This window comes from Rhipicephalus microplus, chromosome 6 (genome assembly GCF_043290135.1).
Source record: "Rhipicephalus microplus isolate Deutch F79 chromosome 6, USDA_Rmic, whole genome shotgun sequence".
Lineage (NCBI taxonomy): Eukaryota > Metazoa > Arthropoda > Arachnida > Ixodida > Ixodidae > Rhipicephalus > Rhipicephalus microplus.
Window position 1 is genome coordinate 161,879,527 of NC_134705.1, and position 275,098 is coordinate 162,154,624.

The 275,098-nt window shown below is 46.9% G+C and overlaps 7 protein-coding genes across 9 annotated transcripts; 3 read left to right on the plus strand and 4 right to left on the minus strand.

Moving 5' to 3' along the window:
• Window positions 1-18,581: 18,581 nt before the first annotated feature.
• Actn (alpha actinin) lies at window positions 18,582-120,266 on the plus strand. Of its 2 annotated transcripts, none has more exons than XM_075866902.1 (16): window positions 18,582-19,033; window positions 95,700-96,021; window positions 96,957-97,044; window positions 97,332-97,410; window positions 97,725-97,806; window positions 98,653-98,738; window positions 101,641-101,733; window positions 102,476-102,783; window positions 103,343-103,556; window positions 104,211-104,468; window positions 106,445-106,603; window positions 107,014-107,098; window positions 108,576-108,679; window positions 109,334-109,711; window positions 118,614-118,772; window positions 119,682-120,266. In XM_075866902.1, the coding sequence occupies exons 1-16, from the start codon at window positions 18,932-18,934 to the stop codon at window positions 119,838-119,840; spliced, it is 2,676 nt and encodes an 891-aa protein (XP_075723017.1). In that variant the 5' UTR covers window positions 18,582-18,931; the 3' UTR covers window positions 119,841-120,266. The 2 variants fall into 2 exon arrangements, with proteins under 2 accessions (XP_075723017.1, XP_075723018.1); XM_075866903.1 differs by lacking the exon at window positions 98,653-98,738 and adding an exon at window positions 99,803-99,888.
• On the minus strand, window positions 113,460-116,345 carry LOC142765621 (uncharacterized). Its single transcript, XM_075866904.1, has 4 exons — window positions 115,951-116,345; window positions 114,001-114,174; window positions 113,853-113,945; window positions 113,460-113,781 (listed from the first exon to the last, which is right to left on the minus strand). The coding sequence occupies exons 1-4, from the start codon at window positions 116,232-116,234 to the stop codon at window positions 113,487-113,489; spliced, it is 846 nt and encodes a 281-aa protein (XP_075723019.1). The 5' UTR covers window positions 116,235-116,345; the 3' UTR covers window positions 113,460-113,486.
• A 25,576-nt stretch (window positions 120,267-145,842) lies between the features above and the next one.
• LOC119168374 (uncharacterized) lies at window positions 145,843-151,620 on the plus strand. Its single transcript, XM_037419777.2, has 4 exons — window positions 145,843-146,011; window positions 149,502-149,663; window positions 150,641-150,730; window positions 151,442-151,620. The coding sequence occupies exons 1-4, from the start codon at window positions 145,901-145,903 to the stop codon at window positions 151,514-151,516; spliced, it is 438 nt and encodes a 145-aa protein (XP_037275674.1). The 5' UTR covers window positions 145,843-145,900; the 3' UTR covers window positions 151,517-151,620.
• Window positions 151,621-154,175: 2,555 nt separating this feature from the next.
• LOC142765017 (uncharacterized) lies at window positions 154,176-166,569 on the minus strand. Its single transcript, XM_075865561.1, has 7 exons — window positions 166,369-166,569; window positions 165,485-165,582; window positions 159,990-160,203; window positions 157,849-158,025; window positions 156,845-156,942; window positions 155,844-156,072; window positions 154,176-154,336 (listed from the first exon to the last, which is right to left on the minus strand). The coding sequence occupies exons 1-7, from the start codon at window positions 166,465-166,467 to the stop codon at window positions 154,310-154,312; spliced, it is 942 nt and encodes a 313-aa protein (XP_075721676.1). The 5' UTR covers window positions 166,468-166,569; the 3' UTR covers window positions 154,176-154,309.
• A 13,086-nt stretch (window positions 166,570-179,655) lies between these two features.
• On the minus strand, window positions 179,656-185,271 carry LOC142766068 (uncharacterized). Its single transcript, XM_075867894.1, has 3 exons — window positions 185,126-185,271; window positions 182,891-183,052; window positions 179,656-179,730 (listed from the first exon to the last, which is right to left on the minus strand). Exons 1-3 carry the CDS (start codon window positions 185,234-185,236, stop codon window positions 179,656-179,658), a joined length of 348 nt encoding a protein of 115 aa, XP_075724009.1. The 5' UTR covers window positions 185,237-185,271.
• A 4,714-nt stretch (window positions 185,272-189,985) lies between these two features.
• Window positions 189,986-228,598, minus strand: LOC142765018 (uncharacterized). Its single transcript, XM_075865562.1, has 5 exons — window positions 228,483-228,598; window positions 225,901-226,068; window positions 221,066-221,155; window positions 193,686-193,775; window positions 189,986-190,335 (listed from the first exon to the last, which is right to left on the minus strand). The coding sequence occupies exons 1-5, from the start codon at window positions 228,483-228,485 to the stop codon at window positions 190,252-190,254; spliced, it is 435 nt and encodes a 144-aa protein (XP_075721677.1). The 5' UTR covers window positions 228,486-228,598; the 3' UTR covers window positions 189,986-190,251.
• Window positions 228,599-261,412: 32,814 nt separating this feature from the next.
• Window positions 261,413-270,491, plus strand: LOC119167216 (ergosterol biosynthetic protein 28 homolog). 2 transcript variants are annotated; one of them, XR_012884332.1, is made up of 5 exons: window positions 261,413-261,728; window positions 262,409-262,508; window positions 263,110-263,231; window positions 267,513-267,727; window positions 268,989-270,491. XR_012884332.1 is itself a non-coding variant. In XM_037418655.2 (4 exons), exons 1-4 carry the CDS (start codon window positions 261,590-261,592, stop codon window positions 267,668-267,670), a joined length of 519 nt encoding a protein of 172 aa, XP_037274552.2. In that variant the 5' UTR covers window positions 261,413-261,589; the 3' UTR covers window positions 267,671-270,491. The 2 variants fall into 2 exon arrangements, 1 of the variants encoding a protein (XP_037274552.2); XM_037418655.2 differs by having other exon boundaries at window positions 267,513-270,491.
• Window positions 270,492-275,098: the final 4,607 nt, after the last annotated feature.

The following is a 275,098-nucleotide window of genomic DNA, read 5'->3' on the forward strand; positions in this document are numbered from 1 at the left end:
AGATGCACAGTCATTTTTTTTATGTACCTGTGATCCAAAAGCTTTTGTCATCGCTTCATTTAAAAATGTGGTTTTCGTCATTTTGGGTAAATGAATTCCTTTATTTTATTTCTTCATTTCTGGCCCAGCCTTTTCTGTTTCGAAATGCAGTCGAACCGCTATATAAGAGGCACTAGTGTAAGAGAGAAATGGGTGTAAGAGGCACCAGTATGCGTGCACTGAATAACGAGTTGATTAGAAAACTTGTTAGTGGTACTGGATTATAAAAGATGGGAATCGCTTCCCTGTGCATGTCTCTTGTAAAGGTGTTCAACTGTGTTTTTGAAAGTGTCCCATCAACTTGTAGTTCCCGTGCTATCCCCGAAAGCGATCTCAGAGAAATATCGGGATAAGACTGCAGGGCACATGCGAGACTGCATTCATCATTGGCTCCACTGGCTTTTATATTAAGTGGAGATTGTCAAAGGTGGTTAAATGCGAGCCTGTGTAAGAGTTATAAGACCACTTCTTCACAGCTCCGCCCAGACGTAACAGTCTCAACATTAGTAATACTGCTGCTTTCCAACCACGCGTAGCCGCGTCTCTGTGTTTTAAAGAAAAGCCAGTGCAAGGATCAGTTGTGTAAGCAATCGCATTGTTACGGCTTGGTGAACAAGAACCCTTCTAGATTCTCTGCGGATTCTCTATCTGTGGTAACTGGTCTACGCAGACTTCCTTCCGTTGTAACACTACACTCGTTACCATCCGCAGCAAAATCAGAACCACCTTTCCCGTCTTGTGTAAGAAGTGGTGCAACAGAGTTTATCATTCTTATTTTATCATTTTTGGACGCATAATTCATTAGCAATGAGCCCGGTTTTTGCCCGCCAGTGCGTTGTCCCTGCCTTCCTGCAAGCACAAGTGAATGGGGCAGGACTGGCATTAGCCATACGTGGTGAATCATTTAAGCTATTCAATCCTTTTTTTTTAAATTTCAGAACGTTCTAGATCATGCAATGCACCAAGTGTACCTAAGTATGCCGTGTCCATTTCCTCAAGCCAATAAAGCATGGTCTGTACATATGTCTGTGGCCCATCCTGCGTGTACACGCGCATCGTAGGACCTCGCTTGAGAGTGAATGCGATGTGCTTAACTACTTGTCGACAATATGCCGGATAAAAGACTAGAGGACAGAGCGCTTTTTGTGCACTGTTCTTATTAAAGCACTCTGTCCCTCTGTGTGGGCTGGCTCAATCGTTTGTTCTTTTGCATTATACGCTGACCCAGTTAACAACGAGAAACCTTAACTCGCCTAATTTTCAACACTTTTGGGCGCTCTAACGCATTTCATTGCAGGCTAAATGCTGGACACCTGTGTACTTAGATTTAAGTGTGCAACGATGTGGTCAAATTTTTCCGAGCCCTCCACTATGGTGCCCATACTAACCTGATTGTGATTTTGAGATGTATAACCCAAACAAATATTTCTATACACAGTGTTCACATGATGTGAGAAACAGGTTCTCTGTGCTTGGTACGTCAACATGGCAGCCACTGTGATTTTTAATCTCATTAGAGTGTGCCAATGCACAAAAGTACAGCCATTCATTTGGTCCCCGCGTTCTGTTCGCCAGCTGCGCCCAGGGTGAACATGGGAACGCGAGGGGACACCGGCACTAATCTGATGCGATCGTTTCTTGTTCCTTGGGAGAGTTCATGCAGCATCTCGACCAGCTGGTACGCCATGATGGCGACCACGCTCACCTCAATGAGAACTAGTCTGTAAACATTTAATGTTAACACTCGCATTTGGGCGTTGGTCAGTCGTAGTGCATTCCTCGGGTTAATTTTGCGAGTTGTCTCGCTGCTGTGGCGTATCTCTGAGGCCGCGTGCCTGGTTGGGATCTGCTCCGCCAGGTGCCGCTGCGATGCCAGCTTCTCGCAAGAAAACCGTCTGCAACTCGATTTTTTATAATTATCCTGGCAGTTAAATTGCCCTTGTGGAGTCCCGTACCACCTTTCCGAGTTACATTCGAATAAACTCGGTGCGAGTTTACTGCCTCATTTTCATGAATGTAGGTGAGTGCAGGGTTCCCCTTCAGGGAGGAGTAGGGGTGATGGTTTATTGTAGCGCCCCACCCCTGACGTTGTGCCCCCCCCCCCCCCCTGTCATGAATCAATCGCCGCAAAAATTTTCCAAATCTGTCAAGAACAAGCCGAGTTACTAAGCTCCGTCGTGCGCTTCAAAGGCTCACTAAAGAGGAAAAAAACAAACTGATAGATTGATAAATCGCATTCTGAGAACCTGAATGGTGTTAGTTTCACCATCGTAGGTTACATAACGTATAAAATTAAGGTAAAAATTTCCTTGAATTTTGTGCCTGTCACCGCACCTGACATCTTGCATTTCATAGGGAATTTTTCGTATTTTTGGCGGGCGTTGGCTTTAACAAGTTACCTTGAACCTGTTATATCACGTATATGCCCGTCCCCCAAGGGACAACGTGTTTTATTTTTACTGGTTATTCAACTACGTAGCACGTATACGCACCGTAAAAATTCATGATGTCACTATGTTTGGTGTGGGAACCTCAGGGCGGCGTCGCCACCCGCATCCTCCTTTTGCGTGTTCTATCTTAAGTGTTTTTTCGCGGCAAGCAAAATATTTGTATATTGAAAGAGTAATGTACTAATGCAAAGAAGAAATTAGTACGTCGCCCAAGTACTTAGAATCCGCGCGGATGGTTAACCTGCGAAGCTGAAACATGCAGCTGCAGATGGTTGCAGAGATCGCAGCCAAAGTGCCGCTAGAGAAACTCGCCGAAAGAGGGCGTTGGCCCCGGTGAACGCGTTGATTTGATCATTTGCAACAGTATCGAGAAGTGTGAAGGGCAAGTAACATGGGAGGTAGGAAGGCTGCAGTCGACGATAGATTACGCACTGTTGTCACATAGGATGTATGATAAGCTCAGGGGAATGCACATAGATGAAGGTGGCTCCAAAAGTCTGGGTAGTGACCACAAACGTATCAAGCTAAGTTTTGGAAGAGCAGTGAAAGTGGAAAGGAGACAAGATGAGCAACTACAGGAAAATTTTTTATTCAGAAAGGCAAATAGAAATAGCTACTAAACAAATTGAAAAAGTAATCACTGAGGGTAATAAAACAGTGTGGACATACACGAATCTAGTTAGACTGTTTGAGCTAGAGCTTGCTAAGGCACGCGACAAGTCACCCCGAAAAAAAAGACACAAACCCAAGAGGTAGTGGGATGAGGAAGTTAAGAGAGCCATAGCAAAACGTCGGAAAGCCTCTAGGGAACACAGACATGCTAAGCAGTGGGCTGAACTGACAGATGATGTTGAAAGAAAATGGAAAATCTTTCTAAGCTGTGGAAGGGGTGCATCCCTTCTCATCAATAAAAAGATTAGAAGAAAGGAAGCTCAATAGATGGAAAGGCAGCTGCGAAATTTCGGAACCATCTAAACTCCCTAAGAAATGAGACGAGTCTAGAGCAGAGGTTTATAACTACAGCTCAAGGTGCTAGGCATGAAGGGGACGAAGCTATTGAATATATAAGAACAAGGGTGACAGAAAAATTTCAACAAAGAATTGCTTTATGCACCACAATAGATAAGGATGAATCAAGTGGCGCAGTGGCTCCATCTTCACAACGATAGTGGGAAATGGCAGAGAAGAGGGTTCCTAGTAGTACATCAACAGGCCCAGATGGCATTCCAATTATGCTGATTAAGACATTAGGTCCGATGTCTAAGCAGGCCTTGAGAGAGGCAGTAAGCAAAATAATAATCGATGGTGAAGTCCCCGATGGATGGAAACTCAGCAGGATGAGCATGATCTATAAAGGAAAGGGGGACAAAGCTGACATAAACAACTACCGTCATATAACAGTGATATCAGTGGTCTACAGGCTGGCGACGCAGATTATATAAAGGAAACACTGCAGGCATGGATAGAGGATGAGGAGGTGCTGGGGGAACTGCAGAATGGGTTTCAGAAACACAGGAGGTTGAAAGACAATGTGTTCTCACTGACGCAGTGCATCGAAATAGCAGAAAAAGAACACAGGCCCCTGTGGCTAGCATTTTTGGATATCAAAGGAGCGTGGTTCAAGAGGACTTGTGGGGAATACTAGACACACTAGGCGTGGAAGATGTAGTCACTAATCTTTTAAAGGATATTTATAAAGGTAACAAGATAGTTATAAAGTGGGAAAAACAGGTATCCAAGCCTCCAGAGGTAAAACGGGGGCTTAGTCAGCGGTGTCCCCTGTCACCCTTATTATTCATGATGTACCGACAAGGATTAGAAGCTAAATTAGAGGGAAGTGGACGGGGCTTCAACCTTTCTTTTGTCAAACAAGAGAGACTCATTGAACAGGCACTACCAGCATTGATGTATGCAGATGATATAGTGCTAATGACCGACAACAAGGAAGATTTGCAGAGATTGGTGGACATCTGCGGTAATGAGGGAGATAGGTGATATTTCAGATTCAGCAAGGACAAATCAGCAGTCATGATTGTTAATGACAATGAAGGTAGTGAGCTTAGAGTACAGGAGGTCATGATAGAGATAGCAGAAAATACAAATATCTGGGCGTATGGATAAGCAATGGGGCCGAGTATCTAAGGGAACACGAAAGATACGTGACGACTAAAGGTAACAGGAATGCAGCGGTAATGAAAAACAGGGCACTGTGGAATTACAATAGGTATGATGTTGCTAGAGGAATATGGAAAGCGGTCATGGTTTCTGGGCTGACGTTCGGCAATGCGGTCTTGTGCATGAGATCAGAAGTTCAAGCAAGATTAGAAATTAAGCAACGTGGAATAGGTAGGCTTGCCTTAGGAGCTCACGGGAATACACCAAATCAGCGAGTACAAGGTGATATGGGTTGGACATCATTTGAGGGCAGGGAAGCTAGCAGCAAGATAAAATTTGAGAAGCGATTGAGAGAAATGGGGGAGGAGCGTTAGGCTAGGAAGGTATTCAGCTACTTATACATGAAAAATTTCGATACAAAATGGAGGAAGCGAACCAGAAAATTGACTGGTAAATACTTAGAAAACAGCAGGGGGACAAACCAAAAAGAATTATTGGTTAAGAAGAAGATGAAGGAAGCTGAGACCGATATGTGGAGAATTGGCATCAATAAGAAGTCCGCACTAGAGATCTATCGGACTTTTGAGCACGAAATTGCCAAGGAAAGGATCTATGATAATACTCGGGGTAGTTATATACTGTTAGAGGCCAAAACGGGAGTATTGCGAACCAAGACATATCGGGCCAAATACGAAGGGGTAGACACGGTATGCAGTGCGTGTGAAGAGGAAGAAGAAACTGCTGAACACTTGATAATGTGCTGTAAAGCGCTTCATCCTATAGTTCAGGATGATGGCGCAGAGTTTTTCAAAGCACTGGGGTTTAGGGACAGGGAGGGTAAAATAGACATTAAGCGTGTAGAATTAACTAGAAGGAGGTTATCTGGTTGGTGGCTAAAGTCAAGGCACGAGTGAAAATTAAACCCTTCAATGCAAAGTACGAATCCTCAACCTCACTATTTAAAGGGAAAAAAATCTAGGTTTTGGTTCATTAAGTATTACGGCTTGGTGGCGCTAGCCACCGCCGGATCTAAAGGGTACAGCTATATCCATCCATCCATCCGGTAGACAAAGTATGCAGTGCGTATGGAGAGGAAGAGGAAACTGCCGAACACTTGATGATGTTCTGTAAAGGGCTTCACCCTATAGTTCAGGATGATGGCGCAGAGTTTTTCAAAGCACTAGGGTTTAGGGACAGGGAGGGTAAAATAGACATTAAGCGGGTAGAATTAACTAGAAGGAGGTTATCTTATTGGTGGCTAAAGTCGATGCACGAGTGAAAATGAAACCCTTCACTGCAACGTACGAGTCCTCAACCTCACTATTTAATGGAAAAAATAAATATAGTTTTTTGTTCACTAAGTACGGCTTGGAGGCGTGGGCCACCGCCCGATCTAAAGGGTACAGCCATATCAATACATCTATCCAGCGTTCCCGCCATTGCAACGTTGGCGCTGCTCTGCTCTCGACGCCGCTATCGCGGCTTGCCGTTGTCGCTTACATTCGGCTTGGAAGCCTGCTGGGTCTTCTGTGTTTGTCCTGTGCCACCCGGGCCCGTACTTGTGCTCGGACTGCTACATTGATCCGGCGAACATGAATTCTCACACGGATCATCTGTCGGCGCTGTTCTTGGAAAGTTGTCTGCTGTTCGGGCCTTCGCACGATCTGTTCCCTTCCCACGCGAAAGTTGTTGAGAATGTTGCGCGCAAGCACGGCTGCGAAGGGATGAACGACATCACTGATGGCGCACCCAGTAGCGCGCGCGCGCTTAGGTGCGATGCAGAGGAGAATGTAACTGACGGCGTAGCGAAAGGGTGGCGAAAGGGTATTCGTTTCGCTTAGCCATACACAGCGCTCGCTGCAAAAAAAAAAAAGATTTTTTTTCAGTGGCCCTTAGAGCGCTTTCTTCTCGTTCCGACGAGTGCACTGGGAGCTACGGTGAAACAATGACGCGGACTGTAAACAAATTACTGTAAACGGAAACGCGTTTCGCGTGTGCCTCACTATACACTAGTCATCGCCAATCCCGTCAGAAAACGAGATTTCAAATTGTCCAAGAAGGAGCCTTCTGGAAGTATATTTCTACATAGCACACACAAAAAAGCAGTGTTAAAGAAAATTGCATATCTCCCCCTACGGGCAACCGTGGTGGGATGCGAAAGCGTCGCAGTGTGCGCCTGTCTGCGCTCTTTTCCTTGTTGTCCGTTTTTTTTTTTTTTTTTTGCGCCAAATGTCATCCGCAATTAATGTGCAATGAGGGTGGCGATTTGGGCTTGTTGGTATGGTTGCATGATGATGGATGGTAGCGCAGACAACGAACACGGACAAGAGAAGGCACATAGACACAACACAGCGCTAACTTTCAACAACAGTTTATTACACGCAGATCTCCGTGGTGTATGCGATCCACCACGCCAACGTCGCACGTGCGTAGCTCTAAAAACCATCAAATATAACCAACGCGCGTGTTCCAATACTTTACAATTTTATATTTTTCAATCTTTTTCTACTTTTTCTTTCTTCCTTTTATCCCATGTTACCACAAACCCTATCGCGAATACATGTAATCAAGTTCCTTATCTGTCAACACCACTGATGGGCTGCTCACACACGTGTCACCTAGCTCTGCAATTCTGCCGGCCTCCAATACCAACCGCGTCATCTCGTGCCTACTTCTATTGATTATAACCGTTTCCTTGAATTTCGGTGTGCAATTACATCTCTGGCAATGAAGGGAAAGAAAACCATCAGGAACAACACTATTTACTTTGTTATTGTGCTCGCGCAAGCGATCGTTTATGCATCTACTGGTCTGACCGATATAACACTTTCCACAAGTAAGTGGAATGAGGTATACAACACACATGATGCACTCCACAAATAGGTTTCTATGTTTCTTTTGGCATACATTTGATTTTCCCTTGTCTGGTCTTGTGCTTCTGCAAAGACTCACCAACTTATTGGGTGCCGAGAAAACTACGTTAGTGCCACATTTTTCCGCAATCTTTTTTATCCTGTGAGAAACCTTATGCATGTATGGAATTACGGCAAAACTTTCCTTTCTTGAGCTCACCCTATCCATCCCTTCACATCTTTTCTCCAGCACTTTTCTGTGCAATCCTTCAGCAACCAGGATCATCAACGAAGGTGTGGACGCTTTAAAATTGTGTAGGCCTCCATGCCGCAGTTTGCCTCTCAAACGCGTGGAAACTTACTTGACACAGCATGCTCTGAGTGTACTTCCAGTCGATAAAGAAGGAGGGTTTGCGGTTTTCTCGCATGATGAATTTAAAGAAAAGGCTAAAAGTGCTATTACGGCAGTGTTCAGCGAAAAGAAAAGTATTTCGATTGAAAAAGTGAGGGGAAAAGCAATAGAACTTTGTAAGAGGATGAATCTAGAAGGTGTGCTTAGCGGTATCAGAAAAAGTAAAAATGACAGTCTGGATGTGTTCTTTAGTGCTAAAACGCATAAGGAAGGAGTACCGTTCAGAGTGATAGTGTCGGAGAAGGACACGTGGCAAAAAGCTGTAGCTGTGTATCTGCAAAGAACATTAAACTTGCTTGACATAAATGACCCCTTCCTGACAAAAAATTCGGAACAGGTGATAAGTTTCGTCAGGGAACGAAAAAACATAGGGTTAAAAGCGTTTTCGGCTGACATAAAAGATCTGTACTATTCTCTGCCACAATCAGCAGTATTAACAAGTGTTGGCGAATGCATCGATGAGTACGGTGCCGTTAGATTTAGCTCACAAGCAGGTACGTCCGTCGACAATTTCTTAGAATTACTTAGGTTTTACTTGTCGTCAACGTTTATTGAAAACAATGGTACCCTGTATCTGCAAAAACAAGGAGTATGCATTGGCTCGTGCTTAGCACCAGTTTTAAGTAATTTGTTTTTGGCTGAAATGGACAGGAGGCTATCAGGACGCCTAAATGAATACAATGTTGTGCACGTATTTAGGTACGTCGATGACTTTTTAGTGTTTATCAATGACAGAACTGCAGATTTTGCTACTCAATGTAGTAGCGTGTGTAGCGTTTTTCGTGAGGGGCTTAACCCACTTGAAGTGACTTTTGAAATGCCATGTGACGGAAGGCTCAGATTTCTTGACATTAACTTTCAATTCTCAGATGAAAAGACATGCTGGTGTTACGAGCCCAGAGCAAGTAAGCCTTTACTACAGTTTCACTCAGCGCATACTAAACTGGTAAAACGAGGCATTGCGAAGATGTGCTTGAGTGAGGCACTAAAGAAGTCCTGCCGGTGCCTCATGAATGAAAGCTTCAGACAACAGGTCTCGAGGCTAAGCAATGCCGGGTACCCCAAGAGCCTCGTCGTGTCCGTTGCTGAAGGATTGCACAGAAAAGTGCTGGAGAAAAGATGTGAAGGGATGGATAGGGTGAGCTCAAGAAAGGAAAGTTTTGCCGTAATTCCATACATGCATAAGGTTTCTCACAGGATAAAAAAGATTGCGGAAAAATGTGGCACTAACGTAGTTTTCTCGGCACCCAATAAGTTGGTGAGTCTTTGCAGAAGCACAAGACCAGACAAGGGAAAATCAAATGTATGCCAAAAGAAACATAGAAACCTATTTGTGGAGTGCATCATGTGTGTTGTATACCTCATTCCACTTACTTGTGGAAAGTGTTATATCGGTCAGACCAGTAGATGCATAAACGATCGCTTGCGCGAGCACAATAACAAAGTAAATAGTGTTGTTCCTGATGGTTTTCTTTCCCTTCATTGCCAGAGATGTAATTGCACACCGAAATTCAAGGAAACGGTTATAATCAATAGAAGTAGGCACGAGATGACGCGGTTGGTATTGGAGGCCGGCAGAATTGCAGAGCTAGGTGACACGTGTGTGAGCAGCCCATCAGTGGTGTTGACAGATAAGGAACTTGATTACATGTATTCGCGATAGGGTTTGTGGTAACATGGGATAAAAGGAAGAAAGAAAAAGTAGAAAAAGATTGAAAAATATAAAATTGTAAAGTATTGGAACACGCGCGTTGGTTATATTTGATGGTTTTTAGAGCTACGCACGTGCGACGTTGGCGTGGTGGATCGCATACACCACGGAGATCTGCGTGTAATAAACTGTTGTTGAAAGTTAGCGCTGTGTTGTGTCTATGTGCCTTCTCTTGTCCGTGTTCGTTGTCTGCGCTACCATCCATCATAATGTGCAATGATTTGCTGTGGCGGAGACGGGAGGAGGAGAGCGCGCATCTGTGTAGGAGAGGAGAACGAGGAGGTCGAATTGCGCAGTATGGGTGCGGACGCTGCAGAACGGACACTGTCCCGAGCTCTCGCATCTGAAACGCAGATCCACCACCGAGAAACATGCGGAAGTGCGTAGCACGGGCACCCGTCGATTCCCGTTCGTGGGGGACACAGTGTTCACGCAGCTAGTTATGACGTCATACTGTGGGAACGTACGCCCTTAATGCGATGCAGACGAACCTTTGTGAAGGCTTCAAAGCCGTATACTGTACAAAGCGTCCGACGAGGAAGTTTTCGCGATCTTGTCGAGGGGTCCTCCGATTGCTAGGAGTTACGTTGCATCATTTAGTTCAGTGAAATGCCGGACTCTTGACGCAAAATGTTATTCCTCAAATGCATCTTTCTTCCTCGGAGCGTATTGAAGTACGCTTTGGGCGCTGCCATAAGTTTTTTTTTTTCCTCAATGAAATCATTTATTAGCGGCCCAAAGGCCTTGACCTTATCTGTCGGGCAGGGGCTCCCTTCTTTATGAGGGGGGGGGGGGGGCAGAGCGTTTTTGGCGCTGGCCCGAGATAGTCTTTAAGAGCTTGGCTTAGGTTCTCAGCCATTGCCAACGAACTGCTGGCCACCATTGTTTGCAGGTATTTCGTAGGGAAATGTTTAGGCCCGGTCCTTTCCCTTTCAGCGTATTCGAATTCGGATTATGGGGCAGACAGCAGGAAGTTTGAGCTGGGGTTGCATTAAAAACAAAGTCATAGGATTACGAAAATTGCGGCATTTGTTTATTGCCTTCCTAACACTCCCGATATATATAATATATATATATATATATATATATATATATATATATATATATATATATATATATATATATATATATATATATATATATATATATATATATATATATATATATATATATATAGGAAAGAAGTGTATACCTAACGGCTCGTGTTTCCGTGTTTTAACACAATATTAATGAGATCTAACAGACAGTAATGCCAAGGAATGTACAGGAGAAGTTATTAGAACCAATGGAATGTAAATAAGAAGAAATATATATATATAGAATGAGAGAGCGAGAGAAATGTGGAGTGGAAGAGTAAGTCGAGTGCCCCGCCCCCTCCTGGAAATGAAAACTATCCGCCTATGGCAGACATATTATCATAGTTAGAGCCGGATTCAAATCCAGGCATCCCTTTTCTACCACTAAGCTACGCCAGTGCTTAAGGCTGCTTACGTGAAAAAAAAAAGGAAAAAGAAATTGACGCGTGTTCGCGGGTTTCGCTGCAAATGCCCTCGAAAGACGATGTAGTCCTCTGCCGCACTTCTTTCGTGCATAGCGTCGCATTTTCAGCGCAGCCTGAGAGGCACTTACAATTACATATGTATTTTCTAGTAAAGGAACACACCTACTAATCATTACGGATTCATGTTGCGCCTCAGAAATGCATAATATTTGCTTTTTGATCGACACACAGTGCCAACGCATCCACCAGTTCAAGATGGCTGGGCGTTCAGCTAGTGCGTAAACTTTGGCCGGCTGTCTGACCCCCGTATTCACACACGCTCCTTCACTCCAAGGCTATCCTCGACTTGAAAAAGTCGATGGGAGCGCCGTCTCTTGGCAGACCAAGTCATTGCATATTGGCAATATTCTGCAGCGATTTTTGAGAAGCGTAGTGTCGATTTCAGTCGAGCAGCGGCGCAGTGCTCAACTTTGTCAAGTGAAGGATGGAATTTGAGTCGAGGAGCGTTTCTGAATACGGGGGTTAGTCGTGTGACATACAGACAGACCGAAAGTTCTGCGACCAAGAAATCTTGAAAAATAAAAACACTATATAGGCAAGCGTCATATCGTGGCAACGTGAGGGGGGAGGTAGAAAAAGTGGTTAACGATTTGGAGTACTCGGTACTTTACCATGGGGGAGCATAAACCGTCCCGTGGCACTTACACTTGATGAGGCCGTGCTGGCAAAAATTACGCCAGGAAATTGATTGATGATTCATATGTGGTGTTTAACGTCCCAAAACCATCATATGATTATGAGAGACGCCGTAGTGTTGAGCTCCAAAGTAATGTTGGCCTCGTGTAATCTATCTATCTATCTATCTATCTATCTATCTATCTATCTATCTATCTATCTATCTATCTATCTATCTATCTATCTATCTATCTATCTATCATCTGTCTATCTATCTATCTATCTATCTATCTGTCTGTCTGCCTGTCTGTCTGTCTGTCTGTCTGTCTGTCTGTCTGTCTGTCTGTCTGTCTGTCCATCGTCAACAGCAAGGCGAGGGGAGTTGAACTCCTATTTTTTTCGAATTTTTTCTGTTTTGCATTTGAATGCATGCATGCACACACAGACACACACACATAAATGGCGTATTAATCCACCCTCCTCATAAAAAAAATCCTGGCTGAGCTTATCTGAGAAAAAATATCAGCGCGCGCCAGAGAGAGAACAGAAAGAGAATTTTCCAAGGTTTATGCACACTTGAAAGTGTTATAATACTTGAGTAGTATAACACCTCCTTCTCAACAACTGGTCAAGCAGCTCGCTGTAGTAATTTTTCTGTCTGTCCCCTCTACAACCTCTGTTTCCCCACTCCTGCGCAGGGTAGCAAATGTTTGCTTGTACCAGGTTAATTTCCCCGTGTTTCCACCTATTTCTCTCTACAGCAACGAGTGCCCATTTGGTATAGGCATTACTCGTTTGCTTCCTTCCTTGTAGGTATACTTCGTAATTATGCGGGACTTCATACGAACTCAACGTCACTGTAGCTGGCAGTCTTCGAATTTCTCGGAATTCTACACTGCTGCTTATTCTGGAACTTGATATTAATCTTTCTAAGCTGCTATTCGCAAGCGGTCATCTAAAGGAACAATAGAGGCAAATACTAACTTGACGTGTAGTGTTTATATGGCGCTCCAGAAACCTAGTAGTGCTACTTTGGCGCCAAGGAAAATGTTTAGTTCGAAAGAAAGTCCACATAACGTCAGCGCCGTTTGAATCACCCGCCTCGGAAAGGGCTTGTGACGTAGCGTTCGCCATACCGACCTTTACTTCCCCACAGCCTACTACAGCTGACACTGCAGGTATCTTCTCTCTATGAGAAATGAAACAGAGCTACAGAAGCCGCATTTTATTCCATCTTGCAATGCACCGCAATGGTGTTTTTTTTTTCTTCTAAATTGTGGCTTGCTTTAATACTAGTAATCAATCGTGCTAATTATGGCCAGTTTTAATACGTCACCAGGATAGTACCAGAACGTCTCGTTGGTGGCGCCAGCTGTCTTCTACATTTAACTCATTTTTTTTTTTCGGTTACTAAAGCACTATACTGTGCGTAGTGTTGATGTTTAGGTGTTCTCACGTACTGACCTTTCATTCTGAATTAAATTGTTAATTGCACTTAGTTTACTCATACGAAGCTTGATGAACACCTCCAAGAGAGAGATTGGTCTCTGGTGGGCACCGACAAAGGTGTTTCGTGGCTGTAGCTTTACAAAGAAACGTGAGATGCATAAGCATCTCATCGTTTTCACAAGGCGCCCGCATCAGCAGCCACCGAAGGAAGATACGTCGTTCCCGAGTCTGATTTCATGGGCTCCTCGAACGGCGGAAATGGTTGCCGTTCATTCCAACACTGCTCGTCGGACGTGAGAGCGCTAAACGACCATAAAAGTCCGGTGATTGTAGGAGTACAGTCGCGCATGACGCGGGAAGGCTGCTGTGAGGGTTGGCAGAACACTTTAGATTGAGAGAATTCAGGTAGCTACAAGGTACGTCAAAGCTTTCCACAAAACAACTCAAAGAAAGAAAAATGATGTGCCACAGTTGGTGAGTCACAGCAGAAAACGGGGTGTTACGTCTCTTTTTTCCTTTCCATTCGTTCTTTCAAAGCACAGTGCTGTATAGCTGCTTATTTTTACATACTTCACTAACATCTCATCGCATCTTATCAAATTGGGGAACCATTCTCTGTAGTGGGTATTTTAATTGTTTATTTTATTTATTCAAGTACCCAAAGAGCCCACTAGAGGCATTACATTGGGAGGGGGGTACATAAATACGATACAATTTTCGCAGATAATGAATAATTGTAGCTTAATACATTTCTACAGTGCAGAAATACATACGCATCAAAGCAAGCAATACAACAAGTGATACAACATCGTATAAAGCATAACTGTTAATGAAAATTACATGGTTCTAAATACGTGAGCGATTCTGAATTAAAGAAATGTGCGTAAAGGAAAGGAAGTTATCAAACGGTAATTTTTTTCATATATAAATAAGGAAATGATAAGATTGGAGACTTCGAAAGACCGAATATTTCAAATATTCGGTCTTTGGAAGGCTCCGCGTTAGCGCATTGTCACAGGGTTGTCTGTTCCTCTGGCGAGGAAATTTTAATCCATTTAGAGTATTTTGTTGCTAAACTGTCATTTAATTAATTTTAAATTAATACGAGAATTAATACGAGAACGTGTCGCAATAGCGACACAATCCACGTGTACAGCTTCTTCCGTTGACTTATTCGATTGATGGAGGACGTCATTTTTCATAATTTAACAACCAACCAACCAATCAACCATAAAAATGACTCCCACAGGCCTACTGTGGGGCCCTGGTTTATAGTTAAGTCTATCAAATAATTTTGTTCGCACTTCTTGTTCCGATTGGCAGCACACGTTTAACAATACTATATCTCATATATGATTCTGAATCGTTATGCAAGTGTACGCACACCTAATTGAAAAGTGGGGTGGACCCTCGCCGTTCTCGCTTCATTCTGTGCACGGAATTAGCAAGTTCTACGCAGCGAAATGTCCTATACTTAAGTTGTTCAGTATGCATTAACGCACGTCTCAGCACGATTAGAAGACTAAAGATAGAGAGTTCACCAGGGTAAACACATTTATTGCGAAGTTCGTCGCAGTCTGGGGTAAAAATATTCAAGGAAACGCCCTTTAGCTTGTGCACGGAACGAGCAAAACGCAATGTTTATATTTAGTTACGAGCTAAGAAAAGAAACAGCCACAGACAGAAAAATTGCTACACTGAGCTGCTTGACAAGCCTTCTTTAGAGGACAGTACCGTAGAGGATGAACGAATAAGCTGTTTTGATTTGAGCACGTGAACTTCATGTATGCATATACATGTAAGCCTACCACGCATCAAATAAGCGTATGCAGTAAACAGTCACATGATCCGTAATTGATTGATTGATCGATTTTTTTAACCTAGCGCTTGACGACTCGAAATTGAAAACCATCTTCATGTTCTTCGGAGTCGAATCATTCTTTTTCTTCTCACCCCACACCACCGGAAAGCTTTCTTCATCCAGAGTGGTCTTGTACTGCCCACGACCTACTGTATTTTACTGACCTGCCGAGCGAGCGAAGCGCCAGCACGCCCTTCTGGTACTGGCACCTGCCGCTATGCGCTCTATGGCGCTACAACTTACCCCATCCGCACCGGTTGCTGACGGCCAAAACATAGGCCGCCGCGCTTTTTTTGTTTTTTTTTTTTGTTTTTTGTCGTCTGCTCTCGCGACACTGGGAGAAAGCAGCAATGTTTACGCGTGCATACACTCTAGGCACTGCGCCGTGCTCCCGACCGGGTTGCAGAAATTAGGTGCCTTTTCTCATCTTCTAACCACTACCACCACCACCACCATACACTCTAGACTATTGAAAAAAAAAATGAATAGAAGCCTCTTTTTGAATAAACTTAAAAGTATAATGACGATCTTTTGCTACCGTCTCCTCGTGCCGAGCTGCGATAGAAGCGTGCAGGTAGGCGCAGTTTGTACACCAGTGAAGCGAGGTTTGTTGGTGCAAATGAACCATCACGATGGTGGTGTGCTGCGTACCTTTCTGCGAATCAAGGCCAGGGAAGACTTCTAATGTCACATTTCATGAGTTTCCAGTGACCGAGGTTGGTGAAAAATGGATCAAGGTGATTTCTAGAAAGGGTAAGTCTGCTCAATTAGGCGTTGTCTGGCATGCTGAAACTGTAATGGGTTGTAAATGACTACATGTCTTTAATGAGTGAGTTGCTGGGCTGGTTGATGGTGCATGACAGACTGAGACGCATATTAGCGCAAAAATAATAAATAAACCAACAACCTCAAGAAAGTAAATGATGATGTGCTATAGTCACAACTGTTTATTAGCAAAAAGAAAGAAAAGATGACGATCATTTTCTCCTAATGAAAATTTGTGAGCATTGTGTGTCCTCGCCTTCTTTCTTGTGGTCATCCGTTTTGTTTAGTGCTAATGTATCTCAGCCAGTTACGTGTGTCACATGGTTAACTAGGTGAAGTCATACGCTCATTTCATAACAGTGTTTTATTCACTTCACCACCATGGTATAAACTTCTAATTGCATGATATACTCCTTAGAAAAGAACAAGAAATTTTGTATTTTATTCACAATATTTCACTGAATGTTCATCTTCTTCCTTTCAAAGTGCTGGCAATGAAGCTTGGCTCCCAAATGACAGGTCGAAGGTGTGCAGTGTGCACTTTGCTCCCACCGACGATAAGCCGGGACTAAAGATAAAAAGACTGAAAGTGGATGCTGTGCCGTCAGTGTTTCCACACTACCCAAAGTACATGGTGCCGCCCATGGCAAAAGTCCGCCGCACCGTGAAACGTTCAAATGTTCAGGAACATGGCCCCTGCCCAAAGAAAAAAAGTGACTAACAATGTCTAATGCTTGAAGTCTCCCCACGGCTCTTGCATATAATTTGTACCAATGAAAACGAATTTCAAAGAAAGGCGTATCACAGAACGCAATTTCCTAATGCAGGAAGAAAACAGGTTCAGCCCCGGTGCAGCAGCGCTTGACATCGACCGAAATGTCATCAGTACCATCCGCAAACACAACTTCGGGACCTTCCTCAGACTTTATGCACCCTCTCACCGAATTTGAACGCACAGAACCACCTGAAACTGCACCGCTGGCGACAAAGTGAAAAAAAAAAAAATACCAACGCTCATTGACCACGCAAACAACTATAACCAGCCAGAAGATGTGCCGTGTGATGACTTCCGCAAAATCATCGCACCGGAAATGCCAAACCATGTTAAGGAATAATACTGAATTAAAAGCGCAAATAGCCAAGCTGAACCGTGAAGTTGCAGAGGTTAATCTGCTCTCCAAAAGAGCAAACGCTGCAGTCTTGCGGGTAAAGTTGTTTGCTGTTGGTGCTGTTTCGTTTAAAAACAGTTGCAGTGTTTTTTATTGATTATTCATGTACCTGCGATCTACATTTGCCATTTTAGACGAAGGTATTTATGCGCAAAATTGTCTGTATTGGGTTGTTTTCTCTGCGCGCTGGATGCCGCGGCCACTGTCGAATGTCATAGTCCTTGCCCGTTCTTGTCCAGTAAATTCAATCCAGCTGAGTGTGCGACAACAAGTCTACCATTGTATACACGTATAGACGGTATGATGAGTTAAATACACATTTGGTGGGCCAGCACTTTTTACAACCTGTCTTTGTCATCATTCTTGTTTTGCATGCTGATACATGTGTTCGTATCTGATTTGTGGTTCTATTTGAAAAATAATGCACTGAAATGTCAACTAAAATGCAAAAGAAGATTCTCAAAGCCACATGAAATAAAATGATTCAAGGTACCCGCCATATTTACTCAATGCGTGATGAAACTCTTCTCGAAACGGCGGTAACCCATGCATTTCCATGCATCCACCAGCGCTCAGCTGGGGTAACTCGAGCGCTCCCTAGGCGGTGAAGTTCGGCATCCGAGCCGGCGCAGGCAGCTCCGTAGACCGCCGCCAGCTGGGCAGGTCAGGAGTACAGTAGGTCGTGGTACTGCCTCTCAAGAGATCAGAAGCACGGGAAAGCATTTCGGCATCTCACGTGGTTTTGCAGTGCCTTCGAGGTCGGCCCGCCTTCGAGCAAGCCGCCATGTGTCACGTTATGACGTTATTACGTGACGTCACAAATTTTGCCGACATGTGACGTAACGATGATTCTATATGGTGACGTCATCATACAATGATATTTTGCATCACTTAAGTTGATGCCGGCGGGCGTGTTTCGCGTTTGATGTGATATCGAACGTTGTATCATTAATCTCGTTAAAAATCATGCATTGAACGGTTGTGTGTAACGTATTAATGGGGACCACCAAGTAAGAGGACACAATAGAGCGCGGGATTTAACGTAATATGAGAGGTTACAACTGCACAAGCGAGAGTGGACGAGAGCGTGCTGAAAGATGATCGCACTGCACGGAACACCCACAGGCACGGTGCACAAATCGCTGCTATCACTGCTCACTAAAGCCTCAATTTCCTTGAGATAAGGGTGCAGTCGCAACAATTCCCTCTTGACTCCGAGAGACGAAATCTCGCGCCGCGGACACACCAGCCAGAAGCGGCAGCTTCAGAAAAAGAACGGTATCGACGTCAACGGTGGCGAGAGCGCGACGAGCGTAAAAGATGAAGCCGCGCCGGCGGTGAGTCACGGTTGAGGCTGCTCTGCATCTCCTATTATGGTGACCCCTGTCACGTGACCCAAGAGCGGCGCGCCGCCGCTGTTTGACACGCGTTTGATGCAATGGATGGCGCCACCATCGCCGACACGTGATGGTTTCACCGCGCTCTCCCATTGGCTGGCGCGCCACCCGGAGAGATGCTTTTTCGTCAAAAGCCCTAAATAAACTTGGGCCTGTGGCCGCGGTTTGCTTCGGGAAGGTTATCCAACGGGCAAGACCGCCGAAGGAACCTCAAGCCGAGCGCCTGCACTCGACCGCTGGGCCGGAAAGGAAGGGGATAACAAACAAAAAAAGAAAGACGGTGCGCGACATTTCGAAGATAACTTGCTCCCCGGCGACGAAAAGAAGAGGCCGATCAAGTTCCGGCGAAGCTCGCCGCACGGTCTAAACGACGTCGCGCACGCTACCGACCGATTTGACACCCGAACTCCAGCGACTGTATAGTGTTTCGCGGAAATCGTCTCATCTGGTGCGTTTGTAGTAGGGCGGCCAGGTTTGTTCGTTCGTTTTCGTAGTCTACCGCCTCGCGGGAGAACCAGTGCTTTTGCCATTCAAGATGGGAGACGCAGGACCTTACTCCGACGGCTACATGGAACAGGAAGAGGAGTGGGAGCGTGAGGGACTACTCGATCCGGCATGGGAAAAACAGCAACGCAAGGTGAGTCCTCTTTGCCGTTCAATTCAAAGGTGACTAATGTCAATCGGCTACCTAGATGGACCAAGAAAATCGTCTGCCATCTCGGAGTGACGCGCGCAACCGGCGGTGGGGGGCTGAATTCCTCTGTGCTATCGCGAAGAAAAGCGGTGGTATCGCTGAAAAAACGTGCCGAACAGACGTGTGTTGTAAACCCCGAGAAACCAGGGTCGTTGTCACTCGTTCCACTGTACTATATCTCTTGCCGGCTGCTACCGCGCTATCGTTTTGTATGTTTGCTCGCTTTAGTTTGGCCACTTGCTCACACCGTAGCGTGGGCGAACGAGCCAGTTCCGAGCAAAAAGCCGCCGTCAAAACACGTCAACGCAGCCCCGGCGGGGCGGGCGATTAAAAGACCCCTCGCCACGGGAGCAGCACACACGCAGCCAAATGTGTCTCGCTTGCGAGCGCACAGGAGGCCTAACGGATCGCGTTGCCTCGCCTTTTCCCAAGGTGGCCCAGGACGATCTTGTTTTTCTATATTTTTGCGTGGCCTCTGGGATCACGACTTCTGTTTTCTTTCGCTGTAGCAGATGCGCATGGAGAAGAAGAAAGCATTTTTTGTGTCGCATTGTCGTCTGCTCGTCTTTTTCGTCTGTTGCTTGGCAGGCGTGACCACGCGTTATTACGTTACACTATTCGCTGATTAAAAGTAGTAAGCTTGTTGCTGTGTCGTCTGCTTATATGTTGCCGATTGGACAGATGCGTGGGATAAAGCACGAGGAACTTTTAGATGCATTGTCGTCTGCTGCTTTACCGGTGGGCCCACCTTTTATGTCCCAATGTCGTCTGCTCTTGTATAGCTGATTGTACAGAGGCGCTTGCAGCAGAATGCATTTTAATTTTGACATTATCGTCTGCTCGTCTTAAAAAAAAATTCTGTGTAGCTTAACAGGTGTGCCCATCCATTATTACGCTACTGTATTATTAAAAACATAAGGTAGTGTCGTATGCTCGTGTTCCCGAGTCGTCTGCTGCGAGTATAACCTCGTATGAACGTGATCACTGGCGAACTGAAACCACCGCAGCAGCAGAGTTTCGTGACGATTTTATTTTAAAATTTGTGACAGGAAGTGACCGCGACTCCTTCGATCTCTGGGGAGGTAAATTAGCGCGACAAGAATTCTGTGAACACATGCGAGAAAGACGAAGATCATTATGTATCCGTTTGTTGGTATATCCGCCAAAGTGAGCTAATAACGTTGGATTTCTGCTTCAGTTGGCTATGAACACGCGAGACGAATGTGATGTATGTTGGAGTGCCATCTCATCTATGTAATACTTGTAGCACATTCATTTTGTAAATAAGATTTCACTCGCTTGTGTTCGCTACATTTCAGGACAAACAGGCAATACTCGTGGAGTGTCTCTCCCATCTCTCCATCCCATCAGGTTTTCGTTAAGAAAGTAGCGTAGTACTGTGGATTGTATTGTTGCAGACGAACCGTAGGGCGTCGTCTGCTCCGATATGCGTGCAGTATAGCAACGTCGAGTCTTCGAAGTAAGCGCGTACCGGATGGAATTGTTGCATACGTGCCTTAGAGCGTGGTCTGCTCTGCCCTGAAAAGCATTCTATACAGAAACATCGAGTTTTCCGCGGTTTCGAATTAAGAGCGCACCGCGATCGGAGCAGTTGACGGTGATCGCTGCTTGTCGCCCGACATTGCATTCTCGTTAGCTGGAACACGATAGGTGTAGGTTATGTTTTGATCGAGAATGATTGTAATAAATGACATGATGTCAAATTGATGTCAATAACACTATATCATAGATTATGCAGGGTACTAGAGATAAATAGTGTGCAAGGTAACTCTCGGTGAAGGTGGCGTAGTATCATTACAATAGTATTACAAATACTGGCATCACTGAGAACAATACGATTTGTACATACGCAACAAAAAAAAAAACTCAATGCATGTAAAAAAAAAATTGTATTGGAAACACAGGGCCTGTACAAAAAAAGATGCACGAACATCGGGAACTGGATAAAATATAATGTTTTTACGAGATTTCTTTAGTTGATTCGTAACGGAATGATGCATGTTGGGGACGTGGGTGAAATTTAATAATAGCCTATTTCATAGTGGAAACATGGTTTATTCGTTACCGGACCGCACGAAAGAAAGAAAAATAATTGCACATATTTACCATAATTAGCAGAAAACTTACAGCCAGCGAACCTTCTGGTGCAGTTCACGTGGTACATTTGTCGGCATTTTCGTTTTTCCCCTGCCACTTTATGTTCCGCTTCTTTTTCTTTCTTCCTTGTGATTTCCCAAGACGCGAGAAAAAAAAAGTAGTAGCGACGCATTTCGATGTCTTTCCCCGTCGTCCGCTGACCCAGATTTGGGTTGAAGGAATCGCGAAAAAAAAAAAAAAACCAAAATCTTCCTCGCCGCTCCTTCGGTCGTACTACGTGGACTGGTGATATCAGAGGCAGGAGGCCGAAGCGAACCTTGTTACTTTCTATCTTTCTTTTCTTCCTTCCTTTTTGTGTTAGCAGTCGGGGACTCCCTGCTTGGTTTTATACTTCCCTTTGGCGCTGTCGCAGTTGTACCATCGGTAACGGGGAGAGGGGGAGGTGCGTTAGTAGTTGTCCGGTTCCGATAAGTAGGCTCGCTTTTTGATTTTATTTGTTATTGTAGTTGCAATCGGTGATAGCCTCCCTTGTTGGATTGGATACTTTCCTTTGCTGCTGTCAGAGTTGTGCTGTTGGTGAGGGGAGAAGGTTTTAAGGGGAGTGGGGGGGGGGGGGGGGGGTCGTTTGGAGTTGTCCGGTTTCCGATGGGTAGTGGGTAGGTGTGCTGGTAGGCACGCCGATGCTCTCACCGCTTCGCACGACGTGGAAGGTGCCTGCTTTCGTGTCGCTGTCGGCCTAGACTTGTCTCACCACCGCAGTTCAGGAAATGCTACGCGAGGATCGGAGGCGTAAGATGGAGAGGGCGCGGGGGAGTGCGTACTAGGGGAGAGTCGACGTGTTAACCCCGTTTTTTTCCGAGTGATCGGCCGGTGGTTTGGAGATCGACTACGAGATGAAAGGCGCGTTTTTATTTTTTTTGTTTTATTTGTCGAGGTTGAGCGAGGTAACAGTAGAAAACTTTGACGAACATAGGAGGAAAAAAACAAACAAACATGGAGGACGCTTGAGCAGATCGCGACAGCGTATTGGAGCAGTGCCTTACCCGCCATGCCGGTCTAATGCTTATGCTCGTCTGCTGACCCCGAAGGTCGCAGGATCGAATCCCGGCTGCGGCGGCTGCATTTCGATGGAAGCCATACGCTAGAGGTCCGTATACTGAGATTTTAAGTGCACGAAATTACTGCAGCTCTGGACCGCGGCGTCCTCCGTAAACACGTCGTGGGTTTTGGGACGTTAAATCCCGACGAGGATTATTATCTATTCTGTACGGTGCACGTGAGAAGCCCGCTAAAATAATAAAATTCCGCTGTTCTTGTGGTCGTGTCGCGAAAATAACGAAGCACTGCGACTCCGATGTACGACTGGGTGACACCTTCAATTGAAGTTAGCGGTACTTCTTCACGCTTCAATATCGCTCGCTGCGATAAATGTCCCAGTGGGGGGTTGCACGTGGCATGCGTCGGCCCTGTGACGTTGATAACTGGGTGCTGTTATCATTCTTATCCGATTTGACCGGGAACCACCCCTTATCGAGTGTTCCATTGACTGCTCTGGGAGGCGCAAGTGGGAGGTAAAGAAACAAAGACAAGCAAAAAAAGACGGACTTGGCTGTGTTACGTTCGAATGTGCGTTCGTTGCTCCTATAGGAAAATGAAGTTTTGTGAGACTTCGGTTATTTTTATTTTTCTGTCAACATGTGTGTCAATCACTCGGTAAGGTGTCTCTAATTTTATGTGTAGTCTGTTAATAAATCTCTAAGTTATATATTAATGTGTTCAAATGTGTCAATCAAGCAATCAATAAATGAATCAATAATTTGTCTTTCAATCTTTTTATATCTGTCAGTCAAACGATAATTCATTCATTACTCTATAATATTTCAATCAATAAACCAATAACTTGTCTTTCATTCTATTTGTAATCGGTCAGTCAATTAAAAAAAATCATCAATGTATCTGGTAATCAGCCTGCCTGTGATCAGTCTAGTCTGCCTTGGTGATACAGCGTTTAGAATGCATGGCTGCCGACCCCCCCCCCCCCTCCGATTTTCTCGAGTTCGATCCGAGTCGCAGCGGTCGCATATCAATATAGACTAAAGATTATAGAGGTCCGTGTCCACTGTGTGAGTGTATATTTAGGGAACACCAGATGGTCTCGAAAAATGTCTGGAACCCCTCCACTTCGGGCGTGCTTGATCGTCGGTGTCAACGTGAGGTTCGAAAAAAAGAAAATCATCACGAGATGACGTTATCGGAAGACGTCATTACAAAGTCATTTGATGTGGCGTTGCATGCCGGCGTCATCACATGATATCGTCGCTTTGACTTGGCTGGGCCCGTTCGCGGAAACAACAGTGTGGATCGAGGTGCGGTGCACAAAACTGGTAATGCCTGCGACCCTGGCAGCAGTGCAAAACCGTTACGTTAGCTGCAGAAAGCGTCAATACATTGCCGGAGAAGAAAAATGGGCCTTTAGTGTTCGAGTCGTTTTTTAATAATAATAATAATAATAATAATAATAACAGAATCTGCGCTTTCACATTCTAAAATTGTGATGTGATTATGAGAGCCGTCGTAGTAGAGGGTTCGGGAACTTTCGACCGTATAGAACATCGAAATGTGATCACCGCGGCCGCTACTCGTATTCGTGAGTAAGCTTTATTGTCTTTCGATTGATCAACCGTTCGACTGATTGACCGATGTAGTTTCCGATCTCAATCCATACGTGACTGCTAGCCGCGGCACCGTCTATAGTCTAAAACGGCGTGCCGACGGTCTCTTCTACTGCTACGATATCGAACTGTATTATAAAGACCGTACACGCGTCAGCCATGAGGGAATACGCCTACTCAATCTTGTAACGCAGCTCACGTTTTACACCTGCAGCCCGGTCGGTATCACGGCAGCGCGTTCACCTTATCGGCGAAACACTTCCCCCCACCAACTCTCGATCCGATTTGGCACTGCACTTCGCGCGACGGTCGAAGCGTGTCGCGTTTTGCTCCCGGAAAGGCGGCTTGCCTTTTAGAGGACCTTGGACGAGTATTCTGAGAGGTTGGTTATAGGTGCGACGTTTAGCTGTATCGATCTCTTTCCGAGAAACTTGGCACGATGCCCGAAGTGACTGTGGTGCGCGTTTCGATTTGCAACGATCGGCGTTCGATTGGTATCATTTTCTGTGAAGCCGATTGAAGATTTGAAAGCGCCGTGCAACTCAACAGTTGGTACTTGTTTTTATCTTTTTTCTTGTTCCGCGTTCTTCCTGGGATCCCTTCAAGGTCCTTCGAGGGGGGGGGGGGGATAGGCGGAAGCTTATGCGCTGAGTGTTTCTAATGCCGTGTTTACTGGAATGTAATGCGAACTTTTTTCTCTAGATTTTTGGCTACTCTGAGGTGACCCTCGCCTTAAAGTCGATTACTTCAATACTAAATTTTCTGTCTGGATGCAATAAAAACTCGCCCCTGGCGTTACGATCGTGGTCGCGGGACAGTCGAGGACGGACGGTATGTCTGCTCATTCGGGGGTGAGGGGTGGGGGAGGGGGGCTTCTTTACTTTCCGCCGCGTTTGAAATATCCCCTGCTACAGACGGAAGTGTTAAACTGACAAGTTTTCAAGTGTCACCAGTCTGTTCGAAAACGTCCGCACGTTAAAGAACCCTAGGTGGTCGAAATTTCCGGGGCCCTCCACTACGGCGTCTCTCATAATCATATGGTGGTTTTGGGACGTTAAACCCCACAAATCAATCAATTGTTCGAAAACGTCATCGTGCGTTTGCTTTACGGCGTGAACGACTCACGATGCAAAGTTACTGCGCGTAAATCAAGAAGTCTTGGCTTTAGGGTGTATATATAGCTTGCTTCCTTAATTTAATTCGATTTCATCGAAAAATTCAGTCGTGTTTTTTTTTTTGTTTTGAGTGCACACTTCTTTAGCTGTGCTATATTTATGTTTGAACGCATCGTATTTATTTGTGAAGCTCGTTTTGCTGCTCTCGCGTGTTTCTCGATTTTTTTTGTTTTAGTTGTTTTTAACTCTTCACTCATCTTACGCTTGCAGTTATTTCCTGCTTGGTGTGGTTGTCTAGTTGCTCTTGCACACCCGCAGTCGTTGCTTCTAGCAAGCTCGTACTCGCAGTGCATTCTTATCGCAACTGACTAGAGTATAAAGTTGGGCATGTTGGTAAGACATGGTTGATCGACGTATACCGCGTTTAGAAACATAGGACAAGGGAAGGGAAGAAACATAGGACAGAAGCGCTCCCTTGTGTCCCTTCCCTTGTCCTATGTTTCTAAACGCGCTACGTCGATCAACTAGGTCAATTATCGCAATGGCTTGAGTGACAGGGCATCGGAAGGAAGGCTGGTGAGAGGGGTGGTGGTGAAGTGGATGAAGTTAGTTACTGGATCTACAGCAACTACCAACCCGCCACCCCTGCCCTCGCAATGCTAAACCCTTCCCACGACACGAGCTTGCAATCATGCTCTCTCCTCTGTGTGTTTCGTTTGGTACACCGCTCGCTCGTTTTAGAAGAGGCTCTTACAAGAATAACGGACAGCGAGCGGTTTGTACTCCACACGTCTGTCTATCTGTGTGCGTCCGTGTCTGTCGGCGCCGCGGTTGTGGCAAACGGAAGCGACTCCTCGCGTCTACTTTTTTTTCTTCCTTCTGTATACCTCCCGCACACTGCCCCCTTTCTGCTTTGGGAAGCATCTCGCGTGGAACTCGGTAGTGCAGGAGCCCAGCAGCGTGGCTCCCTAGCGAACCCCCTTCTTCTTCGTCGTCCTCCTCTCTCGGCCAACTTCGTTTTGGCGTGCTGCTCCGTGCCCGATTTGGTCCTGGGGAGGAACTCTTGGGTGCCCCTCGCTCTCACTCGGAGCCTTCTGGGTTTCGGGCCCCCCGTCTCGGATGACACGGCGCGCTCTCTGCGCGCCCTCCATGATGGGTGCAGCCAGTGTTCAGGCCTAGTCTACCTGCTGGGTGTTTTCGTGCCGCCGTCCTTTCTTTTTTTTTTTTGTCTCTGTAGGCCTTTTTCTCGGCCCGTTGTGACGATTGTTTTGGTGGCGAAGCTCCTTAATAAGGCGTGGCTTGTGCGTCCCCCCCGTTGTCGTAGTGCGTAACCTGTGGCACATACCCGCATACCAGTGCCACGTACCCGCCCTCGGGCACATATCCTCGTGTCCACGTGTTACGCAAAACGTAGCACGGTGTCGTTATCACGTTTTCGGTGTTAACAAAGCACTGGCAGCAGAAATGTGGTACATACCCTGGTTTAGTCCTCGGACTGTCCGCTGGATGGTGGTACTTGTATATGATGAATATATGATAACAAGAAGCGAGGTGGCGGTATCTAAGTGTTCACTAGGTAGACAGACGGACGCAAGGACGGAGGGACGGACAGACAAGCAGACGGACAGACAGACACACGAACGGACGCACGGACGGACGCCCAGGCGGAAGCACAGACGGATTGACGGCGCTTCGCCCCACTCATCATCATCCATGCCGTGGATGTGCTGCGAATTTTTCAAAGGGCCCGTTATGCAGCATCGCGTACTTCTTTTCTGCGTTTAGTCATTCCTCGACTATATATAGGTGCTCTTAAGCCGTTCAAAGCCTCGTGCTATTCTCATTGGCCCTATGCTTCGCTGTGTGACATTTTGCCTCTGGGGAAAAGAACACACTCGAGGAATACGCGAACACAACGACATGGGTGATGCTTTCAAATGATTCATTTCGTGCATGAAACGTAATGTATGTGGCATGCGCATGAAAGCCAACAATACTGCCTAACCTAGCCAGCTCTCGATTAGCCTGGCCATCGTGAACGCCATATTTGTCGCCGTTCTTCGGCGGCTGCTTTCGAGTCGGAGATGCGTTTGGAAAAGCGTATAGCAGACGATCCAGACGGTGTGCCCAAATGAAGTAGCAGACGATGCCTCGTGCATTGGCGTACGGTAGCGATAGTAGTCTTAAGTGCCTAATTGGTGTTCGTCGCCATGTTGCTTTTATGGGACGTATAGTAGCAGACGTCCGAAAAAAGAAATAGTTGCTTATTTTTCGAATGCACGTGATGGCAAAGTCCGTGAATGTGGTGAAATCGGCTAATTTCAGTGAAGTTGGGCGAACCATGCGCGGTCTATAGCAATGCCGCTGCGGGCGCTTTACAAAAGCGCCGCAACTTCGCCCTTTCGACACGTCGCCGCAGGAAGCCGGTGCGTGAGACGGTTGTTTGAGGATACAGGGGAGCAATGTCTGACGTAGAACTCGGATGCGTGAATCACCTTACGCTTATTTTGGGGCCGTTTGTTCGGGACGCATATCGAGATGTCGGCGGAATTGCGTTCACCACGAGTGCACAGATAAACATTACGCCATCCGTACGAGTTGGTCGGTGACTTCTCCTTCCCTATAATGCTCAAATAATAACGGATGCAACGGGATCATGCGGATGCGACGGTATACATCACATGACCTATGGTTCCGTAAGACTATAGTACCGGCTTCGGAAACGTCATGCATTACGTCACTGATACCACTGACTATGCGGTACTATTTTCTGCCACATTATGCGTTTTTTCTACATGCTTTTGCCTGGGTGCAGTATACTCGCGGATTGAAGGAGGGCAATTTAGGATCAGTATCGCTTGTGCTTTTGTTTCCACCGTGTTGAGTTTGTGTCATATTTGCGTGACCCGAACGCGTAGATCAGAGCCAACATTATCTATAGAGATTAAAGTTGTCGCGACGCTGACGTGGCTATCTCGAATAATCACGCATATCCATCGTTGCACTAAAAATATTGATGCCGTGCTTGAATCTGCGAGTATACTGTATGCATCCGAATCTTGTAAATGTCGATCTGCTGGAAAAAGAAACACATTGCGTTTGATAAATATGGCGCATCGAGCGGATACGTTCGTAAGATACCGCTGCCTTCTCGTTTGATCGCAAGTTAGCCGTATTCACGAATGCTTTGCTTGTATGCTTTCTCAACATGTGGCGTTCACATTCTGTGTGCGCAGCAGGGGAAAACAGAGGAAAACATGGAGGGAAACAGACGGCAGACAACGCCAGCACTGCTGGTTTCGTCTGCTCGTTAAATCGTCTGCTGGTCGTATTTGTTTTCTGTCTGCTTTTGGCCGGCTTATATCCGTGCCATACAGCCCTGTGTCAGCGCTAACTGTATACAAGCCACTCGCAGTGTCCGTTAGCTATGAAAAGGGCTACTCAATGTCGTGTCACTAAGCACGAAAAAAAAAAAAAAGTCACGTGGTCTCTCATGCATTTGCCTACGACTACGACTGGAATGCGAGAACTATATTCTTTTTGATCTCAGTGTATTGAATTGATTCCTTCATTCAATGCGCAACAAGAACGAAGAAGAGACAAAAACAACGCGATGGTCAACTCTTAACTGGTTTGTTAGATATAAAGAACGACACTTGAATACATCGTCGCAAGCACACGTAGTTGTCACGGACGACGTGGTTGTATTGAGGCGTCGTGGTTCGCTATCAAATTTGCCTTTATGTGGTCAGCAAAAGGCAGTACCAGTGACACATGCTGCGCAATAAAGCGAATGCCTTGTCTGATAGCGAGACAAAGGTCCGTCTGCCACACTTATCAGCCATGTTTCTCATACGGAACGCTTAATTTTGTGTTAATTTGCTGCCTGTGTCGATTGACGAATTGAAAGCTCTATCCACACTTCACGAAGTTTTGAGCGGCTGAACTTTGACCTAAAGTGGCGTCATCGTGGGACGTCACGTTATCCGATGTCACGATGACGTTTAGAGTACGTTGTCATGACCTCAGAAATTAATGTGACTTGCGATGTCGTGATGACGTCATAGGGAAATGCGTCGCCACGATGACGTCACAAGTTCGGTAATGCGCGACGTCACGATGACCTCGTTAGGGAGGACGTCGTCACGTGCGGCGATCTTCTGCATCACCCGTGCCGACGTGGGCGGTCGCTTTTCTTGTTCGATGAAAAATCCGAGACCTTTTCGCCTTCGAAATGGAAATTCGGATCTGCAGATTCCTGTGGTATATCGTACGAAACCATCTGCGGCGGAGCATCGCTCGTAGAACGAAATCCGCAATGGTCTATGCGTACTTATTTGTGCCTGTACCGTGTCTTTTTTTTTTTTCATTTCTCGCTTATGCGCGACTCGCGGCGCAAATCGAAGCACAGCTGCGTCGCTTCCGGAGTCGGCGTACTTGCCCAGGATCGGTGGTGGTATGTGTGTTCGGTGCACACGCTGTGTAGAGGCTCCGCTTTACCTTAGTGACAGGTGCAGGCGCCATGATGTTTTTCTTGTGCGGCGCCGTTGGAAGATGCGTTGGACGGTGTCATAGGAGGAATTGCGCACGCTCGGTGGGGGTGAGGGGGGGGCTGTAATACGGCCCAGGTAGCGCCATCTATGTGAGCGCGACTTTTAAGTGGAAGTGTTTCGGTACGAAGTATTCGCAAGATATTGTACTTACTGCATGTGTAGAAGTTTGTGACTCCGAATCAATTCATGTTTGTTTTCTCTCTTGTCTTTCATACACATGCGCATACATACACACGCGCATTAGAGAGAGGGAGAGGGGGATGTTTGCATCAGATGTATTTGTGTGCTTCTTCTAATATATTGCAATCCTGCTTGGGTTGGAGGGAATTCTCGATTAAGTTTGCGTTGTGGAATGATGCATAGACTCTGAGTTACGAATAACGGTAAATATTTCTGAATGCTCGGAAAACAATTTTGTTGAAGCCAGTGGCGTAGTCAAAAATTTTATTCGATTGGGCTGGAGATAAGACCCCCCTCTTCCCCCCCTCTATTATGGCTACGTCGCTGCCGTATTCCCACTGTTACCGATAATGTGTCTTGAAACAAGTGAATAATTACATCGAAGATCGTTTCTTTGCATCGTGTGTCATATCGTCGTTATGGTACTCGGAGGGACAGGTGGTTGACCTCCCTCAATCCACCGTCATGCGAAGCGTTTTGTGACCGTCGTCTGCTAGAGCTTTCTATATCTGCTCAACCGCGCGCTTGAGGGAGTTGGAAGCCCTATAGCTATGTGCAGCCGCCATGTTTCATTGTTAATGACGCAGTCTGTTATGTGCACGTAGCACGTCCTCATACAAAGAAAAAGAGAGAGAGAGCGATACCGGAGATATGCGCCGGTATATAATTACAATACGATACCTATTGATAACAATAATGATAAGCGATAGAGAATATATGCACACCACGTGCGTCTCATATATATATATATATATATATATATATATATATATATATATATATATATATATATATATTAGTTCCATCACACATGCTTCCGGTGTTTTGCAGCCATCGCCGTACATGTACACCGTGTACATGTGCCGCCTGCTTTCCCCGGTGTACATTGTGCACATATGCGGAATGTGTTTTTGCGAGGAGGAACAATGCAGAACATCCGCAAAAATCAAACGCCGCACGGGTTCGTCGTACAAAGCAAAAGAAAAAAGAAGGAAGGGGTAGGGGCGATACGAATGAAATATGGCTCGACCGTCAATAGAGGAACAACAAAATGCGCCTATACATACATATACACGTACATGGATAGATATGTCGCATAGCTGACGGTGTCGGTTTGTGGTGCACAGATGCCTCACACTCCTCGCCCCCTTCTATCTATCTTCCTTCTCCGTCCTTTCCCAAACAGCTGCAATCCGGTCTTGTGCAGTGTGTAGCTGTGTTAAAGAGTGTGCCAAACGCGCTCAGCTTTTTTTTTTGTTTTTGTTTTTGCTCTTTCGCACTGGCGCCAACATGTGGAATTCGACCTTGACTTTGACCTCGCGGCTCATTCAGAGCGTGACGACAGTATAAACACACCTCCTTTCCCCCCGCCAGTTTGGCCCGCCAAGTTCGCGCGATTGTTTACGTCGATATTTGCGCGTGTTACGGCGATATTTCGATTGTGCAGAGCGTTAGTTTTTTTTTTTTTTTTTACTCGTCGTAAGCTCATCATACTCGTTTCGCCGCGTCGACGGCGTCGCTTTGTATAGCAGTGTCACTCACGTTCGTGGGATCGCGTGTGCACTTGGGCGTATTTGATAAACGATCCCTTGTTCTAACGGAGTGTACTATACGTACAGCGAGACCGATAACTCGCCTCAACGAGCCTTTATTCATCGGTGTCGGGTGGCCTGATTGAGGACGGCGCCCGCCAGGCTCTGCTGTCGGAGGCGTATTTCAGTTAGCCTTGCTGCGTGGCGTTTTGTCCGTCTGCTGTACCGAATATTGGTTCTTCTGTTTGCGCGAATACATTTTCGTGTTCTCGCGTTGTTCAGTGAGCTATATCGTGCGTATCGGCTCGTCTGCTTACGATCACTTTTTTTTTTAGTTCGTCTGCTATAGCGTTAGTTCGCCTGTTCACGAAGGTGCATTTCTTAGTTTGCTACAGAAGGTGCATTTTCGTCTGCTACACAGAGCATCGGTCCGTCTGCTACCAAAAGCGTTAGTTTGTTCATGAAGACATTCGTTAGTTTGCTACTGAAAGTGTTCGTCTGCTGCCGAAAGCACTAATTCCTCTGCTATACTGAAGGCGCATGCTACGTGTGATACGAAAGGCATTAGCTCGTGGTTTAATGTGAATACGTTAGTTCGCCTGCTGGTGAAGGTCTTTCACTTCGATTCGCTCGTCTGTAAACCTAAGTGTTATTTCGGTCGATACCAAAAGCGGTGATTCGTCTGCTTTTAATAAGCGTTCGTCTGCTTCGAAGCTTCGAGCATGCTGCGGAATTGGTTAGTCGCAATGATATTTTTTGTTGTTGTTAAGGTGGTATATCGAGCATTGATGGCGCGTAATTTTCTTCAGCCGTTTCGATTTGCTCTCGTGGATTGTGAATTTCGCGCGGGTAATACGTCTTTGTGGGTATACGCAGAAGAAACCATCGTGGCTTCCGATTTGCTGCGCAAAGATTGTCGCTGAACGCGTAATTGCTGCATTTTCTTTTTGTTCATCAAAGTTTCACACTCTTATCTTCTCGTTCTATATTACGTTGCCGTGTGATTACTAGGGGGCGTTTGTTATCGTTTTATAATTATCTCCGAGCTTAGCTCCGGTTTTCTTGTCGATATAGCTTTTGATGTATTGCTTGCGCAATGCCTTATCCGTGTGTGATTAAACTTTCAGCTGACATGATGCAGCCGTACGATTAGATTAAGATCCTACATCGTAGCGGGAGTTCCTTTGATTTCAAATTGCTTCCATTCAGATGCAGCTAAAAGGAATGCTTAATTAATTAGATGAGATAGTTGCTGAAGGCACTTCAGCAAAGTATATTGAATCCGATAACAGCATTCGAACGAAGTGTATGCAGACTGCAAAAAGTGGCAGATTTTGTGTGTGGGGCCTCAGAGTATACGAAACGTAGTTCGTAATCTATAGAAATGCCAGAGTAATAAATTTGCACAAAAGTATAAAGCACGAAATCCGCAAAAAAGAAATTACATTTGACGGCACCTGCTGAGGCATTTGACACGTAAAAACCATGGTCGATCAACTATAACTGAAGTTCGGGAGTAATGCTCGAAACAAAGTATGTGCCGACTGGTGCTTAACGTGTAAGCTTTGCTCGTTGTCACAAACGACTCCAATTTTCGGAGCATCCGCGGGCCCCATCTTCCAAGGAAGGGCGTTTTTGTGTTGGGAGACGACATCCGGCGACTATAACGACCCAGCGTGGCGCCGGCTCGTCTTCCCTGCCCCTGACCGGAAGGGGAACCGGCGGTCTCAACAAGGAAAATTACTCCCAGATGAGACGGGAGCACGTTGACGCCCCCGAGGAGGTTTGAACTGCATCGGAAGAGCAGTTGACGTGCAGACAGCAACAAGTGCGGTCGTCGGTGTCGCGAGTCTCGCGTAGGCGGCGAGCACGGAGTGACCCGCGCAACGTATTGAGACGGCTGCAATTCCGGGCACCCTCGTCGTCTACCAAGCCGGCGAGACCTTCAGCGGCACCCGTCAACTCCCCTACGTGCACCAAGAGCTGGTTTGGTCCGTATGGAACTTTTTATTGTGACTTTTTTGTTAAACCGTAAACTTGTTTTAACCAGCCTTTTTTTTAAATATTTGTAGTGTGCGCTGCGTCGCACGTTGAAATCCAAAAGCGCCATCATGATCCTTGTGTAATTATTTCCTTGTAACCCTCTTTTACGATTTCCATCTTGTCGTTATTTTATTAACATTCCGCATATTTGTCTTTAGCCTGTATCTGTTGTAGTGTTTTAAGCCCATTCTGTTATGTAGCTGTTGTTTCTATCGCGCGTATCAGTTTTTTCCTCCTTTGTTATTTTTCGTTAACTCCTGCTTTTGCCCTTGTTTCAATTAAATGCTTATTTATGTGTTATCAAACTCTGTGTCTGCTCTATGAGTGCGTCGGTCAGGCCCACACTTCACCACACGTGCAACCCCGCACGGGTCGGCCAACCCGCAAATAAATTCGAAATGTGCCACTTCGAGGCCTTTCAGGCGTCGCAGGCCGAAGCGTAAAGCGGAAGCCTGCGAGTCTGCCGCACGTCGATGTTGGATCGGCGGGGCCTCACCAGAAGTGCGTGACATTATATGTCACAAACGACTCCAATTTTCGGAGCATCCGCGGGCCCCATCTTCCAAGGAAGGGCGTTTTTGTGTTGGGAGACGACATCCGGCGACTATAACGACCCAGCGTGGCGCCGGCTCGTCTTCCCTGCCCCTGACCGGAAGGGGAACCGGCGGTCTCAACAAGGAAAATTACTCCCAGATGAGACGGGAGCACGTTGACGCCCCCGAGGAGGTTTGAACTGCATCGGAAGAGCAGTTGACGTGCAGACAGCAACAAGTGCGGTCGTCGGTGTCGCGAGTCTCGCGTAGGCGGCGAGCACGGAGTGACCCGCGCAACGTATTGAGACGGCTGCAATTCCGGGCACCCTCGTCGTCTACCAAGCCGGCGAGACCTTCAGCGGCACCCGTCAACTCCCCTACGTGCACCAAGAGCTGGTTTGGTCCGTATGGAACTTTTTATTGTGACTTTTTTGTTAAACCGTAAACTTGTTTTAACCAGCCTTTTTTTTAAATATTTGTAGTGTGCGCTGCGTCGCACGTTTAAATTCAAAAGCGCCACCATGATCATTGTGTAATTATTCCCTTGTATCGCTCTTTTCTGATTTCCATCTTGTTGTTATTTTATTAATGTTCCGCATATTTGTCTTTAGCCTGTATCTGTTGTAGTGTTTTTAGCACATTTTGTTATATAGCGGCTGTTTCTATCGCGCGTATCAGTTTTCCTCCTTTGTTATTTTTGTAATCTCCTGCCTTTGCCCCTGTTTTAATTAAATGTTTGTTTATGTGTAATCGAACTCCGTGTCTGCTCTATGAGTGCGTCGGTCAGGCCCACACATCACCACACGTGCAACCCCGCACGGGTCGACCAACCCGCAATTATATTCGAAATGTGCCACTTCGAGGCCTTTCAGGCGTCGCAGGCCGAAGCGTAAAGTGGAAGCCTGCGAGTCTGCCGCACGTCGATGTTGGATCGGCGGGGCCTCACTCGAAGTGTGTGACATTATCTGGCCTCCGAAAATTGGAGTCGTTTGTGACATAGCTCCCTTCTTAAGAATATTACTTCGTAATGTTCAAGAAAATCACAAACGCACAATGTTCGCGAGCTTTCAGTGTTCCGGTCGTCCACCAATGCGTTTTCTTTTTCGCGCACCATTTCACTGATGTGGACGACATCGCAGAGAACATCTGACACACTACGCTTCACGGTCATCATACGATGAATGTCAGAACTCGCGCACAACGTCATGGCACCACACATGAAACGACAATGACAAAAATACTGCACACTTCAGGAGTAAGACAGGTAAGCATTCCTTGATGCCACATATAAAAAAAACTACACGCTTTAAGCGGTATTGAAAAATCACTTACTTACACGCAGCTTCCGACAAGGATGGATGAAAAATTATTCGGCATGATCGCCTGCGCGCAGTTCCTGAACTTACTGTCCACTAAAGCGCTCTATTTTAAAATAATAATAAAAAGGAAAGTCTTCAATAACATAGCGTCATGTTTATCACACATGCGTGCCGTGATACACTTCGATTGTATGACCAACCAGTCTCTTAAATGAAAAGCCGAACTAATAAAATAACAAAATCCCTAAAACAAGGCTTCCCTAACAGAACGGCTAATAGGTTGAAACAAGAGAACATCGTCTACAAACACACAGACGCCACAAGAAAATCAATAAAAAAAAACTAAGCGATTACTCCGAACGTTTATCAAATGTTTCAAAATCGAATGACTGAAATGAACATTGTTTCGAAAAAGTATTCCATTAGCCTTGAAGGTTGGGTTTACGTTTCGATGTACATACACATAAGTTTTATCCGCGCTCGAGGTGGTCGCGCTCTTGGAGGAGCCGTTCGAAACAACGAGGGCAGACAAAAGCGTGTACGGCCGCTACACGGGCGCCTGTTTCCGGTTAGTCTATACCTCGGAGGCATGCCCTCGTCGTCACCGCGTTCTACGGAAACGGGTCTCCGACCCACGTCGTGTCGTTCGGCCGAAAGGCGCTGCCTCGCAAGGCGCCCCGCGCTTCGAGCAGGACAATGGAGCGAAGGGGGTGGGCTCTTCCGAGCTCCACGAACAAATGCCTGCCTCCCCCCTCTACCTATCGGGTGGTTTCGAGCATGGCAACCCACTCTACTGGCGAATGCCACCAAACGCAATCGAAGCTTTCGTTGCATTGATTGCCGTTGGACAATTCTCGATTTCATGGGTGAATTTACACCCTTCACTTCTCTCTTGTTCTTGCTTTTGCGGCGTCTTTTTCCTTTTGCACGTTGCTCAGTGCTCACTTTCGAGAAGTCCGCTTGCAACATTTGCAAAGCAGAACTTGTCTCGCTTGTCTCTTCGGCCATAATGCCTATACAGTCGGGAATTTCCATTAACTTGCGGACACCCTGACTTGCGGGAAGCTTGACTGACGGCTGAGCAATGCAAGCGTCTTCCTCGGGGCTGCGCCGCTCGCACCTGGAAGAACTACTTGCCCCAACATTGCCCAGCTCGCAGTATGCGTCAGCACCCGACTGTGCCCCGCTCTCTGTGCAGGGGTCCTCACCTACCGGGCCGGAGGTACTGCGAACTTCACATTTAGCTGCTATGGCGACGCACAAACAGGGTGGCTGTGCCAAGTCCATTACAGATGGAATTTCTGTATTAACAAGACTCTCCAGGCACAGCGCCTCGTCGCCATCACTGTGGCCTTCAGTGGCCTTTGTGGCCACAACGGGACTTTCAGCAGCTAACTGTTTAGGTTCACTCGCAAACCTGATGTCCGCCTCAACAGTACAAAATTTTTGCCCGGCTCTCGGCGGTTTGACACCTACGGGCTCTTTGCCCCTTTTGTGCCTTGCATCCCAGGTCTCAAACATGCGCCGTTCACTTTCGATTTTCTGGCGCAGTAGCTGAACATGATCCTGGTACGACTGCTTGTTCAGGCCACGGTAGGTCACGCTACTGGGCGTTCCAGCGGCTAAGCTGGGACCCAACTGTGTGGCACACAGTCCCAAGCGCTCTTTTTCTCTCTGAATTCTAAGTCTTGAATTTTCTCGCTCCTGTTCTATCGAATATTCCAGATATTGCCTGTACCTAATGCGTTCGGCATCGCGCTCCTCTTTAAGCCTATTTCGTTCTTTTTCAACGAAATTATATAACTCCTTGCCTACAAAGCCCAAGGCTTTGCCCTGTTCAATAAGCCTGTCAAACTGCGTGCTGTCCATTGTTACAAACAGTTGATCACCAACAAAACAATAAAAGGACGTTTACATGCTGCACGCTCAGAGTTACGTCAGTCTCCCTGACACCACCACGTGGTCGGCCAGTCCTGTCGCGGACGCCAGATAATGTCACGCACTTCTGGTGAGGCCCCGCCGATCCAACATCGACGTGCGGCAGACTCGCAGGCTTCCGCTTTACGCTTCGGCCTGCGACGCCTGAAAGGCCTCGAAGTGGCACATTTCGAATTTATTTGCGGGTTGGCCGACCCGTGCGGGGTTGCACGTGTGGTGAAGTGTGGGCCTGACCGACGCACTCATAGAGCAGACACAGAGTTTGATAACACATAAATAAGCATTTAATTGAAACAAGGGCAAAAGCAGGAGTTAACGAAAAATAACAAAGGAGGAAAAAACTGATACGCGCGATAGAAACAACAGCTACATAACAGAATGGGCTTAAAACACTACAACAGATACAGGCTAAAGACAAATATGCGGAATGTTAATAAAATGACGACAAGATGGAAATCGTAAAAGAGGGTTACAAGGAAATAATTACACAAGGATCATGATGGCGCTTTTGGATTTCAACGTGCGACGCAGCGCACACTACAAATATTTAAAAAAAAGGCTGGTTAAAACAAGTTTACGGTTTAACAAAAAAGTCACAATAAAAAGTTCCATACGGACCAAACCAGCTCTTGGTGCACGTAGGGGAGTTGACGGGTGCCGCTGAAGGTCTCGCCGGCTTGGTAGACGACGAGGGTGCCCGGAATTGCAGCCGTCTCAATACGTTGCGCGGGTCACTCCGTGCTCGCCGCCTACGCGAGACTCGCGACACCGACGACCGCACTTGTTGCTGTCTGCACGTCAACTGCTCTTCCGATGCAGTTCAAACCTCCTCGGGGGCGTCAACGTGCTCCCGTCTCATCTGGGAGTAATTTTCCTTGTTGAGACCGCCGGTTCCCCTTCCGGTCAGGGGCAGGGAAGACGAGCCGGCGCCACGCTGGGTCGTTATAGTCGCCGGATGTCGTCTCCCAACACAAAAACGCCCTTCCTTGGAAGATGGGGCCCGCGGATGCTCCGAAAATTGGAGTCGTTTGTGACACTCGTGAATACGTATACCGAACTTTGTTAAATCGAGTTCTGCAAATTCCGAGCAGAAATATTGCATCTGTTCAGGTGCAATCGTTCGAGCTGAAATACTGATTTTATACAAAAACAGTGCCGTGTTTTCTTTGACTTGGTATTTGTATTTACGTGTATAAGTTGTGCTTGCTTTCGTTTTTAATTTTTTTATTGTCGACTTTTTTTTTGCGTAGAGGGTTGAACTCCGGGGGGGGGGGGAAAGCTTCGACGTCGTATACTCGATTTGCGATATAGTGAAGCTTTTGTTTTTTGTTTACCGCTGCACTCACGTTTACGAAGTGACATGTCGACTTCGTCGAATCGCAGTTTATATTCTATATCGTTAACTATTTGTTGAATTTCTTCATTACTTATTGGGTGGTCCGCCAGGGTGGTGTAGCTGTTTACGGAGCTCGGCCACTAACCCGAGCGTCGTCGTTGTTTCGATGCCGGTCCTTGGCGGTCGCATTTCGATAGGCGAGCTGCGTAGATATTCGTGTATATACTGCACCATGTCAGTACACAAGATGGTCGAAATTTCCAGCGCCCTCCGTTCCGGCGTTCGTCATACCCATGTTGCGATTTTTGTGACGTAAAGCTCCACATATTTATTATTTGTTTACTGGTACTGTCAATGCAGCGATGCTGTAAGAGAGATATGAATATAGCACAAAGTTTAAAAAAAATATGGGGCTACAATTTTCACACTCCGCTAAACCAAATGAAGAAGTGCCCACTCGATGCAACTTTCAGCACTGCAGTACTGTGTTTAGGGAAAATTTGTTAACGATTCAGAGTACTTGGTACTTTACTATGGGATCGTATAAGGCCGCCCGTGGGCCTTACACTTCGTGAGGCCGTGTCGACAAAAATTGCGAACGAGTTCGCAAACAGGACCCTATAAGGTTAAAAGCGAAGCCGTGAACCTTCACTGTGTAGCGCAGGTGCCGCGTCACACAGCGCGACTGTCAGGGCCTGACAAGTACCGCTCAATGTGTCTGTGTCTGTCTGTGGTACATGGTTTTTTATTTAAGAAGCCGCCGACTATTAGGACGCTTTATCGGGCTCACCCATACTTACTTGGATGCAATGTTTTCGCGGGGAACGACGATCTCTTTCTCAAATGACCGATCAGTTACGTAAGCAACTTGATTTTGTTCGATCGAGTTTACATACGGTCAAACCCTCATGAATACAACGTACAAGAGTGTCAACTTCGCCCAGTGAACCGCCTGCAGCGTGCGCCTGACCCCTATAACCTCGGCACGAGATTCTAAAACGGGCTCTCGCTGATCTAGCCCCAAAACGCATCGTATGGCCTCCTGGCCATCAGGGCTTACGAGGTAATGAGGCCGCTGACGCGGCCGCCCGAGCGCTTACCCACCGGGCTCCTCACCTTGGCTCTTATGACTCGGAGGCCAATACACCGCTGCTGCGGTTCAAAGAAGTTCTGACCTATTATCGCGACACTCACCGTCTTTACCCGGCTCCTGCAAAGGGGCTGAGTAAGGCGGAAGAGCGAACTCTAAGGCGCCTGCAGACAGGTACTCTACTCTGTCCTGCAATCCTAAAGCATTTCGATGCGAACACAGATGGGCGGTGCCCACACTGTGGGGAGGCGTGTGATATCTTCCACATGGTATGGGCATGTACGAAAAATCCCCACCTACCCCCTTCCCCTACCCCTTCCCGAGAGGCATGGGAGACTGCCCTCCTCAACTGCTCATCACTAGAGTCTCAACGGGCTCTAGTGAGACGGGCGCGAGTAGGGGCCTCGTCATGCGGTGTCCCGGACTAAGGACGCCGACCATGTAGCAGGGTCATGCTTTGGCCCCGTACCTCTCCCTTTTATAATAAATGTTTTTCATTATCATCATCATCGGCACGAGAGTCGTATTGTCCGACGGTGTTTCGGCGAAGCGTATAGTTCTTTATATGCGTTAATGTGCGCTCTATAGGCGTGCTATCAAATAAAAGTTCGACGTTTACGTCTAAAATGTCGCGTTTGGCAGAGTGGCCGTCACATTCTCTCGCAAAACTGGGAAGAACGTTCAAGTTTCTTTTATATGAAACCGAGGGACACAAGTGCGTCCCGATGCAGGTTAGTTCGACTTTCTTGCATCGAGTCTATGCTGTTACATAGAACTGCCAAGATATCAGCTTTAGCGACTCTAGAGAAAGTTGTTGCATTTTATTGGTGAAGTCCCTCCGAAAAGTCGTTCTTCTCTTGCTTCCGCCGCTTGGGACGGCTTTAAGCTCTCCCATAGTAGAGTATGAAGTACTCTAAGTCGTTAGCAACTTTTTCTACACCCCGCCCCCTCCCCCTTTGTGAATTTTCGTCGCGACGGTCTCGCCAATCGTGAGGCCCACGGGATGGGTTTATGCTCTCCTTTAGAAGTTGTTTATGGTTTAGAGCACTTGGTACTTTACTATGTACTATGGGAGAGCGTAAACCCGCCCTCGTGGCCTCACATTTTTTGAGAGAGAAACTTTTTATTTCAAGCATAGAAAAATGTCGCCCGGGGCTCTCAGTCCAGAGCTCCAACAGCCGCTGCAGCGTCCCGCGCCCGCTGGCCACTTTCATCACTCAGCATGACCTCCCAGTCTTGTTAGGGTAAGAATAGGAGAGGAGTTGGCAGAGCGCCTGGCTGTGGCGGACGCTGGCATTCCAGCGTTACGTGAAATAACGTTGGTACCGCTCCACAGCCAGGGCATATGTCGGGGTAAGAAGTGGGATGGAGGATGTGGAGGAAATAGAGGTTCGAAAAAAACGTGTTCGCCTGCAGTTGTGACGCACCGCAGTTGCATGTTCTCGTGTGGTGTGGTGGAAGGGTTACCGAATGCGTTCTCGTCTTACGGTATAGCGCTAAACGCTATACCGTAAGAAATGGTTGCGGGCCGCGTGCTGTGCAAGGTCAGTGCACGTTAAACACCACGTGGTCGGAATTTCCGTTTAGGAAAAAAAGTTTATTTCCACTATGTACAGAGAACAAAGATTTGATAACATTTCATTAATAAGGGCACATACACTTAGGCCCACCTATGTAACAAGACAGACATCACTACGTTGCAATGAAGACATCATTGCCCTAATATACATGGCAATGTTGGCATGCATGTACTCAAGAACTCAATGTGATACAATGGACGGTATAACGATACAATAGATGCAACGAAACACAATTGGTTGTGGACGAAATCACGAATAACTACTCAACGGGAGTTCCTTAGCGCCACGTCGGTCAGAAAATGAGTTGTATACCCTTTCGTGTTCAACGCTGACGAAAGGGCACGACCAATGCCGCAGAAAACTCGTGTTCCCCGAGGCAGAAAAGCTCTTCAGAGAGGAAACGCGAGGATCTCTCGTCTCATTCGGTCCAGTATGCTTAGAAAAAAAAGTCTTTAACGATTTAGAGCACTTAGTACTCTACTGTGGGAGAGTACAAAGCCGTCCCGGCTAAAAAAAATAAAAAATGCGAAGCAAGTTTTGTTTAGAAAAAAATTATTGCCACAAACGTCGATAACACTTAACAGAACATTTCCTTCTTAGACATACTCTAACGATGATGACAAAACAGACGTCATTTTCATAAACAAGGATATGAGATGACGTCGAAAGAACGTGAACATTCGATGGATCACGCGACCGCAAAAAATACTTCAAGGTAAACACGAGACACAAATAAAACATAAATATGTACATTTTGCATATTTACATGTTGGCATGCACGTTTATAGCGGCGTGGCCTCGTTGCGCTTCGACGCCTGTATACGGCGTCCCTCGGAATCGCATCGTGGGTCGTAAAATCCCAGATATTATATTACTGAAACCTCCTTTAACTGACTGGTTGTGTTCCGTAAATTCTGTGTGCGGTATTACGTGCTCTCTGTAAAAGGAAAGCGACGGCACACGTGCCATAGACTGCTGTGCCCGTGTCGTCGATCGTTTATCGCTGCGATCGTCGTCTGCGTTGCCTCGTCTTTTCTGTGTGTGTGTGTGTATTAACATGCCCGTTCCGGTCACGGTCTACCGGCTGCTGCCGCTTCTGCCGATGTATAAACGGGAGGAAGGAAGGAGGTGTCGGTATGCCGCGTCCCGGCTTGCAGCCGATTCGGCGTATACGAACGCATTTGATGTCGAGCACTGGGACAAACTCGATCGTGCGTGGCGGTCCACTTTCGCTCCGATCGTCTCCCCTTCCCCCCCTTCGGCCGTCGTGTTCGTATAATACGGGTTTCTCTCTCCCTCTCGCTTTTTACTCTTCTTTCCTTTTTTTTCTTTGTCTCTTCGTTCCCGTTGAGCGTTACGTGCGCCACATCGCTCTGTGCTGTAGCTCCACGTGTGCGGCGTTAGCGTGTGTTCCTTGTTCTTTTTTTTTTTCGCCTTTTCGTTCGATTCGATCTCGTCGTTCGGCGTTTTTCGGAGCGTCGATCGAATAAACCGTGTCGGGGTCATTTGGAGGGGGGTGTACAAGCGAAACCGTTGCGTAACGGTTGTGGCGTAGAGAAGTCTGCTCCGTGACTTCCAATAACAATTTGGTTCTCTCTTTGTCTCTCTCAAGATTTTATTCCTGCGCGTTCGTGCGTATGTATGATGGTTGAGAAGAAACGGCAATTCCTAATTTGCTGTTTGATTTCTAAAGAAACCTAGAGTTAACTGTACGCACACACATACACACGCGCACGCGCCCTCCTCCTTTTCCCCTTGCCCACAGTCATAAGTGTGTCGGCTTTGACTAGTTATGTCACTGCGATTTTTCGAGTCACGGGCTCATGTGTGGACATGCAACCTTTCATACGTTTTCGAGTCTGCGGCCGACTTGGCACCGAAGCTCTCACGTTCGCTTGAGGAGTATTAGGCGTTCGTCCTTATAAATAATTGGTTAAGTCAAAACTGCGGACGCGTGACAGCGACTCTCCTTCGCGGCGTCGTGCTTTTGATTTTGCGTTGTTTGTTCGCTTGTTCGTTGTCCTTGGGGAGGGCGGGGTGGGTTAACGGTGATGTTAATGCCCTCTCTTCACATGAGATCAACGAAAAAAGAAAAAACAAAACGAAACAAGGGAAAAAATAAGCAACGCGATAAGCGGGAAATGCCTGGAATCGCTTTCGCGCCGAGCGGCGCGTTGCCCCGGTGACAGCGCTTGCTTGCCGTTCTCATTCTTTCTCGGTGCCTTTTTATACGACCTCCTCCCGCTTCCTGCGTTCTTGGCGTTCGAGCGCGCGACCTGTACCTCCTCTCCCTCCTTCGCTAACGTCGCTATCGCTTTCCTCGCTCTCGCGTATACAGAGGAGACCGACGCAGCGGACGGTTGCTAATCGCGACGCGGTCAGCGATTCGATTGGACGCGCATATCCGCGCCGTATACGATATGTGTGTACGCAGTTTATCGAAGGCAAGGTTGTCGCGTTGATAGGATCGAAGGACTGGGGTTCGATTGCCGGCCTCCACCACGTGTACGGTGCGGCCTCGTTTCGATGGGGGATGCAATAGTCGCGGGATCGTATTTATGCGCACGTTAAAGCATTGGCGTAGCCGGGGGCGACGGGAGGTGTCGTTGAAAAATTCTGCTCGCCCCCCTCTCCCCTAGAATATTTAAAAAAATGTACGCGTCTTACTGGCGCGAAACACGTTTACGTTATATATATATATATATATATATATATATATATATATATATATATATATATATATATATATATATATATATATATATATATATATATATATATATATATATATATAGTAATGACGAAAAACGGCGACGGAGATTTGGACATTCGCAGGCCTTCTGCAGTTAGACTTATGTGATTCTTAAAAGAGAAAAGAAGATAAAAGTCAGCCCCGTAACTGCCTGCATCCGAGTGCGACACCTCAACAGTAGCTCACGAGGGATGGGGGTAAGGAGGGATTAAAAGGATAGGACTAAAGGTATAGAGATAAAGAGGGGGAAGGAGAGAGCGTGGCGTAGGGACAGTGACACCCAAAAAGCAAGGAGAAGATGGGAAAGATGGACATGATCGCAGGAGTCCGAGGACGGGGCACCACTGAGCGAGGGCTCATGTCGGCGGCAGGAGATGGCGTAGGGCGAGCCCAGTCGGCCAGAGCTGCGCTGTCGTCGGGGGTCGCGGGGGCACAACCGGTGGTCGGCACCAAATCAAGAGAGCGACTGCAGCTGTATACTTCCTGTATACAAGGATATAACAGTGGCGTCTCAGCGCCACTTTTTTTTTCCTCTATTGGTAATTGTGGGAAACTCGGAATGTGTTTGCAAGCCTGCTGCTTCGTTGCCGTCTGCTTTTTTTTTTTTAGCTGTGGAATCGTCTGTTCAGTGTCGTCCGCTTCGCGACGTGCCGGCGGTCGTCTCTCCGAAACCGTCTGCTTCTCTACTCGTGGCAACCGTTGCGCATAAACAAACGAACAAACAAACAAACAAACAAAAAAACCCGTCAAATCGAGCAAGATAGGAAGGGAATTGCATCAAAGGCCCCTTTCTACGCGCACATAACTGGACGACTGCCTGGTTATGGTTCGCGAAGGCGACTCGCCTCACAGCGGCGGGTCTCGATTCCCGTTCGTTCGCACGCATGCATGCAGACGACGCGCCAGAGCACAAGCACACGCACGAACAGATTCGCACGCCCACACACCCGTTGCTTTGTTCACCTTGTCCCACTTCTGAGGCCGCCTTGATGGCCCGTCCCGCTTTGATGAAGGTGCACAAGGTTGCTTATTCTTTGTTTATGACCGCGAGGTGGCGCTTTAGAGCTCGTGAGGTGGTGTGGGGGGAGGGTTGCACTTGGCACTTATTTGTTGTTCCCGCTCTGTTTTCATCTCCACAACACGTGTTCGTCTGTTTACTTCACTATTTGGAGGAAGGGCCGTGTTTCGGTGTAGTCAGCTGGCGTGGTTGAAACAGCACACCGAGTACCCAGGACTTCTTGTATAGTTTCACGTATTACACGTAGTTTTATCTCTCTACTCTGTAAGTGCTGATATTTTGATTTCGTGTCTTCATAACGTTTCCTTCAATATTCATTCAGTAGAGGGCACTCTGGCGCTGCCATCGTGAAAATTAAACCCTTATCTGCAAAGTACGAGTCCTGAACCTCACTACTTAAAGGAAAAAGAAATAAACCCAGTTTTTGGTTCACTACGTATTACGGCTTGGTGGCGTTAACCACCGCCCGATCTTTAGTAAAGGGTACAGCCGTATCAATCCATCCGTTCATGATTCAGCCACCATGGTAACAATTGGTATATACAGTATATACACGGATTTGCCTATAGTCTTCGTGCTTGCTTTATCGAATCCACTTGAAGCCTATAATAATTGTTTATTGTTGTACTTGGCCTTTTGTTTTGGATAAAAAAATGGCTCGTTGCGAGTCTTGTATTTGAATTAGTGAGCATAGAGGGCCATGCCGCGGAAGTGTGACTGCCGAACCTAATAAATTACTGTCTTGCACACGGAGCCGAAGGACCGCAGCTTAGGCAAATCCATCCTGTCATTCTCAAGCTGGTTGGAGTGTGATGCCTTGCAGCTCCCATAGACGATAACGCCAGACTTTTCCTCTAGCAGCACGAGGCGCTGCCTCTAGCGTACTATCGTGGAACTTTAGGGCTGCAACTCTGCCGAAGAGTGTATCATCATCATCATCATCATCATCATCATCACCATCATCATGATCATAACCATTATCATCGTCGTCGTCGTCGTGACTGTAATGTAAAACCACCGCTTACTAGGTGCATTACGTGCATTAAGAACTGCCCAGAGAAAATTCTGGCGGAACACTGGCGGAACACGAGGTGCTTGCGTGAGTCGCTGTGATTGCGCGGGTGCTAAACCGCACATGCGGGCTGGTAACTGGGGTGAAAAGGTGCCACATCGTATAGCTGTCTGAAAGTGAGGAAGAAATGAAAGAGAGACGAGGCAGTAAAAAAGAAAAAAAAAGGGGGAAGCGTATAGCGGCGGCAAACAGACGCGTTGGAACGATTGGAATGTCTCTCTCATGTACGTGTATGCGCGGCGGTTTTCGCTCGTTTGCCGCCATATCTGTGCTGACGCACGCACGCGCGCGCACACACAATGCAGCTGGTCGGGGGAACCGTTGTTGCTTTGCTTGAACAGGGGGAAGAACACTTGGCCCCGACAACGCGTGCCACCGTGTTCTTTGTTTTGTTCCCCGGCGATGGGTGACGTCATTTTGAGGAGTCTGGCATGCGTGCGGAGGAGTCGGTGACCACATAGCGGTGCAATGAACGCATGTCGGGTTCGCAAAGAATTAAAAAAAAGAAAAAAAAATCGACTCAACACGTACGGCAAAAAGGTATCGTGAAAGATAAGACACGCACAAAAAATAGAGGGAGGGCAGGGTTTGTCGGTGACAATCGCGAACGCTTAAAGCGTTATTCACCTCTAGCTGCGTGGTATATTTAATGCGAAAAATCCTGGTGGTATGCTAATTTATAAAACGGAGGGTGAAATCTTTGTTGTAATCAGACCAGAAGGAATTCTTCGTCAGCACAGAAGTTCTCTCTTTTTTTTTTTTGTCACTTAAGTGAGTCCGTACTGATTTCCTGCAGCTTTGCACTATACAAAACGTAAACTAAACAACAAGCACTACAAAACGTGCACTGGAAGACATGCATTACGAAATATATCCGTCGCTAAAGTTTGCCCCCCCCCCCCCAAAAAAAAAAAAATGAGTCCAGATCTTGCCGAACTGAATCGGTGAATTTCGCTTAATCAGCTGCTACACGCACATATCAAATGGCAACTCTTGGGATTTCGGCGTTTTCCATAAATTAGTCTGAAAACGGTGGTATCAGATGTCGTAAGGGATTAAAGACAAAATATTGAAAAAAAAAAAAGAGCACAAGCGCACAGCGCCCTCGCGCGTCTTCTGCTAGCGGAATAAAACTGCGCACGCAGCAGACGACGCGCATCGGAGCAACTTTTGTGTTGCCGGCGTTCGCCATCTTGTATCGTCTGCTTGCGGACGCGTGCTCTATTTTTTTATTTATTTTTCGTCTGCTCTTTTGTACCGTTCCTCTTCTGCGCGTCTGCTGGTTGCCTCGCGTTTTCGTCTGCTCGCGACCTTGCCCCGTCGTCTGCCCGCTGCTGCTTCTTTTTTATTTGCCGAGGTAAAGCAGCAGGTCTGACCCGCCTTACGCGTTTCGCTGGGTACTACCGTTCTGTTCCTCGCAGCACGCGAAGAGACGAAAAAAAAGAGAAAAAAAAACAAGATGGCGGTGGCGAATGCGTTAGGCGACGAAACCAAGCGTAACGGCGATTGCGGAGGCAGTCAATCGTGGAGGACCGCATGCGGTTCCGCTTTTCAGCTGCTCCGTGTACTGCCGTTTTACGGCATGCTACCGGCCGTGTTGTTCAACTACACGCACGCACGCATGCGCACTCGAGTACATCCTTTTTTTTTTCTTTTTTTTCGAGTTCTTTTTTCCGTCTTCACTGCGACGTCCGACTTGCTACTGGTCACCTGTGAAGTTAGTTAGTGGGAGACCGCGGTCAATGTGTACTCGAGCGTATATAGCCGTCCTTCCTCGCTGTTGAAACGAAGGTAAAGAAAAATTTTATTTTCCTTGCTTTCCGGAGTCATGGCCTGGTCCTAAGACGGAAATCTCAAGGTTCAGGATGAGGAAGAAAGAGATGTACTGTATCATGCAGCTCCTATTTTCGTCTGCTTATGTATAAATCGTGAGCGAGCGTGTCGTCTGTTTTGTAAGTGTCGGCTGCTTCGGAGAAGCAGACGACGCGAAGTAGAAGACACTTGTAGAGAGAGAAAAAGAGAAAGTAAATTCCATTGAAAGGTCAGATGGCGGAAGACACTAATTATGCACCGCCGCTAAAGCGGACTGTGCACATAGACAGCTGGTTGGCTTGCGATGTTGTCACGGGTGTTTTTCTAGCATTATTTGCGAACTGAGTCGCCTTTTATATTGTTACCGCGACACCTGTTGACATACCCTTGAAGGTTTTCGACTGTACGTATCTCAAAAAAAAAAAGAAAACAAAAAAAGCTGCGGCCGCACGCTTACAGGCCTTGTTATTATTTTTCACGGCTTTCTTTTTTTGTTTGCATCTTCTTGAAGCTCTTCCGCGTACTTTCTGTGAACAAGCTCGATGACAAAGAGGTTCGTTGGTCGACGTTGTTTTCCGAGCGCATTAACATTCATCCTACCAGGTCTAGTGATGGCTGACTGTTGGCTATATATTGTTGGCTAAATGGCGAATAGTATTTCCCACTGGTATTCGTAACATTTTCTATCTGTCGGCTGATACATATGGTTCTTTGATAGGTAAAAAAGAAAAAGAAAACGACGATGGCTTTCGATGGTCTTTTTACGGTCTTTAGCGATGCGTATGCTACTGCGTGACTTAGTGTTACTGCAACTTCACCGATACCTTTAGAGGCCGTGTTGCGTTTCGTCATAGCCCGTCCCCTAGCGAGTAAGGTTATTAACAGTGTACGCCAATCCTCTAAGCCTGCGTATAGTATCGTGGAAGAGGAGGTTGCAAACCGGGTTTTCCTTTATAAGACCGCGCCTCGGGACGATGTATGCGGCTAAAAATAAGCAGCAGACCCCCGTGAGCCCGAAATAAAACGCAACGTTGTCTTGGTGAGTCGCGGCGGCGCTTAAAAATAACGGCTCCGCGTCTCTGTATATACGTGCTAGCGGCATCGGCCCAGTGGGTGGGGCGATTTGCGCGGAGCGAACAGGGGAGCGTATAGTGCGCTAATCGGGGGCGCTCTTATTCGCACTGTCTCTTTTTACACTGGCACTCGGCGAATTTGGAATTTTCGATACCCTGAATCTCGGAGTTACGCCCGAACACAAACTTTGCCGTGTACCCACTCCCTTCTGCTAGACATTGCCAGTGCAGCTTGCTTGTTGTATACTTTGTGGGACAAGTTGCACGGCGTTATTCGGTTTCTCGAAGCTCTCGAGTGACATTCTAGACTTCTTTTTCATTTTGTTTTTTTTTAATTGTGTGACGCGACGCTTGAACAATCTCCTCCCAAAATTAGCCTTCCGTAGTTCTTCTCGCTTGGTCTACATTGTATGACACGATCTACGATATGGTGGAATGTCGTTCTCCGGATTTTTCTGAGTGTTTTTGTTTTCTCTGCTTCGATCTAATTCTGAGCGTTATAGCGGAAGCGTAATTGGGTCTTTAGGAATTGAAAGACGCCTGTTCAACGTCTATTAATTGCTTCTCATTTCCAGAAGTGTCTGAACAACCTTTATCGTATGATTCATCATCACCAACAACAAAAATTGGGATTCAGCCTTGAAGGCAGCGCCTGCAGTCTATTCTTTAAGCAGTTAGAAACTTCTCGCGTCTAATTTTCGTGCACTCCAACCGCCCGCGATGTATATACGCTGAGCGTAACAAATCACGTGTAAGTATATACCCAATTAGTTCGCAAGACAGGTACGCGCAACTCGTCAGTTGACAAGAAGCGTCAAAGTTGGAGTGCGACCACTCGAAATCGGCAGAACTCCGACTGAAGGCAACAATGTCAAAATAGAGCGAGGCAGGAAGAAGCTACGAGAGAATAAACGCGTGAAAAGGAGGGTCATCCAGGACACTAAGCCGGCCGAAGCTCACAAGGTCAGAGGTTAGAAACCCCGCGGGTTTTTTTTTTAATGAAAAAAAAAAGGACTTTCAAAGAGTTTAGAAGGCCGGGTGAGCTACGAGTCAAATGAAGTTGAGAGCTGATAGGTGTTCAGGTGCATTTTTAAGAAAGTGCGACAGAACCCCTTACTTGGAGATAACGCAGCAGTCTATAGCATGCCATGACAAAATTCGGTTTGAATGCAGATGCCGAACCATTCCAAATCGTATGTTTACCTAAAGCGTGTGATGAAAGAATCGTTAAAGGAAATTGGCCCCAATATATCTGCATGTTAATCTGCAAATGTCGTCGAAAAAACGATAGTCTGCGTCTGTAGAGATTAAACAAAACGTTTATTTGATGTTCTAATCGGTGAATGGTATTCTGGAGGCGCTGCGTTAGAGTGCTTCGAGCGTGCAGCGGAGGCGAACGAGCGCATCAAGTCACGTCACACGTGAGACTTGAGCGCTATCTGGTAGTTATCTTGGAAAACGAGACGCGCGGCTCTGAGACGGGCGCAAAGAAGGGGTCTGGGGTGCGGCATCACTGGCGACCAGCTACCGGTAATGCACTCCCTCGCCAGAGCAGGATTGGCCACCCTGGTGCAGTACCTGGCCACAACTTCCCATGAATACAGCAATTAATTAGGGAATACGAGTCATCATATAATACGTAACCAAATACGAAATATATGCTGCAGTAACTATTCAATTGCCTTACAAAAAATATACTGTATACGCTATGCGCGATGTCTATACCGTACATGATTGCTCGCATAATATCGAAATAATTAATGCTGGCTAGTACTTCTTTACATTGGCTATCCGTTGGCTAAAGTTGGCTATCCGCTGTGCAACAGTGCAGTGGCATGAAACGCGACCTGCTTCTAGTTCGTCTCACGGTGACCATCTCTGGTTTAGTCATTTTGTTTGGTGACCATCATGAAGTGGTCACTGAACCAAGTCTCAAAGGGGTTAGGTGACGTTTTGGAACCCTTACGAGCTGATTGCCCACAGTGCAGCGCTGCTAAGGAGAAACCTTTAAATCACAATTATTACAAGTAACGCCCCCGTAATCTCACTGGCCTGATTGTCTGCTGATTTTTCGTTGAGCCTATAGTGTCTAGCAAAGAAAGAAAAAACGGGTCCTTAATATCGTTTTTTTTGTTCATGCATTGTGAACAAGCAACTTGTTCTGAAGTCTTGTTCACAAACCTCGTTCAGGTGGCTGTGTTCGACTTGGTCGGTTGACTCCCGATTTGGTGACGTAATAATAAGAAGTATAGTGAGTCGTCATTTATCACATTCTGTCTGACCAAATGGTGTTTCGTCGAAATTATCTGGATGGATATTGTCTATATAGGGGCACGTCATTATGACGTCATACTCTTTCGATCATTTGTCCACGTGGCGTCCAATCGGTTTTCCCACGCGTGTTAGTAGGTGAGGTAAGCTTATAAGACCCGGGCATGCGTCCGGCTTACTCCTCGCTTCCGCCTATTAGTATCGATCCGTTTGTGGACTGCGTCATAACCCCCCACCCCCTCTGGCAGCTGGGTGATCCGTATCGGGAGGTTGTTTAGCGCCACCTATAGATGGCGTACGCGAACTGGCGAGACTAAGGAGGCGAGACATGTTATACTTTTGCTTGGTGCAGTCGCTGCATTCTGCTTGGAGTTGGTTGGAACTGCAGTGTTTAGATGGCATCGTCTAATGACACTGTATGGCTATTTCATACATAATCCTGTTGGTTAGAAAAATAGATTTTCACGGAGGTTGGGAGGAGGTTTACGGCGTAACGATAGCGGATCTAAAGTTGACACGTCATGCGCCGGTCTGTATTCATGTAGACTTTCTTTGGCGTTCCCATTTGGCCTGCTGGTTTAGTAGTAATGGCCCTCTGCTGCTGGCCCGAAGGTCGCGGGGTTGGATCCCGGTTTGGGGGAACCACAAAGTTAATGGGGCGAAACGCCATAAGCTAGAAGCCCGTGTAACCTTAGATTTGTTTGCACGCACGTAGCTTATTGGATACCAGATTTCTGAAATTTTCGGAGTTTTTCAGTATAGCCTCCCTCAAAATCAAATTATTGGTACGGTACGTAAAACCTCTCAAGAAATTTTGTTTATGCTTTGGTGTTTCCAAATAAGGTGGGCAGTTCGCGCCCGTCCCGAGTGACAATCTTCTGTGTCCGCGTCTTTCTCCCGCTGCCCTTGTTCTAACGAGACTGAGCGTGTGCAGCCAGGCCTCTCCACCCACGCAACCTTCAGTTTTGCGCGGTCGAAGCAAAAAAGTCACATACCTGACGTCACAAAGGGGCTGTTTTCACTGGCTGGCTGACGCGTTGTGGGCGCCCGTTGTGTGCGAGCTGCAGCTATTGGGAGGGGCAGATTGATTAATGTGGCCGCTTTATCGGCACTGACTTCGCCGGACCCTGCCCATAGGGTAGCGTGCGGGAGCGGCAGGTCGCGCCACCTACCGTGAATGCAGTAACAAATGGGGAGAGTGTTATTTTGGTGTTTGTTTTTGTTTCATCGCATCTCTGCTTACTTCTGCTACCGGGTGTGCGCTTTGTTGTTCTTTTGTTTTGTTCGTTTTCGTTTTCCATCTGGGCAGACTTTTGGCGGTGAAACGCCAGCCCTCATTACGACCAGTGTGGGCAGGGGCACGTTAACGTGATTGACGTGGGCTTCGCCTACCAATGTGCGCGTACTTGCTCATGCCAGTGGGAATAGGTTGTCTATATGTATATTCTTTCTGTTTTAGTGGTTCGCGTTCAATATGTCGTTCAGGCCGTGTCTGAGTCGTCGTTCTCTTGGTCTGTCCTGTAAATTCGCGACCGAAGTCCGCCGTGTTTTTTGCTGTGAAGTGTGGTGACTTGGTCATGCTAGTATAATTCGTGCGCAAAATGAGTGCAGCGCGAGGGACTGGGACAAACCGTGTTTGTGCTTATCTCGTGCAGCTGTTGGCGTATAAGGCATTTGTGGGTGGTAGCGTATGGCAAAGTGTGTGTGTTGTCGTTTTGCAGACAGGCTATTTACATACCCCCCCCCCCCCCCCTATACACTCACGCGCGCACACAATTTTTGTTTGATTTGTGAACCGTGACCTGGTGGCTACCGATGGTGTTCTGGCTTAACGCATACACTCACTCGGGCCCTATAACTGCTTTATACTTTGTTACAGCCTTAAAAATAATAAACACTGCTTTCTATGGAATCAGGTATCTATGCATTTTCTAAACAAACAAACAAACTATCAAATACTTATTGATGTTTAGCCTCAAGTATGCGTGATATTTGCTTTTTGATCGACAATGGTCACAAGTATGAACGCAGCTGCCACATCAAGATGGGTGGGCGTTGAACACGGGCTTAAACTTTGAATTGAATTGAAGTTTATTTGTCCTGAAATTCTTATAGGATCGGGAGCAGAGTCTAAAGGCTATATAGCCTGACATGGGGCCTCTGCTCCTAAATACAGTTTGGCACGCAGGCCGCTCAATCTGTCGCATATGTTTCGCGAACTTACGCCAGGTGACTGAATCGTTGGGCACTCGACGGGAGACAGGTATACCAAAGTTTCTGCGTTGAAATGCTCCAAGAAATACTATCATCTTAAAAAAAAAATCTCGGCTCCACCCACAAAACCGCGACATGTCTGCTGAATCACATGTGAAAGACAGTCGTGTTAGCAGGCTTGAACCATAAGCACTTTTTCTCGGCTAATGTTAATATAGTTAAACGTGTACTAGGAATTGAGGTTCGTTGTTACTATATCTAGGACTTCGCGTTTGGCTGAGCCGGCAGCGGTGTAAGTATCCCTAAAGAAATTTACGATGACGTTCAAGTTTCCCCATTTGTTATCAGTTACACCAAGTCTGTCTTTATGGGAATTTAAACTATTTGAAACGCTACAAGAAGTCCTCGATGCCACAAAAATGAGCAATTGTCATTGGATGGAGTATCTATCCAAATTCTTTGCAGGAGGAACGGTGATTGTAGTGTTTGGTGCTGAAATGGTTATGCCTGGTACAAGTGCCCGGTCGTTATTTAGACGACAGTTGACACTTGACAAATATGCATAAAAACTTTCTCATGCAAGTTTACAAACGGAAAATGTCGGCTAATGTATTCGCTATTCGCAATTATAACAGACCCAGCTCCAATCACAGACACGTCCGATATTTCAGCGCTCATCGTTCGTTGACCGCCGTCGTTATGTGGAGAGGATGTAAGCGAGATACGGGCCGAATAAAGACCGCCAAAAGCACAAGCAGGGACATTTGTGTCGTGATGTGTGTCAAAGTGCTGCACACACACAGACAACACGAGTCGAGTCTGCTTGGACGATTTCGTTTTTTTCTTTCGGCTTTGTAAACAACGGGGAATCGTCGTATATTGGGGCAGTATGGCGAATCTTTCGCTTGATTTCTGCTTTCCGCGGAGCAGAAGTAATGCTTCGTCTGCACATCTGGTCTGGAAGGAGCGTGTGCCGCTAAGCCTTCTTTGTTTTGTTTTTTTTTATTGCCTTTGAGGGTGTCTGCTAAAGCCGCACGCGAGATGCGGGTGAGGGTGTGATCGTGGGGACATTGACTCCCGCCGTTCGGCGCGTGGTTTGTAAACATTCGTCGGGCGCGGCGTCGGCCATTGCTCGTCGGACCCTTTTCATTGCTTGCGGGTATCCGCGCACCATTCCCCCAGTGCAGGCGGTGGGGTGGGGGGCTATCGCCAACTGCTAGACTTGCAAACAAAGCGCCTTTCTATTCATAGCCCTCGCGGCGCGCGCGTGCCATAACGTTCCCCGCCATCGCCCGTGCGACTACATAGGAGGGCGCCGCTCCGTCACTTGGTCGGTGCGTGGAGCGCTTTTTCGACGAAGAGCCGTGCGGTGCGAGTGTGTTAGCTGGCGCCGCCCTCGGCAAATCAAAGCAATGAGAGCGCTGAAAAAAAGAAAGCGCACTTACACACTTCTTGCGGGTTGTGTCGTCTGCAACGCTTGGGATCGCATCGTCTGCTATCCGGAAAGAGAACAGACGTACGAATTGGCGTTTACGTTAATTGCTTCGAAACTGGGACGGCCGTTTTATTGAGCGAGCTTTGGTCTGTCCTGCGCGTGAAATTTATGGCTAACCTCGCCAATCATTCTGGTACGATAATTGGTGAGGCGGGACCCAATCGCTTGGGTCGTTGACTGACAGCCACAGCGAAACGAGTGCGACTGTCCAGAGTTGTATTACGCGACGTGTTCGTATGCACTGTGGAAAAGAGAGAGAGAGAGAGAAGGAAATGTTGCGGGTAAATGTGTCTAACGTTAATTAGTCGAATTCTTAGTTGCGTGAATGTGCGAGTCAGTTGTAAACTGCCAGTTTGAGGGATCTCCGTGCGAGGTTGTGAGACGCGTGCTACCCGCGAAACTCTTGGCTGTTTTCTATGGCGTGATCCAGTCACTGCCGTCATATAACTTTGCATTACCTTCACGCGCGGGTCACACAAATAACAACTTGTTTGCCATTGTAACGCACTTGTTCGCGCTAGGCCTTCCCAGAATCAGCGTCTCGTGAGTGTGCGGAGGCGTGCGCGAAAACGAAGCATGAAGAGCCCGAGCTTTTTAATACAAGGGTTGTTGGTTGGCAGTTGGCATTATGGTTGGCAGGCTGCTGCACACTTCGTCGTCTGCAACTAGGCATCGTGGTCGTCTGCTGCTTCTGGCGCACCAGGCGTCGTCGTTCTTCTTCGTCTGGCGTTTCCTACTGAGAGTGTGATGGGCTCTGGAATCTGTCGTCTGCAACTGCCGCGACACGAGTGCGCGCCTTTCCCCCTTTGGGTGCATGGATTTCCTCCGCCTCGCGCAGTTGCGTCTCTTTCCATGCTTTTTTTTTCTTTTTGTCTGTTTTTGTTCTATAGCACGCTCGTGCGCGTCATACCCCAGAGTGATTTCACATGATCCAGGTGCTGGAATGTGTCATATTGTTGTCCAATGTCGTTGCTTAACGGCGTAGTAGGCGCGCCCTTTGTGCCTTCGGCTTTTGTTCTGTTCCGCTGAAGTTTTCGTCTGCTGCCTGGAGGCAAAATGTTCGCTTTGCCGTCTGCTTTTGTTTTATCATTCTGCTATCGTTTTCGTCTGCTTTTTAAAGGCAAAGTACTGTATTTGCCTTCTGCTTTTTTTTGCATGTCTTCTGTTATATCGTCTGCTTTGCGGCTAAGTGCTCACTTTGATTTCCTCCTTTTTTTTTTCTCTTGAAGTCCCACATACATGCATTCGTGTCGTCTGCAGCAGGGTATCGTCTGCTGCTCCATCGCCCATAGCAGACGACGATCTGAAACGGCAGACGGTCTTTCGGAACCTCAAACTGCATGGGGTATCGCTTGCCTGTATCAGCTTACGTAATTAACCAAACGGACCGACCGTCTTCGGCGAACGGGTGTCTTGCGTTCCTCGCGCGTAGCATTATAAAGGGGGATCGAGTTTCTAAAAGCGGCCAGAGCTATTTACGAAAGCCGTCCCGTCCGTCGCAGAGTGAGTACTATAATAAACTGCGGCTCGCAAAGAAAGGTATTGTACCTCGTTGTGTGGTCGCGCTGGAGATACACGCCAGCGATAGCTGGGGTAGTAGTGTGTATGTTTGTGAAAACGAAGCCATTGTTCGAAGCCCGAAACACTGTCGCGGTTTTATTTGCCCGCCTGGCGTAGCAGGTTGTTTGGTCCAGACGGCAGTGTAGTGTAATGGTGTCAGAGATAACGATATTTTGGCTGACGCTATATGTGCTCGAAATTTGTGTCGAGGAAGTTGGCGACGTTGCCGAGGTTTCCGTGAGTCGCTTCGGGCCTTTTAAAACTAAGGCGTTGGTAGAACTGTTCGTCTAAAATATTAGTCAAAACATTATTTAAGTTTATAAGATTTGGAATATTTAACACACGTATTTTTCAATTGATCTTTTGAGCGCTGCGTAGTATGAATTAAGTTGCTTGTAATAAGTCTGGAACATTCATATTAATTACTGAATTGATTGATTGATTGATTGATTGATTGATTGATATGTGGTGTTAAATGTCCCAAAACCACCATATCAATATGAAAGACGCCGTAGTGGTGGGCTCCAGAAATTTTGACTACCTGGGGTTCCTTAACGTGCACCCAAATCTGAGCACGCGGGCCTGCAGCATTTTCGCCTCCATTGAAAATGCAGCCGTCGCAGCCGGGATTCGGTCCCGTGGCCTGCGGGTCAGCATCCGAGTACCTTAGCCACTATAGACCACCGCGACGGGGCAATTTCTGAACTCAGACGTCTAATCTGGTTGGCTTATAGTGATAAGTGTTGTTATTATATTTTGTGGGTGCATTGAAGCAAGTATCACAAAATTCCAAAAGAAAAGGCATTTACTGGCGCCTAAATAAGTATCTCACATCTGCCCCGCCGCGGTGGTCTAGTGGCTAAGGTACTCAGCTGCTGACCCGCAGGACGCGGGTTCGATTCCCGGCTGCGGCGGCTGCATTTCCGATGGAGGCGGAAATGTTGTAGGCCCGTGTGCTCAGATTTGGGCGCACGTTAAAGAACCTCAGGTAGTCAAAATTTCCGGAGCCCTCCACTACGGCGTCTCTCATAATCATATAGTGGTTTTGGGACGTTAAACCCCACAAATCAATCAATCAAGTATCTCACATCTTTTTTTTTTTTTGTAGATGTGGTCGTACCGTCCTATCAACTTGTGTTACTTGATTGAGGCAATTGTTGAAACAAACAAACAAACAAACAAACAAACGAAGGAACGGCAACAGCTAAATGAAATCCGGTGCCTGAGTGTTTTAGTGGCTGTGGTTTTGATCATCAAGCTACAACATGGTTAACAGTACGTTGATTTTCCCAAATAAGTCCGTTTCAGCCTGACAGACGCATGGTACTGTTTTTACAGTTTAAAAAACACGTACGAATACCTCATAAAAACGTACAGTCCTGCACTCTAAAAAAATATCGAGTAAAAAGGGTCTCTTTTTGTCCCGCAACAATAATCGTCATCTATATTGCGTTCCATCCTTGCGCTATCGCCCCGCGCCCAGTACATTCCGGTCACGATCGACGTGCCCTTTATCAGGGTTACATTGCATTTTCGATAGGAAAGTGGCCAGCGTCGAGTTTTCAAGAAAGGAAGCGCACGCAAGCCTGATGACGATTATTGTTGTGGGACAAAAAGACACCCTTTTTACTCGATATTTTTTTTAGAGTGTGCTCCAAATTTTTCAGGCCACGCTTTCATAGAAATGCACTGGATAGTAACCTTGGAACTTCTGACCCCCCCCCCCCCCCCCTCGTACTTCCTGTTTTTGAGTAGTTACTGTAACGCTTGTTTAAAGTTGAACAAAAGCCGAACGTATCAGTGTATAGTGGTCTGCTTATAATTATTATTTTTTTTCGCACGTGCACGTTCGCCTGCTTGTTTGCAAATGTGAAGGTTGTTTAAAAGTCAGGTGTATACATTGGAGTGCCGGTCTCTGTCCTTATAACACGCTGCGATTCGTGGCGCAATAATAATAAATTAAACACACTGACTTCACAAGAGATGCGATGTATATACGACTCTCTGCGCTACCTCTGACACACGGCAGCATGATGACGCTGTTCCCGTTTATAGTTATAATAGAACGAAGCGCCGGTTGTGTATTAACTCTGACAGCTTCTGTTTGCGCTAGCGCCAGAGAGGTTTGTGGTGTCGTCTGCTGCGCGGTTGTTTGGTTTCGGCTTGACCGGGTAGTCGTCTGTATGACCTCGTTTGGCTGTGTCTCGGCTTGGCTGAATTGTGTTTTAAAATAAGGAGAAGTTTTTCAACGTGCTCGTTTCTTGTTTAGACGTCGCCGAATTAGCCGAACAGATAATTAGCCCATAAGGAAGCGTAAAACACTTTAATGGTTGTCTTTAAATGTAGTGTCGTATTGATGGCGGTAATTGTAGTGAATGTAAGTGAATAAATAATGACCCTTCCCGTTGGTGGGGTCCGAGCCTGCCACCGTTGAATTAAGTGTCGAACGCTGCACCAATGTGACTTGTCTTTGATTCTAACGCGACAGTTAAAGACAGCAGTTATTGTACCCTCCGATTTGTCTGCCCTAATTATATGTTGGATTAATTTGTTTATGCATTGCTAGGTTGTGTTTCGACTTGGCCGAATTCTCCTTACTTCGTTATTGGTTTTTTTGATATTGTCGATTCAGACTTATAGGTGCTTCAGGTCGAGAAAAAAAAAAAGGAAGTCCAGTTTCTTCACATCTCGGTTTATTGGAAAAGATATATTTTTATTTGTACTAGTTTTATCTTATTCTTTTCTGGGTGAGAAATCGGAAACTGGAACTGAGCGATTAGCGAAGCTGGAATTAGCAGACTGCGCAACTTTCTTCTGCAGGCGCACTCGCTCTAGCTGAGTCACTTGTCTCGCTTGAGCGGAAGCATTAGCAGAAAGGCGCTCGACTGTTCTGTTTTATTTTTAATTTTTTTTATTTTGCGCTTACTGGTAGGCGCAGGGTTTAAAAAAAGGCTTGAAGCGTCGTGCGTTCTGTCTTGAAAGGTCTGTTACACTTAGTCGCGCCGTGCCTTCTGCTTTCTTTTAACACTTGCTTCACGTCTGTTACCTCTTTCTTCCTGTACGTCTGTATTTTTTTTAACGTTATGTTTATTCTCGTCTGCTTGTTGCGACACGCCTGTCGTCTCTTTCGTCTGCTCCGGTTTTCACGAACTACTTTTCGCAGGTCAAATTTCGTCGTCTGCTTGGACACACACGTTTGAAGCTTCCGCGATGTCGGTTACTTTCTTTAGCTTTTTTCTTTTTAGAATACTTTGTTGACTATTTGCGCAGTGGCCGTGTCGACATCCATTTTTCGTCCTTTCTATTTCTGCATGTCTTCTTTTCCCGGCGTTAACGCAGACAGACTCGCATGTCTTTCACTTCTGGAACTGGAGGCGTGCGTCGTCTGCTACCGAAGTCCACGTAACTCAGGCAACGTGACGTCACGCCAACGGTCCGGCCCTTTTCGCGTACTGCTGCTCTTCGTTACCGTTGCGTGAAGCGTTCGTGGCCGGGCGCATTCATGTGTAATAAGCGTGTCTATTTACACAAGCGGCAATTTGCATGGTTAAACGCGCCCGAATGAAGCGGGGAAAAACGTGCGTGGCAAGTACGCATTCGGCGCGCTCATTTAGCGCCTCTCTAGTAATTAAGCGACCCCATTTTTTTTTGTTCGGACTTCGAACTCCCGATGTGACGTCACCTATTCTGTCGCCCGCTCATCCGTGGATGTGTGTAGCGCTGTCTGGTGCGAGCGGCCGCGGGCGCCGGAGATTTTTTTGATTTCGTTACCCGCCGCGAGGCATATATGGCGCTCCTGGACTGCGGCCAGATATGTGTCGTCTGCTATACACGTCGTCTGCTGTATATAAACCTCGTCGGCTAGATACCGCGCCGTTCTAAACGACGCGAAAGTAGCTCTCTCGTGCTGCAGGCCGATCAGAATCTGGGTCGACCACTGTTTGCTTTCATTTAGGCCGCTTGTACCTCGTTTATATACCTACTTATTTTTGTGTGCCGCGATTGCTGAAATGGATTGGCGGCGACACTTTTTTTTCCGAGTCTGCCGCGTTTCGCTGTTAAACATTGACGGAAAATTAAAAGTTTCCAGAGAAAAACGGCGTCGGTAAACCTCAACCGACGTCTTGGTTGACCGATAGAAGCTTGTTTCAATCAACAGATTAGTCGTAGTGCTTCTAATTACTGTACATTGGGGGGGGGGGTGAATTTTTCGCGTACCAGCAACGCTGGCATTCGCATGCCGTGTCAACTGTACACTGTAAAAAATGAGGGCCCTCCTTCACGGAGGAAGCTGAAGGTATAGCGGTGCCGAGCACTTCCGTGAGACCAATTGGACCGGTTTCCGTAAGAAGGAGTCCTCTCACGGAATGCTAACGTTAGCACGACCACCACAAAGCACTCTGTCCCAGCTTTTTTTAATAACAGGCACTCTTCCGTGACTGAACCACAGCCATTTCTCTAAAAACAAATTATTAATACGTGCATCATACGTAGCTCTGATCACAGCTGAGTACGTCATTCGGAAGAAGCACATTTCCGTGACTGTATTAGAGCTGTTTTGTTATGAAAGAGTCCCCTACAAACATCTTATACGCCATCGCACCGTGTATTTCGAAACGGCAGATAAGCGACTTTATACATGTGTGTTGTTGCAGACTACGCATGTATACCGGCGTGCATTGCGTGCACGAAGCGAGCACCTAGCGCGTATCGTAGAAATTTTCAATCTTGGAATGGTTGGCAGTCGCTCGTTAAGCGTGTAGTGCACAATGCCTATTTAAAACTTTCAGTTACAACATATCACTCATGCAGTGGATTGAATTAGATTGGAATAAACTCTACTTGTCCAACAGTTACTGCAACACGGGATGAGGTAGTGTGTAACAGACGCCAGTATACAGTTATTACGTACAAGTGTGTATCGCACTTTCTGTGCGTTTTTTTGTGCGGTTCAGATTACCTGCTGCATTCGAACAATACTGTTCATGTGTGTAACCTTGGGTTAGACAGCGTGGGTTGAGCCCGTGAACATCGACAAAAGCTATGTGCCGAACCCGCGGTGCTAAACGTTTTCAATACACAAAAAAGGTACGTTGATTGAAAAGCCATTGTTTCGACGTTGAGCTGTCTATAGCTGTCCAGCATTCGTGGAAGTTTGTAGCGTTCGTCGATGTTCTTTCTTTTTTTTTTTCTCTCCGCCTTCTCCTTCGCGGTCTGCTTAGGCCGGATACGCAGCGACGGCTTCGCCTGCCTCAACCATGCCGTATATGGACGTATAATAACAAACGCACCCTCCCTTCGACGTTGAGTGGCCCGCATACTTTAACGCTGTGTATCAGTGTTTTCGTTTCCTCCATGACAGTTCGGTCGTTATTTTTTTTTTTCGCGCAGTCTTCGGGTTGATTGCTTCTCACGTACTTTCGGGAGTTAACGCCATTTTCCCTCTCTTTCAAGAACCGATTTCTGCGATTTGATTTTTGCCGATCGGAATCGGAACGCCGTCCAAACGTCGAACAATGGCGTACAACTCGACTGCGCTGTATAGATGTATAAATGCCTGTTGTATATTATTATACTGCGTGGGTGCATCCAATATAGCGGAAGTGTATTTATTCGCACTGGGCCAACCCGTAATCGTATGCTGCATGCATGCATGCATGTCCACGTCTGCTCTTTTTGTATACGCGTCCTTGCAGAAGTGATTGTGCATTACTGCACTTATCGGCTGTCGACCTTATGGTAAAAAAAAAATCGTCTGCTTCGTATACGACTCGTTTCACCTGCTTTCTTTCGTTCGGCCAAAAGAAAAAAAAAATTGTCTGCTTCATGTCTTGCAATTCGTCTGTTTGCGTCGGCGTGTCGGTGTTGAGGGACTTGTACAGCTTACGGGCGTTGCTGCAGCGCAAAATCGTGTGCCATTGCGTGGGATGTGCTGTTGAAAACGAATGAGCAGTACCACTGATTGATTGATTGATTGATTGATTGATATGTGGGGTTTAACGTCCCAAAACCACCATATGATTATGAGAGACGCCGTAGTGGAGGGCTCCGGAAATTTCGACCACCTGGGGTTCTTCAACGTGCACCCAAATCTGAGTACACGGGCCTACAACATTTCCGCCTCATGAGCAGTACCACTGATTTTCTCTACGATGTGTTGTATGTTGAAGGCCGGCCATTTTATATCCCTATTTTATTTATTGCCTGTTGTATTTCATGAAATAGTTCGCCGTCGAGGCGTTGGGAGCGATGGAGTGAACAGAAGTGGGTGGACAACTCTCTCCCAACAGTCACCGAAAATGCATTTACAGATGACGTCAGCATATATAAAATGTACGCCCACGCCAAACCGAATTAACGTGTAGTAACATAACCCCTTGTACGGATGAGCACTCGCGCTACCTATAGGTTTAAGGTGACCGCTTGGTATATATCTTCAGCAGCTGTTCAGTGCCGGTGTGACTATCCTTGTTTCGTATAAGCGAACACTAACCGTTGAGACAATATAGCCTAAGTTCATACTATGATTGTAGGTAGCCGTGCAAGAGGCATATCTTTTGATCTAAACTCATCTACGATCCAACGGATTTTTAACCACATAGACCCATTTATCATTTCGTTCGCTGTTAAGGTTGTTTCGATAACCCAAAACACCCTGTAGAAGTTAAGGGTGTTTCATTTTGAACATCACCTGTTAAAGTGGTTTTGTGGAAGAAAAACACCCTTACATCTTCATTTTGCAAATTTTGGTTTGTCAAAAGCGTGTTTCACTTGCTTGAAACGCCCTTGAGCGTGCAAACTTGTTTACAGTGTTGTCGACGTATTCATCGTGTAACAAACGCTGGCCACGATAGCCAGCACTGTCCAACACCAACTGTAGCGCTGATAGTTATGGAGACCATATTCGGTCGAAAATAGGAACGATACGTCATCAAATTTGGCTGTGGCAAGCCTGTGAAGAAGTGCGGCGCAAGATTGTCGCACAAAGGTAGCCATAGTTTAGTTAGTTCATTGATCAGTTGGTTGTTTAGTCAGTTAAATGATTTGTTAGGTAATAAGTCGCTTGTTCAGTTGTTTGGTTAGTTAGCAAGTTAGTTGGTCAATCGGTTTGTCAGCTGGTTGATTGGTTAGTGACATTCCGGCTCCGTCTTCGTGACCGGCATTAAACCGGTGACCTCAGCACCGCAAGCACCCTGACCGCTGGAATATTCCGTGGTGGCAATACGTAACGAGTAAATATGGGTCGTCTCTGCGGCCAAGCATCTTCCCGACTAAGTTCGTAGGTTACAAAAAAATAACAATAATAAAGGGGTGGAGGGAGGAAAGAGAGAAAAGACTGCACGTTGCCCGCGTTTGTGGCTCAAGAGCGGCCGGCTGGTTTGACATTATAATGCGATTCCGTTTGGTCGCGTGTTTTATACTCTTTCGGACACCGGAATCATCGATCCTTTCCAAGGCTCGTTGCAAAGTTTCCGTTTCTTTTTTCTTTCCGTACTTGCTCCGTAGCTTTGCGTTTTCTTTGTGTTTTTTTTTTCGTGTGCTGTTCTTCCGCAATCCCCTACAATCTCGTTCGTTGCGAAGCAAACGAAATGCGCACACTGTGGACAATACTTATGCACGCGCGTATCACCCTTTAACCCGGCTGTATAGCGGTTACGAGACACGATCGAACCTCGTATAATAAATAAGGTTATAAGCGGCCCGACTGTCTGGTGCTGGCACTGCGCGCGTTCGACCCGAACATCGAGTACATATGTATACTGCGTACACACACGCAAGCGTTTATGCATGTATGTAGTACGTTTATGCATGCATGTAGTACATGCGTCTCTTCTTCGTCCTGAATATCCGGTCCTGCGCGCGCAGGAACTGATCCAGTGTGTATGCGTATATATCTATCACTATACGAATGTTTGAGGTGCGTTCGCGAGTATGCGCACATTGGCTTCGTCGCCCTCGCCTTGTGTGTACACACTCATATAGGTGAACGGCCATACTGGAGAGGTTATTGTGAATTAGCGCCGACACGGGAAAAAGGCGCGCGTGTGCTAGGTGGTTAATCTTTCTCTGCAGCGTCTCTTTTTTTTTTTTTTTGGAGGGGGGGGGCGGAGCTCCTTAAAGCGTGGGCTGTGCGTCCCCTGTATGTACCCACCTCTCGTTTAGTTCTTGCAGTGTTCACTAGATGGCGGTACTTGTAGTCTACGATGAAAAGATGCAAGATGTTATAAACTAGACGGCGGTACTTGTAGTTGATGATGAAAAGATGCGAGATGTTATTAAAATAGGAATGATGTCACATATGACGCGTGTCATCGGTGGAAGGCAATCGTTCGATTTAGTGCGGCGACGTACGCTAGGGGGAGCGTTGTAATAAAATCGAGTGGGCAAAATGTACTGAGGATTCATGGTTTACCAGGTTTACCTCCGAAGCTTCGCTTACTCATCATCATTCACTTCGTGGATATGGTGCACTTTTTTGTTTTTGTCCTGGCGCAGTGCCCTCTGTTTAGTTTTTTATTATCGGTGCACACCCTTCAGTGGTCGGTTAATTTGCTTGTAGGTATTAGTTTTGTCTTTTTATTTTCCGGAACCGTTTGCTATTCGCATTAAGCAGCGGGGTTGATTCGTGGACCAGTTTTGTTTCGTTCACGGTGTCAGGAAAATACACCCTCTTACGCTGTGGTTCGCAGTGATGCATAAACACCGGCATGTACGTTAAGGTGAACTTTAGATATGAACTACAGCTGGTCAAAGTCACCATCCTCCTCCTGTTCAATGTGGCCTGCCTCGTGATCACGTCATGATCTTGTCGCGTCAAACTTTATAGTTTAAAATTTAATGAGAACAAAGTGTCATCTGCCAAGTTGGACATATTTTCACTTCAAAAAGGCGTCTCGGTTTCCGCACGGGCACAAACCTTGTTCGTCGAGGCTGTACATGGCTAAGGTTTCTGTGCGTATGTAGAAACGCCTTCTAATTTGAATTAAAAAAACACTTCTACCTTAATCGGCGCAGTTTTTTTCTTCTTTTTGCTCAGTTGGTTCCTCCTAGATCAGATGGCATTCCATACTTGTGATTTCGTAACCCAAAATTCAAATTTTCAATTTGATCTCCCTCATAGTTCCGACTTGACTCTTTTTCCTATGGCGTCTACGACTCGAGAAGCAGAAGGAAAAAAAAAAAAGATAACCGCTGTCGTACACATAGTAAGGCACAATCTCTTGTCTAAACATGGTTACCTCCCTATGGTTTCGTATATTCCAAACAGTGGTAAAACTGGATAGCCTTTTTTTTTTGTACGGCGTGTGTTTGCAGTATAGGCCGTTATCGGAGCACACGACGACGCATGCAAACGCCACGCTCGCAGCTCGCGTCGTGTGCAGTTTGCTGTTTTCATTTATATTTATTTCTGTGTGATTCACAGAAGTATAAAGGTTCAGATTGCAGCAGCTCAACTGTGCTGCTGCAATCTGAATAATGAACGCGACGCAACGCGTCTCCGTTTTTCTTTGTTCTTCGTTTTCTTTTTTTGGATATGCAGCGAACAGTGTCTTGAGGGTGCATTCAGAAGCAGATGGCCGATTTTTTTTTTCTCCTTTAGTCCTTTCCTACCTTCTTTACTGCACTACTTCTGTAGTTTACGAATTTGTTCGTTTGTCAGGTTGGTCCTTTTTTGTTACTCCTTGTTCGTATCCTGCAAAACGTTGCGACAAACGAGAAGACAGGAAATATGTCCATTCATTCATTCATTCATTCATTCATTCATTCATTCATTCATTCATTCATTCATTCATTCATTCATTCATTCTATATAATATTTCATCGCTGCCCACTAAAAAAGCTTTTATGCCTAAGAGTGAACATGAAACTGATGGACTTATTTATTTGTTTATTTATTCGTTCGGTCGGTCGTCCGTCCGTCCGTCCTTCCGTCCGTCTTCTGTACTCACTCGTATCTTGCTTTAATCAGAGCGTGAACGTCCCTATTTGTCAAAAGCGTAAAAAGACATTGTCATCGTTGGCCGCGTAGAGAGTCTTTATTCTTCACGCCGTGTATAATTGAGGGGATCGCGGTAGCGCGCCCATTCTTCCGCGGTGCACGTGTTGTTTATGTGCTGTGCTGCCGCACGAGCAAGAGCCGTGACTGGTTGCCCAAATGGCCGCATCTGCAGAAGAAGCCGCACGTATAGTCCCCACCCCCCTCAGTGTGTAGAGCAGATCGTCACACCCGAGTTGTCGTTCTGCTTGTGCGATCCCGGCCGGGCCGAGCCGAGCCAAGCCAAGCGGACTCAAGCGCAGGCCCCGATTGCGCCGCAGGTCAGGCGTCAAGCCGCGCGCGCAGCCAAGCCCGTCCACGTGGCGGGTCGTTCGTTGCGCGCCGTTCGAGCCCTTCGCTATTTGAGATGCATCAAGAAGAAATAGTAATTAAGGTTAGCAGAATTAGTTTATGAATACGTTTCCAGGCCGGGATTTACTTAAAGTGGCATTTTGTTTTAACCGAATGTTCGTGGGAACATTCGTTGTAGCCGGATGTTCACTTTAATAAAAAAAGAATGGGGGGAGGGCGGTGGCTACAAGAGTACGATTCGATGTCGCGAATACGTTGCTACGTCTGGTTTCGTTCAAAACGGTACTTCGTTTTAAGCGGATGTAAATGCACATTTTCTTTCCTCTTGAAATTGTTGACACCTACTTCACTTTAACTAGCTCTCTAATATGTCATTTGTTTAAGTTTCGTGACGTGAACGAATGACGTTTTCAGAGCGGTTACGTCGGCATCTGCGGGTGTATTCGAGGGAGTCGTGTCCCGTGATGCACCGCGCCGTCCCGCGCGTCATAAAGTGTCATAATAGTATGCGCTAAAGGGAAATCTGGTGCCAGTGCTCATAACAGCGCCACCTGCAGCATGGGAATCGTGGAATGGATTTGCCTAAACTTTGTTCTCTCGGTTTCGTGTGGCTCGCCTGCAGTGTCGCGAGACAAACTTGGGCTAAAGTTCGGCTGTCCCCCGTTCACAACCTTGACCTCTTTATAGGGTGCGAAGACATTGCAACAGAAGGCGACGAAAGCTCTGTTGAAATTCCTACGCGACACAGACTTGGACAAGCGACTGTAACGGCAATGTCACACACCGCGAAAGACAAGACTGGACTATGAGTGTGCGCGCGTGTGCTGCCGAATGTGCTGTGTTCTCTCTTCCCTCTCTGCTCTCTATCTTTCATCTCCCAATCCCTCTCCCATGCGCAGGGTAGCAAACTGGCTGCCTATAGGCTGGTTAACCTCCCTGCCGTTCGTTTCCCTCTATTTTCCTTCCTTCCTTCCTTATAGGGTCACCTCTTCGAAACAGCTCACAAGGTTTGTAACGATTCGTTCATCCCGGGAACAAAAGCCAAAGCGGAATAATAAACAAAGCCACGGGTGTTGTCCAAGCCGCTATAGTACGAAGAAGATAGCCGGATACATATATACTACCCATTATTCCCATGATGGCCGAACGACCGCAGCGCCAAAGTTCTATCTTTATAGTTAATATAAGAGGAAACTGCGCGGTACGTATTTCTTGCTTCCTAATCGGCCCGCTTATATATGTACGCTGCCGCAGCATGGCACCACTCGTCTGTTTTCACAGTCCTTTTTGTAAAACGTGCGTCGCGTGTAGCAGTGGCTATAGGGTGCTCGGCCGCCAACCTGAAGGTCGCCGGTTTGATTCCGACAGCAGCGGTCACATTTCGTGGAGGCGGAATGGTTGAGGCCCGTGTACTAGTAATGCGATGTTAGTGCACGTTAGAGAGTACCACCTGATGGTCAAAGTTTTCGGAACACTCCACTATACGGCGTCTCTCATTGATCGTATCGTGGTTTCGGGACATAAAACCCCAGGTAATATTATTATTAATAGTAATGCTAGGTGATAATGACGAGCGGCGCATTGTGCGATATCTCGAGTAAGGCGATTTCTTCATAACGAATTTTTAACTTCGCATATCCCTTTAAGTCTTATTGCTTCCAATCTGATCATTTGTGGGGTTTAACGTCCCGAAACCACCATTTGATTATGAGAGACGCCGTAGTGGAGGGCTCCGGAAATTTCGACCACCTGCAGGGGTTCTTTGACGTGCACCCAAATCCGAGCACACGGGGCCTACAACATACCCGCCTCCATGGGAAATGAAGCCGCCGTAGCCGGGACTCGATCCCGCGACCTGCGGGTCAGCAGCCTTAGCCACTAGACCACCGCGGCGAGGCTATTGCTTCCAAGCTTGCGTACAATAGACGTAAAACGTACTAGTTACGCCCCGTTTTACGCCCCTGTTTGTCGCGTGTCATTCGCTCATTTTGCCTTCCGTCACCGTGACAACGAGCTTCGATATGACAGGACATGGCACCTTGCAGGTGGGCGCAGAAAGATGGCTCTGTAGCGACGCCGGAAGAGCCGTAAAAGAAGCCTTTGCGCAGCTGGGTTCCGTGTACACATGTGAAAGCTCGTTGCTGCAGCGTAAGTGTATTGTATATAGCCCATTGCCTCGGCTCCGTTTATGACATGTCTTCGGCTACAGCAGCACTCGGCCTTATCCTGCCTGCGCGTTTGCAAGTCGTTGTATCGACTGTCTTATCGCGAGTTGGGGCTTGACACGTCTCGAAGTGCGGCGTGAACGTATATAGCGTGCTACAAGTTTGTTCGTCCAGTGATTTGTATGCTCGGCTCTATTGTACAGTCCGACGTTAGAACACACAAGTATACACAACTGAAGATATAACTCGATAAGTGCTAACTCGGCTGAACTTGCTACATAGTGTGACACGGCGCAGTTAGTAAGCATGCAGTGGTGACAATGGCGATACGCGAAGCACAAATGAGGGTCGACTAAATATTTCTTTGCTTACTTTTTAAATTTTTTTTTCTATGAAACGTCGAAATTAAGATTTGTGGACATTAGCGACTCGGTGGAGTTGTTTGGACGACTTATTGTTTTGAATGTGTAATCCATTGTATCTAATATGCGGTAACAGACAAAAAAAAAATAGACTTGGCTCGCTTTAAGCGAACTGCGAAGCAACGGCAACGTGGAAAAAATATTTGAGGCTGCCAGAGTAACTGTGAACGCACCGCAAAGCTTTCTTTTTTGAAGTACACGTATCCCTGATAGTATTCGTATTTGTCCCGCGTACTAGGACAATAGTAGCTCCTATAGTTATACAGGACCCTCATAAAGTGAGGGGTCCTGCATACCTTTTCTCCAGGTGCTGTTTTCGAACGGCGTGTCAACACGTCCCGGTATACGGTCACAGAAAACGCTCTTGTGCATGCTGCGGCTAACCTTCAAGTTGACCCTCTTCTGGCGTGCGTCGTCATGGCAGTGGACATCAGCCGTGTCCCGAGAAATCCTAGTAATTTCGCTACGATGTTGCCCCCCTATTATTATTATTATCATTATTATTATTATTATTATTATTATTATTATTATTATTATTATTATTATTATTATTATTATTTTCGCGGCACCGGTGCCCCTCTAATACTTCGTCGTTGAACGGTTCTGGTCGTGGGAAGAGGTCGGAAAGGGCCGGGGAGGCGGGAGGCGCGGTGGTTAGGAACGATATTTCGCAAGGGCGGTAACTTTGCTATTTGCTATTTAATGATTGTGAAAATAGCGCATAAACAACGAATAAACGCAAAAAATGATCTGAGCGCTAGTATGTCTCTGTGTTCGTCCGCCACGCCTCTTATAATATATCGTTGCTTTATCATTGCTGTTACTGTTGGCGCTTACTGTGAGTAACAGTTATTATTATTGATAGAGCTCGCATGTATGTGTCCGTTGTGTATGCGCTGCTTGCGCGTTCATGACAGCGCTCGCACCCCGCGCATTATCAGACAAGGTCGGTGCACCAGTATGCGTCATGCGCGAGAACACCCCCCCCTCCCCTCATTTTTGATGCGCTGCTGAGAGAGATACGTGCGGCTAATGAGCAGGGCTCACTATACGATGAACAAGTTTGAGAGAGAGAGAGATGACGTCACAGTTGGTGTTTCTCCGGCGCATTCTTCTCCGCGGCCTCGTGCTGTTGTAGTCCGTTTTCGGTCGTGCCACTCGAGCGGCGAGCGTGGCTGCGGGCCTTCCGTGCTCGGATGCTGGCTTCACGATCGACGAGGGTGAAGAACGGGGTCACGTGGGGAATTCTTTTTCTTTTTTTTTGTAATTTTCTCTTTTTTTTTGACACGCACAGTCGGTTGGTGCGCCGCGCGTTTTCGCGGATGGCTGCAAGTGCTTGTCGCATGTGCGGCATGCACACCTCACCTCGTCCCCTCACTCACTTGACGAGGCCCGTGTACTATGCGATATCGGTTAGAAAAGCCCCCTGAATGGTCGAAAATTTCCGGAACCGTCCACTTCGACGTCTATCATAATCATATCGTGCTTTTGTGACGTTAAACCCCAGATATTATTTATTGTAATGAACCCATTCCATCTCCTCTACTCGTTAAAGCTTTCTTGCACCTATCGTTGTTTTGTAGCGACTGCGAACCGGATCGGCTCACCTTTGACCGAGCTGCGATGTCACGCGATGAACTCGCAACGTGACGTCATGTCGTATGATGTCATCACTGCGCAAATTTTGACGACTTGTGACGTTGCAGGACGCCGGTGGTCACTTTTCGCGTTTGACGAATGCTATCGTTTTAAATAAGGGCCTCAAACATGTCGACCGAACTTTTGGGTATGCAGGTGCAGCTGCCTTCCTCAAAGACGCGTCATGCGTCATTTGAAAGAGAAGTTATCCCGTATTAGCGCACTTCTGACGAGCCACTATCCTCTTCGGCTTATCTCACGAGTCGGAGCGTGTGTGGCGTATCTCAACAAGTAACGATTTTTATTTCCTCTATTGCGCGCCGCATCGTTTCATCTTCGGGGCACGAAATGCGAGCGAAACCGTTCGCACTGATACGGGTGACGCTGATACGTAACAACCTTGATTGATTGATATGTGGGTGATTGATTGATAGATTTGTGGGGTTTAACGTCCCAAAACCACCATATGATTATGAGAGACGCCGTAGTAGATGACTCCGGATATTTCGACCAGCTGAAGGGGTTCTTTACCGTGCACCCAAATCTGAGCACACGAGCCTACAACATTTTCGCCTCCATCGGAAATGCAGCCTATACGCAGCCGGGATTCGAACCCGCGACCTGCGGGTCAGCAGCCGAGTACCTTAGCCACTAGACCACCGCGGCGGGGCGGGACAACAACCTTATAGGTATAGGTCGGCAAACTCGTTCGTGAGTCGGCTCACTCAGTCTCTGATCGAACCTAGAGTCTGAGTGAGCCCGGGTTAATAATGTTTCGGTGACCTTGAGTCCGAGCGAGTCCGGTTGAAGAACGTTTTCGCGAGCGCGAATCCGAGTGAGCCTTATAAGCGCAAAATATATTTCTCGAGTGAGTCTGGCCGAGCTCCACATTTCCTTGCCCACCTGTACGGGCCCTTTTAAGCCTGTTTGAAACTTGGCTTCGTCATATGGCGCTGAAGCATAGAAAGGTCGTTGCTTGCGCGCATTCAATGTTCGGGAGGCTGTGCTTTGTGAGTTTTGTTTATCGTTGACCGCCGTGCAATATCCGTCGTACTGCACGCTGTGTAATATACATTCACTTGTGCGTTTATCAAGTTGGATGCTATAAGCGTGCAGTGGTTTTTTTTACTTGTTTCGTGCATTGTGTGTGTGTGTGTGTGGGGGGGGGGGGGGGTCAGGCGGGCAATTCTCGCGGGATGCGATAGCCGGAGTTTTTTCGAAGAGCCCTCCTCTCGACGACAGTATTGTCGCAAGAGCTCGCCCGCTTAATGAGATTTGGGTGCACGTTAAAGAATCCCAGGTGGTGGAAATTTTCGGAGTCCTCCACAACGGCGTCTCTCATAATCATATGGTGGTTCTGGGACGTTAAACCCTATCTATCTATCTATCTATCTATCTATCTATCTATCTATCTATCTATCTATCTATCTATCTATCTATCTATCTATCTATCTATCTATCTATCTATCTATCTATCTATCTATCTATCTATCTGTCTGTCTGTCTGTCTGTCTGTCTGTCTGTCTGTCTGTCTGTCTGTCTGTCTGTCTGTCTGTCTGTCTGTCTGTCTGTCTGTCTGTCTGTCTGTCTGTCTGTCTGTCTGTCTGTCTGTCTGTCTGTCTGTCTGTCTGTCTGTCTGTCTGTCTGTCTGTCTGTCTGTCTGTCTGTCTGTCTGTCTGTCTGTCTGTCTGTCTGTCTGTCTGTCTGTCTGTCTGTCTGTCTGTCTGTCTGTCTGTCTGTCTGTCTGTCTGTCTGTCTGTCTGTCTGTCTGTCTGTCTGTCTGTCTGTCTGTCTGTCTGTCTGTCTGTCTGTCTGTCTGTCTGTCTGTCTGTCTGTCTGTCTGTCTGTCTGTCTGTCTGTCTGTCTGTCTGTCTGTCTGTCTGTCTGTCTGTCTGTCTGTCTGTCTGTCTGTCTGTCTGTCTGTCTGTCTGTCTGTCTGTCTGTCTGTCTGTCTGTCTGTCTGTCTGTCTGTCTGTCTGTCTGTCTGTCTGTCTGTCTGTCTGTCTGTCTGTCTGTCTGTCTCGAGAAACTGCGGAGCGTTACCTGCCCAATCGACATGCGGTAGAACGTATTCGCTCGGCTGCCGCTTTCTTTGTATAGTCTATGTAGGTCGGCGTGTATGCGTGCTTTTGTCGGGAAAGTGAAGTGGGACGTACACAGGCCGCGAGGTGCGACTGTCGCAAAGCGTGTGTGTGTGTGTCGCGTAAGCGCTGGCGGCATCTCGGGACACTCCTCGGACATTCCGGCATCGGTCAGGAGGAGGAGGAGGGGCCGCCACCACTGTGTAGCTTGCGTGCTTACGACGGTCGTGCTTTTTCATTTTTTCGTGGCGCTGCTGCTACGCGTTGCGTTGCCGCTTCTTGGCGACAAAACATTCGTGCTACCGCTAGTAACGTCGGCTATTGCGTGTATGTTCTCGAAAAGAAAAAAAAAAGTAGGGGAGGGGTTACCCCGTTATCGGGCAGTAGTGATATTCCTTGCAAACGGTACGCCTGTTTTGTGATAAAGGCTGACGTCGCTGCAGTTGGTTCGAAACAAGAAAGCACAAATGATCCTTTATCATCAGCATCATCATCAGCCTAACTAGGCCCACTGCGGGGCAATAGTTCTTCAACCATTCGCCTAATTGACCACTCGAAGTGGCTCATCCACTTCTCCCTTCCATCCTCACTTCTAAAAAAACAAAAAAGGCGAAATTTCAGGTAAGCATATGCGTGATCGATCGCCTCGCTGAAGCTGTGTGCGTCAGTGCCGCTGGGAGCGACCCAAGCCTATTGCAGTCATTTCAATTCCTGTGATCTATTATTGCCTTCTGCGGTGTGCATAGGCATACTTCAGTTCTTTAAACGCGTTGTGTTCGGTGTTGAAAGGGGGGTAAGTGAGAGCGTGTCTACCTTTCTCTCTCTCTCTTCAGTAACCCGTTGGTGTTTGTGTCGCAAGCGCGGATGACAAATTACTTTCGCCGCTTCGAAGCCCTCAGTCGCGGCCGCGTGAGCCTTGTTCCTTCCTTACTCAATGTCGCCATGATTCCTCGTCGACGTTGTTGACGCATACGCTGCGCCTTCGTCGTACCTGAGGTGTCGTGTCAAGGTTGTCGGCGTCAGAGGACGCGTCGACGGCCGAGATGGTGTGCCGGAGCGCTGCGCCTCCGAGCCTTTCGCAGGCGCTCCTTCCAATAAGTGGCACCGGACGAAAGACGATGAGGCGAGAATCTTACCCCTGTATTCAGAAACGCTCCTCGACTCGAACTCTATCCTTCACTTGACTGAGTTGAGCACTGTGCCGCTGCTCGACTGAAATTGGCGCTGCGCTTCTCAAATATCGCTGCTGAATATTGCCAATACGCAGTGGCTTCGTCTGCCAAGGGAGGGCGCTCCCATCAAGTCGACAAGAGCTCTTGAGCGAAGGAGCGTTTTTGTGAATATGGGGGTTAGATTCCTCGTCAAATGCGAAGCATCAAAGCTGGTGATGCACATATCAGCATCACGTTATGACGTCATGGTATGACTCCGCCACCTTCATCATCATCATCACCATGATCATCACCATCAGCCTGAATACGACCACTGCGGGGCAAATGCCTCTCCCGCGCTCCGCCGATCGGTCCGGTTTGTGAAGCCGTCGTGACGTCACAAGTGCAGAAATTGTGACGTCGTTATGACATCGCATCACGTGACGTCACAGGAGGACGGCACCACGTGACACCGTCGCTTGGTCAAAGATGTGCCTACCGCGGAGGTAGCACTAAACCACGTTAAATACAGAAAGCTTTTGGAGGTGGGCCGTGGGCCATTTAAATCCACTGAGAAGAAGGAGGTCTTTCCCTTAGAAGTCGTCTTAGCCGAATGCATAACTGACACTGTGAGCTTTAACATGTGGGCTCATCTCGTCCACAAAAAAAAAAAAAAAACCCAGAAAAGTGACCGCTGACTTGACAATGACCTCGACCTTTTAAACTTGCCTCTCGGAAACTCCTTATGGACGCCGTATGGTTATATCTCGCTCTGTTTATTGTTATTACGCTACAGCGTCGTCTTTTATTCGTTTTCTTTCTATGTACGCTCTCAATAGAAGCGCCGAAACTATTTTTTGAGATGAACTTCGCGCCATCTTTAGCGCCAAGTTGCGTCGGCCCACAAAGAAACGAAAGTAAACTAAAAATGCGCTCAGCCGTCATTTTCTGCAACCACGACGGCGGTCGAAGCTCAGATTGCTCTTTTTTTTGCTCTATTTCTTTTTATTTATTTATTTTTAGCTTTGCTTCAGCGTCGTGCTGCGATCCTGAAACGCACGACCGCACAGGTAAAAGAACTCGTGTTTTCTCTTTTTCTGTTTCGCACTCAGAAAAAAAAAAATCCAGGGTGAAATGACCGGTAAAGGAAACGGACGCAGCTGGCCCCGCAAAAGCCTTTTACGACGGCCCTTCGTTCATCACGTGCTTTCTCGCGCTTTCGTAGTTTCGCGTGATGTTCTTTTTTTTTTCTTAGTCGTCGTCTGCTAACGCTGAGCAGACGACGAAGCGCTGGCCGGCCGGAACAGACGGGGTTTGCTTCTGTGGCGAGGCGGCAAAAGAGCTGCAGTAAAGCGTAGCTCACTTCAGCGTGCTGAAAACGCCATTTTGGTGATGAGGCCGCAAGGTGCGGCTACCGCGCGCTGGTCAAAGTTTTTTTCCTTCTTACGGACAACCATCTTGCACGACTCATGTCTATTCAGCCATCTCTCTCTCTCTCTCTCTCTCTCTCTCGCTCTCAGAGCTTATTAATGTATGCTATTGCAGTCAGTGGCTTATTCTTGAATGATCGAGTACGCAGCAGTAGCAGTTACGTGCGCTTGTTTTGATTATGAAGTAGAACCTGACTGTCTGGCATTGTCTTACGAACACGATTTTCTTGTTGCAAACTGTCTCACAACATGAAACTTCGATATAACAAGCGATTCGATGCAGCCGAAACTCGCGGTATAAACACTCCAAAACAGAGGGCTTCATAGCTGCTCCGCGTCTTTTGTGCTATACTCCTGAAACGCTTTTGTCACGTCATACATTCGTTATTAAGCTATCTACGTGCTGAGCATATTACGGCTTATTTCACCTAGACATTGGTGTTATTGTTGTGTATGCCATACACTCTCCACCAATGAAATAGGGGAAAGCTTTGTACGCGTTATAAAGCACCGATTCGTTCGTATACAGTGTCTATGTATAGTGATATAATATATAGCCTGTTTACTGCAAAGTGTTTCTCGTGTCCCATTCTCCTTTATTTTAGATACGAACAGTAATGAAGAGAATAATAAAATGCTGAATTCTTGTATATTTACGTGTCTTGTATGTCCTACAGGAGGGACTTGAGACTATCAATTCGCGATCTCGTACACGGAATCAAAATGATTAAATATGATGTGCCTCTTCTTTCTTTTTTTCTGTTGGACTTGGAAATATTAAATAGCAACTCCACACAGCTCCATCATCGTTGCGGTTATGATGAGTCATTTCCGCCTCATATTTTCTGAATGACCTGCTGCGGCTCTGCTTTAGAAAAAAGAAGGAAACAAATAAAGCATTAAACAATCGTGGTATTGGCGAAGCGCGTCTGAACGAAGAGACGGAAGTGGCTACGAGGCAAACGACCGTAGAAAACAAAAAGAAAGCAAAAGAGCAGCGTCGTCTGCTCGACGACCGCGGGCGTGTCTGCACAGGAAGGAAGTGAACCGTTTGCACGAAGCCTTCGCATGCGTGCGTAAACACACGAGGAACGTCGAAGTCCACGGTAGTAAAATATGTGGTTAGTGCTGTTTGCACGTGATCGGCTTTGTGCGCATGCGTTGGACCTGTTACGACGAGCAGACGAAATGATTTAATGTGCCGTATGGGTCTGCGCAGACGTGGGGCGTCTGTTCGAGCAGACGACAGAATGCTTATGAGCACTAAAAACTTACGCCGTTATGGGCTATATGACACTAGGAAATTAAAAGAAAAAAAAATGTCCCCGTATGTGCATGTAATCTGCAAATGTCGAAAGACGATAGTCTTGCGTGTGGAGAGAGTGAACAAAACATTTATTTGATGGTCTGCGCAAGAAAATTGGTGAATGGTATTCCGGAGACGCTGCGTTAGAGTGCCTCGAGCGTGCAGCGGAGGCACTCTAACTGATGCGGGACGCATCAAGTCGTGTCACGCGTGAAACATGAGTGCCATCTGGCACTTTTATTTGGAAAACAAAGCGCGTGGCCCTGAGACGGGCGTGCGCGCCCGTCTCAAAGGTGATGAGGTGTAGAACGCAAGGCGACGGGTAGGTGCCACCACCGTTTCGTTTTAGCAAAGCGTTGGAAACACTCGCTTCTTCGTGCAAGCGTTGCATGGTCAGCTCAGCGGGATAAGCGCTACGGTCGTTAAAATTACTTACGTATGCTTTGTCGAGTAAAAGACGCACATGCAGAGTATTTACGTGTTGTTATGGTGCCCCAGACATGCGCAATAATTGCTTTTTAATTGACAATTGCACAAATATGAACGCTGAACCTTGAGCAACATTGGTGGGCGCTGCGGAAGGGGTCGGCCGTTTCAAATGCCGGATGCGATTAAGAGTGGACTAACAGACAAATGTACGGATGGACAGACAGACAGACCAAAATTTTTTGCGTCGAAGGTCCCCAAGAAAGGCTTTGTCTTTAAAAAAAGGCAATGAACAGTGGTGGTCACCGTGGTTTAGGATCACGCGGGGTGTGGTGATTTACTGTGTGGGAATTGAGGCTGGCCCGCTGCCTTTGCGCGGGCTTTCCCGCCTTTCTGCCATTCTCATGTCCCGACATGTCTGCCCCTCCTTTGCTGTCTGCCGCGCTGGGAAGGGCGGAGTGACGTTTAACTCCCTCACCCGGTAGCGGATGTTGACTGTGGCGCCGCGCGGGGAGCCTCCCGAGAGGTTTTCGCGCGCTGCGTCGGGAGCGGTGAGTACAGTCCGGGACTTCAAACGGTGAGCCACGCATTCTTTTCCGTCCGTCGAGTCCCGTCGCTCGGGGCTCGTCGGACTTCGCTGACGGCGCCTCGCGCCCGATGCGAACGCTCACCTTTTGTTGCCCCGCTGCGTACTCACGGCCGAAGGGCAGTACGGTGTCCTAGTGCGTGGCCTAGCTACGCCGACCCGTCTCCCTTCGAAGCCAACGCGAGCGCCTTTGCCCTCGCTCGAGCAACCGGGCCCCTTTGTCCCGGTGTCTCCGTGGATTACCTTTACCGCGGAGACGTGCTCGTGGCACCCTGTGTAGTACTTTGTGCCCGTGGCGTGGATAAGCCTACTTGCTTTCCCGCCGCGCCTTTTTGCAACGGGCTGTACTGCGTTGGTGTTGCCACAATAAAGTGTTGCGACTTGAGCAGTATCGTGTTTCCCGCCACGGCGACGGTTAACGCGTGCCCAGCGGCTCGCTAAGACCGGACCCACGCTGGTGGCCGTACTCCTTCGGGATACGTGTACACCACACTCCTAATAAGGTGTGTTATATACATTGTGAATCGATGTGGACTGCAATATCGAAGCACGGAATATGTCTCCACATCCTCATTCTGAGCTTTGATATCTTCAATATTCACATATAGCTTCGAGTGTGGTGTTTGTAGTGGCCTTACGAAAGCAGACTTGCTGCTGGTTGTGGGATATCTCTAAACTTGACTGTGTGTTCTCTGACTACAAGCAGATTCCCCGAACACGCGCTGCAGGTGTATAGCAGGACACTTCAACATCAAGCCAAGGCATGCCTGCTCCCGGTGCAGAACGAATGTTTTCGTTGTGGAACGCAATTAATTTTGCTCTTTCTCTTTTGAACGAAAGGTGGATACACAATAACGGCAAGAAGACTGCATTCCAATGTTTCAAGCCGAAATTAAGGTCGCCTTGAAGCTGTCGGCTCACTGCAGAACAGCAACAAAAGTAATAATTTAGACGTCGAATCAGCAACCGGTGGCATGCAGTATATTTATTAAATGCGAAGAAGCTCTTCGACTAGCCTGTGTAACGCTGTCCCTCCGTACGAACGTGCCGCAGGTGTTGGCGTGGCGCCAAGTAGGTCCGCTGCTGCTGCGCGTTGACGTCACGCTCCCCTCGCAGTGCGCGCCGACGTCACTATCTCTCTCGCCTGCCGTGCGACCGCCGCTAGTCACACCGCCGGCTCATTGGTTCACGCGCCGTGAACCTGACGCACACCTAACGTAAGCGTTGAAACATGTCTGTACACCTGTCACCTGCAAGACCTACGCCTGCCATCGCTTCAAACGAATCGTCCAGCGCTCACCGCAGCACCCGCGTTAGCGCCGTGTAACCCGTGACGTAATCCGTGCGCAACACTTCTGCTTCACATTCCATCAGGATTTCCTTCAGCGAGATGGTCCAAATGTTGTCATTCACAGATATCTTGCGAATTCTCCACGTTCACGTGAAAAAATTGATGAAAGTTCGTAAACGTGAACCATCACGAACTCGTCCAACTTTCTCGGTGTTACGTTACTCAACGTTACAGAGTACTGACATGCCGCTTTGCATGGTCGTCTGTTCAGGAACCGCTTTGAGTGCAGACGGTGGACGTGAAAATTTCGGCGTGTGCCTGTACATTTGACGCGTACACGAGCATTCTATTGTTTGCGTTCGAGCCTTTTTTTGGAAGCAGACGATCAGTGCTAGAAGTGCAACGCCGTCTGCTTCATTTTTTTTCACCGTTCACGCCATCATTGCGCCTTTTCGACACGATCTCAATGCAAAACGTCGGTGGTTGGATAGCCGTGTGGTAATGCGTACCGAGGCGGTGTTGAGAAACGCGGAAATAGAGCCGCTCGGCCGTGAAGTGTGATGCGCAACAGGACAATAATAACCGCGAGAGAAAAAAAATGAAACGGAACAATCGATATCGTTCCACGTGACTGTTGAACCGTGCGATGGCGGAAGTTTGCAATAGCGGCAGCGTATAATAAACGGAGATTGTGGGATTTCCGGTATGCTGCGAAAGCGTGTCGGGCCGTATACTGCGAGACTGGTTATCGTGGCTTTCTCCGTGGCTGCCGCGGCTATAGGATTTCGATTTTACGTGTTCCGCGTATGTAGAACACTTCTTGTGTATATATATATACCCGAAGGCACAATGTAAATTTCGAAACGTCACTTTTCGCGATAAAATGCGTGTCGGGCCTTCGTGTTTGGTTCCGTATACGTGAGATGCGAAGTCTCCTCGTTATCGATCGCGCATATTTTGTAAAACGGTTAATAGTTGATGCTTGTGAGTCATTCACTTCGATTTGTTAGTAAAAATAGTAACACGTCATTAGTAATAATAGTGACCAAGACGTCATAACCAATAAGTGGCCGTGTGTTTACGTGCCATCGTTGACAGCTTCGTTGATCTGCTGTTCAACGCAGTCGAAAGAAGCATAAATGAGGCCATCGCAAGAAAGAGAATGGTTACAAGACAGACGGAAATAATCGACTGCCTAATTCTAACTAATTTATGATGAGAAACTCATGGTAAAATTTTATATGAAAAAATATGACAAACATACGTGGTGTAACGTGCGTTTTGCATGCGTTTATATCTGTCTTCAAAGGTTATGGACCAGTATTAATAAATCATCAATACGTTTGATACTAGACTAATAGTTGACCAGTTAGCATACATCGCACCAGACATTCCCAGCAACAATGCGTAAATATAGATACAGGTGTCCCTTCCTTTCTGGTTAATCACGGATGGCAAAGCGGACGATACCGTTCAGCGGTGTCTATATTGAGTCAGCTAGTGCCCCACGCTTACTCAGAAACGTCGTCTGCTCTTCGAAGCGGATGATGCGTGCGCGCAACAGCCGCACACTAAGTTGTACACTGTGTGTCTCGCTATGCCTTGAAATGTGTTGCATCCGTACCGCTTATCTCGATCAGAATGTTTAGTCCTTGACTAATACGTCCACCAGATATACGTGGCCCCTTCTTTTTCTTTTGTCTCGGATAACAAAGCAGACGGTATACCGTTTGGCGGTGTCTGTTTACACTCGGTGCTCCGCGCTTTCTCCGGACGATCGTCTGCTCTTTCTGCGAAGCATTACGGTGCGTGGAAGCCAACCGCCGCAGCTGTCGCTACCCGCCACTATAGAGTGCGCATGCGTCGTGGTGTCCTTCCGTTCGCGCAGCAGTTGATTCCTATACGTCTTCCGTCGCGCTTCAGTGGGGCGCGCTCATCTGCGGGCGGCCTCGTCTCGCGTGCGTCTTTATTGCCGCCCTCGCTGCAGGTGACAGACGGTACTGATGCGTGGTGCTCGTGCGCCCAACTGTTTACTGACTTGTCCGTCAGGTGCGCTCGGGGTGCTGGTAAACGCGGTGATTTCTTCGGCATGTGACACGATGTGAGGTGGCGATTGCTACGCTCCTTAACTGTCACTGCTTTCGATGATCTCACTCGCTCAATGATCTGAGTCATTCGCGGATTGCTCGCCACTTACGCGGTAGTGAAACATCTGTCAATTTCCGAACGCTACACTGCACGAGCAAAACAACACAAAAAAAAGTTATATGGTGCCCTTGTGTTTTTTGTTGCCTATCGTTGACACCGAGAAAATTATCATCACAATGTGATAAGAATAGTAAGCCACAAGAGACCAAAAAAAAAAATGAGGTGGGTAGGGGAAAACTGCTGGCGACGCCGTCTTCAGTTTTCCGCACTAGCTCGGTGTGACGTCACATTCTTAAAGCGCGTCTGCTTGGCCATTGTTTATAGTGGAGCATGTTATTTTGTTAAAAGAAGCGACCATGCTTCGTTTTTCAAAGCTCCGAAATTTTTCTCGGTGAAGTAGCGGCTGCTATTACGGAGGTGTGATTCCAAATCTGTGACGTCACATTCACGTGTGCACGCGGAGGTTTCGGCGCGAAATTCGAAACATTAGTTTCCCCGGGCCTTCGCGTCTTTTTCCTCCCAGGCAGTACTCGGACTTTTTGTCGCTACGAAGGAAAAGATGCGGAGTCGCGCACACTTGAAGGACGTTTCCTATAGTTCGGTTATAAGTTAGAGACAATGAGAGCATCTTTGCTAGCTGAGTGAGGTTATTGAAACAAAAGGGGCGGAAAGTTTGCTTCTGCGCAAGCGCAAATGCAATCTTTTGAGTCTCTCTGTTTCTTGCGTATGCATTCGTCGTAGCGCCGGCGTGAATTTTCATATGCTTTGTCTCTTTCTTTTTTAAGCTTCTTCATTCGGAACAACTTTCACTCAGAAAACTCAGCGGTGACAATGAATATGCTGAGGCCCAAAAACAACGAAATTACCTTTCGTCGTTGAGTTGAGAAAAAAAAAATCGTGTATAACCCATGTTCTCCGACAATCGTTTTACCAGAGTCCTTGAACAAGAAAGAAAGAAAAAACAAGAAAAGCTAGCTTCTGGTTTTGCCTTGACGAAGTAATCACGTGTTGCGGAAATGGGACGAGAAAGAAATGATTCGCTCGTTTTAACGCGAAAAATATATACTCACCATGCACGCATGGATGGATGGAAATCGGGGCGGGACGAGATGTAGACAGCGGGTAGTGCGTGTATAGTACATACGTTACTCGCGGGCCTTTGCTGGTGTTTGTATAAGGCGCGCAAGTATTGGCGGTGTCTGCCTTCTCGGGAGCGCGCCGGATGACGATTTACAAACATGCGACGGATTTCGTACGCGGTTTGGTCCTTATACAGTGTCGGTGTCGCCGTGCGCACGTGGAGGCGGTGTTTTATAGAGGATGCGTATTCTTTTTTTTTTTCCCCTCGGTGTGCATCTGTTGCATCAGCTTTTCCTTTTCGCTTCATCCGACCTACTTTATCTGTTGGCTTGCCCCACTTTATCTGTTAAGCGGCATTCACTTGTCTATCGAGCCGATCTCGTTTGTCTGTTGATTCGATCTCCATGATATGTCATTGTCACTTGATGTGATTTCCTTTATCTACTCATCTGACGTACATTATTTGTACATTATTTGTGAACATGGGCAGGGCATGTAGCGCGTAGACAGGATAACCGCTGGTCATTAAGGGTAACTGACTGGATTCCCAGAGAAGGGAAGCGGGTTAGGGGGAGACAGAAGATTAGGTGGGCAGATGAGATTAAGAAGTTTGCGGGTATAAATTGGCAGCAGCAAGCACAGGACCGGGTTAACTGGCGGAACATGGGAGAGGCCTTTGTCCTGCAGTGGACGTAGTCAGGCTGATGATGATGATGATGATGATGATGATGATGATGATTTGTAGACCTAACCTCCTCTATCGGTTTGTCTGAAATCCTTTGTCTGCTTTGATACTGTTGTCTTTTGTTTTTATCGTCTGTTTTTATCGCTTTTGCTTGTGCGTCGCCTGCTACATTTGCCTGCGTAGCTTTTTTTTTCTTTTTCGTCTGCTTGTATCTTTTGCGTTGCTTTACTTTTCGTCTGCTTCCTTACTTGTCTTTATCTGTTGATCTCACCTCTTTTATCGGTTTACTTGACGTCCTTTACCTGCCAACCCGACCATTCTGCTGCTCTCACCTTCGTTTGTTCATGCGGCAATCTTTAGCTGGTGGTGTAACATCTGTCATCTTTATATCTATCTTCCTTTTATTTCTCATCGGCGCGTCTCTCTGAAACTATTTTTGGCGAATTTTTCGGTGAAATACACCTAAATGCGCTCCCTCTCGTGTTCCATATAAAGGTGCTGTCTGTAGGCTGAGTTGAATCCATAAGTCAGACTTGCCAGACACACACCGAGAATGGAGCTTTCTATAGATATGTATATATGTTCTGTTTCCCCACAACCTTCGGCGGTTCCCATTATATCTTCATTTCTTACCCCCGAGGGGCTCAGACACTCGTCGAAAGGTGGAACAGTCACTATGACCGCAGGCTATCTGTTATCCTTTTCTCGCACTTCCTTTTGAAACGTTGAAGCAACAGAATCTCAAAAGAAAGATAATGTAACTGTGGCGAAAGTTGCTGACTCTTCTTTCATTCTTAGCTTGTCATGGCGCCTCCTATCGAACGAAACATCGTACGTTTGTTCCACGTTCGCTCTGGGGGGCGTATACACGTCTTCGTCCTTCGTTTTTATCGTCTGTTTCTATCGTTCTTGCTTATCCGTTGTCTGCTACATTAACTGCGCCGTTTTGTTTTTCGTCTGCTTTCTCATACGTTTTTTTTCTAAATCTGCGTTGTTACGCTCTTACCAGAGGTCGTGCCTGGAGCATCCCATCTCGTTTGATATCAGATCCATATCGCACGTGTACCTCGCACTTCAGCTCTGTCCATGACCATCAGGTTTTCGAGCACCATCCCTTGCAAACCAAGCCTTCCTCTTACAGTTGAGGTCACCGCGCTGGCCTCACTTCGGCCCCCCCTTTGTTTATTTCTTATTCATTCTTTTATTTCCTGTCTTACTATTCTTAACGTTAATGCGCTGCTAGATTAACCGGTTTTCGCCTTTGGGCGCGCTGCGGTGCTCAGGCGTGATTCCCGCGCTTCTCTGAGTATGCAGGGCTCTTCTTGGTCTACTATACCGCTCGTTTCTAATTTGGCTGGCCGCTCCCGCGGCCAACTCCCAGGTGGCGCTGGCAACATTGTTACCAACGCCGCCTGGGAGCGTTGCCTCCTCTTTTTTTCTTCGTGTTGTGATGGAGAAGTGCGCCGTTTAGGCTGTTAATCACTTAAGACGGGTATTTAAACAGCGAGTCTGGTACCTCAAAACTTCAGCAGACGACCGTCGTAAGAACGTGCCATTTGCACGAGGCCTCTTGCGTTCATCCCATAGCGTTTACCGTTCAGGGCGCCGCGAAACGGCTCCGTAATTGCAGAACTTAGAGGTGCTGTTAGTGGCGCATTAATTCGCGTCCATTTTCTGTCCCAGATACGCCGCTCGGTTTTCTAATTGTTGTTCGTACAGGGTAATCTTTTGTAGCGCAGCAGACGATGACGTTGTTGCTGCGTGTCTTCTGTCGGCGATTCTGTTCCAAGTTCGTCTGGTTCTGTTCCGCCGCATGCCATACGATAAACCTCGCAGTGTTCGCTAGACTATAGTGGATGTAACACTTAAGGCGTCAAAAGCTTGAATACGTAAATACTGCGTTGAATACATACATACATACATACATACATACATACATACATACATACATACATACATACATACATACATACATACATACATACATACATACATACATGCATGCATGCATGCATGCATGCATGCATGCATACATACATACATACATACATACATACACACACACACACATACATACTATACATACATACACACACATACATACTATACATACATACACACACATACATACTATACATACATACACACACATACATGCATGCATACATGCATGCATGCATGCATACATACATACATACATACATACATACACACACACACATACATACTATACATACATACACACACATACATACATGCATGCATACATACATACATACATACTATACATACGTACATACATACATACTATACATAGATACACATACATACTATACATACATACATACTATACATAGATACACATACATACTACACGTACATACATACATACATAGATACATACATACATACATACATTTTCTAACCAAAATGTATAGTAGCGTGCATAGATTTCAAATGTCACTGTGAGAGGGCAGCACCTGCTGTGCAGCCTATAATTCGGACGCTCTCACCTCCCATGCAAAATTACTGTTAGGCTTAATTTCAGTGTGTGTTCTTACGAAATGGTTGTAATAGGTGAGGAAGAAGCGTAATAAGCGGGGAGGACCAGGTGGTATCTGCTACCCTCTCGGTTTCAAGTAAAAGTAGAATGCAGTTAATATCCATCCTATCGATATGAATTCACCGTTCAAACTACGGGGTAGCCATGCAGGTTCCATCGTGACGCCAACGTGTGTGCGCGTGTTTATTCCTACGCCCTGCAGGTTCCATGCATGATTCCTACGCCCGGAGGGATGCCTTCGAAAAAGGGGCCTCTTTGGCTCAATAGGCGCGCTTCGTAGTTGAAGAACCGGCGAGTGGCGGCCTTTTTCGCCCCGAGGGGGGGCAGGCGATCCTCCTCGTTGGCCGCCTCGGGCTCCTTCCTACAGCGGCGATGACTCACTGCCAAAACAAGGAATTCCCTCTCCCCTTCCACCCTACCCGATACACGTCTCAAGGAGTGGGGAGGTCATGTGTCTCGGCTTCTTTTTTTGTTTCATTTCTCTTTTAACCTCTACACCCAGCCTTGCCGTAGTTATCGCCTCTCTCTCCTGTTTTAGCAGTCGGCCCTATGCTTGATTGACGTCGTCTTGACATCTCTTGAAGCGAGGAGCACCCACCACGACCGTTGTGTGTGTTTTCTTTTTTTTCAGCGTTGGCTGGCCGCTCTGTACACCCTCTCTTTCTCTGCCACGAATTCGAGTCGAGTAGGAAGAAGTGACGGGTAGACGTTGCGCAGTGCGTTCGGAACGCAGGAAACCAAAACAAATGGTGGCGCCGAAAGACGTGCGCTTCCAGTGCTGCTTTTTAGGGGAGTGCGAGGTTTCGAACTTGTTGCGCAAGTAAGAATGCGAACACGAGAAGCAAAAAAAAAAAAAAGAAAGGAAGGAAGAGCCTTGCCCGTGGGGGGACTGCTCCTGCACAGTGGTGCTCTTGAATAAAAGAACTTTGTAACGCGCGTAGAGGAATAATTGAAAAGTGCAGCGAGGGAAGGGTTTAGCGACTTTCGACCGCAGCGAAATGGAGGCCGCCGGACACGCCCCCGCCGATTGCCACTCCCGTCCCTGGAAGCGTAGTTTTAAAAGTAATACTAATTTGCGCCGCGAGTATAGGGAAGCGTGAATTACGCGTGTATTCATGCAAACCGCGCAAACGCTTTGACTTCTAATTCATGCATTTCTAAGGTTGATGACTCAGTACGCATCCTTCTTGTATTTTATTTTTACAGTTTGCTTTTAATCGAGATGCTTGGGTGACTTGGCAAACCGATTATGGGCATTAAGCACGTGACACTGGATTCGTGGTCTCTAGCGGCGTTTTTTTTCTCTCTCTCTCTCTTCTCCCCTTTTTTCTCTTTTTCGTTCCTTTTTTCGGTACGGTAAAGCCGCTGTATTATGTTGTGAATAATTTTAAAATTCAATAATTAGTAAGTGATTCGTAGCCAGCGTAAGCCAGTGGCACTCGTGGTCATGGTAGAGACATTCTTTTTGTGGGATGTGCTCACCTGGGTGTGAGCGTAGGCGTGCGCATGGGGGAGGGGGTTGCAAAAGGGTCAGGGGCAATGTCATCCCGCATACATTAGTCCCTCGTAAAATCCGCCCCCCCACCCCCCACCCCCGTTCACGCGTGTGAACCGGAACTGTACCGGAACAGGGATCAAGTGTGTACTGTAGTGTGTGTTTTACGAGTTGGTCATTAAACGAGTGATTGACGTTCGTGTGCTACCTGTCGAGAGAGAGAGAAACAATTTTATTTGCTACCTGTCGACGTCGAAGCTCGAAATTCGGCTCGGAATTCGATAACGAAACTTTGACCGTCGTCGCTGTCACCCTAGTAGTTAACCAACATAGCCGTCGTGTCAATGTTAACGGCGATAGAGCTATCGAGGAGTAAGTTGTCCCGATCTACTAAGCTGCTCCGGTGTTTCGACTTTAGTGCGGATAGCTCGTCTGCCTCGGTCGTCTGGTCTCCTCCCCCGGAACTTAAACTCGGCTGCACAGTGGGTCGGCGGCTTCTAAAAATGGCGGCCCTCGGTCGCGGTGCCGGCTTTCGTTTTCGTGGCGCCCGCGGCGAAAACGGTCTTTCGCCGCCGACTCCAAAATAGACGCAGCACTCGTCAGGCCAGAGAGGATCGCCGTGCCACTGGATGCTGCAGACGACACTTTAAGCGTCGGTGAGGTGGCGCAACGTTCGTCTGCATCGCGGAAGGTGCCGGGCTCGATTGCCAATGCCGCCGGGCACCTACCAGTTCATTTGTAAATGAAAAAAAAAAGATCACTAATAATACGCTCACAATTCTGAGGGAAGGGGGAGGTTTTCTGAAGCTTCCCTCTTTTTTTTTTTCACGCTTCTGTCGCCAGTTGTTGCTAACCTCCACCAAAACGATCCCGAACGTATCATTTATGCTTAATAATAAGGACATCAGAAAGCGTCTTTCTGATCAATGGACCCGTAATGCCCCTAACTAGCGACACCTCGAGGCAACATCCGTGCATAACGCGGTAGCACCAATTACTTTTTTTTTGTTTCGCTATAGGTAATCTTATGTAGTTTAAAACCCCACGCCTGTTCCCAAAATTACTCTGCTTATTGTTTTAGCTTGGCACCAGCCCACGGGCTCGTGTTGCCGCATTGTGCGCATGCGCAAAGCGCTCCTCTCTATGCGTGACTTCATTTTCGGGACGCGCACGCATGCGCAATTTTTTTATTTCGCCTGCTCGTCTTCCCGTACGTTGTAGCAGACGACACAGCTTCCCAGCCCCCCTACCCCCTTCTCTCCTGGCGTATTACTCACAAGTGCGGTTTAATTTTGGCCGCCAGGAAAGCCCGCCGTGAGAAGGGTGGGGGGTTTTTAATGTGGGGCAAGCTATACGTTGGGTGACGTCACGAAGTGACGACACGTTTACGTCACATTCCGTGGGCCTTGTGTTTCCGTGTTTCCAGACCGCATATAGTTCCGTGCAGCCGTTATATGTATAGATATGTCGACTGCCTCGGAAACGAGTCTTATTGAGGCAAGCGGTATATGTAGTGGTATTTAAAGTTCATTTTTTCGAAACATCGTTTGTGTTGAATGGATGATGCGAAAATTGGAGTGGTGGCTGAAGAGTTGGATTATTATCCGCCGCGGAGATCTTGTTATGGTACTCGTCTGCTGACGCTAAAAGTCGCGAAATTGAATCCCGGCCGGGACGGCCGAATTTAAATAGATGGTAATTAAGTGACCTGTGTGCTTTTTAAGATTTAGGTGCATGTTAAAGAAAACCAAATGATCAAAGTTGGAGGAGCCCTCCTCTGTGGTGCCTTTCATAATCATATCGTGCTTTCAGGACGTAAAACAGTCGGGAATTATAGCAGCTGAATTGTTCATTGGGCAGAACTAACGGCACCCTCAAGGTCACACGCGTATTTCGTGTTGAAGGACTTTCCATTGTTGATAGGTTCTACATTAGAAGGCGTACTTATGCGTTCATTGTTTCGACTTTTTTTTTCTGCATATGAGCATTTGAATATATATGCGACACCTTTGCACCTTGTACAACTGGTCGGCCTCGGTTTTATGCGCTGGCGACATTCCGAGCCCACGGGTCTCCCTCCTCTCCTGTGGTTTACTGCCTTTGAAAGCGTTACGCACGCCAACCGCTTTGGTCATTTATTTCGATCGTGGTATATACGTTTTCAAGGAATGCGCGTACGCGAGCAGTTTGCTTTGTGAAGACGAGTCAGACTGGATTCGTTTCTTGCGCCGGCAACCTTCGACAACGGCTCGGCACGGCTTCGAATCGTTCGATGCTCACGTCAGTGCATGCGTCAGTGCGACCTTATGCGGAGAACGCGTATATTGTCACGTGGTGTGCAATCTCCCTCCCTGTAGAATTTATGCGTTGTTGTTGTGGCTTCTGCTGCTGCTGTTGTTACATTAGTAATGACGCTGAGCAACACTGAGGACATATGTGGCCTGCACCGTGCTTTCTTTCTTGCACACTGCTACTATCACAGTTGGTTATGGATAGTGTCGTGTTTAGCAAGATTACCGTGACCCGATGAACTTCGCGCATCGTTTCGCGCGCTTGCATATTGGTGCCGAATATCCTTACATTCTTTTGACCTTGATCGCAGACATATTCTACGGTTGGCGTGCTTTGTTTGTTGCTATAATGTGACACGGAGCTTCCCGTTGCTTCTTCCTCTCTCCTTTAAACGTCATGGTGACAGTGTGTCACTGATCAGTCAGCACCTGTCGTCTGCAGGTCGTCTGTCAGGGCCGGAGTGGGTTAACTCACCTACCCTCTGCGTAATATAGTTACGTGTTGTGCTCTTTTGTTGTTGTTGTTATTTTTGCATACAAATGTTTGCTAGCAGACGGCGAGCTAGCCAGCGCGTCGTCCACGTTCATATAGTGCACGTATTAAAAGAGTGTCGTGCTGCAGCAGACGAACATCGGACACACACAGCTCGTCTTTGTCTGCTAACGAAGTCGACCTGTGCACGATTATTTACGTCGTTCGTTATTTCATTTGTTTGAATGGTTGATAGCTAGCCGTAGAGCACCGTGTTCTGCCCCGAGGATGATAACTGCGCGAGACACATAGCCAGAATGCTATGTGTAGGCGCCATGTGCTCTGCTCAATGTTCTGTTTTTTTTTTAGAGATCCAGAATCAGTTAACGTCGTCTTCTCTGCTTTGCGAAGATGGGCGTTTATAACGTCTTCCGTTTCGCTGCTACCAGGATAAGAGATAACAGGCTTTCTGATATGCTCCGAAAATATTGACATGTAGAGGGCTTGTGATCAACTCTTCAAAGTGGGAACATAAGTTAGCATCATCTGGTCCGCTTCTATTCTGCAAAAACGGGTTGATTGATTGATTGATTGATTGATTGATTGATTGATTGATAGGTGGGGGGGGTTTAACGTCTCAAAACCACCATATGATTATGAGAGACGCCGTACGTAGTACAGGGCTCCGGAAATTTCGATCACCTGTGGTTCTTTAACGTGCACCCAAATCTGAGCACATTGGGCCTACAGCGTTTTCGCCTCTATCGAAAATGCAGCCGCCGCAATCGGGATTCGATCCCACGACCTGCGGGTCAGCAGCCGACCTTAGCCACTATATAGACCTCCGTGGCGGGGCTCTGCAAAGACGGGAGCTGATGTCGTCCGCGAAGCGATGTAATGGATGTTGAGGCATTGTGATCAACTCTTTAAAAAGTGAAGTGATGCTAACGTCGTCTGCACTGTTTCTGCTCTGCAAAGACCGTGTAGTTAACGGCGTCTGTTGTAGCAGAAACAGAAGTTGTTGTCGTCTGTTCAGCCTTTGCTCTGCAAAGATGGGAGTTAACGGTTTTTGTGTTCCGCAGATACCGAATCCAAGTGTCGTCTGCTGTGCTTCTGCTCGGCAAAGACGGACGTTATTAACTTCGCCTGCTCCGCATGGGGAGAACAGAAGTCACACACTGGCGGCGCTGCCCGCCTAACCTTTCGTCACACTTACGCGCGCTAGAATGCCCCGTTTTCATTTGCGGGGTGTTTTTTTTTTTTGGGGGGGGGGGGGAGGGAGGGGTGCGCTTGTCGGCAAGCGTGCGCTGGATGCATGGAGGTCGCCACCAGAATAGTGTTGCGTCAACATGCACGGCGTCTTCTCCCCTCCGCGGCGATGAACTGGCAACAGCTTGCCTGGCCGGGTGCTCTGAGGCCAAGCCCTCTCTCCCTCCCCCATCTTTTTTTTCACCTCGACCTTCTTGGCAGGGAATTCTGCACTGCCGAAATTTTTGCGCTCCCTGGGGCTTTGGAGGGGCACGACGACGATGCCTGCCAGCTAGAGCATCTGCTGACAAGTTTTGCTGTGAAGAATGCTAGCGAAAACAATTCGCGCTCTGAAAATGCGGCCCTTTCGCAACTGCTCTGCTTTGCGCGCGGGGCCGAGGGGGAGGCTTATCGGGCCACCGGGACACGCTGTTCTTGGCAGTTTGTCCCGCTTTTTTTTTTTTTTTTTGACGTTTAGTCTTTATTGTAGCTCGCGAAATTTAGGGCTTCTATATATGAGATCTAACAGACAATAATGCCAAGGAATGTATCGGGGAAGTTATTAGAACCAGTGTAATGTAAATAAGAAGAAAGAGAAGTGGGTGAACAAATTCGTGCTCACGGCAAGTTATTTCTTCACCCGCTTTTCTTTCTTCTTATTTACATTACATTGGTTCTAATAACTTTTCCTATACAATCCTTGGCATTATTGTCTGTTAGATCTCAGTAATATTGAGGCAAAACACGGAAAAACGAGCCCTTAGGTATACACCTCTTTCCCTATATATATATATATATATATATATATATATATATATATATATATATATATATATATATATATATATATATATATATATATATATAAGCAACCTATACAATGGACCCGTATGGCTGGGATGTACCGTATCTTTCTTTACATATATTTTTTTCATGTTATTGACACCAAGAAGTTAATCGCGGTGGTGATGTGGTGCTTTTCAACGCAATGCATTACGCCTGCTGTGCACTTTCCGTTTTCATGTAGTCTAAATTGTATGCTCACGTAGACGGCTTAGTGGACTGGTTAGTAATGGATCATGAGAGGCTACAGCTCGCATAGACGAGCATGAAGAGGTATTAGGTTGTACCTATACTTCATTACGTTGCCGTGTTACCGGAAGATATGCGCTCATGTGTGGGCCTTTGCGGAACGTAAGCTATTCACCGTATAGGCTTTACGTTTACTGTGCTATCTCTTTTTCTTAAGAACTTTTTTTGTTGAAACACGCGTTCCGGTAACACGGTAAACGGAATACGGTATTCCGGTAATACGGTAATGCTTAAGAGTATACGTAGATGCTAAATGTTCCTAAATGGTCCTCCGCACGTGCACGTTTCACTCAGTCTCTGAAACATTCTTCAAAATGCCTCGCTCTGGCGTCGAAAAGAGCGCCGAACGCACGCTAAGCCGTCCCATTGTTTAACACAAATGTGACAACCTTGCCATTTTTTTTTCGCATTCTCTGCACTGCCCGTGTCGTAGCAGGTCCCTAACAATGAATCTCTACATCGCTCATCGGCTGTCAGTGCTGTCCACTTCTCTGACCGATCGCACTTCAGTGCCTGTGTTCTTGAAGAAAGGTTCTCGCGTGCTGCGTCGTATATTTAGGTAACACGCTCGTCTGTCGAACTTCCGCAGTTTTTGTAAGGGACAACACTGCACTGTGCTATTATTTTTTTGACAGATTACCTGTAGCTCTAGATGACAGACGAAAAGTTCATTCACGACAGCTTCGTGTACACTGGGCTGTCTTTCTTGTTTCTCTCTGAACGCAGCATTAAACTTTTTTTTTCTCATATAAGTAAATTACTCCCGTATTCAGAAACGCTCCTTGGCTTGACTTGAACCTGACTTGCCACCGCCTTCAATGCAGCACAAGTGCGTTAAGAACTCTGTTCTTAAGCGGTTTCTAGGCAGCACAAACGTGTTTTAAACGCGCTGCATTGAAGCCGGTGGCAAGTTTCTAAATTTGTGGGTCAAAAGCGCAGCCAGGGGGTAGCACACACGGCCCGTGCCCCCCCCCCCTCCCTCCACTACTCGAATTTTTTTCGCTACGACATTGTGAGCGAAAAATTACCATCTCAAGAGTATGCCCCTCCCTAAATCAAAGAGGTGCCTCCCTCCCCCTCCCCCCTCCGAAGAAAAAAAATCTGGCTACTCCCCTGACGGTGGTTTACTACTTAAACGGCACCGCAAGGTAAGGCGCCCCGCCGCGGTGGTCTAGTGGCTAAGGTACGCGGATGCTGACCCGCATGTCGCGGGATCGAATCCCGGCTGCGGCGGCTGCATTTCCGATGGAGGCGGAAATGTTGTAGGCCCGTGAGCTCAGATTTAGGTGCACTTAAAAGAACCCCAGGTGGTCGAAATTTCCGGAGCCCTCCACTACGGCGTCTCTCATAATCATATGGTGGCTTTGGGACGTTAAATCCCACATATCAATCAAATCAATCAATCGCAAGGTAAGGCACAAGAGAGGAACACGAAACATAAGCGCCGTAGGGTAACTCTACCGCAATACCAAGATTACCATTCTCACCGCGAGGAGACCCTTAGTAAGCGAGAAAAAGTTGCGGTAAACACCAATTGCCCCGGCCTCTCCGAGGGGAATCGTGAGGAAATGCGAATATCCATTTCTTGCGCCAACAGTACACTGCGTAGTAATTTTAATGGCGTAAACTAACGACGAGACGAGCATTTGTACCGTATAACCATCTATTTACCCTTTCATCAGCCAGCGATTGGTCGAGAGTGAGGCGCGCGCTTCGCTCCATTTATAAATGCGTACGAGCGAACGGACGGGAGAACAGGGCGCAGAGAGGAGAGAGGCGAATAGCGAGAGAAGGAGCGGCGAAGCACTACATCTACCCTCTCCTACACTGCCTCCTCACACGTGGGAGCTCCTGCGAGCTTCTCCCACTCCAGAGCGCACTCCTCCTCTCCACTCACTCTCTGCTGCTCCCCTCGCACCACCTGCTTCCGTTGCTAGGGGCGAGGAAAAGCGCGCGTGTCAGCAGCTGTTGCTATGGGAGAGGGAGTGAAAGCGGAGAGATAACACCTGCCGGCCCGCGGACGCCGCCGCACGCCTGACATAGCCCGACGCATTCGAATTTGAAATTGAGTGTCGATGCCACATGAAAGTTCCCGCACTAGTCGCCGTAAATGGAGTGGATCGTCTGCCGAGGGAGCCAGATGCATAACATACAAATTTTCAGGAAGTTTCGTCCGATCAATGCGGCCAAAGTGCGAGATGCTCTCTGACACCCATGACGTCACGCGTGTAGATTCCGGCGCGAAAGTTAAATGAGACTTTGACCTTGGTTTTATTCTCTAATAATGGATCTTTGGCGAAGAAAATTAGTGTCGCTAGAGTTATCGGAATACAGTTCATCAATATAAACCGATTCATCGTTTTACTCTAGCATCCGACTGGAGCTGCGTATCTGCGGCCTATTTTGAGGAGTTGCGCGTTGACCGGCGTCAGTGCATACAGGGCGTCGAAAGGGGGCTGCATAAGGAACACTTGCCCCCCTCAAGCTACACGAGCACTCTACCGCCCCCCCCCTCCAAAAAAAGCTACGTACTTGTGCCTCCCTCTCCCGCCATGATGCAACACGGGTTTGCACCATTCAAGACAGAGAGAGAGAGAGAGAGATAAAGATGCAAGGAAAGGCAGGGAGGTTAACCAGACGCACATCCGGTTTGCTACCCTGCACTGGGGAAGGGATAAAGAGGAGAAAAGAGACCATCCAAGACAAGGTCCGGCCGACGTCTATGTACTCTGCACCTGTTACACACTGTAATTGGGGTCGAGATCTGTATTTTGCGGGAAGAATAAAGACGGTGGAGACGCGGGCGTCGTCGCGAAATTGAATGCGCTAACGCCAGCGATGCGCCCGGAATGCGTTGCTTGCGATTACACTGTCCGCTGACCGGCGGGACCCCATGCAACCCATCCCGCCTCCTTTTTCGGGATGATGAAGATGGGAGGGGTCAAACATTTTTTGTAAATGTTCGTGCGTGCATTTATATGTGTCTGTATAATACACACGCGAAATTGAAGATTTTCGTAAGGGGTAGAGACTTAATTTCCGCCCCCTTCTTGGCTGCGGCAGTATTAAATACCAACCTTTTCTAACTTTATTCCACTTTGAATTTTTAGGAAAGCACCTTCGGACTCATTTTTTTCGTTACTTATTTTACGAATTTCCCGTTTTAATTTACTGTGTCTCTTTTGTTGTTGTTTCATTTTGGGGGCAAATCTTACCATGATGGAACATCCCTGGTATGCTGATGAGAGTTGAGTAAAACAAAAATCTGACTTTGCCAGCGTGTTTAAGTGACTCTGAGTTGCTATCTACCCCCACCCCCCCTTTCCGACTAAGGGCATGCATTTTCTGCCGGCGCACCGAATCCTTGTTCGAACGTACTGTAACCACCTTGTACCTCATTGTTTGTTCCTCGCAGACTTTCACGGCGTGGTGCAACTCTCACCTGCGCAAGGCGGGCACCCAGATCGACAACATTGAGGAGGACTTCCGCAATGGCCTGAAGCTGATGCTGCTGCTGGAGGTGATCTCGGGCGAGACGCTGCCCAAGCCCGACCGGGGCAAGATGCGCTTCCACAAGATCGCCAACGTCAACAAGGCGCTGGACTTCATCGCCTCCAAGGGCGTCAAGCTCGTCTCCATCGGCGCCGAGGAGATTGTCGACGGCAACGTCAAGATGACCCTCGGACTCATCTGGACCATCATCCTCCGCTTCGCCATCCAGGACATCTCCGTCGAAGGTGCGTGCGTGTGTGTTGACTCGATTGTAGTTCGACCCATTTTGATGTAATTTGAAATCCCAAGTTGGGGGGTTGACCTATAATTGAAAACGAACTGCGGTTGCTAAGTCTCTCTGAAAATAACCTCCGCCCATTCTCTCAAAGCTAGCTTTTCTGCACAGCTTTGAAGTACTGCCGTGAAGCCGCCTTCGCACATCGGTGGCTTCACGATGTGTTAAAAAAACTTTTTTTTAAAGAAAATGTGCTCGTGCTCCTCTCTTTTTTTTATGCCGTGCCATTTTGGGGCTCGATCTACATTCGAGCCGATTTCCAATCGTGTAAATACAATACGTATATATGTGTGTGGCCTCCGAGATCAGTGACGAGGGGTCTGCGGATCTTGGAAGCCATGACCAAGTGTGAAGTTCTGCGCCATGCTGCCAATCGAGCTCCTGAGGTCAATCTAGGCTGGGCTACTTTGAAAGCCGAATGGAAGAACAGACGTGTGCATAAATTTAAGAGTGTTTATGAAATCTGGCGTGCTCAGAATGAATCCGCAGTTGCCTATCACTATGTGCCTCATAAGAACATTGTGCTTCAACCGACGAACCCTCGAAATGTAATCTCATTTTAATTGCAATTTTGTCACAAGTTGGCTGCTGGGCGACCTGGATAGGTGCAAGCGCACTTGGATTGAAGAATGCTTGAGCTTGCTTGGACAAAAGTCTCGAGCACATAAATCTGCCATTCGTATTCAGTTTCAATATTTTACCTGCATATTTTTTGCTTAATGAAATTAATACATATCTAAAAAAATGACGTTGTATCAAGGCCATTGAGTGGAGGTCAGAAGTGCTGCATTGCATTAACTGAGTATTAGCTTGAGCTATGCCTGAAGGTCTTTCTTGCTAACATTTTTCTTTTTTCTCTCTCTTATCTTTGCCCCGTCTGTGCAGAGATGACTGCGAAAGAAGGTCTGCTGCTGTGGTGCCAGAGAAAGACGGCCCCCTACAAGAATGTCAACGTCCAGAACTTCCATCTCAGGTAATAAATGCTCATCGCATCTATATAACGCTTCATTACTTTCATCATTGATTTACATTGTTTTAAGTAGATAAGGAGAGGTTGAGGGAAAGGGTGCTGGAATGGGGTTTGCAGGAACTGTTCTTCTGCAGTATGGCTGTAGGATAATGGCTTGATTGTTTATGGGGTATCAAGACTGTCACCTGGTGCTCTGGTCATGTGTCATACTTAGTTTCTCTTGACCTGTTATAGCATCACAAACATTACACAGTGCCAACCCTAAGACAGCTCCTGTGTTTCCATTGCAGCTGGAAGGATGGTTTGGCTTTCTGCGCCCTCATCCACAGACATCGTCCCGACCTCCTTGACTACGGAAAGCTGAAGAAGGTCAGTCCATTGCCATCCGCATTATCCCTGCTTTATGAGAGCTACCGATTTCACTTCGTACCTAATAGCACAAGGCAAAAAGAGAGACGAGAACAACACAGTGAAGGGACATCAGGTGCCAATTTCAAACATCTTGGAAGTTGGCACCTTTTGTTGTCATTGTGTGTTTCTCTTGTGTCTCGGCTCACCCTGTGCAGTTCAGTATCAATGTCATGTATGAAAAGCTAAACATTTAGCTGTGTTGAAGTGTGTCCCACTGCTTTTGGAGATGGGTGAAGCTTCAAGATTATCGGCACGTCTCCTCACTTGTGCAGGAGAACCCGTTGGACAACCTGAACTTGGCTTTCGACGTTGCTGAGAAGCACCTGAACATTCCCAGGATGTTGGACGCTGAAGGTGAGAACAGGCTGCTTCTTTATCAAGGAAACACATTTACTAAAATGAAACTGGCACTTAACGTACCTTGATCCAACTAAGGTTCGTCCATATAGGTAAGGGCTGCGTGGCAGTGAACAATAGCTATTATAGTGACAGAAGTGTTTGGCACCTTTTCAATTTTTTGTTAATGCCATTTCCTTACTCTCTGGCACGCTGTTGCCATATCTTAGCTGAGCTTGTGACTTATTAGAAGGGACATGGAAGTACTACCAGCTATGGCATCAAAACCACATTAATTGAAGTTTATTCACTTAGCATTGTACATTAGCTTATATGCTGGTCAGGTGGTATCATTTGAATGAAAGTGTCTGTTTTTGTTTGTTGCCTTTCATCGTATTACAGCCATACTAGAAGTGCTTGCTTTGAAAATTGTTTCGTAAGGCGTCATTTGGGGCAAGCTATAAGACAAGGGCTGCCAGGCTGAACAATTCATTAAACTGAATCTGACCGTGTTGATCGTTTAGATGGTTAGTAAATGCACTGATATTGCAGCGTGCATCACAGGACTTGCCATATCTTAATGTTCAGCTATTAATAAATTTAGTGTACAGTGGGCTCCGCTCTTAAGTCAAACAAGAAGGTGGTGGACACATTGCCTTTTGTTTGAGAAGCACACTGTCATGTTGCACGTCACGGGCAACGTGGTACTGTGCCATGTTGCCCATGTCGCATCATGAGTAACAGGACACATTGCGTCATCAGCAGTTGAAACACTTGCGAAGTTGCCATATTGTAATGTGTAACCTTGTGGTGTAAAGACGATGTGAGGTGACTCTGCATCCATTCCCTCGCACCCCCCTCCAGACATGGTGTACACAGCCAAGCCAGACGAAAGGGCTGTGATGACATACGTGTCATGTTACTACCACGCCTTCCAGGGGGCGCAGCAGGTAATGGAAATGGCAGTGAGTGTGTGGCGTGCAAGGTTTGCAGTGCAGTGTGAGAGTGCAGGCTTGATCAGACCGCAACTTCTCCGTACCCCATTTTTTTCCCACTTTAACGACTAACTGATGAGTCTTGGTTTGACATAATTAAAAACCTTCCCCCTCTACCAGTGCCTGAGGTTTTTATGGTATTGTTGCACAGGACTTACCCTCCTTTGTGTGCTGCGTTTTACTGATAACCTCCTTTCTGGCGTGCGTGTGTTTAATTTCGTTATGGATGGTATTCCAGGAATTGTCGAGTCATCGGTGAAATACCTATGTGACAGAAAGGGGAGCTATCCAAAAGGGAATGTAATGGATTGTCGAAATACAAAGATAACTTTCAGATAAATGATGTTTCCGCTACCGTACAGAGGCCATGATTATTCTAAAGTTCTTTTTATATTTGCTTGGCATATTCTATTTACCTTTCACCATGAGCATTCTCGATCAGGCATGCTTTCGTCAAACTTTTAGATAGTGAAGAATTAAAAAGCCTTCTGTTGAAATGATTAATTATTACATTTTTCTAGTTATTTCATTGTACTTGCAAGGGTGAAGCATTGCACAGTCAGCACAAGTCCACACATTGTGGTTATATGCACAGGATGAAATTGGACACAGGTATGCTTGTGTTGTGTTTATACGGGTATTCCCATTTCATGACTATTCCATATGGCCATATCGTGATCTGAACTTTCGTGCATACCATGTAATGCCAACTAGCCCGAGTCAACACCTTGTTTGCACGAGAAAAAGGCTTAAAAACACAAATTTTAACATGTTCGAACGTAACATGTTCGTAGGCTTTTGAATTTTAAAACTTGGTAGTCTCGTACAGTCTTGGTCTTCCAGAAACGTGGGTGTGGAAGTGCCTGATGCTTAGTTCTATGTGCATGTGCTCCTGCCCCAAACTAATTGCGTGGTGCTTGTTGGTTCCATTTGTTTTTCTTTCCCCGCTCCTCCGAAACCCTACCGATGCCCCAATTTTGCCCCTCGCTGCCTGGTGTGCTGTGCGCGTGCGTGGGCAGACATGAACAGCACGGCCATGCCCGACGAGCGGGCCATCATGACCTACGTGTCGTCCTACTACCACACCTTTGCCGGAGCTCAGCAGGTAAAGACATTTCCGATGTCACTGATGTCACTGATGTACGTGAGAAAATTATGGTAGCGACATGTGGTGGCACACTGATGTTAGGTAACGCACTGATGAATGGTAGCCCGCAGAGTTGCAAACACTCAGAATGGGCAATCAGAAGTTTCTAGCTATTAAAATGGCATGAGCTGCCTGCTGCCTTGTCAGGCAGCTTGATGCCTGACAAACCGTTATAAAAGAGTTTCACAAATTGGCTGTCGGCACATTGGCTATGGTGAAATTTGATCTATTTCTTAGGATCTAGGCAAGAAAAAAACTTTCAGGTAAGCACACACAGTTCACAAAACGCCACATCACTTGCCATCCGATCTGGTTTAGTTGGTAACTTTCAATCAGAGGGGCTTCAAATGGCATTTAATTTTTTTTGCAACCATGTTGCATCACTGTACACTCATGTGAGCATAAGGGTGTTTCAATGGTTAAAGAAGCGTAGTGCCATCTAGATGGTAGACATGGAGGTGTGGTTGGGAACCTGCGCAATACACATGAAAGAAATTTGCAACAAATGCTACTCTTCAGACAGGGTCTCTCCGACTGAGCTCGCTACATTGGCACGCCATTGCATGTCCCTCGTAGTCTTCCTGCATTTAGTTTGGCAGCATGCCCTTGATTGCCTGCACGAAATGTTTTGACGTTCCAAGATCGAACCTTGGTTGTTGAGATTTGCTTATGGTGACCATACATACTGGATAAGCAGGTACTTTAAAAACTTACTTTGGTACAGCCTGAAGAGTTTTAAATGTGATGAAGTGCAGCCAGAAGCACAAAATATGATGCAGTAACTCTGAAGTATGCGTGATTGATTTAATTGTTACGTCATGGTCAATTAACACGGCACTGTGTAGTATCCGTTAATGTCCTAGGTTTTCAACCAGTAGTGTCAGCATTTTTGATCGTGTGCTATTTTTGATTATATCAAGCTTTTCAAGTGCATGCCGAAAAGATGTCTTTTTTTTTTATTGCAGCAATTGCTCTTCGATTTCATGACGTGGTTGTATTCTTTATGCCGTACTTCATGGGTTGCTCCTTAAATATCAAAATAAAAAGGAGAAGACCTCATAGCACAGGCATTACTTACATTGAAAGTGTAGGGTGACTACTTAAAAAGGTAGTGTGTACTTTAACACTCCATATTCTGCCCGTATGTTTTCATTATGGTGTACTATCCGCATGTCACTAAATCAATATGCTTTTCAAATGTCTTACAGCTCCGTACGCTATTGGTGATTTCATATGAAGTGCGTATTATTCGAAGTTTCAGGTCTGGCTGTTTCTTGTTTTGTTCTTTTCTCCATCTTTTTTTTCTTTTTTTGAAGTTTCCACTCCCATTTCACTCATTGTTATTTATACACCTTAAAGGCTAACCTAAAGGATAAGTGATAGGGAAATGTCATTCACTTGTACGTAGCGCATTACTACGAAGGAAACGCAGATGGATTGCTGTGGAAGAAAAAAAAGGGGAAGTAGGGTTAAATGTTCCCGACTTACTTTTTCATATTCTCATATCCTGGCATATCTTGTTTCTCAGTGAGGATAGGATAAAGCTCCTTGAGAGTTACTTGACCATTCTTGTTAAGGAAAGTGCAGGGGCCTACGAGGTTGCACCATAAACCTCTTCGGGCAGATAACTACCTAGATGGGGCAAACATTACGATAGCGACAGCCTTTATGCAGATGAAGTTTATGACTAATCTGTCGTCTTGCTTTCAGGCTGAGACCGCAGCAAACCGCATCTGTAAGGTGCTCAAGGTGAACCAGGAGAACGAGCGGCTCATGGAGGAGTATGAGCGACTAGCCAGTGATGTGAGTCAAAACCTCTTTAGTTCGTATCGGAGGGTTCTATGATATTGCCGCGTGCATACCTGCATTTAGCGGCGAGACAGCGACGACAACGAAGAACGCAGATTTGCTCGAGAGGCGCAGCGCAGGCGAGTGAAGAAGACGACAATCTTAGCGGCCTTCTCTGAGAGCATCTCTACAAGTTCCACTGTCCGTGTTTTTAAATAAACCCCCTGCAATTTATAACCCGCGACAATATGAGTGATTTCAAGGCGACACTAAAGAGAAAATAAATTTTCCCCTTACATCATGCCGAAAGCATAATCCTTTCCATCGGTAGATGTTTTGGCAAATAAGAAAATCTGCAAAGAGAAATACAGGTGGCGCCAGCACGTTTGCTGTTTTATATCGCTGTGTCATGGTATCATGAACTTTGGTGGCCTCTGTTTAGGTGTATGGAATTTTTCATTGGTAAAAATGAATTGCATTGTGTTCCAAGTGAGTTGGAGGCTTTACTTAGCTAGATTCTGGAAATTTTTTTGGCCAGGATGCAAAATGTCACTTTCTATCACGTTACATTGAAATTCGGGTGCCAAGGTTTAGGGATAAATTGAAAATTTGACCTTCAGTTCTTTTTTTCTGTTCTAAGAACAAATGTGTGATCCCAGAACAATTAACAAAAGGATTTTCAGGCTATACTTGATAAAACTAAATTGACGTAGTGTTTTGCTATAGTGTCCTTTACTAAAACACCGGTGGAACACAGCTTCTGGACTGGATCCGACGAACCACGCCGTGGCTGGAGAACCGCACGACGGACAATACGCTGCCGGGCGTGCAGAAGAAGCTGGAGGAGTTCCGCGCCTACCGGCGCACGCACAAGCCTCCGCGGGTGGAGCAGAAGGCCAAGCTGGAGACCAACTTCAACACGCTGCAGACCAAGCTGCGGCTGAGCAACCGACCGGCCTACCTGCCATCCGAGGGCAAGATGGTTTCGGACATCGCCAGCGCCTGGAAGGGCCTCGAGACTGCCGAGAAGGGATTCGAGGAGTGGCTTCTGTCTGAGATGATGCGGTCAGTGGGCTGCGTTACCCTGCCTTCCGTGTACTTGCATTTAAACAGAGTCTGAAGGGAACAGAAAACTATTTTATGTTCAACCAGCAGTTCCGTGTAGGGGGAAATTAGCGGAGGTGTAGAATTCAAGTACGAAACCAATCTTGTCAGAGGCAGTTGTTCCATTTAGGTAGCAGTTTTGTTTAACAGATTTCTCTTTACTGAGAGTATGCGAGAGTTCAGAACTCGAAAAAGACAACCAGTGAGCAGTGTGGTGGTTTCCCTCTGTTGGCACGGTCTTCCAATACGTACATTTGAAGCACTGTTAAGTACGTGACTGTTTATCACTTACTGCTTTGTTACTAATAATTCATCGTATCTGTACTTATGTTGAGGTTTGACTGTAAGTACTAGCAAAGGACAACAAAAAGTGCGCTTATATCTTGACTGAAAGTTTATCTTTATTTATTTCATTTATTTCGCTCACTCTGTAAGCAAATACCATGTGTTCACGTTCCTGCATCTCTTGAAGCTCATTCCAACGCGTTTGAGATGATTTCATTAACGTCTGGTCCCGCAGACTGGAGCGCCTCGACCATCTGGCTCAGAAGTTCAAGCACAAGGCGGACATCCACGAGGAGTGGACGCGCGGCAAGGAGGAGATGCTGCAGAGCCAGGACTTCCGCCAGTGCCGCCTCAACGAGGTCAAGGCCCTCAAGAAGAAGCACGAGGCCTTTGAGAGCGACCTCGCCGCTCACCAGGACCGCGTCGAGCAGATCGCCGCCATCGCGCAGGTAAATGACTTGTGAAAAAGCGAACGAGTACCTTCATCCAGACGGTCCGTGGCTTTCAAGGCTTTAAAATTTGGGCATGGTAGAGTACGCATGGGTGCCCCTTTAGATGATGGGCTCCAGGCTCTAGAAAATCATTGTCTCGGAAAGCGATGCTTGCAATTCATCAAACTTTAGTTTGTTTGTTCAGTGATCTGTCAATATCAGCTGAGGACAGAAAACTATGGCTTTAACTGCGGAAAGCTTGCATGCTGTCGAGGCATGCTATTGTTTTGAAAGCGTGTCGACATGGTCTGGTGCATCAGACATTATCCATAAGCACTCTCTTGGCAGGAGGTACGAACTTTAGAAGTTAAGCATTTGGAGAGCAGTGTGCACAAGTAATAATTACTGTATGATGCAACAGAATTAAGTATTGAAGACTTGTTATTGCTCCACTCGCCAGCAGTTAGAGAGGTGGCACTAGTTGTTGCTGAATAACCTCAATGATGAGCCCCTCTGGACCATCTTCACCCATCTCGGCCTTCGTCGTGGTAGGGCACACAGAAATGTCATGGAAAGTTCATGTTTCTAAAAGCGTCTGTAGCCGAACTGCTTGTTTTGTTGCATTGAGCTGACTGAGAAACTTCGCACTTTCTGCCTGCATGAAAATTGCAGGAATTGAATGCCCTGGGCTACCATGACGCGGCAACGGTGAACGCACGCTGCCAGCGCATCTGTGACCAGTGGGACCGGCTGGGCACGCTGACACAGAAGCGACGCAGTGCCCTCGAGGAGGCCGAACGAGTGCTCGAGAAGATTGACCACCTCCACCTGGAGTTTGCCAAGAGGGTGGCACCCTTCAACAACTGGCTGGACGGGGCACGCGAAGACCTCGTCGACATGTTCATTGTCCACACCATGGAGGAGATTCAGGTGAGAGACCTTTGCTTAGGATGTGACGGTGGGTAAGTTGGTTCGTGGCAGCTTATGGCAGCTTGCATCGAGAACAGCAATGAAACAGACGCAAAGGATAGACATAGACTCAAATGCTGAAACTATCTTGTTGCTGTGTGTGAAGACATGAAATAAATGCAGCTGACTCCGTGTACTGTCTGAGGTGTCGCATCCACTTGACGATAGCCCGCTGCGTTTGCCGCTGCAAAACATGAGGTCAAAACTGTTGGCTGTGTCGGCTTCACGCACTCATGTTTGATATAATTTCAATGTTTCCATATTGAAATAAAGTTGTTCAAGGTCTCCTGCCAAAATGCTGTGGCAAAAGTTTGAATTAGCCTATCAAGACTTTTGCGTGGTAGTAGTTCAGTCTCATGTCAGCATAGAACATACAAAACTCTCATTTTGTAGGTACCTTCAATGTAAGAAAACAATGCACAAGACATGCAGAGCAGTCTCTTATTAGCATTGTTAATTGCACTGGTACTTTGATTTCGCATTTCGGTTTGGTCCCTGCAAAATCCCCATAGAAATAATGCATTAGAAACCTTGGTTATACATTGCAGTTTTACACCAACCCCACATCTTACGTGTACTTTCAGATTTTGTCCAAAAAAAAACAAACAAACATTTACTTCAATCAAACATTGACCGAATATTCACGAGTGCAAAATATGAACTTGCGTTTTCCTAGGTTGACGATTGGAAAAACAGAGAGTGAGACAGGATGTCTTTTTGCAATAGAAAATTTATTCTCCTAGAAGTTCATGTGCTTCTACATACACTTCTATAGTGCATGTGCATATCCGGGGTCATTACTTAGTCAAGCTCTATTCACACTGAGTAGCTTCAGCAAGTCGAAAAGCTGACATTTTCACATATTTGGACCATGGAAACTTTTCTTAGTCGACATACAGCCGATCTCCTGCCTTTGGTGCACTCGCAGTCACAGGCTTACGCAGGCATGAGGGTGGGGCGCAGCAGTTTTTACCGTGTAAAATTACTTTCACTTGACGTCACCCTTCATAATAACAATGAGACATCACTAGTTGCACTTCACAAGCTAGCAAATTACAATATGCACAGCTCAGTTGAGCACGAATGCATTCAATGCAAACTCGGGGTTCCTTACCATAATGTGATAGCGATGACACTTTGACTCTTCTGACGGGAGGCTGTTGGCAACGAGGTTTCGATTTTGTTTTCACATGCAGGCGATTTCGAGGCTGTTTATCGGTAGGAAGATGCACGTTGTATTCAATTTTTTAATGTTGAAAATAGAAACTCGCTCACACTTTCTCCAGCTATGTAATGCTGCCGTTAGTTGCCACTGTCAAGAATAATTTAATCTACCTTCCTTGCAGAGGCATAAGGTCGTGCCGAGAGTTTATTCAGGTCGTCTGTACCCGTTTTCTGGTCGAGGCTGAGTGTCAGTGGCCATTATCTTGGTTTTTTTCATGACACCCGAATTATACGACGGTTGAAGGACCAATGACACTCGGTCATCAACATAGCAAGGACGCTGTAACATTATGTCATTCCACGGCTGTTTATATATATTGGCCTTAAGTGATGAACATAAGAATGAGTGACCAAAATCAACGAGATCATGTACCGTTTCTTGTCCAAACTCTAGCGAACTTCCGTGTCACTCAGCCTGATCAGCACCCACCTTGTAAGCTTTGTGGCTAAGGCTGTACTCTCCTGAAGATGGAATAAGAAAGACAGCGGTGGCAAAATGCAAAAACGTCTACGTACTAGACTGAGATGCACGTTAATCCCCCCCCTCCCTCTAGTTTATGGTCTGAAAATTCATCCAAAGGCTCCCCAACTGCCCAAAGGCTCCCTAACTCGATATGGGATTTTTGGCATGTAAACCATCTCCATATAAAAAAATTTGCATCGTCAGTTCTTGCAGGCAGCTGCTTCTAACCTCGATACTCGTTTCCCTGCAGGGCCTGATGGACGCCCACGAGCAGTTCAAGCAGACCCTGGGTGAGGCTGACAAGGAGCACAAGGCCATCATTGGGCTGGCGCAGGAGGTGCAGGCCATCGCCAGTCAGTACCAGGTGCCCGGCGGTGTCGAGAACCCCTACACCACTCTCACCTCTCAGGTCGGTGTTCCCATTTCTGTCGCTTGCCTTCAGCCCATTAATGGGAACAAGGCTTGCGTAGCAAAGCCGATTCATCTTTTATTTATTTTTGATGGTGTTTGGGATTTTACTGCTTCTTATTTCTGCTAATGAACAGTGCGTGACCTTTGTGACAATCAACTTGCTGGTTAATAGCCAACTACAAAAATGCGTAGATGAATTCTGAGAAATCACCGTTAAATGTATGATTAAATACTTGCCAAAGTTACACCATCTATAGAGTTCTTGATGAGAGAGATGTAGGAAGGGTCTATTTACCAACAACGTGTGAAGCAATCTGAGAGATATGTTGGATTGAGTTGTTGTCAAGCGATTTGTGTTGAATTTCTGTTTGGGCTGTTAAGTTGACTCGTGTCTTTGCCTTGTCGCAGGTGATCACGAGCAAGTGGTCCGACGTGAAGCAGCTGGTGCCCAAGAGGGACCAAGTCCTCCAGGCTGAGCTCATGAGGCAACAATGTATCCTTTTTTTTTTGTGCTGATAGAGGAGCTCAAAGCAAAATTCCTACGTTCATGTATGCTTATATAATAATATTGAGGATAAAAGTGTACATATATATATTAAAAGTAAAGATTGCATGCATGTAGTAGAGAAAGTAACCCTAACACGTATCAGTATAAACTTGATGTACTTACCTACTGTCTTGCCAGTACTTACCTACGGGGCAGAAACCTGGAGGCATACAAAGAGGGTTCAGCTTAAATTGAGGATGACGCAGCGAGTGCTGCAAAGAAAATTGATAGGTGTAACCCTTAGAGACAAGAAAAGAGCAGAGTGGGTAAGAAAAAAAGCTGGGGTTAGGATATCATAGTTGAAATCAAGAAGAGAAAATTGACATGGGCCGGGCACGTAGCACGTAGACAGGATAACCGCTGGTCATTAAGGGTAACTAACTGGATTCCCAGAAAAGGCAAGCGGCCAGGTTAGGGGGAGACACAAATTCAGATGAGCAGACGAGATTAGGAGGTTTTCGGGTGTGAAGTGGTAGCAGCAAGCACAGGGCCCAATTGACTGGCGCAACATGTGGGAGGTTTTTGTCCTGCAGTGGGCTAAGTAAAGCTGATGATGATGACGTTTTCATGATATAGTGTCGTCAAATTTTTTTTATATCATCTAACTATCGAGCTTTTACATTGTGAAGCGTTGCACTCTCTTTTGGTTAAAGTGCTATAATCTGCTCTTCGTGTGCCGTTGAATTACTATGACTGATTGCATTTTAAATTTTATGAAGTATTTTGTTATTAAATCTTATTAACCTGCACTGTAACATTGTTCGTCACAATGAGTTTACTTCTGGCTTCCCCCCTTATTGAGTGCCCTGGGTCCTGAAAGCTATTTTTCGTAAGGGAATGAATAAATAAATAGATAAATAAAATGGGCATAGGTCAAAACCATGAATAAGGCCGTACTTAATGTTGTTGGCCCTCTGTTGAACCCTAGATAGCGACACAACGTGCAACCGTTGTGGACCAATGTTGGGAAGGCTATAAATGTGACAGAGAAAAAAAACGCACGAAAAGACTTTCAGCACATGAATATAAGCACTTGTATTTTTGTGGTGAAAATCATTGATATTTTTTTTCTATTGTGCCAATACTTTAAATGAAAATTTTTCATGGGTTCATGCCAACTTTCCCAGCTTACGTTTCTACTTAGTGAAGGCATAGGGCTAGATTTATGTGCTACTGTGGTACACTTTGTGTTGCCATTCGTTGCTTTTAAAAAGCCCAACAGATTTGTAATAAATCTGGAACACTCCTCTGCTATGTGCTACAGTAGTCTAGACATTGGGTCTCTTTTTGATTGCTTATAATGCAATCATAATCACTTAATCTATCAATCAATCAATCAACCAAAAGTAAACATTGCAGGGATGTTTTGTATGGTTACAAGTGCACCCTGGTGCCCACAGCACTTTCCTTGACTAACATTCAGCCAATGAGCGCCTGCGCCGCAAGTTCGCCGAGAAAGCCAACGTTGTCGGTCCCTGGATCGAGAGGCAGATGGATGCTGTGGCGGCTCTTGGCATGGGTATGCAGGTGGGTGCAAAGATTACGACTCGGGCACCGCAAAACAGAGCCTTCGAACCTTTGTTGCAGGCAGCAACAAAAACAGCATTTACTACTCTACTGTAACCTGACCACATTAACATCACTGTGTTACCGTCTATACCATCACCTCAGAAAGAAGAAGAAAAAAAAAGGACGGCCTTTCAGGCATCGTGCGCAAATGTATAAGGAACAGTATGCTTTTTTATCTTGTAGCGGATTCAAATGGCATTTGGATGGCGCATGTTGTCCACATAGATTGCGAAATAAAAACAAAAAAAGAGCAGGCAACCAACACTGTATTGTAATGGCCAATAATATAGCTTCAGGTGAAAACCAGCAGCTAACGAAGTCAAGGAAAGAATTTCAAAGGACCCAAAGACTAGACAAAAGAAGGAATCCCCATTTTTGTTCAAAACTGTAGCTGTTCCTTAAGATCAGATGCATCACTGCAGTCTCCAGACATCCAGAACTTACGGTTTTCGAGCGTAGCACGGTGGTCGACCTCGGGTATATATAAAAAAAACACCTAGCGAAAAGCTTGTGTCACGATCTTAATAAATATGGCAACTCTAGAATATCACTTCACTGCACTGATAAATGAACGGCCAGGGAAAAATCTCCGCACGTGTTTGCCGACTGCAGGGTTCACTGGAGGAGCAGCTGAAGCGGCTGCAGCAGTACGAGCAGGCGGCGGCGCAGTACAGGCCCCACCTGGAGGAACTGGAGCGCACCCACCAGGAGGTGCAAGAGGCGATGATCTTCGAGAACCGGTACACGCACTACACGATGGAGACGCTGCGCGTCGGCTGGGAGCAGCTCATGACCTCCATCCACCGCAACATCAACGAGGTCGAGAACCAGATCCTGACGCGCGACTCCAAGGGCATCACCCAAGAGCAGCTCAACGAGTTCCGAATGTCCTTCAACCACTTCGACAAGAACCGCACGGGCCGGCTGACGCCGGATGAGTTCAAGTCGTGCCTCGTCAGCCTCGGCTACAGCATCCGCAACGACCGCCAGGTGGGGTGGTGTCTCCCGTTCTTTCTTGTTTAAAATTTTTTAAAAAACAATTAGTGATAGCATGTGCTGGTCAGAAGAGTATTTCCATATACAGTGCATAAGGGCTGAGAGACAGCTGATGCAGACAGTGCCTGTCTTCGTCTGTTCTCATTCGGTCGTTATCTGGTGCTGTGTGCTAAATACTGGAATTGAATCTCGACATGGCGAAATGTGTGTAGTTTAAGGGGGGAAGAGGGTTTTAAATTTTTTTTTATATTTCTTGACCAAATTCAATGAAAATTGTAACCCAGACAGAGTTTTTCAAGCTGATTTCAAAAATATAATTGCTTTTGAAATTGGTTGGCCAGTTGCAGAGATAATTAAAATTAATCCTATATTGTTTATCAGAACAATGGAAAGGCAATTATTGGCCAGAATATTAATATTGACATATGGCTAGATACTATGAAGTGTAATTAACACAAATGTAGGATTACTTTTTTAACATTACAAGTATTACCAATTTTATAGCAATTTGAAGTTTAATCTCCAGATATCTCTATCAAGCGATTAAATTAGTACCAAGAATAAAAATTTAGAAAGACTAGATTGAAAAATCTGTTCCTACATTTGTGTAGGAGACATATGTAGCTACATGCCACCACAAGAATTGTGGCTCTATGTGACCTCAAGACCAAGATATCGCTTTGGCAAGTTTCAAAAACATCGAAAATGACATTCTGAGAAAACGTCAAAAAACAAAATAGGCTCATATTTAATACAGAAAATCACAAACTATTTACAATGTTCACAAATGGCCTAGCATCAGTACCCTCCAGGAACATAGTCTGTCTGTTTAGAGTCATTTCGGTGTTGTTTTCGTAGCACACGCTGCAAGTTTTCTGCAGAAGCATGCTTGCGTGCGCATGCTTCAGCACGGTGGCGATCTTTTTCACTCATGCGCTTGGTCAACTGTTGGCCAGGGTTTAGCTGAAGTTCTTGAAGTATGGCTGTAGAAGCTTTTTCATACCCAGAATTGAACTTCATTACAGCCTCTGCCACAGCAGCTTGCACAGCAAACAATGATGCATGTTTCTCCTTCGGCGCCAGTGCCCAAATAATTGAGTGGAGACACTCGTTGTTATTTTGGGTCTTCCCTCTTAGGCATCGCCGAAGAAGCGATTCATCAGACAAACGTCTGTAAACTGGAAGAAGCGCCTCACATACATGGGGTGGCAGATTGTGGCGGTGTTTTGGAGCAGGCTCACCTTTGGCCTTTGCTGCGTTTTGGCGGCACCATGAATCTGGGCCCTCTGGACAGAGAGTGTGGTTAGAAGTGACATCGTTTGAGGTGATGTGGTAGTATGTGGCCATGACTGCTTTATGCATGGCCTTGACATCACCTTTGTGCGATTTCAAGGCCCAGCCATAGTAGCTGCTGAGCTTGGTGATAAGCTCACCAGTCAGCTTTCCTTTCCCACCGAGACTCTCTGTACCAGAGGACTTCTGCTTGGAAACTAGATTTCGCAGTGCTGTGCCCATTCTCTTGTGAATGTGGTTAACACAATCTTCCTTGTCCACGGGTATGTATCCATAGACTTTCGCATCTTGAAGAGCAAGGTAAGCGCGGCTGTCACCATCCGACAACAAGGTCGTGTACCGCAGCTTATGCTTCTGCAGCGATCTTTGGAAGAGGATCAGTGCCGCTTCCACCTCCATCTCCCCAGCTTTTTTGTCCGTGTTTTTCTGGCATGCGTGTGCCTCCTTCCAAGCCTGGTAGGCAGGGTCAACTTCTTTTGGTGCCCGTGCGCACCCAGCACAGAAATTGCTGAGCACTACATAATCGAGCACAAATCCTGTGTAGAGCTCAATTACGGTGCCGACGCCGATATGAGACGAGTGGCCGCGCGTCATCCATGTGCCATCGAACGATATAGCGATGTTGTCCGGGCTGTTTATATTTAGGTCACGGTACAAATCGCGCACTAATTGTGCACATGTCCCCATCAACTTTTCTGCCCCATCGGTTGCCGCGGGGACGAGTTTCGTTTTCAAGTGTCCCTGCCATGTTTTATTGTGCATTCCTCTCTCCGAAATGTTCATCGCCGCAAAAATGTCGTTCATTGCGGTTTGCCCGTTTCCGGTGCTCTGCATTGCACGCTCCGCAAGGATGTTTATGACAAAAGGCCTGAGCTTTGCTTTGCCGCTCACGCGCGGCGAGCTCCATCCCTGCACATTATAGGAATCTTCGATTTGGCTTGCACTAGTTCAGAAAAGTGCAGGTGCAGAAAAAGCGGTGCCAAGCGGTGCAGTGAGCGTGCAGCGCCGGTCGAGCAAGTGCAGGTGCAGCCTCAACCACGCCTCGGCACTAGCCGACACTAGCGCGCGACGGCTACAGCCAAAACGAAGGCGTGAGTTGACGTGAGTGCAGGCCGGAGAACACCTTGTAGTGTAAGCCTAAAATAGCCGCCTCCGCCGCCTTGTCCGATCAATACACGGCCGTGATGGCACTTCTTGTGACTGCGATGGAATTGCTGGACTCGAGCAGCGACGACGATTCCGTCAGCGGTGCCGTTTGCAGTGACTGCGACGATGAGTACGACGATGCGTGCATCTTGGTCGCGTGCGCGTTGGTGCGCGACGATGCCAACCGTGTACCCGGGTACGAAAGCATTATCGGCAGGTACCATGAGTATGAATTCAAGCGCCTCTTCAGGCTGTCCAGGGAGACTTTTGATAGTTTCAGGGCCAAGTTCAAGACTTCAGCCTTCTACCCAAGGGCAGTGCAAGGCCGCCAACAAATCAGTGCCGAAAAAACATGCCTCATAGCGCTTGTGTACCTAGGCTCACAAATATCTATGTACGCCATAGGCGACAAATTCGATGTTACCGAGTCGTCTGTTCATGTTTGTGTGACACGGGTCGTTCACTTCTTACACGCTATTAGCGATGAGATAATTTGCTGGCCTAGTAGCGCGGAAGTGACCCGCATAAAGAACGGCTTCCTCGCCAAAAGTAAAGGCAAGGGCCCAAGAAACACCATCGGCTGTATCGATGGATCACACATCGGGATACTCACTCCAAGCGAATCTACGCAGTCTTACTTCAACCGGAAAAAGTGGCCTTCGATAATCCTGCAAGGAATCTGCGACGACAGGAACAAGTTGCTGAACGTGTTTATTGGGTTTCCAGGTTCGGTTCACGACGCCCGTGTCCTGAGGGAGAGCCCCTTCTTTGCACGCGCAATTCAGGAATGTGAAGACAATTATATACTGGGTGACAGTGCATATCCACTGATGCCATGGCTCATGACCCCATTCAAGGACAATGGAAGTTCTTTTCCTACGTGGAAAAAGAGCTTCAATAAACGACACAGTCAACAACGAGTGCTTATTGAGAACACCTTCGGCCTGCTTAAACAGCGTTTTAGGAGGCTCTACCTTGTTGATGCAAAAAGTGTGCAACAGTGCTGCTATATAGTTATGGCTGCGTGTGTGCTACACAACATGTGCAACGATGAAAGGGACTTCCTTGAGGAACTTGCAACGCTTCCCCAAGAAGAAGATGTGGGCAATGATGAAAGTGAAGGAGATTTTGATTGCAGTCTGCCAGGCTACAGTCAGTCTCTGCGAGAGTTCATTGCAAAGGAACAGTGCTAGAAGTTCATCTTTGCTTCGCGATTTATTCAGTGTGCAAATGTTTTGCGAAGTGGGGTGCCGCGTCTAGAAGCAATGTTTTTTTTTAACAAATTAGATGGAGTAGACACTGCTAGTGTTATAAAAGTTTATTGCCCATATTATAACCCGTCCTTATTTGAGAGTACGTCGATCAACCGATCGAATCGCTGCATGCGCTCATCATGCCGCTTTGCCTTTGCCTCTTCCCATTTTTTTCTTTCCTCCAGTTGTTTCACTGCTGCCTCCTCTTGCTTAGCTCTCGAAGCTTGCATTTTTTCTAATGCCTCCAAGAGCGGCGTGACTTGGGACCTACTCTGGCGCTTCCTTTTTGGCGTTGTGCTGCTCCGAACTTTGGATGCTGTGTTGCACTCGACTGGGACTGCTGCATCTTGAGGTGCTTCAGTGATGCTGGTGCTGTTGAAAGTAATTGTACAGGTGCCATGTCATTTCCAGGCTACAGCACAAATTAAGTAATTTTTACTTACTCTGGACTTGCACTAGGCAGGATTGTTTTTCCAGGCTCCAAGAGCAGCCTTGGATTTACACTATGTTCTTTTTCCAAGACTTCTGCCAGCTCTCTGTAATAGACACTATGAGAATCACTGAAGATATGAAGACACAATCGTAACTTACTCTTCATATTCACAGTTCACACGGTGGTGACCTGAAGAATTGTTGTCTTTTTTTGACTTTTTATATGCTCTGTCCAGCGACTTCCATTTGTTTTCCACTTGTGTGGCAGTCACGTTGCACAAGAACTCCGTATTGATGGCCTCAGCCAACTTCTTCCACAGAAGCCTTCTTGTGCTAAACAAAAAAGCAAAGCACAGTTAGTAGGAAAGAAGGAAGCGACGTAACGTGACCCAAGTCTTGCAGTAGCACATGAACCTTTCCTTAGTACTTCATATGTGTAGCTTTCAGGGATAATTGCTAGGGATGTTCGATTATTCGAAAATTTTGGATAATGAATCAAACAGCACTGTATTCGGTTCCTAAGTCGAATCGAATTGCACATATTCTAAGTAACAAATATTCTTTTAATAATCGGCACTGGCGGGAGAACCCCAAAACAACGAAACAGCTACAAGTCATTCTTTCAATCCCTAATGTGACCTGTACGCAGCCCAAGCTTTTGCAAGACTACCTACACTATATTGATTGTCGAATGAATGCGCTTCTGAAAGCTCCATTCTTGCTCAATTTTTACTGCACTTTAGCTGTATCGCATTTATCAGCTCCTGTCTTCGTCTTGTAATAACCAAAGGTGGGAACTACGAGTGCTTGCAGCTTCACGACTAGCAACAGATACAAGTTTTGCGTTTGCGTAAATTGTTCTTGCAGATGTAAATTTCAACGCCCATTGTTATCCGCTTTTAGTGCGCAGGCCATGTTGTGATGACGGGTTGATCTGCTCCGTTACATATTTAGTTGTATCTGCAATGTTTGGTTGTAAATTGTTTTGTTTTTGTGTCCCAATTTTATTTAAAGTGAGGTGACAAAGTCTCACGTTGATAACGCTAGTCAATGCCGTAGTTGAACCTACAATTACAAAATGTTACGAATATTCTAGTTCCTGCTGCATACGAGATTACCTTAGTTTTCGTAATTGTGGTATTTTGAGTAGATTCAAACTGACTGTAATGGCCTTTGTCGAAAGTTTGTGACTATTTGTTTCAAATAAAATGTTCTGTTCTAAGGCTGTTTTGAAAATGGTCTACTTACTATTCAAACAGTATTCAATTACTATTTGTATTCTATTTGGTGCCATTACTATTTGACTCTTACTTGATTAGGTTCCGAAATTCACTATTCACACACTTCTGATAACTGCGAACGTTCTTTTTGTGCGGGAAGCATTATGTTGGAGAAGTTGAACATTGTGTAAATCACTCTTTTGGATCATAAAGCTTCACTAAGGAGACAGCCATATTCTAACCTGTCTTTGCATTGTAAAACATGCAGCTGCGCAACCTTGTTTGCTGACACGACGGCGCAGTCTAGGTTCAAAGATAGGGTAGCACGTGTCAAGAAGCATATCTCTTTTAACAATGAGCTGCACCATCTTGAAAAGTGGCAGTGCGAGAGAAATGCGGACAGACAGTGAAGACACAAGGACTGCAGGGCGAGACTTGCTAGAGATGTGCCTCAGAATAACAACATGCAATTCCCTCTAGTGCAAATTCTCAAGGCAGCACTACACTTGCAACATGGCTTGAGCTTGGAGGTGCTGCACCTTTTCGGCAAGACAGCGGTTGTGCAATGCCCAACACAAAAGCACCGTCGCTGTTTTTGAAGATCACTTGACTTAATGAAACATTACGAATGCCTTCGTTGTGTATATATGTGCGTGACTATACATACTGTTTGTGTGTATATGTAAACGTATATGTCACAGTCAGGCGCATAGCCAAAATTTTTTTTCAGTGGGGGGGGGCAGTAAAATGTAAATTGCTGGCAGTAAAATGTAGGCAACAATAACCATCGCCATTGTGAACTTCATGCGCCCTTATCTTGTTGGTGCTTGCCTAGAGTGAAACGGAATAATAAAAAGCTGCAAATAATTTTGGACATAGGATGACATACCGAAGTGCCCTGGTTTTTCCCACCAAGTCCTTCATTTCCGAGTATTTGGCGATGAAGAACCTTGTTTTTCGGGCGCTCCAAAGCTCTTCCACATCTTCAGCCGACGCGGCTGCTGCTGGAAATGCGGCTAAAGCCCCATCGCTGTCAACGTCGCCGTCGCAGGCAGGAGAAGGCGTCGGCGGTTGTGCCGGAGGGGGGTCATTTTCACGATTCCCTGCCATGAACCGCAACGTAACGCGCTTGCCGTCTGCAAGGGCGAAAACCAAGATTAAAAATACCGACATAGCATAAGCAATGCTACGAGGCTGTTTGCTGACCGACTACGACTCCTGGCCGCTAACCACGTTTTTTGGCAATGCATGCAGCCTGACTTACCTGATGCCTCATAGACGTAACCGTTGGCGTCCGTCATAAATGACCCGTCGGGATTGTGAAGTGCCTTAACTTCCTTTTGAACGCCCTGAACAACTATTTGCAACGTCGTCTGCTCTGGCCTTGGGGGGACGCCCGCCATGCTGCACTACTCTGCACCTGCTTTGGAGTGCGTGCACGCCGGTACAGAACTCGTCAGGAACTAGGCTTACACCTAGACAAAACGAGGGAGCCAGTGCAGAGGGTGCGACAGAGGGCGCGCGCTGCTCCGGCAAAACGAGGACGAAGGTGCTGCACCCTTTGAACTGGTTCAGCCGGTGCAGCCAAAACGAAGAGACCATATCGCCGCAGATCGCACATTCGGCAACAAACTTCACAGCAAGGCCAAAATCCCGCTCACCTTTTCGCACCGTGAGGTTACCACCACAAATTGTACACTTGCAACTGGTAGACGCCAGCAGCGCGTTCATCGAGTCGTAACTAGCGATGAAAAAACTTGTAGCGAGATCGTTGCTAGCTTGTGTGGCAGCGTCATCACGATCCAAAAAGTCAGATTTTCGGGCAGTAGCAGGAGTTGAAGCAAGTACATTAAGTTTTTCTTGAGCTTCACTCTCTATACGCCGCAAATCTTCTGGCTGCAACATTGCAGTGTCGTGCCGAAACGACGACGAAGACCCGCGGCGGTTGTCAAGAGCGCTTTGGGGGACTAGGCCTAACACGCCCGCATCGGCGCCGCTCGACTCGGGAAGCACGCCGTTCTCCGCATGGTCAGGAACTGGTGGTGGCACAGCAGCGCATTTCTGGAAGTTGTACGGAGTCTTCCTCTTCCTTTTTGTTCCGAATTTGTACTTCGTAGCGAACTTCGGCGACGGCGTCGACATCGTTGCTCACGTGCGAAAACCAGTTGACGCGTACGGTGTGCGCACAGTCGCCGCGGAGTGATGCAGACGATGCCTGTCAGGCCAATGGCGTGACCCGCTGCGGGTCACGTGCCGTAACTGGCCAATTACTGCGCGTGTTGGGACTTCTTTTTGAATCGGGATATCTTCACAGCCAACGCGCGCTCGGAGCCGAAAATGGCGCGAAAATCAAGACGAGAGGCTGCGCTTTCAAACGATATATGATTCGCGGCTGTCGGACAAATATGACGGCCGTCGCGTGTCACGGAAAAGGCGCTTTATTTACCAAATTCTTGGCTCATATTTAGCTGGCACTGGTGCTAAAATTGATATTACGGCTAAGATATCGTTTCAAACTGCATAAAACTTGGCGAAATGGTAGAATATTGGATGGAAATAGCAAAACTGCCATTTCCAAAAAATCAACTTTTTGACGATTTTTCGGCTTTTAAAACCCGTGTCCCCCCTTAAGATCCATAAAGATTCTTGCCTGAAGCTTTCAAGGTGCACCTCTGAGATGCACAACAGCATAAAGTTTACTATTTCTCTAATGTGCCTTCGAGATGCATAACTGTAAGAACTTCACCTTAAATCACATGTGCCTCCAAGATGCGTAGCCGCTAAATGTTTACTTGGTGTCATATGTATGCATCTTTGAGATGCATAACAGCAAAAAGTTTTTTTCTAAATTTCATATGCACATTTGAGTTGCGTAGGTGCAAGTTTATGTGTCATATGTCAGTGAAAATTCTTCGTTAGAATGCAGCTTCAGGGTGATATGAGTTTCCACAAAGCTGCATTGAGGGGAAAAAATTGCATATTTAATTGCACGCCAGCCTCGCACAATATATGTCTCGGCTGATTATCGCGACAATCACAGATTTCTCACCTCATCACAGTTCCGGAATTCATTCACAAATGCTTGTATTGTGCGGGGCACGAGGACGGCTGTAAAACAGCACGGAGAACCGAGTAGTGCGTTCCTGAACGACAAATAAGTAACTTTATTTCAGGGATTGTGCAGCCACTATTGCTCGGCCGTGCACCCTTGCACCATTTTCCTTTCCCGCACGCATTTCACTAAGATTTCCCTGAAAAGATGAGAAGGGCGTCTGGCCGCCGCTTTGCGACCATAATGCCACCACACTTGTGTTCTTTTGAAATGCCAGAGGTTCCTTTGAAATAATGCAAATGCAATCATTCATGGGTGTGTTTTTCAATTCAAATCAGCTGTACTTGATTTCTTTTTTGTGAATACAGTGTTTAGCTAATCTTAAGCAGCTGTACGAATTGAAGTGTAGCTTTCTTCACTTCATTGACTTAATTGAAGTAAAGTGTTGAAGTCTTTTTCCATGCGCTATCTTTTAATGTCGCCTATTTGTTGTTTACCAGGGTGACGCTGACTTCAGGCGCATCATGAACATTGTGGACCCGAACAACACGGGCTACGTTCACTTTGATGCCTTCCTGGACTTCATGACTCGGGAGAGCACCGACCGAGACACGGCTGAGCAGATCATCGACTCGTTCAGGATTCTGGCCGGTGACAAGGTGAGTTTCCCCGCAGTCAACTTTACGGATTGGTGACTAAAGCAGCTCTAAGCAGAGTAAAAACACTCAACGAAATATGAACAGAACAATTTGCTTACTACAGAGTATATCGATAAAGGATTTAAATGGCTGCAACATAAGATAAAAACAAAGCTAGATAGAAACAGCAGCACAAACAAGCAATCATGACTTGCAGCCGAAGGTTTGACGGAAGTGTTTAGACGTACAGGCAAGGATAAAAGTTTGCAAGAGGCCAGAGCACTGTTTGAAGGCTGGATTCATCGAGGCTACGCTAAATGATTACCGAGTGCGTGCACATCCTACAATTGCTCACCGCCAATTGCTGATTTGATTGAATATGGGACGTGCACCTGCTTAAGTAAGCATCCTGTGCAGCCTTGACGTGCGCACTCCCCCATCTAGGGCCTTAGAGGTGGCTACGAACAGCGCTCTGCTATCTTGCAAAATTTTGTCCATGACTGTACAAAGAAACTGGTATGCCACGTGACGCGAGTTGCTGCAATTCGGCGCCACACGTTTTCAAAGAAGTTGACCGAACGTCTGCTTATTCAAGTAAAAGTGGCAAATTGGGCCAGTTGTAACACTAAAATGGTGGATTTTGTCAGAAGATGTCAGAGACAGTGCTCAGACTGAAATTACGGAGGTAAAACGCCCACTTGGGGCCCAGTTTGTGGCTTACCATATTACACTCTCTACTGTCAGTTGAAACAGTAAACGGTGGGTTGTACAGTGACCACGGTCAGGCCCGTTTAAAGCTGACAATTTTCTTTTCGAGCTTTCTTGCCACAACAAGTGCACACATGTTCACATAGATACTAGTGTGGTCATATCTATGGACGGTGGTTCAGTAGTTGAGACGTTTTTGCCTTCCCCCCCTTCCTCCCCCAGCCATACATCACCGCAGAGGAACTTCGCCGTGAACTTCCACCGGACCAGGCGGAGTACTGCATCCGACGCATGGCCGCTTACAAGGGACACGGCTCTGTCCCCGGAGCGCTGGACTACATGTCGTTTTCAACGGCGCTGTACGGGGAGAGCGATCTCTAGAGAACTTGTCGCACATTTTCGCTTTGTTATTTATTTTTTTCTTTTCTCTCTGTTGACGAAAAAAAGAAAGAAAAGACGACTAGGAAAAGGAAAGAAAATTACTTTTTTTTCCTCCCCCACTCCTGCGAGTACTGTGGGAAGGAAGCTCGTGGCAGGGGGCAGTGCAGAAAAGATGTGGAACAAGTCGGTCCGAGGCTAGCCATGAGCCAACTGTTGTCAATAGGAGGTCCAGCCGGGAAGCCGGCTATGAGGCAGTGTTAGTGGCTGGAAGCTGGTTTCTTACCGTGACCGCGTAGTCCCTCTGCTACGTTATTTCATTTCTTGGCCTGTCTTTCTGTCGTATTGCCCCATGGCAGGTCTTAGGTTTGCACTGGGTCATCGTTGGTGCCAGTTCAAAAGTGTGAAATGCAATGACGAGATGGAACCTCTATCTTATCGGAAGCCTGTAGTCCAACATGAAGGCCAAATCGTTGAGCCACGAGGTCGAAAATATTTGAGGCGGTTATTGCCATCCCTGCTCCTGCCGTGCCTCGTCTTTCGAGTGCGCAGTTCGTTTTAGTGCTGCAGTGCAAGCTATGGGCTCAGGTTTTGTAAAGGCATGCTTATTTAGAAACCGACGGTAAAAATCTCGGCGTGGAATGAGTCTCCGACGACACCGGTGTAATTCTGATGCTTTGCTTGAAACTAAGTCACTGAAATCGAAAGTCTACAGCGGCGTTGGCACAGTATTCTGGCGTCGCATTCGGACAGGTCTGGAGAATCGAATAATGCAGGAGAAAAAAAATTAGGATTCTGTACGCCTGTTGTCACCTTTTGATCATCTTTTTACTTTATATCCTGAGGATATTTTCGGCGTAGCGAACTTTATCTCGCCAAAGCCCAAAGCTTTTGCGGCATTTACGAGGTTGTGAGCCCGAGTGTAAAAGATAACATTCAAATTGTGTGAAACGACAAGCTTCTGCATTGCCCCTAAGACTTGTAGCAGTCTTCGTTTGGCACAGGCCGTATCTCAAAGTAGGTTTTACACTTTCTTCTCATTTTTGTTCAGATGTGTGCGGCAGCAGCTTTTTGTTTCACGTAGACAAAATCCACAGCCTCGCATATATACCAGTCACTCGAAAAACGATGTAAAAAAAAAAGAAAACGCGCACCTCTCCTCAGTCTTCCCGACCAAGCCCAAACATTTTTCTATACCGTACGCGGCTGCCGACTCTATGGCCACAAGCCCAAGGAGTAGTCGTCGTAACCAATTTTCGTACTGCCAGCATAGCATGTGAGTCGGGAGCATGCTACCTCGAGGTGCTAATTAACAAAATAACAAAACCCAGCAGCGTCCCGTTATAAATAGCAGCTCGTTAGTGCAAGACGAGTGACATCATATCAACCCCTTCCCGAGCTGCTGTCAGCCTTTCTGCCATTGCTTGCACAGCTGTGTCAAATGTGTCTGTGTTTTCTTTCTTCTTTTTTGTCCGTACATCGGGGTTGAAACTGAAACACGTCACAGTTTCCAACGCGTAGTTTGTTTCAAATCTAGTGCTGCAGTGCTTTATCTCTAGGCGTCAGTGCTTTGGCACTATTCAGTTCTACTGGCACTTGAAACGTTCAGAGGATCCATTGTAGTCTTGACGTCGTCCTAAAGGTTTCTGCGACAAAACGCAAAAACGGGGCGGAATCGGAACTCCTATCTTGCTCAAGCACTCCTTGCTTCTCTTTCAATGTCTGCTTTGGACTTCCATTGTCACTTTTCTCGTCGGCTTAAAGTGAAAAAGTAACAGATTGTCCTTGTCACTTTTGTTTTCATCTTGGAAACAATAGCTTTTCTTCAGTTTCCCAACTGTTTCTCGTATTTCTTTATCTATCTCTATCAAAAAGTTTTTCTATGGGTGTCATAATCTCCCAGAGCTAGTCTAGAGACTTCACATATATTTAAAATGTCGGAAAGGAGATTAAGGAAAGGTAATAACGAGAAGTGAGAAGTGGCGTCGGTGTGGCGGCGGCGAGGTGTCGTTGCGTGTCGTACCTGTCATCAGCCGTCAGTGCCTAGGTCTTGAAGCGATTGTCGGGCAATCCTCCGTAGAACCCACCACGTCGTCATCTCGCATCTAGATTTTTTTTTCGTCGCCCACGAATGCAGTTCTATAGATCCTTGTGTTTCTATAGATTACATACTAATGATTTTTTGTTCTTTGGGGGGTTTGTGTCGTGATGCGGGGCGCGATGCTGCCAGGCTGGTTGTGCGTTGTGTATGTGTGTGTTAGTGTGTACGTCGTACTTCTCGGTATGTTTCTTTGTAAGCGCGTGTTTGTGTGGTGACTGTGCAGATTTTCTTTTTATTCCCATTCAAAAGTTTTTCAAGAGCAACCTTTATTATGCAAGGAATAATCTGGAGATTGAAAGTTGCGGAATGTTCTCGACATGCTAGCAGGAAATAGACGTATCCACACAATGAAGGCCTAGTATTGAGACAGTTCGTCAATTGTGAAATTAGTCTAAGCACCAAAAGGTTTTCGTTTGCCGTGAAATTCACACTTGCGCATGTTGGACCTGCGAGCTTCGTGCATTTGAACCACGTTATCGGCACTCACCTACGAAGTGATGCAAGGTACATCTGTGAGAGATGAGAAGTGTCAAACTATACACTAAATATTCATAAGACTTGTCCATTTGTGCCAACTATGCAATTCTGTAGCCAGTATTGTTTCCGTTTTGACTGGACTCGGACGTGGCTGCGGCTTGACCCTCACATTCAGAAGCACGCCTTACACTACAAGCCGCAACTTGAATCGATGAGATCTGGCTGATGCAATGGCCAGGACCATGAACTACTCAAGGTGCTCTTCGCGTTTCCGTGGTACACCCATGTCGAGCATTGACGTTACGTCAGCAGTTCAGTACAGAAGGGTTGGCTTCTAGGTAACGTTTGCTAATGAACGTTGGGGATCGGTGTGTCAGTCAGACGGCCATAGGATCTTCGTTCTTTTTCTTGACATATACAGGACGTTGAAATTTGTTTCTAGACAGATTTCATACTTTGGTAGGTTTCTCAGTGTGGTCAAGGGATTAGGTCGTCGAAAAACGGGATGTCCATAGTGCGTCGAGTCGCAGTTTGTCGAAGGCCCGTACACTGAGTGCCGGATGTGCGTAACCTGTTTGTGTGTGCGTGTTTCTTAACGTGTTGTATGTGCTCCACGACTGCGAGGTGCCAAATGTAGACAGTGTACTTTTTTCAGACTGCCTCATTGCTATGTGGCTGTTGCCAAGTTCAGAACTAATTCGTATACCCGAGAGGACTGGAGACGTTTCTTTTTTTCTTCTTTTTTGAACGACGCACTGCACAAGCTTTTGCTTATGTCAGGAAAGCTGAACAACACGCACTTGAACTCTCTTGTCTCGATCGTATTTATACATGACTCTGCATCGCTCTAGGTTGTGTGTTACCAGCTGAACAAGAAACTAAAGCCTGTTCTTGTTTCGAAACAGCAGTGTGTGAAATTTTTTTTCTCTTTCTCTCTGAGTGCGAAACGTACTGGCCTGGGTTATAGGGGGTTAAATGTGCCCATACACACTTGTGGAACATGGTGAAAACCACATATCGTCGCTCGCCTGCAAATTGGACGACTTTATTATTTTTTTCTGGCTGTAATGAATAAAAAACAGTGTTTGAACATACTGTACTGGCTTCTCGTCTTCTGTGTGCATGCTGTGCTTCAGTCGGAAGCCCTCCCACTATCAGTTTTATCAAAATGGAATGAAAGTTGATCGAAACTCTGACGAGGATTGCCTTTTCAGTAAGAGAAACCGCCACAATCAATGTATTAAAACTGTATGAAACTTTCGAAAGTCGGAACCTGCAAGATTTTGAAAGCCTATGCACTTTTCTTTTTGGTCGGAAGTACCCATAATCATTTTTGCAAAACCTTGTGCAACTTCCGAAAGTCAAAACCTACAAGACTTCGAAGAGCTATAGGCATGCCTTCTGGTCAGGAGTATTGTGAGAATCGATTTTATTAAAATGCAATGAAACTTCTGAAAGACGAAACCTGCAAGACTTCCAGAGGCTTAATAAGGAAATTTTCGAGATTTCGACTTTCTTAAACTAATAGATTTCCAAATTGGTCAGAAATATTGCCAGAGACAATTTTATTAAAATAGTGTTTTATATAGCCGAATTCTATAGAACCATGAAACAGAAAAATTCATCAGATCCCACGCAACATGGATGTCGATTTGGTTAAAGGCTTTAATGCATAGGCTCTATGAGAAGCTTTTCCCATATAGTTAGTACACTAATTCAATGCTATTTGCAATGGATGGATGGATGGATGGATGGATATGGCTGTACCCTCTAGATCGGGCGGTGGCTAGCACCACCAAGCCGTAATAATATAGACTGTCACGTCGCCTAGCAGAATTCATGAGCGCCCTGTGAAAGATTGTTAGTAGACGACACTCTGGTCGCACTACGGAGTCGCACCCTCGTGATCAACTGTGCAGTGTTTAACTGTACAAGCCTCAGGGTTAACTGGTTAGCAAGAAACGAACAGTACGGCTTTGCAAGTTTCTTGAATTAATTAACAAACCGTACCATCTTTGACACAACGAATCTGATTTGTTTTAAAAAAAAATTGGGGTACCCTTAAGCTTCGCCTGTAAGAGTTGAACTGTGCGTACTTCAAACATGTTGTGCATACCTTTTATTTTATCAAGTTACTCGAGAAGTTTAACTTGTGGATAGATAAAGTAATCTATAAAGTGGAAAGCGACATTGTGTCAAGCTTTCGCATGTATGACTGCATTTATTTTGTGCGTAGCATGCTGTAAACTACTTGTAATCATGCGCGTGGTTTAAAGCAATAGGTGTAGTGACGTAGTATGTGCGTGCCTTTTGTAGTGGGTGGCCGGCTTTAAACCATGAAGTCATTATGATAATCACGTGTTCTAGCTGACGCCCGATGAACATCTTCAGTGTCAATTTTTATGAGAGGGAACACGGGAGCACGCAGGTTATGCGCTCCCGTGTTCCCTCTCATAAAAATTGACACTGTAGATGTCCATCGGGGAGCGCGCGCATCGAGGAACCCTATCTGGCGGGCCGCTTAAAACCCCCTGATCTTTGGATCCGGGGGATCTTGGGATCCAGGGGATCTTGGGATCCAGGGCCGCTGCTGGCAGTGCGCTCAAGCGGGAGCAACCACAGCCTTTTTTTCGCGTCATCTCTCGTCGAGCAAAAGAAGCAGTCATTGATCGTATTGCCACCTAGTGTTCTGTGCCAGCGAACAGTGAGCCAGTTCTGTGCCAGTAAACGAAGAAGACGAAGACGAGCAACCCGTGCCAGAGGAGACGTCCTTCTTTGTGTCTCAGATTTTGTCAGTCAGTGGCATCTCCTTGTACGTTTCTTCGTGCTCCTAGCGCGTGACAATATAGAACCAGCGGCCAGATGCTACCCCCTCTTTAAGGCGATTATCGGCCTCTTGCGTTGTCGACTTGAACAGGGAGGGAGATGGTTGTAGTCTTGCCGCTGGTTGCATATAAGCAATGAATGGTTGTTCTGCTCGCCGCGAGACGATGCGAAAAAGGTTGTGTTATAGAACCGTACATGCAGAGTGTCTGGTGAAAGGGCGGGGCAGTGGCGCCGCGGCGCGGCGATGACGTCGGCCACGTCAACGCCACGCCTCCGCTCCGGCGGCGTCCGCCATATTTATGCTTTCTGCGCCACGGCCGCCCAGCTAGCGGCTATGTACGCGCTGTTAATTCGTGAAATCTTGAAATGGAAAATGAATCGCGAAAGCGAAGTAGTGCAAGAACGTTGTTATACAAGTTTATCGAAGAATATGGCGAGAAATAGGCGTGCTCAAAACATCCAGAAACTGACTTTTGCAGTTAATTGTTTACGCCGATTCCAGTGCACGACGTTCTACGCTATGCGCTGTCATCACTGATCCCTGTACTTTTAGAGCGCAGCTTTTAGGCACCCTTTCCCCACGTTTAGAATGATTGCCAGTTTGGCGTGTTATTATAAGCCTGTCCTGTACGTGTTCTTCAGAAGACTGCGTTTTCTTTTAGCGTTTCACCATCCTGAGGGTTTCTACGTTGACCGGCGTCGTCGGCGTAACCGATAGAGCGAACGAAGACGAGAAACATGAAACGCCAAGTTTGTCGATATCAGGAGCCACTGGCCTTTACCATCGCTTTCTTCATTTCTCGCGCGCGCTGGCCCTTTGGTCGCAGCTCGTCCGCATGCAAGGCTGGCAGGTGCTCGGCGAGTGTTTTCGTTTGTCGTAACGGAGATGTCGGAGTTTCTCTTGGTTCGTGACGCCTCGCCTGCAATGCACAGAGTGCTGTGCATAGCACTCGAGCACGGACAATTTCTGTGGCAATATGTAACGAATGTTACAACCTGTACAACTGCCGGTAGCCAGAAGTTCAAACATAGTTGGTGTTGCCTCAACCCAAAGCTGTGCCCAGAATTTGGATGAGAGAGTATCGTAAACTTCCGTGACTTTTCGTGCTATAAAGGTCTGTGGGTTCGCGTCCATTTTGGTTTCTATAGATTAGTTTTTTTTTTAAAGCTTAGGTTCAGTAATAACCGCACTAATGTTTCTGGCACTGAAGATATATTTTTCGTGTGGTTTGGCTGGCGTTTCCCTGCACGCACAGTGATGTCGTGAGAATTTTTTTTACCAGGCCTGCTATGATGCTCACTCATAAGTTAAACTGTTCAGTCGACGCTTTTTATTTGCTGCGGGAACGGAGTGCCAGTGGCGAGTGCCGGTAAGAGTGATAGTTATGCATCGATTTGCCCATCCATGTGAAGTTATTTGAATCTTATTTAAGGTCATATGTGGTTCTCAGTTTCAGCAGATCTTTAAAAGGTGAACTTTCAGCCTAACATTGTAGCTGGAACGTCAGCATGTGACAGTGGCTGGGAGGTTACGTGTTCGTTTCTTAACCGGTAGGTAGGTGGTTCGAATCCAGATGGCATCTCTATTTGAAGCCTGAATTTGTTAGAGTCCCTGAAACTATATTTTTCTGAAGTTTTGTCGCGCTCCACCTGGTGGCAACTTGGCGACGTGGGACAGTGACGCCCGGCCGTGGCCCGGGGTTCTCGCTCCGACAAGTTGCCAATAGATGGAGCGCTACAGAGCTTCAAAACGTAACGTCACAAATTAATGTTTTTCTGATACGTTGGCTTCCCTGCAATGAAGGTCCTAAATCTGTCGAAAAAGTTGAGGCCCCTATCACCACCGATAAGGCTGAACTTTAGTCGTCACACCTCAATTGCGGCGATGGCCGCCTGTTGTGCGCTCTTTCCAAACTAAATGTTCCCCTGATGCGTTGGCTTACCTGCGATAATTCTTCTAAAAGCCGTCGAAAAAGCTGAGGCCCTTATCACCACCGATAAGGCTCAACTTTTGTATGACGTCACACCTTGCAGCGATGGGCGTGCTGTTTGTTATTTCTGATTTAGAAGTTCCCCTGATGCAGTGGCTACACCGCATCAGGGCTAAAAAGCAATGAAAAAAAAAGTTGAGGCCCTTATCAGCACCGATAAGGCTCAACATTTGTCTGACGTCACACCTTGCGGCGATGGGGCCTGCTCACTGTGTCTGCCAAGGGCTCTGACGTCACTCCATTTTACCGGTGCATTTCGCTGCACAGACGTGCCTACGCTCTCGTCGCTCGACAGACATGGATTGTCAAGCCCGAAGAACGTTTTCGTGGCGTACTGGTGTGCTTGTTGGCGACTCGAGAAGACCGTCTTTTTCTGTGTCTGTGAACTGCAGTGTGGATATGGGATGTGTTTTGTTCGCTGGATATTCGCAATCTGTACGGCTGTAATCCGAATGGTTTCGCGATGCTGCGTTGCGAATTGTCATGGCCGAGGGACCGAAGTTCTGAGTGTTCTCGTTTCCTAATGACAATGGAATAACGAAAAAAGAGCGTGTCGTTCGTCAATCTCATCTCGACATCCGTTTTCTTCGTGACCCGAAGGTACGTGTGTCCGTACTACATATATTTCTAAGTCGTTCCAATGGCCCCATTTCCCAAAGTGGTTCTAAGAGAGAAAGGACGAGAAAAGTGAGCCCCGTAACTGTCTGCTTCAGCGAGCGACACCTCAAGAATAGCTCACAAGGGATGGGGGTGAGGAGGGATTAAAAGGATAGGAATAAAGGTGTAGAAAGAGAGAACAAGTATGTCAGAGAGCAACGACATATCGAGGGAATAGGAGAGATAGGAAAGATGGAAACATGGTCACAGGAGTCCGAGGACGGAGCTCCACATGCTAGAGTTCTTGTCGGCGTTAGGAGATGACGTAGAGCAAGTTTACGAGAGCTCTTGTTGGCATCAGGAGGTGGCGTAGAGCAAATCCAGTCGGTCATAGCTACACTGTCGTCGGAGGTCGGCGTCAGGAGATGACGTAGGGCGAGCCCAGTCGGCCAGAGCTACGCTGACGTCGGAGATCACGAGGGCACAACCGGTCGGCACGGAATCCAGCGAGCGAGTCCGGCCCCATTTCCGTGTTCCGTTCTTGCTCTAAACTAAAGGTGTCATGTGTGCTTCTCACTTGTAGGCGTAAGCCCTGGTATTAAAATTACAAAGAAGAAGAAATTGATACCATCGGCTAAACTATCATCACCACGAGAAGAAGGCCCGAGATCAGCGATCGAGCATCTTCATACCTTGGTCCGCTTGCGTTCCTTTTCAGCTACCGCCCACTTGCTAGGCTCGTTCAATAAATCCCCTTTACAAAATAATAAACGCCCGTAGCAGAAAGTTCAGAACAAGCATTTGTTCTTCACATTAGTGCCACGGACTTGCATTACTTCTGTTGACTTCGTTGGTCAAATTGGAATGAATGCTGTTGCATCACTTCATCGGTTTTGTGCATAGTATTTTCTTGCTGGTGTTCCTGCCACATTATTGCGGTCAGTACCTAAGCCTAATATGTTTTCTTGAGAGTTAGATACGTGTAGACACTTACGGTAAAACATTTGCTTAATTGGTTATCAGGTGTGTGATTTCTACTTCAAGCTAGAATATTAGAAAAATCACTACCAAGAATATACCAATGCATGAACCGGCAGTGCAGTAAAGCGCTCACGGGGGCTACATAGTTTAATATAGACCCAGTACTAAACTTTTTTCAATGCCTTATAGTTATTAGACTTACTATGCACTGCTGCGAGAGGAGCCAAAACAAAAGAAAAAAATGCCGCTTCTAGTGGGCAAGGTTTTGCTTGGCCAGCGCCTCCTCTATTTTATCAACGCCAGTACAAACATTCACGCCTGAATGGACGTCGTTCATTGAGTTTCATACAATAATTTCATTGACTTTCATACAATAATACTTGTATGAAACTCTATAGCGTAGTTGGTCCCCCTTGGTTCAAGGAGTTGTCGTTGTGCGACGCTACTTGAGGGGAAGTGCTGCTTGCGTCACGTGCTCGTCTGAGGGAGCGTCGCTGTCATTGCCTGGAGAAGCGGTAGAAGCGGTTTCGCTATTGTATATAGCACGTCTGTCACATTTCTTCCTTCGCTCTTCTTCCTTGGTAGCTCTCTCTGTATGCGCTACGCGGTGCTTTTCGCGCTTGCGTAGGGGACAAAGCTATTGATTATATATGAACAAGGGTGACAGAAAAATCTCAACAAAGAAGTGTTTTATGCACCTTAATGGACAAGGATAGATCAAATGGCGCAGTGGCTTCATTTTCACAAGGAGATGATTTGATTGATATGTGGGGTTTAACGTCCCAAAACCACCATACGATTATGAGAGACGCCGTAGTGGAGGACTCCGGAAATTTCGACCACCTGGGGTTCTTTAACGTGCACCCAAATCTAAGCACACGGGCCTACAACATTTCCGCCTCCATCGGAAATGCAGACGCCGCAGCCGGGATTCGAACCCGCGACCAGCGGGTCAGCAGCCGAGTACCTTAGCCACTAGACCACCACGGCGGGGATTTTTACACGGAGAGTGGGTAAGGGCTGAAAAGAGGGCTCTTAGTAGGCATAGATAGAGGATGAGTGGGTGCTGGGCGAACTGCAGAATGGGTTTCGGAAGCAAAGAATGTTGGAAGACAATCTGTTCTCACTGACGCAGTGCATCGAAATAGCAGAAAACTAACACAGCGCCCTGTGGCTAGCATTTTTGGATATCAAGGGAGCGTACGATAGCGTGGTTCAAGAGAATTTGTGAGGTATACTAGACACACTAGGTGTGGGAGATGGAGTCGCTAATATTTTAAAGGATATCTATAAAAGTAACAAGGAAGTTATAGAATGAGAAAAACAGGTATCCAAGCCCACAGAAAATACGGGGGTTTAGGCAGGGGTGTCCCTTGTCACCCTTGTTATTCATGATGTACCTACAAGGATTATAGCCCAAATTATAGGAGAGTGGACTTGGCTTCAACTTCTGTTTCGTCAAACAAGGAAAATCTATTGAACAGGCACTGCCAGCATTGATGTACGCAGATGGTATAGTGCTAATGGCTGACAACCAGAAAGATTTGCAGAAATTGATGGACATCTGCGGTAATGAGGGAGATAGGTTAGATTTCAGATTCAGTAAGGAAAAGTCAGCAGTCATGATTTTTAATGATAATGAAGGTAGTGAACATAGAATACAGGAGGTCACGCTAGAGATAACAGATAAATACAAATATCTGGGCGTATGGATAAGCAATGGGACCGAGTACCTAAGGGGACACGACTCTAACCACTGGATGGATTGATGGATGGATGAATGGACGGACGGACGGACGGATGGATGGATGGACGCACAGACGGACGGACGGAATTTATCCCCCCCCCCTTAAATAGTGAAGTTGAGGGCTGGTACTTTGCAGTGAATAGCTCAATTTTCACTCGTGTCTTGACTTTAGCCGCCTATCAGATAACCTCCTTCTAGTTAATTCTACCCGCTTAAAGTTTATTTTGCCCTCCCGGTCCCTAAACCCCAGTGCTTTGAAAAAACTCTGCGCCATCATCCTGAACTATAGCGTGGAGCCCTTTACAGAACATTATGAACTGTTCGGCAGTTTCCTGCTCCTCTCCGCATGCACTGCATGCTGTGTCTACCCCTTCGTATTTGGGCCGATATGTCTTGGTTCGCAATACTCCCGTCCTGGCCTCAAACAGTACAGAACTACCCCGAGGATTATCACAGATCCTTTCCTTGGCAATTTCCTGCTTAAAAGTTCGATAGATCTGTAGTGCGGACTTATTAATCATGCCAATTCTCCACATGTCAGTCTCCGTTTCCTTCACCTTCTTCTTAACCGATATATAGTTCTTTTTGGTTTGGCCCCCTGCTGTTTTCTAAATATTTACCCGTCAATTTTCTGGTTCGCTTCCTCCATTTTGTATCGACATTCTTCACGTACAAGTAGCTGAAAACCTTCAGCCCAACTCTGTTCCCCCATTTCTCTCAATCGCTTCCCAAATTTTATCTTGCTGCTATATTCCCTGCCCTCAAATGATGTTCATCCCAAATCACCTTGTACTCCCTGATTTGGTGTATTCCCGTGAGCTCCTAAAGCAACTCTACGTATTCCACGTTGCTTAGCTTCTAATTTTGCTTGGTCTTCTGATCTCATGCACAAGACCACACTGCCGAACGCCAGACCAGGAACCATGACCCCTTTCCATATTCCTCTCACAACATCATACATATTGTAATTCCACGCTGCCCTATTTTTTTTTCATCACTGCTGCATTCCTGTTACCTTTAGTCGTTACGTATATTTCGTGTTCCCTTAGGTACTCGGTCCCATTGCTTATCCATACGCCCAGATATCTGCATTGATCTGTTATCTCTAGCGTGACCTCCTGTATCCTAAGCTCACTACCTTCATTATCATTAAAAATCATGATTGCTCTTTTTTCCTTACTGAATCTGAACGCGATTACGTGATAAACGACAGCGCCATTTTTTTTTCTACCGCCCTCGTGCGGCGACAATCACCACTTCAAACAATTCAAACTCAGCAACAAACTTTCACTTTCATAAGCAAACTTTACATACACTACATTGTGACATTATTGACTAAAATAATAACAAAGTACTTTAAGGAAGAACATCTGCGAGGCGGCATATCGAACGAGCAACTCAAGGGAGTATGCTCTGAAACTCAACCGCAAAGTGGCGCAGAGGTGCGTTAGACAGGGCGCCATTTTTGAGGTTTTCACGCAGCAGACGACCCATGCTTGCTGCCCTCTTTATGTGATGGGCGTTGTGTGGCATTTGTTGTGTGGCCCCGACTTTCCGTGTTCTCATGTGTTGCATTTACGATACTGCAGTGATGGAAGTTTCCTCTACTTTTGCGTGTATAAGTGGCCGCGGGCAGCTGCACGTTGTTGCCACGTGTTAACGTAACGAACGCTACCGCTCCTTTTGCTCTGCCGTGGTACTGCTGCGAAAAATGATGCTCAGTTACTGCGCTAAGTCTGACTCCATGCGCGATGGGTACATCACCAAAGTAATGAGACCCCTTATTGACGCTATCCGACGGGTACTTAACGAATACAGTGTACGAGAATTCTAGCACGCAGTATTCACGAACTATGTTCGCTCTTATTCTGAAACGTGTACACCACGCGAATATAATTGACTCTCTAATTCACAGGGCAAACTTTGTGAAGCGCGAGAAATTAGGCGACAGCAAGCCTCGGGCGCTCATGATTGCATCACCAGTGGTCTCGTTAAACAACCACATCCACGGGTGAAGTTCTTCGTTGTCGTCGCTGCAAAGGTAAGCTGTACGTAATGTACCTCGTGTCCGTGACTGTGTTTTCTTCTATAGCTATTCTTAAAGGTAGCGATAGGGCAAGTAATCAATCGCTGATGTGGCACCCAGCTTATGGTACCTTCAAGCCGCTGTACACTGGATCGATAGTCAAGTTACCGGCATGTACCTCGTGTTTTTCACGCGTGAGGTCATCCTCTCAGTATATCTAATCGCGTAAGCTAAATAGTAGTTTATCTTGCCGTCGCTGTGCAAGTCTGCCGCATACAGGCATTCAATGAAAAGCTGCTGCTGCTGCTGCCGCTGCCGCTGCCGCCGCTGCCGTTGCCGCCGCCGCCGCCGCCGCCGCCGCCGCCGCCGCCGCCGCTGCCGCTGCCGCTGCTGCTGCTGCTGCTCGCCTCACCGTTCACCGGTGAGGCGAGCTCAAAGCACGCCTCACCGAAGTAATTTATGCGCGTGCGATGCACGCACAGAACTTCTCTGTCGGCATTAATCAGTCACCACTGCTGCTGCTGCTGCTGCTGCTGCTGCTGCTGCAGAAGCACTGCACTGCAGCAGCAGCAGCAGTGGTGACTGATTAATGCCGACAGAGAAGTTCTGTGCGTGCATCGCACGCGCATAAATTACTTCGGTGAGGCGTGCTTTCATGTTGGAAGAGTAAGCCCCGTGAACTCGGCAGTACGACGCCAATTCCTCTAGGTCTTCGCGACGAAATCTGCTCAGACATAGAGCTCTGCGCCTTGACGATACAGCTCCACTGTCTTCGCACACTCTCGTAGTTTGACTTTCGGAAAAGGTTGCCCGTTGAAAATTTTCGTCATTGAGCTTGCTGTTTGTGCGGTTGGAGCAAGCGTAAACGGTGCTGTTGATCATCGTTGCTTTGTTGTACCACGACGAGAAGCAACGTGCAGCTGCCCTATTACTTATACAAATTCATACAGCCAATTCATACAGCACGCAGTATTGGAGGAAACTTCCAACGCCGCAGTGTTGTAAATTCAACACACAGGAACGTGAAAGGCCAAGGAGCACGGCACAACACTCGTGGCATAAGCACAGCAAACACAGCGACAAGCATGGGTCGTCTGCTGCGTGAAAACCTTACATATGGCGCCTGGCATCGCGCTCCGTAGCGCCACAGAGCGGCTGCGTTTCGTTTTCTTATTAGGGGCGACTAATTTGGCGGGATGAAACGTCACATTGACGCTACAAAAAGTGAGGTTCTGTGACGCAATAAGCTGAATCAGTTCAATGTCCAATCGTGTTGCAGACATAGCGGTTCTTGTTAAGCAAGCGGTAGTTTTGGTAAACCGCAAGTTGACCGTACGTACAGCGTAGTACCACACTTCGGTTTCGTTATTCAGCTCAAACCTTGGTTTATACTATACAAGGCGGAGCACGGCGACGTATTGCTTCGGGAAAAAATAACAATTTTTTATAGTGTTACATCATCGGAAGTTCCGGTGTCGTAACGCTATTGAAGCGCCACCATGTGACTCACCACGCGTGACCAATCAAATCAGTTAGCCTAGTCTGTGCACAAACTATCGCTGTTCTTCTGGATTTGGACTTGTTAACTGTTACTCACACAGACAATATATGCGGATGATTAGGATGGCATTGTTTTCGATTCTTACGTTCACAGACCATGTAGTAGAGTGTGTTCAGCAACATGGCAGAATTCGGTAATGTGCAGAACAGCACCCCTGAGGTGCCTTTGAATCGTAAGTACCCTGAGGTGGCTTTGAATCGTAAGTTTCTAATATTGTTTGATGTTATGATTATTCCAAATGTTTATATATAGCCATACGATTCATGTAGCCTATCTTGATATATTAAATCTTTGGGGAATCCCCTTAGGTTGGTGATTAGTGTTGAGGTATAAGTAGGTCCTTCCATATCTCCCAACTTTTGTCCTGTGGCCACTGTGGCAACGAAAAAACCATCCAACATATCCTTTGTGACTGCCTAGAGTATAGTAGACAACGACTATGCCTTCGCAAGAAACTCAGCAAATTATATTGTCACGCGCTAAGAGCTCCAACGAACGTACAAAGGGACGCGACTGTCCAAAATCTCAGAGACAAAGAAGGTCGTCTCCGCTGGCACGGGTTGCTCGTCTTCGTCTTCCTCGTTCACCGGCACAGAACTGACCCACTGTTCACTGGCACAGAACACCAGGTGGCATTACTTCTCCTCCCAAGAGAGCATCGACCTGATGCTCAAACAAAAGTGTGCACAGCAGTGGGTCGAAGTAGGTAACATGAAGAAACATTAAACAACTTAGTGCACGAGAGAAAATGCGTCCTGGGCCCAGCAATCGGAAATAAATGGCATTCACTGTTCACATGAAGAGTTCACTGGCACAAGAAGAAAATTCGCATCACCGCGTAAAGTATGGTTTTAGGCGGACTACGCGTACAGTCTCTGGGCGTGGTAACCTGCGCGGGGATGATTGCGAGCCTCCGTCTGGAACCACTTCGTAGTTCACATCGCTCACACGTCTGAGTACTTTGTAAGGTCCAAAGTACTTCCTCAAGAGTTTCTCACTGAGACCTCGCCGCCTAATGGGTGTCCAAACCCAAACTTGGTCACCAGGTTCATAATTAACTTCTCGATGGTGGGTGTTGTACCGCCGTGCACTTGCGCACTGTTGAGTTCGGATGTGCACACGGGCCAGTTGACGTGCTTCCTCAGCGCGCTGAATGTACTCATTGATGTCGGGGGCTAATTGGTCGATCTTGTCGATGTCCTCATATGGAATCATGGCGTCCAGCATAGTTCTAACATCTCGACCATAAACGAGCTGGAATGGTGTGAAACGTGTAGTTTCCTGCGTTGCAGTGTTATACGCAAATGCTACGTACGGCAGGACGTCGTCCCACGTTTTGTGCTGCACATCCACGTACATAGAGATCATGTCAGCTAGCGTTTTGTTTAGCCTTTCTGTTAAACCATTACTCTGAGGGTGATACGCAGTGGTCTTTCGATGGCTTGTGTAACTCAAGCTGAAGATATCATCCAAGAGTTTCGCTGTGAATGATGTCCCTCGATCAGTGATGACATGTGACGGGGCGCCATGCCGTAGCACAATTTGATGCATAAAAAAACTGGCAACTTCAGATGCGGTCCCTCGTGGCAACGCCTTCGTCTCGGCGTAACGCGTCAAATAATCGGTTGCGACAATAATCCATTTGTTGCCAGAAGAAGACAAAGGAAACGGGCCTAGGAGGTCCATCCCCACTTGTTCAAACGGTGTACGTGGTGGATCGATCGGTTGTAGATGGCCTGCAGGCTTTAAATGTGGTGTCTTGCGACGCTGGCATTCACGGCATCCCTTCACGTAGCGTTTGACACAGGCAGACATTTTAGGCCAGTAGTAGAGTTGTCGCACCCGATCCATAGTTCTCGAGTTTTCGATTAGCCCAGATGGCCAGATGTGGGCTCGTCGTGGCAAGCTAATAAGACGTCATCGCGGAGGGCTTCAGGCACGACGAGAAGATGAGATCTGTCACCAGCACCGGCGTTCCTTTTGTATAAGACGCCATTTCGTAGGCAAAATGATGGCAACGTTCGCGACATCGGACGAGGAATGGGCGCAGTGCCACCTTCTAAATGATCTATAATCATTTTTAGATTGGCGTCATTTCGTTGATGCGACATCAGATCCGGTCCGCTGACAGTTGCCACGAAGGCACCGTCCTCTTCTGCGCTAGTACTGGCGGGTTGAAGAGGTGCTCGTAATAGCGTGTCGGCGTCTTCGTGCTTTTTGCCTGACTTGTACACGATGGTGACATCGAATTCCTGAAGGCGCAGACTCCATCGTGCTAATCTTCCTGAAGGGTCTCGTAGATTGGTCAACCAGCACAAAGCACGATGGTCAGTCACCACTTTAAATGGTCTTCCATAGAGATATGGCCTAAACTTTGTAATTGCCCAAATGACCGCGAGACATTCTTTCTCTGATGTGGAATAGTTAGATTCTGTGCGAGACAGTGTGCGACTTGCGTAGGCTATCACCCGTTCAATGCCATCTTGTCTTTGTATCAAAATAGCTCCAAGACCAATATTGCTGGCATCAGTGCGTACTTCAGTGTCAGCATCTTCATCGAAGTGGCCGAGCACGGGAGGGGAAGAGAGCCGGTGCTGTAGTTCCGCAAAGGCAGTCCGCTGTTCGTCAGCCCAGACAAATGGTGTGTCATCACGCGTGAGGCGTAATAGTGGCTCCGCAATGTTAGAGAAATTTTCAATAAAGCGCCGGTAATAAGCGCACAGACCCAGAAAGCGTCGAAGACTTTTCTTGTCAGTTGGAGGTGGAAAAGCGGAGACGGCAGCAGTTTTGTCAGGATCAGGCCGAACACCAACGGCGCTCACGACGTGACCAAGGAACTTTAACTCTTCGTAGCCGAAATGACATTTCTCAGGCTTGAGTGCGAGATCGGCCAATCTAATGGCTTCGAGCACATTCCGAAGGCGACGAAGATGCTCGTCAAACGTTTATGAAAACACAACGACATCATCGAGGTAGACGAGACAGCTTTTTCACTTGAGTTCTGCCAGGACGGTGTCCATCATTCGCTGGAATGTGGCTGGAGCGGAACAAAGGCCGAAAGGGAGCACTTTGAATTCATAAAGGCAGTCCGGCGTTACAAAAGCGGTCTTTTCCCGGTCACGTTCATCGACCTCTATTTGCCAATAACCGCTCTTCAAGTCGACGGACGAAAAATACTTCGCGCGTCGCAGCTTGTCCAGAGAATCATCGACTCTGGGCAACGGGTACACGTCTTTCTTTGTGACATTGTTCAACTTTCTGTAGTCGACACAAAATCGAAGCGTGCCATCTTTCTTTTTCACAAGAATGACTGGTGACGACCAAGGGCTGCTTGAAGGCTGTATCACGCCATCCTGAAGCATTTCCTTAACTTGCGTTTGAATCGCGTGCCGTTCGGTTGGCGAAACACGGTAAGGCTGCTGCCGTATGGGATGCGCGTCGTCGTAGGTGATAATACGGTGTTTCGTTATCGGTGTATGACGTATCTTTGAAGAACGCGCAAAGCATGTGTGGAACTCCAGCAACAGCTCGCTCAAACGCTGCTTGTTCGCTTCAGAAAGCGTTGGACTGATGTCGACGCTGCGGAAAGGCGCTTCGGCAGTGCAGATGGCCTCGGAAGCAAAACACTCTGTGACATTGGCGACTGGGTCGGCGTAGGCGATGACAGTTCCAGGAAAAAGGTGCCGGTGCTCGTCGCTGAAGTTTGTGACAAAAACGTTGCAGTGATCATTACGAAGGTCGACAAGGCTTCTCGCTACGCAGACACCCTGAGACAGCAAAAGCGAGTGATTGCTTTATACGACTGCTTCACCGTGCATCACTCTGTCCCACGCCACCTGAACCACAACATTTGCACGGTGTGTTAACGTGACAGCGTCGTCGACGACGCGAAGAGACACTCGGGAGTGGCTGGGGTCGGCGTAAACTGTTGTGGCGTTTGTGGTCGCGAAAGTGACTAGACGTTCGAATGTCAATTATAGCACCATGCTCCCTGAGAAAATCCATGCCAATGATCAGGTCTCGAGAACACTGCCGGAGAACGCTCAAACTGGCAACAAATGTACAACCGCGGACTTGCAGTCTCGCCGTGCACATACCGAGTGGCGTGACGATATTCCCGCCAGCTGTACGAATCGGCGTTCCGTTCCAAGGCGTCGTTACTTTCTTGAAAAGGGCGGCCAGATTTTCGCTAATTATGGAATAGTCCGCACCAGTGTCCACTAAGGCGCTGACTTCGCGACCACCTAGCAGAACAGGAATATCTAAGGAAACTCTTCCGCAATCAGCCGGTGGTGTCGTTGTCGATGTATCGTCGGTATCTTCAGTCCGCGTCGATAGGGGGCTTGAGCATGACCAGTCTGAGCGGCCTTGCCCCTGAAGGTCGCTGAGGCTAGTTTTCCCGACGCGGGCTAGGTGACCGGCCCTGTGCCATGCCCGAATAGGTGCGATGATTCGGCGGGAACCGCCGCGGTGATGGAGAGCGTGAGTGGTGCCGAGATGTCGATCCGCGCTGCTGAGCAACGTAGTCAGCGATTTCCGGAGGCCGCTGGCCAAACCTAGGAGGTGGGGAGTTGGCCGAAAAACCACGAAGTCCCAGCTCTCGATAAGTGCACTGTCGGTAGATGTGCCCAGGTTCACCACAGTGATAGCAAAGGGAACGTCGATCGGGGGCCCGCCACACGTCCGATTTTCGCGGAATCGGTCGGTCGGCGGTCACTGAGGTACGGGCCCGCTTGGACTGCCTGAAGCATGGCTGGGGCTGTGGTATAAGGCGGACTGAAATGTGGTGCAGGTGGACGCAGAGTTTGATCTGCCGGAAGCACGGCAGGGGCCGCGGTGGGAAGCGGAGGCAAAGGTGGTGCTGGCTGGAGCAGAGTTTGCGCATACGACATGCGAGGGAAGTCATTTAGGGGCCGCGGCTCTGTCTGACAGGACGGTTCTCGTAGTGCCTGCTGAACTTCATCTCGGACGATGCCGGACAAAGAACTGACAGTGGCCGCCGAGGGTACAGATAACTTCTGCAGTTCTTCGCGAATTACAGAGCGTATGAGCTCTCGGAAGAAGTCGACGTGGGCCCCAAAACCACCCATGTAGTCCGTAGCAGAAGCAAAGTTCACTTGTCGCTCGTACGTCTGGGTCCGTTGCCGAAGCGTGCTTCCAATCAGGACGGCTTCAGCAAGAAACTCTGACGTATTCTTGGGGGGGGGGGGGGGGTTGCGTACAAGATCACCGAACAACTGCTCCTTCACTCCACGCATCAGGTATCGCACCCTCTTCTCTTCCGAAATGTGAGGGTCGGCTCGTCGAAAAAGACGCGTCATGTCCTCAACATACATTGCTACGCCTTCATTTGGCATTTGCATACGGCACTGGAGTTCACGTTCAGCTCGCTCTCGGCGATCGGGACTTTCACGTTTCGAGAAGCCGGCGTTCGAAGTCCGCCCATGACGTGAACACACCTGCCTGGTTCTCCTACCAAACACGTGCTCCGTCATTCAAACTGAAGTAGACATGTCTGAGCTTGTCTGTGTCATCCCACATGTTATTAGCGGCAACGAAGTCATAGTGGACTAGCTAATCTTCAACACCCTCATGGACAGCACCATGAAAAGGATTGGGCGTTCGTGGTTTGAACAGTGTATATTGCAATTGCGTTGCGCCTTCCATACCGGCTGTGTTGGAGCCGCTTGGGACGGCGCTGCCTGGAATAGTTGGGGCCGTCATCTCTTCTGAGAGAAGTCCGAACTCAGGGTCCAGTCCTCGGATCCTGCGGCTAGCACGGTGAACAGGCGTAACCACCGGTATGGGGCTGGAGCTTCTTGTACTGGGAGGGGTTCGGTGCATAGGGTACCCCGCACCTGCACCAGTTGTCACGCGCTAAGAGCTCGAACGGACGTACAAAGGGACGCGACTGTCCAAAATCTGAGAGACAAAGAAGGTCGTCTCCGCTGGCACGGGTTGCTCATCTTCGTCTTCTTCATTCACCGGCACAGAACTGACCCACTGTTCACTGGCACAGAACACCAGGTGGCAATATAATCAACCTCTGTCGGAGGAAACAATTCTACAATATCGACAAGATGCAACTTCACAGTAAAAGGCCCTGAAAGCGCTATAGCACTTATTGCGAGCGACCGGCATTTCTGAACGGTTGTAGCTAGAACGCCCGTCATGTGTGTGTTTTTGTTTTCTCATGAGGGCACTTGCGTTTTTTTTCTTCTTTTCTCTCTCTCTCTCTCTATCTACCCCTCTTTCTTGCTCTTATATCTCCGACCCCAGTGCTGGGTAGCAAACCAGATGCCAATATCTGGTTGACCTCCTGGCCTTCCTTTTTCTTTATCTCTCTCTCTCTCTTGTTTTAAAATGGAAGCATTATTTTTTTCTCATCTCGCCATTGCATAATATTAGGAAAACGACTCCTTGTAATTTCATTTGCTAACCTAGAGTTGACCTTCACATTGACAGTTTACTTACCTTTGGTGCTTCGGCTGTGGGTACAGCCACAGGAGCACCCTTGATGCCGTTCGCAGTTATCGTCATGAAACAAAACGAATGCGCCTCTGAATTCCTATATGTATATGTATCATTATAGCATTAATGAGCAATATCAAAACATGAAATTTAAACGTCTTCGATATTGTTACAAATTCAAGATCTAGACTATACTGTCTGGTCGGAATGGCAAAAAATAATTATTGCACACCTTCTGTTTTTAAGTACGTTCTATCCTTCTTTTGCAAGGATTACTTATTACTTTAAATCAGTTAAAGTTTATATAACCAATTCTCAGCCAATCACTTGAGTGGGTATGAGCCATAGTTGAGACATCATCATGATCAGTAGTGGTTCAGTTCATGTCATGATCTCTTCTTCTTGGTCGTTATCAACATCATCTACGATCGCGAGACGCGCAGAAGCAAAGGTCGGTCCATCAGCGCAAAAGAAGGTAATGTGTACAGTGTTCATTCCTGTATCTTGAAGAAGAACGTAAGCTTTATCGTCTCAACAATGGTATTCGAGTCATGACCCCAATTTGATGGGTCTGCACTACCCGAGGACGTGGCTTCGAGACAAGGTCTCGAAGCGGCTTCCTCGGATCACTGGACGGCCCACAGTTGCGCTGACAGATTCGATATGAGCGGTCTGGTATGTTGTTTGAAGAAACTAAAAGCAAAGAAAAATGTAAGAGCGCTGATATATAGGCGCAATCGCAAAAAGAAAGTTCAGTAAAGCTACAAAACATAGAAGCATTTGCGAGCTGGCTTGTTTCGCACGTGTCGTTCCCCTTTCAAGTACCAGAATACTTCTTACCATCGCAACGGCGTGCTGGGCATTACGGACATTAGGGAGTTTTAGAATGCCATTTGCAAGCGCTGCGGGCGTTGCGGGCGCCATATAGGTTTTATAATAGCGTTTGCCCTGCTGCGATCCGCAACGCACGATCGCAGCGACACCGTAGCCTCGAAACTAGCGCTTGCGCGCCACATGCGGGCCGTCATCACCGCCCGTAGCCGCGAAACCAGCGCTTGCGGGCCGCCATCACCGCACGCAATTTCGGTTTTTTTTTTTTGCGTGCGGTCCGCGAACGTGGACTTGAGTTACGACGCATGCGCAGTAGCAGAGACCGCACCGCAAGGGCTCACGGTTCGCTATTATAAAAACTCCCTAATATGTCATGCGAGCTTCCTGTATGGCACCGCTTTCAGTTCATTTCATTGGGCAGCCTTCTGACGTCATAGGGTGAGGGAAACGCGGTCAGGTGAGCCCGCGAAAATCGAGTTGAGGGCAAGCATTCATTTCAATGTATTTTGATATTTCTACGCTGAATAACTAAATTTGCGCTGCGTGCCCCTGTCGCTGCCGTTCTTGCGGCACGAATCTCTTAAGCCTTCAGTCCACACAATCAGCCAGAAAAAAACACGTAAAACTGTGTGGTCGTGAAAAGTGTTAGATGGCCCCTTCAAGCACTTCATCATCGCAGGACAGATGAGCCATGAGGGGAAGTCACACCAAACCTTCTGTAATGAATCATTCTTAACAACATTTTCTACGAATAAAGCGTTAGTGTCAAGTTTTTTTTTTGTCTGAGATGTAACTTGTTTTCTGAAGCGTCCGCCATAGTGGATTAGTGGCTATGGCGCTCTGTTGTTGACCCGAAGGTCACGGGTTCGACCCTGACCGCGGCGGCTGCATCACAGCGGAGGCGAACAGCTTGCCTGTTGTGTGATGTCACCGCACGTTAAAAAAAAACTATGAGGTCAAAATTACCGGAGTCCTCCACTACGGCGGGTTTCACAATCATGTCGTGGTTTTCGGACGTAAAAAACCAAGATATTATTACTAACACTTTTTGAGCATGGATTGACATAATCTGTCTTCGCACAGGAAATCAGCGAAGGCCGTATTGAACTTTTTGCGTGGTAGTGGCCTATTGAATAGGCTATAGCACCCCAGCTCACTTTTTTCTTCTTTTCTCTTCGCACGTCTATTTTGTTCTTCGCTTTCTTTCCCATCTTTATTACACATTCTCCCTTCCCTTGGTGCATGGTAGCAAACCGGATGCTCCAATTTTTCGTTAACCTCCCAGTCCTTCCCTAATTTTATTCTCTCTCTCTCTCTCTTGAGCATGGCCAGCAAACGTTGCGGATCGACAGTTGAGGCTGCCGAGAACACGCGAGCCTAATATTATAGATCTGCACGAGGCCTGGAATCTGAAATGAATTCTCAAAGTCGGCCAGATATCACATTCCTTTCTCTCTACAAACGACGTCATATACGCAAGTCTACGGCCATTGGCTGATTTTATCTTCGTGAGTAGCAGCAGTTACCGTGGCCACCACGTGATGCTGCCACGTGCTCACTCGTGGTCACACTTAAAGTAAGCCGCGTGCTAAAAACAACAGAAAAAAAAATTGCCCGCAGCTTCCCTCGGGGGAACACTGAGGAGGATGCGGACCATATAATTGGTTAACGGGGTGTTAAAGTGCGACTTACTTGGGTCAATGGCTAAATTGGTTAACGTGGTTGTGAAATGGGGTGTTAAATTGCGACTTACTTGGGTCGATGGCTAAATTGGTTAACGTGGTTGTCGGAGGGGGTGTTAAATGAGTGAACACGTACACACGTATGCGAAAGGGCGGCGCTGGTCGAAGGGACGTCGATAATTGTGTTTGTGGATTCGTTGGAATTAATTTCACCGCGACCTTGGACGTCGACGCGCCGTACAAACCAACCGACGAGCGGCAACTGAGCGAGCGAGCGCCGACCTTGAGTATATATACAGCCCGACGGCGCATGCACTGTCAGCTGTTGAATGTTCTCGAAGCGCGACGCCACATGCGCGTCCACTGGAGAATCAGGAGAATTGTAGATGTCGAACGCGGTGTGTAGAGGAGGAAGGGTGCACAGATGGTGGAGGAGTGAAGCGCGCGCGGTGTGTAGAGGAGGAAGGGATGCACAGATGGTGGAAGAGTGGGCGACGGCGCATGCGCGCGCGTCAGCTGTCGAATGTTCGAGAAGCGGTGCGGACGGCGCACTACAAGGCGCGAGTATAAGATGCTTCCGCATCTAAAATGGTCAAGGTCATGACGCGCTTGTCTTCTTGACATCCCCTCCAGGCGTATCTTTCAGCGCGCTTGCTAGTACGAGAGGGGAGAGAACACGCCTGGAGCATGCGACAAGTCTTTCATTCCGCTCGTACTTGGTGGATTTGAAGAATGTTCACGGCGTGTGATTTGTGAAGCGCCATGCGCCAATAGTGAGGCTATTTCATTTTGTGTCGGAAAAATATTGCGAGGCCCCATTAAGGCAGTGCTGTGGCCACTGTTTTCTGTAAAGACATTACAATACCCGAGCCTATGGCATGGCTTCCATTTGTGTTTTGTACCGGAAGTCAGTGGCTCATCCAGTGCGTCGCACACCAAAGCTGTAGTGCCCCCCCCCCCCACCCGAAATGTTTTTCACCATGGCATACACAGTGCAAAATGATCATTTACCTGTTCCCCCCCCCTTCATATCAGGCAGGTGCCCCCACCCACGAAATAAACTACGCCCCAGCCAAAATATACGGATATTGTTAACCATATATGCTGAAAGCATTGACCTGCGTATTAGGTTGGGGGGGGGGGGAGGGGGTGTTCTAATTATCTAACAGGGCACCATTTCTGCCCATACGTTTGCCCAGTCGAACCTTTCATTAGTTAAAATACAGGGTTGTGACCATGCAGGCTTTTGAGGATAATGACGCTCGAGAAGACCTGTACCACCCGGAATCCTATCGGGGTTTGTGGCCGTAAAAAGGACGACTGTTATTATTATTATTACTCCAGGAAATCCGGAAATCAAACACAGGCCTTTATGAGAAGCACATCACTACCTCATTTCAATTTTGCTTCTATTGTGAAGCTTGTTTAACTTTTCTCAGCTAGACGAATGAGATGATATAGGAGGGGCTGCACTGTGACAACAATCCACCCCCCCTCCGCCCCCCAGCGCGCAAGATTCGGCTTAACGTTCATAAAGTGTGTAAAACAACATTAATGGCAGCGGCATGTCCTTTTTTTTAATGAACGAATATGAGCGCTTTTGTAGAGTTACATGGGATAATGAAGGAATTGGCTGCTAGCCTTTGTTCGCATAACACTAAAATGTTACTTCCACATTAACTGCTTCACCCTTGCGGCGATAGACGTTTTATATCCTAATGCATTTCTTAGTCGGGCTATGTCAGGCGTCCGTTGGGATCCGTACATCGCCTTGTCTCTTAGTAACAGCTACGGGCGCGCGCGCTTATCCTTACGCCTATCAACTGGAGCATGTGTTGCGAGGATGGGTAGGTGCAGTGCTTCGCCACTCTTTCTCTCGCCGTTCACTTTCTCCTCCCTGCGCCCCACTTTCCCATCCGTTCGCGCCTCACTCTCGACCGTTCGCTGGCTGGGCGTCTCTCAAGAACATCCGGAAATGTGTGCTCAAGACGCCACTGTAAAACGCCTACGTAGAGCCGAGAACGCTTTTTGTTTTGTGCACTTCACAGTATTTTTTAAGCGTGCACGCTAGCTACTAGATCTGGAAGCGCATACTGTGTTTCTCACGACAGAAAAACGCCACGTGCGGCGAATGGCGCTATTGGCTGCACGGTGCAAAAAATAAAAGAAAACATTATTCTGGTAAGTTGTGTTTTCACGTGCATGCGAAACGCCGTTATGGACGCTATTCACTGCATTCGCATTTCCTCACGGTTCCCTTCAAGGAGGGGGGGGGGGCATTTTTTTCTTGAATGCGAAAGACTTGATGTCTCATCAAACGCGATCATTTACCATCGGTAACGCGAGTTATGAAAAAAAGGTAATCACGCGCAAACGTCACCATATGACGTCATCATGTCATCACATATCTCCAACCGTTCTGACGTCATTACAACGTCACCGCGATGACACATGACGTAATCACATCATGCCATCTCTCGGTCAAAGGTGGGCTGATCACGGAGGCAATGCATAACCGAGTGAGAGGCAGAATGTTTCAATGTCTCCGATCTTGGAGGCAGTGTGAAACCACATTACGTGCGGAAACGTTTCGGAGGGGGCGGGGAAGAACGAATACGTACACTAAGAAGATAAAAAAAAATGGCTTTTACCTCGGAGTCGTCCAGACCTTGTGAATTTTTCTGGGGCACTGTACGCGCCCTCTACGCAGGTGTCACCCTCTTGACCAACGCCGTTCAAAGTTTTCGCCCGGTTCTCGCGATCAGACCGAAGATGCTTCACACCGCGAAACCCACGGGATTGCTCAAGCGCGATCGTATCTTCGAGGTGAGCTTCAGCGACTACGTCAACACCATCAACGGACTCTTCAACTTCCTCGAAGTGGTAAGGAATGTCCACATTCTAACCATGCTTTTTTTAAGTGCTCAGAGGCGAGGCTTTTCGTCTATCTATAGACCTCATGTAGCGTGGTCACGCTCGAGGTCAAGTGGTCAATACATGACTATAACAAGGCTAGCAATGCCCAAAATCGGATGGAAACAAAACGAACGAGGTCTATAATAACACTACTAGCAGAAATAAAGAAGCAATCGCAACAATTAACTTAAAACTGCTAAAACCATTTTGAAGGAAAGAATAATAAATTAAAGGGCTTGTTTTTTGTTAGACACAATATATATAACACAATAATTGTTTCAAAAATAAGCTTCAGTTGTAAGTTCATCACTCATCCGTGTTTCTTAATTCCTTTGTTTTGTCCCTTGTTTCACTTTTGTCATTATACATGACATATAATTATGCCAAGGAGAGTATAGGTGGTCTTATTAGAAGTCATTGTAATGTAATTGTGAAGAAAGAACTTGCGACTGACTTTGGCGCTGCTCAAGAGAGGGCGCCGCAATCGCTGTAGGCATCCTAAGGTCCCTAGATAAAGCTCCTCCCTCTTGAACTGCACCGGCGCGTGGTTGCTACACTTAAAGGGAGAAAGCTTACGGAACTCGTTGCAAGCTACGCGTATCTCAACTGTCTTTACAAGTTGGAAGTCGATAATGCACAGCAGAAAGCAGCGAACACGTCATACACCGAGGGTGTGTTGCAATACTCACCGCAGACGGCTTAATAGACAGCTAAGTGGACAGTGGCTAACTTAAGTCCCATTCCAATTCTTTCGTAGCCGGCAAAATAGACTGCTTCGAGAAGACAGCCTCGTAGACAAAAAAGGTGTAGGCTATTTTGTTGTCCAAACAAGATGGCGGCTCAGCGACCTGCTCGAATCTAGCCGGAATTGTCGTCTGCACATACTCAGACGCTTTTCCAGACGCCCATGGAACGTGAGCTTTGTTCGAATGTGCGATGATTTGAAAACGAAATAAGCTAGAAAAATGACAGTTACCTTTGTTTATCTTGGCTTTTTCTTCTCGACACAAGGTGCCGTCACGTCGCGTGTTAACCATCCAGACTTGTTCCATTTCTCGGACAGCATGGGCTTGATGCTGTCTTCTAAGCCGTCAACGTAGACTGTCTACGATGCTGTCTACAATCGGAACACAGTCCGAATGTGCGAATCTCTTGTACAATACTCCACTCCTGTCTGGGAAATCGAACATGCTCACTTCTTGCATTGTCGTCATCGACGGTTTGCTAAATGGATATAGCTGGGAACACTACGAACGGTAATCGCTGGGTGCTCGCGCTACGTACTTACTCAAGCTTCACAGAAGTGACGCTGCATTTCAAGGTAAACTGGTGTGTGCAAATAAAAACAACTACACAGAAAACACCGGGAAGGGACAAGCTCAAACTGTGCCCTTGTCTTCATTTGCTCACGCCAGTTTCGCTTGAGGTACGAACCAACTCGCCCATCTGAAAGTTTTGCTGAAGCTGCATTTAGCGCAGAATTTGAATCTCAACCAATCGCTACGCAAGAACGAAGTTTTCCCCACTTTTAACGGGCAATAATGTATACTATACATGTAGTCGAGGGCCTTGCTAAGCGTTGACGTCTGGGTCAGGTGGTCCTGGTAAATACTGTGAGATATTTCAGCGGCTAAGACAGAGGGGTAGAGGAAAAAAATTAAACTAGCTGCACGTAGCAGACACTGATGAAACAGCAAAGCTGTTGGCTTAGGAAGACACCTTCGCCCCGCCAATCATTTCAGCTCCTTGAATGAAATAAAGCGGACTGAAGTGGAATGAAATTGGTAAATGATGCATGTAACTGAATGTGGAAGGAGTAGCGGGGGTGGAAGTTGGCGTAGGGGAGAGTGGTGTAAATCGTTAGTAGTCGCAGCTACCCGTCTTCGATCTACGACAGCCTCAGAACACGAAACCCTCGACAGAGGAAAGCTTTGCTGTGAAAAGGCACAATGCAGGCGCCAGACACACAACGCTCTCCCTTCCTGTCCTGTCCGCGTTGTTGTATAGCGAGCACAATGTTTTATGGAGAGCTTTGGTATATCCTGCAATAAAACACGTGTACCTGAACGCGATGGCCATCAGCCACTCTTATCCCGGTCATTATTCCGACATGTGGGACTTAATCAAGCGAGGACACTACATCATTCCTATATGGGACTAACCTAAGGCAATTCCACAGGGCCGTGCAATCACTAATGATAAGCGAGAACCCATGCGTCTCAGCGTGGATGCAGAGGAACTGCTCTCTGCAATTCGAGCAGCCGGGGACAATGAGGCCTCCAGATCCTTATAAGAAAGTTTCATCCTCCCCTTCTTACCTTTTGTGCGTTAGCGAGTTCTACCGACATCTAGACAGAAAAAGCGATGCATTTTGTTCGGCTGCAATGTGTGACATCATTGGCATTTTCATGCTGTGTGATGTTATTGACGCACGCACATTCTTAATCAGGTCCTGGTTGAAGTGTTACACCACACGCGCCTAGGCGGTTAAACACGGCTTGTCGAGCGATAGCAGCGACTACCGCAGGAAGCGTGTGGTGGCGGTGTCCCGAGCTGTAAGCTGAGGCACAATGTCCATATCTATGTTCGTATTGCCGGCTCGGGAGCCACTTGACAGGCGTTCAGGTCTCGAGGCGCGCTTGCTTGCACGCCGACTGACGGAGTGCGCGGGAGAGGAGAACAAACCGACACTGCGCTCGCCCGTTGCTATGACGACAAACGTGCGCGGAGGAAAATGAGGAAATTGATGTTAACCGGGCTACAACGTCAAACGCATGCATAAACCCCTCTTTTGACTTTGTACAGGGAGGACCAGTAATGTTACTCTTAAATGTCAAGTTTATATATCTGGCAATTTGAGAAAACCGTGACTTAGAGTGTACCACGAGTTGTTTCGGGAACTGCTCAAGAAGACATTGCCGAAGTAGGTAATCAGGCTGTATTCTAAAGTACTCATTTATTTTATTTATGGTGAAATCATTTGAAGGCATTGATGTATGGGGATTTTACACATGAAAAATAAAGTGCCAATAGTAATTACCATGTAAGCATGTCGAGAGCGAACACGGCCAACGTAAACAGCAGCGTAAAAATATTATTGCAAAGTAAGCACACAAAGAGCAAACACACCCGTAGCAAACGCACGAATAGTAATTTCCTAAAGAGAGTAGGTTATGAACATCAGGATACGTGCTATCGCAAATGATGCTGTCTCTGGGCCCTTTACAAACGCTTTATCATACGTCAGCACCACGACCTGGGGTAGTCGCAGTATTGGTTCGCAGTTTGTGCCACCTACAGGCTCCCTTAAGCGTTGTAGTACCTGCTTGCATAACTACAGTCTTGTAGAAACATGCTAAAGTGAAGCATATATCAGCCCATACGGTGTGTCGCAATCGTTAGCGTAGTCTGTGTGCCAACGCTTATTGTCTTGGCACGCTCGTACGTGACTTCGCAGTGCGGGGGCTTCGTGGTCTTCCTGATGATGGATCAGACCCACACGCGGTCAGAGAGCCTCTTGAAGGCCTCTTCGTACACCTTCTTCTACAACGGCTTATTCATGCTACTGTCGAGCATACTGAGCGCCACCTCGGCCTACTACCTGCCTGGGCTGTTCTACGTGAGTAAAGAGTGCTTTCCTTTACTATTGTACACGTAGCTACAAGGCGTAAACCAGGCGTGCTGCTTTGCAAACAAGAAAATTTGCCTATTTCTGAAAGACATATATTTATAGCAGTTATATGGATACTAGAAGCGTGCTTTTGCCGTCGCCGTCATGTTCCCTTTAAAGTTCGAATCGATGATGTCAGCCCGCGCGTCGCATGTCTAAGTGCGAGACAAAACTAGTGAATGAGGCAGGTGGCCGGGGTTCAAGCAGAGGTAAAACGGTACGACTGGCTCCTACGGGTGGAGAAGCATGAATGGATGAGTGTGGAGGGGGGGAAGAAGGGGAGAGGATGTGCATTGCGAGGGCCAGGCCTGTAACCAGTTAGGGGAGGGTGCCCCTGGTGTTTGCTCCCACCAAAAATATTTTGGATGGGACGGGTGTCTTACCGAGGACAAATAATGAATGTAGGTGCTTTTCAAGGCCTTCAACATGTAAGACCCCGCGCGCCTCAGAAGGCCTGGTTAGGGCATCAACAGATTCATCAAAAGGCTAATTTTAGCTTCATTTGAACTAAGGACGGACAACATGGGCAGAACGTTGCGCTCCTCAGTCTACTCCGTTCATTCCTTTATTGCCCACATTTAGCCCAACATAACATACATCAAGACATGCCTCGATTCGTCAGCAAGTTTTGAGATATTTCATCAAAACGGTACAGTCGAGCGTGTTATCTCGATTGGTATCAGCAGACAGCTCATACCTTTGTTCGCGCTGTGCTCTCGCCGCTCACAGACAGCGCGAAAACCCTGCAGCGGCGGTATTCCCTTGTGCCAGTATTTCGTAGAGCTACGCCAGATCTTGCCTAGTGTAGTTAGGTGCTGGCCTGGCATCGTAGATCACTCCGATTTGTTGCTACCACACTAATACATTTGCAAATGAGGTGAAACTGTGACTTTCGTGTAAAGCCCGTCTTTCATTGCGGCTTGCAGTACGTGATATACGAAGGCACAGGTGCCGTCCTCTACATATTCAACTGCCTCATGATCGTCCGAGAATCGCATGACACAGGCTTGACTCCGGTATGTGTATACGTTCGCCGCTGTTCAATCGGTTTTCCCGACACGGCACCATACGTTGTGCCACACATGCCTGTCTGTCTGTCTGTCTGTCTGTCCGCCCGTCCGTCCGTCCGTCCGTATCTATCTATCTATCTATCTATCTATCTATCTATCTATCTATCTATCTATCTATCTGCATATCTATCTATCTATCTATCTATCTATCTATCTATCTATCTATCTATCTATCTATCTATCTATCTATCTATCTATCTATCTATCTATCTATCTATCTATCTATCTATCTATCTATCTGCATATCTATCTATCTGCATATCTATCTATCTATCTATCTATCTATCTATCTATCTATCTATCTATCTATCTATCTGTCTGTCTATCTGTCTGTCTGTCTGTCTGTCTGTCTGTCTGTCTGTCTGTCTGTCTGTCTATCTATCTATCTATCTATCTATCTATCTATCTATCTATCTATCTATCTATCTATCTATCTATCTATCTATCTATCTATCTGTCTGTCTGTCTGTCTGTCTGTCTGTCTGTCTGTCTGTCTGTCTGTCTGTCTGTTCATTTCTTTTGATTCCGTGCGTCATGACATCTCAATTCATGAACTGGATATTCGATAGTGATATTGAAGCACCTTAGGTCTGCGACAAAATCGTGGAATCGTCTATGTTTCAATGTTGTGCATTGATTTGTTCTTCCATATTCCAGATGGTGGGCCTGATGACGGGCGGCATGCACGCCTTCCACTGCGCCTACTCGACGTACAAGAACTACTACGAGTAACAACTACGACAAAGCGATGCGCGACGAAACGTCCCATTGTCTCGGCGCGATTTCATCGTTGCAATGCATAATCGCGATTAAACAAAATCGGCAGATTCCTCGTACATTGAGAATCAATGTTGTGCGAAGCATGCGGAGGAAAAAAATGACTGTATTGTAATACTTTTATTGCAGCGAAGCGTTACGAAATGACGCTAAAGATATGTACGAATGTTGCACGCACAGACATATGTTCAACAGTCGCATGTTTACTGTTGCGTAACGATGTTAACAGCAACATGGGTATTAGCGACACCAGAAGCGGTACGCTGATATGCATCGCTTGTGCCAGCGAGGATTGAATAGCGAAGATTTTGCTCACAAGTGACGTTTCACGAACATTACAATCCACTTCAAAAGCACTTCCGAGACCTAGCGTGGCTGTGTGGTGGAATACTTGATTGCCACACAGAATGCTGGGGTTCGATTCTTGCTGGAACCATGATGTCTGTTTGTTCAATGCGTTCGTTGGGTCAACGCTGCCGATACCAGCTTTTAAGGATGGAGCTTCTTAGGGCCGACCTAATTGTCGTCCATTACGTCCCACAAAACCCAAACCGAAACTGAACACCTGCACAACAAGAAACGACAAATATTTGTAAGCAACTGGCCTTACGTGTAATCAACTATACGACAGAACAATGCGTGATCACCCGCGCTGTTCGTCTTTGCGTCCGTCCGCGCGTTCGAGTGTCCATTCAGTACATTGTGCTTAACTACAGTTTATCTTAACCCGACGTGACGGCTGTATTGTAGGAGTACATATGCAATGTTCATAAAAATGGATAGCCATCATTGCGTCTCCACTCGCCCCGCCACAGTGGTCTAGTGGCTAAGGTACTCGGCTGCTGACCCATAGGTCGCGGGATCGAATCCCGGTGGCGGCTGCTACATTTTCGACGGCGGTGAAAATGCTGCAGGTCCATGTGTTCAGATTTGGGTGCGCGTTAGAACCCCAGGTGGTCGGTATTTCCGGAGCCCTCCTCTACGGCGTCTCTCACAATCATATGCTAGTTTTGGAACGGTAAACCCCACATATCAATTAATCAATCAATCAATCTGCATCCCCAACCGACGCTTCTCGAGCATTACATACGATTTGAAAAGCTGTTGCGAGACCTGGTGCAGCTCTCGTGGTAGAATATTTGGTTGCCACGCAGAATGCTGGTGTTCGATTCCTTGCTGGCACCTTCACATGTTTTTTTTAATCGTTGTGTCAACGCAGCCGATGCCAGCTTATCTTTTTCTTATCGCTCATGTGTTAAAATTACGCCATTTGTGTTCTCGCCGTACCTTGGTATATAATCAGTGTCAATCACCCGTGGAGCATACCCGCATACCAATGGCACATACACGCCCGTAGGCATGTGCCACTATCTTTGACGACGTACGTGACGAGATTAGGACATTATTCATGCCATGCCAACGAGTCGTGTTCGTCAAAACATCTTACCCTTTCATACGATTTTTGGTCTCCCGGGTTAAGGGCGTGGCCAGGAGAGCACCCTGACGTAGGCGGATAGATAGATAGATAGATAGATAGATAGATAGATAGATAGATAGATAGATAGATAGATAGATAGATAGATAGATAGATAGATAGATAGATAGATAGATAGACAGACAGACAGACAGACAGACAGACAGACAGACAGACAGACACAGACAGACAGACAGACACAGACAGACAGATAGACACAGACAGACAGACAGACAGACAGACAGACAGACAGACAGACAGACAGACAGACAGACAGACAGACAGACAGACAGATAGATAGATAGATAGATAGATAGATAGATAGATAGATAGATAGATAGATAGATAGATAGATAGATAGATAGATAGATAGATAGATAGATAGATAGATAGATAGATAGATACGCCAAAAGTACTTGCAGTACGCAAAGAAATGCTTCACATTCGAAACGTAATCGGTATACCACGCAGCCTCCGAGTGCCATCCATCGACCAACCCACGACGTGTTTAGCCACTGCATCCCAGCTGCAACACTTGACGAAGAGTCACGTGACGTGAGCGGAAACGTAAGGGATGACGTCATTGTAAGAACAGCACGTCGTTGTCGACTCCGGCATGAATGAAGGAAAGCACCTGGAGAGAGCGTCACTCCACTAGCCTCGAGAAGTCAATCTCCCCCCATCCTGACCAGTATGTGCAGCCTTCTGGGTAGAGCTAGACCTCCGCAGTAGACGCAACGAGAGCGATTTCACCAATAGTGCGCATCTGTCCCGTCTTTTTTTTCTTTATGTGAGCTTTTTTTCTCCAAATGAAGCACAAACTCGCTCTACATTCCTTTCGCCTAAATAGTATAGCGCCTGTCTGTCACACCACCACGTCCTATTTCCCTCTTGTAAGTTTTGCATAACTAAGGTTCACGATTACCGTGTGATGCTTCCTCCTATTTTGTTTTTCTTTCATCGTCTTGTAGTCAGGTCGTATTCAAAAGAGCTTAGCTGAAGTCCTCACCTCGCATAACATTTCGATTTGTATCGCATTCGGTGCTTCGCCCTGCGGCGATGCTGTCACGACTTGTGTCGAATTGAAAGGAGAGGACACCGCTTCGTGGAGTAATCGTTTATTAAACACCGTTCATCTAGCTCTGCCACGCTTGAGAACTTATGTACAATGCACGCATATGTACGGGCTCGAGTCGCATACACCCAACCGCGTCTAAACCAAAGAGCGCGCCGCACGGTTGTGGTGTCCGTCCCAGTCGCACGCAGGAGTCGTCTCACGCATCCATGGCAAGTCCGGTGTACTGCGAAAGACATGAGCACCGCCATCTTACAAAGTGAAGCCAAAATCATATTCAGTAATTTCCACACTATGAAAACGACCGCGCAGCGAAACTAAGCACGTGCCTTTAGTATATCTGATGGGCTTGCGAGATCACGCAGTGTCCACTACTACATTTGAAATACGCGCGCCCACACTGTATCGGTGAAAGCGAGATCACGTGACCCGGAAGGGGAGAGGGGGCTCAGGAATGGCGTTAGTGAACACTTCGCACTACGTGATCTGCCGCCCTGGAATCCTGCCAAGTGTGCCGCTCCCTGTTGCTCACGCAGCCGGATGCCTTGCCCTGGTTCGTTCCAATAATGTAAGTTTCTAATCAACTTTAGTAATAAGAGTACAAATTACTTTCGTTCCTTGGTTTTGTTCCAAGAAAAGCATCATCAGCGTTATCATTTTCAGCATCATCGTGATCATCATTTCTTTTTGTCAATTTCTTTATTCACTCCCCTGGTCATTTTAACTGCATGGCGCTTACTATTATTTTACTACTACTACTACCATTACGAACGGTCACGATTTCGACTTCCAAGCAATCCATATTTATGAAACTTCTGGTTTTCTTTGTCATCTTGACTTTGCTGAAGTACTTCCGTGACGGAAATACGTCAGTGAAGGTACACAAAGCTTTCCTCGCGCATTTCTGTGACGGAAATACGTCAGAGAAGTCTTAGTGGACCACGGCATAAAACACTTTCGTGTTAAAAAGATCTAGATACTAAAGTTACTTTGAAGGGACACTAAAGGCAACTAATACGTCGACGTTGATTGTTGAAATAGCGGTCCAGCAACCTCGTAGTGTTACTTTTGTGCCGAGAAATCACCATAACCCGATGCGGGCCACTTAAACCCGCCTCAAGAAGCGGACCGACCGGACCGACTCACGCCATTATGTTGCCGTGCACAACGTTGCCCAGCTTTACTACGCTAGTAGCAGCAAACTGAAAGCAGCGGGATCCACAGCAGCAACAACGGCCATTGATGGATTTCCCACCATTGACTCCGAGATCGCAGACGTTTTTTTTATTCAACTGCGCCCTGCTAGATGGCACCACATGTCCAGTGCAACTCCGTGAAAATTGAATTTTCGAACCACTCACGCTAATCCCGCCCACAGTAACGTCCGGCGGTTCTTTTTTCCAGGAATCAAACAGAAACGAACAGGCAGCATTTCATAGCGTCTCTTGATGCGCGTTATGTTCTTTATTAAGTGCAGCTAGATCGTTTACTAGTGATTAATTGTAGGTGGTTCGTCTGATGTCATCGGGATCATTTTGAGAATGTCCTACTGCGGCGTATGTTTTCTTGCGCATTTACCTCAATTTCTGGGCAAGTAGGGCACTGTTGTTGGTAATATTGTCGTTTTAGATGTCATACCTTCAGCTTTCACTCTGACGAAAATTTTTATTTGACTTTAGTGCACCTTTAAGAGCACAACTATCGAAAGACAGACGAAGCGTGCGCGCACTCACAATTTCGACGGTGTGCGTTTGCAGGTTCCGGCTGACCGAGATGGGCTTGATGGTCTTGTCGGTGGTGTTCCTGGTCAGGGTAACCGACACGGGCTTGGCCGGATTCGGGGCTCCGAGCAGCGATATGACCATCCGGTTCGCGTGTATGCGCACCACGACGGTCATCTGCTGGTTTTCCTGCAACTGTTTCAGCTCGGCAGCCAGCTTGCCGTCGTACGACACGTGGATCCTGCGAGAGCGACGACACATCGCGAGAAACAAAGATGGCGGCCGGGCGCGAACTTGGAGCGTATACCGTACTCCGAAAAAGGAACAACACAAACAAGCAAGTAATTGATTATTCAAGAACAACAACTTATTCGAAGGCTCGTTCGCTTTTAGGGACCCCAAACCACCTCCTATTTTACCAGCGAAGCAGTTCTCGGTCGAGTTGATGACACCGAATATATGTTCCAACCACGCAGGGGGGGGGGACATTTAGAAGCGCTTTCTGTAAAAAAAAAAAAACGTGGTAGCGATTGCGTTAGCCCCACCGCTGTTTGTCAAGGTACTCGGCTGCCGACCCGCAGGTCGCATTTTTGACTCCATCGAAAATGCTGTAGGCGCACAGATTTGGGTGCAAGAACTCCAGATGGTCGAAATTTTCGGAGCACGCCACTAAGGCATCTCACAATCATGTGGTGGTTTTGGGACGTGAAACCCCACACGTCAATCAGCGATTGCGTTAGTCAGACCTCTATTGTCTTGTTCGCCTCGGAACATGCGTTTCTTGAGTCGTACTGCTGATGTGTAATCTTTGCCTAGCGCCCCCTGTAGCCTGCCGGATGCAGAGCTCTCGCGCCTGTGCTGGTTGGAACATATATTCTGCGAATCACTAGCTTTCTATTAATGTTGTTAGTAGCGCTTGTGGTGTGTGGTTCTGTCCGCTGTGTCGTTTTTGCGTTACATCATCATTTTGCCGCAAGCACCAACTAGCCCATGGAACACGTAATTCTACTTACTGTCCCGTTGGAGCTTCCCGCATGAGGCACGTTCCGGTGAACCGTAAGATGCCACCGGCGCCCACGACGTACTGAGCGGGCAGAACGTAATTGTTGTTCTAAGATGAAAAAAAAAAAGAAAAGAAATGAGGCAGGTTCATTACACGACCGCAAACCCGACAACTGATTCCACTAAGAAGAGTTAGCAGTATATGCAATACATTCGTGCAGGGGGCAACTGCGTGATGTATGGGAAATTAATTCAATAGAATTGAATTCAACGTTGTTGTTTTTTTTTTCATTGCAAGTTAAGAGTCAGGCGAGGACTGAAGGCTTAAATGTCTGACAAAGTTCCTCACCCCAACATCACTTCGGTCAACGATGACCACTCCTCGTTATAGCATATTGAGGTTCACAGCAGTAGTATAACAATGACAAGATAAGTGATAATTTAAAAAGCGCATGTAAATTACGCAAGTACGCAATATATACATAAATCGAATCTTTATATCCAAGAATTTGCACAGAAAATCCCCAGATGATAAGGTGTGTGTTTGTGTGCATGCGTGTCCGATGGAGGCGGAAATGTTGTAGGCCCGTGTGCTCAGATTTGGGTGCACGTTAAAGAACCCCGGGTGGTCTAAATTTCCGGAGCCCTCCACTACGGCGTCTCTCATAATCATATGGTGGTTTTGGGACGTTAAACCCCACATATCAATCAATCAATGTGTGCATGCGTGTGTTTGTGTGTGTATGCGTGCATGTGTCTGTATGTGCGTGCGTGCGCACATCCATTTTCTTTTTCTTGATTCCAACTTTGATGTCCTTAACACACGTTTGTTCCCTGGCCCACATTGCTCTCGTCCTTTGTTGAAGTTAAACCTGTCATTGCCATTTCACTAATAATAATAATAATAATAATAATAATAATAATAATAATAATAATAATAATAATAATAATAATAATAATAATAATAATAATAATAATAATACAAAAGTAATCGCATATCCAGCCGAATACGAACCAGATCTGTAAGGGTCATCTTGTTCGTAGACGTGTGATGAACTTCGTAGGCTATGAAGCTGCGCATCTGTTTGGAGGTGTCCTGCAAGGTGTCTGTGCCGGGCACGAGGCGAGCGCAGTCCTTCAGCATGCTGCCCGAAACCTTATCGGTGACCAAAGCGGTGCCGTTGAGGTAAAACTGCGACATTGTAAAAAAAAAAAAAGCATACGAGGCGCTCACGTGAATGACGATTCAGTTTCTCGTTGCACTGTTGCTAGCGCGTAAAAACAGAGCGGAACCTTTCCAAAACCATATAGAACCCTTCCCGAATAGATCACTTAACGGGCACTTCACAATCTTTTGAAAGTACAAAAAAAAAAAGACCGCGATATTATCTCCAGACGCGTATCTTTGTAGTCTTTCTGGCGCACTTCGTGAAGAAGGAACAGTGATGACGGCTATAAAGTACACACATATATATATATATATATATATATATATATGTATGTATGTATGTATGTATGTATGTATTCTCGATTGGTCCATACACGCGAAATATCAGATCTGAATTGTATGTCCTAACCAGCACATAAGAGATGTAATCCGTTTTATGAAAGGATATATCGTCCAAACCGTGTCCACGCCAGGTTGAAGAATGGAGACAAAAAAAAAACGTGCTATAAGACGGAGCTTTAGGGATGCTTATAATTTTTGTTATTCATGAATATACCTTCTTAGCTGCCAGCAATATGGATATTCAAGGTCGACTTGATTAAGAATACAAAATTGAAATACCGCTGTAATGTGGATTCTTTTTTTCTGCAACTTTGGCTGATTTCTCTTTGATCGCTTCAGCGCATTCAGTGTATGTGAACAAACAGTTCTGCACGAACATTTGAACTAAACATCTGTAGCAAGCGAGCTTAATTATAAGTTCGTTCTCCCCTGCTACCGAGTCGTATCACTTTTGTACGATAGTCTTCATACGAGCTTATTACAAAATACATACAAATCCAGAATACTATAATGGGACGCAGGAACGAAGCAAGTGAGGAGGGGCATAAAAAAACGGACATTACAATCTTAATGGTAGGTTTCTAACTCGAATTTTCATGGCTTGCGGTGGTCGTCGGGTATCTTCTTAGAAGAAGAAATTTTTGTGACCTCTTTAAAGCAGGATTGTAGAATCTCTACGTGTGTTCTACAGGCTGGGCATCAGCGGAGATATACTACTGCTACGGTCGGATATATGCTCCCGCTAAAGGAGGATCGTTTCGGATTGGCCAATCCACTACGCAGCAGTTTCATATCGCTTTTGTGCAGGACGATGTGCACACACGCACCTGGATACTGTCGTCGGACCACCACTCCAGCTGTATCACGTGTGACGTGCATTGTACCGGCGCCGAACTCGTTCGATAACAGATTCGACTCGTAAACCGGTGGCCGTCGTACTGAAGATGCTTGTTGCCAACACTCGCGACGCTAGTAACAGAATCTTTTCCTGTCCTCTGATGGTTTAAATAGCTCGACTGCCATGCGCAACTGATTGCCGAACAAAATCGTACGCCGGAGTGCAGACGCTCGCACCGCAAGCATGGCCGGATAGTCACTCATTTTAGGGAGGGCGGTCGCTTGAAGTTACACCGGTAAAGGAGCAGGGGACTCTTTTGACGCTTTTCTGTTTTAGTATTATTAGAAATCCCATTATAAGAACCCTGTCACAGCATAAATAATGTTATCATTTGTTCACAATTGCCCCACTCATTGGTCCTACTCTATCATAATAAACGTAGACGACAGGCGCTATAGAGGGAGGTGTTGGGGTTGATGGCAGATGCTTTCTCGGGGAGGGGGAGCTCAATAGTCCCCCCCCCCCTCTACTCTACAGCAATCAACATGTTACTTCGCTAGGGTGGCCACCCTAACTTTGCAACTCGTGAATATGCCAGTGTTGTCTAACTATCAGGCCAGCTCATGTTTATAAAAATATTCAGTTATAAATTAAGCTCTCGACCAAGTGGGCTAACATTTTTCCAGCTCGTTTGAGATCGCACAACCCGGGTAAAAAGGATTATGACTGGAGATTGTACATGTGTCATGGCCCCTTTCAAAACTGTACCTGATATTGTTTCCAAGGAAGAGCACATACACGGGTGTACCTGGATATGGTCGTCGGACTTCCACTCCAGTTGCATGACGTGCATAGTACCGGCGTCGATCTTGTTGGATGACAATTTCAAGTCGACACGGTGGTGGTGGTCGTACTGAAGGTGCTTGCTACCAACGTGTAGCTTGAAGTCTACTGGATCCCGACGCCAGTAGAAGTACTTGTTGCTATCATCCAACGCCTCGTAGCACATCTCCATGAAGCTGCTGTAAGAAAGCGAAGGCGCCCAGCCACGGCTTCAGCCTTTTGACTGAGTATTCATCGCAAATCGCTTAACATCATTTGCGCCAAACAGCGGTAAAAAAGCAGTGTACGGGTCGAGTCTGTGTCAGAGCGCAACAACGCAATTTATTTATAGTGGTTAGTTCTGGATATCTATCTATCTATCTATCTATCTATCTATCTATCTATCTATCTATCTATCTATCTATCTATCTATCTATCTATCTATCTATCTATCTATCTATCTATCTATCTATCTATCTGCCTGTCTATCTATCTATCTATCTATCTATCTATCTATCTATCTATCTATCTATCTATCTATCTATCTATCTGTCTGTCTGTCTGTCTGTCTGTCTGTCTGTCTGTCTGTCTGTCTGTCTATCTATCTATCTATCTATCTATCTATCTATCTATCTATCTATCTATCTATCTATCTATCTATCTATCTATCTATCTGTCTGTCTGTCTGTCTGTCTGTCTGTCTGTCTGTCTGTCTGTCTGTCTGCCTGTCTGTCTGTCTGTCTGTCTGTCTGTCTGTCTGTCTATCTATCTATCTATCTATCTATCTATCTATCTATCTATCTATCTATCTATCTGTCTGTCTGTCTGTCTGTCTGTCTGTCTATCTATCTATCTATCTATCTATCTATCTATCTATCTATCTATCTATCTATCTATCTATCTATCTATCTATCTATCTGTCTATCTATCTATCTATCTATCTATCTATCTATCTATCTATCTGTCTGTCTGTCTGTCTGTCTGTCTGTCTGTCTATCTATCTATCTATCTATCTATCTATCTATCTATCTATCTATCTATCTATCTATATTTATATAAACTTCGAGAGTTTCAATATATATATTTAGGAAACAATACGAATATCTATTTTCTCCGAGCAGTTTCGGCTTGCGGTTCAGCTGCACTGCACGATTTTAAAGAAAAGGGGGGGAAAGGCGTTGCTCCGCGAGCCAAATCTAGTTTACAGTGTTCCTATAGTACACTGGAGCAGCCACCACTAACGTTTTAGTAAATGGGGTTTAAATAATTAGTCATAATTATATTTGTAGCTACTAAAGTGCTCACTAAATTACGAAAGCGTCAATGAGGCGTATGCAGGCACGCTCGAATGACACCTAAGCGCGCTAGTTTCAGCAACGTACTAATTGGGCACTTATTTGTTTTTCACGTTGATACGAAAAACCCATGAATTACGAAAAGTTACAGAGAATGTCGCGCGATTCATAAAGCTCTGCCCTCAAACAGGCTCACTGCGAGGTCAAGTAAAGAAAAAAAATCCCAGCATATCCACGGAGTGAATGATGATTGGTGGGGCGAAGTGCTCGTCGGTCCGTCCATCCATTAGTTCTTGTTTGCGTCCGTCTGTCTGTCCATCCATCCATGTGACCATCGGTGCGTCCATCCGTCCGTGCGTTCGCCCCTGCGTCCGTTCGTTCGTCTGTCTGTCCGCCCGTCCATGAGTCTGTTCGTGCGGTCGCCTGTGCGTCCGCCCCTCTGTCTGTTTCTCCGTCGGTGCTTCCATCATTCCGTATGTCTATCTGTATGTCCGTCTGTCTGCCTCTCTAATGGACACTTCAAGTACCACCATCTCACAACTTTTTCATCATGTATTCATCATATACAAGTGCCGCCATCCAGCGGAGATTCTAAGGACCGCTGTTTTGGGTATGTGCCACCGGTGGTTACGCACTACAACGAGGGACGCACAAGCCACGCCACGAGGAGCTTCGCCCTTAAAAACATGGATCGCCGATCGGCATCCCATAGCAACCGCTTTGCTCTTACAGAGTCAGGCCGTAATCAGAACAGCGCTCCTGCCACGTTATGGATGACGACCATGGGCCGTGACATCTAGATGAAAATAGTGGCGCATAACCAAGCGGAATGAATGCCTGCAAGATTGCGACGCATATTGGCGTCCGATCTGTAATCTTGCTAAAGTGCGATTCCATATAAGGCGAAACGCTTGCCTCTGGCAACTGATACAAGGCGAAGCGGTGGCTTGTAGTAAGCTTATTGTAAGGGTGCTGCTTTCTCTTGCGGGTTAACTCCCCTGGAACTTCGTCAGATAGCGGCGTACGTGAAAAAAAAATGAAAAAATAGTGTGCTCGCCTCCCCTCTATCCTCTGCGCTCTCTGCTGAGGCTGCCGCCGCGTCGGTATTGGCCAGCTACCGTCACGTGGGACCGCGCGCAGCGTTAGTTAGTTAGCTCGGGATGCGTGGACTCACTGTTGTAACAGAGCATGTATTTTATTGATACGCACTTGTCATTACGTGCGCGTTTTGCCGTGAACGGTGAAATTCTTCGAACAGGCGTTTGACGTCGCTACTGGTTGCCATGACCACCGGCAACTGCGTGATATTCGGCCAGAACCAGTCTAGCGAGGGCAGAAAGCTCTTGCAGTCCTGTTAGCGCAACAAGCTGCGGCGACAGACTTAGTTGGTCGCACAGAAAGGGAAGGAAGAACTTCAGGCCGCCGTTTTCGACTCGACTTTGCGGGGTAAGTGGCGAGTCCCCCACACATATTATGAGTATGCGTCGTGGTTCACGCAACTTCATGTCAGCGCTAACGCCGTAGACATGTCGCAGTTAATTGTGCAGCACGTCGCCATCTCCCAGGCGCGTTTATCACTGCTTCAGCGGGGTCTTTGTTTTTTTTTTTCTGTCTACAATAGGTGATTACGTGATGCGCCGACTGTTTTGAGTTCGTGGCATCGGTGCGTATAAGCCATGCATGCGGGCACCGACAACGGTGACTGCGCCCGTAAGATCAAAATTCACGGATGGCGCTCCAGCAGCCCATCTCCCGCTCTCGTCTTGTCATGCTCGGCTTCGCCTCTCGGCTTGAACATTCGACGGAAATTCTAGTACGCGGCGGATATTATCGTATGTGCCCTCCGAGTGATGGAGATGGGCCCGGCTCGTTCGATATCTGCTTCCAGCCGCGTTAGTCGCCCCCGCGGGAAGAACGTAGGATGTGCCGGGGACTGTTATCGATTCGTACTTTATTCGGGACATGACGGCGACGGCGCAAACTCGTCTAGACTGTCCATAAAATTGCTGTCCGTAAGATGGCCGTGGCGGTCACATTTCGATGAAGGCGAAATGCCAGAGGCACATGTACCTGCGATGCTGGTACACACATGGGCGTTTGCATGGGGGGGGGGGGGGAGCGCCTTACCCCCGTATTCACAAACGATCCTTCACTCAAGGGCTCTCCTCGACTTGAAAAAAGTCGATGGGAGCGCCGTCTCTTGGCAGAACAAGTCACTGCATATCGGCAATATTCTGCAGCGATTCTCGAGAAGCGCAGCGTTAATTTCAGTCGAGCAGCGGCGCAGTGTTCAACTCAGTCAAGTGAAGGATGGAATTCGAGACGAGGAGCGTTTCTGAATACGGGGCTTAGTCACCTAAGAGGATGAGAGGCGTAAAGTCGGCCCCACACATTGACATGAAATAGGGAGGGAGAGCGGCAACGTGGGGAAGGGGAGGAGTCAGCACCACACGCTGACATCATAGGGACGGGAAACATTGGGACAAACGCTCCCCCCCCTCCCCCGTGAATGGGAACCCAGTGCTCGCTCATCTATGAGTGCACGTTGAAGAACACAAGATGGTCAAAATTTTCCGGAGCCCTCCACTATGGCGTCCCTCGTAATCATGTACTGGTTTTGGGTCGTAAAATTTCAGATGTTATTATTAACATCACGTGACAGATAGTCACATGACACCTCTATCCAAATCTAACAATACTTGGTCCTACTGGCAAGAACGTAGCGTCTCTTGCATGAGCTTGGTATGAATAGCAAAACTCGGCTAGGTTGAGCACCAGGGTCTTTTCATCATCATCATCATCATCATCATCAGCCTGACTACGTCCACTGCAGGACAAAGGCCTCTCCCATGTTCCGCCAGTTAACCCGGTCCTGTGCTTGCTGCTGCCAATTTATACCCGCAAACTTCTTAATCTCATCTGCCCACCTAACCTTCTGTCTCCCCCTAACCCGCTTCCCTTCTCTGGAAATCCAGTCAGTTACCCTTAATGACCAGCGGTTATCCTGTCTACGCGCTACATGCCCTGACCATGTCCATTTCTTCTTGTTGATTTCAGCTATGATCTCCTTAACCCCCGTTTGTCCCCTAATCCACTCTGCTCTCTTCTTGTCTCTTAAGGTTACACCTACCATTTTTCTTTCCATTGCTCGCTGCGTCGTCCTCAATTTAAGCTGAACCCTCTTTGTAAGTCTTCAGGTTTCTGCTCCGTAGCTAAGTACCGGCAAGATACAGCTGTTATATACCTTCCTCTTAAGGGATAGTGGCAATCTACCTGTCATAATTTGAGAGTGCTTGCCGAATGTGCTCCACCCCATTCTTATTCTTCTAGTTACTTCAATCTCGTGGTTCGGCTCTGCGGTTATTACCTGCCCTAAGTAGACATAGTCTCTTACAACTTCAAGTGCACTATTACCTATCTCGAAGCGCTGCTCCTTGCCGAGGTTGTTGTACATTACTTTCGTTTTCTGCAGATTATATTAAGACCCACCTTTCTGCTCTCCTTGTCTAACTCCGTAATCCTGAGTTGCAATTCGTCCCCTGAGTTACTCAGCAATGCAATGCCATCGGCGAAGCGCAAGTTACTAAGGTATTCTCCATTAACTCTTATCCCTAACTGTTCCCATACGAGGCTTCTGAAAACCTCCTGTAAGGTTCTTTTCTGTTCAGGGTCTTTTAGCAATAGGTAAATGCGGTACGCTATTACGGTAAGGCATTACGGTAGCGCTCCTCATTTCCGGTGACAGTGCGTCCGCCGAACGACAGGTCCTTCCTTAACAACGCGTAGGCTGACAAGCCACAATGAGGCGGGACCGCCCGACATTAATTTTTGAAACAGATCTTGTGTTTTCTTGGGTGCCTTCACTGGGTAAAAGGTCAACGACATAGAGGAAGGAGGAGTGGCGTTGTAATACCATACCGTATTGGCGTGTTGTATTTCTGTAACTTGCTAAAGAAAAGCCTAGCAGGTCTGATGATTGTTTCAGCGTTTCGCCACTACTGCAAGGTACGCATGTGTTTTTTTTTTCAACTTAGAATATTTGTTCTCGTAAAGAGTGAGAAGTAGCGAGACATAAATAATAAACGTTCGTATTTCAGGATATAGTATGGGCAATACCATTCACCCTTAGTGATCGGTGAGTGGCGCTTGCTTCAATAGTTGCTGGAGAAAGGACGGTGACACTTACTCTTTCAAGATTGCACACACGACCGTGATTTTGGATCCCTTTTGGCACTTCTTTTGAAGCTCGATTCTGAAATCCTTATCGCGCGCATTCAATGGTTCCTGCGATTCCAAGAGAAGAAAAAAGGCGAAATCGACAATAAGTTCGTTTATACATACAGGGTATGCCAGGTAACTTTAGCCAGAGCTTAAAAATATGCCAGCCCAAGCAATTAAGACGCGACCACGTGCATGTTGCTCACCGTTGGCTGGAGTTAGTCAGACTATTTTTGTGTTCTCAAATATTGTTTAATTAGATATGTCTAATTAACTAACTTTTCAAGAAACGAAGATCGATAAAATATTTCAATGAGAAAGTTGTAGATCGGTTTGCAAAACAACCGATTAGGCATGGACAGCTTCGAACTTTATATCTGTTAGGTATTAGTGTTTATCTGCTAATTACAAATACCCGCGAAATACAAAAAATACCACGTGACAAACCCGCTCGTGCGCCAGTGCGCACAATGATGTTAGGGCTCCTTAACGTTCTGCGTACAAACGACCATAGCATTTGCCCCTATGTGCTGTCTCGGCAGGGCCGCTACGATGGTGGTGGCTTTACGATGAAGGCGTTTTGCTACCGGCCGCAAAAACGATTACAGCTGTGACTGCTTATCGCTTAGAAGTGTGGCAGCTTGGGCTAGTTGGTATGGCATGACGATAGTTATAGGGCGAGAACAAAACGACGACACAGAGACAAGAAGGACGCGTCTTTCGTGTCCTTCTTGTCTCTGTGTCGTCGTTTTGTTCTCGCGCTGTAACTATCGTCTTGCTTATCGCTGTCATGAACCGGTGTGAGGGAAGCGTGTCGTAACCGAGGCTGCAGCGACAGAGGGATCCACTTACGTTGAATATAAGGTGAAAGCCGTATTCGCTTCGCGCTTGGGCGACCACCATCCGCTGCTGCATTGTCAGATTCGAGGGAACACCGGGAATCTGGGCCATCTTTCGTGGAGGAGGGTTTTAAGTGACGCTGCCGTATGCCTTGGAATTGAAAGGGCTTCGGCGGTTGCCTACGATTCGTTGAAAGAGGAAACGGTTGATGGTCAGCGGCCTGCATATATAAAGAAAAACTTGTATAAAAAACTGTTCAGATTGCTATTTCGTACATGCGTATATCTAAATTTCTATGTATGAATCGAAACTGAGGGCCAAACTATAGCTTGATGCCAAGGATTGCGTTTCGTAATGCATTTATCGATTCTTGTATTTTTTTCATCTTTTGCAAAAACAATTATATTTTCAAAATTCAAACAAAGTATTGGTACTATGTTCCTTTAGTAGCATTTCCTTCTTCATAACTTTTCGTTAGATAGTCCGCATCTTATGAACAGAAGAAACACAACTTGAAGATTATCTCGACTCGAATGACAGTTCCGAGAAGGGTTGAACGTATTTTTAGTTCGTCCCATGATAGTCCCAGTCCCGTTTAAACCTGCAGATAACATCACCTGTGCTTTCCTTGTCATGGTATAGTTGTCCAATCGAAATAAAAAAAAATAAACGAAAAAGAATTACGCTTCTTTCCATTCCTCTTCTCGTAATAAAAACCGGTATCGGAGAAGTGTATGTCCATCCGCCCCTTCAATTTTAACGCGAGAGCGTTACAGAACTCGTTTCTCGGAAATTCCGATGGTGGTGTCGGCGTCGTTGGTTGTGAGCGAGAAATCATCGTCTTTGTGTGACCGAAAAATTAAGAAAGATGCAAATAAAATAATTTAAAAAAATCTGTGGCTGATGGGACATCGAACCCACGGTTAGTTTACATGGCAAGCGGATGTTCTGCCATGCAGTCAAGGCTCTGCTTTTTTTCTTTAATGCGTAGAATCGATACCAGTAATCGTGAACAACGCACAGCATAATTGATCAGAAGTCATGCAAGCACACACAAGCGTCAGGAACAGGAAGCCACTCCAGAACGGTGTCAAAAGTCTCAACAACACTGCGCACTTGAGCAACTTCTTCTCGGAAGGCATGCAGACCTCATCGACCGTGCTGGCTCGGCGTGTCTATCGATCATGCGAAGTTTTCCATGGTGAATAAAGTCCCAACAACGTAGAATGATCGTGCGGAGTATTATCGGTCAGGCTCTTTTCTGATTGTTCGTTTCAGAATGTCCCGAAAAAATAAAATGCGTCACGAAATTGATTCGAACAATGCTCTATCACCTCAGGTTGATTGCAAAGCCTACAATTTACTGTCCAGGGCACATACATTGATTTTTAATTGAGCCACGTCTTCACTCTGAGAGTGGAAGTGTGCAGCCCAAAGAAAAATGTTTCGCTGCAGGATATATTCACACTCTCCGTGCACGAAATAATACAGTGAATACGGTGAAAATACCCAACTCTGCTTGGAAATGCAGGGAAAGTAACTCTCATACCTACACGCGTCTTGTATACACGCTTTAACGTACAACTAGAAAATAATGCCGTTTTAATGCGTGGTTCAGGCGCATGGCACTACCGTAACGACCTTATAGTTTAATGCCAGTCAACCACTACAAAAGTTACACGCGCTACTGCACCCTTAGGGTCACGTAGTGTGTGGGTAGCAAGTTTGAAGAGATTTCATGCACTAAGTGTTTGAAGTATGCGCAGAAGGAACGAAGTGTCTCTATCGCGTTCAACTCTTAAAGGGGAGGCTTAAGGGTCCTCCAATCTTTTTTTTAATAATAGCAGCTCAGCCTGGTGGTCCCGACGTCCCAGCAACCTACATGTCAATCAATCAATCAATCAATCAATCAATCAAGCAGTCGATCGATCAATCAATCAACGCATCAGCGATGACCCGTTGGTATTGTAGTACGTAATATACGCGAAAGTCTGGCGCGGAGCTGTAGCGGTTAGGGTGCTCGGCTGCTGACGCGAAGTTCGCAGGTTCGACTCCGGCCGTGGTGGTCGCATTTCGATAGATGGTGAAACGGTATATAGGCTCGTGTATTGTGCGATTTCAGTGCATGGTAAGGAACACCGGAAAATCGAATTCCGTAGCCGCCTGCACCATGGCCTCTCGCACAATAGCTTCGTGGTTATGGAGCGTAGAAGCTCGCATATTATCATTAGTATAGGTGGGAAGTTGCAAGGTTTTCCGTATATCATTCGCAAGTGCGATGAGCACACTGGTGCGACCATCTGCTACGCTGTTTGCTGCCCAAAGGTCTCAAAGACGCGGGAATTTTCGCTATAAATACATCCGTCAGCTGCACACGCATGACTGGTCTAAAGCATTGTTTTCGTGAGGCACGCCATGTGGTCACCATGTGTTCAGGCGTATAACCGTGAAACAAAGACATCATTTCACAATCGGCGTGCAGATTTTGCTCGTTTTGGAAAACGGTATTGACGTGTTGTGAAATCCTGGCCCCAGAGTTTCTTCGGAAATGACTCGTGCGTGAGATATGAGCAAGCTTTTGCTCTTCGATGGTAGTTTCAGCTGACAATGTGTACGTACTGTTATGATAGGCCTGCCTGGCTTGACGCCGCTTTGACGCATGAGACATTGCGGCTGGGCCTACCCTAATTTCTTCCGAGTCAGCGCTCCCAGAGATGCACGAATAGCGGCGACAACAGAGAAATCATTCTTCTAGTTATCCCAGGCCGTCAGCGCCCCTCGTAAACCCTTTGGACACGCCTGACCGGCTGACGGATTAGGAAGAGTTGTTGGCCGTCGAGGCGGCTTGCTTTGTCGTCCAGGTGCCCCGGGTAAAGGGCCCAGCGTCTGAGAACTGTCTGCGGATGCCTTTCCCACGTTTTCCGTGGCACCTTGATGCCGCTGTTTCCACAATTTGTGGTCTGCCTGGCGCCAACATACCCATAACTGCAACAGACTACGAAATTGACTTCCACGTAAGACTTCCCTCGCCATAGGATGAACTGGGCGTGCTTCTTTCCTCTTTCCTTGGTCAGAAAGGAGGCGGTGTTTCACCTTTCCCTTTCGGGGGCCGAGGTGAATATGGCCATTTTCATTGGACTGTTCTGGTCTCCATTGTTTTTCATGCAGGGAATCTTGGGAAGGCCAGGACATCAAATGCGAGCGCTGAGGCGCTCCTGACAGCCTCTCACAAGCTCCCAGAAGCTACTATCATGCTTCCATCGGAAGCTTACATGATGCTAACCCCATCATGTAACACGCTACCTGTAAATATTGTAATTAAAATTTACTATTAACAGCTCCGGGCTCCTCTCCTCGACATCATCCCGAGACTCTGGCTGGCTTCGGTCCTTTAAGCAGAACCCAGATTGCAGTAGTACCCCCCCCCCCCCTCCAAGCTCTTGCAATGTAGCAAAACAGCCTTTTGGGCTATAGTTGGTAGCGGTTCATTGTGGAAGACAGAAGTTGGGTGCGGTACGTGACACGGACTGAAGGAGAGATCAATAACACAAGCGCACACTCGCAAATGAAATTTTATTGAATGTGTAACACATATATAGACTACAAAAATGTACACATGATACAAGCCATCTTGCCTAAAAAAACACAAAACTGCAAGAACTATCGCCATTCCGCAAGAAGTCATCAAAATATGCGCCTTGATGATACATTTTTTCTTTTTTTCTTACATTCTTTCTGACCGACCCGTGAGGGAGTAAATCCTGCGGCCTGCGTCTTGAGATGAGTTCAAGAACAATGGCTTACAGGTATACATATGCACTCATCTGTGAGCTCACGCGTTCAGAAAGCCGGTGTGACGCTGATCGTCGCATCGTGCCTATCTCGTTGTTTCTCGCAAATATCAGAAACTACCGTAATCTGAGGTCTGCGGTTTTACGTCCCAAAAGCACGATACGATTGCGAGGGACGTTGAAGAGAAGGGCTCTGGAGTATTACGACCGTCTCGTGTTCTTCCGCGTGCACTGACATCGGCCGGTATATACAGAGGCCTCAATCATTTTTCATGGGCTTTAAATGGGACCGCCGCGATCGAACCCACGACATTCATGTCAGCAGCTGAGCACCGTAACTGTGTGTAAAGAGAAAGTGGTTAACGATTTAGAGTACTTGGTACTCTACTATAGTTGATTGATATGTGGGGTTTAACGTCCCAAAACCACCATATGATTATGAGAGACGCCGTAGTGGAGGGCTCCGGAAATTTCGACCACCTGGGGTTCTTTAACGTGCACCCAAATCTGAGCACACGGGTCTACAGCATTTCCTCCTCCATCGGAAATGTAGCTGCCGAGGCCGGGATTCGAGCCCGCGACCTGCGGGTCAGCAGCCGAGTACCTTAGCCACTAGACCACCACGGCGGGGCCGTACTCTACTATAGGAGAGCTGAAAGCCATCCCCTGGTTCTGACACCCGTTTGGTCCTACCTGTCCAGTTCACAGACAGCGTTCGTGTTAACTGCTGATTCAACGTGGTGGACCAGAGCCACCTATAGATTAGCAGATAGTCTAGGTGACTCTGGGTGGACTAGCCAGAGCCACCTAGACTATTCTGGACAAGCCCGAGGTTGGCACTCACTGCGATTTATAACAAAAAATGTACAGTTTCACCTCAAGGCCCCGCTTTGGTGGTCTAAGGTACTCGGCTGCTGACCTGCAGGTCGCGGGATAGAATCGCGGCTGCGTCGGCTGCACTTTCGGTGGAGGCAAACATGCTGTAGGCCCGTGTGCTCAGGTTCGGGTCCACGGTAAAGAATCTAAGGTCGTCGATATTTCCGGAGACCTCCACTACGGCATCTCTCATGATGATATGATGGCTTGGGGACGTTGGACCCCACATATAGATCGAGTGTCACGTCAAGGGTAAAGCAATGAATCTGAAAGCAACAAATGGGAATGTTAGACGAATTAAGGCTAATAGCTTTGGATTCGATATCGCTAAACTCTTCAAAACGCTAGTTCAAGAGAACGCGAAGAAACGTTCGAGGTTGGGGTAGTTCGTAATCCGTCGTCAACAATTAGCGCGGAACGGGTAAGGAACAAGAAAGCAAACTGAAACATGCGCTGCTCTTGTTCCCTTTTTTGTCTAGCTCTTGTCCGTTGTGCACTGATTGTTCAAGAAGAGAATACTGCTGCTCCAGGAAGCGAACAGGTTTTCGTGCTGCCCTCTCGTCTCAACACGAAGTAAGCGGGGAGAGGACAGCACGTACAAGGGTATATTGCCGTCTCCAGGTATCAGTCTAGATAGTACTGCGCGTGTCAGTGCTTGCAACGGCGTCCTCATAATCAAAGTTCACAGTTGCTTCACTAACGACGTGGCACTCCACTCCCCCCTCCCCCACCCCGCCTCATTCCCACCTCTGTGGAGTCCCTTCACGTTACTTTGTCCGGAGAAAACCGGGCGAGGCGTTTCCTATTTGCTTGAGGAGCCATCGACGACAGGCCTAGCACGCGAAACGATGTTATCTCGTGCGCCCTTGGTGCGACGGATATGGCCGGTTCGTTTCATCTCCTCCTCCTCAACCACGATCGCGCCCAGTGGTCGCGTGCTTATCGCGCGGACGAAGGGTAATGTTGTCGATTTCGACTTCAAACGAAACATGACGGCGACGGCGACGGCAAGAATCCGCCTGAGGACTCCATATAACTGCTATCGCATTAATATTGCAAGGGTGTACATGCATCAACACCAGTTCTATAAAGCGGTATTTTTGTACCCCTCCCTAAGGCCAGCTAAAGCTTTCTGTGCTACTTACGCTTGTTCCCAGGTAGCGAAATAGGCTGCCAAGTCGAGGTGGCTCGTAATTGTTTGAGTAAGGAAGCGACTTGGAAAGAAAGCAGCAAGGCAGCAGTGGCTGGAATAATGGCTTCCGGAACGGCCACTTCTCATATGCACTCAGCTAAGAAACAATGAACAATGAGAAGTGCATCCATGGAACCCATAAAAAAATCATTCGCCGGCACCGTGCACTTCAATGTTGATCTAATGGGGCGCCTTTGAGACTACTGCGTACTTCGTATCTAAAAAAAAAAGGTGCACACCAGCCGCCTGTCGGCTATACATACCGTATTATTCCGAATTGAAGTCGATAGTTGGACTGTGTTCTTTGCGAAGGTACATTAACTGAAATGCTACTTGGAAGATGAGCTAGGTCACCTAATTTTTTTTAAGGCTGGTGGTCCCACGCCACAAATTTTCGACAGGTTGGGTTGTTATGCCGAGTGGCCTGAAAATTGGTTTTGTCATGCATGGATGAATGGATGAGTGAACATTATTAATTTTTATCATGAATATCTCAAATTACGTGTATAGGTTTTGGTGTTTCTAAAACGTGGGCCACAACTTGTCACGGAACACACACACCTGCCCGAGTGCGTGCAGCTGCTATAAAAAGTCAATAATTAAAAACAAACTAAGGAGTCTTTTTTTTTTTGCTCATTACTCGTTTCACTGTCAATTTTGCCGCTGCAAGGTAATTCTGTTCCGACTTGAAGTTTGCGTGCGAGAACGACAGGAGCATTGCAGCCATATATTTTGATAGAAATCTGTATTGTACCATTCCATGGTGGTCCACTGGATATGTTGCTCAACTGTTGACTAGGAGGTCGCAGGATCGAATCCAGACCGCGGCGGCTATGCTTTCGATGGAGGCGAAAACGCTCCAGGCCCGTGCGCTTAGATTTGGGTGCACGTTAAGTAACCCCCGGTGGTCGAAATTTCCGGAGTTCTCCACTACGGCGTCTCTCATAATAACATGGTGGTTTTTCGATGGAAAGCCGTAGAAATTATCATAAATACCTGTATTATATAGAAGCAAACACTATGTGCAGTGATAATCTGATTTTGCTTATCTGTTTACGATGTCACCAATTAAACAGTAAAACAGCATCTGGTATATAAAAAGTGTTTAACGACTTAGAGCACTTCGTACTCTATACTAAGGGACAGGTTTGTGTGTTTAGAAGAAATGTTCGACGACTTAGAGTACGATGTGCTCTACTATGGGAGAACAGCCTAGGAGGATCGGTCCAACTGAGCGTATTTGGAGCCGCACAAATAACTAAAAAGCCTCACGCTTGTGTTGAGAAAGAAATGTTCAACGGTTGAGATTACTCTGCTATGGGAGAGCAGAAAGCCGTCACAAGTCATAATCGCTCAAAGCACCCACCAACTGATCGATTATGGTGTGTTTAGAAAAAGTAGTTAGCGATTCAGAGTACTAGGTACTCTACTATGGGAGAGCATAAAGCCGTCCCGGGGGCCTAACACTTGATGAGGCCGAGCTGACAAATATTTAAGCCGCAGCTGTCAGGATGGCAGCTGCGTGTTAAGGAAAAGTGGTTAACGATGTAGAGACTATACGTACTTCACTACGGGAAAGCTCATTGAAAGCGTCGGGCTCCCTAAAGTATCAAGGTCCGAAGTTCGAATCGTTATCGATATTACTCCAATTTCAGGGTTAGTTCTGAGCGTACCCCTAAATCGGTACTTAATCTCAAACAATACACGTAACTTGTATCCTCGATCACACACACACACACACACACACGCACACGCACACGCACACACACACGCACACACACACACACACACATGTAATAATACACAGTAATAGGCTGGGGTGTCAGCCATCTTCTTTATTTCTAACCTCTTCTTCCTCCTCGTCTCCCTCCAACCCTGCCGAACGTCCACGTACAACGTCCACGTATATATATATATATATATATTTGACCCTTTTTTCCCTCTTGCCCCCCGCCAAACCTTATGGCCCGTAAAGCTGTATTCACACGACGGGCAACATCGCCATTCAATTCAGGCGATCGCGTACTACGCCATACGCTTCGTGGAGCTTGCATTTGGCATAAAACTTTAATTGTAATGAACGAGAGATGAATAACGTATCGGTTATTTATTTATTTATTCATCGTGCATACGGCTAGCGTAGTCAAAGCAGCGAATGTAACTGTCATAGAATAAAAGTATCTCATTCAACTAATTATGTACTCGGTATATAACTGCCCTCGCGCGATCTGTACACAGCAAGACTGAAGCCACCCGTCCGTGTAAATAGGTTGTTGCATGGTCCACTAGGGCGCCCTACGCGAGCTGGTACCTAACACGAACGAAATGGCTTAGAGTCCGGTCGGTTCGTCTTGGCGATACACTGATATTTTTTGTATCCACACGTCCCTTGAACTAACCCATCACGCTCTCACACGGTCTTCCAGAGTCGACGTTGGCATTCATGTCTTACCAACGGAGGAAGAACGCGAAGCAAAGCGTATACTCTTGACGTCATTCTCCCTCCACTGCGTCATGGGTATCTGTGATCTGCTTCGTATCGCCTCGCTATGTTTCGCGTTGCTTCACCGTTAAGAATGGATAGTACCTCAACGTTAGAAAACTTTTTTTGGTGGCATATATTAATGTACTGGTAGTATAAGTCTGATTGGAATAAAGAGAGAAAAAAGAACACAGTGGACGCTGTATAATTCCACCACCTTGCTAAATTTCATAATGACGACAATGTAAGCCAATCTGAGAGGCCACGGAAGCTCTCAGGGCAATCACTTGTTCGCAAACGGTGGAATGCGACAACAAGCAAAGATTCAACTATACGTATAGGATAGGGCGGCAGCCCTGCGTTAACGAAGAAACGCCGACTCGACATCACTCGAACCCGACACCGATCGTATATGACGTCATTCTCCCGGTATAACTCCACGACGCCCGCATCGAAGGCTGTATAACTCCTCCGTGGGAGCGTGTACCTTGGACCGGAGCTTAAACCGCTCCCTACGCCAGCGTTTAAGCTCCCTTCACAATGGGGTCCTCCCAGAAACCCGCTATATACACGCAGCGTCATCTCCCAAAATTGATGTCTATCACGGTACGCCGACCGCGTTATATATACAAGTGGACAGCTGTAAGCTATATCAGTACGTTGCATAGTTTATCAGTAGTCTCTGGCAGAGAGCCGTAGACAAGGCACGCTCGTTGCCACGGAACAGTGCCGGGAGGCACCGAAGACTTTCTGGCGCAGTCTCGTACTCAGTCGTAGTATATCTTGTACGTCGAGTAGGCGCAGTGAAAAGCGTGCAGGCCCCCGGTCAACAGTCCCATTACCTGCGTGACAGTAAATGTTGAAATGAAATAATTAACGTAGTATAGTGGCGATACGCAAGGAAACCAAGTAAGTGAGGGAAAGACAATACACTTCAACGTTTGTTCAAGGTTCCACCACACGGTAAGCATTATTATTCTGAAACCACATTATTACCACATTATTATTCTGAAACTGAGGAAGGGCTGACATGGCTCGTCCACATAGATATGACCAGAGAACAAAATCGCTCACCGTAATGCTGACTCTCGCTCAGCAAGCAGCTGGTTACGTCACGGCTCGCGAGTGCGCCATTGTTGCCCGACTCTCAGGCCACTGGCACGTTTATAAAACAATTGAATATTAAAGTGAGTGCTCGACCAAACGCGCTTAAATTCCGGCAGCTTGTTTGTGAACGCTCAAGCATTGAGCCACATAACATGGCCTTTGATCGAAAATTGGGTGCCCCTTTAAAGAGTTCCTGAAGCGGTTGTTTCGCTTCAGGGACCCTTTTCTATTTTTCCATTAGACCACTACTGGAGGGGCCACTACTGGAGGGGCCACTACTGGAGGGGCTTCCAGGGCGGTTGGTGTGGGAGCGCTTCACGATGGAGTGTTCAGGTCCGGTCTCCATGTCCGGCAGGGTGTTGCGCAGTCTTCTGCCTTGCAATATCTCCGCTGGGGCCATGCCGCACTCCAGTGGCGTTGTCCTGTAAGCAAGAAGACCCAGCCAGAAATCTTGCTTTGCTTCATGCGTTTTTTTTTTCAGGATTCTCTTGATGACCTGGACGCCTTTCTCAGCCAAACCATTCGATTGTGGATATTCTGGACTGGATGTGATGTGTATGAAGTCGTATGCCCTCGAAAAGGACCTGAACTCACCTGTCAATTGTTTTATACACCAAGGAGGATGTATCATATCTTGCGCCTGAACGACCCAATCACATTGACTTGTCACTCTTCTTACAGACACATCGAGCACTTCAAAGTCGTCTTCATGCCTTCCCACCTCGTCAACTTGCGATGCGTTTCTGCAACATACGGCGAAGTGGTTTTTTCGTTGGCATCTTCGGCATGTCCGTCCGTATGCAGGGCAGTTTCCTACAGCGTGCGTGCGTGCGCACTTCGGGCATTTGCGGTTGCCTTGTCGATTTTCACCTTGGCTCTGCTTCGAATTGCGCACAGCATTTACTTGCTTTTGCTGGCTGTCCCACACGTCTCGGTGAGCCGCTGTTGCCTCGGCTGCCTTGCAAACTTGCTCTGCCTTATCTAAGGTCAAATTGTTGTCACTGAGTAGCTTTTCCCGGGTTTTATCGTCGCCTATTACAAAAGCGAGCTGATCCCGGATCATGGAATCTGTTAGTGCGCCAAAGTTGCACTCACGAACCTGTTTTTTCAAGTCTCTCAGGAAGTGTTCCAGGTGCTCACCTGGGGCTTGACTCATGTTCCGAAAGACGTAGCGCTCGTGTACTTCGCTGTACTGGGTGGCGCAGTATTGCTCGAACTTCGCCACAACCGTTGCGTAGTCTTCTCTGCTCTCGCTGTCGGCGAACGCGAAGGTGTTGAAAACTTCGAGCGCTTCTTGACCGGCGATACTCAGGAGTAAAGCTGCCTTCGTTTTCGCCGATCGAGGTTTTTCCGGTGGGTCTGATGCGGTGACGAAAAGTTGAAACCTTTGGATGAACAGCTTCCAGTTCTTGCCTGCGTCTCCTGACATGCGCAGCGGGTTCGGTGGCTTGAGGAAGTCCATGGCTGTTCCCGTCGTCGCTGTCCTCCAGTGAAGTCGTGAGTTTGACTATCCCACTTCCGACACCATGTATCGTTAGCGCGATTGAGCAAGGCATGACGAAGGGGCACGATGGGAAGAAAAACCTCTATCTTTATTGTAGCAGTGCTTATATACCGAGCGAGACAAGAAAGGGTGCGTACCCTCACCGCACTATCGTATCAAAGGGGGCGGGTTTGACACGAGGCACATGCTGCGCAAGATATGATACAGAGGAATTAATCAGCACCACAATTCAATCGAGACACCCTTCATTAAAGGAGCTACGAGTAATAAATAGGTACCCTCCTACTCCGCATCACCTTTCACCCTAACTACCTCAACTTTTCTTCGAGCACCCGGTGCTAAGCTCCGCCCTCACGAGTCCTGTGCCGCACGTTCCGCAGCCAATCACATCGGCCGCCACGGTGACGTCTAGTGGGCAGAGCATGTCGCTCTGTGACTGGACGGTTAAAAACACTCTTGACCGAGTCGCAGCGATCTGCAGTGATTCACTGCTTTAAAGCGTTGTAATAAATTACACAGTTTACGCATATAGATAAAATTGGTTGGTATATGTGACCCGTGGTACTCTGTCTACCGGGTCAATGTATCGAACAAAATCGTCAAAACCTTTTCAGGGTCTCCCTTTAAAGGAACACCGAAGTAAAACAATGAATTAATTGAAACAGATCAATTAATCTTAGAGAGTTCTGTACTGTCGGTAATTTTATCGCCATAGGCTTGTATGTAGAAAAAAAAATAGAGGTCGAAGTTTCATTCCTGAAATTTTGCACCGAAATCTGCGCATGCGCGGGCGCCATCGTGAAGTCAGAGATTTCGAAATGTTCGCACATATTTCAGCCGTGTTGCGACAACGCAATTTCCTCAAACTTTACGCAGTAGGTCTCGGGCCTCTTCCACAAGCAGTCGAATTAAGGCGCAAGCAGGAAAGTTGTGTTTACAACTGACAATTAATTAGTAGAAACATTAAACAAATACAAGTTGGAGCATATCGTACTGATGATCTGATATTGCATGCATTCAGTATGACTTTTTAAACTGAATCAGAACCAGCAATCTCGTACGAGTTTGACTTTCAAAAACGCATTTTAATACTACTTATAAAACCGGAAGTGAGAGCTTGACCGGAAGTGCTCTGAAAAGAAAGTGCCACTTGGTGCTCGCCTCATTAGTGAACAACCTGGTGTCACTAGCCATTACCCCGAATCATAGCAATCGATGTCACTAAAACACATATCATTACATCCATGCATTCGTCCATGAATACATCCACGCATCAATCCATCAATCCATCCATCCATCCATCCGTCCGTCCGCCCACCCTTTTGTTCACCCGTCAATTGATTGATTAATAATTAATTAACTAATTAATAAAGAATTCGTTTGTTTGAATTTATTTAATGTAATTTAATAAACTAATTAATAAGTTAGTAAGTGAATTGATTAAATATTAACTAAATAATTGACAAATAACAATTATTAAATTGAGTAATGTAATAAATAATAAGTGAATTGATTAACAAATAATTAGCAAATTCATTTAATACTTTATTTTGTTATTGGATGAAATAATAAATTGTTTATTTAATGGGTTGAATAATTGACAAATAAAATGACGAATTAACTAATTGATAAAAAGCAATAAATTGATTGATAAATAATTATTAGGTGATCGCTAAATAATTGCCGAGCAATTATTAAATAATTGTTATTGTAACCAATATTATTAACATATAATCAGTGTGCAATTGATTAATAATTGCATAATGGTTATGTTGTAATTATGTAACAAATAATAATAAACAATTAATAATTAAATAACAATCAGTTATTGCTTATTTGATGATTAATAATAATTACTAATTATTCATTCATTATTAATAAATCAGTAACTGATAAGTGATTAAAATAACTTAGTAAATAGTAATGAATTATTCTAAATTTATTAATACATAGTTACTTAACGAGTACTCGACAATTAATAATAAATAATTAATTAACAAACAACGTTCGGAAATATAATAATTAATAATTATTTCAAATAACGCTCGAACATCACTCCGTGACATCACAGTGGCCGTGTCGTCGCAGCACTTACGGGACCCGTGCCAACTTCGTTAGAATCCCTGACGATCACGATGCTCGACAGGATGTACATCATGGCGGCCGTCCCGTTGAACACCACGTACTGCGCCACGTGCGGACCAGGGGTGGAAGAGACGAATTACATATACAGTTAAACCTAGATTTAAGGAACTTCAATACAACGAAATTAACGGTATAACGAACTACTTCACTTTTCGCAATTTTATGTCCTCGATACAACGAAGCACGTTTATTCGCGGTTTCATTACAACGAAGGGACATTCAGATGCTGGAAAGAGGACTTCCCAGCCTGCGCGTCAAGAAGCCGTGCTCCCTGGATCTGCAGGTACGGGAAAAATGTTTTCATATTCAAGGCGAAAGTCTTAGGTGCCTCATCCATAGAGTTCCCTAAAATTAACTAGAGGGCACTCTGGCGTTGCGATCGTTCAGCGACTACGGGAATGATGGGTAGTACATGAATTTGCCTAGTCTTCGTGCTTGCGGGCTTCGAACGCACTTCGTTTATGGCAGTGTTTTGGTTTCGTTTCGAATGAAAGAACAAACCGTTCTGAACTTCATGACCCGATTCAAATTGGGGAGCCTAAAAAGATTAAGGTGGTGAAGCGTAGCTGATAAACTCTAGCCGAATGTTGTTTCATAAATGTCCCGGAGGTCTCTAGTCATCCAAGCCACCATATGGATCTCGGACACAGCGCGTGCGGCGAAATCAAGGACCTTCAAAATGGCACCCCCCCACCCACCAACGCTTTTCGCGGATGACGTCATGTACATACCACCTATAGCGAACTAGAAGCGTCACAAGATTTTCATAACTAAGCATTCCCCTGCACACCTAGAGGCAAAACACTTCTTATTGTCACTCCATTACATTTCTTACTCCCTCCCTCCTTAATGTTTTCTGCACCCCAACGAGGTTTTCCGTAGCGTCCAGGATCGGAGGCATTTGAAGCTTTCTGCGTCACACGTCCTTTTGCAGAGCTTCCGGCATCGGTCCTCTTTTGACCAAGCAACGATGTCTTGTGACGCTACGTTATGCAACCTTCGGATGACGTCACAAGTTTGGCGACATGTGGCGTCATCCACATGTCGCGAAACTTGTGACGTCATCAGATGATTTTTAGAGCGCCTCGATCGCGTTGACGCTTGTGGCCAGTCTTCCTGTTCTATGACTGTGTTCCGATTCTAGACAGCATCGTAGACAGCCTATGCAGACAGCTTAGAAGACAGTACAATGTACTAGTATTCTAGTACACTGTAGAAGACAGCATCGAGCGCATGTTGTCCGAGAAACGGAATACGTCTGGACGGCTTCTACCCGACGAGACGCCGCCACGCGTCAAGAAAAGAAAGCTAAGATAAACAAACGTAGTTGTTATTTTTTGTTTACTTTTTGTCGCGTTCAAATCTTTAAAAAAATAGTTACTCTCATTTAGCGTCTGGAGAAGCGTCTGCTTGTGTGCAGACGACCATTCCGGTGAGATCTGACCTATTCCAGCAATTCGCTGAGCCATTATCTTGTTTGGACAGCAAAGTAACCTGCATCGCTTCTGTCTATACGATGCCATATTCTGGAAGCGGACCATTTTGACGGCTACGTGAGAATTGAAATGATTTAATATGACCGCCGTCCACTTAGCTGTCTATTTAGCCGTCTACGGCTAGTATTGGAACACACGCTATGAGGCGTATCCGGCTTTCGCCTCAATACGTCGTCCGGTTCTAGTACAGTCGTGTAGGCCAGACCGCCTGAATCCAATACAGGGTGCCCCAGCTATTTTTAGGCAAAATTAAAATTATGCCGACAGGCTTTATGAAGACGTGACCAAATGCATGCTGTTGCCCTCGCCTGGAGTACGTAATACAGTTTCTCTATGCTCTTCCTAATTTCCTAAGTAGAGATGTTTATTTAACTAACTTTAGAAGCAACGAAGCTGTCAGAAAGTTTGAGATCAGTTGACAAAACCTCTAAAGAGATTATTGAGATGTATCTGTGCGTTCCCGCCGCGGTGGTCTAGTGGCTAAGGTACTCGGCTGCTGACCCGCAGGTCGCGGGTTCGATTCCCGGCTGCGGCGGCTGCATTTCCGATGGAGGCGGAAATGTTGTAGGCCCGTGTGCTCAAATTTGGGTGCACGTTAAAGAACCCCAGGTGGTCGAAATTTCCGGAGCCCTCCACTACGGCGTCTCTCATTATCAAATAGTGGTTTTGGGACGTTAAACCCCACAAATCAATCAGATGTATCTGTGCGTTAAGTATTAGTGTTTCTATGCTTACTGCAGATACCCGCGAAATACAAAAGAAAAAATACCACGTGACAGGCCCGCTAGATCACTCATGTGCGCCTAAGGTCTCTATTCGATGCGCGCCTATAGTGTCGTTACACTTACGTCTGCTGACATCCCCAACAATTTCCCTGGCAGTGTTGTTAGTTCTCGTTATTATTGTGTCTAACGAGGGAATATCTATATTCTTGTGATGGTTTGAGCGCTTCCTATAGCGTTCCGCGCACAAACGATACGCTTCCCTCGTGGCAGTTGATGACAGAGATAAGCATACAAAGCGGTTATCGCTTGCGTTGTCACGACCGAATGCTGTATATATGGTCGCTTTCTCGCGGAACGTTAGGGGTGGCTGTAATACAGCACGCAAGTGAGCATGTTACGTTTTTTTTAATTATATTGTGGGAATTTGTCGAAAGCTGGAAAACACGAACAGTTAGAACACAGTAACTTCTAAACTGTATATTCAGACGTTGACTTTTTACAAAGTGACCTAAAACTTTCTCATTCGAATTTTTCGCCTGGCTTCATTATATCAAAGGTTAATTAAACATGCCTAATTAGGCAATAAAAACATAAAAACACAGCATATTCACATAGTGAATAATGATGAGTGGAGCGAAGCTTTGGAGGCTTTTATCGTTAACTGTGAAACGTCCATCCGTCCGTCCGCCTTTCTTTCTGTCTGTCTGTATGTCTGTCTGTCCGTCTGTTCCTTCGAACCTGCTGAGCGAGTCATTGATAGTGAAACGTCCATACGTCCGTCCGCCTTTCTTTCTGTCTGTCTGTATGTCTGTCTGTCCGTCTGTTCCTTCGAACCTGCTGAGCGAGTCATTGATAGGCAGCAACGTACGACGACGAGCTAGGTGGGACAGGCCCACTGCTTTAGGAGTTATCGCCCCTAAAATATCATGACATAGTTTAGGTAATAGTCAGCAATTTGCATTTGGTCACTTCGCCATAGCATCGGCATATTATTGAGGCCTAACCGCACGGACGCGTTACAGCGCGTCAGCGCGTGCCGTTTAAACTCAGTGTCGCGTCGCTTTCTTATGGAGGGAGAGAGTGCGCATAGGGAGAGGACACTGCACACGCTGACGCGCTGTATCGCGTACGTGCGGCAAGGGTTTTAAACTCTGGCTACGGACATGTGGGGCACCCTATATACCGGAGGTAGTCGCGATCGTGCATCACTACTCACGTAGAATATGCCGGTCAGGTAGTGGCCGGACGTGGCGCTCAGGAAGCTGGAGACGATCATGAAGATGCCGTTGAATAAGAAGCTGAAGGCGGAGCCCTGCAGGCAACCCTGAGATTTCGTATCCGTCGTGCCCGTCATCATGTACACCACCGCACCGCCGCACTGCAAGCGATTCAGAAGTTGGACCGCCCGGTCGCTGTATAGGAGTTGTGAATGAAGTGCAAGGCGGGCGAATAGGGAACACTTAGAAAATCGGCGGGAACAAGGCATATGGGAACAATTCCTGTGTACACGTAGTGTTTGTTTTTCGTGCGTTCGTTTTTATATCAGTAAACTTCAGTTAGTGGCCGTAACGTGTCCTTCTCGCCTTGTAACCCTCAAAACAATCAATATTGTGTGATAATTGAAACGTTATGAGCGTTTGTCTTCGGCGCTTTTTTTTAATTGCCCCCATCTTCCCGAAGGGAACTGTGAGGAAATGCGAATGCATTTTTGGCGCCGAGAGAGGGTACCGTTGCCGTCAGACGCAGGAGTGAGCAGACGGGAGAGCAGGGCGCCTGCGTTCTTGGCTCGGCGTTGGCGTTTCACAGCGGCGTCTCGAGCACACATTTCCCGATGTTCTTGAGGGGCGCCCAGCCAGCGAACGGTCGAGAGTGAGGCAAGAGTGGACGGGAGAGTGGGGAGCAGGGAGGAGAGAGAACCGCAAGAGAAGGAGCGGCGAAGCACTGCACCTACCGTCTCCTACCATGGAGGAAGAAAAAGAGAGGAGGGAGCACTACGTCACATGAGTGAAGCTCAGCTTGTCGGCCCAACACGTGATGAAAACGTCAGAGCTCGCGGTACCTTTTAGTACTCTCGGTGCTGTTCCGTCTTTGCACGTCTTTGCACGGAGGAAGGAAAGGTTCCTCCGTGCGTCTTTGAAACAGCTGCGTGAGCCGGCCAGTCTGCGCCGAACCAGCGCATTTCCATTAAATGTTACCGGGCACTGCACTCCGAGGCATCGGCAAGTCTCGTTTATTGCGTGATCTCACGGCAAAAGGTCACGTGTTGGGCCGGCTTTGATGACTTCAAAACGTGTTTGCTTGCCAAGGCTGGGTTCGTGCGGCGTACTCCCTCCTGTGTTTTTCCTTCCTCCATGTCTGCTACACTCTCTCGCAACACATGTTCCACTTGCTAGGGGCGAGGATAAGCGCGCGCGCTCGCAGCTGTTGCTATGGGAGCGGGAGCGGCGAGAGCGGAGAGATAAGAACTGCCCGCGCGCTGACATCGCCGCGGATAACGCCGTATGCCTGACATAGCCCGACTAAGAAATGCATTCGCATTTAAAACTTTAACCCAAGCCAACTGGCCTAACTCTCCCATTTTGCAAGGTAGAGATGGAACCGCATCAACTCGCCAAACGTCTAAACCATTACAGTAGAATTCTAACAACTTTTACACAACATATACTACTCTAACATACAAAAGAGAGGTTAAATAGAATATACGAGGAACGTGAAGTATATTTGGCTGGCACCCATTATCAGATCGTAAGTGGCACTAACGTAACAGCAGCAGTTTGCCAGCACCACGGCCGTTGGATAAAAAAGCAGGTCGTGCCAGCACTTACATACAGCGCAGAAAGAAGGAGGCTTGCGGAAAAGGCTCAACACAAATTCAGTACGACACAGTGAGCCACGAAAAGGAAAATGAATAGTGTAACCTTAAGGGACAAGAACAGAACGGTGTATAGTGTGGGTCAGGAAACAAACGGATGTTGGGGAAATTTTAGTCTAAATCAAGAATAAACGGTCAGGGCATTTAGGCCATAGGCTAATCGCTTGCCGTCAAGAGTGACACAGAGGATTTCACGAAAAGACTATCTCCCGAGGGAGAGACAAAAAGTCGATGGGTTGTCTTGCAGCAGGTGTACCTGTCTCATCAGCTGTCTAAGCATTTGTCTCGTCAACTAACGCAAGATACGCTAAGCAGCTGTATCAGTACCATCCTCATAATTAGGCTCCACGTAATTATGAGAAAGTTGCATCGCGTGTCATGCATACTCGGTGCTGTATAAATGCAATGCTGTACACATAACCTATTTACACGTCCATGTGCACATCCTATCCATGCATCTATATATGCGATTGGCACACAACAGACGCATTGTATTCACGTAACATTTCAAGTATACCTCTCGTCGACACGATGGCTCCAGTACTGTGGGAATGTGCAACGGCAACAAAGGCCACTTACGATCTCGAGGAAGTTAAAGAGGCCATTGACAGTGTTGATGTACTCGTCGAATGAGACTTCGAAGATGCGGCCCTTTGCCAAGACTTCCATCATGTCCGCAACACCAGCCATTCTCGAAGCAGTTTGCTGGGAAGCGTGTCGAGGGAAGATCTGGGCACAGAAATAAATGATAAATGGGTACTCAGGCCCGTTTACACCCGCAGAAGTAAATGACTGTGTGAAAGCTATAGAAGGCGCAAAGACACGAACGAGTTCAAAATTTCACCTCCACGAGTGGACAGGTCACGCTCGTCCATGTGTTGCGCGTCCTTGTCTACTTTTCGCGCAGCAGTTTGCAAGTGTGAACGAGCTCGGCCTGCAGAAAGTTCTGTCGGGTATTGATTACTTCTCACTCAGATATCACTTTTTTTTAAAGGCGAAAGACCTTCAGATGCCCCCATCAGGCGGGAAATTTGACCATCGGCGTCGCGCGTCGGTGGCGTCTTACATGCCAGGTTGAAGGGCGCGAGTGGATGAAAAACATTGGGGTTCTGAAGGATTCCACCCCCGTTTTATAGGGGTAGGATCGCGGGCCGCTCCCACGTTGGGACGGGGAGCCCCAGCCTCACCGCCGCATCGGGGGCCTTCTGGACAGCCTTGAGTTGTTGTATGAGAACCGGACTCGTGAGCATTCAATGGAAGGAATTTTCGGAAAATTCTTCGTTTTTTTTTTCTTGTAAAGAGGGGCACCTCCAGAGCATGCGGTTAAAATGCGATTGTGGCAGCCCGGACAAAGTTTTCAAATATCGGACTAATGGCTATAGGTTACGAGGCTAGGGCATGTTACCGTCTAGTGATGCAAAAAATCATGACGAGATGGCGCCACCGTGTGACGTCGCGATGAAGTTAATACGTATCGACCAAATAATTTGGCGTCATTATGACGTCATGTGACGTAACCCAGCATGCCAACGTCCACACATCGCATCATATCTTGGTCAAAGCTAGTCCGATCACCGAGGCAATGCGAAAGCAGGTGACGCGCATCCGGTCTTAGATTGGATTGGATAAACTTTTATTATCCGATCTTAGAGGCAGCGTGAAAATACGATAGGAGAAGGAGCCTTTCGGAGGGTGGCAGATGGCCATCAATACAATGACTGAGAGGTGAAAGAACATGGCATCAGCCTTCCTTATGTTTCAAAATTTCCTAATCAGTACGTTCATGATCTCTCAACATTCCTCAATGGCATTCCCATTCTTTTCTTGCCTACATTGCGATCGTAATAACGCTTTGTTCGGGAAACTCAGCAGCTACGACTGATCTCGAGCCATTTTTTTTTCTCGTGAGGCATCCTATGCGGTCGCCGGGTGTTGAAACAAAACAATGCTACAAAAGATCTGCACTTTAAAATTGGCGCCAACATTTTCGTCATTTGTGGTAACTTCGGATATCGCTAACGATATGTTCCTCGAATGCTGCCGTCCAGTCCCTTTCAGAAATGAGCCATATATGTGAGATATGCAAAATATGCGGACTTGTCAAAAGGCAGAGCTAGCTGGCATTTTCATGGCTGTCGAAAGTGCAACCCCAAAAATCATTAACTACTAGCCAGCATCGACAAGTGCTGCTAGCCAGTGTACGGTACGCATACACGCTATACCACTCGCCATTTGCAAATCCTGGAGGGTATGTGAAGGTATGCTCTTTCATATAATAACAATTTTCGGGGTATTACGCCCGAAGATACGCATTTACGTGTATTTGCGAAAATATGTGAAGCGCAAAATTTGCAATATTCAGAATTATCTACCGTATATAAAAGCTACGAAACAAATCATTCTGTAACTGCCGCTGAAAGGGTGGCCAGAGCTTAGTCAAGCTGCGAGAAAAGTTTTTTTTTTGTCTGGCCGTTTACATTTTGCTACACCGTTTTAATATTGTTTTCTGGAGAAAGTAAAAGTTGATTGATTGACTGACAGACAGATTTATTGATTGATTGATCGCATTAAGTTTTCTGCGGCGGTTCCAGAAGCTGGGCCAACTGGGGGTTATTTAATATGCAGCTATAGATTTAGGCGCATGCCGGACCTATATAAACGCTTCGTCTCCTTCGAATTTCGGCCACTGACGCCCGGGATTCGATCCCGTGACCTTTGGGTTAGCATTCGAGCACCGACACCGGTGGACAACCTTGGGGACATTACTGTTCTTTTTTTTGTTCTACATAGAAATTTACGCAACATCTTACCCCCGGGCCATTCCTTGGCTTCAAGCCCACTCGTTGGGTCGAAAAAAGGGAGAAAGCTATTACAGTGTGACAAATCACTACCTCCTATCGCACTAGACGATTTCTATTGATATTTTACCCAGTCGATTCATGAGGCGAGAAACTCCTTTAGGCAAGCCCTTCGATCATTGCTTGGAAACGTGTTGCAGGACCCCTTTAATGTGTACCTAAGCATAAGCACACGGGCCAGTAGCATTCCGCCTTGAACGAAATGTGGCTCCCGCGGCCGGGATTCAATCCCGCAACCTTCGTGTCAGCAGTCGCGCAACATAACTTCTGATCTCCTCCAATGGCGTCGCTCTTGCATCTGACGTTCCATCTACTAATTGGCGGCGGCCGCTAGTGACTCTAAAGGTGTATACTCGTCAAGAAAACGAAGCACTCAAACAGCTGCGTGTGCAATGTCACTCACCTTGGGACGAAAACAAACCGTTTGTCTTCTACTTCCTCTACTTCGTGCAGGCGATGATTTCCACCCACCCACTACGGACCACTGAAAAAAAAAAAAACATGCTGGATGGTTGGATCGTGGAACTTTGCTCCTTACACCCTATTCACCTGAAAACGTCTCGAACGAGGAAGTCATACCATGTGGCTTTGCTTAGCTCAGCCCGACTTCACTTTCTCTACAAAAACTATGATTAATATTATCGAATTATTGTAACATTCACTTCATTTTCTTGACTGTATACATAACGAACTCTCACAAATTCACTGTCACTCCTAATTATCACTATGGTTAACTCACTAAGCGTCTCTTTGTTATCATCGAATATATTGTAAGCACAATATTCAGAGCATTGGTCCTTCATCCTCCCCGACTTGTATACAGTCGGGGATGGGTTGTTTAGGAGTGCTATAGTCATGGTCAGTGGCAGCGTTCACGATAGCGGTCACTGGCAGCGTTAGTCAGGTAGAGGTTCTCAATGTTGGTGCACCTGCTTAAGGCGACGTAAACGAGCTTCTGTGGGTGCGGCTCACCACATCCCCACTCCTCCTCCTCCTCCTCCTCTGCGCAGCCATCACCTTTCCGGCTGTGCTTGTCTGCGCGCACGCTTATCTCGCCAGCGACAAAGGGAGTCGGGGGGGGGGGGGGGGGGCGCTTATGGTTGCCGCGCAATCGTGCCCAAGAAGGTGTAAAAAATTGCTGGAGTGGAAGCTGCGGCAATGCTCTGCCAGCGGTACTGAAGCCAGCCTTTGCCCTCCAAAGATAACACAAACATGCTATTTTCTGGTTGTGCTCACTTAAACATCAAGTGTCTTTGATTTGTTAGTCTAAAGGCTACGTTAATTATAAATTAAAAGATATATAGTTGTTTCCGAAAAAATAATCCAGAGACTAGTATCGGTGAAGTAATCTCCAATAAAGTTTGCCTTGAATTCGATGCTTCCTAAAGAAAACCAGTAACACAATGACGCACTTTGAGCACTATTTGACCCGAAAACGTTGCCAGGTTAAAGTCGGGCGTGCGAAGAAAACGCTCTTTTTCAATCGCCAAACGCCAACAGCTCATTATGCCCCACGTAACATGGCTGCCGCAGCCGCCATTTTACGGTAGGCACGACTTCACTCGTCGGCAAGAATTTCAACTCCAGCAATCTTTTTTTTATAAACCTCCTTGATCGCGGCAACAATCAGCGCGCGCCTTGTGCACCCATATCAGGCAGGAGCTTCTAAGGGCTGCGTTCTAAACACGAAAAAGCGGTGCCAAAAGCCTACCTGGAGCGGCCGTGTTCTCTTACCCCAGGGTTTTCTAGAGTCACGTGAAATCTGATCTAAATGAGTGGACTGCCAGCCTCACTTCGTATATCAACGCCGTCAGTACGCACGAGCCCTGTGGTTATCTACTGTGGCCACGCCGCAGGAAACTTGGTTACTTAGCAAGCGCATGTTTACTACTATTAATATTGCTCCCAAAAATGCTAGCTTTGCTTCGTAAAACATTCGAATATGTTGCTATCGCATTCATTGCTTCAGACTTTAAGCTAAAGTGCGAGTTTTTTTTAATTGTGCACGGATGCTTTCACGGACACCGGCAGTGCTCGGCCTATATATACCACATAACAACTAGCTGTTGAGATTTCAGAAAAGCTTTTGCCGTAAAAAAAATGGCTGGCAAAGCGTACTCTAATACACAAGTAATGCCATCAGATAGAGCTGACTGATCCAAGACGTCATACGTAAGTGGAGAGAGCTAACGAGTATTGCTGGGGTTTAACGTTCCGAAACCATAACATGATTATGAGAGACGTCGTAGTGAATAACTCCGGGAATTTGAAGCACCTCGGTTTAACGTGTACCTAAATCCAAGCAGAGGGCCCCAAGTAATTTCGCCTCCATCAAATTGAAGAAAAGCTGGGTTTCAATAGCAGCGGGGTGTCAATATAGAAATAATGACGATTTCACATGCATGAATTGGACAAATGTGTTTTAGAGGTTACAATGCCAGTCATAAACGATGAGGCAACGTAGTATAAGATAAAGAGCCGAGTATGGGTGCCTGCCGAGAGGACAATAAGTTCGGAAATTCTGCAGTTCCTAGAATCAATCTAATTGAGGCAAGAAAAATCATAATCAGGTAGTGGTTTATTCGATCATGACATTTGAAAAAAAAAACAAGAGTCTACTACTTTTCTTCGGTCAGTTGTACCATCCATCACAGTTTTACCAAAAGTAAACCAGTACATCGACGTGAATGCACTTTAATGGAATCGCAGATATGCTTCTGCGGCGGAGCATCAGCGTGGTGGTGAAGGGGTTAACCTGAGAGCGCATGCGCACTGCCGGGTGAACTCGAGGCTGCGGATGACGCTTCAGTGCAGCCAGGCTCTGTATTCGGTCCTTCGGGGCCGTCGTCAATCACTCCTCCGTGCGTGCTCCTTGTAGTAGGCGTGCGCGCCGTGCACGGCGTGTAGTCCTCCGGTGCAGAAGCCGACAACCTGCGCATAGCGTGGGGAACGTATACGTGGCGTAGTCGCAAATACACATCGAATGAACTATGCAGGTGACGATTAAGTGAACTTTTACTGCGAAGTTCTGTCCGTATAAGCGTGAGTGACAAAAGGGCCGCTCCCCCAACCCATTTTGTTACCTAAGAGGGGGGTTGAAAGTCTGCCTCATTCATCGACTTAATGGGGAGGGGGGAGGCACTGCGTAGAACCTTCGCCCTCCCTGAAGAGGTATACCCTGCGCACGCCTAAGCGTATAGGAATAGACCAGTCGTAACCCCGCGAGCAGTAACTCTGAGAACAGCACAATACGGTCCGCACGGGGGCGAATTTCCTCCTAATCACCTGTAAGCAAAGAGGCGGCGCAAAGTCCCCTTCATACTGAAGACCCTGCTATTAAACTGCCCCCCCCCCCCCACCACCTTCCTAATGGACAGCCACAGACACGAAAGCCTCAAACATAGGTATATAATGTGCCGCAGAAATTGGCCACACTTATAACGAAACCATGAAGCTCTTCCACCTAGGCCGGTGAGAGTTCCCCCTCCCGGATAGGGATTTAACGTCCAGCGAGTCGGTCACGTTACACCTTCTGCAGACTAACTCATACCCCAACCCTTGGCGTATGAAGCATATCGACCCAGAATACGACAGATCCCATGTGTGTGAACACTGTCGTCAGGGTTATAGTGTACACGTATCCCGAAGGAATACGGCCACTTGCGTGGGTCCGGTCTTAGCGAGCCGCAGGGCACGCGTTAACCGTCGCCGTGGCGAGAACACGGTACTACTCATGGTCGCAACACTTCATTATGTGCGGCAACACCAAAACGCAGTACAGAGCCCGTTGCAAAGGCACGGTAGGAACGCTAATGGGCTTATCCACGCCACGGGCGAGAAGTGCTACACAGGGGTGCTGCGAGCACGTCTCCGTAGGCAAAAGGGATTCACGGGGACACTGGGACAAAGGGTCCGGTTGCTCAAGCGAGGGCAATGGCGCTCGCGTTGGCTTCGGAGAGATACGGGTCGGTGCAGTTTGTCCACGCACTAGGACATCGAACCACTCTTCGGCCTAGCATTTGGAAGGGGGGGGAGGGGTAGCGGCGACCAAGGTAAGCGTTCGCCGTAGGCACAAGGCGCCGTTGGCGAAGTCCGTACGAGCCCCAAACAAAAGGACCCGACAGGCGGAAAATAAATGCGTGCTTACCGCATGTCATCCCGAGAGGTTCTCTTGTTCCCGACGCACGCGCGAAACGTCCCGAGAGACATTGTGCACGGTGCCACAGTCGACATCCGCTACCGGGTGAGAGGGGTTAAACGTCATTCCCCGCTTTCCTAGCGCGACAGTCCACGGAGGAGGGGAGTTATGTCGGGACATGAGAAGAGAAAGAGGCGTCAAAGCCCGCGCTAAGGCGGCGGGCTAGCCTCGATTCCCACAGCGTGTAGATTTGAATCATATGCTATGTGGTTGTGCAATCGAGTAACACTTACTCCAAGAACAACAAACAGTGGGCCAGAGTGCTGAGTGCTTCGGGCTGTCCAGGAAGCCTGCGAGGCGGCGGAGAGCTCTGTGTCCCGACGTGGGAGATGCCCTCTACTCCTGGCGTTTAGCCGAGTACAGCCTTTGAGGACCTTCGTTTAGGTAACAGAGCTTTACCACCTACCCTCTATTGTTCCACTTGAACCAAAGATGTTTATCACGGACAAAAACGTGTGTGCCTCGAAAATTGGTCAAACCACTACTAACAACTGATCCACTTTATAAGAAAGAAAGAGAAAGCAAGGCGCCGGCAAGCACCACCATATATGTGCCGCGCAAACTAGGCAAACCTTCCTACAGCTCACTGGTCTACAGTAGGGTGTCGCCAAACGAGGAATGCACGCTGCTGAAATGATTAACCTTAAAGGCGGGTGGTCTCTTTTAAACACTCAGTGGAACCCTCCTTTACAACCTACTTTAGACGCAATTGAAATGCTCCTTAGCACGCTCCGCTGCGTCGCAAGCCTGACCGCAGCCTTGATCAGTTGGTTCGCAGCATCCGGGTCGATTCTCAACCTGGAGGCTTACAAAGAGGGTTAAACCATAGCCTCCTTTATTTTCTATGGTTAAACTCAAGTTGAGAACCCAGCGAACAATGGCAAGGAAAATTATGGGTGCACCTCTACGAGACAGGGAGAGAGCAGGTGGGTGAGGAAACAAATGGGGCGTTAAAAATATAGTCGAAATCAAGAAGAAATGGACATGGGCCAGTCACGTAGCGCGCAGACAGGCCAACAGGAGGTCATTAGGGGAAGCGAGTGGATTTCAAGAGAAGACAAACACGGGAAGGAAAGACAGAGGATTAGGTGGACCCGTAAGATTGAGAAATTCGCGTTTATAACGTGACAGTATCAAGGACACAGGACTGGGTTGACTGGCGGAACATGGGAGAGGCCTTTGCTCTGCAGTAGGCGATGTCAGGCCCGTGATGAAACGCTCATTCAATTGTTTTTTTTTTTCAAAAGCTGAGTGAGAACGGCGAAGGAGTACGCCAAATTCAGTGAGGACTTTCTGAACCTATATCTGTAAGCCGTGTAATGCAAAGCGTCGCTAATCGATCATCCGCGGTCAAAGAGTGCAATTCCTCACGATTTTTTTTTAACTAGCGTGAGACAGCGCGGCACGAGCAAACCGTAAGAACACACGGAGGCACACGTACGTACGCACGCACAGACGGTCGTTACGCTCACAGTTGAACCTGAAGGTTAAAGAGTTCCTGGAAATCACAGCAATCAAAAAATAAACTACATAAATGAGCACATGAATATAGTCGCGGCGCTTTCTGCGATCGACCGACCTCTCTGAACGAATGTAGCCAGAACGCTCTTCCTCTTCCCCCCCGCTCTCTCTCTCTCTCACTCTGTGTGTGTGTGTGTGTGTGTGTGTGTGTGTGTGTGTGTGTGTGTGTGTGTGTGTGTGTTTCCTGCATGCACGAGCGTCTTTTTCCCACCAGTTCTCTCTCTCTACATCATATGGTGGTTCTGGGACGTTAAACCCTCCATACAAATCAATCAACTTCTCTCCCTACACCTCTTGCCCCTTTTCTCCACCTGCCAGTGCTGGGTAGCAAGCCGCATGCTAATATCTGGTTAACCTCCCGGCCTTCCTCATCTCTCTCTCTATGACTCTTTACTTGAAGCATAAGCATAGCTTCCGTATCGGTTACATTTTTTAAACAAATTTCTCGGAAAACCATAAGCCGGCGCTAGGCCGGAAGTGCTTGGAAGAGGAACAAGAGTGCCACTTTTTGCGTTTGCATATAAGGATGTCCAAATGCCAGCGACCTGCGAACGGTACTCACCGAACAGACCGGTACACCGGAGCCGACTAGAGCGACACAGAAGGCGCCCACGAGGTAGCAGGCGGCACTGGCCCCGTGGAAGACGACGTACTGCGAGCAAGCGGGTAGTCAGGACGCCGGGTCAAACGTATGTCGCGTTGCAAGACGATGAAGAAGAGAAACTGTGCAGGATGGAAGCACCGGAATTCGAGATATATAGGGAAAATGAAGTCGCGCTTGAAAACTAGCGCGAACGACAGGGATCCCAAGAACAGAACAGGAATACCAGACGAGCACGAAGTCGCAAGGTTCATTGACACGCCAACATTCATCTTCTCACAGGGGCGGCGCTATAGCGCAAGTATGCCCCCCCCCCCCCCCCCCGAATTTTCGTCTGCCCCCCATGCCCCCCCCAATAACAAATAGTCATAAAAAACAGATTTCCGTGGATTGCCCGCTCCCCCTCCCTCCCCACCTCGGGAAAAAATCCTGGCACCACTCCTGCTTCCAGCCGACAGCATTGGCCTTCTTCTAACCGTCAGTGACGGCCTGGTTAGGCAGATGTGGTGGGGTGTCATATAGTGCTATGTATGCCATTGCAAACAAAAAAGAAAAATTGGTGCGGGGGGGGGGGGGGGGGCGAGCGAGGCATGCGGCCGAAGTGCCACACCCCGGGCTTCACCGCTGCGAAAGCTTTCTGCACGCCCGCCACTGATATCCGAGGCATTGGATGCTTTTTGCACCTTTTGCTGTTTTGAAGTGCAAAAGGATTTTTTTAAGTGCGGGGGGGGGGGGGGGGCAAGTTGGTGCTTACCTCGTTTAGGTACACTTGACCGGCGCAAAATACATGTCGTGAAAAAAGGAGGGAAGAAAAAAAAAAGAAAAGCGCTGAACTACTAACTGTTTAACGAGTAATGACACTCTGGGAAACGTGGGAAAGAGACGCTTTTCGGTCATGAGCGAACAGTCAATATACGACGCGGAGCGACGTGGTCAAGATAATGTTTTCTACAAAGCGCATTACTCTGGAATACAAAGTTAAAATGTGTATCTGACGCAACCAGACCCATTATTTTCTATGTAATATGCTCACTTTGGGCATTTAACGTCCCAAAACCACCATATGATTATGAGAGACGCCTTAGTGGAGGGCTCCGGAAATTTCGGCCACCTGGGGTTGTTCAACGTGCGCCCTAATCTAAGCACACCGGCTTTATGTATTTTCAGACTTTCGAGTGCTTCCAACAACGCCATAGCAATGGCGTAGCTAAGATGTGGCAGACCGTGCCCGTGCCCCCCCCCCCCCCCGCCAAAAAAAAGTTTTCGCGATGTGACATAGAGCGCAAAACGGCCATTTTCCTGCCCGGTCCTCACTTCAGATCACGAAGCACCCCCCCCCCCACCCCTCCTTGAAAAAAAAAAATCGGCACACACCCCTGCTATCTAGGAGTTAGTTTGCTATAGTTTGCTATAGTTTGCTATAGTTGCTATAGTTGCTATAGTTTGCTATAGTTGCTATAGTTGTGAACTAGCGCGAAGCATGGTGCACAACCGCAACCACTCCTTTATTGCGATTGCAATATATATATATATATATATATATATATATATATATATATATATATATATATATATATATATATATATATATATATATATATATATATATGAAAACGCAAGAAAAAATCCCAGAAAAAACTCTGGCACGCGGAATCGGACATGGGACCTCCGCGTCGTCAACGAGAGGCGTTTACTGAGCCACCCAGAGGTACCTCATTCAACGTTCAAACGGCAAGCTATTCATATCTGCCAGTTACTGCTGTTGGCGGGCATCTCGGGGGGGGGGGGGGGAGGACTATCGTGTTTTCAGCATTATCAACAAGATGGCGCAGTGAGTGCGCAGCGGCTTTCTCGCGCTTACTTTGATCCACATAGAAAATAAGCGGTGTACGCTCGATCGTGCGCCCTTATCTTGCAGTGGGGAGAATTGTACGTCATGGCTAGCCTTTGAGTTTTGTCTGACCGATTCTGTTGTAGTTACCGGGCGCACAAAGGTCACTGCAATCGTTGCACAGCCTCCGTTTGCGAAAAGGGCACGCTTTTCAGACACAGCGCAGTCACAACTGAGACGCTTATTCGCGTTAATCTGTACCTGTGAGTACGTTTCGTGCGTCCTTTGTGCGAGAGAAACGCGTGGAATTTTTCGACCTGCTTCCCATTCTGCGCGCGACCTCCCAATTTGTTGCTATCACGTTCGTTGCTTCACGTTCGTTGCTTCACCTTCGTGGTAAAGCTGTGACGTTTCCCCCCGATTCTCGGCAAAAGCAGCGTATTTTCAGAGAGTTGCATGCTGGAAACATGCTATATCAAAAAGGCAGTCTGATTACATCGGTAACTTTGTATTCCTCAGAAGTGCGCCTTCTCGATAACATGTTATATTAGCCATGTCGCTCCCCGTCGTATGTTGGCTGTTGGCGCATGCGCGGAAGTGCCTTTTTTCCCTCTACGTTTCCCAGTGTCATTTAACAGTATGTAATTCGGCGCCTCAATTTCTTTATTGTTCCATATCCTTTTCCACGAAATGTATGTTGCGCCACAGCGAACAAACCTAAGCGTTTTCGCAGTGCCTACGGAAATGACCAATTTTTGACCAAGTTACTATGCCAATGATAACGTCATTATTGACGTCACGCGATTTTTTCACATGTGACGTCATGTTGACGTCATGCGTGATATCGCGTGATGATGCTTTTGTTTCTTCACTGGAGCTCATGCCCACGTCCCCGATGGTCACTTCACGTGTGTGATGAGGAACATATGGCTTTTGGAGGGAGGATTGGGGGGGGGGGGGGGGTCAAATGGTCGAATTTTCAATTTTGCATTAGCAAATATATGTACAAACTTGGATACACTTACAAACGCATACACGCACATACATAATGTATAGCTGAACTTCCCCTCCCCCGTCGTACCCCATCCCGTACAAAAAAGATTTTTGGCTACGTATAACTGAAACGTACGAAGCACCACTTTACCAACGTTGCGACCGTGGTGCACCTGCCTTCGTACTAGGGCTTCTCTGATGAGAAGAGCACCGTGGAGGAAGAGCGGTCGAATGGCCGTTACGCAATACTATAAGTTGTGTTTAGTACGTTGACCATCTTCCTCTTCAACTGCATTTTCCACCGGATCCGTTTAACTTCGTCGTTAGGTCGGCGAACTCACTCACGAACCGACTCACTCCTACCCAAGTCACGCCCCGCCGCGGTGGTCTAGTGGCTAAGGTACTCGGCTCCTGACCCGCAGGTCACGGGATCGAATCCCGGCTGCGGCGGCTGCATTTCCGATGGAGGCGGATATGTTGTAGGCCAGTGTGCTCAGATTTGGGTGCACGTTAAAGAACCCCAGGTGGTCGAAATTTTCAAAGCCCTCCACTATGGCGTCTTTCATAATCATATGGTGGTTTTGGGGCGTTAAACCCCACATATCAATCAATCAATCTTACCCCAGTCACACGTTAAGTACACTTTGAGCGAGTACACTTCGCCGCGAGTGTCATTTGCGCGGTCATACAAGAAAGTTTAGTGTCACCAAGGAGCCTAGGATTCAAAAAAAAAAAATGCTGAAGTGGAAGCTCTCGCAATGCCTTGCCAGCAGAAGTGAAGCCAGCTTTTGCCACTGTCAAAATGACGGAAACATGCTTTTTTTTTCTGGTAGTGCCCACTTAAAGATCAATGGCTTTGATAAGTTAGTGTAAATGCTACGTTAGTTCTATATTAAAAGATAGTTGTTCCCGACGGAATAACACACAGAAACGCGTATGGGTGACAGTTTCTGAAGAACTTTGCCTCCGATAGGCTCACTAAGGAAAAGTAGTAACACTAAGACGTACTTGGAGCACTATGTGATCCGAAAAAGTTTCCACATTACACTCGTTAAGCGTACGAGAGATATGCTCCATTCTTAATCGCTGAACGGTGATACTTTATCGTGCCCCTAGTAAGATGGCCACCGGAACCGCCATCTTGCCAGAGGCACGGCTTCACTCCTAGGCAATGATTTACACTCCAGAAATTTTTTGTAACCCTCCTTGAGTGTCACTCACTGCAAAGTACACTTGCCGGCAAGTGTGTTGCCCGACTCCTTTGGCTGCGACGGCTGCGACAGTGCGACGAAGTGTGTAGCCTTTGTACCTGTGGCTTGTACAGAAATACGCTGCTGCTTAAAGTGGCGCTTATACTATTTTATACCATTGTTTTTGTTATAAGGAATACTGCTATGTATTCAAACAATTCATAAACTACAACAAAAAACTTCGCTACTCTCACCGTCGGGCAGTCTGCGGCCACGTCCGCGAGGGGGATACGGCAGCACATGTTGTGCCAACGCCTCCTCTAGAGGAGGCGTTGGTTGTGCAATGGCTGCATCCGTCTCGTTGTTTACTTCCACGCACACTTTCACACGCGTTGGTGTGTTGTTCTGTAGTCATTTAAGATGGCGTGTTCCACAGGTGCTACTTCCACGAATACAACGTGGTCCGACGATGAGATAGAGACGCAAAAATGGCACGTCATTTCTAAAGTACACTTCGCTTTTTCGTGTAGCAGCCAACCACCACAATGACACTTCTTGAGTCTATAAGTACACTCGCTCAAAGTGCACTTAAGTTTCCGCGTGTGACAGAGGTATCAAATTCTGGTTGAGCCATGAGTCTGAGCGAGTTTGAGCCCAGGTCACAGGTGAGTCCTGTCGAGAAGAAATCAGTGAGTTTGAGTTGGAGTGAGTCCGGTTGGGGAAATTTTGGTGAGTCCAGGTGAGCTTCAAGCGCCAAACTCATTTCCTGAGGGAGTTTGATGAGCTCCACATTTATTGCTGGCCTCTGGTCCCATAGCCCATCTTCCTAGGAACGTATATTTCTGTATGTATTTATCCCTGCTATGTTATGCTATGTCATGCCATACTCTTTAACTCACATAATGCATGCGTGGTGGCTGGTAGGCACACGAGGGGTTGATCACGATGGACACCAGCATGCAGGCACCGTTGAAGCCGAATGTTGCCGCCGAGCCCGTCAGGAGGAACATCGCCTTCGAGTCCCGGCCACTCATGGACGGCGTCATCGCAACCAGGACGAGGCCGCCGACCTGCGTCCGTGCACTGTTCGTGAATTCGCGTTCACAGATGGCCTTCCAGATATTAATAACTGTAATAACAACAATAATCATAACTGTTGGGATTTAGGTCCCAAAACGGCGACATTATTATGATAGACGCCGATTTAGAAGGCTCAGTAGTAAATTTCGCCCATATTGGCTTGTTTAAAGGGCGCCAAAATGTTAACGCGCGGGCTTGGCGTTCATCAAAATGCGGCCTCCGCAGCCGGAATTTGACCCCAGGACCTTCGGGTCTGCAGGCAAGCACGATAGCAACTAGGCCACCTTAACGGGTTACGCATGCTTAGTGCAGGCAAAGGCGGTATTCTGAATCAGACTCAGTGACCCCCGTATACTTTCAGACATTTTCAAAAACGGCTTCCTGAGCGCCACCATATAGTCTTTTCTGGGCTGCGCGAATTGGCGTTACCCCTCGAAAATGCAATACCGAGGCTTCAACTTCAGCCTTTATACTCCTGTGCACAGCCCAACACGGCGGCATTTTTTCCCCTCCAGTGAAAAGGTGTTTTGAAAGCCAGCGAGTGACGTCATATGCACGCAGAGTCTTAAAGAACTGGCGCCTCAATATGGCGGCTTTCGTAGAGGCTAACATCGCAACCAATGCGAACGAATGCGAGAAGGGGACACGGTGAAGCACTGCACCTTCGCCATGTGAGCTCTGAACTGTGTAATCTGTACCAACTCGCCCAGTATTTCATCCTGACAGATTTGTTGACGTCAATGAGGCGTAGTGTCGTGACGCCTCAAAGGGACTTGTTTCAACGTTATAACGACGCTCTAGAACGTTGTTAGTCTCTGAATGCGTGAATAACGAAGGAACCTTCGCGCGAGGTGCTGATAGCCTTAAGGTGACGTCACGGACTTCGCCTTCCACCATGTCGGTATTGCTACGTGGCGGTGTCAGTGACTTCAGAAGACGCCACCTATTTAAGCCTTTACATGACCGACCTATATAAGCACGGGTACGTCGCTCTTCTGCAAATGACGCAACTATTGCAAAGAACGGATGTCGATTATGGTCCATACGCAGTGCCTTCTACTGCCGACAGAAGGCGCTGCCATCAACCCTTTCGAGCCAATCCAGAAGCACGTTGATACAACTGGGGACTTCTTTGCTACGAAGTATTTGTCTTTCGGACCTTAAATTGCGCCGTTGGGCTATTATGGCATCTCACTTAAAGGACCCGAAACCACTTCCGATCATTTTTAACACATTGCCTAAACACCCACGTCGATTTCAATGTGCCGATCATGATCCCAATGCTTCAGAAACTTTTACGCAACCTTTGCGACTAGATATCCACCATGGGTACTATTTTGGGTTCGCTAATATGTTCTCCAGTATTTATTTTCTTGTTTTGCACGTTTCTCCATAACGGTTAACAATTTTCACGGTCATTGTACACGCTGCACCGTATGTATTTGTCAATTTCAAACTTGCCTGTCTTACAATCAAGAGTTTGTTTTTTTTTCCTTGTAAGCTATGTTTGTATACATACCTTGAATCATGTCAGCGTTCAACGCTGACAAGATTTAAGGTTTTGCTCTCCGGTCCCATAGAGTGACGCGGGGCCCTGCCCCCACCGTGCGGGAAAGCGTACCTCCTGCTCGAGGGCCGGAATCCTGGGGACGAGTCAATTGTCTATATATTTCTTCTATTTTTTATTTCTGCAAAACACGTACCTCGAATTATTTTTATTGTATAGCTTGCTTTTGTTATTTTGCATAAGCATTTCTTGCATTGTGTAAGCGTACATCGTTTGATTCATATGTCTGTTCTCCTATGCGATACCCTTTTGGAGGCCTTTTGGAGTATTATTAGAAATAAATAAATAAAAGAAAACGCGGCAGCTCTACCAGCCCTGAGAGCGCCACAAAATCCTAGAAACAATTCCTTTTCGAGGCCCGTATACTATGTGGTGTCGGCGCACGTTATAGGGCCAAACCTCATAAGCGCGAAAATGCACGCGACAGCGACGAGCGACGCTATGAGCGACGAAACAGGGCGTTCGCGCGACGTGTCGCGTGCTCGTTTTCGCGCGATCGCTCGGTTCTCCAGATTTGGAAACCGTCGCTCATCGCCCGGAAGTGCTGGGCTCAAGCAGCCAATAGCGAAAAACCGGAAAAGACAGACTACTTAGGTGCACGTGACCCTGCCCGAGTCACGTATGCGCAACAAGAAATAACGCAATGTTTATTACGCATGTGCATATAAAAAAGTCCTGCAAGGCAATAATAAACACTTTCCGTTTCATTACACAACAATATATCTTATTTTTAAATTGCATACCGCTCGCTACGCGGTTTTCTTGGTGCGAGTAGACGGCCTCATGCCAGCAACAGTGGAATTCGCTCGCCGAAGCCGTCGCGTGAATGAGGTTTGCCTGCGCAAGCGACTGATCGCACGAAGACGATCTACGTCGCGTCGCTCGTCGCTGTCGCGTGCATTTTCACGCTTATGAGGTTTGGACTATAAAGTTCAGCAGAAGGTCGACATTTCCGTAATCCTGCGTGCACTACGCATCACCTCTTATTAACATATCGTGGTCGTGGGACGTCAAACCCCAGATATTAGTATAATTTCTTCTTCTTCCGTGACCTTTAGTTAACCCCCGCGTTGGCCGTCACGTCAACATTTGCGGCTGATGATGTCATAAAAAAAAACATGTCTGCTCGCAGGTACGCCATCTTGCCGCTTCCGCTCTTCCTCCTCGCAAGGTGAGGAGGAGCCCTCGGCCAGGAGGAGTGACGAGAGAAGAAAAGAACGAAACGAGCGGGGTGTTACGACCGGCCCTGGGGAGCCAAGCAGGGAGAGTTTGGGGGAGAACCGGTTCTTGACCTGACGGTGTCGTCCACCCCCACCTCCCCATTCGGGTTCCTCCTCGCCGGGAGAGCTACGGGGTCTGCTGTGCGTTCGTGACCATATTTGGTAACATTTTGGGGCGCCGGGACCATATATGGTGTTGGGTTGTGCCACTCCTTGTGTTGTGAGAGGTGTTTTCCCCTCCCTCGTGGCCGAGGTGCCGGCGACACCGTATTGGCTGACGATGCGGACAAGGCGCCCAGTGTCAACAACGTGGCGCTATAAAATGCCGAAGACGTTTTGTATCGCACGCACTCTTCTCTCTTTGGGTCAGTTGACCACTTCTCCACATGTAAATAAATCTCTGTTGTTCGTTCGGGCGCTTCTTCTCGCTGAATTGTTGGACGATGGATCCTTCGACGGGGCCAGCTACCGAAAACGAGACCGGCAGGACCCGGAGTCCCAACAACTGGATGGCAGCGGCGGGATGCTGATAACCCCGAAAGCGACCACTGGATGGAGTGAGCCCGAAGTTCAACAACGGGACGACAGGAGAAGGAGGACACGAGCTCATCGACTTCCAGAGGGAATTGAACGGCACTTCTGAGAGGCACGACGCCGGAGACATGACTGCGAACTGGGTGAGTGCCGGCTTTCTCTGTTAAATTTTACCAGGCATTTACTCTATGTGTTAAGTAAAAGCTGGTAGAGAGGGGCTGTCTTGGTCATTGGGTTAACAGGTAACTTGCGTCAGGCAGAAATTGTGTGATAGCTTGGTTAAGCTCTTTCTGTCAGTGGCGTCAAGGTTAACAGTGACAGGGCAGGATTCCGTGTAAGAGCTTTTGAAGCTTTATTTGTAGACTAAGTTAACGGAAAACTTGAGGCAAGGCAGGTATCTAGAGCTGTCGTTGCCGTCAAGGTTAATTAGTTGCAGGACAGGAATCTTTGTGGAACAGAGACAGCGGTACTGGAGGCAGCCATGAATCTGAAATCCCTGCGAAAGTCCATGTTGTTGCTTCTTGCAAGGGAGTTGAATCTGGAGGTGTCGGACTCTCAAAGAAAGCCAGAGCTGATAGAGGCGATTCTCGCATTGGGGGCGGAGGATGACGGGCTGTCAGAATGTGTCGAGGAGATTCATGAGAGGCAAGCGGCAGAGGCCGATAGAAAGGCGGCCGCGGCCGAGGCCGAAGCAAAGGCGACCGCGGCCGAGGCCGAAGCAAAGGCGGCGGAGGCCGAAAGGAAAGCGGCAGAAGCCGAGGCAGATAAGATGCGAAAGCACGAGCTTGAAATGAAGCGCCTCGAGCTAGAGATTAGCCATAATAGTAGAGCAGGAGGCAGCGAGGCATCCGGTACAGCAGAGCGGGCCAGGTTCAAAATGACGGACCTAATGAGATCGTACAAGCTAGGGGAGGACATTGGGCTGTTCCTCGTCAACTTTGAGAGAACTTGTGAAAGGCAAGGTTTCAGCCAGGATACATGGTCTCAACGCTTGTTGTCCCTACTTCCGGGGGAGGCCTCAGAAGTAATCGCGCGCCTCACGAAAGAGGAGGCTGACGAGTACAGTGAGGTAAAGTCGAGCCTTCTCAAGAAATACAGGTTGTCAGCGGAAGGTTTCAGACAAAAATTTCGCAACGCCGTAAAAGAGAGCAATGATTCATACCCGGAGTTTGCTTACAAGTTAATGGCCAACATGGGGGAGTGGCTGAAAGAGGCAAAGGCATATGGGAATCATGACAAGGTGCTCGAGTGTATCGGTCTGGAACAATTCTATCAAAGGTTACCAGAAAAGGTGAGGTTCTGGGTTCAGGACAGACCAGACGTGAACACCGTAACAAAAGCCGCAGAGCTCGCTGAAGAATTCGTTACGCGCCGCGCCCTCGGGGCAAACAGCGAGCCTAAAAGGGAAAAATTCCTACGGCCGAATAAGGCGCCGTTTAGAAAACAACCGACAAGTCTCGCACAAAAGGGTGAGGAAAACAATTCATCTAACCATGGGGCGTCGGCAGAGGCAAGCAAAAGGAAATTTGAGGCGAGAAAACCGGCTGCTTGTTTCAATTGCCACGAAACAGGGCACTTCGCGAAAGACTGCCCGAAAGAAAAGGTGGCTTTTTTATCTATAAATGAAGCCGACGAGAACATGAAGTTGTTAGAGCCCTATATGTACGACCTTACCGTGAACGGCAAGCAGTGTCGGGTTCTTAGAGACTCCGCAGCCACTATGGACGTAGTTCATCCGTCTTTTGTTCAGTCCGGACAGTATTCAGGAGACTGTGCCTGGATTAGACAAGCCGTAGAAGCAAACAGTCAGTGCCTTCCCGTAGCTAAAGTTGTCCTTAAAGGCGCATTTGGAACATTGGAAACAGAAGCCGCGGTATCGCCATATCTACTACCTCAGTATCCTTACTTATTTTCAAATAAGTCAGATCAAATGCTGAAGGAGAAAGGTCTAACGTTGGGAAAAGGCATAGTGCAGGCACTGACTAGATCAAAGGCACGTGCGCTGGCTGCGAGAGCAACATTCACTGAGGCAAACAAGCCTCAAATCGACAACGGGCCTGGTTGCGAGTTGGACACCACGGAAACAAATCGACTTGTGCGAGAACAGGCTGCAGAAGCCGTAGTCGCGGAGGCAACCATTCCTAAAGGCGACGTTGAACCTCCTCCCGAATTGGAAGGGGTCAATTACGCCTCGTTGACCGAGCAAATAGAGAATGCCATTGCTCCCAAGCCGATTCCTGGTAGTACAGAGGATAGCACAGAGGGTGACACATTCCAGGTACTAGGAACTACAAAAGAGTTGTGTGTCATGCCAACTTCGGATAATTTCAGTCGGCTGCTGCAGGTGAGCCCCGCTTCATTAATAACCGAACAAAAGGGTGACACAACGCTTAAGCAATTCCAGGACAGTTCGAAAGAGGGAATCGCCAAACGAAATGTGAGATTCCAAGAGAGGAGCGGCATACTCTATCGAAAATATCTAGATAGGCGAGGAGTAGAATTTGACCAGGTAGTCGTACCTCAGGCGTATCGTCAGGATTTGCTTAGTTTGGTGCATGGAGAATCATGGTCAGGCCACTTAGGCGTAAAGAAGACGAAAAATCGTCTCTTACAGGAATACTACTGGCCTGGATGCTTTAAAGATGTAGAGAGGTTTGTAAAATCTTGCGATGTGTGTCAGCGAGTGGGTAAGCCGGGAGATAAGGCGAAATTTCCAATGAAGCTGGTACCCGTAATCACGGAACCCTTTCGTCGGTTGGTAATTGACACAGTAGGTCCTTTGCCCAAGACAACTTCAGGCTACCGTCACATCCTGACCTTAATCTGCCCAGCTACTAAATTTCCAGAGGCGGTCCCGCTAAAAGAGCTAAGTTCCGTCGAAGTAGTGAACGCACTTCTGTCCGTGTTTGCCCGGGTAGGCTTTCCTGCCGAGATACAATCAGATCAGGGCACGATTTTCACGAGTGCCTTAACGACAACCTTTCTAGAGCGGTGTGGCGTGAAATTATTGCATAGTTCAGTCTACCATCCGCAGTCGAACTCGATAGAAAAGCTTCACTCCGTGATGAAGCGAGTGTTAAGAGCCTTATGTTTTGAACGGAAAACTGACTGGGAAATGTGCTTACCTGCAACGATGTTTGCACAAAGAACTGCACCACATGACACAACAGGGTTTACGCCAGCGGAACTTGTTTACGGCCGCAGACTGCGGTCTCCTTTTCGTATGCTGAGAGAGTCGTGGGAAGGTCAGGGTGATGATCCTGTAGTAGTGGAATATGTCCTCACCTTATTGGATCGTCTAACAACAGCCCAAGAACTGACCGAGAGTGCGATGACCAAAGCACAGCAGAAGGCTAAGCTTTACTACGATCGGACAGCTAAAGCACGACACTTTGCTGTAGGAGACAGGGTCATGTTGTTGAGGCCCTCCCAAAAGAATAAGCTTGAAGTGCAATGGATCGGCCCGGCCGAAATTACTCGAAAATTGTCTGACACCAACTATGTGGTAAAATTACCAGGAAGTCGTAAGGCACGCCAGGTGTATCATAGCAACTTACTCAAACCCTACAAAGAGAGGGAAGCCATCGTGAACATGACTTTAAATGTTCCGGAAGAGGTTCCGGCAGAAATCCCTGAATTAGCTCCCGAATCGGACGAAGTCCCGATCGAGAAAAGAGTTGAGGATTTAGTATCAAAGTCACAACTAACAACGAAGCAGAAGCAGGATTTGCGTGGTCTTTTGACCGAGTTTCAGGACAGATTTGTAAGCGAGCCAGGCCGGACATCCGTCCTCACTCATGACATAGAGCTTACCTCGTCGGAACCGGTAAGATCTAAGACGTATCGGGTGTCACCTCGCCGGCTTGAGCTAATAAAAGCAGAGGTTAACAGGATGCTGGAATTGGGTGTGCTTGAGGCGTGTGAAAGTGATTACACTTCCCCGTTAATTCTCGTGGAGGTACCCGGCAAAGATCCGCGTCCTTGCGTAGACTATCGTAAGTTAAACCTCATCACCAAGGATCAGACATACCCAATTCCCCACATTGAGGAACGCGTCGAGAGGGTAAGCAGCGCGCAATTTATCTCAACGCTAGACCTAGTGAGAGGTTACTGGCAGGTGCCGCTCACCGAGAGGGCGAGCCGGTATGCTGCATTTATTTCACCATTGGGGACATTCCGCCCTAAAGTGTTGAGTTTCGGCCTAAAGAACGCGCCTTACTGTTTTTCCAACTTAATGGATAAGGTTTTGCGTGGTCAAGAGGACTTCGCATTGCCTTACTTGGACGACGTCGCCGTGTTTTCCTCGCCCTGGCCAGAACACTTGACGCATTTGAGAGCAGTACTGACACGCCTACGCGAAGCAGGTTTAACGGTAAAGGCGCCCAAGTGTCAGCTAGCACAAGCAGAGGTACTATATCTCGGGCATGTTATCGGTCGAGGGCATCGCCGTCCCTATGAAATGAAAGTGGCAGCTATCCGAGACTTTCCCCAGCCCCGAACGAAAACCGATATTCGGGCTTTTCTTGGAATAGCTGGTTACTATCGTAAGTACATCCCTAGATATTCCGACATTGACAGCACTCTTACTGACGCGTTGCGCAAGACCGAGCCCCAAATGGTCGACTGGGATGAGGAGAAAGAAAAGGCTTTCCGCGTTTTGAAAGCGGCTTTGTCGAGCCAACCTTTGCTTAGTTCACCGGACTACTCGAGGCCTTTCATAGTACAATGCGACGCTAGTGATAGAGGCATGGAGCAGTTCTTAGTCAAAGGGATGAGGGGGATCAAGAGCATCCCGTCCTATATGTTAGCCGGAAACTCACCCTTCGCGAGCAGGTTTACAGCGCTAGCGAAAAGGAATGTGCGTGCTTGGTTTGGGCAGTCCAGAAACTGGCTTGTTGTATTGCCGGAAGCAAGTTCATTGTGGAAGTGGACCACTGTCCTCTCACCTGGCTACAGACCATGTCCTCTAAGAACGGCCGCCTGCTGCGTTGGAGCCTCGTTTTGCAACAATATACGTTTGAAATACGCTACAAAAAGGGTGTACTCCATGGCAACGCTGATGGCTTAAGTCGATGCCCCTGACGCGAGAGGATGTCTCGAGAACTCTGGCATTTTTTTTCCTGACCTAGACAAGAGCTAGTGATTGTTTTTTTACTCTTTTAGGTGTACTTGTTTGAAAACGTTGAAGACACGGCTATCCAGGGTTTCGGGTTCGGTGTGCTTCCAGTGTTGTTGTTTTGTGTCACCTTAAAGTGTGAGTAACATCTTGAATAAATTGTGTATTTCCTTTAATATCAGTTAAAGGGGAAAATTGCCTGGTGGAGTTTGGCGGAATTGTCCGGCGCTCACCGGCTGAGTAGTTGTGTTTTCGTGTGCGTATGTGACGTCTGTTGAGCCCTCAATGAAGCAGGTGTTGCCCTCTACTTTATCAAAGACGGTCGTCACCAAACCGACTGCCGGCGCTGATCTCTCCGGACAGTGGCTGCAAACCTCAGCCCATCGAGATCTTCACCCCCCCGCGCGAGAGACTGTTACGACCGGCCCTGGGGAGCCAAGCAGGGAGAGTTTGGGGGAGAACCGGTTCTTGACCTGACGGTGTCGTCCACCCCCACCTCCCCATTCGGGTTCCTCCTCGCCGGGAGAGCTACGGGGTCTGCTGTGCGTTCGTGACCATATTTGGTAACATTTTGGGGCGCCGGGACCATATATGGTGTTGGGTTGTGCCACTCCTTGTGTTGTGAGAGGTGTTTTCCCCTCCCTCGTGGCCGAGGTGCCGGCGACACCGTATTGGCTGACGATGCGGACAAGGCGCCCAGTGTCAACAACGTGGCGCTATAAAATGCCGAAGACGTTTTGTATCGCACGCACTCTTCTCTCTTTGGGTCAGTTGACCACTTCTCCACATGTAAATAAATCTCTGTTGTTCGTTCGGGCGCTTCTTCTCGCTGAATTGTTGGACGATGGATCCTGCGACGGGGCCAGCTACCGAAAACGAGACCGGCAGGACCCGGAGTCCCAACAGGGGGCATATCTTGTATCATCAATCGCGTGTAACTCCGCTATTACGGCACCGTTTCGGAACATTCTCATGGCTATGTGTTCGTCGTACACCCCTGCGCAACTGCAGCACCGCTACTCAATTTCGACCGCTGTGTGGTTTCGGGGCTCTATAAAGAATAGAAGGATGGAAACGGTTCATAACGGCGTAGTGGCTACAACGAAGCAAGCCCCGGTCTCTTTCTTCAACTTTGCGATAACGATGTTCACCTCGTTATAATTACGCCATCATGAACGATTTATAAACTTTTCTGCGTTGTCTAAAAGAAACAGCCAGTCGATTCTTACGATCTCCAAAATGTTCAGGACTCCGTAGGGCCTGTGGACGTATTCGTGCAAGCCAATGTGGATGCCCAGCCTCCTGGCCATGGTTCGAAAGATCGAAGGTCGCCACCTTGGTACCGCTGCGTATGGTTAAGTGATAACATCACTACAATCCTGTGTGTTATCGCTGGGGAACAACGAGTTCACTTACCCAGGTCGGTGATATCTGGGAGTTCACAGGAGCTCTCGCCGCTGCGGCCCATTTTCACTGTTTTTGTCTTCCACTGTTGCTGAGTGCACGCTGGCGCGACTTGCACTAGTACACCTTCGCTTTCTGGTTCATACCCCCTACGGGCTGGCGTGACGCCACCCACTGAAGGGCAAAAAGAAGAAGAAAACTGAGGGCAAGAGGGGAAAGAAAATGAGGAAGCTTGGGTGCCAAGCCTGAGGGAAGTGTGGACAGCTTCAATTTCTTTGTTTCTCTTCGGTTTGACATTGCCTCCCTCCTCTCCTTGCTTCTTTTTATCGTTTTGTTTTCTTCTTTCTTCCTTTTTTTCTTTGTTTCTTTTTTTATTCCCATAAGCTTCTTCCTCCCTCTTTACTTCTTTCCCTTTCTTTCTAGCAGATTTTTCCCCATTTTTTTCTTTTTCTATCTAGTTCGCGCTTGCTTCCTCTTTCTAAATTTACTGTGGTTAGGCCAGAGGGTTTCTAGAATAAGTAGACCCCCCTCCTTCGCCCCTTCCCCAACCTAGGATAGAAGCGCAAACTTCACCATTATACCGTTTCGACCAATAAACGTTTATTGCTCTTCTTCCTCATCCTCTTGGCCTGCGTTACACCAAACACACCATTTTTTTTGTTCTGATGATGATCAGTGATCATCATCAAGGCGGTCAAACGACAAGGGGAAGAAGCCTTCCCTTGGGCGCGAGTGAGTGCTCAATGTGCCACACAGCATGGGAGCGTAACGCGGAGCGATGACGACCTCATACGACAGCCCAGCCCCCTAAAATAAAGCATGATTGATATCTACGCCACGGGAATCGGCATAACACGAAAGTGATCGAGCCGCGTCTTCATAGAAGTAGCTGACTGTTTCAGTCTACATATGAGAGTCTGCACACTGTCCGTTGGTGTTTCGCAGCTATAGTCCCTTTTGACATGAATGCACCTGCCTTGACGTCCGTGGCACGTCTTCGTCCCGACGACTGGCGTTCGTCATCACGGTTAAAACTTTCTTGAACTTGATGTATAGTTAACGTATACTCTTGTAAGCAATTTTTAGCTGATTCCGCGCAATGTTGACGTCAACAAGCATGTAATAAACACCTGTACTCGGTACCTGCTCATTCAAAGCGTTGTCTGGTTTAGACTAAAGCCGCATTGGACGCGATGGAGGGGCTTTAGTTTAGACCAACCTCCGCGGTTGCCTAATGGTTATGGTGTCCACTGGGTTGAATACCGACCGCGATGGCACTATTTCTATGGACATGAATTCACTATAGAGGGTGTGTGCTTAGATTTAAAAGTACGTTACAGAACCCCGGGTGATTGAAATTACCCCCGAGCATCCACTACGGCGTCCCTTATAAGCTATTACCGGATCAATTGTTGTGGCTTATATAGATTTCAAGACAGCCTCAGTCCGAGCCGATATCAGTGCGAATGAAGGCCTCATCAAGACACCGGTCTTAGAGAACGTAGCGTGCAAAACGAAAAGCGGCGTGGACTTGGGAGTTTATTGAAAAAGATGGCCGATCCTTCCGTCTTAGGAAACGGTATAACAGGAAAGTGAAAAGTCTCCCTACAAAACTAGTTTAGTGCTTACGATATTCTATAGGCACAATAGTGCTTACTGTACATTGATGAACGAGACCTTATACAATGTCTTTTGGTTTTCGACAGCTAAATTTATGCAGCATTTTTCGTAAATGCACCCACGTTTAGGCTTTGTGATACCGGCGATTAACGTCCACTATTAGTGATTAAGCATTACCTCGTGGTCATAGATATGACCACGAGGTAATGCTGTAATCACTCTGTAGTGACCGATATCGAACCAGGTAATCACAAGCCTAAAACGTGGGCTTGATTTACGCAAAACGTTTGCTGAGGTCACTTCTCGCGGCATGTTCATCTTATTGAACGCCACTGCCCGATTAGGGGCAGACGCAACGCGCGTTCTGTCTTCCCTCTTGGTCATCCACGATTTTTCTCGTGGCGAGCGTAAGCGGGGAACGCAGAGTTACATCCAGGCGATGCATTATTACACTTTATCAAGAGTTCTGTGACCGGGCAGCGGCAGATATAAAAGGCGAGCTTTCGAAGTATCGGAGCATGACACAGTCACTTCTTCAAGTGACTGCGCCATGGTATGCACAACATACCTAGAATACGCGTATGCAAGACCGCAACGCAAAGCCCACCTTTTCTTCGAGCACGCATTTTATTAAAATCGACAGTTCACCTAAGACACATTTATGATGAAATGGACTGGTACCCCATCTTGGTGAGGTGCTTGGCCTTGTTACGTAGCGTGCCGCCAAGGTTACGAAAGGCGCCACTGTTACAAAACTCGCCGCTGTCAAGGTCACCAGCCTGGCCAACAGCGCAGGGACTCGAAGAGCAGAGATGTCTTCGGAAGTTCTGACGCTATTGGTCGGCTCTCTGACGCATACGTCGGCTGCTTGGCGTCGCACCGTTTGATTCTTTATAGGCCCCGGGTTTCACCTTACGTCAGCAACGTCCAATCAGAACCACCGCTGCTCCGGCGTCAGCATCCTCAAATCGGGAACCACCGCGCTTGATTGCACCCATGGACGAGTGGTATTGCCACGCATTGCGTAAGACTCGCCAGACTAGATGACGTCTGTTGCATCATCGGGCTGCAATCGGACCCGTAGGTTCAGGGAGCTTGCTATGCGTTGCGTAAGACACTCCGGCGCTGCCGGGCTAGAAGACGTGGTTGAGGTGATGGCGTCAGGCGGGCTCGCTCGCTGGCCTTGAAACTGGTTGCCTTTACAGAAGCAATAACGTTCGGTCTGGACTTCCAGGCATAATAGCCTCGGCACCTTAGAAATCTCGCTACCCTTCTGAACTTCGTTAATCGTCGAGTGTTTCTTCAGTAACGCTAGAGCGTTTATTATCGCTGTGTGATTGTACTCATGCTAGTAGTGTCGCTTTATGTTCATTCTAGCACACATTCTAATAAATAAAATGAAAGAAAAAACATGGCGCTGTGGATAGCCTGCCCGGCAGTTGTCATCGCCGACCGAGAGATCGTGGGTTCAACTTCCGTTGACGGAACTTTTTTGTCCTCTCCTCGCGTGTATTTCTTACACGTCATTTCCGCGACAGACGTACCACATTGCTGAAATATTGACGAGCGCCGGCATAAAATACGTTCGAGTTAAAATCGGATAAATATATGGCTTCGAGCCGTCATCAAACCCAGTCATTCTGCCTGGCAGTCAAGTTTCACCTCCGGTACATGCTCTTTCAATACACTATCAAGGGAGAAGCGGTCTATAAGTAGCTTAGCGAGCTTGTGCCACGGAAATTTGGCAAAGGCCACTACGCATCTGCGGTCGCCTAAATGTTAATTTGAAAATGTGAAGCAGGTTCACCAACTTAACATAGATAGCGAAGACCGGCCAAACAGTGCAGATGGTGGCGAAACTAACAGATGAAGTTTGCTTTAAATGAAAAAAAAAATGGCAGCATATCCACGGAGTGAATGATGGAGAGTGGGGCGAAGCATTCGTCCGTCCATTCGTTCTTGCTTCCGTCCGTCCATGCGTCCGTCGGTGTGACCGTCCGTGCATCCATTAGCCCGTCCGTGCGTGCGTCTGTTCGTGCGTCCGCACGTGCATCTGTGCGTCCGTCCTTGCGTTCGTCCATGCATCCGCCCCTGCGTCCTTTCATGCGCACATCCGTCGGTGCAGCCATCCGTGAATCCATCCATGCATCTGTCTGTGTGTCCGTTCGTCCATCTATTCAACACTCCAAGTACCACCATATCGCATCTTTTCATCATATATTCCACATATGCACCGCCATCCAGCGGACATTCCAAGGACTAAACGAAAGGTGGCACGCGCTCACTTTCTTGCGGCTTGTTGCTTCGTGTCTACTTCCCACCTTCAACCACCTCGAGTTCATGGTATATACTAGTTTTCTGTATTCATGGCACTGCGGCCCAACGCTCGCTAAACCTTTCGAAAACCAAGGAGGTTATGCCCAGCGAGTATAACGTAGCAACCCTTTCTTGTCAGATAGTGCTCAATGTACATGCCAATGGCTGCTATGGGGGAATGAAAGGCAGGAAAATTCGGCTTTTAGTTAACACGCACGCTGCGAATTTTTTTATTGTTCAACAACGCACAGAAGAAATCTCTCACCGGCACCACCTTGGAGGTCAAAATGTAAGACTGGTTACACACTATGACTACTACTACGACTACGAGGGACGAACGGGTGCTGATATAAGGAGCTTCGCCCCTAAAAGTTCAGCTTGCTAGTGTGGCGTCATCGTGAAAAAAAGCCACAGCTTTACCGCACAGGCGCAGCAATGAACGCGATAGAAACAAATTGGAAAGTCACGCGAAGAACGCCTAGCAAATCGAAACATGGCCCGGGTTTCTCACGTACAAATCACGCACAAAACGTAATCACAGGTACAGATGAACGCGAATAACTTGTTACAAACGGTACAAAACGTGCATAGCCGCTGGATACCTAGCTGTGTCTCAAGAAGCTTTTTCGGACGCTAGCGCGCTAAGTTGTCATTAGCGCTGCTTCAAATCTTTGTACGAGTAGTGGATGTGTATTCTATTATGAGAAAACTGTCTCTATAGTTTCTTCACAATATTTGCATTTTATCTGCGATGTTTGCAATTTTCACCAAGACAGGGTCAACTCCACGTTTCTTTAGTCACTACCTTTCACGACCAGCAGCCGGTTTTGACATACAGACGTCACCCCATACACAAAATGGTGTGTCTTTATTCGAATAACAGATATCCTCCCGCGGCCAAGTATCAGCGCGGTGGCGCGAACGTTAAACTCACAGCGCATGCGCGCTGTACCAAACATGGCGAATGGTTCACATGACGTCACGACTTCGCCACACAGCCCGTTATGGTCTTGGTGTGCTGGGTCCTTCATAACCAACCGCTGCTGCTTTTCTGGACGTACACCTTGAAGGAGGCGTACGCGCTGTGCAAGGCGTGAAGTACTCCGGTGCCGAAGCCGATCCTCTGCGCACACAGTGAGAAGCGGAAGTGACTCATTCATGCATCGACCACGAGTAAGGGCCAAACCTCATAAGCGCGAAAATGCACGCGGCAGTGACAAGCGCCGCGACGTAGATCGTCTTCGCGCGATCAGTCGCTAGCGCAGGCAAACCTCATTCACGCGACGGCTTCGGCGAGCGAATTCCGCTGTTGCTGGCAGTGAGGCCGTCTACTCGCGCCAAGAAAACCGCGTAGCGAGCGGTATGCAATTTAAAAATAAGATATATTGTTGTGTAATGAAACGGAAAGTGTTTATTATTGCCTTGCAGCGTTTTTTATATGCACATGCGTAATAAACATTGCGTTATTTCTTGTTGCGCATACGTGACTCGGGCAGGGTCACGTGCACCTATGTAGTCTTTGTCTTTTCCGGTATTTCGCTATTGGCTGCTTGAGCTTAGCACCTCCGGGCGATGAGCGACGGTTTCCAAATCTGGAGAACCGAGCGATCGCGCGAAAACGAGCACGCGACACGTCGCGCGAACGCCCTGTTTCGTCGCTCGTCGCTGTCGCGTGCATTTTCGCGCTTATGAGGTTTGCTCTTAAACTACTCAAACGATGGCTAAGCAAACTTTTTTTAAATATGCGAAGCAGTTTTTGTTCGGGGCTGTGTCCGTCGCACGGCGACCGTCCGTCCCCCACTTCTAATGCGCCAACTTTCTCCTTGGGAAGAGGCTCGGTGGAGGAGGTGGCAGGGCGCTGCCTCCGCTTCGTTTCTCCTCTCCCGTTTATCTCTCCACGACAGCAGTGCTCTCGTATATAATGCTGCGCTCGCTCGGGGCGTTGCATTCTCCTAGCAGAGCTGCGTGTTCACTTTGCGGCACACACACGGTAATACAAATAAATGGGAGGGGGGGGGGCAACATAAGTGGTACATGACTCCACACACAAATGAAACATGGATGAAAACATACAAATAAATGAAACACAAGAGAACACCTACGTTGCCTCACATACCCACATGGTTCCCTTCGGTAGGAGATTGCGTAATGTTTTACAGCGTACACTTCTGAAAAAATACCAAAAAGGTGGTAATCAACTGACGCATATGCTGTTGCGAACGACGGACCGATCCCACCGCTGCCACCACTGTTGCGAACGACGGACCGATCCCGCCGAAGCCACCACTGTTGCGAAAGACGGCGACGCCAACACGGTGCCGAAGGCGCCACTGCTTCCGACTCCGCCGGGAAGGTCACCAGCCGTTTGGTAGCGTATGTTTCTCAGCTCGCGACTGCTTCTGCGCAGAGCTGTTCAGACGAGCGGACGAGACGACGGTGAGTCAAACAAGGTTTATGTACAGCATATATACAGAGGCGTTACAATTTCGGCACTGGGGCCGACAGAGACTCGAAGAGCCGAGCTCTTCTCTCTAACACATAGTTCAGCCTTTCGCCTAAGACCGCTGACTCGCATACATGTCGGCCCTCCGACATGGGGTCTCCTCGCTCATAGGAACGCCGATCGCGACGCGCCGCAGGGCTTCTTTTATTTACACCGGGTCCAACCAAAATGTCCAATCAGAAGCGCCGCTGGTCGTCAGCGCAGATTCTTCCAATGGGGTTGCCGCGCCATGCGTCAGACCACCGGACACGAGAACGCCGGCTCGCTGTCACGTGCGCCGCTGACTCACTGCACGTGGGCCAGAGGGGCGCCGCGCGTGTTCACGCCGTTGAGATGTTCGCGTCAGGCAGACTGCGGGCTGGCCTTGACCCAGATTGCCTTTTTCAGAGGCACGGACGTTTGACGAGAACTCGCTGGCATAACAGCACCCCCGCCGCCAGACAATGCACCGGAAAGACGAGCTGCTTCCACGGGGCTCGGATGTCAGGTGCGCTCGTTCGCCAGGTCCCTCCAGGTTCGCCTCCAGGGCCATGGGGAGAATACAGCTCCAAACTGTTCCGGGAACACATCCCAGTTTTGACGACGGATCCCAGCTCCACTGGCTTGTCGCCACAACTTGCTGACCAGCTTTACTCGTCTCTTCTGACCATCTTCGGTTTCAGCACTTGTCGATGGTTCTGCAACTTGCTAAGAACGGTTCGACAACAGACAACACACGACACAAGCAAGTGCCCTCGGTCACCCGACAGAACACCAGACAAAGTATAGTACAACATATACCTATCTATGTGTCTATCGGAATTTTGTTCCCTCTACATCAAGAGGCACATGTGGGACACAAGACTCTTAAAGTAAGAACTTGAATTTTTTACAATTACAACAACGCAACGAATTAGAATACCACATAAAGTTGGCCCCTTGAGATCACTCTGAACGAGAGCGCTCAGCCCAGGTCGAGATGAGGTCAAAATTTTGCCCCGAATCGCCAGCGAGAAACCGAAAGGTTGAGAAGTTACTAGCTGGAACGCACTGCTCAATGCATCTGCATTAGCGTTTACCTTTTCTTTTTTTTTTTCTTTAGCGAACGTCAAAGTTGCGCTGTGGAGCAACATGCTCCACTTCAGTAACCGGCCACTTTTAGGCGACGATACCTATGCGGCACCAAGAGCGGCTCACACTTTCGACGTTGCACAGGGGAACAACGATACGGCTTGCTACTGATTGACTCCTCACCGCTTAGCTCGATATCGTGTTCGATCACCGTCGTGTCTCCGGGACGGTCCGACAACACATACCCAAACTCGGAAACAATCTTTCTCAGGTCCTCTTTCTCAGGTCCTCCTTCACTTAAGCTAGGCTCTAGGTTTATCTGCTCCCGGATTACTTCCGATTTCCTTTCGATTATCTCACTAGAACTAAAAATTTCTGCTTCCTCTTCCTCCGAAGCACTTAAAAGTAAATTTACGACTGCTTTCAAGTTACTGTGATAAACTTTGTTCGGCCGCCTTCCTAATTTAAATTCACAATTGGTATCAGAAAGCTTCGATACTACTTTTGTGGGCCCTTCCCAATCAACCTCAAGCTTGTTCCTTTTGTACGGCGGCAGCAGCATTACCTGACTCCCTACTTCAAAAGCACGCTTCTTCCCCGATTCTTCGTAGTGCTCCTTCGACAGCACTTTTGCCGCGTTTTTCTGGCTTTCCACTAGCGCTTCAATCGAGAAATCCTCACGTTGCTCTCCAATGAGCGTCTCTCGATCAACTCTCGGCAGCTCGCTCCAACTTTCCGCTACAGGCGAGAGCGTTGCAACCCTCTCGCTGTGAATCAATGGCGCCATGTCGTCTCCCCTTTCTCCGGAAACCGCGCAGCTAGGTTCGGCGACGGGCCGCTCGCGTGACTGCTCACATGACTCATGCGGAAACTTTCCTTTCTGGGGTTCCGTCGACCCGCCGACAAGGTCACTTGAGAGTTCACCGCATGGAACCAAGTCAAGCTTTCGCGAAAGCTTTCGCGCTTGCGATCGCGTGAGAGCCATGCACGCTAAGTTGGGGAAGAACGATTTGCCCTGCTCTTTGAGAAGCTGCTCCGAGTTGTTGGAGAAAAGATAAGAAAAACGATCATTTAGCGCGGCAGACACAGCCGCTTCGGTGCGAAGCTCACCGAACGGGCCTTTAATGACAACCTTGGCGATTGGTAAGCGAACACTCTGCTCCTCGGCGACCTGCCTGATCCACGCGCATTCTCCTGTGAAGTCATCCGGAGACACCAATGAAGGATGGACAACGTCCATGGTTGCCGCTGAGTCTCTAAGTGCGCGGCACGTTTTCTTATTCACCCTAATTTCTTGGAGATACGGCTCCAACAACCGAATGTTTTTTTCTGATTCTCGGATCGTTGCGAAGGCAAACTTTTCCTGACAGTTTCTAGCGATGTGCCCTTCCTTTTTACAGTTGTAGCAGATTAGCGGCTTCCGTTTGTTTTCCGGTTCTAATGCCTGTGTGGTAGAAACCTCACTCGATTTCTCCGCTTCTGTTTGCCCTTCCCCTACACTGTCCTTCGTAAGAGACGGGTCCTTCTTGAAATTACGGTGCGGAGCGGGTTTCCGTTGATCAGGTTTCCTTGAAAAGCCCTCTTTCCTTTCATCCCTTTCAACGCGCGCTGCCCTGCTATGCAACTTTCGGCGAGTATAATACTCCTCAGCTAACTCAGCTGCCTTGTTTAACCGTACTTCCCCAAGTTTGTCCTGCAGCCAAAGTTTAACATCCTCCTCGATGCAGCGGTAGAATTGCTCCAATGCAACGCATTCCACCACTTTATCGCGGTCGTCATAAACACCTTCGCCCTTGAGCCATTCAATCAAATCGGCTTTAAGACGAAACGCGAAGTCAACGTGTGACTCATTCCCCTTTTTAGCATACCGGAACCTTTGCCTGAAAGCCTCGGGTGACAATTTATAACGTCTTAAGAGCACTTCCTTAACCTCGTCATAGCTCTCAAACGCTTCCCTCGACAAGCAAGTTATCGCGTCGGACACTTCGCCGGGAAGAAGAGCTAACAGGTTCCGCGCCCAAAGACACCGCTCCAAAGCGTTTCGCTCACAGACGTGTTCAAACTTGACGAGATACTTCGCCATGTCCTCGCCTACTACGAACGGTGGCAGTTGGTCCCGAATTCTAAAACCGCTGACCTGAATCGTCGGAGAAGCTACGCTAGGCGCCTGCGAACACTGCAGGATTGCCAATTCTAGTCGTTTCAACTCGAGACGCTCCTGTCTCTCGGCCTCCTCGCGTCGTTCGCGCCTTTCAGCTTCTTCACGTTCGCGAGCTTCGCGCCTTTCAGCTTCTTCACGTTCGCGAGCTTCGCGCCTTTCAGCTTCTTCGCGAGCTTCGCGCCTTTCAGCTTCTTCACGGCGTGCTTTAATATCCACCCAGGCCTCATCGACTTCCTCAGCCGACACTCCCTCATCCTTCATGATATCAAGGATCGCTTGCTTTCGTTTCGCACGGCCCAAAGTAATGCCGAGTTCCTCACAAATTTCGATGAGTTCCTTCACCTTAAGGTTCTACATCGTTCACACTAGCCTCTTGCTGTTTGCCCCTGTTAAGAATCTACTTGCCGTACCCACTATAAGCCTACTAGCAAGACGCGCAAGCAATTTTTCACCAAGTGTTTACCATCTCCGCATTAACTTTGGTTTCAAAGCACTTCAACTTGGCTTGAAACGATCAAAGCTCACTTCAATGCTTCACACAGCCCTTTCTCTAAACTACTACAACCTGAGCTAGAGTAGTCTGGTGAACTGAGGGGAAAACATCAGGCACTCACCGCATCGATGTCGCTGACGCCGGCCGATCCCGCAGCTGCCAACCACTGTTGCGAACGACGGACCGATCCCACCGCTGCCACCACTGTTGCGAACGACGGACCGATCCCACCGCTGCCACCACTGTTGCGAACGACGGACCGATCCCGCCGAAGCCACCACTGTTGCGAAAGACGGCGACGCCAACACGGTGCCGAAGGCGCCACTGCTTCCGACTCCGCCGGGAAGGTCACCAGCCGTTTGGTAGCGTATGTTTCTCAGCTCGCGACTGCTTCTGCGCAGAGCTGTTCAGACGAGCGGACGAGACGACGGTGAGTCAAACAAGGTTTATGTACAGCATATATACAGAGGCGTTACAATTTCGGCACTGGGGCCGACAGAGACTCGAAGAGCCGAGCTCTTCTCTCTAACACATAGTTCAGCCTTTCGCCTAAGACCGCTGACTCGCATACATGTCGGCCCTTCGACATGGGGTCTCCTCGCTCATAGGAACGCCGATCGCGACGCGCCGCAGGGCTTCTTTTATTTACACCGGGTCCAACCAAAATGTCCAATCAGAAGCGCCGCTGGTCGTCAGCGCAGATTCTTCCAATGGGGTTGCCGCGCCATGCGTCAGACCACCGGACACGAGAACGCCGGCTCGCTGTCACGTGCGCCGCTGACTCAATGCACGTGGGCGAGAGAGGCGCCGCGCGTGTTCACGCCGTTGAGATGTTCGCGTCAGGCAGACTGCGGGCTGGCCTTGACCCAGATTGCCTTTTTCAGAGGCACGGACGTTTGACGAGGACTCGCTGGCATAACAATGCCAACCACCTAATATTGCCAATATGCCAACCCCCTAATATGCCAACCCCCTAACTGATACATAACTGAGCCAACTGGGCTACAGCGGCTGATATCAACAGCTACTGTAAGCTCATTCACCGGAGCATCGGACGCGTTATTCGGAGGTCACAGGTTCGGTACCATGCCAGCGCCAAGTTATCTTTTCGTCCACGTTACTTTCTCCGTGCGTTCACGGCGCAAATGTTACATATATCATCACCTATATACTTTCCCTGGCTTTCCTGTCCATCACTACTAATTAATGTTGTGTCTATCAAATAAAAAAACAAGTGTTTTGCTCACGCTGTACACCGTTACGCTTCCATGGGTAGATTTATGAGTGCCTCACTCCATGTCCTCTTCTACAAGCACTTCCAAAGATCATATGCTTGAATTTTCATCATGTCTGAGCCCTCATAAAACTTTAGCGTTATTCAAACATTCATCGTGGAGGGAGATACACGGATGATCTTTCAGCTCACCTAACGTGAAACCTGGGCAGGCACGAAGCATTCTGTGTGTGCCAGTGTTCCCGACAGCAAAACATTTACTGTCCACAAGTCCACTGATACATTTTGACTTTGCAGATATATTTCAAAATGTGGCGTTTCAAATAGGTGACATTAACGTGGAGATGCACCTTTCTGTGCCCAATTTCACATGAGAGACTTGAGCGCCTCGGTGAATTTTGTCGGGGATTCCGGCAGCGCTGCTCAACCAAACATGTTTTAGGCAGTAACGACGAACCTCTAACTCACAATTAAATGAACTACGGACCGGCGTAGTGGTATTTACCCAATTTTCGTGGGACATACCCGACCGAGACGACGACATGACACGCCTACAAGCCGAGAACCTAGGGTTGTGCGCTCTTAAAAATGAAGGCGACTCTAATTCTCGATTTCAGTGCCTGATGGCGGAATTCGCACGTCAGCATTCGTGTGCCCTGTTTTCTTGCACTAAGGTGGCGCTGCCGAAGTGGATCCCAGAGGCCACGTTGACAGAACGGCATGGTTGAAGTCTGCACCGCTAGGTGCCGCAGTGGTACCGCCTGCATTCTGGAAAATCGCCTGCTCTTTCTGTGAGCTCAATTAATTTTTCTTACTTTTGCTGGAGGTTATACTGACCTCAACTTAAGTGCACTTATGTTCGGGATTTACGTGTCACTGATATAACTCTGAACTAGAACAAAAGTGGTCAATTTTGTGCCAGTTCTATTCTTCAGACTCATTAGAAGACCAGAAGTGCTGGACCGGAGTGGTTGGAAGAGACACGAGAGTTTGAAAACTGGGTGCTTGCACCTCACTAATAGCACTTACCGAATGGAGTGGGACTTCTTGAGTGTACTGTGAGACACAGAAGGCGCCCACGAGGTAGCAGATGGCGCCCAGTCCGTGGAAGAGCACGTACTGCAAGGAAAAATGTTTCGTCGTTGCGGACGGCATGGGCGCCCGGTTTGAAATGGTCGCAAGACACGAGACAATCTCAGAAACCGTGGGAGCATCAACTGCCAGACAATAATGGAAAAATCCTTGACATCCGCGATTCGAGGATTTCTCCTCACTTCGAGGAGCTCCGTTGGCACTGCATACTCGAGGAAAATCTTTCATGTATTTAAACATAATCAGCTACATCCACTACTGAAGGAATGTTAATATATTTAGCCCTCCATGCATCTGCTAGTCATCATCTTCCGTTTTTTTTTTTTTTTTGGACTGACAGAATTTCAGTAGACAAGCCATCTCTATCGCGTCTGCCGGCCTCAAGCTTGTGTTAAAACAAAGAGTTTTTAGAGTCCTTCTGTGATTCTTGAAGAGAAAAGAAGATTGAGCCTCGTAACTATCTGCATCAGAGTGCGACACCTCAACAGTAGCTCACGAGGGATGGGTGTAAAGGAGGGATTAAAAGGATAGGATTAAAAGGTAAATAGAAGGAAAGAGGAAGGAGGAACAACAGAAAACGAGGGAATAAAGAGGAGATAGGAAAGATGGACGCGGTCGCAGGAGTCCGAGGACGGGGCATCACTCGGCGAGAGCTCTTGTCGGCGTCAGGAGATGGAGTAGGGCGAGCCCAGTCGGCCGGAGCTGCGCTGTCGTCAAAGATCGCGGGGGCACGACCGGTCGGCACGAAATCCAGAGAGTGAGTCCGCCCTTTTAGAGTTATTTTTTTATTGCATGTATGCATCTCTGGATTCATACATCGTACAATTGCGTACATTTCTATGTATTCGTACGGTTCAATGTAATATATATTGCATTATATTAAATCTGAAGCATTTATTAGCGAACTTCGGCGACATTGAGCGTATCTGTCTGCCTGTCTATCTATCTATCTATCTATCTATCTATCTATCTATCTATCTATCTATCTGTCTGTCTGTCTGTCTGTCTGTCTGTCTGTCTGTCTGTCTGTCTGTCTGTCTGTCTGTCTGTCTGTCTGTCTGTCTGTCTGTCTGTTTGTCTGTCTGTCTAGCCGCCTACAACTTTTAGCTCTCCTGGCCGTTTCGATTGTGGTATCGATACCAAACTTGGTATGGCATAACATGAATGTATGAAGAACGTATTTGGCTAGTCATATCATGAAAATCACAACATGTATGTCATAAATGTCATGATTTGCATTTCATGGTCCTGCAGCTCTTGCGGTGGTTTCGTTCACATGACATGTGTCAAAATTGGTATGGTAGGACATGATTGCTTGGCGAACACAGGCGACAGTCCCTAACATGAAAATTATGACACGCGTGTCATGTAACAACATGGCTACATGCCACGCTCATAGTGCACTCGCGGCCGTTTAGCTAGCTCCATACATATCAAATTTGGCATCACGTGACGGGAATAGACGACGAAGGTAAATGGCACGACCAAACATGATAATAATTACATTTGTGTCATGTATAAGATGACTACATGCTACTTCATAGCATGCTCGCGGCCTTTTCGCTAGCTCCACATATACCGAATTTGGTGTTACGTAACGTCAATTGATGACGAAGGTATATGACTGGTGCAAACATGATAATCATGACACGCGTGTCATGTGAGGTCATAATAACATACCACGCTTATGATGCGTGCGTGGCCGTTTCGCTAACTTCACATATGCCAAATTTGGTATCACGTGATGTGCATAGACTACGAAGATAAATGACCCTTCCAAACATGATAATAATGACATGGAAGTCATGTACGGCATAACTTACATCCGCCTCGTAACGTATGCTGATTTTAAAGCGATACATCAACCTTCCTCAATCGTGCTACGCATTCATTCGATTCCCTCTGTACGTGGGATCTGCCAATTACTTTTACATTGAATTTTATCGTATGCCTCACTCGTCCACTTGTCCTTCCACCCTATGCCACTTCGGGTGCCTGTGAGAACTTCAATTAAAGAAAACAATATGTTTGAGAACTGGCGTATAGGAAAAACACTTTGAGGGAAAGTGGCATATTTTTTCTATTCCTCTTTAGAGTGAATGAGAATATTTATCCAAAGTAGAGACACGAGACGCATCGAATCATAACAGCTCTTACAGTCAGTTTTCGTTCATTGTGACCTAGAATTAAGCTGACCAAGGGAGCACATCAATGGGGACCTGGAACCCCTTTTTGAACGTGGTCAGAAAACGCTGCTAATCGGTAATCGAGGCTCACGAGAACACGTGAACCACGTATAAACGTATACTGCACGCCGCCGGAGAACTTACAATTACGCTTCCAAGTGACATAGAAACAGCTCACTCGGCAAACCCCGTCATTGACGGGCCTGACGACACGTCATAGGCGGCAAGCAAACAGCCATTCGCTGATATGTGCATTTGCGTGCTGTATAGCGTGCTGCTTAGTTAACGCGGCCACCATGTACGCCTGCCGCGGAATTTACGCACTGTACGATTACGCTAGCACGCTCGTGACCACGTGTTAAAAGAAGAAAACTATTGTAGTTGTTCCGTGTACGAATACAACCGATGAGCGAAGCGGCTTAAAAATGGGATGCAAGCGACTATGCGCCTGATCTCTGGCTAGCTTCCGTGGAAGCGGTAGGGTGGGGAGCGGAAGGGGAGAGCGTCTGCTGCGCTCGATGGCGGGAACCACTAAACGGGGGAGTGTGCGGCGCGCGCCATCTGGAGCCGCGCCTAAGCTCGCCGGAAGCGCGCACCTTTTTTTGCGCGGCACGCTTGCCCGGCGCTGGGAGCTTCGACGGCGATGGTGCAGTGCTAGCCCAATGAGCTTCGCTTCTCAAAAAAAAAAAAGAAAAAAAAAGAAGTTCTGATGGTCAGGACTACTCATGACGAGCTTTGGGGGTGTAAACGCCGGCGGGGGAGGGATGCCTAGAATAGAGAGGGTGGTGGTGGTGGTTAGAAGATGAGAAAAGGCACCTAATTTCTGCAACCTGGTCGGGAGCACGGCGCAGCGCCTGCGGGGAAGGGAAAAAGGAGAAAAGTGGAAAAAAGAGAAAAGATTAAGTGAGCAGTGGCACGGTCGTCATCAACACGAGCAGCAGTTGCAGAGAGGGGAGCAGAGGGGGGAGCGACAGTAGGCTAGCAGACACGGCCTGCATCGGCGTTGCGAGGCGAGAGAGGGGGAGCGTATGCGAGGAGAGGGGGAGTAGGGTGCATGCACAGTAAGGGCAGTCAAGCCACACATTGGACGGAGCTTGATTATAAGATTCATTAGACCCAAAATGCAAGTACAGTTTGTTCGTTTTTTTTTTGTTGCACTCATTCCCAGCAAACAAAATATTACTCTTGACGCTAGTCTTGGAACGCAACACGTTGACCATAGTAGTGTCTCAGCAAACTGATCCTCTGCGGCAGTACTTATCATGCGCTAAAGAAGTTGGCATTTCTGAAACGTAAACTGCGTCGCACTTCACCTTCTATAAAACTAATAGCTTACAAAGCGCTTATCAGACCTAAGTTAGAATATGCAGACCTGGTCTGGGCGCCGTATCAAAAATACTTAATTAAAAAAAAATAGAGAGTATCCAAAACCTGGCTCTGAGGTTCATTTATTCTAGCTACTCTCGTTTTTCAAGCGTCTCTGCCCTTCGCGAGAAGGCAAATCTGAAAACACTTGCTCATCGTAGAATAGTCTCTCGATTAAAATTCATCTATCAATTGTACCATGGTCACTTCAAAATTCCACCCAATCGCTACATAACCAACCCGTCCGTGCGCTTTGACCGTATTCATCATAATAAAACAGTTAGACAACCATTCAGTCATCTCAACGTTCATGAGTACGCATTATTCCCTCATGCTCTTTCATTATGGAACAAGTTACCTCAGGAGGTCGTTAATGCGGACACGACACAATCGTTCGCCCATCTCGTCCATGACCTAACACTTGATTTTTAATATGCAATATGTTATGTTCCTCATTAGTGCTGAGATTTTTTGTATTTCGGTATGGATGCCGTTATTGCTATGTATTATTTATATTTTCCCTGATGTTGGGAATCTCCTTATTTTTTTACCATGTTCTTATATTTTTATATTCTGTTTTGTCACTGACATTTGTTACCCACTCCTGCTTGGGCCCGAACAGGGCCTGCAGTATTTGTAAATAAAATAAATAAGTAAAACATCACAACGACGTTAAATGACCGCTAGTTGTCCCCTTAGGAAGCACGCACGAATGTGCACACGCTCGTTTCAAGCCGTTTGGAGGAACACGCACACCTCCGAAGTGCATGTGTAGAATTGTTGACATGCTGAAAGAGCTGTATGCGATAATTCAGCATTCGGTTAATTCAAACATTTTTTTTTGGTGACGTGAGATCCAAATTAGCCAGCTTTTACTGTATACTAACCAATAATGTTCAAGAGTTACTTTTCGTTATTTAACTAAAGCACACACGCACTGCGTGTAGTGACGTCAATTAACAGACAACGGTTGGCCTCGTCTGATTTCCGTATTTGCCACAATTTCAGCGCACACCTTTTTTTTTCGGAAAAGTAGGCTTTAATATCGCATGCGCGTTAGATTCGGATACAGACGTTTACACTGCCCCGTATCTGTATTTTTGTTTGGGAGGTCATACGTAAGTCACGTGCGCGTTGGAATCGAGGGCACGTTGGAATCGGGTAACTATACGGTACACATATACATGCGCATGTTCGATTGAACCTCACTCGAATACTCACATAGAGCGTGCGCGGCAAGTAGAACGCGCAGGCGGGGCTGCTGATGTTGGCCATCAGCATGGTGGCACTGCTGACGCCGAAAGCGCACGCCGAGCTCGACAGCAGCCGCACCGCATTCGAGCTCTTTCGATCGTCGGACATCATGGAGAACAGAACGAGGCCGCCGACCTGCGCGTGGATATAGCAGCTAGTACAGAGTTATAGTGTACCGAACTTACCGTGATACCGGAATTGAAGTGCGCATGCGCAGATACGTACATTACGCGTACCGCTTACCGTACGCGCGGTATTTTTCAGATTAAAGGTAGCGTAGGTGCACGTAGTGTACGTAAACATGGCGGCGCTCTCGGACGCCCGCGTCGAAGTGATTTTGGCGTAGTTGTTGAAAGATTCACCTTGTTCGTAGCAAATGACTGTTCAAAGTGGCTTCGCTTGCCTTCAGTTAGCTTCGATGACTGAGTATTATGGATAAGTTGGCGTAGTTTTTGAGATAGCTTTCCATTTCGAACGCGCCTAGGCCTAACTACAAGATCAATGTAAACAAAGTGACAACGTAGATGTTTCCGCGTTTTATACGTGGTTCATATTTATTTACTTTTATTATCACAAAAATAAACTTCTAACAATGCTTCGCGCGGTGGCATAGGCAAACATTCTCGTTTTCTTTTCATTTTCGCTGTTTAACTTAATAACCATCTAATAGGAGGCGCCACCATCCCACTCAATTGGGATCACGTAAACCACGTAAGCGCTATTTCGCAAAACTATAAGACGCTGTCTACAACGAATGTTTGCTGCACGGTAGCGCCATTCCCTTAACCTACGCTATTACGCTAACGCTAAGCTATAACTGTCTAGTGTCGTGGGCGTCACTAAAAAGGAGTATACGCTATCCGTTACGCTAACCAAAAATGTCACGCGTTATCATTACCATATGCGTGCGCAGGTTTCCCCTTCAGCGGGGCCCAAGGTTCATTGTAACACCTCTTCTACTCATTAAACTTACCGTCTGCCTCCCTCTTAGGTGACTTTGGAGCGCGTGCGGGGGGGGGGGGGGGGGGGAGGGACGTTCGCACGTCTATGATGATAACTTGTAACTAAAAAGTAACGCGCACTACTCCAGCGGTGACTATAGCGTCGGAAATTTTAATAAGTGCGTCTTCGATGCAGGAACACGCAGCAACGATGTTACAAAGCTCGTATCTGTTTCACGCGAAACTTATGAAGTCCAACGAACGGTTCTACTTCGAATACTGATTTACCGATTTAACGAGAATAATCTTCACAAGAATACTTGTCCCTGCAGCGATGTTATAACGACCCATGGAATCGCTTAGAGTTACACGCGACGGCTTCTGTGTGGCGCATGGAAAAGCCATTTTTCTCAGTGTGATTACACACACGAAATGACATCTCATTATCTACGATCTCCGCAAAGGAAACATCACTCATAGCTCAAGAAATCTACTACAACACAGACGGTGTGCTACAACTACTAAGCTGACAGATGCTCGCATATTGCATTTATAAGTGAATCATTACGCAGCTTGGGTTCGGGCGAAATATATGTGAGCCGGTATCCAATTTCGCCCAAAACGTGAGTGCTTAAGCCCTGTGAAAGTACCCAATGCCAATCGCGCTCGGTGAAAAATTTTTCACACATGTATAGAAACGTTGATGACAAGCGCTTGATTATTGCAGGGAGAACTTTCTAATAACTACAGCGTGTTGCGGAATATAAGCAACAGCTACATTTCAAAGCTGCCCATTGGGCAGCTTGCCTACTCGCTTCTTGTAATGAACGCGTCCGTGAGTGTATACGCTTGGCTTGATGGGCGTATGACGGACGCTCTCATACTGGTGGACCAGCCGAAGTTCACCGCCGCTACAAAATAACATCAGGCGAAGTTCTGCAAAAGCGGCGAGACGAAATTGTGCGTAATATTCGCTGGATAATTGTAATAAAAAGTAAGGAGCAACGCCATGTAAACATTACCTTCCTGGAGGGAAACGGCGCGAAAGAGAGACCAGTGAAAGGACACACATACAAAAGCGCTGACTTACAACAAAAGTTTATTCGACCCAGTCAGAAAAGAAAGTTGTGTTTTTGGCCGTGTTGACCAGCTCAGACCCAGTCGTCCAGTTTAGGGTCGTGGAGTGGGCCACACAGGTCGCCGCCAACCTTGGGTTGATGGCCATCTAACACGGGATCATCCGCATTTGCTTTCTGACAAAATAAAGTTTTACCATCCATCCATCAGGTTAAGTGCACGCACAATGAGGGTGTTTTTTTTAAAGATGATAATGATTTTTTCATTTGTCTCTGACTCTCATTTTTGTTTTTGTTTTTTTTTGTCGTTTCGTATATAATGCATGGTTTGACGGATTAACTTTTGTTGTAAGTCGGCGCTCTTTCATGTCTCTTTCTTTGCCCGGTGTCTCGCCTACCGCGCCGTTTCCTTCCAATATGCCGTACACCAACATGCCCAAGCAACCGCTTTAGCTAACGTTACATCGTCGCAAACGATTCTCGTCTCCCTCGCTTGCTTTGTCGCGCAACCACTGCGAGAGCGTATACTGACCATCTCGAAGAAGTTCAGGATCCCGTTGGGCCTGCTGACGTAGTCGTGGAGGCCAATACGTAAGACAGGCCTCCTGGTGAGTCCGAATATCGGCGGTCGCGCCCCGAGCAACGCTGCAGCTGACGAAGCATAAGAATTCGATGTCACTGGTAATTGCAAAGGCTCTTCCCATAACTTTGCCCCAACCGTGACTCGGGCCAGTTGGTCCCGATTCTCGAATGAGAGGCGGGACGGCGCTTAACCGATGAGTACCGAAGAACGAACAGAATGACGCGAACGCCGACCAGTAGTTTGATGAAACAGCACGATTACATACAAGTGGTAACTAGTAGTTTGATGAAACAGCACGACTGCATATAACCGAAAACTAGCAGTTTGATAAAACAGCATGATTACACATATACAACTGGAAACTAGCAGTTTAATTAAACAGCACGACTGCATACAACCGGAAGCTAGCAGTTTGATGAAACATCACAATCGCATACGACTGCAAAATTAGTAGTTTGATGAAACATCCCCATTACGTACAACTAGCATGGCTGCAAGAAATCCACCACCATGGCAGTTGGCCTCCGTACAATCGCGAATGTATTCAGCACAATCTACATGATAAACGCTACACGAAGGAAATTAGCACTGTGAGCTTCGCTAATGCATTGGCAAGCGCTGCAGGACCGGTCAGAGCTTTCCTCTTATACGAACGATGCCATTGTACGAACTCTGTTCTGCCTCTGCTTAGGACGACGCAGGTCTGATTCCCAACCTCGGTGACCCAATTTCGGTGTGAGCGATATGTGAGAGAGCCAGAGCACTAAGATTTATATGCACGTCAAAGGGACGCTGAAGAGAAACAATGAATTGGTTTAGATTGACAAACGGCACTCTGAGAACTCCAATACCGCATGTTTCACTATGATAAGTTCATTATTAGCGGAGACAATCAAGGTTGAAGTTTTGTTTTGAAATTTCCCGCCGATATATCTGCGCGTGACGCCGAAATTTTCGAAATGCTATATTCATATTTTTCTACACTGGCCCTATAAAATTTTCCGACACTTCGTATGATAGGCCTATGGCACCTACAGACGACAGTGTACTTTTTTTATCAATTCGAAGCTGTAGATATACGTAGGACTCAGTAGACGCCTTCAAAAGCTGTGACGTGGTGACGTTTTGTGCAGGGATCAAGGTGCAGTCTCCACCTACGTTTTCTTTTCATGCGTTTTCACACTTACAAAGCGTCGTGTCGCGGTAAGAGCGGTGTTTTTTGGGATAGTGAAAATGTACTTCACAAATACGCGAAAAAATCACTTTGCTCTTTAGTGCCCCTTTAAAAAAACCACAATGGAATCGAAATTGAGCCGGACACACTCATGACAGCGTGCTTACTAATATAACAGGAGTTTGGACACACAGGAGGAGGGAAAACGCTCCTGTCGCTCTCTCGTTTATCACAATGACGCGAAAACATGCATCATAATCATGTCCCAGTTGGGAGTGTATTCTGCTCACCTGCGTCAAGAAGATCATGGAATTCCGTGCCGTTCATGTTGATGATAACGACGATGTCTCAACTATGGCTCATACCGAGTCAGGGGGATTGTCCACGAATTGGTTATATGAATTTTCGGTTTTTCGAGTAATAAATAATCCTAAGTTGCAAGTAATAAAAAATCCTAAGATGGTTGGATGAGCGTATACCTTAGGTTGTTCCTTAGTGGCCTAGCGCAACCTACTGTGGGGGATCGGCCACAAAACGGGACGGTACTTTATTTTAGAGATAAAATTGTTTTGCAGTCAGTACACGTTTAGAAATTGATAGTCTGCTGGCTGACTATAAGTATTGTATATAAGACGCCTTGGCCTTGAATAGGGTGACAGTCGGGTCACAAGAAAAAAACTAAAAAAAAACGAAAGTGACACACAGATGGCGACAGAACGTTATTCAGCTTAAGAACATAGGGTTTTCTATAAGTCCGCTAGAGGAAACTCTGGCGCTAGTGTCCATTGTTGCTGCAATGAATGGCGCTCAAGAGCATGGAAATTATGGGTAGTACGTTGATTTGCGTAATCTTCGTACTTTATGCTCCGCCTGGCTTCGCATGGCTTGAAGCTACTTTGTAACGAAACAACAATCAGCCCCACCGTGGTGGTCTAGTGGCTAACCCGCAGGTTGCGGGTTCGAATCCCGGCTGTTGCGGCTGCATTTCCGATGGAGGCGGAAATGTTGTAGGCCCGTGTGCTCAGATTTTGGTGCCCGCTAAAGAACCCCAGGTGGTCGAAATTTCTGGAGCCCTCCACTACGGCGTCTCTCATAATCATATGGTGCTTTTGGGACGTTAAACCCCACATATCAATCAACGAAACAACAATCAGCAATAGTTTATCAGTTACGCTTCACCACCTTATCTTTTAGGCTAGCTAATTCGAATCGGGTCGCGAAATTCAGGAGTTTGTTCTTTTATCAGAAATAAAACCGAGACACTGCAATAAACGAAGCCATTGATTGGTGGTAGAATCGATGTTTACATTGCTCATGTCACACACGTGTGCCTTGCAGGTGGCGGCTTGATAGTGCTTGACGTTCGTTGTCACGCGTATTTCTTGTAAAGGAAGATCGGGTAGCGTTTACCTGGAATACGGCGAATAGTCATGCTGCGCGCTGAGCTTAATTTTGCATGGCTGGTGGACAAGTCGGTGAGTGGGACTGCTTCGGCGAAAACGTGTTGTTTCGGAGGAAGTTCATTTCCTTAGGCACTGCGCCGTGCTCCCAACCGGGCTGCAGAAATTAGGAGCCATTCTCCTCTTCTAAACACTACCACCACCACCAATTTCATTTCCGGTACACCTCTGCATTGCCCTCGGCTACCTCGGCTTTCGTCTTTAGATCTAGCGCCGTCATTTTGTACAAATCGGTCTGGTGATCTCGAAACTATATATGCAAAAATGGGATAGGATTGTCACGATTTATTTACACAGCTCCCGGAAAATTCGCTATTGTCTGGCCGGCTCGGCATATTTCGCTTTTGTCGCGTTGCGCGCGTGTGCACGCGCGCTGATCGTTATCTTGTTTTTTGTTTTACCGTCGAAGTAACGAGCGCCAAGTAACAGTGGGTTCGGCTCCCTGAGAATTTATTGGCAGCCTAAAATTAATTTCCTCGAGAATGATTAATAAAGCACACAGTTGACGAGCTCCGATGAATCTGTCGTCACGATCGAGTTAGAACACGGCTCCCAAAATACTGTGTAAAAATATTCGCTCTTATATTGGCCTGCCGGTCCGCCCAATATTGCATTATTCGTGATTGCGTCACGCTTTGTTTTGAAGGCTGTGATTTAGGCATGTTGCAAGTCATGAGCATGTTGTACACCATGAGCAATCCGTCAGCTCATGGTTACAACTGACACGTATGTGTGTGGCATGATGATCACCACCTTGCTCACTTTTTCCTCGGAAGTAACGTGCACCAGGTGGCACTGCAGCACTGCACTGATGTCACTGTTATAGGACGGTAGTTGTTTTTGTCAGCTTTGTCCCCCTTTCCTTTATAGATCATGCTCATCCTGCTAAGTTTCCATCCATCGGGAACTTCACCATCGATTATTATTGTACTCACTGCCTCTCTCAGAGCCTGCTTAGACTTCGGACCTAATGTTTTTATCAGCCTAATTGGAATGCCATCTGGGCCTGTTGATGTACTACTAGGAACCCTTTTCTCAGCCCTGTCCCACTCTTGTTGTGAAAATGGAGCCATTGCACCACTTGATTCGTCTTTGTCTATTGTGGTGCATAAAGTACTTCTTTGTTGAAATTTTTCTGTCACCCTTGTTCTTATATATTCAATAGCTTCGTCCCCTTCTAGCCTAGCACCTTGGGCAGTAGTTATAAAGTTCTGCTCTAGGCTCGTCTCATTTCTTAGGGAGTTTAGATGGTTCCAAAATTTCGCAGCTGCCTTTCTATCTTTTTTATGTACTTCTGCCAGCCACTGAGCTCCCTTCCTTTTAATCTTTTCATTGATCAGAAGGGATGCATCCCTTCTACAGCTTAGAAAGGTTGCCCATTTTCTTTCCACATCATCTGTCGGTTCACCCCGCTGCTTAGCATGACTGTGTTCCCTAGAGGCTTCCTGACGTTTTGCTATGGCTCTCTTAACTTCCTCATCCCACCAACTTTTGGGTTTGTGTCTTCTTTTCCGGGGTGACTTTTTTTCCGGGGTGATACCATGCTGCAGTGATACTGCAGCATGGTATCAATCTCTTCAAGTTTAGTTCAGGCTGTCAAGGTGGATGGACGTGTTTTTTGAGCGCTCCGGATCGACTGCGCAGATAAGTGTTTTTGCATGTTTTGAGCTTGTCTCTATAATTATAAGGCAGCGGTTGAAATCTTCGTAGCACTTATTTTATGGTACGGCTTTTTCGGGGGCCAGTCACCAGGTATAAGTTAGTGCGGGTGTGTGTGTTTGAATTTTTTGTTGTTTTTTTTCTTTTGCCACCCCGTTGGGGAGGTGCGCGTACATTGAACACGCAAATTTTTGTAGTAGAGCTTGGACTTTCTTTTTTTTTTCATAGTGCAGGGCTCGAGTTTAGTAATTATCGAGTATAGAGACAATTGGTGTCAGAAAGGCATGGTTAAAAAGACTGTAAAGTGTTCAGGATGTGGAGTGGGTTTGAAAGTGGACCCAAGCGTAGAAGCGGATGGAGAAGAGGCTGACGCGAAGTGTAGGCAACGTGAGGTCGAGGAAAAAATGGAGAAAATGATGGTTGTCCAGAGTGAACTGCTGATGAGAATCGCCAAACTCGAGACTGCGTTGGCGACAGAGCAAGAAAAAACGAGGGCAATGGGAGAAATACTGAAGTCCGCCGAGGAAGTGCTAGCGAAGCTGAACAAAGAAGCGACCTACCGAGAGAACAGTAGGGAACCGGCAACCAGAACGGTGGAGAAGGAAAAGCAAGCAAGCTTGGAAAAAACAGTTTTAGCCGGTTCAACTGTCGCAAGGCCCAGCTTCAGCGAGGTAGTGGTGGGGCAGGAAGGGAACAAAATAGCCGGCGTCACAGGTGCAAGTAGCCCCCAGGTGCAGAACGCTCCAGGGGAAAAGTCACAGCATGTGATAATCGCCGGGGACTCAAATTTAAATCGATGCACAGAAGCCATCAAAGAGAGGGTAAGAGGTGACAAGAGGGTTGCAGTAGGGGCGTTCCCAGGACGCAAGCTGGAAGCAGTCATGAAGCAAGCGAGCGCAAAGCTCAAAACGACAGGCTGAAGTGGGAAGAGATAGAAGAACAGCTAAAGGAAGAGAGGCCGATGGTATACGGTTTTGTAGAAACACATCTCAGGGACATGGAACAACCTCCGAACAATCCGGACTACGCGTGGGAGTATTGTAATAGAACAGAAGGCAGCAGAAAGGGGGGGTGGTATTGGGGCATTCATTCATAAAAGTACAGACTGGCAAAGGGTCACGCAGGAGTGCAAGGAACATTTATGGCTAAAAGGGAAAGTGGCAGGTCAAATGACACTCCTTGGTTTCGTGTACTTGTGGACGGGAGCAAAGGCCAGAGAGGGAAACCAGGCAATGGTAGAGTGTATATCGAAGGACATTCAGGAGTTAGGAAGAGAGTGCGAGATAATTATACTAGGAGACATGAATGCGCACATAGAAGATATAGATGGGTATACCGACCCGACAGGCAAAATGATCATGGATATGTGTGAAAGGCTTGATTTGATCATTTGCAACAGTACCGAGAAGTGTGAAGGGCAAATAACATGGGAGGTAGGAAGGCTTCAGTCGACGATAGATTATGCACTGATGTCACATAGGATGTATGATAAGCTCAGGGAAATGCACATAGATGAAGGTGGCTCCAGAAGTCTGGGTAGCGATCACAAACGTATCAAGCTAAGTTTTGGAAGAGCAGTGAAAGTGGGAAGGAGACAAGATGAGCAACTACAGGGAAATTTTTATCCAGAAAGGCAAATTGAAATAGCCACTAAACAAATTGAGAAAGTAATCACGGAGGATAATAAGACAGTGTGGACATACACGAATCTAATTAGACTCTTTGAGATAGAGCTTGCTAAGACGCGTGACAAGTCACCCCGGAAAAGAAGACACAAACCCAAAAGTTGGTGGGATGAGGAAGTTAAGAGAGCCATAGCAAAACGTCAGGAAGCCTCTAGGGAACACAGTCATGCTAAGCAGCGGGGTGAACCGACAGATGATGTGGAAAGAAAATGGGCAACCTTTCTAAGCTGTAGAAGGGATGCATCCCTTCTGATCAATGAAAAGATTAGAAGGAAGGGAGCTCAGTGGCTGGCAGAAGTACATAAAAAAGATAGAAAGGCAGCTGCGAAATTTTGGAACCATCTAAACTCCCTAAGAAATGAGACGAGCCTAGAGCAGAACTTTATAACTACTGCCCAAGGTGCTAGGCTAGAAGGGGACGAAGCTATTGAATATATAAGAACAAGGGTGACAGAAAAATTTCAACAAAGAAGTACTTTATGCACCACAATAGACAAAGACGAATCAAGTGGTGCAATGGCTCCATTTTCACAACAAGAGTGGGACAGGGCTGAGAAAAGGGTTCCTAGTAGTACATCAACAGGCCCAGATGGCATTCCAATTAGGCTGATAAAAACATTAGGTCCGAAGTCTAAGCAGGCTCTGAGAGAGGCAGTGAGTACAATAATAATCGATGGTGAAGTTCCCGATGGATGGAAACTTAGCAGGATGAGCATGATCTATAAAGGAAAGGGGGACAAAGCTGACAAAAACAACTACCGTCCTATAACAGTGACATCAGTGGTCTACAGGCTGGCGATGCAGATTATAAAGGAAAGACTGCAGGCGTGGATAGAGGATGAGGGGGTGCTGGGGGAACTGCAGAATGGGTTTCGGAAACACAGGAGGTTGGAAGACAATCTGTTCTCACTGACGCAGTGCATCGAAATAGCAGTAAAAGAACACAAGCCCCTGTGGCTAGCATTTTGGATATCAAGGGAGCGTACGATAGCGTGGTTCAAGAGGAATTGTGGGGAATACTGGACACACTAGGCGTGGAACATGTAGTCACTAATCTTTTAAAGGGTGTCTATAAAGGTAACAAGGTAGTTATAAAGTGGGAAAAACAGGTATCCAAGCCTGCAGAGGTAAAACGGGGGCTTAGGCAGGGGTGCCCCCTGTCACCTTTATTATTCATGATGTACCTACAAGGATTAGAGGCAAAATTAGAGGGAAGTGGACTGGGCTTCAACCTCTCTTTAGTCAAACAAGGAAAACTTATTGATCAGGCACTACCAGCATTAATGTACGCAGATGATATAGTGCTAATGGCCAACAACAAGGAAGATTTGCAGAGATTGATGGACATCTGCGGTAATGAAGGAGATAGGTTAGATTTTAGATTCAGTAGGGAAAAATTAGCAGTCATGATTTTCAATGACAACGAAGGTAGTGAGCTTAGAATACAGGAGGTCATGCTAGAGATAACAGATAAATACAAATATTTGGGCGTATTGATAAGCAATGGGACCGAGTATCTGAGGGAACACGAAATATACGTGATGACTAAAGGTAACAGGAATGCAGCAGTCATGAAAAATATTGATTGATATATATATGGGGATTAACGTCCCAAAACCACTATATGATTATGAGAGACGCCGTAGTGGAGGGCTCCGGAAATTTAGACCACCTGGGGTTCTTTAACGTGCACCCAAATCTGAGCACATGGGCCTACAACATTTCCGCCTCCATCGGAAATGCAGCCACCGCAGCCGGGATTCGAACCCGCGCCCTGCGGGTCAGCAGCCGAGTACCTTAGCCACTAGACCACCGCGGCGGGGCAGTCATGAAAAATAGGGCAATGTGGAATTACAATAGGTATGATGTTGTGAGAGGAATATGGAAAGGGGTCATGGTTCCTGGGCTGACGTTCAGCAATGCGGTCTTGTGCATGAGATCAGAAGTTCAAGCAAGATTAGAAATTAAGCAACGTGGAATAGGTATGCTTGCTTTAGGAGCTCACGGGAATACACCAAATCAGGGAGTACAAGGTGATATGGGATGGACATCATTTGAGGGCAGGGAAGCTAGCAGCAAGATAAAATTTGAGAAGCGATTGAGAGAAATGGGGGAAGAGCGTTGGGCTAGGAAGGTTTTCAGCTACTTGTACATGAAGAATGTCGATACAAAATGGAGGAAGCGAACCAGGAAGTTGACTGGTAAATACTTAGAAAACAGCAGGTGGCCAAAGCAAAAGGAACTATCGGTTAAGAAAAAAGTGAAGGAAACGGAGACTGACATGTGGATAATGGGAATGATTAAGAAGTCCGCACTACAGATCTATCGAACTTTTAAGCAGGAAATATCCAAGGAAAAGATCTATGATAATACTCGGGGTAGTTCTCTACTGTTTGAGGCCAGGACGGGAGTTCTGCGAACCAAGACATATCGGGCCAAATACGAAGGGGTCGACACAGTATGCAGTGCGTGTGGAGAGGAAGAAGAAACTGCCGAACACTTGATAATGTTCTGTAAAGGGCTTCACCCTATAGTTCAGGATGATGGCGCAGAGTTTTTCAAAGCACTGGGATTTAGGGACAGCGAGGGCAAAATAGACTTTAAGCGGGTAGACTTAACTAGAAGGAGGTTATCTGATTGGTGGCTAAAGTCAAGGCATGAGTGAAAATTAAACCCTTCACTGCGAAGTACGAATCCTCAACTTCATTATTTAAAGGAAAAAAAAAGATAAATGTAATGGTTAGTTCACTAAGTATCACGGCTAGGTGGCGTTAGCCGCCGCCCGATTTAAAGGGTACGGCCACATCCATCCATCCATCCAATCTGTGACAGATATTTTTCTTTTTCTGCCTTGAAGACACTGCTAAGTTCGGGTTTCTTTCCTTGGAACGGGGACGTGCCGCGACGGCTGCCTTAATCAGACTGCCCAGGCGGCGCTGCGAAACACATTGCCACCAGCGCCCCCATCGCCGCGCCGGCCATAAAGGGGTAGTGCAAATAAAGTCGTCTGCAAGGGAACGTGCATAGGCCCTCCTGTTTCAGTGGCCTTGAGGCGCGGTTTCTTGAAAATAGAGGAACTATAAGCTTCTTACGTCAATCCAACCTCGCTTCAGAAAATTAAGAAGCGTGTGAAAGTGAACTGCGGGTTGTGGTGTACACGTATCCCGAAGGAGTACGGCCAGCAGCGTGGGTCCGGTCTTAGCGAGCCGCAGGGCACGCGTTAACCGTCGCCGTGGCGGGAAACACGATACTGCTCAAGTCGCAACACTTTATTGTGGCAACACCAAACGCAGTACAGCCCGTTGCAAAAAGGCGCGGCGGGAAAGCAAGTAGGCTTATCCTCGCCACGGGCACAAAGTACTACACAGGGTGCCACGAGCACGTCTCCGCGGTAAAGGTGATCCACGGAGACACCGGGACAAAGGCCCGGTTGCTCGAGCAAGGGCAAAAGGCGCTCGCGTTGGCTTCGGAGGGAGACGGGTCGGCGTAGCTAGGCCACGCACTAGGACACCGTACTACCCTTCGGCCGTGAGTACGCAGCGAGGCAACAAAAGGTGAGCGTTCGCATCGGGCGCGAGGCGCCGTCAGCGAAGTCCGACGAGCCCCGAGCGACGGCAGTCGCCGGACGGAAAAGGTAGCGTGGCTCACCGTTTGCAGTCCCGGGGAGTACTCACCGCTCCCGACGCAGCGCGCGAAAACCTCTCGGGAGGCTCCCCGCGCGGCGCCACAGTCAACATCCGCTACCGGGTGAGGGAGTTAAACGCCACTCCGCCCTTCCCAGCGCGGCAGACAGCAAAGGAGGGCAGACATGTCGGGACATGAGAATGGCAGAAAAGGCGGCAAAGCCCGCGCAAAGGCAGCGGGCCAGCCTCCATTCCCACAGGGTACACCACAATATATATGTTTCAGTTATTTCGGTGTGCTGCAATTTAGCGCAAGCGAGCAACGCATGACATCGAATTCGAGGCGAGCACTTCGACATGCGTTATTTAATGCCTAAATGCATTAAACATGGACATACACATAATGTCAAAGCAATGAAATGCATATACGAGCAATCTATCTTACTATCAGTGACACGAAGCTCGCTTCATCCCGCACAAATGGTCCTGACGATTTTCTTCTGTGCAGTCGCATTCTCTATTGATCTCTCGCTTCCTGTGCCTTCAACTGTTGCTAGAATGTTCTGTTCACGGACGTACCCCGTTTCCTTATACTGCGAATGGGGATACATGCATGTCCTTTTTCTCAGTGAACAACCAAAAGCAATACCAAGGTGTCCGAGATAGCCCGGCAATCGCAAAGACCAACTCTACCAATGGCAAAAAAAAAAGCTGATTGTGGCCGCGATTATTTTGCGATTTACCTGTATGAAATAGATGTTCACATTTTTGGGATGAAGCCAGAACTTAGAGCCTTCAAAGGCCTACGTGCGTAATGCTGTGTGTAACTATCACTTTGGATTATCGGTGGTCACGGCGTGCACCGCAGCCAGAGGCTCTGTTAAGCTTCACGATAAAAAATACCATGGCTATCTGTCGAGGATACTCAAAACATTAACAGGAAATTTACATTATCACACTTTATCATGCGACCGGCCGTGGAGAACGCGAGTAATTGGCTTACCCAACGTGTTAATTCGCGATGGCCCGTATCTAGTGCTTTCGTCGTTATGCTTTCCGAAAACTGCGGAAATTATCAAAACTGAAGTCATTTACGTCCGTGGCAATTCCCAACGCAAAAATAGTGTCAACTGTAGTCTTTTTTGTAGAGCGCAGAGCTGTTGCGTCTGCTCTTGCTTTCGCCGTCGTTTCGGTGAGTGAATCAACAAGCACTTCATGGCGGTTCGGTGATGCATCCGACTAGCGGAGAGAAATTCGTAGCTCTTCTTCTAAGTGTTCAATGCACAAATACACTTAATATTTAACTCAATCATTGTTTCGTACGCTGTAGTTGCACCCGGTTGCGCAGCAAACTGCGCAAGAGAGTCGGGTTTTGCACTACTCAAAACTGCGTTGACAGGTGGCGCTGCGTGTCCGCAAAACTGCAGAGTCTGGCGTTCTATGGGCAGTATTTCACAAAATGAAACTATGGGGCTTACAGTTCTGTATCTGTGATTATATAAAAAAACATTAGTGGCTTCTACCTCACGCGTTTTACGAGCCCTGATTACAGCATTCCAGCAGAAGAAGTACATATACAACCTACATGATAACAAAATGTGTGCCAAAAGTAAAAATGCCGCGAACATCTCGTAGGAGAATTAGGTGAAACCGTTTATCAGTACGCATCAGATTGAACTGACATTAGTTACTGACTAGTGTGTGAATTATAAAAAAAGAAGACACAAACGAAAGATACATCAATGAATAGCATAAACATTTGGAAGCCTGATAAATATACTAAATCAGTGAAAGCAAGGTTGAGCATTCTTGGAAGCCATACTGTGTTACTGACCGATTGATCTTTATTTTGATAAATTGTGTTTTGTGGCTTAAAGGAAATATAAGTGTTTCTAGGTTCCAGTCTAGATTGATCTCCTGGTGATGGCTTCTTCCTTTGTGATCTTCTTGTAGGTGATGAAGTAGCTAAGCTTGAGTCTGTTGAAGTATTTCAGGAAGGCATATTCACGCTATACCATAATGGGCTACTTCAAAGCTGGTTCATGGGGTGCTTAGTCTGCTGCATACGTTTGGACAACTGTCACAGAACGAGCGCTCAAAAAGGGCGCGCCGCCAAATTCTCGCGACGAACCGCCGGAGTGACGCCGCGAGGTCAACGATAAAAGAAAAAGAAAAAAGAAAACAAGCTCCCCGGGCACGCTCCCTCTCCCCGCGGAAGCGTGGCTTCACCGACGAACCTCCTCACCCCACAACGGCGGCCGAGCAAGCCCTCGATTTTTCTAGATGGAAAGGGACGTGGTTTATGCCGGGTTGAGTCATCTGTCGCGGACAGCATTCTAACAGTCTCGTCCCCTCCCCAGCCTTCGCTGCGTATCGCGCCGACGAAATGACGAGAACTTTCTGGAATGTCGCGCGGAAGGTATTTAACCGAGCAGCCGAGATGAGAGATCAGGAGAAGACGGAAGTTAGCGCCAGAGCGCGTAGGGATTCCGCCGCGTAGTCGGCGAAGGTTTTGTCCGTGGAGACAAAGCAGGAGAAGAAGATGATTTCCACCTGAGGGGTGACGACTCGAGCTACAGGCAAGAGTGAGTGTTTACCGCTATCGAGCGAAGACGCGTGGCAACAGCTGCGTGTGTGAAGCCGACGTGTTTCCGGCGAAGAAGTTTGAAGCTTGGAGAGTGGCCTATTGAAGACGTGAGGTTTCCTGGAAGAGAAACTTTGGGGGCTGTGGAACAACAACAACGCTGGACTTTGAGTGAGTGATTCTCGGAAGAGTATCATCTAGACTTTGGTTCCAAGAACTTTGGACTGAATGGGTTTTCTATCTCTTTAGTCGTTAAGTGTCTTGGTTGTTCAATGCATGCGACTGCGTTGTAGTGCGTATTGTTGTCTGTGTCCGTTGTTTCGAGTGTGGCTGATTGTACTGTGTAGTACGTTGTTTGATTGGTGACATATTGTATGCAACTATTGTGGAGTGTGCATTCTTGTGTATTGTTTTCGATCTGCCATTGTTGAGAATATAATTTTGGTTGTTTATCAACTCTCGGCTCTGACTTGTTTTTTGGGCCACAGCCGGCGTCCGCTGGCGCACCAAAAAGGTCCACTTCTAAATTGTCGACGCTTTCGTGGAGCGGTTCGGGGGGCCGATACTTCGGCCCTTGGAATTAGCCCGGCGATCGCCTCCCTGATTAACGGGACCTGTGCGTGATAATTAATGTGGCGTCCGCGACACAGGACCTTTTGGTGCACAGTGTGTCCAAAGTAGTGAGAAAGAGCCTCGAGTTGTTGATAGTGTTATCGGAACGATTTTGTGTGTTGCTCAGTGTTCTCGTTAACGAGTTCAGGAGAGTGTTCCGATATACTGAGTTAGGCAGATAATTTTTGCACACGGCAAGGTTTCAATTGCGAGACACATGGATTTCGAAAAGTTAGTCGCTCTTGGTGAGAAGATGGGTCTTTCTGGCACCGAACTACGGAAATGGGTAAGCCAGAAGAAGAAAGAGGCGGTGGAGAGAGAGAGGTTGGCAGCTGAGAGAGCCAAGGAAGAAAAAGCAGCTGAGTTGGAACGAGAGAGGTTGGCAGCTGAGAGGGCCAAGGAAGAAAAAGCAGCTGAGTTGGAGAGAGAAAGGCTGGCCGCTGAAAGGGCGAAGGAAGAAAGAGAGCAGCAATTGAAGTTGGAGCTGGAGAAAGAAAAGATGGCAGCCGAAAGGGCGAGAGAAGAAAGAGAGGCAAAGGAGCGACAGCTGAAGGAAGAAAGAGAGCAACAATTGAAGTGGGAGCTGGAGAGAGAAAAACTGGCAGCTGAGAGGGTGAAAGAAGAAAGAGAAGCGGAGATGGCTGAAAGGGAACGGCAGCGGCAGCACGAAATGGAACTCGAGCGCCTCCGTTTGCAACAGCGAAGTGAAACTCCCGTCCAAGCTAGAGTTGAAAGCAGCGAACGGGAAGATCATGGTTTCCGCTTGAACCCAAGCAAGCTGCTTGTAGCGTTTGATGAAAGGAAGGACGACCTTGACGCGTACCTTCACCGGTTTGAGACGATTGCGAGGAGCCAGAATTGGCCGGAACATCAATGGGCAACTGCTTTGAGTACTTGCTTGAGTGGTGAAGCGCTCAGTGTGTACGGTAGACTGACGCCGACCGATGCAGCGAACTATGCAAAGGTGGAAGCTGCTTTGCTGAAGCGATTTAGATTTACTGTGGAAGGATTCCGGGACAGATTTCGGACAGGAGAGCCAGCTGATGGTGAGACGGCTACGCAGTATGCCGCCCGACTTTGCCATTATTTCGACAGATGGATTGAACTTTCAGGGACAGCGCAGGAGTACGATGAACTTAGAGAGCTCCTAATTAGAGAACAATTTCTTATTAGTTGCCACCCAAGCCTGTCGCTGTACTCGAAAGAGAGGAAGGCTGACTCACTTGAAGACATGCTTGGATTGGCTGATCAATTCTTGGAAGCGCAAGGTGGCACTAATTTGGCCAAGGTCAAGAAGGATTGTCCCGAAGATACGAAGAAATCGGCTCCCGAAGAAAAGAAGCGTGCACCGGAGAGCATTCCGCGTTGTTTTCTGTGTAACCGAGTGGGTCATCGCGCGAAAAACTGTCGAACGATCTTTACGAGCCCTACGGTAGTAAAATGTTTTAAGTGTGGTCAGACTAGGCACAAAGCAGACGCATATCGAAACGGAGTGAGTCAAACTCGCCAGGTATTCTGTGTTCTAGCAGCACCGAAATCCGATGGTGATGCCGTCACCGACGGATTCGTAGAATTAAAAAATGGGGAGAAAATTCCTATTGTGGGTGCTGTAATGACGAAACAGCCAACCGGTGGCACGAAGAGAATGCCAACAATGCCTGGGAAAGTTGCGGGCAAGAAGATTACGGTGTTAAGAGACACCGGTAGCTCCACGGTTATCGTGCAGAGAAATTTGGTACGGGAAAGTGAGTTGACAGGCAGAACGAAACCGGTTTGCCTAATTGACCGTACGGTTCGGATGCTTCCCGAAGCAGAGATTGAGGTCTAAACCCCGTACTTCAGCGGCAAGGTTACTGCTTTATGCATGACGACCCTCCTTTACGACCTTGTTATCGGAAACATCGACGGGGTGCGAGGACCGAATGATCCGGAATGCTTGGGAGAAGACCCTAAGATAGAGCCCTCGCCAACCCAGCGACCGCGGGATACAGTGGAGGAGCATCCCGTGACGGATCTCACTAGAGCCCAAGGTGAAGCCGCGGCGCAAGAGACAGTGAATGAGATGATGATCGTGTTGAATGAGTTCACGGGCAGAACAGCTGGACGTACGTCGGCACGACCTCAACCGACAGACAGTGTAAAGGTGACGGAGTCGGCCAGCCAGGCCCAATGTCGTGACATGAACAAGCGGGTGACAGGATTGGTTGAGCGTTATCACCCGTTAACAGTGTCAGAAGTGACAACGATGGCTGAGACGCCGCCTCAGATATCGTCGTTGGAAAGGGCTCGCCGAAAAAGAACGTGGAAACACAAGAAGAGATCGAGCGAGCACCGCAAGAAAGGGCGCAAGCGCCGCTCAAAGTACACAGGATAAGTGCTGAAGTCGAATCAGAATGTGTTTGACAGTGCTGAGTGCTATATTTTAAGTTAATGCGATTGTTGTCCTGTGTCACAATTGTATGTCGAGCGAGTCAAAGTGTTCTGTGCGATGATGTGATGTATAGTGTTGTATAATTGTTGTAAAGACAGAACTTTGTACGTTTGTATTGTTTGGAATGTGTGATGAAGCGTTGTACTCATGTACCTGCGGTTATATTTCATGTGTGTGAGATGGAATTGTAATGTCCAATTGTATTGAGTGATATATTGTGAATGTGACGTGTCATGAGCGACGGACTATGTTACAGTCTTTGAGAGTGTGTAGTGACTGTTCGCGCTCGTTTGTGTGGTTTTGAATATTATGAGATAATATTCTTAAAGTGGGGGCAGTGTCACAGAACGAGCGCTCAAAAAGGGCGCGCCGCCAAATTCTCGCGACGAACCGCCGGAGTGACGCCGTGAGGTCAACGATAAAAGAAAAAGAAAAAAGAAAACAAGCTCCCCGGGCACGCTCCCTCTCCCCGCGGAAGCGTGGCTTCACCGACGAACCTCCTCACCCCACAACGGCGGCCGAGCAAGCCCTCGATTTTTCTAGATGGAAAGGGACGTGGTTTATGCCGGGTTGAGTCATCTGTCGCGGACAGCATTCCAACAGTCTCGTCCCCTCCCCAGCCTTCGCTGCGTATCGCGCCGACGAAATGACGAGAACTTTCTGGAATGTCGCGCGGAAGGTATTTAACCAAGCAGCCGAGATGAGAGATCAGGAGAAGACGGAAGTTAGCGCCAGAGCGCGTAGGGATTCCGCCGCGTAGTCGGCGAAGGTTTTGTCCGTGGAGACAAAGCAGGAGAAGAAGATTATTTCCACCTGAGGGGTGACGACTCGAGCTACAGACAAGAGTGAGTGTTTACCGCTATCGAGCGAAGACGCGTGGCAACAGCTGCGTGTGTGAAGCCGACGTGTTTCCGGCGAAGAAGTTTGAAGCTTGGAGAGTGGCCTATTGAAGACGTGAGGTTTCCTGGAAGAGAAACTTCGGCGAGGTTTCCTGGAAGAGAAACTTCTTGGGCTGCGGAACGACAACAACGCTGGACTTTGAGTGAGTGATTCTCGGAAGAGTATCATCTAGACTTTGGTTCCAAGAACTTTGGACTGAATGGGTTTTCTATCTCTTTAGTCTTTAAGTGTCTTGGTTGTTCAATGCATGCGACTGCATTGTAGTGCGTATTGTTGTCTGTGTCCGTTGTTTCGAGTGTGGCTGATTGTACTGTGTAGTACGTTGTTTGATTGGTGACATATTGTATGCAACTATTGTGGAGTGTGCATTCTTGTGTATAGTTTTCAATCTGCCATCGTTGAGAATATAATTTTGGTTGTTTATCAACTCTCGGCTCTGACTTGTTCTTTGGGCCACAGCCGGCGTCCGCTGGCGCACCAGAAAGGACCACTTCTAAATTGTCCACGCTTTCGTGGTGCGGTTCGGAGGGCCGATACTTCGGCCCTTGGAATTAGCCCGGCGATCGCCTCCCTGATTAACGGGACCTGTGCGTGACAACAACCCTGTCTGCCTCCTGGTTCCTTTTTGACCCGTCATTCATATTATCGATAATCCTGGAGTCCCTGCGAAAAAAATTCAATAATATTATTGCGACGATATAGCATGTCTGCGTTTTACAATTCTTGAATAGGCGACATCGTGGCTGGACATCGAGAAGCTGTTGGCAAGACTTCGATTAGCAAGAGCTGATGACACCAAATACCGTTTATAATGAATTGAACAACACCATCAGTACAATGGTTGGGAAAGTACTCCTAAAATAAATGTGCCTTCGCATCAGATGCGACTCTATCATAATTTAACCATGTTTGGCTGCACACGAGCATACCTCTGCAGGCTCGCTGGGACCAATCGCCTCCTCTTGCAGGGGACCTGACACGACACCAAGGACAATGTTTCTTGTAAGTGCGCTGACTTCGCTGCTTTCTTTTTTCTCCCTTTAAAATGGCCCTGCAACACCTTTACGACTTTCCGTCGAATGTTTTTATTAAAGGAGCGTAATTTCTCACTAAGGGACTGCCGCAAGCATTTTTAAAGATGGTCAAGAACAAGCAGAGTTCGCAGAAATTTTCTGCCCACGTTAATTTCTTTCTCTTTTCTCTTGCCCTATGATATCATTGAGAGTTAAGATTGGAGGGATGGCATGAGGGAAAGAACTTCTGTCGTGCACTTTTCATAACCTTGAACACTTTCATTTTTTCTTCGAACGCGGGTTTGTGATGGTCTCTTGCACCAGTCGTGGTAACTATACATCTCACGATGTTCTCTTCAGCCAACGGCCTGAAATTCGTGGTTGAGGTCATTTGAGTATATGGGATTATTTTTATAAAGAAGAGGGGGCAATTTTTAGTGTACTTTAAGAATATTGTAACTTCCTGGCCGCATACTCTACTAAAATGCTTAACTTGTGAGTTCGTGGGGACCTCAACTACCAATCTGCAGCTTTTGCTGACCATGTCGAAATGGTCTTGCAGAACCCCTTTAACTATCCATTTGTAAATTGAATAAGTGCTCTATAATAGCACTTGCTAATTCAAACTTCAGAGGATCACAATATTTTTTTTTAATGATCAGAAATTCTCGTAAGCGGTACTTAAAGCAACATTACCAGCTAGTTTTGTGATCTTTATTGTTGCTAGCTCAGAGTCACAGCAGCATTATGCAGTGAAACCTTGAGAATAATATCACGGCTCGTGCGAATTCCTGCGGCACAGTCAATACTAGGAGATTTGCCTTCTCACACAACTCTACCAGGGCTACCTATGCTTGGGGCATCAGCAGTATCAAGCATTCTAGAGAGCCAACAAAGATGCATAGCCTCGTCGGGTTATATATTGATCAGCATTTTCCTATGCGGAGTTTCGTATTGCCGTGCCATGCATACTGTCATGCTTGTTGGTTTAAGTGTGGAGCCCTTTAGGGGCTTGGGCTGCGGGCGTATGCTGTCATCGTCTCACAAACATTGGCTCAGTGCTGGCAAAACAACTGTCTACTGCAGACACAGGGAGACGACACCACGTGTAGCATTGCTGCCTGCAGTACAGTCGGCCGAAATTATTGTGCGCAGTGTCAACTTTTTGTCTCTCAGTGCCATACTGTTGAACCAATTTATAAAAAAAATTGCTTCGTGGACGTGCTTTGTCGGCATGCAAACACTTGTCCTTACCATTTTTAAAACTTCATTCAGTCCTATGGCAGAGATACACAGAAAGAACTACCACTCATGCACGATAGCTAAAGATTTGGCCGACTGTACTACAGGCTGTAGGTGGCGGGAAAAGAAAGAGGCTAAGGAGGAAAAAGGGAAGAGAACATGCTGTCCTCTTGTGTTGCCGCTTGGCGTCGCACATGCAAAACAATGAATAGCATGGCCATGCATAACGAGTGGTCAAGCAAATGAAAGTGAGGCGGAGGAGGATGCATAAAGGAAGGGAGAGGGTAATGCATAGCATAGTCATGTATGGCATCTTACCAACCGGCCATTCGACACAAACCCCTCGAGTTCGTCACTGAGCAACTGCGCCGTGCTTCATACACTAGCGCTGACGTTGAGTGCGACTGCATTTTGCATTGCACCTCTGTGAAATCTTTACTAACACCAGCTAAAGCCCTTGTATTGTATCGCCGCTTAATGCACCATCTGGCAGAGACAATGGCTGCATTAGCGCCAGAGCGCTGAAAAGAGCGTGAAACGAGACCAAAAACGGGGAAGGGGTTGGCACTTTATTCAGAGAGAGCGTGTAAGATTGGTTACAGGAAATAACCCTTGTGTGGATGCGAAACCAAAATTGGTCGAAAATCCATCACTTTGACATTAGTAACATTATATTAGGGTATAAAATGCCCGACACCACACCTTGATATATCAGAGTCTTCCTCCAATGTCAACGATTCTATAGATTGAATGCACAATGTTAACAGTGTCGTGCATCTTGAAATTTTATTAAAATGTGCTACGGGTCACGTAAAAGCAACCACCATGTTCACATCAAGTTTTTATGATTGTCATGCTGCCATCATTGCAATGTAAATCTCAATTGTCTTTCAGGGCACAAGTTCACCTGATAAAAGGTATTTACTGCTAAATTTACGTTTTTGGTTGCGGTACGCTTTGTTCTCACAACGCAATGTACAGCTGATTTCGACCGCTGCTGCACATGGTGCAGCTCAACTTCATGAGGTTCTTGGAAAGTGGCCACTACTCGGATGTGGAGTTCTCAGTAAAGCCGGCGAAGTTTCCTGTCTCGAAGTCGTTCAAGGCGCACCGCCTACTGCTGGCACTGCGGAATGAGGTGTTCGCCGCCATGTTCTATGGCGAGCTCCCAGAAAACAACATCATGGTCATCACTGACCTTCGTCTGGATGGCTTTTATCGCTTTCTGAACTGAGCTTGGAGTAGTTGTGTCCAGTTGTTAGTGAGTGCTCGTGTTGTGTGGTTCTTCTCGCCTGTTAATTGTGTGTTGCCGCATTCCCAGTTTGCTGAACGACTATGATTTACCAACTAGCCCTACTTTTAATCTTTCCAAACAAACTGTATTGCCCTCTTCCAAGCTATAATTTATGAGATGCACGAACATGTCTTTTCGTAATCATATGAAACAGCCAATGACAGTGTAGCTTTGCAAATATCTGTCAAGATTTGATATTGCTGTATATATGCGAGAATGTATAGAATATGTATGAATTTCAGGTTTGTTTCGTAATAACTAAAACACATACTGTTCCAAAAAAAAAGGGGGGGGAGACCAAAGTGGTGTAGACAAAGTGTAACTATCATGTGTGAATTTTTTGTGGATAAAAGTTTATTTGTACACGAGTAATGGATGTGCTGGCCCAGCATCACGATGATCATGACAGGGTATCTCTATAAAATCGGATATTGTTCTTACATAAACTCACAGTTTATAGTCAATGCCTATGTCGCATATATGCGTAAAGTTTATTAGCTGCTACAAACTTTCATACTACGTAAAAAGCGTAGTTGACAATTGCGTATGTATAGTTGCAACATTTGGCGTTCAGAATGCATACAGAACAATCATGGAAACCTTTCAAAAATATCTTCGTTTCGACGTCGAAACTACCAAGAGCTTATCATTACCGCTTGCCTAAGGTGGCACATGACTTGAGTGTGTGACAGCTTGGCACAGTATCAGAGATAGCCTTTAAATGGACCGACAACTGATTTTACTTGTCCCATCTTTTTTTCGTCTGGTGTGGCAGAAAGCTCACCCTTAGTAGTGTTTGTAGCTGAAGCAGTAAATCCCCGAAAGCACGTAGTTATTTTGCGAGCTGTATTTTTCTATCTGAAAGGCTCCAAACACGGATGCACCTCTCCACCAGCAATGCTGAGAATCGATAGCGATGCCGCCAGCCCTTCTCCCGATGTGTCAAAGCTGTCGTAGTACAGCTTTAGCAGGAGCTCCTCTAACTAGGCAAACACACATTAATTTTGAGCTTTTTAACAATTTTTTTAAAATTGCAAGCTGTTGCAATGAGATGGTGTGGCATTATAAACTTTTGCTGTAGTTGTACCTTGTTGTATGCGCCTGCACACCAAGTTGCCTGCTGCTGTGTCATGAATGCATTGTTCAAGCATTGCTACTCTCTCAACGCATGAGTCAGGTCAAGTCATTGGGAACGTCACTCCGCGGAGCAAAGCATGCTTGGGAGATGAGCACGCATGGCGCAACACGATGAGCTAGTGCCGCGCATTCACGAATCAAAGGTCAGACGTTTGGTTTTGCACGCTGGACTCTTTTCTGTATTATTTTTTTCTTGCATTTCCATATGTATAGTTATATATATATATATATATATATATATATATATATATATATATATATATATATATATATATATATATATATATATATATATATATATATATATATATATATATATATATATATATATATATATATAATGAGTGATGGTGACACCAGCGGCAAAGTTTAGGTCGGAGTGACCATGTAATTGCTATCGCAATAAAATATAAATTCATCTTTTTTAAAAAAAATACTGGGTTGATTTGAGTCAATGCGATGGGCAATTTTCCACCAGTCGAGTCATCTTATTTCATGTTCTGGGCAGTTGTCGGTCCCTTTAAAATTTCCTTGCACGTCATATGTACTTTTATCGCTTCTTCAAGTTTCTCAAAGACGATCGTAAGCACACCTTGGACATAGTCATTGAGCGGGATCCCATCTTGAAATGTGCATTTGTGCCTTCGATTTCTCCAGATACCTGTGCACGGGAAAGCCTCAGATTAAATGCACGACAGAAGCCATGTACACGAGAACTGCAGCCAAAAAGTACTTAGTGCCACAGCTGGCCCTCGCCTGCTGGGAGTACATTAGGACTCACGTGACAGCCGACCAGGTGTGTCGCGTCATCGACTACGCCCCGAGGCCGTCTTAGCGTCGGACGCTTTCACCGACAGCTTCGAAGAAACCGTGCACTTTGTTCTGGACAAGGCGGCGAGTGGTTATATCGTCATATTTCAGCTGAAATGCCCGCGCTGCAGGCGGACAACTGCAGAATGCAGATCACATGAGATTGACTGCATCTGCTAAATTATGAAGTGTATTGTGGCTCGAGTGCTCTTGAAACTTTTGAACAAAAATGTGTGTACCTTTTTCGAGAAAGCCACAATTCAAGCCAAAGCTAGTGCCATGCTCAAAATGCAAACCAAATAAAAATTTATTTCAACATAAATGCAAGTGATGTTGAGGATCTTGAGCTAAAAGCCAGCAAGGCTTGGCGTAGTTCATGCCCCCATTTTTCAGGCAGCAACAAATCAACAAACTAAGAAAACGTTTACACACTGTGGAATAGAAGTTCGAATGAAAAAATGAAATAACACATCAATATAAATACTTAAAAATCGAACTGGACATCCATGCACCACAAAAAGGTCAAGAGCTAGCAGGCACAAAAAAACAATAAAAAATGAAACAATAGAAAAAAATGGCAACTTTCTTTTGCAAATATATGAGTATGGTGTTCAGGAAGCACATTATGTAGCATTAATTTCCCTTAATCTAACTGTGTTTTTTATTGTCAGCATGCATCCCTTCAGAAGTGTGCCTGTGAAGGTATCATGTTGGAAACATAGAAGCAAAACTAATGGAAAATCTGAACCAACCACAGGTAGATGGCAGTTGTTTTTATTGATTAACCCCACAGAAGTTAGCTCGTTTTATTGCCTGGCTTGCTGCGTACCCCAAGTGTTAAATGATGACTTGGTACTAAATACAGTGGCACGATGTGCACACAATTATGTGTAGTCGTACACACACACACACACACATACACACACACACACCTGTATATGCACAAAAGAGTCGTTCGCAAATAAACTGACCGCAGCTAGTAAACATATTCATGACTGGTCTTATACTCATGGTCAACTTTCTTTTGCAATGATGGAAAAAGCTATGGGAATGGAGCTTCTGCACCTGAACCACCACGCAACATACTGCGGAAAGTGATGGTTGCATGCTATTGGCATTTCATATCGATGCAGACATGCGGTGTGACTTTCTAATATGGGCAGAGTTGCAAAGCGACAATTTGTGTAGTAAACCTAATACAAATATTTTTCTAATGTGAGCTGCATCTTGTCTCAAAGTGTAAGTTTAAGAGCCTGTTTTCTTTGTTAGGCATTTCTTTGTCGGTTCTCATTGTTATCCTGTTTCAAAGAGCTCCACGTACTACATAGCGAATAGAGGAGTATTTTTGTATATCACTCGTCAAATACGTATGAAATTGTGAGACTGTGGTAATTAGCGGTAGGATATATGTTATTCGGTCCTGTGGCCTGCACTTATTTTACGAGAACAGTTATCCGGGATTGTACAAACGTGCTCAACACTGTGTAAAGTACTAGAATGCATTCAGAAAGGCTGGGCGCAATATTTTTTTTTAATGCAATATGTTGAATGAAAAGAAAACTTCCTTAGGAGTGTCTTTCTCTGTATCAGAGCGATGAAAGCTAGCATTGTTCAGGTGGAGATAAAAAAAGCCTCCTAATGATGTAAAGTAGAGCATAAAATTGATCACATAAGTTTGTAATAGGGACAAATTAACTTTGGCAGACTAAAGGTGTACAAGTTCATCTCTGAAGCCTCAACTATAAGCATACCTTTTTTACGTGCATGATATAAAAAAGGCATGTATTCACAAATGCTTCGCATGCGGCGACGATTCCTCATGAATTAATTTTTTTGTCACTTTCTTTTGGCTTTTTAACTGCACGGCCGCAGGTGGCAAACGTGCCGGAGATGTACGTTGCCCTCGCGGTGCACAGATGGGCGGAGGCATGCCGCCAGAAGATGGCCACCACTGACAAGCCCTGTGACGTCGAGAGTGCGATCCTGCCCAAGTTTCCCTTTCCGACAACGAAGGCAGAGAAGTTCGTCACCTTTAATACTTCTGACGACACGCGCAGCGGGTTAAACAAGTACGAAACTGTAGGGCACTAGCGCAGGCAAGGATTGACTCGCCTGAAACGTTCTTTTGAGGTCTAGGTGGAGTGAAAGCGAACGATGACCGCATGTAGCAGCCGTGTTGTTCACTGTATGCAAGGGTCCCACAGTGGTGGCCCGGAATGAACGCGCAAAGTGACACCGGCGTGCCGGCTGCGTCTGCCCTGTCTGCTGTCGATTTGAAGCTGCCCCCATTTAGGCCCCACACACTCCGGGGTCATCTTCGTTGCGTGCAGTTCTGGAAATTCGCTCCGATTGCAACACAACATGACATTCCTGCTCTCTGAGAGAGGTGGTGCCGGAGCGCCAGTGGACAAGGATGCCTTCAGGAGAGCAGGTTCTGGTTATAGCAGCGTGTGACGGGGTGCCGCCCGCAGAATCTAAACGCACACCTCCAGAGCGGCACTGAGTGGCGCACTCATAGCGTGCACCCCAATGCATCTGCAGTCATGCGCGTCATTTTGTGCAGCAAATCTTATAGGAGACAGTCACGTTGTTCGGATGCCGAAACGAGCATTTGCGAGCTGTTTTGCTACTTGAATTTCTTCGGTAAGCCTGGGATTGCCACCTGTCTGGTTTTAAAGTGGCCAAGCTGATGTATATAAATAGCGAACTGGTTGTCGATACACACCAGCTGTCATTGGCCAAATTTCTTGCCATCAAATTGTAATCATTTATCTTCTGTGACATTTTATTAGCATCAGTTCAACTGCTACATTTGTAAATATTTATTTTAAGTCACCAAAACTGTTACACTAAAGATGTTTTTAGGTAGGTGAATGCGAATATTCGAACAAATATTACAGCATATGAACTTGCTTTGAGTCACATTAAGGTACTGGAAATTTCGAAGTATCTGAAATAGGCTTGTGCAAATGGTGAATTTGAGGTTCAAAGGGAATGCATAGTGAATACCATTTGTTCGAACAATTTCAAACCGAATTCGAATAGTACATGTCACATATTGTAAAAGAAAATTGCCATATTTGTCATGACACTACTAACCTGCACATTATCTTTTTTAAATTGAATCAAGGCCTGTACGAATGTCATTCTGTTTGGTTCAGAGAAGTGTAAAAGACTTTGAATATTAGCAGGAATTTACTTTCGGTGGAATGCAAGTGATAACCTGTAGAATATGCTAAGTTTTAAAATTTACTATACTTAGAACATATAAGCCAGTATGCAAGCTTTTCAACTAAAAAATAGTATGAATCGATGTGAGGCTTATATGTTCATTTAATCTTGAATTTGGAATTTGTGGCACTGCGATTTCATCTCGATAGGTGCTTAGCACCACTCCACTGCACTGGAACCACCTTTACAATGAGTTACACGTGGACTAGTGTGCATTTAAATAAATGTTTTCACGGCTTGGCACAATTTTTCGGCAGTAAAACCACCTTTACAGGAAGTTACTTGCCACTAATATACAGTTATTCGTTCATTTCGCATACTTCGAAATTTTCAACAATTTAAATTCGAATAGAAGCAAATTCGAGTACAGTAATAGTTGTTCGAATATTCAAACAAGCTAAATTTGAAAAAAAAATGAACAAGTGTATATTGGTCTACATGTAACCCACCGCCCACGCAGTGCTTTGCCCCGCCGCGGTGGTCTAGTGGCTAACGTACTCGGCTGCTGACCCGCAGGTCGTGGGATCGAATCCCGGCTGCGGCGGCTGCATTTCCGATGGAGGCGGAAATGCTGTAGGCCCTTGTGCTCAGATTTGGGCACACGTTAAGGAACCCCAGGTGGTCGAAATTTCCGGAGCCCTCCACTACGGCGTCTCTCATAATCATATGGTGGTTTCGGGACGTTAAACCTCACATATCAATCAACCAGTTCTTTGTGAAGGTGGCTTCACTACAATGAAAGTGTGCGATACCGTAAAAACACTGCTCTTAAGGAAATGCACACTGCTGTAAAGCCCGCATGAAAGTTAAATTAGGTTAAGTTATGTTACCCTCACATTAACTTTTTCTTATACTCCAATTGAAACGTTTTTTATACCTTATTATATGCTCTAAGTATGGTAAATTTTAGAATGTAACGTGTTTTGGTGATTATAGTTTGCACTGTATTGAAAGTCAAATCCTGACACTATGCAGAGTTGCTTCCAGTTCTCTTTAAACCTGAAATGTTGAAACTTTCAATGCCTTATTTCAATTTAAAAAAAAAATATTGTGCTGGTTGCTTGGATAATGACAGATATGCTCATTTTTCTTTACAAAATGTGATATGTACTAATCAAATTTGATTTCATATCATTCACCAAATCACTTGCCTTTGAATTTGCATTGAACTAAGATTTATTATTCAAACAAGCCTAGTTTTAATACTTTTAAAGCGCAATGATCATTGTAATCAACTGAAGAAATAACACAGGCACTCGCCTTGACCGAAGAAAAACATGCTTGAATATGCATACTTGAATATGCAAACATGCTTGAATATGCATATGCATCCTACACTTTTGTGGCATGTACATTTTAATGTTTGTGTATAATGCTACTGGCCTGGTGGACTCAGGTGGAAAGAGCTTTTTATAAACAAAGTATTGCAGTTACTTTTCAGTGCAGCACATTCAAAGTAGCAAACAAAGTATCATTCTAACTACGGGTTTTTTTATATCGGAAATTAGACTAGTCTGTTAACTCAGCAGGCTGTATGCTATGTTTATTGTAATCAAAAGAAAGCAATGTTACATTAAATGGCACTACATGCTCAAGACCTAGCAGGGCGTCTACTGTTCAGTATTAATTTAAACTCCCGTTCACACACCCCCCCCTAAACATGTTCAAGGGCAGTTTGTGTTTTTTTATTTTTTTTTCTTTTTCAGGTGAGGGCCTGAGAGGAGGGCGGGGAAATTTGCAACACTATTCCTTAGGCTGAAAATTGGCCAAGTGTCACTAGAGCCAGTTACAATCTTTAATAATTACAGTGTAGATCACAAGCATAGTAAAAATCACCTACTGAAACGCCAATAGCCTATCGTAATATGTAATATATATTGGCCCATTGGTATCGTATGGGTGTAAATGTGGGATGCCGGACTATTAGACCTCAATTTGTTTATTCGCGTGTTTCCGCTATTGGCACTCTATTCGCCTATTAATTTTATAATTGCCTAGTGGCGTATTTAGTGGTCTATTGGCATTCTATTTAGTACTGTATTTGTTTGTTTAATTGAAACTCTGGTTGCCTATTTTTCTACTAGGAATGAATATTTTTAGCATTGAAATAGTGGGAATTTGGGGACTATATTATACTATGTGCCTCTATATAAAATTCAACAAAATCCATTTGAAGGTAGACATGTGCAATTATTTCATTATTACAAGATCATTTCATCAAATCAGCGATTTTCCCTGCAACAAGCTTTCTAAGCGTGATGTGATGGTTTAATATATGTCACTGCAATGATTTTCAGGGTAATGCTTGAAAAAATATATATATTTGTATATTAAACACCTGAAAGTAAGATACGTAGTTACAGAAGCGCTACTTAAAGAAAAATGAAGGTATAGAATGATATAAATTATGCAAATACACCATAATGAAGAGTCAGCCTTAGGAAAATTTGGGTGAGCTGGCAGTAGTGGATAGCTTGGCATGAAAAGGGAAGCAGTTTTCTTGTGGTTCTGTTACCTTTGACGAAAAAACTTCAAAGTGCTTATATTTCTTTCCTCCCTTTCTCTTGCTTACATGTGACCACATCACGGAGACACGGCAAGAAAAAGTGCCACGACGGTTCTCTCAGTGTCAACGTCTGACATGCCGCACGACTGTCTTTGTCCTGTTGGTCTTTGCAACAATGTATTTAGTGTCCCAAGCTGTGCCGTTGCATAGGCAGGCCAAGCTGTATTAGGTTAATCTGTTGGTGTTTTTCAATACTTTGCGTGCTTGTAGCTCACTCTCTTTTTGTTTTCATCATCTCTCTCTATGTGCAAGTTGGGTGAGACGCCGAGTGCTTCATATTATAAGGTCATCTTTTATAACACCATTTTTCTTGTTTCATTATTCAAAGCATTACTTGTTGCGTATGGTGCAACATGGTTGCTTGTAAACATGATGCAGTAGTATTTTCCTTAAATGCTAGTTGTGTGCTGTGGAAATTTAATGCCTTTTGTGTGGAATGCAGGTATATTGAATATAAAACATTTGATTTTTTTTTTGCATTTGAGAAACTCCATCTCTGTTGAAACAAAAGGAAACACTGTTTGCTAGTAATGTTTGTGTGTGGCCTCTGCATTGCCAGGATATTGTTTGAACCTGTTAGCAAGATCGGTTAAATTTTACCCATACTACACACTGGCATTGCATAATTATGTCATTTAAATTTAGGTGAGTTTGCAAGTGCAATATTCATACTATGTAACATTTGCACATCAATTAATTATGATTCCCATATTTTGTGTGGGTGTGTGTGTGTTCTTGCAATGGTGAGTTCAGTGCCCGGTATGGTAGTGTGAAGCAGCATATGACAAGCCTTGCGTATCGTGTTTATTATTATGATTTCTTATGGCATGCCCTACTGTGATATTTTGAAGTCACGGCATGGGTGTATTTATTGTTCACATTTCTGGTATCTTGACCAGTTGGTTCATGCTTTGCGTGTATTTTCAGTGTGAGGCAATGGGGCCAAGTTTTGAGATCTAACACTTGGTCATGCTGGCATGTAAGTAATCATTTCGTGGTCACCTCATTTTTCTCAATAAAGAAAGGCATGTTCATTTTCCAAGTGTTTTACGACATATGTGCCAAGTTTTATAAATTGAATAGCGCAGCCATTCCAAGTGGTGTGCTATCCAGTTTTAAGCCCCACGATTAATGTCCCACGATTAATATGAAATCGTGCAAGACTAACATCATCACATCATTTACATGCATGCGGCACTGAGAAGTATTGGCCAAGCCTCTCACCAAAAGCTGCTGTGACCAGCCTGATTTACACATATTGATTTTTATTTTTCCCAGAAGATGAGTTAGTGAAGGGGGGTTGGCCAGCCAGACGGTTGCCTTGTCTGTGATCTTCTCTCAATTTTTATTTCTTACTCTATCCCTTTTAATCCCTCCTTATCTCTCTTTGTCATGAGCTACTGATAAGATGTTTCACTCTGATACAGTGAGTTGCGTGCTCACATTTCATTTTTTTCTGTTGGAGGATCACTACTCTCAATTTGTGAAGTTTGAGAGAACCTCATCTATGCAACCAACTCTCTTTGTGTAAACATACAAGTTTACATGGAAGTAGTTGGTCACATATGGGGTTTTTTTACTGAAGCGAAAGCCTTAGATGCTTCATCAAACGTGAATATTTACCGACGTCCCACATCGGCGTCTTCAGTGATGCAAAACATGTGATGTCTGATTGCCAGAATTTGCATCGTCACTGACTTCACGTGATGACGTCATTGCACGACAAGGTGGCTTGGTGAGTGGCGGGCCGATCACGAAGGCAATGCAATGCTAGAGAGGTGAGGTGCCTCCAATCCTGGAGACAATGCAGAACCACATTTGGCAAGGAAATCTTTCGAAGGGTGGTGGGGCAGAAGCAATGCATCTTCTGGAAAGAAATAAAGATGCCTTTTGCCTACCTATTGTCTTAGGTGAGTGCACAGGGACCCTGCGAGTTTTCCATGTCGCGTTGTGTGACAAAAGGGCTGGCTCCAACTAAAGGACTCGACTAGCGTCCATCGCAGCAGTTTACGCTACGCATGCATCGCATTCTGTGCCCTTGGATAGAGCGACCTAGCTTGCCGAACAGCCCCACTTTACTCCTAGTACACACTCCTGTTGGGATGCGCGACTGCAGTGGTTGCCACTTTTAACAAAGCTCCAACATAAATAGTTTGTGCACTCTCTCTCTATTCTCTCTCTCTTCCCCCCCCCCCCCCCCCCGACGGGTAGCTCATGATCCACCTATCACGGCTGGGCATCTCATTTGCCCGTGTGCGCGACGGTTATTTAAGAGACGTAGTTTCGGTTTCCAAGAGTACCGATCGATCTATGCAGAAGCACTTCCGGCGGAGAGGTGAACACAACTGCCAGCGTGACCATGCAAAACTGTGACGTAAACGCCGCGCACAAGCGGACGTTGTACTGACGGCCAGCCCAGCCGAAGGCACGAAAGAAAAAAATTCCGCCATATCCACGAAGTGAATGATGATGAGTGGGCGAAGCTCCGGAGGTAAACCTGGTAAACCATGAATCCTCCGTACATTTTGCCCACTCGATTTTATTGCAACGCTCCCCCTAGCGTACGTCGCCGCACTAAATCGAATGATTGCCTTCAACCAATGACACGCGCCATATGTGACATCATTCCTATTTTATAAGATCTCGCGTCTTTCATCAACTACAAGTACCGCTTTCTAGTTTATAACATCTTGCATCTTTTCATCATCAGCTACAAGTACCACCATCTAGTAAACACTACAAGAACTAAACGAGAAGTGGCTACATACAGGAGACGGTACCGCCATCTAGTGAACACTGCAAAAACTAAACTAGAGGTGGCTACATAAATGGATGGATGGATGGATGCTATGAGCGTCCCCTTTATAACGGGGTGGTGGCAAGTATGCCACCAGGCTCGACAAAAAAAAAAAAAAAACCTTTTTTTCTTTTTTTTTTTTATGTTGGCCTAATGCCTCTACTTCGATAAATTCTATCCTAATGGAAAAAAGGTAAATTTTCAGCTTAAGTTCTCTGCCATTTACGGCACACTGTCCATATTTTATTTTTCCAATATTTATTTTTGTCCTTTCTCTCTAATTTTCTGCCACCAATACTCTAACCGTCTCTTACTTATTTCAATCGCGGGTGTGTTCAGCTTTCCATTGTTGTCCCTAAAACCCAAGGCTTCCTGTAGGCTCGTGCCCAAACGTACACCTGGGTGGATATCTCCACATTCAATCAGAACATGCTCCGCCGTTTCCTTATCTTTCCCGCAGCATGTGCATTGTTCTTCTTCTTTACCGAATCTTGCTTTATAACTACGCGTTCTAAGGCAACCCGATCTCGCTTCAAACAGTAAAGCGCTTCCCCTTGAATTATCGTAAAATGCCTCCCTCCTTATTTCATTTTTGCCCTTTCGGTAGTTACTCAAATCCGGTTTTTTTCTCCATAGCTGTCATCCAGTAAATCCTCTCCGCCTCCCTGACTTTTCCCTTAACGCTCTTTGTTGACATATGGCTCACAATACCAGCCGTATATTTACTAGTGAGTCTTCTAGTTCTTTTTCTCCACTGTGTGTCAACGCTCTTCCTATACAAATAACGGAACACCTTCTCTGCTCATCTACTCTCCTTCATATTTCTTAGCCTTTCTTCGAACCTTATTTTGCTCTGCGCTTCCCTCGCCTCAAAACCTGCCCACCCCATATCGCCCTTTACAGCCTCGTTTGTCGTCTTCCCGTGAGCACCCAACGCGAGGCGTCCCACAGTCCTTTGATTTACATCCATTCCCGATTGCACCTCTGCCCTCATGCACACCACTGAGTTCCCAAAAGTAAGCCCTGGAACCATTACACCCTTCCACAGACCTCGAAGCACCTCATACCTATTGTATCCCCACAACGCTCTGTGCTTCATTATTGCCGCATTCCTCTTTCCTTTTGCTGCCGAGGCTTTTTCCTGTACCTCCATGTATCTATCACTCTCATTTACCCATACTCCAAGGTACTTGTATTCACTTACCCTCGGTATTTCTTGGCCTTGTATGGACACCGTCTGATCACAGGGATCATTGAATACCATCAAACCACACTTCGTTACACTGAATCCTAGTCCAAGGGCTTCACCTTCCCTTCCGCATATATTCGCCAGCTGCTGTATATCATCTCGACTGTCCGCAAATAAGACGATATCGTCCGCATAAAATAAACCTGGAAGCTTCTGCTCAATCATCATGCCGCCCTGTTTGTGTGACAGATTAAAACCAATGTTGCTACCTTCTAGCGCTTTTTCCATACTCACCATGTACAGCATGAATAACAGTGGGGACAAAGGACATCCCTGTCTCAGACCCCTGCTAACCTCAACGTTCTCTTTGCTACGCATTCCTTCCCACTCTATGCAAACTGTATTTTCTCGGTATATCTCCCTCAAAAGCTGTATACAGTCGTCGCCCATGCCCATTCCTTTCAATATATCCCACAAAATTTCCTGATTAACGTTGTCGTATGCCCCAGTGATGTCTAGAAAAGCCACGTACAAGGGCCTATTCTCTATTTTAGATATTTCTACATACAGGGGACGGTACCGCCATCTAGTGAACACTGCAAGAACTAAACTAGAGGTGGCTACATACAGGCTACAGGGGACGCACAGCCCACGCCCTAAGAAGCTTCGCCCCTAAAAAGTCGTACGTAGCGCAAGCCCGCGTACCAAGCAAACAGCCAACACAAACTCGTGACGTAGGTTTGTTTATATTCCCGCCACACGGAGGAAGGAAATGTACCTTTACTTCCTCCGTGTTCCCGCCACGTTCATGTCGGATTGGGCTCCGCATATAGTCACTAGGCGCGAACTTTGAAATCGATTTTAAACATGTCGACCCTAGACCACATTTGCCCTTAATATTTCGTAAATGTTGCGTGTCTCCACAGGACTTTATATATATCGCTCATTATTTCGTCCTCGAAATTTTGTGTCAGTGCTCCCTTAACTGGTCAGTTGCGAGAGAAACACTTCGCGGTTAACTTGCAACCGAGCGCTTGCGAGGGCCAACAAATCGACTGCAAGCGCGTTAACTTGGCGTGTTTATCACAATATATGAAATCAACGTCAACAAAAGCTTTTATTCTTCTAGTAGGCAACAGGGACACGCACGTTCTAGTCGCTGAGCGTACGTACAGTTAAATATGATGAGCGGTGAGAGTTTCCGTAACAGGTCTCGAAGGCTCCGCTTGAGTGCTCTGCAAGCGAAGACAAGTACGTCATGATAACCGTTATTAAACCACAGTAGTCCTTTCGAAGAACTGATATCCCACATTTATTTAAGTAAAAGATTTCTTTACCATATTATATGAATCGTATATTTTAAGAGCGCAAATATTTCAACAAAAGCAAAATTTGCAAACCGGCCGCGACGTGGTGCTACAGAAACACCTAATTCAGTTTAGAAGTTTGTGTTTGTACGTCCCGCGGAAGAAGGAAATGGTACGTCCGCACGCGTCAGCAACACCGCCGCCCACTTGTTAGTCCAACTCGTCCAACAAGTCGCGGTTGCGCATATCTTGCGCTCTGTGTATTATCGGTGGGAAGCGTTGTCGTCTAAACTTCGGCTGGCGAAAAACACAGAAAATTTCTCAGTCGGGAAGTCCGCAGAGATGACGACGCACTGGATTGTGCATCCACTGCGCAGCTGGCTGGGCTTGATGTCGATCACGAATCTTGGTGCCGGCGTTCGGTGCCTCTTGGAAGAGGATTTCCTGCGGCAAAGGCTCTTCACCAAGCTCAAGTGCGGGGGTGAGCTTCGACTCCCCCTATTTTCGCCCTATCGGTGGCTCCCATTCCGTTCCATGTTACTCTGCCTTGCATCCTTTGAAAGATAATTTACGCGTGTTTTGACCAAGCTGTAACGAGTTGGGTCGCGAGTCGCTGAAAGTTGGGCTTCTCCTGAACCTTTATTTTGTGAGCGGTGAAGTGGGAGTTACAGGAGCTTCGCGTTCGATTTGGTTTTGTAGGTCGACGCTGCTTACAAACCATTGTGTTCGTTTCACTTTTGATCGAGCTGCTTGCACCATGCGTTTCTTTATACGCTATGTGACTATTGTCTCTGCTGCAAAGACGGTCCGCTCGTGTGTATGATTTTGTCGCCGTCTGAGCCACACCTGCTGAATTCATTCCTCGTTGTCATACAGGTTAGAACTGACCTACTTCATTGAGCTGCAGTTTTGCTACAGAGTATCCCGTCTTAATACAGTTTGTGGAAAAAGATTCAGACAGGATGAAACTTCAATTGATGGGTCTGGAAAAAAAACTCGGACTGGGTTTAATGGCCCGTCCCGTTTTGATGTGCTTCATATTAAACAGTGCATCACAGATATGTCATCTCGGACATATCTGTGACATATCTGTGCGTGTGTGTGTGAATTTGTGTTCGAAAACGCAATAATTCACGATTGGTCATCCATATGTATCTCCAGAGATTGAGCGGTGCCCCGAAATGGAAAGGACGTTCGCCTTCTGGTCGCTATACAACGGCGTTCTGGTTCTACACTGCAGCATCTTCCTCGAACAGCCAGCGTAGGTGTGCTTCATACTAAATAGTACCCAATATAAATACAAAAACTTTTTCGTTCGTGGTGGTAAAATTGCGCCCTTCCATGCTACCCAAAGTTGTTCCATTCTTCCCACGAGAGGGCGCGCTTGCTAACTCAGAAACAATTAAGAGTTACTGTATATACTACCACAGTGTTCTTGCAACTCTACCCAGAAAGTGCGCAAGTAAATGCAGGTAGCATGTGTACAGTCAGCATGAAAAATTCTGAACCACAAGATGAAAGCAAAAGGCTGAATATATATACCAATTAGCAGCGCTGAATTTCGATTGTCGGCCTGTTATGAAACGCTCTGACAGTGTGCTCTTTTGCCGAATGCAGTCACATATTGTTGAGAAATTTAGTTTTCTCGGACCTAGTTGTTAAACATTCAACACCGACTGTACATGACGTGAACACGCCTACCGTACATACATGAATGCATAACAATTAAGCATATTCATTTACATTCTCGGGTGATCCTCGCCTAGCAAACAGTATCCTTGGTGCTCACAAGTGCATCACCTAGAAATTGATCTGTGTGAACGTTCAATGTGTTTTTATTGACAAGTGCGATGTTTTTTCAGCGTCTACTCCGCGACCCTGTGCTGCCTGGCGGTGTACCTCGTCTACTTCGGCAACGAAATGTTCATTCATGGATCCATATGCATGGCGGGAAAAGCGGTCCTGTTTCCTGTCTTGCTCAGTGGTATGGACAAGCTTTGATTTATTCGAACACTTCTCGTCGCTGTTGTTTGTTTTTCGGTGCTAGTGTTGGTGAATATGGGAGGGCAGAAACTCAGAAATATATGCAAATGCATTCTATAGTTGCTACATCATCATCAGCAGCCTGACTACGTCTACTGCAGGGAAAAGGCCTCTGACCTTGCTTTTTCTATGATCTGCCAACCAACCCGGTCTTGTGCTTTCTGCTGCCACGTTATACCTGCAAACTTTTTATTCTCATTGGCCCAGCTAACGTTCTGTCTCCCCTTCGTGAGTTTGCCTTCTCTGGGAATGTAGTCAGTTACCCTTAATGGCCAGTGGTTATCCCAGTGGCTATCCTGCATACGTGTTTCCTGCCCTGCCCATGTCCATTTCTTGTTCTTGATTTCAACTATGATATCCATAATCCTGGTTTGTTCCCTGACCCACTCTGCTCTCTTCTTGTCTCTTAAGGTTACACCTATCATTTTCCTTTCCATCGCTCGCTGCGTCGTCCTCAATTTAATCTGAACCCTCTTTGTAAGCCTCCAGGTTTCTGCTCTCTAGGTAAGTGCTGGCAAGATGCACCTGTTATATACCTTCCTCTTGAAGATTAGTGGCATATTACCAGTCACGATTTGAAGATGCTTGCCGAATGTGATCCACCCCATCTTTATTCTTCTAGTTATTTCACTCTCATAGTTCGGCTCCGCCATTACTACCTGTCCTAAGTAGACATATTCCTTTTATACTTCCAGCGTCTCTCCACCTATCACAAAGTGCTGTTTTTGGCCGAGACTGTTGCATATTACATTAGTTTTGTACATATTAATTTTCATACCTACTCTTCTACTTTCCATGTCTTGTTCAGTAATCATGAGCTGTAATTCGTCCCCTGAGTTACTCATGAAGGCAATGTCTTCAGCAAATTGCTAGTTGCTAAGATATTCTTCATGAACTTTTATCCCCAATTCTTCCCAACCAAGGGCCCCGATAACCTCCTGTAAACATGCTGTGAATAGCATTGCAGAGATTGTGTTGGCCTGCCTTACACCCTTCTTTATTGGGATTCTGTTGCTTTATGGGAAACTTTGGTGGCTGTAGATCCACGGTAGATTTCTTCCACTATGTTTATGTAAGCTCCACCCTTAGCTGTCCCTGTCCCGACGAGAGCGAATTTGCGTATAGGCGCCTCCATCCCATTGCATTTGCTCGTTTCTGTGACATCAAACACCCTAGCTAGTTGGGTCATTTTCTTACTGAACACGAAAACTAGAAGCATGGACACAACAAACGTCTTTTCAGAGTCACTGGTTACCAACTAGCTTATCTCTCTATAGCTGTTATTTTAAAACTGCTTTTCATAGACAGACATATTTTTAAATCGCCGGTTTTTGGTTGAAAACTCCTTCTTTTCAAGTCTTAGCAAAAATTATGACATTGAGTTTCTAAAGGGGTCCTAAAACACTTAGCACGGTCAGAAAATGCTGAAGATCGGTTGTCGAGGCTCTTAAGAATGCTCGAGCCAAACATTAAAGCGCAGCACATAGCTTGTAACTTACAATCAATTCTCAAAGTCTGCTAAAAATTGTTTGTTCCCCCTTCTCCTTTTATATAATGCGACGATCTCGAATGACCGAGCTGTACACCCAAATTCATGGCCAATGGCTAATTTGAGCATCGATGACTGCATAGTGACTGCGCCTCCCGTGAGAGGCCGCCACTTTCCCGCGCTATCGTTTGTGATCTCACTGAAGGTTAGCCGCGTGTTCAAAGGAAAACAATGCTCAAGGTTGCCACATATTTCTACCTTTCCTCGTGCTTGACGGATACTAAAAAAAATTTTGTGGCTGTCGATTCATGAGGCAACAAACTTCATCAGTGAAGCCATTCGATGGTTACATAAAAAAGTGTTGTAGAGTTCCTTTAATTATTAGTATGTGCAGCATTGCCGGCCTAAAGTACTAAGACTAAGTGTTACAACTGGAATTAGCTACTTACTGCTGTTGTGTACAGAAGCTTAACAGGTGTTCCGCGATTCTGGGCGGGGAAGGAGAGATGCTTTTATTCTTAGTTTGCAACTGGCTACATGGAAGGGAGTTGTACTAGAGATACCTGAGTGCTGTGTAATGGAATAACAGCAGGACAGCAGAGCAGATAAAAGAAAACAAGCAGGTCGTGGTGGTGTAGCAACAGGTGGGGTTAGCCTGGCTTAAATGGCCGTCAATTGTTCCGCCCGAACATTTCCTGAATAACAGAGGTCAGTCACCAAATGTCACATAGCCCAGTGTCTCGCAGAAAAGCCACATGAATTCATTGCAAGCTCTTGCTTGTTGCTGTGGGCGCTTCAGGAAAAATGGCATCTTCAAATTTCGACCGTATGCTTGTTGACATTGAGAGAAGAAAAAAAAGTCAGCTGAGCTTATCTCGTAAATCTATTCATCAAGAGTTAAAGGTATGCTTGGATCGGTTTCGCAAAAGCTATGCGCATGGTGTTTTACTAAAGGTATCGCCTGGTCACGTGGTACTGCAGCGGCAAGGCTTTGAGAGAGCGCAACTGCGGCCATCGACGCAGAGGATCACATGGCGTGGCGCCACGCCTTCCACACTTTTTGTTTTGCTTCCACGTTTTGTTTTGACCATGTTTGCTCTTTGGGGTGGGGAAACACTCTCCCCAGTGTCTTCTGTCGCCGCCCCTAGTTTTACGTTATAATGAATACGCATAACTGTAACATCTTAAAGAAGCAATGACATCAACTTGACGCATGTCGCGTTTTTAGCGGCAAAGCTTTTAGAGCTGCGGGACTGTCCATGCATGTCTCTTTGTGACCGATTCGTAACCACCTAGTTGTATGACTCGCTCAGCAGGTTGTGCTAGTGTGAGTGACAGACAGGCGGTCAGAAGCACAGGCGGACACACGGACAGTCGGAACAGATGGAAGCACGGACAAAGAAACAGACAGACAGAAGCACAAACGGACGGATAAAGCATGCGCAGACAGACAGACGGGTGGACTCATGGATGGTTTGACACATGGATGAACGTTTCGCCCCACTCATCATCATTCACTCCGTGGATATGCTGTGACTTTTCATGTCAACACGTAGTTATCGAGCCCTTGCAATGGAGAGATGAAATATGATGTAATATTGATTAGCATGACCAGTATCGAACCCACTTTAAAACGGGTGCAAAGCCCGCCACTTTTTAGCGCTGCAAGGCGGTCACCTCCCGTGGTCCCGCCCTATCTGATCACGTGGCCGCACGTAATGTTGACACAAATTTCAGTTTAAATTTTATATGCTCGGTGTGCAGGTGTATAGGCATGTTCTCACCATCCCACTGTTGTCGCCACCGTCATCAGCGTCCAAAAGCGACGATGAAAACAGTGAGAAACATGAAGTACCGACAATTCGCGGCGTGGCGAATCATTTTCGATTCGATCTGTTTTAGAGCAGTGACTTTGAAATCGATGCCCGACCGAGCATCGATGAGGCAGCTGGAGATGATCTCGAGTTCGAGATTTGGTGTCACTGCTCTTTTAACTAAATTATTGCTGTGCTAGTCCATTCATCATCTCTTAGTGCGAATTCGACGCAGGATTAAGAAAGCACACTGGTGCACATGCAGGACAACTCTAGGCGATAGTGAATTTGATTGCTCTTCACCGGTGCATTAGCATTCTTTTTTTGTCCAGCGTCGAACCCACGCTATCGTAAGCGTGCGAAATGGGGGGGGGGGAGGACAGGGAGGTGCCCTTTTCCCCCTCTTGTCAGCTAGGAGGGGGGCAAGGTTTCTGCACCGTCTATTATTTAAGTGCATACTGTAACAGCACGCATTCTCTTCACGAGTGATCCTTCTCTTTTTTTTTTAAGACGATAGTCTTACTCTGGAATAGTTGAACGTGGAAACTTTGGTCTGTATGCCTTCCTGTCACACCACTGGGCCAGCCGGCCAAAATTTAAGCACACCTTGAACGCCCAGCCTTCTGGAATCGGTGACTGTATGCATAATTGTGAATATTGTCGATCAAAAAGCAAATATTACGCATATCTGAGGCACAACATCAATACGTAAGTATTAGGTCGTGTGCTACTTTACTAAAAATACATAAATACATAATTTCAATGACCCTATTGTTTCATATGCTGCACTGAAAATGCGACACTATACACAAAAAACAGCGGGGTAAAAGCCTATCGTCTTTTGATGACATTTGCAGCAACGCATACAGATACGCGACCAATTTCTTTTTCTCTTTGCGTTCTGTTTATTTGAACGCAGCGACGTTGGTGTGGATGCTGGTGGCCCGCCAGTACATCTGGGTGCGCCGCCGTCATGATGCCACTGACACAGAGGAGAACGAACAGTTGGAGGAGCGGCTGTCTCTGCAGAACATGCGTAGGCTGCGAAGAGCCCGGCAGGCCTCCACCACATCCTGACTGACCGCCTACGCTTTCGTCCGGGAGCCGCCGGTTGCCGGCGGCTGCCGCCCGAGGGTGCGCCTCAACACTCCCTCTTCCGACGAATGAACGCGTGCGGCTGTACTGCCACATGCACTCGTCGTGACCACTGACCGTTGCGACTGACGAAGCTCGCCACGTCCTAGGTGAAGCTTGAGGGCATAGGCGTGCACAGGGTTTCTAGACGATGCGCTTCTCACAATGATCATGGCTTTCCTGAAATGAAGATGAAAAGTAAACAGACCTTGAATTGCAACATCCGGGGCCTTCGACCGCTATTGCAGTCAGAAGCCTGTGATGAGTAAGCATACGGGAAAGATTATGCTCCCCCTTCCTCGTGCGCACGCCTATTCCTCTGGGCGAACCAACGACATTGAAAAAAAATAAGGCGAAATCTGCTCTCGTGTTCTATAGTAATAACATGCGTTTCCATGCTACTGGTTTCCTTGAGAAATCCCAAAATCTTGACATTTCGTTGAAGGTTTTAGTCGGGTACAACAATTCATGTAGGAGATCAAGTGGCATCACTTGATCTCCTGTAGCAGGGCACCACCTGAATATAACATGTTTCTGAGAATAAATTCATAGAGAGGGCAAGCGCTGGCTTCACTTTTGCCTGTAAGGCATTGCTAGAGCTTCCAAGCCAACATTTTTTAAAGCTTACCTTATTGGCACGTTCCGGCTCAATATGACTACTGTTTGTACTCTAAATGGCGCCAACAAGGTGGAGTAGCACCTATGTGGAAAAAAATAGGTGAAATAAGCTCACTCGGTTAGCAGTACTTTCTTTAACATCTGTTGGTGACATTCTTCAGGTTTGGGGTCACTTTAGCCATGGCCAGCTTGTTCTAGAACGACGGAGTACTAGGCTATAGTCGACAATTGGGACTGTGATGGGAGAACACAAGAGAGGCGCTCGTTATAGTCACTTTCTCTCGCCGTGAACCTTCCTAGGAGAGGTGCCAACTTGCCCGGCTAGCTTCTTTACTGCTAGCTGTTAGACATGTGGCAATCGTTACGCTTAGAAAGCGTTCCAGTAATACTCATCATCGTCATAACCAGACTCGCCGTGCATTTAATGAGCAGACCACTAGTCGAGCAGAAGTTGCCAGGTTTGCTAAATTGATCACAAGGCAAGCTTATGCAGATGCATGTACAGTTCAGTACGAAAAAAAAAGAAATTCATATTTAGAGGTGAATCAGCTGCTGCGTTTCCTCAACTTTTTTGAAATCATAGTGCTCGTATGTAGTCATTATGATATATAATTTACGTTACTTTTGCACCGTGTGTATGCAGCTCTGGATCACCTTGAAAAAATGGACGATCAAGTCATTTGAAGGACTGCGCGGCATATACAAAGATTAAAAGAAAAAGTCTAAAGTAATCGCTTGTGAGTGTGCTTGTTCTGTGACAACTTGCCGTCGTGAACAAGCGTTCTTAATCTCGCCTGTTCCTTTTTTTTTTTCTGTGTATGAATATTTGAGAAGGATGTGACGCCTATTCAGTCTAGTCAGAAAGAGGCAGCATGCCATAGCTGAGCAACAGTTGTGTATGGAAAATGAGACGTAAAATGTATGTATGCATGTGTTTTTACAAGATTGTATCAACGATATTTGTCATTGCGAGTATGTGAACGGCCAGTCGTGTTTCCTTGCAAACGGCTGTAAGTGAATTGACCAGGGTCGGTGCCAAGAGGCGGGGCACGGTGAGCTTCTGACCCATATAAATTCCCCCCTCCATTACCCTCAACAGCAAAATTATAGATTCAGTTTGACTCCCGTTGTGTTAGATCGTATGTTTGTGTGGTACGCTTATACATACATACAAAATGCAAATATTGTGTGTGGAATGGGGCGAACCCCCAAAGCATCCCCCTGACGACACTACCGTCGCACACAGAAGACACCACAAAGTTCCTTTGTCCATTCCACACGTCACAGCGTACGCCGTCATGTGATTGGTTGGCGGAGAGCTCGTGCTGCTGCCGTCAGACCATCTTGATTAAAGCTACAGCTATATACATCGCGTGCTTTAGCGTAACAACTCTGCAAAATGGAAGCTCGTTTGTGTCCTTTATCACCCAGGTGGGCTTAATTTTCAGTGATCGAACGTAAGTAGCTTTCATGAATATTGAATATCTCAGCTGCCCAACCTTATAATCAAGGTGAGGCGCACGCTATGAAGGATTAGCATCAGTCATAATAGCTGCATGCGAGCACAGTAGTCATTTTTTACGTGCGGCATCAGCAGAATGTACGTGCAACACTGGGTTGGATCTTTAATCATGTGATAGAGGGTAATTAAGCATTTGCATCTGTTTTAGTGTAATGTGTCATCATTCATGGGTATAGAGAATAATGTTACGCATGTGTGACGTAGAAGCCAACTGTTGTGTTGGTGATGCCATAGTTGGTACAGAGCCCGTAAAGTTATTAGCCGGTAATTCGCAAAATTAGTCAACTGAATATGAATGTTGCAAGGACGTGCTCAAACTGCCTCTCTTTGTTCATGATTTGGTACTGCCATGAGACATCTTGTGAACTGGACTTTTGTTTCTTGTGTTGGAAGTGGATACCTGCCTTTTAACCCTGAGTGCTTTTTTGACTAATCGGTGACGGTTAAAGTATAGCAAAGTAAACCTTAATATTGAAGTGATGTGTGAACATGGTGAAGTGACTTTTCTTGAAAGTGTATACCTGGTCAACGTGCAACCTATGTAAGTACAGCCACCGAATATCTCAAGTGCTATGGGTACACAGAAAATCATTCCTCGCAATAAAATTCTCCTTTGAGTGTCAAGTAGATGTCTGTCCTTTAGGTGTGTGGCATCTGGCGTCAATGTTGACGTGAATGGACATAATTCCCTGGCGATTCTGAGTGTGGGGGGAGGGGGCGCATCTTCGTAAACGGTGTAGTTTTTGGTCTACCCGCGTATCTGCCGTGCGTTCGGTTTTAGACAGTCAATAAATGTTTGTTACAACTTAACAAAACTGGCGACGAGGATGGGATAGACTCCAAGCACTTTTCCATCACAACGAGCACTACCGGCAGCAACCTGCAGCTCGACACAAGGTGGGGACCGAGCACAGAGAGAGCGATTGCGGACAATGGCTCAGGCTGCTCAGGCACAACCATTGGTCGCGGCACCATTGCCGTTCGAGGCAACTTGGGAATCTTAGATCAACTATGTCGAAAGGCTAGAGGCATTCTTCGAAGCCAATGATGCGACTTCGGATTCGAAAAAAATGGTCGATCCTATCTCCGACCTGAACCCCGAGACCTACACTGGTCTGCGGAGCTTGTTGGCATCGAGCAAGCCGATGGATAAAAGGTTTGATACCATTGTTCGTGCCTTTACGCAACACCTCAGTCCTGAGCCATCGGAGATCTATGAAACTTTCAGATTTCAGACCCGGGTGCAAAATAGTGGAGAAAGGGTGGCCGACTACCTGGCAGAACTGCGAAACATCGCCGGCTACTGTGGGTCCAGAGACACCCTAGAAAGGAATCTTCGAGACCGTTTTGTCATCGGACTCCGTGAAAAGGGGGTACAGTGGCTGCTGCTTGCTAAACCTCATATTTTGACCCTATAAGACGCGCTGGACACCGCCCTGGCCACGGAGTTGGCGATCTCGAATGCAAGTCGCCTGCCGGGATCAAGTGACATGCCAGCCGCTACAGTGGCAACCGGCATGAGCGTTTTGGAGCAGAAGCGTCACGGTAACCAGAAAGCCGGCCGGCCACCGGGCAAGAAGCTCTCGTGCATTCGTTGTGGCGAGAAAAGTCATTCGTCGCCGGAATGCCCGCACAAGAACACAACGCGTTTTAAGTGCAACAAACGTGGACATTTAGCAAGCCAGTGTTTCGGGAACAAGATTCCTGGCCATCAAGGCAAGTTTCAATCGAACAAGGTGGTTGAAGGAGAACCTGTCCACTGTTCAGAGCCCGAAGGACATGCGTAGCACCGCGTACACTATAACACTCAACTGGGGTGGAGTAGAGCTCCAAATGCAAGTGGACACCGGATCCCCTGTGTGCGTGATTGCAGAATAGAACTATCGGCGTAAGGCACATTTTTTGGCCGAAGCTGGAGCCAACAGACAAAACTTTATATTGTTACACTGGGAAACGGCCTCTACTGGGAGTTTTGAAGCTGGTGGTGAACAACCCAACTGGTGAAACGGAAGGGGAGCTGTATGTGACAGTGTTCCCGCTCTGTGGTCACGACATCATCCAGATTCTTGGACCGAACAGCGTCACCTTTGTGCGGGTGGACAGTTCCGCTCAGGAAGCAGTGACAAAGCTGAAGAGGGAACTCAGCGACTTGTTCCAATGTGGTACGGGTTCGATGAAGGGGCCACCAGTGCACATCAACTTGAAGAAAGAGGTAAACCCGAAATTCTTCAAAACATGCTCTCTACATTATGCCATACATGACAAAGTGGCTAGGGAGTTGGACTGGCTGTGTGAAGAAGGTATCCTATCACCGGTCACCCACAGTGAATGGGCCACCCCAGTGGTACCAGTGCTCAAAGGGGATGGCAGTTTGAGGTCGTGTGGTGACTTCAAGGTCACTTTGAACACAGCATACAAAGTAGACCGGTACCCTCTGCCTAAGGTGGAGGACATGTTCGCCAATTTGAAAGATGGCTATTGGTTCACGAACTTGGACTTACGGGAAGCAGACTGCCATGTGTCATTTGATGAAGAGTCGAAGAAGGAAGCAGGGCTAAATACTCACAAGGGACTGTTTTCGTACAACCGTTTGCCTTATGGAATAGTATCAGCGTCTGCAATTTTTCAGAGGAAAATGGAGTCAGTGCTCAAGGACATTCCAGGCACTCGGATGTTCCTGGATTACATTTCGGTGGCTGAACGCCAGCATGAGTTTGGCATTAACCTACGGAAGGTGTTGTCAGCGCTCTGTGACAATGGTATTGAACTCGGGGAGGAGAAATGCATTTTTGGTGAAGGAGTGAACTATCTGGGGCACTGAGTAGACAGAGAATGTCTGCATCCCTGTGAAAGAAAAGAAAATAGAGGCCATCATGGAGGCCATCATGGAGGCACCTGAGCCACGCAGCGTCCAGGGACTTCGTTCATTTTTGGGCCTCATATCTTATTATCGGAGTTTCTTACCAAATATGTCCACTATAGTTTCTTCACACCATAAGATTTTGAGGAAAGTCTCAAAATGGAAATGGGGCCAAGAATAAATGTCTTCATTCAGGGTGATCAAGCAAGCACTGCAAAGATCAAACCTACTGGTCCACTTTGACCCAAACAAGCAAGTCATCTTGGATGTGACGCATCACCCGAAAAAGTGGGAGCAGTACTTTCACACGTCATTGATGGGGTGAAACGGCCCATGGCATTTCGCTCAAGAACACTAGCAAACACAGAAATAAACTACTCTCAACTTGAACGGGAAGCCTTGGCACTTGTTTTTGCAGTCACGAAGTTGCGGGACTACCTGCTAGGTCACTCGTTTGTCCTGAAAAGACATCATGAGCCATTGGTGGGGTTATTTAAAGAAACCACGGCAGTACCTGTAGTGGCAGCAGCCAGAATCCAGAGATTGGGTCTTATCCCGGAAGCGCATCAGTACACCATTAAATATAGACCAGGACAGCAGAATGGAAATGCGGTTGCCCTCAGTAGACTTCCTGCAGAAGAAGCTGAAGACACAACTGTCAGAGAAGTACTATCAACAAGTCTTCTGGGCAGCAGCCCACTGTCACATCAGCAACTTGAGAAGCTGACCAAAAAAGACCCTTTGTTAATGGAAGTTTGCCACCGAATTGAACAAGGAAGGCCAATTAAGGTTAAAGATAGCAAGTTGCGGCTACGAAAGGAACTCGCAGTGGACAATGGACTGATCTGCCGCAGTGATCGTGTGGTGATTCCTCAGCAAGCAAGGAGGGTGTTTCTGCTAGAACTACATGACGCACATCTCGGAATCAAGTCTACAAAATCTCTGGTAAGGACTCTTGTAGTGGCCTGGCAAAGGGTTGGAGGTGGAACAACTCTTGAATGTATGCAGTGTTGTCAGCAAGCTGCAGCAATTCCTGTATCTAAAGTACATTTGAGCCAGCCGGCCAGCCACAATGCAGCCATGGACTCGCATTCATGTTGACTATGCAGGCCCAGTGGAAGGCAAGATGATCCTGGTGATTGTGGACAGCCATTCCAGTGGGTGGAAGCCATTCCAACTCCATCAGCTACGAGCAGCCGCGACCGTAGAACACTTATTGTTCGTGCATTTTGGCCTGTCTCTATGCCTGGTGATGGACATTGGAACGTCATTCACCGGAGTTGAATTCCAAAATTTTGTACGACAAAATGGCATACGGCGCATTCGTATAGCACCTTACAAACCACAATCAAATGGTTTGGCCGAAAGAGCTGTACCTTCCGTGAAAGAAGCTCTGAAATGTATGACTCGGGGAAGCCTTACCACAAGATTCGCCAGATGGTTGCGCATTCACCGCAGAACACCATCGAGGCAAAGGACCCCTTCACCAGCAGGACTAATGCTTTCGTTCACACCAGGAACAAAGCTGTATTTGACCATAAGGGTCACAGAAGTGCCATTGCCAGGAAAGAAAAGTGGCTACCACAAAGGTGATCTAGTCTTCTGTAAAAAACTTTGGTACTGGTGAACCACGATGATGACCAAACTTTATTACTCCCAAAAGAGGGGACCGGCCGAGAGGCCAGTTACGTTGCTTAGAGGAGGTCAGCGGGGATCCCTTGGGACACCGCGGCCTCCAATGCGCGTGAGATTATCCGGCGTTGCTGTCCCAAGTCAGTGGCTACCGGGAGGGGTGGCCGGTTCGCTTCTTGGTAGTGAAAACTCGAAGAAGGATTCTTAGACGACATCTGGATCAGATACGCCGGAGGCACACAGCAGACGCAACAAGTTCCAAGGTGGAATCAAATGAAGGCCTACCAGAGGAATTCTTCCCCGAATGACAGCGAGAACCGATACCAAATAAATGCTTCAGCTCCAGCAGAAGGGCTACCACAGCAGCACCCACCAGTTCTTAAAAACAGATCGCAGCGCTCTCGCCGACCTCCAAATCGATTAGACCATTAGGGGAAGTTTTCGTGTAAGTAGAGTGGGGCGGGGGTGGCGTCTAGCATCAATGTTGACGTGAATGGACATAATGCACTGGCAACCCTGAGCGGGGAGAGGGCGCTTTCGCTACAGTGTTTCAGAACACTGTACTTTCGTAAACGGTGTGGTTTTGGGGGGTTTTTTGTCTACCCGCGTATCCGCCATGCGCGCGGTTTTAAACAGTCAATAAATGTTTGTTACAACGTAACAGGGTGATACGATGGCGAGTGCGTGTGACGCCCTTCATCATTAGCATGGGCGTTTGCACGGAAAGGAATCGCAAAGA

Bases quoted from the DNA above. Each gene is read 5' to 3' on its own strand.
- LOC119167216 (XM_037418655.2), top strand. From the start codon at position 261,590: ATGACGACGCACTGGATTGTGCATCCACTGCGCAGCTGGCTGGGCTTG. The intron at 262,509-263,109 runs GTAGGTGTGCTT...ATGTTTTTTCAG, and splicing joins ATCTTCCTCGAACAGCCAGC to CGTCTACTCCGCGACCCTGT. The intron at 263,232-267,512 runs GTATGGACAAGC...ATTTGAACGCAG, and splicing joins GTTTCCTGTCTTGCTCAGTG to CGACGTTGGTGTGGATGCTG.
- LOC142765621 (XM_075866904.1), bottom strand. From the start codon at position 116,234: ATGTCGGTATTTTTAATCTTGGTTTTCGCCCTTGCAGACGGCAAGCGC. The intron at 114,175-115,950 runs GTATGTCATCCT...TTTTTTGTTTAG, and splicing joins GGAAAAACCAGGGCACTTCG to CACAAGAAGGCTTCTGTGGA. The intron at 113,946-114,000 runs GTAAGTTACGAT...TGTCTATTACAG, and splicing joins GTGAACTGTGAATATGAAGA to AGAGCTGGCAGAAGTCTTGG.
- LOC142765018 (XM_075865562.1), bottom strand. The intron at 221,156-225,900 runs GTGAGTATTCGA...TTTTCCTTGCAG, and splicing joins ACTTGCCGCGCACGCTCTAT to TACGTGCTCTTCCACGGACT. The intron at 193,776-221,065 runs GTAAGTGCTATT...GCTTGCTCGCAG, and splicing joins AAGAAGTCCCACTCCATTCG to TACGTCGTCTTCCACGGGGC.
- LOC142766068 (XM_075867894.1), bottom strand. From the start codon at position 185,236: ATGGCTGGTGTTGCGGACATGATGGAAGTCTTGGCAAAGGGCCGCATC. The intron at 183,053-185,125 runs GTAAGTGGCCTT...AATCGCTTGCAG, and splicing joins TCTTTAACTTCCTCGAGATC to TGCGGCGGTGCGGTGGTGTA. The intron at 179,731-182,890 runs GTGAGTAGTGAT...CCGTACCTGCAG, and splicing joins ACCTGACCGGCATATTCTAC to ATCCAGGGAGCACGGCTTCT.
- LOC119168374 (XM_037419777.2), top strand. From the start codon at position 145,901: ATGCTTCACACCGCGAAACCCACGGGATTGCTCAAGCGCGATCGTATC. The intron at 146,012-149,501 runs GTAAGGAATGTC...GTGACTTCGCAG, and splicing joins TCTTCAACTTCCTCGAAGTG to TGCGGGGGCTTCGTGGTCTT. The intron at 150,731-151,441 runs GTATGTGTATAC...TCCATATTCCAG, and splicing joins ATGACACAGGCTTGACTCCG to ATGGTGGGCCTGATGACGGG.
- Actn (XM_075866902.1), top strand. From the start codon at position 18,932: ATGGGAGACGCAGGACCTTACTCCGACGGCTACATGGAACAGGAAGAG. The intron at 19,034-95,699 runs GTGAGTCCTCTT...TGTTCCTCGCAG, and splicing joins GGGAAAAACAGCAACGCAAG to ACTTTCACGGCGTGGTGCAA. The intron at 97,411-97,724 runs GTCAGTCCATTG...TCACTTGTGCAG, and splicing joins ACTACGGAAAGCTGAAGAAG to GAGAACCCGTTGGACAACCT.
- LOC142765017 (XM_075865561.1), bottom strand. From the start codon at position 166,467: ATGGCCCAGATTCCCGGTGTTCCCTCGAATCTGACAATGCAGCAGCGG. The intron at 156,943-157,848 runs GTTCGTATTCGG...TTTTCATCTTAG, and splicing joins AGATGACCCTTACAGATCTG to AACAACAATTACGTTCTGCC. The intron at 154,337-155,843 runs GTGAGTGCGCGC...TGTCTTTCGCAG, and splicing joins AAACGCACACCGTCGAAATT to TACACCGGACTTGCCATGGA.